The sequence below is a fragment of the Urocitellus parryii genome, chromosome 3 (genome assembly GCF_045843805.1).
Source record: "Urocitellus parryii isolate mUroPar1 chromosome 3, mUroPar1.hap1, whole genome shotgun sequence".
NCBI classification, from domain to species: domain Eukaryota; kingdom Metazoa; phylum Chordata; class Mammalia; order Rodentia; family Sciuridae; genus Urocitellus; species Urocitellus parryii.
Window position 1 is genome coordinate 12,424,193 of NC_135533.1, and position 260,585 is coordinate 12,684,777.

The 260,585-nt window shown below is 38.1% G+C and overlaps 4 protein-coding genes across 4 annotated transcripts; 2 read left to right on the forward strand and 2 right to left on the reverse strand.

The window, feature by feature from the left end:
* Positions 1 to 11,361: 11,361 nt before the first annotated feature.
* Mgam (maltase-glucoamylase) lies at positions 11,362 to 187,675 on the reverse strand. Its single transcript, XM_077795894.1, has 116 exons — positions 187,549 to 187,675; positions 185,899 to 186,020; positions 176,415 to 176,535; positions 175,334 to 175,443; positions 174,675 to 174,826; positions 174,037 to 174,208; positions 172,293 to 172,392; positions 170,094 to 170,206; positions 169,422 to 169,547; positions 165,965 to 166,096; positions 165,703 to 165,819; positions 164,686 to 164,799; positions 163,323 to 163,407; positions 161,806 to 161,923; positions 160,591 to 160,762; positions 159,347 to 159,463; positions 152,287 to 152,441; positions 151,202 to 151,286; positions 150,709 to 150,765; positions 150,038 to 150,162; positions 145,766 to 145,854; positions 143,502 to 143,551; positions 142,912 to 143,079; positions 139,989 to 140,141; positions 139,453 to 139,653; positions 135,882 to 136,036; positions 133,960 to 134,128; positions 133,611 to 133,707; positions 132,687 to 132,799; positions 131,041 to 131,166; positions 129,799 to 129,927; positions 129,430 to 129,540; positions 129,077 to 129,139; positions 125,252 to 125,386; positions 124,726 to 124,813; positions 123,514 to 123,652; positions 122,579 to 122,712; positions 122,423 to 122,457; positions 122,216 to 122,332; positions 121,685 to 121,833; positions 121,015 to 121,099; positions 120,109 to 120,165; positions 117,431 to 117,555; positions 114,061 to 114,149; positions 110,038 to 110,087; positions 109,309 to 109,476; positions 106,563 to 106,715; positions 106,023 to 106,223; positions 103,787 to 103,941; positions 102,570 to 102,738; positions 102,211 to 102,307; positions 101,264 to 101,376; positions 97,109 to 97,234; positions 95,852 to 95,980; positions 95,482 to 95,592; positions 95,132 to 95,194; positions 91,144 to 91,278; positions 87,333 to 87,420; positions 86,841 to 86,979; positions 85,908 to 86,041; positions 85,752 to 85,786; positions 85,545 to 85,661; positions 85,015 to 85,163; positions 84,359 to 84,443; positions 83,453 to 83,509; positions 79,461 to 79,585; positions 75,952 to 76,040; positions 73,915 to 73,964; positions 73,271 to 73,438; positions 70,502 to 70,654; positions 69,962 to 70,162; positions 67,726 to 67,880; positions 66,509 to 66,677; positions 66,150 to 66,246; positions 65,203 to 65,315; positions 61,059 to 61,184; positions 59,802 to 59,930; positions 59,432 to 59,542; positions 59,082 to 59,144; positions 55,104 to 55,238; positions 54,591 to 54,678; positions 54,101 to 54,239; positions 53,185 to 53,318; positions 53,029 to 53,063; positions 52,822 to 52,938; positions 52,292 to 52,440; positions 51,613 to 51,697; positions 50,602 to 50,658; positions 44,289 to 44,413; positions 42,689 to 42,777; positions 40,673 to 40,722; positions 40,033 to 40,200; positions 38,062 to 38,214; positions 37,518 to 37,718; positions 35,150 to 35,304; positions 33,691 to 33,859; positions 33,333 to 33,429; positions 32,371 to 32,483; positions 31,092 to 31,217; positions 29,815 to 29,943; positions 29,445 to 29,555; positions 29,068 to 29,130; positions 24,635 to 24,769; positions 24,127 to 24,214; positions 23,635 to 23,773; positions 22,720 to 22,853; positions 22,564 to 22,598; positions 22,356 to 22,472; positions 21,827 to 21,975; positions 21,167 to 21,251; positions 20,168 to 20,224; positions 16,964 to 17,088; positions 15,402 to 15,490; positions 14,231 to 14,280; positions 13,518 to 13,688; positions 11,362 to 12,221 (listed from the first exon to the last, which is right to left on the reverse strand). Exons 1-116 carry the CDS (start codon positions 187,673 to 187,675, stop codon positions 12,144 to 12,146), a joined length of 13,560 nt encoding a protein of 4,519 aa, XP_077652020.1. The 3' UTR covers positions 11,362 to 12,143.
* Positions 187,676 to 208,499: 20,824 nt separating this feature from the next.
* Positions 208,500 to 209,480, forward strand: Tas2r38 (taste 2 receptor member 38). The gene is given in 7 exon segments (XM_026405428.1): positions 208,500 to 208,542; positions 208,545 to 208,742; positions 208,745 to 208,921; positions 208,924 to 208,976; positions 208,978 to 209,058; positions 209,060 to 209,391; positions 209,393 to 209,480. Coding segments are annotated over 7 exon segments (972 nt in total).
* A 16,675-nt stretch (positions 209,481 to 226,155) lies between these two features.
* Clec5a (C-type lectin domain containing 5A) lies at positions 226,156 to 232,508 on the forward strand. The gene is made up of 5 exons (XM_026405431.1): positions 226,156 to 226,234; positions 226,986 to 227,045; positions 229,066 to 229,202; positions 230,777 to 230,883; positions 232,394 to 232,508. Exons 1-5 carry the CDS (start codon positions 226,156 to 226,158, stop codon positions 232,506 to 232,508), a joined length of 498 nt encoding a protein of 165 aa, XP_026261216.1.
* Positions 232,509 to 239,935: 7,427 nt separating this feature from the next.
* On the reverse strand, positions 239,936 to 240,880 carry Or9a4 (olfactory receptor family 9 subfamily A member 4). The gene has a single exon (XM_026405430.2). It carries the CDS (start codon positions 240,878 to 240,880, stop codon positions 239,936 to 239,938), a length of 945 nt encoding a protein of 314 aa, XP_026261215.2.
* Positions 240,881 to 260,585: the final 19,705 nt, after the last annotated feature.

Consider the following 260,585-nt stretch of genomic DNA (forward strand, 5'->3'; position numbering starts at 1 on the left):
AAGTACCTGTTTTACAGACGCTATCTTATCTCCATGTTTCTCAGCTCAAGCTTTGGTACAAAAAAAATTATGCATAACTATAGGCAAAATTTGTATGTTTTCCCTTCTGTTCTCCATAGCAGAGTTTTTCCTGTTCTTGCCTGAGCATAATCCTTGTACCCATCCTCCAGCTTTCCTAGCCGCTGAATTTCTCCAAAATTTTGTTTCACCAATTATCCCTCCTCTTTCTTCCATGGTCAACCTCTGCCTCCAAACTTGATTTTACCCCTCATAGATGTCTTCTTAGTTATCCTTAACTGTTGATGATTCTGCGTTATTCTGTTATTCTCTAAGTACCATTTTAACTTTCTTTTACTTTTGTAGCTAAGCTTCTAAAAAGATAATTATACACTGTCTTGACTAGCTTCCTCATGCATTACTGGAATGAGTGTATTTCCTGCATTCCACTGAAACTGCTCTTGCCAAGGCCACCAGGGACTTAACCCCTAAATACAACAGGCTCTGTCTTAATCATCTAGCACTATCAACCACTCCCTCCTCCTCGAAACTCTCTACCTGTCCATATCCCTGATATCATTCAGTCCTGGTTTTCTACCTCTAGTTCGGATTTCTTTCCAATTTTCTTTGATTCTTCTGTTACATGTGGATATTCTTTGTATTTTCACAGAAGTCCCCTTTCAAAACTGCCTGTTGTCCTTGAGCAATCCCCACAACTCATGTGACTTTATATATCTGGCAACAACCCAGCCTATATTTGCAGACCAAAGATTTAGATTCACATATTCATATGCCCTGTTGGTGTCTCATGTGAGCATCCAAAAGAATCAACCAAAATGAACCTCTTCGGACACAAAAGCATCCATCCTCAACCTTAGTCCCAACTTTTTTCAAGTGGGTTACACTTCAAATAATTAATAGCTTGTGTAACAGAATCAAAATTTCTTTTTTTTTAAAAAAGTAACAATCTGGGGATCTTTTTGGCTCCTCTCTTACCAGTTACCAGTTCAGGCAGAATACTTTTTCCAACATCTTTGGTTCATTTCCCCAATGACCCAACACAAGCAAGGTCATTAGTATCTTCTATATTCAAGTATTAATTGTTCTCTAGATAAGATATAAACCTCTAACCTTGGGACCAAAGTCCTCATGACACCTCCTCTATCCAGGCTCTTTTTTCTGTGTGTACAAAGAATTTTCTGTCTTTTGCTTTTGTCTTTACTTCTCTTCTCACGTTACATTTCCCTGAAACTATGCTCCTCTCCAGCCCAATGCCAAGACCATTCTACAACTATTTTCATTTAAATTCAATTTGTCATTGAGCAGTCTTTATGATAATGTATAGTTATCCAAGAAAAAAGGTTCTTTAAACTGAAATGGGGGTGAAGAGCAAGATTCAACAGATAATTGGCCAAGAGGTATTTGCAGAGATTCCTCAGCTCTTGGAGAAACTGGGCCTGGGAATTGAGGCTTTTAAACTATTTTATTCTAATAACCTAAATCTGTCAGGTGTCTCTCTTTGAGTGTAAATTATTCAAAAGATTTGCCCATAAAATACAGAGCATGCTACATTCTTATTGTTATAGCCCCATAAAACACCTACATCAAAGTTCATAAGGCAGGTATCACCATTCCCATTTTATAAATGGATATTAAAGAATTTTGTCCCACCATGATTAGTGGTGGAACTAAGGCAAATTAAGAATCAGAGCTTTCAAAAAGTATTTGCATAATCTCTCCAAAGTATCTTTCAGACCTCAGAGCCTAAAGACCCAGAGGGTAAATCTCCAATGGTGGCATTCCAGGCACTGAAAGAAGTTGGAGAGACCCACTCTAAATACACACAGAGACCATAATTCCATATCACAGCAAACAGTTGGTCATCAATTATCATCTTTTTTCCAGCATTGTTTCCCTCTATAGGGAGATGGTTTTTCCCAGCTTCTATAGACCAGAAGCAGGTACTTCTTCTTACTGCTTCTTAGTCTTTTTGAGGGAGCAGGCTCAACACAGTAGTTCAGCAAATTCAGAAACACTCTGGGGACAATCACAGTCATTTTCTTGCCATAGGAGCTACTGTCACCCAGGCAGAGGGTCAGAGTGGGGATTACTAAAGGTAGAATTCTTCCTACTTAGAAATCCTTTCTGCTCAAAGCTGGGGCACATTTAGCTTCCCATGAATCCATGCCACCTATAGATTCCAGAGGATCACATCTGTTCTTGCATGGTTCTCCCAGTGAGAGAGAGACATCCTACTCTTGACCCTCCCCATCTGTATTCTTTTTTTTTCTCTCTCTCTCCCCCCTCCCTTTACCTCTCTATGTAAGATCTCATCTTCATACCTCACCTACTATGGAAAATGAGGAAAACACCAGGTCCAGAAGAAAAGTGAAGGCGTATAGATCACTTAACAAGCCAGGGCAGAGGAAAATCTACAAAAAGAAAGGGACCTCTTTTTCCCCCTTGGGATCCTATGAGAAAGAAATTCCTTTCCCAAAGCACCACCTGCTTGGGCAAAAGTACTCACCTCATAGCCTTGTCTCTTTCCTTACTGTAGCTCTCACTGAGGCCTGGTGATTCATGAGGAGCACTGAGCAAAGGTGACTGGGTTGATGGAGAGAGCTTCTGCCAGGATAGATTTACTGCCTCATAAAGTTGGCCAAGTGGGAGGAGGGGAGTGCTTTAATAACAGACCATAAAACAGTCCTTGCTCTCCCTGGGACAAGGGAGAATGCTTTGTTAATGGAAGGGGAAGGCTGTTTGGGGTTTGGGTTTTACTCTAATAGATTTCCCTCAGCATTCCTGTCCATATCTGATTACTTTACCTGTCATAAGCTGTGTTTCCTTCTCTGCTCATGTGGCCTAAAGAGCTCCAGAGCTAGGGTCTTGTTCATGTTTCACTCTGCCCCATACCCATACATAGTTCTTAAATGTATACCTATTTGTTGAATAAGGGAGGGAAAAAATGAATAGCTCTTGGTTTGTCATTGTTTATTTCTCCATTTCATCCTCCTTTATGCTTATATCCACTTATCTTGTCATTAATTATATACATTTTCCCCCAAGTTATTCCAAATACGCAAAGCATCATTAAAGTAGAAATTATGCAACCGTTAAGTAGAAAGGCAACTCTAGAAGATATTTGTTGTGACCTTTGACAGCTCAGAACCTTAAAAAAATTAAGGAATTTCTCACTTTAACAATTTTGCCTGCCCAAGAAGATTAGGAACTACCTTTCACAGTCTCCCTTTCAGCCCTTGTATAGGCAAGTGACCTGGGCTCAGAAAACCAGAAGTCGCTGCCTTTAAGTGGTCTCGTCCAGAAGAAAGTGTTAAAGGTAGTACCATATGAAAGGGAAATGTCAGGATGGAGGGGAGATGTCATGTTTTAGGGGAAGTAAGGGCCAGGGACTTAGGGACATCCTCTCTATGATGAGTATTGGAAGCTGCAGGCTGTGGCAGTCCAATCTCCCACAGTGTACGTGGCATTGTCTCTGTACGATAGCCCACAAGCTTCACTCTTTGGCCCTCCTGGAGTTTAAATTACTAATATCTTTATAATTTTTCTGTTCAGGTGGGTTTTGTTTTTATTGATATAATTCACAAAGCATAAAACTCATCCTTTTCAGGTTACAATTCAGTGACTTTTACTGCATTTACAAAGTTGTGCGATCATCACTATAATCTAATTCCAAAACATTTTCATTACCTCAAAGAAGCTATATGCTAGTTAGCATTCATTCCCATTCCCTTTTCCCCTAATTCTGGAACCACAGGTCAATGTTTTGTCTTTATGAGCTTGCTAATTCTGAGTATTTCATATAAGTAGAACCATACAATATATGGTCATTTGTATATGGCTTTTTCACTTAGTTTGCTATTGCAGATATCAGTACTTTACTCCTTTTGGTGTCTGGATAATAGACACTGTATGAATATGCGACATTATTTTTACCCATTCAACATTTGATATTCATCTGGGTTGCTTCTACTCTTTGGCTTCTATGAACGATGCTTCTATAAGCATGTGCACATTTTGGTGTAGCATATATTTTCTATTCTTTAGGGTAGGAATTGCTGGGTTCCTAGGAATGGAATTGCTGGGTTTTATGGTAACTCTATATTTAACTTTTTGAGGGATGGTAGAAAAATTTCCAAAGTAGCAGTACCATTTTACACTCACATTATAACCATTATATCATTCTGTGAGGATATAATGATTCTTTTGATGGCATCTGTGAACCATAAGTGATTGATGCCCATCGTAATCTTATGTTTGATTCAACTGTTCAGTATATAGGTAAACACACACACACACACACACACACACACACACCACAAACAGTCTAAGTTTCTGTATTTCTGAGTTTCTAGAATGACAGGTTCATATTATCTTTTGGCCCAGTACAAGTAGCCTTTGTTACAGGGAGAATGTACCTGGATCTCATTTCACATTACGAAGATATTTTGGCAAAAAATCAAGAAAGGATATTTATCATTACACAAGATCCCTCTATCCTTTGCATGATACTTTACTCTTAACTCCTCACATTCTGTGTTTATTTGTGACATCATTCATGTTACAATGGACACAGACAATTACAACTAATATATAACCCATTTCCCTAAGTGCAGAAAATAGCTAACTTCACAATCCCATATCACTCACTAACAGATGGAAAATATTAGGTCATATAGTTGACTTGACAAAAAAAAAGTAACTGGATCATTTGGAAAAAAAAAAAAAAAAAGAATCAAGCATGTGGCCCAGTTCCTTCTAGTTGCTAGTTAGTAAGAAGGGATGGTAAAGTTAGCCATTGGCAGATCTCAAACAGTTATCAAAGCAAGCAGATGGTTGGAATCACCAACTCAGAAACTAACAATATGTATGATCCTTGGCTTTGAGAGTACCATCCTCCCAGGACAGATGTAAAATTCTTGATGATTCAATTGTAATGACAAGAACAAGGGACTATCAGTGAGACTCTGACAATATCTCAAGGCCAGTACAAACTTACTTTTGTAGACACATATGACAATTAATATTATAGTATTGATAATAAAATAAATGAATTTCCCTATTTAAATGAAAAGATTAAGAATTAGTATTTTTAAAAATTTTGGCATGCGTATAAAGAGATAAAGTGACATTATGTGATCTAGAGTAGAGAAAATATGTCAAACAGTAAGAATTCACCTTTCCCTTAGTAGCTGGCCAGCAGGAATTATAAGTTAAGATCCAAATTTCAGGGTCTGCTTCAGGTAACCACAGATGTATATGACTCCATGTGAAATGGTTCTCAAATCATGGTCCGAGGACCAGCATCTATGGGCCAAGAGACCTTTTTGGTGGTAGTGGTGGTGGGGTGCTTGTACAATTATTTTCATCAAAACACTAAGAAAATATTTTCTCTTTTTACTAACTTTCTCTCATGAGCCCAAGGTGGAGTTTCCCCAGAGGGGAAATGTTGAATGTAAAACCAGATATAAGAATCCTGCTTCCTTGTATTAAGTCAGACTTTACAGAGATTTGAAAAAGTGTAAAATAAGTCTAATCTTCTAATTTTGGTATTACAAAATGTAGTAAAATTTTACTATGACAAAATATCAAAAATATAATCTCATATATAAGACCTATTGGAAGCTTCAATAATTTTTAAGAGTATAAAACAGTCCTATTTCTATAATAAAACAAGAAGATGTAAGTACAGAAAATATTTAGGCCCCAAATACTGGTGTACCTAATTACGTAAACAAACAATATGTGACTTAAAGTCTCCCATAGATCCCAATAGAATAATACCAGATATTTTCAATATACCATTCTCATGAGTAGATAGGTTTATTCAGCTATAAAGTTAGGAAAGATACTTCAAAACTAAAAACTATTTTAGATCAAATGAACTTAACAGGCATCTAGAGAATATTTCATCTAATATACTTTCTTCTCACCTACTCATGGAACTTTCTTCAAAATAGACCATATTTTAGGTTACAAAGCAAGTCTTAGCAAATACAAAAAAGTCAATATAATCCCATACATCTCATCAGATCATAATGCAATGAAATCAGAAACCAATGCAAGAAAACTTACAGAAACCATATAAATACATGGAGATTAAACAAATACACTTTTGAATAATGAGTGGGTCATCAAAGAAATCAGGGGAGAAATTTAGATATTCTTAGGATCAAATAAGAATAGAAATACCACAAACCAGGATCCCTGGGAAACACCATATACAGTTCTAAGAGGAAAGTTTGCACCTGTGAGTGCCTACATAAAAAAAATCACAACAATCCCAAATAAATAACCTAAAGATACATCTCAAGATCTTAGAAAAAAAGAATAAATCAATTTCAAAATAAGTAGGAGGAAAGAAATAATGAAGATCAAAGCCAAAATTAATGAAAGATAGAATAAAAAATACAAAGGATATAAAGATGAAAAAGAAGATATCACAAGAGATATCACTTGAAATCCAGAGGATTATTAGGGAATATTTTAAAATCTGTGTCCCAATAAATTAGAAATTGTAAAAAGAAATAGATAAATGTCTAGAAACAGTACCTACCAAAATTGAACCAAGAAGATATAGAAAAGCTAAACAGACCAATAATAATGAAATTGAAGCAGAAGTAAAAAAGACTTCCAACAATAAAAAGCCTAGAACCATATGGATTCACAGATTAATTCTACAAGAATTTTAAAGAACTAAAGTCAATGCTCCATATATTATGCCATGAAACAGAAAAGGAGGAAACACTTCCAAACTCATTCTATGAAGCCAGTATTAGCCTGATACAAAAACCAGATAAGACACATCAAGAGAAGAAAACTACAGACCAATATTCTTGGTGAACACAGATATAAAAATCTTTAATAAAACATTAGCAAATCAAACTCAACAATATATTAAAAAATTATACACCATGATCAAGTTGGTTTAATTCCAAGTTTGCAAGGATGGTCTAACATACGCAAATCAATAAACAATACACCACAAAAGTAGAACCAACAACAAAAATCACATAATTATTTCAATAGATACAGAAAAAAAACTTTGACAAAATTCAGCTCCTATTCGTGACAAAAATTTCAAAGAAACTAGTGCTAGAAGATGCCTCAAAATCATAAAGGCTGGATATGTGACCAACCCAAATCTAATATCATACGTAATGGGGTAAAACAAAGTATTTCCTCTAAAAGTAAGACAAGGATGATCATTTTCACTCCTGTTCAATATCATATCTGAATTTTTAGGCAGAGCTATTAAGCAAGAGAAGGAAATAAAAGTGATAAAGTGAAATCATCATGTTTGCAGATAAAATCCTACAAGATCTCAAAAGTTTCACGATAAGAATTCTAGAGCTGATAACAAATCCAGCAAAGTAGCAGGATATAAATTCATTATACAAAAAAATCAATAGCTTTTCTATGCACCTATACTAAATCCACTGAGAAGGAATTCAGGAAAGCAAGTCTGTCACAACAGCTTTAAAAATATGTAGGTAAAAATCTAACCAAAGAGGTAGAAGACCTCTAAAACAAAAATTATTGAACACTAAAAAATGAAATAGAAAAAGACACTAAACACTGCTCTCATGTGTTACTAATTAGAATAATAATAATAATAATAATAATAATAATGAAAAATACACAAAACAATAAAAATAGCTCCTTTGTTCATGAAAAGACAGAATTAATATCATGAAAATGGCTATATTGCCAAAAGTAATCAACAGATTCAATGCAATCCCTATCAGAATATGATGACATACTTCACAGAACTATGATAAACAGTCCTAAAATTCATACGGAAGAACAAAAGACCCAGAATAGTCAAAGAAACTCTAAGTAAAAACAGCAACGCTGGCGGCATTACAATACTCAACTTCAACATACACTACAGTGCTATATCAATGACAACAGACACATAGACCAGTGGAATAGAAGACACAGAGAAAAACTCATACAGATACAGTCATCTGACAAAGTCTCTCAAGATATACACTGGGAAAAGGACAGCCTTTTTGACAAATGCTGTTGGGGAAATGGAATATTCATATGTAGAAAACAATACTAGATCCCCATCTCTCATGCAACACAAAAGTCAACTCAAAATGGATCAAAGACATATGTACAAGACAAGAAATTTGCAACTGCTAGAAAACACAGGGCAAACACTCCAACATAGAAGAGCAGGCAATGACTTCCTCAATAGGATTCTTAAAGCTCAGGAAACAATACCAAGAAATGGTAAATGGGATGCCATCCCATTAAAAAGCTTCTGCACAGTAAAGGAAACAAGAGTATGAAGTGAGAGCCTAGGAAATGGAAGAAACATTTTTTCCAGCTACTCTTCTGACTGAGGATAAATATCCAGAATATATAAAGAACTCAAAATACTTAACACCAAAAGCAACCTCATCAATAACTGCGAAAATGAAAAAAAAGACATTTATCAAACAAAAAAATCGTACAAATGACCAACAAATATATAAAAAAATGTTCAACATCTTTAGCAATCAATCAGTGAAATGCAAATCAAAACCATACTGAGATGTCATCTCACTATAGTTAAAATAAAACTCTTCAAGTATACAAATAACACTAAACACTGGATAGGATATGATCAAAAGGAACTTCGATATACTGTTGATAGAATTGTAAATTAGTACAAGCAGTATGGAAATCAGTATGGAGGTTCTTCAAAAGACTAGAAATAGAACTACTATATGATCTAGCTATCCCACTCCTCAATACTTATCCAAAAGAATTAAAGTCAGCATACCATGCTTATAGCAGTGCAATTCACAGTAGCCAAGTTATGGGCCCTACCTATGTGCTCCTCAACAGATGAATGAATAATAAAAATTTTCTATGTATATACAGTAGAGTTAAGTCAACAATAAAGAAGAAAAAAATATGTCATTTTCACGAAAATAGATGAATTTGGAGAGCATAATGTTAAGTGAAATAAGCCATACTTTGTCAAGGGGTGTAAGTTTTCTCTTTATGTGGAAGCTAGAGAGGAAAAAAAAAGGTGACCTATTAAAATAGAAGGGGGACCAATCGGGTAGAGGAAAGAAATCAGGGTGAGGAAGGAGAGGAAGGGAAGAGAAGGTACAGGAGAATTAAATTGATCAAATTATGTTGTGTGCATGTACAAATCAGTCACAATGAATCTCACTATTGTGAATAATTACTATGCACCAATAAAACATTTTTTAAAAAGTAATCACCTCCTTAGAAGCAGAGGTAAATCTTATCCTTTTATTGAAGTAAAACCTCTTAGTAGATAGTCTTAGGTGATACAACATGGAGCCTACTCTGTACAGTTAAAAATGTGTCTATGACAGGCTAATAAATAGGTTGTCAGCTGAAAAACAATTACTGGTTTCACAATATATAAGAACTGATAAATATATATATATATATATTTAAAATTATTTCTTCAAATGAGATTCCAGTATATAAATTACTGAATGATTGAAGACAGGGCAGGGAGCTCAGAATCCTGAGAATCTACCTTTTCTCCAACCCTAGGTAACAAAGAGCCCTGGGGCACTGCATAACTCCACAGCTTGGAAATCATAGCTTTATTCTGACATCAACATTTTGCAAATGAAGAAATCCAATCCTAAAGAGACAAAGTTGTTTAATGGAGTTTCTGAACCCAGAGGATGCTTCACAAATTGACCAAATTATGTTATATGCATATATGAATATTTCACAGTGAATCATTCTGTTTTGTATAGATACAATGCACAAATAAAATGAAAAAAAGCATAAAATATCCTGACCAGTGTATCTAATATCTGCCATGAGGAGGGACAGGATTCAACCTTACACTCAAGAAATGGATACCAGGTAGAGAAACAAAGAAACTAACAAACCCAACTCCTCTCCTAAACTTCCAGATGGTTTAAGAAGAAAATTTCCAATTCTAAACACAAGGTATACAGGTTCTTGTGGAACTGTCTTCATAGAAACCAAAAGCATATTATACTGTATACTTAAAAATGTTTGAGAATAGCTTCTAAGTGTTGTTATTGAAAAAATGATAAAGGTGTCATAATGGATGTGGTGATTAGCTTTAACATTCCATTATGCATACATATATCTAAACATCTGTTTTAGTCATTTTTTTTTGTCAGACCAAGAGATCAGACAAGAACAATTTTAGAGGAGGAAAAGTTTATTTGGTGCTCATGGTTTCAGAGGTCTAGTTCATAGAGAGCCAGCTCCATTGCTATGGACTCAAAGGGAGAGAGAACATCATGTCAGAAGAGTGTAGTAGAGGAAGAAAATTATTCAAGACATGGCCACCAGGAAGCAGAGAGAGTGTTCCACCCAAAAAGGAAAAACTATAAAACCCACAGACACAGTCTCAATGACCTACCTCCTCCAGCCACATCCTATGTGCCTAGAATTACTATCAAGTTAATCCTTTTAAGTGAATTCCAGAGGTGTTACCAGGCCCACAGTGGAGTTCCTCACGCTAACACTACAAATGTTCTCAACCCCACATGCTTCACTCAGAGCCTTGGCCCTGTGGATTGTTAGCCAGGAAACTTCTGGAACACTTTTGGGTAGCCAGAGCCAACTTGCACCTATATTTTATTTCCCTATTATTAATAGAAGATGTCAAAAGTGTAAGGTAAATAAATGCTTTTGTCTCTGGTCTTCCCAAGTGGATGATTAGAGGAGGTTGACAAGTTTCCTACCCTTTTAATCAAATGACTCCCATGATTGTTTTTCCATATTTCACTACTTTCCTAGTTTGCTCAGGCCCTCATGAAAAGGCTCCTTATTTTCATAATTAGAACATTAAACCAACGTAACAATATGCAGGTGCTGAAACCTGAGTATGCAAGCCCAAGAGTTTCCTGGTCCATACGAGAAGAAAACCACATGGGGAAGTGGACATGCTCATTTCAGATATACTTGTTTCAAGTCATTTTCAAATAATGTCACAAGTAAATACTCCTGTTGAATAACATTATGTAAATTCTTTATCCTAAATTTTAACCATCTGATGTTTCAACTCCCATTTTTTGTCAGTTGATATTTAATCAAATATAGCATCTGCTATGACAATTCAAACAATCCAAGTACACCTTCACAAACCTCAGGCTTATGAAAGGCTCTTTGTAATTAATCAGTGGATTCCATGCAGGAGCTCTGACACCAAAGAGAACCAGAAAGACCAATTCACAAGAGTTTAGTAAACAGGAAGAAGTCTTAACCCAGAAGTGAGAGTACCCCTGGACAAAACATCACAACATTCAAAATCTTTTGCAAATGCGCTTCTTTTATTTTTCTGTGACACATAGATTGCATGTGTTTGTGTGAATTGTGGTTACACATATTAGGCAAGGTGGACACACATGATTTATACATTTCAAAGCACACTAGTGTGAAAATAAATTACCTTTCATACCCAAACTCCTTCACTGCTCTCTTTCAAATGAGTTGACTCTTCTTTTCCCTTCCCCATGAGGCCACTATTCCTGACAATTTTTGATCACTTTTGTCATCATCTTTTGTGGCCTCAAATCTTCCCTGCTTATCTTGCACCTATATTTTATTTCCCTATTGTTAACAGAAGATGTCAAAAGTGTAAGGTAAATAAATGCTTTTGTCTTTGTGGTCTTCCTGAGTGGATGTGGTTTCCTCTCTTATATCATGCTCTTAGCATATTTTTCCCCTCTCCCTATAAGCAACTAGCAGATGCTCTTTATGAATGCTTTCTTGAGGTACTGCTTAGCTTCATGACCAGGAAATGTCATGACAAGTTTTTTCTACATCCGTAGCAAGAAAGTAGGGCCCATTCCATAATTACATACACAGACACACACACATACACACACTGCATGGGACTAGTTCATCCTCATATGATGAATCATCTGTACCATACTAACCACACACATTAAGACAATCCATAGATTTTCCACACCTCTCTACTGTCTATCCTACAGAGCTAAAATTTAATGTTTAGGATTCACAGACAAAACATGATCAAATCAATAAAATATCTTATCCATACTGGGCAAGAATCAATAACAATGCACAATAATTTTATGGTCATGAAGTATAAGTATCTTCAGAGTTGCTCAAAGTTAGGATCTTGCTCTAAAAATTTATGGAGAGCTCTTCCATGTCAATGAAAGGAAATCATGTAGGCTGATGCTTTTGCTGGTCACATCAATTTTTAACACCTATTGGGAAACAAAGAAAAAGTATTGGGCATTTGTTTGAAATTTTCTACACACAAACATATCAGGTGCAGGACAATGGTTCCCATAAACCCCTAATATTTTCATAATTCATGGCCTAGCTGCCAATTGTCCTAACATTTTCAGGTGAGAGAGGTTTTTTCTAATTTCCTAGAGTGCAAAGATGGTTCAGTGATAGGGATAATGTGATACAGAACCACTGATGAGAAATGACTACATAGACAAGTTGGAGAGAATGCCCGCTTTTCCACTGTTCTGAGATGTAGCTTTTGCCTTGAAGTCCTCCTTTTATTTTTTCTTCTCCTATTCCCTCCACTCTGATGATTGCCTAGTAAGAGTCTAATACTCCTGCTTTTTTCTAGGCAAATACCTTCCAGAGGACCTTACTGTGTGTAGGTCTTATCCTGCATGTCAGTCCATGAGTTGGCTCACAACAGAATTAGGCAAAGTCCTTTATGACCTCTTAGTAAAGTTGGAGAAGTTGGTTTGACAAGAAAATGACAGTATGAGGAAACAAAAAATATAAAATCTAATAAAAACTTTTGTTTCAGACCTAGAAATCAGAGAAAATATATTTTTCCTTTCTATATGATATAAAAACAATATAATAGAATATTTAATTATACAATAATAAGAGATCTGAATTCAAATTAAAAAAAATAAAATAAACATGTGTTTTAAGTTGTTTAAGGTATTTAATACTTCTTCACATTCAGGGTCTACCTTTTCAAATTACTTTGTGGTAGAATTATTAACGTATCTACAGCCAACATTTTCTTTTGGATTAATTGCTTACAACATTAAAATGTTTAGATAAAACTCTATTGTCTATGGAAACTTCAAAGAGCTTCCTACAGGTTTAAAATTTTTTTTAAAGTAATTGATATGAAAAACTTATTTCATAGTTTTATTTTCCTTTTTGTGCGGAATTTATTTCTTTTTGAAATAGTGGAACAACTTTTAGCTGGTATTGTTTCCTTATATTTGATGAAATATGGTGGTTCAAGTTGTTTGGGAGACTGGTCTCTGATACAGAGATGAAGGAGTAAGGACAAAGTTTTACAGACAAGACAAACATGGAAAGGAAGGATCCAGACCCTGCATTCCAGAGAATGATAAACCATGAATTGTCCCTTTATCTCCATTCTGTCCAAGCAGACATGCTGAAAATGGAGATTCCTGAAAGATCAGGAGAGAATAGCATTTGGAAAGGAACCAGCTTTGCATGAGGCCTATTAAGGTTGGGAAATATCACTGGACTTTTCACGGGCCACCAACCTGTGTTGTAGAATTGTAGGTGAAGGGAGGTATTTCATTCCCGTTCCTCAAAGTGATGCTCACACTGGAAACAGAGACACTGCCCACACCCCAGATTTCAATGTAGCCCAATTTCAATGGTTTTGTAGCAACAACATAATTGTTAAAAATTATATGACTCTGCATTGTATTCTGTCAAATTGGAAATAAAACAAAAGGGAAAAAAAAGAAAATTAGTTTTTCCCCCCCAACCTCTTTTTAGGCACAAATATAAACCTTGAATAAGCAAACTCTAGGTCATCATCTTGTGTCCTAGCAGAGATCATGATTTCAGCATTCTATCCCCTGTTGCCAACTACATCTACTTTGCACAAATGCCTGCAGGGTCTTTAGAATTTCCTTGAGCTATAGGAGACAGTCTCAAGCATCAAGAACTTATATTCTATGCATGGAGAAGTCACAAAATGTGCAGACCGTTTTAAAGCAACACTGGAACAAGGCTACACTATATAGAAACAGTCTATCTGTGAAATGGTAAACCTAAATAGGTTACTGATGAGATGTGAATAGTTTCCATCACAGCAAACTTCCTGGGAATATGGGGAATCTCCATGTGCAGTTTGGAGGAAGGAAGGACGTAAATTAACAAGATGAGCAGGGAAGACATTTTAGGTGCCCTTCTGGCATTGAACATCCTACTAAACCAGCAGAACTCCACTTTCCATCACACTCACCTGGCTGGCAGAAAAGTGGGCCAAATAATATAATCCATTTTCAATGGTATCTGTAAACAAACGACAGGAAAATATGACCAAGGCTTATGCCAGAGAATTCTAATTGGCTACCTGTCTTGGTTGAGGGAGCAGGGATTAATTTTGTGATTTTTTTGTTTTACTTTTCTTCTCTGCTCATCTCCATTTTGTAATGTGACTCCTCCTTGTGGAGACCAGTCAGACTAGCAGTCAACCCAGTTAACACAAACACCAGTTTCATGCCACTTCTCTTCCTTGTGGTCTACCACTCCCAGCCTCTTCCCAGTCATCCCAGGACTTCCATATTCTTTTGCTAGTATATACTTATGCATACATGCATGCAGATACACACATACACAAGCATCAAGACTGGTGCATTGGTGGGTTTATCTTGAGAGGTATCAGGCAGTTTTCTAAATGCAATCTCCAGGGAACAAATAAAAGCCTTCCTTATCCTTTACCTTTAATTTATGCCACCATCCCAGGGAGAGTATAAATTCTGGCACATCTGGTGAAGGTGGACTGGTTGGAATCCTTGCCTCAGGTGCTCTCATTCTAGTCCCCATCCTTGTCATTTTCTCCCTTATTCTAGCCTCTTTCTCGTTTATCACCATGCTGTCAGTATTCACTGGCTATCCTCACCAGAAAAATATAACAATGTAAATTTAAATTAATTAAAACAAAATTAAATAAAAAATCAGATGCACTTGTCACCTTGTGCCACATATGACTAGTACTGCATTAAACTAAGAAGATGTAGAGCAACTCCACCACTGCAGAAAGTTCTACTGAATATGTGAGTCATCCTTCTAAGAAGCTACACATTTCTGTAAACTCTTAATGGAAAAGTTTCCTCCAAAATAGCACAACTGAGAGAGGCATTGTCTTGCTGGGACAATAAGCCATAAAGCTAAGAAATATGTCCCTTATCACAACGGACTGATGAATAATGGTGAGAGATCTAGCATTAAGCATCATTTGCATGAGGCACAAAGATCATGTACAAAATGGATTACACACTTGAAGTAGCAAACAACTATATTTTTAAATGCAAAAATATTTTAACATAAAAAAGGGAAAAAAATCAGGGACATATGATGTCTAGAAGCCCAGGCAATTGCACTGACCTGAATCCCAGGTGACCCGTACTCACCGATGCTTTGCCCATCATCCCAAAAGAGCCAGCCCTCAGCAGATCCCTCATCATCCAAAGCAACCTTGAAGCCCATGAATTTCTGGCGGCTGCAGTGTGGTGAGAGAGAGGCATTAGCTAAAAACAAAGCCCCAGTCACAGCCACAAGCCAAAAGTGTTCTCATAAAATCAAAGAAGCAAAATTAAGAATGGATTCTAAGATTCAAGAGACTTGTAACTCAGCTCTTGTTCAGTCTCCATAAAGCTGGATAATCTCATGTCATGAGTGAATTATTTGTGAATGAATCAAGGGAGATTTTCCTTCAAGGCTCTTTAAGAAATGAAAAGAAAACCAACTGGGTTCCCCCTTCCTGTTTCTCAGGAAAATACGAAAGCTGGAATCCATCTTTCATGGTGTATTTCCTATAACCCATGAAGTGGGTTCTTTTTACAAATATCCTCAGCTCATCATTTTTTATCCGTATCTGTGGAATCAAATGAGTAAAGATCTAAGATCTTTAGGAGTGATATCAGACAGATGTGGATTTTAGTCCCTGTCCATCTACTTACTAGCTGTGTGACTCTGACACTTAGCCTCCTAAAGCTCTGCATTGCCATCTGTAAAATCAGAATAAGATTCCCTAACTCACTTTTCATTTTTGTAAGGAAAAACTTTCTTAAATCTCCAAGCAGAGCTCCCCATATTACTATAGTTCTAGACACAGAGTAATGTTCACTTGATGTTAGTTATTGCTAATTATTATAGACATCTAGGTCAATAATTTATACCTGTTTTATATGAGGAAATCTCAGACTTGGGGATGAGTTGTCATGTGGCTTCAACAAGTTTGTTTTTGGAACTGGGGATTGAACCCAGGGTCACTTAACCACTGAGCCATATACCCAACCCTTTTTTATGTTTTATTAGAGACAGGGTCCTCCCGAGATGCTTAGGGCCTCACTAAGTTGCTGAGGCCAGCTTTGAACTTCCGATCGTCCTGCCTCAGCCTTGTGAGTCACTAAGATTACAGGTGAGCACCACCGTGCTCAGTTTAGCAACGTATTTCTTAGATCATATAAGATCCAGATAATCTCCTAAAATTCTCAGGAATTATGATTGCCCTATTGCTACTTCTATTTGAAATATCACTTCTGAGACCTATCATCTCATCAAGTAAATACAAAAGAGCTGTTAATTAATTATTCAGAGTTCAACATTTGAAAAAAGATGAAACACAAACAAGCAAACAAAAAGACAGGTGCTTAGTAAAACCACTCTTGGCCTTACTAGTGATGTTTCAGGGATTGCTGGCATTCATTAGAAATTAGTGAGCAAGCTAGGGGCAGTGGCAAACTCTCAGGATCCCAGCATCTCAGGAGGCTGAAGCAGGAGGATCACAGATTTAACAAGACCCTGGCTCAAAGTAAAATTTAAAAGTTCTGGGGATGCAGATCAATAATAGCACTCACTCTTGAGATCAATTCCCGGTACCAGAAAAAAAAAAAAAAGAAAAAAAGAAAAGAAAGGAAACAAATCAGTGAGCAAACAGGTAGGCAAAGTGGAACGCTAGCCCCATACTCACCTCAAGTGTGTGTTCAGTGCAGGCTCCTGCCAGGGCAGGATGTAGCCCCCACGGACATGAAGGTTAATGTGGTCAAGAGGGGCTGCCAAGTCCTTCCACATTCCCCTTGCATTAATATCCACACCCTGTTGGATGAAGAAAAGAGGAGAAGATGAGGGAGAAGACCTTGCCTCCCTGCACAGTGCATCTGGAAGACACCTCCTCTACCTCACTGATTGTGCTACCTGCTCATCACCACTCAGCACCACCTGATGGTAACCTTCTTCCTTCCCCCAGCTGCTGTGTGAAGTCCTGCTTGGCCTCTATAATGTCCTGTGAGGGTCTCTTGTCTTTTTGGGTAGCTACACCACATCCCACCTGAGGTCCTAGAGTGGATCAGAGCCCACACTCACCCTACAACTTGTTGGTATGTCACAGAGCACAGATAGAGGAGGCTTCACAGCCAGCCATTCCTTCACTTCTTGCTAGTTCCTCACATACTCTCCACAATGCAGGTCTGAAAATTCTCTTTCACCAAGGGTCTCTCGAGTCTTCATCTTCCCCCCACTCTCCACTTCCACCTACTTCACCAACATTTTGGCCTCATACTTCACTGAAAACATCAAAGTGAGCTGGCATACTCTGTGTTTCCTCTTTTTCTATTCAATATCTCTACCTTCATGATTGACGTCTTTAACTTGCTTCATGTGTGAGAGCGGCTCTCTTGTCTGAGCCATTCACTGAAAATCCTAAGGGACCTTCCACATTTTCTCACCTAGAATAGGGCTTCCCAGTGTTGGCACTACTGCCAATGAGGGCCAGATCCATGTTTAATGGTGCCCTCTGCTGTTTTGATGTTTAGCAGCATCTTCAGTGTCTATCCAACAGACACCATTCTCCCACCCCACTGTGACTCCCCAAGGTGACTCTGCACATTGACAAATATCTCCTGATAAGCAACCCTCAATTTGAGAACTGTGATTTTAGAGGTAAGAAGCAGTGAATACTGACAATTAATCTTGTACATGGCTGTATTCCAATAAAACTTTATCTGCTAAAATAGGGGAACACCTGATTTCACTAGGGCCTCTGCTTGCCAATCTCCATACTAACAAAGAATAGGTACCCATAACTAGTGAAGATTAATTAAGTAGACATTTCTTCATTGATCCCAGCCATGTAATTTTCATTTTAATTAAACACAAAAGCCCTTTTTCTCTTAATGTCTGCTTCAATTAGCTTTTGGCTTTCCACATCAATTTTTATATTTCATTCCTCAACTAAATTTTCTATTTAAAAGCCTTGTGTAAAATCAACCATTCCAGAAAAATTCTTTCCCCTACCTCGTGGTACTGGAGAGTCAACACAGGGTCCTGATCATGCTAGGTAAGTACTTCACTATGAGCTACACACCCTCCTAAAATTTTTATTTATTAATCCTCATACTTCATTTTCTTGCATATGGTACATATAATTATTTATATGCATATTAGCATTTATGACAAGCAAATATCAGCTCCTCATTACATGGTGAACTCCACCGGGTCAGGGCCAAGGCTAGGCAAATTGAAAGAAGTTGGCTGCTCTCTCCCTAGAAAGCCCTGGCAGGAAAGCCCACAGTAGCGTCCTAAAATATCAGCACCCTAAGGAAAGACCCAGTCTGGCAACAAAGAAGAAAAGACAGGGGAGTCAGTGCTCCACAGCACATAGAAGAGGAGAAACACCTCCATTCTCCCCCTACATTTCCATCCAATCCCACTGCATCCCCTCCAATGAGAGGGACAGGCACATGCTCTGCTCTCTGCCTTTCTCCTATATTTCTAATCCTCCACCTTGTTCTACTCAGGAAGTCAGAGGAGACATGGTTTCAGGACAAGGACCCCCTACCACTTTGATTCTTCCTCAAGGGTCAGACTCTGACTCATCTATTTCCCTCAGGAGACTACCCTAAAGCTGATTCCAACACCCTGCACTCCTGGCTAGCCTCTGGAACTCACAGTATCCCAGAACCTATACATCAAAGAACTGTTTATGGGCTACTCATTTGTAAGTCGATGTGCACAACTTAAACTTCTAAGTGTGGGGATTCAGGTCTATATGCACTTTACACACTAGCTCATAGTTTGCTTAATTAGGTAATTAGTGTGAAGCAACTGCTATTTGTTGTTGTTTGTTTCTTGTTGTACTGGGGATTGAACCCAGGGGCATGCTACCACTGAGCTAAGTCTCTAGCCCTTTTTATTTTATTTTGAGACAGTGCCTCACTAAGTTTCCCAAGATAGCCACAAACTTGTGATCCTCCTGGCTCCGCCTCATGAGTAGCTGTGATTAAAGGCATGCACTGCTTATGTGGCTAGGAGCAACTTCTCTGTGAGTATCTGTATTATAGAGGCTAACACAAAATAAAAAAGAACAAGAGGAAAAGGAGTGGAATTTATAGCAGGAGCAGATAAAATTAAAAACTATAGTTATAGCACAATATCCCATCAACAGATGAATGGATGAAGAAAATGTTGTATATACACATATTAGAGTTTTATTCAACCATAAGGAAAAATGAAATTATGGCATTTGTAGGAAAATGGGTATAACTAGAGACAATTATTATAAGTAAAATAAGTCAAACTCAAAAGGTTAAAGGTCATATGTTTTCTCTCATATGTGGGAGATAAAGAGGATAAAGGGAAAAATGGTGGGGAGATCTTATGAAAATCAAAGGGAGATCAATAGAAGAAAGGAACCAGGGAGTAGGAGGTGGGGAGGGAGGGAAGATGTGCTGGGGAGTAATACTGGTCAAATTATAATTTTATATTGTATATTATGTGCATGCACAAATACATAACAATAAATCCCAACAACACATACAACTATAATGTACCAATAAAAAATGTGGAAAAAAATATATGTAATATTATATAGGTATAAAAAAAGAGGGTACTAGGGTCTCACCTCAGTGAATAGTGATGGTATAAGGAAACCCAGAAACTCCCAAGTACAGAACACTAACAACAAGCAAAGCCCTGAATAAGATACTGTACATGATACTCCACAAGGATTCTGTAGAGAGAAGTCTTATTCCATTTGCAAGTGAGAAAACAGGATACAAAGGTAAAAACCACACAGCAAATGGCTTACACTGCCAGCACTTGGCCAGAGGTCTGTGAGGTCTAAAACCATTGTACTCTGCAATTTTCAAAGGATGTACAAATGTTTAGAAAAACTTACTGAGTAGTAATCATACCAGCGGGCTCCAGGGAAATATGCAGTGACACTTCTAGCATTCTAAAATTAAATACAAACAAGCTGTGAGCAGTGGGTACAGTTGCTAAGACACAGTAACCAATTTGCATAGAAAAATAGTTAGAGCAATAGTGATTATATTGAACAAACTCAGCTCTCTAAAATTAAACAGAAACAAGTTGTGAACATGAGGCACTGTATTCTGCAACCTAGCAGTAATATGGGCAGGAAAGGGATATCAATTGTGGTGGCCGATACCCATCTGTCTCAGGGCCCTGAAGACCAGCACTACTGGAAAAGTCTTCCTTCATTCACCCTTTGCAAACTCAGAAAAGTTCAAAACTTCCAAACAAGAGGTGTCCACATAAGGCTTGGAGATGCAGGAAGTCACAAATATATTATGATTTGCTCACAGATTCACAGAAACAAATGCTAAAGAGAAAACACCTAAGGATGGATGGGAATCAGCACATTCCAGAAGCAGGTTAAATTATGAAGAAGTTGTAATTGTTACTTGGTGTTTTAATCAGAATCCTAAGCACCAATGCACAAGGGGAAGAAATGACCTTTGCTGCCTGCAGGACCTCACAAGAAGAACAAGGGCAGGGCTGGCTGAGGTAAGGAAGGCTCGCTGGACTGCTTTCAATGGTGACAGGACTGTGATGAATTATTCACATGAAACCCCACCTGAACCAGGATCCCTTATTTTATTTATTAAAGTGACAGTATATCTCAACACATCATAAGGCTACCATTTATTCTTGATTTTCCGACGTACCTGAACTGCTAGGAACTAGCAGAAACTAGAGGGAACTGAGGCCAGGACACCTGTGTGCTGCACTTCTGCTCAGAAGGAGAGGAAGACACAAAGGTAGAACAAGCAGCCATGTCCTGGGATCTACAAGCACCAGGCTTCTTCTCCTGCCCCTATTCAAACACCCTCACACCTGGGATCCACCACACATCTGAGGCCTCCATACTCACAGCCTGCAGCACGGGACTGACAAGGAAGGCTGGACCTAGCAGGAACTGATCATCTATGTCCCATGTCACCTGGTCTGACACAAACCTGGGAAGGTAAGAAGATGTCACAGTCAGAGTCACAGCCCAAGTCCCCAATGAACAACTCAAGTTCAGAGGCAGGTCTCTCATTCAACTCCATCTTATGTCATCCTTAGTCTTTGTCTAGATTGATCAGGAATACACAGGCTTCAATATTCTACATGACAAGTTACCTTGACATCACAACTATGTTCAGATATGTTCAGTGACTTGAAAAATTCTTCACTATTTCCAGATGGCACATTCAAAATGCAAGGAAGACACTCAAAGCTTTTTTTATGATGTCAACTCATTTGGCCTTAATTATTTCAATAGCTACACCACATACAGAGGTCTGTGTATATACAAATTAGAAAGAAATCAAGCTGTGTTGCATCATTTCAAATATTTTTCACTCAATAAATAGCCTTTCTCAATAAGACATATTGCAAATAAAACAGACTACAAAGCGTGGACTCTGCATGGAGAGCTTATGAAAAAATAAATCTTATCTTCATTGAGAAGAATTATTAGCATCAATTGCCACCCTACAAAATCAAATAAACTATGCATCACTCCTTGGGACCCCAGCTGGACACTTACTCGTGCAGAAGAGGCCGCACCACAGTGCTGCCCTCCGTGTGGGCCTTGAACATCAAGGTGTACAGATATGGCAACAGGGTGTATCGGGTCTCCATCACACTCCTGGAAATATTCACAAAGGCAGCATCCCAGGACACAGGGTCTTGTCTCTAAGGAATAAAAGCAAAGGTGTTGAGAGCCCAACCCAGGGACCCTAGGGGACAAAGGAGGTAAAGGAAAGCTTGACCCAAGTACATCACACACAGCTAAGATAAAGGTGATTAAATACACTTAATAGTCTGATAATAGTCAGTGAGGATCTTCCAGGAGACCTCATGGACTTTGCCAAAGAAACACTTCAGGGATATACTTGGAGCAATCCGTGCTACACCTAAAGAATCCTCTGATAATCCTGAGTATTTTGGCAATTGTGAGGAGCTTTGATGGCTTTGAAAATCTCCCAGGAACAAAGATGGCCTGGACTGGGACTCCAAGGTGAAGGCTGCACAGCATGTGAGGCAAAGCACGTGAGGAAGGAGGAAGGTCCTACCCTGGTGCCAATGGTGTTGTGGTTCCTGGAGAAGGGGTAAAAGGCTCCCAGCTGCATCCAGCGAGCACACATCTCATACTCAGCATCTTGGAAGAACCCACAGATATCTGCTCCCGTCTGAAACCAGAGGAAATGAAACCAGCCTGTGGGTGATTGCTCAGGGGTGTCAGTGTCCTCTTAGGGATGAGGAGGAGCAAAGGTCACTTACATAGGAGATGCCAAAGAGGCTGAACTCCATCATGCCTGCAATGAGAACCACGGCTGTCAGGAGAGGCATGTGTGTGCCCTGCCCTCTCCTCCCTCCTTTCCCAAGGACACCAGCTCCCTTCCCTGCAGCAGAGGCCCCTGGGAACAAGCCACACACCAATGATAGATTTCTTCAGCTGGTCCCATGCGGCAGTGTTGTCTCCCAGCCAGTGTCCTCCCCAGCGGCCAGAGGAGGGGAATGTGGAGCGGGTGATGACGATCCCTCGCTGTCCAGTCACCTCCTGCATAGCTCTGGTAGGAGGGGAATGTACAGGTGAATTGAGGCACAGCAAGAAGAATGGAACAGGGTTTCCCTTTCCATGAAAACAACACAGGACATGGTAACAAAATGTTGGTTACGTGAATGGCGGGAATATGGGAAAGTAAGCAATGGAGAGGGTCCTACTGACCCATGGAGACAACACACCTTCATGGTGTCTTACCAGGGATTTCACCAGGTTTCAGACCCACTGGTTACCCAGAGAGTAAGAAATCACTGAATCCTGCCACTTACTTATAATCTCTTGGTTATCTGTATTTGAGGAATAGGAGAGAATATCACTTCATGGGATTTTTCTTAGGAAAATTTCTAATATTCATTGAGTTTAATTCCACAGAAGATCTCTTTACTATACATTAAAAATGGAAAAAATATGCTGATATAGAAGTTTCACTGTTGAAGAAAAGGTGAGATATGTACAGTCCTTATGTTCTCTTTACCTCATGTAACTAATGCGTTTAAAGAAGCAACTGCACTGTGTAATACTAACTGGTGCCATCACGTGAGTCTCCCCAAACAGAACTACTAGTTTCTCACTTATGCGACTATATCCTATTGAAAGTTGACCTCCTACTTCTACTCACAGGGTCTGGCCCCATGGTTAAGGACTATTTGCTGCAAAAAAAAAAATGTGACAGAGTTACAACTAAATGTTCTTCAATCTTGCGATGGATTGCTATGAAAAATAAAAAATTTCCCGCACTATGTATCCCCACAGGCTGAGCCCACTGGAGAAGGAAAACAGTGACTCACTCATATGTGGGTCTGGTCTGGGACCACCCATACAGGCTGTGCACATCATAGTGCCGCACGCGGGAGCCATCTGGAAGGATCTGCTCACTCTCCATGCACAGGGTCTTGCTGCTTAGGCCCCGGTCCCTGGCCTCCAGATCTGAGGGAAAAGATTTGGGAAGGTGAAAACCAGCCCTGAGCCTTTTAGTCCCTGACCTCTCCTCAAGGCATTTAACTTCACATCTTAAGATGGACTTGACTTCACAATGGCCCCAACCATGGGATTGTAAATAAGAAAAGGGCTTTCTAGACAAATTCAGGAAATTTGCCCAAGAGATCCAGAAACTTGCACCAAAAAGTTTGGGAAAAGACTTAAAATGCTTGCATTTCTGGCCCCCAATAAACCAGAAAACTCAGAGGGTTCTGCTGGTCAGGAAAACCTCTGGCTGCTGAGCTCAAATAATGATTCTCTTCCATCTTCCATCAAGCCATGGGAAGCCCAAGGGTCCTTACGTGGCATGTAGGGAGGACGGTTCAGACTGGCATCACTGCAGCCTGAAGGAACAGCCCCATTCACAAAGCTCGCTGGTTCATTCATATCCTAGAAATGTCAGACACAGACACTGCTTACTCTTAACTGAGAGACTTGTTGTCAATTGAGAGTCAAGGGAGTGGTGAATACATCATTCACACCAGTACACCTGCTTGTGGGTACTGGTGTGTGTGCTTGCGCAGTCAGGCTCATCAAATCCAGATAAGAATTGACTAAAAAAATAATTAATCCCTAAAGGATGACTGTCTAGAAGGTCAAAACAGTACTCCCTCGGGGTAAACAAGTTTCTGAGGCATTCTTGGCAATCTCCCTAGAGGTCTGACAGAGTGAGTTACAAGCTACAAGGAATATCAGTTCAGGAAATGCAACATAACATATCCAAAGTCTTTCTCAGAAGTTTGCTATCACCTTGACTAAAAGTCTGACTTTCATATGGTAAATCACACCAAGTTAAACACACACACTTACAATCCACATGCCATCAAACTTCAAGCTCCTCTCTGGATTCTCTGGATTGTTGTACAGTTCTGCAATTTCTCTCTTCCACCATAAGGCAGTTGAAGTACGGAAAAAGTCTGGGAAGGCCACATAAGCTCGGTATTCCTATAAAAACATATATAATTCAGTGTCCCAAACGAATATGTCAGACAGCAACAGGCACTTTTGAAGAACCTAATTAATGAAAAGACTTGTACTACATTAGGGCAGAGTGAAAATCTCAATAGAGCCTACCTTATGTTCTTGATTATTGAAAATACATTGAGGGCAATGAGGAGAATTATGGATGAATTTTACACATTTGAAAATGTCCATAATCTGTTTCCCTTTCATGCCATCATGAAGGCTGTCAATTCACACCCTGACTCCCTATCCCTGGCTTCAGATTCCCAACCTGCACTTTCTATCCTGCCTTTTGCTAAGTTCTCCCAAAGATCCTGCAGGGGCCACGGAACAACTGGCAATGTGTCATATCCACTGGCAACATGGGAGAGGGGAGAGATAACATTTCATGACTTTAGACTGGCATTCATTAGTGTTCTGTGGCTTCAGAATCATGTGAGCATTGTAGTTTTGTGTAATATAATATGGAAGAATTTAAGGAGGGACCTCAATAAATGTCTCCTTTTCTGCTTCTTTCATCAAGCTTGAAAAACAATGTATTCAACTTAGCATGGAAAGTGGATTCACATATCAGTTCTTAAATAGATTGTAAGGTTTTTAGATCAAAGACTTTGTCTTACACACTTTTGATTGGTCTTTATGATCCCTACTTAGAAACTGTCATAAGAATAAGGGAATGATAATAAATGTTCAATATTTAATTTGGGAAGAATATCACTCAGTAGCAGCAAATATGCATGAATGTCTATATATTCTATGTTGTTTGTTAGAAAACACTCTTATCCTTGGAACATCTTATAACAATTGTGCCTCTATGGTAAACTCTGCATCATATGATGTAATGAGCTAAATAATGCTGGAGAATAGGAAGAATCCCTAAAGAGGACTGATATAGTCGAACTCTAGTCTCTTGTACAATGCAAAAGTGGCGACTGGGATCCATATGTCTAGATAAAAGGCAAAGGAGGAACATCAAAAAGAAAACAGCAATGGATATCACCATGCCCAGATCTGATTCACAGAAGATGGAAAGGGCAAGGGGCCACATCACTGAGAACTATGGATTCTTCTGTTAGGAAATGGTAATAGAAAAGCATAGAATTAGACACAGAACCTTTCACCAGGAACAGAGTTCCAGCTATGGACATGTCAGAATCATGGCATAGGTGGAAGGTAGGGACTAAAAAAAAGAATCATGATCAACTGTGTGAGAGACAGAATTGTATCTCCTGTGGGAAATATCTTTCTGGTGAAAGGTTCCATGTCTATTGCCATGCTTTTCTATTTCCATTTCCTAACAAAGGAATCCAAAGTAGCCCTTTGCCCTTTCTGTCCTCTGTGAACCAGGTTTGTGCATGATGATCCATGTTGTTTTCTTTTTGGTGTTCCTCATTTGTCTTTTATATAAAGATATGGACCTCAATTACTACTTTTGCATGGTACAAGAGACTGTATCAAGTGGTAAATCAGCCCAACCATGGTTTTCTAACTTTCCTAAATGCTGCTGTAATGATCCTTACCCATGTAGTAAAAATTCCCTCCCCTTCGCCAAAGTGCTATCCAAATTCAACTCTTGCCATATTGCTTCTGTTCTCAAACTGTGATGTGCACATCTGCACAAAAGCTCTCAGAATTACTTATTACAATCCATTGCATGATACTGTAATTCAATTCCTAGATGCCACCACAAACTTACTGAATCAAACAGTGAGATTCAGACCCAGAAATCTGCTTTTCCAATGCTTCATGGATGTTCATTTACTTATTTGCTTCCTTGTTTGTTTATTTTATACTACCCTTTAGACCTGGACATCAGTAGTCTCAGCTTAACTAGCTTCAACATGTAGATATTAATAATATAAATGGTCATAATTATTCTATATCTGATAATCTCTTATGAGCTACCTAATGTATTGTTTGGTATCCTAATGAAGTGTTTCTCATCAAAGGAACAATTTAACATTGAGGCAAAAGAATTCTTTGTGAAGAATCCCTTCGTATGAGAGCTATGGGGATTCCTACTTACTACCCACCAAATATCAAATGATGTTCCCACATCACTGAGATAACCAATACATCCACACAGACTTCTGAATCCCCTCAAAATGGTAGCCCCAAATGACCGATGAACTGTATTACCTTATAATCTCATAAGGTAATAGCTAACCCCTTCATTCATGAAAATGACCTTCTACTAAAGACAGCGAACCTGTGTGTCAGATTGGCTATGGCATGGCAGGTTCCTATGTCCTCATGGGCCACCTAGACCACTAAACCTCAAATGATCCTCCCTTAGAAATGATAGAACAATTACCTAGGTTCTCTCCCTTATTTACTTATTAGATAGATACCTAGACACATAGGCAAAAAAATAGATGATAAACAGATACACGGGTGAATACATAGGAAGGGGGGAGAGAGAGGGGGGGGCGGGGAGAACACCAAAGAAGCAGAGATAATCAAGGAAGAATGGGAGTAGGGGTCAGACTTATTAGTTTGATAATGGATAAGCCTAGAGAGAGATTGGGTGGGTGGGTGGGGGGAGCAGGGTAGGAGGAAGACTGATTCAGTAGTAAACAAAAGCAAAAATTTTAAAAAACCCTTGAATTGATTGTGAATCATTTTTACCAATCTGCCACAGTGAGCTACTATTTCTTTCACTCCATCTACTACCAAAAATTAATGATGCAGAATCGAATGCTCAGGTAATCTAGGAAAAAATATGGGTATTTCCTTTGGATCTAGAGCACTCCATGATACATGGGTGAATACATAGGAAGGGGAGAGAGAGAGAGAGAGAGAGAGAGAGAGAGAGAGAGAGAGAGAGAGAGAGAAACTACTGCTACCACCTAGGAGTCAGAAGATCACAGACCAATGCCAGCAAACTATAACACTGGCTTATAGTACTGTTCTCCTTCCAGTGTCCCAGAACTGAGCCCTTCATCCCCAGACTGTGCTAGTTCTAATAACAGTCTTCAGAACTAAGAAAGACCACTCCTCACAAAAATTAACTAGTCTGGATAAAGCATGAACATGCGGGACTAACTAGGCCAGTTACATCTTTATGACTGAACTCCTTCTCCTATCCCTCCATCCACTGACTAGGATCCTACAGTATTGGAAATATCCCTTAAATGGTGTCTTTACCCCTGAGAATCCTGAAGTAGCTAACACCTAAATTTATAGCTACTGTACTTTGTTCCCACAATACTATTTTTCTGATTAGTCCTTGATCCTGAGAGTTTCAAGACAGTGAAACTCATCTAGCTTGTTGACCACATAGAAGCCACATTCTATGGCCCTTTGACCCTTGGCAGGTATCCTGGAAAATAGGTACTTTCTCTGACTTGCCAGGACCTTTATAAAGGTTTATCAGGCTTCATATGTGCTACTTTAATTTCTGTCCAGAAAGAATAATCATTGTTGAAGAACAAATGAAGAAGTTCCAGCAAAGAACTGGTTCTTCCAAAAAGTCCAGACCTCACCCTGACAGCACTGCTCAAAAGTATTAGAGAGCAACTGATAACAAAGCAGACAGGCCGCATCAGTTCCCTTGGTACCCATTTTGGCCAGAACATCTGGCTGAAGCCATCATGAACCAGTGTGGAACCATGTATTCTTTCAAGCAACAAATGCTTAGTAAAGCTAGAAAGAAACCTGGGTCAAGAAGCATGGGACAACTCTATACATTAAAATAAAAAACCAGTTCCCAAGAGAGCAAATTTTAATGAAATGCTGGAAAAGAAGAGGTAAACATGAAGCTGAGAGATCCAAGTAAAGATAGGAGTAGGGGTCAGGATTTATTAGTGTGAAAATGGATAAGCCTGTCAACAACAACAAAAAAGTTTGACAAAACAAAAGACCCAATCATTAAAGACAAAAGAGATACCAGTTATAAGGGATACTCAAGGCAATAACAATAAGATATAGACACATTCTAAGAAAAGATTGGTCTTCGTTAAGTTTCATACATTGGAAATTCTATAGGACTTTGAAATAAGATGGGTTTGAATTTGAAATAACAAAGTGTCACCTAAAACCATGAAAAAGTACTTTCAGTGTTTGTCACTTAAGTCCCATGGATAATACCTGCCTCCCATTTGGACATAAAACAGAACTGCGTGTAAAGTAATGCACACAAAGACGGACACCAGCACCCCTTTCTGAGGAGTTTTTCCCTTGCATTGCCCAAATGCTTGGCAGGACAAGTCCAGTACAGTGGATATGGCTATCCTTCCTGACAACCAGACTTCACCCAGTATCCAAAAAGGGCCTTTTACCTCCACTTGACTGTCCCAATCCAGAGAGCTGTTGACAACAATATCAGGGTAATCAGGCCAGACCTGCAAAGAGATAAATATGTAGCACCAAGGCAACTTACCCTATGTAGGATTTCCTAAGGCAATTAACCACAGCCCTAGGGAGTAATAATACTTTTGAATATCATGTAGGTTTTATCAAGATAGAAGTGAAATCCAAAACGTCCTCACTATACCAATAAATACTGAATGAAAAATGGAAACTACTGACCTCAGGGTTTACAGGTAGGGGCCTTGCTTTCCATTAATAGAACAATTGCAAATAAACAACAAACACAAACACACAACCCATGACTTTCTCACAGGATGGAGACTAGTAGTCACCACTTAGATCATACCTTTCCCCAGACAATGCCTCCACCATTTGGATATTTGATGAAGACATCATTCTCCACTCCCCGAGTGAAGGCAGGATAGGGCTGTGTCTCATTGCCAGAAATGGCTGGGTCCTGCAAGCAAAGCTCAAGTCAGTTGGCAAAACAAAGAGAGAGATTGACAAGGGACAGAGAAAAAGAACTTCTTCATTGGGAGGTCCCTAGCTTCCACCTGCCCTCTAGAGTTTCTGGGAATCTCTGGAAATATACTTTTCTTATTGTACTTGGAGTTCTCTGTTCTTCACATGGATAGAGGGACAAGAAAAGTGGTTCTCCACCAAAGCCCAGTCTTCCTCCCAACACACTCCATCCACACAGGCACAAAAGGACTCACCAGGATGAGGATGACCCGCATCCCATCAGCCCTCATGCGATTGATCAGGGCTGGAAACCCAGCAAACTTGGGGCTGAGGGTAAAGTCCAGCTGGCGCTCCATGTAGTCAATGTCTGAGTACTGCACATCCTGGGGGAGGACACAAGGAAACAGTGGCTGCTGGTGCTGAAAGTCCAGCTCCCAGAGGAGAACCACTCTCCCCTCCTGATGGTGAATTCAAATGGCTTCTTTTGACTCTTGCAAATTCTCATTCTTTCAGTATGAAAACTAGAAAATTCTTCTAATTTTTCAAACTTTTACTCACAATAGAGATATAATATAAATCAGTAAAAATAGGATGATAAAGCCTCTATATAATGGCTATTATGAGAACATGTAAAATCACTAGTAGGGAAATTACTTGGTCAATGGCCATCATAAAAATTGATTGCATTTACCTTCCCCAGTGTTGCCCCTGATAAAAACAGTTCATATTAAGAAGAAACACAAAGTTAGCTACTCAGTTATAATACAACCTGGATGGTAAATTGGCTACAAAATAAGAAAAGGAAAAAAAGAAAAACAAATCTCATAATTCTTCTTGGTATGCAATCTCAGAAATAATTAGAAATAGTTGTCTTATAAGAATATGGTACATTGCATGATATACTTCCCATTCATGGAACAATTGTAAATAATTGAACAGTGAGTAGAATAAATTTCAATTTGAAACTGCTCTGCAGAATCAGTTATACTTATTCAATCCTGCTTCTCCTCAAATGGATGATAAGAATTTATTACCACATGTATTTCCTTTGGAAACATATCTAGAAGCCCTACATTCAGCCAGTGAGTAGCTCAGGACTGATAAAATAACGTTTGCAGTGCAAAAATATATTGTGACACATCAATACATACTCATTGAATTTGGGCTAATTTTTTTAATAACCACTACTACTACTACTGTTGAGCGAACTTTCATCTCATGGTGCCAAGGACTTTTAGACCAAATGTCTAAAAATCAAGTAAAAGAGATGGAAGGAGGAGCAGTATAGCAGAAAACTTCTGAAACCTGCCTTATCTTCCCACTCTTGAGTCACTGAGTCTGCAATGCTATAATATGGGAGTAAGGCCCCACTTGTATTATTGTCAAGATGGAACTCGGTGTGTCATCATGTCAGAAAGAAACTTTTGTGCTTTTGCTGAACCTCACAAAAACCCAACAAATAAATCCAGACACAGAGAAGCCGGAGTTGGCTATGAGCTCATAGAGCCAGTGCACCAACACTGCGACATACATAGGGGATCTGGGCAGCCACCATCTCATCATATAAGCTGGAAATCTCAGAATCATTCTCATATCCATAGCGACACAGTTGGAACCCCAGGGACCAGTAAGGTACCATCACAGGTCGACCAATCACCTAGAACATGGAAAAAAAATATTATTCCTTATAGGAGTGACTTAAATGTAGTTGTACACCAAATAATAAGAATATTTTTCTAGTGCCCGAAGAGAGACAATCTACAAATTCAAATCCAGAGAAAAACTCAGCAGATGCAAAACCACTGGGATACCTTGAGAAAGCTTCTTGCTAGGCTAAAGCTCCTTCTCTTGGAATTCTGTACAATCTAAATTTACTCTCATTCCTAGAGGTGGCCTAGATTATTGCTGAAGAGAACAGATCCCAGAGGGAAAGTGCCTAGGCTAGCACACAGGTTCATGTCCTGCTGGTTCTGTTACCTTGAACAAAATTAAGTAATCTCTTCATGTTTCAATCCTTCACTAGTAAATTAAACATAATTTTAATGTCTGCCCCACGCTGTATTGATGAGGACTTAATGAGTTATAAATGTAAAGTGAGTGGACATGCAATAAGAGATTGATAAGTGACAGAGTTAGTTTTCATTATCACAAAAAAGGCTACTGTCACCACCACTCCCAAACATCACTTCTAATACCCCCCATCATCCACACAAACACCACTATCATCACCCCGTCACCATCACACACACACACAATCTCCACAATTTTCACCCCACTATCATCTCTATTATCCCACAATCACGATCATCATCATACCCAACATGCTCATAACTAGCATCACCACCACTTTAACCAACAACACATGGCCATCACAACTGTTATCATCTCTATCACCACCACTCATACCACGAACACACCCACCATTACCCTTACCATCATTAGTACCTTTATCACTACTACTACAAGCCTCACACATCCAGTCATTTCCCCACCACCACCATTCCACCACCACTCCTACCAATACCACTACCAAAATTATCAGCACTAGGATCTTATCCTCTCCAACACTACTTCATAACACTAGGCTCAGCATTAACTCAGGTACAGTGACTACTTTGCCTAACATGAAATAATTAACTATAATTTAATGGTAATTAAAAGGCGCTTATTGCTTTTTATTATATAATATAACTGTTTCTAAGAAACACCAACAATTCTACTCATCAGACTGAGTTTTAATAATGAATGTAGTTTTAGGCAAATGGAATGTGCCATATAAATACTCGATGATCAGTTGAATTTCAACCTACCTCCGTGTACTGTTGAGTGACAAGCTCTGGAGTTGGCCCCATGAACACATAAAAATCCAGAATCCCCCCTGTGGTACGATATGTCAGAGCAGGTGTGGGCTGGAAAGTCACATCTGAAAAGATAGGAAAGTGACAACTGAAAATTAAGCTGGAAACCTTCAAGGCAAAGAACAATCTGTGAAATCCCTAACTTCATTCTCTTGCACTCTAATCTATTAACAGCACCCAATCTCTAAATACTTAAATGAAATTAAAACAGTTCAGTGAAAGTCTACACAGTCCCACCCCAGGATGTGTTCCCTTTGGTGTGCCTCATTATCTCACTATATTTATCATTGTGCTATTTTAAAACTATGGATATAACTTCTATTTCACACTAGTTTAAGAGACATGGAGTGGCAAAAAGACTACTCTAAAGGTCTGTGTGCACCTCTCTCAGTATCCACCAATGATAACATCTCCTAAAACCTTAAACATAGTCAAACCAGGAAAATAACAAATTATTAACTCCAGCATGGAACTTTTTCAGAGTACAACAGGGTTTTTTGTAGACATTTTATCCCCAAGGCCTGAATTTCCAACCCTTTCTTATGTAGAGTTTCATTTTTCTTTATACCTTCATACTTAAAGAAGTGAGTGCTGTAACATATGCCTTCAAAATTAATAAATCTATGCAGACACCTCAAACTTAATAACCTCTTTTACACCTGTAACGAACTTGGATTAGGACTAACTAGGATTAACTTCCATCCTTCATATGGCATTTGTGCCAAAATAGAATTATATTAAATCTTGTTATCTCATGCTACAAGACTGAAGTCAACAGAATGGAAAGAAGAAAAACAGCCACTGTCCCCTAAATAATTTTGACATTGGAAAGCTGCTAGGTCAAGGACATTCTACAGTTACACAGGATGACTGACTGGGGGACAACAATAGAAGGAGCCCTGGCATCATCCTACCCATGGCATTGCTGTTCAGCAGGAGAACTCCATGGGCACTGCCGTCCTCCTCTAGTCCCATGTAGTAGGGGTGGACGCCATAGGAATTCTTCTTGTACTGAGAGTCACAGGGGAGAAATCAAGGAGGTTAGAAGTCATTGTACATGAGAAAGAATCCTAGAAAAACTTGTTTACTGAGATGGATTTGGTCTTCCCTCTAAAACGAGTAAAACACATAAGAAACATAAATGAAAATTAGCCTATAGTCTAAGAGCAGAAAAGGAAAATCTGAGTCTGGGATCATGTAGCACCAGGTGACCATGATGTATGTGGGAGGAAAGAGGCAGAGAGGCCCATATCCACAGGGCTCCTTGCTTACCCCGGGGGGTTCATCTCTGGAAAACATGCCCCACGTGTGCCAGTTCAAGTCTCTCCTGAAGGCTGTGTGCTCATTTTCCCCAAAGCCATAGATGTACTTGGAGGGCAGGCGGGTGGAGATGCGGATGAACATGTCATTGAAGGTGAAGCCAAGGAGCTGAGAGTCCCAACTGCAACACACACACAAAGGGTACATTCAGAAAAGAAAATCACCTTGCCTATTGCCTTCCAAATGCTGACTTTTTTAAGGACAACAGAAGCTTTGATTCTCACCACAACCCAGAACCCAACATCTCCCAAACACACCACAAAGTCTTTTTGAGGACAATATTCACAGATATCCCCACTATGAACTTGGGAGTTTTCCTTCATATTCTATTTCTCAATTACATGGCCTGTTTTCAGTGTTCCCTCCACAAAACCAAATTCAACCCATCTACCATCTCAGCTGCTAACACTCCACACAAGCCTTCCTTCAGCTCTTTCCCTTGAATAGTCCATTCCCTACAGCTTTCCAGACTGATATGTTTAAGTATCTCTCCTCACGTCACTCCCTGATGACCCTCTTCCATGGCTTCTCATGGACACACCTCATGAAGCCTTCCAGGCTGCCCCTGATCTAAGCCTTCCTGACACCCCAGCTTCATCTCCCACCACTCACCTCCTTGCTCGCTTCCTTGAATTTGTTTCATTCCCTGACATGCCAAGTTTCATCCTGTATCTTGACCTATGTTCTTGGTCTATCACAAATGTTATCCCCTACTTGCATGGCTTTATGTTGGGGTTTCCTTCTCTCCATCCAGAATCAATTTCAAAAGATAACACTTCAATTGAGACCTACTCTCTGCAGAGTATCAAAAACAGTAACCTCACTATAACTCTTGATTACCTGCTCATTTACTTAGAGTAATTATCACTATCAACTTCCTTTTAATATAGTTATGTAAATTATTGTGGCAGTGAAAAGATCCTAGGAACTATCCATCTATGAACATAGTTCCTAAAACAATACCTAATATAGTTAAATAACCCATAAACATTGAATGGATGAGTTCCCCGGAACATGGAACCAACTCAGCCATCATTCCAAATTGCCAAACACTTCCCATAAGAACAGGGCTGAAGGGTTCTGGGGTCATGGCTGAGGAGTAGAACACTTGCCTAGCACATGTGAGGCCCTGGGTTTGATCCTCAGCACCACACAACCATACATAAAATAAAGGTATTTTGTTCAACTACTTCTAAAAAAAAAATTAAAAAAGAAACCCTAACTTTAAAAAAGAAAAAGGAGGAGGAGGAGAAAGAGAACAACAACAACAACAACAGAGCTGAAGGAAAGTGTTCACTCATGGATCTGGAAATGGCAGAAAGAGGCCTGAGGCAGGTATCAACCTGGACAATAGGCCAGACAAAAAATGTACAGTTACATTGAAATTCCAAGTTAGAAAGGAGCCACGTACATTACAGTGCCTGTACTCTTACGGCGAATTTCTATTCCAAATGGATTCTCCTTAATGAGGACATCATAGAGTCGACTCTCTGAGGAGCTGGATGGAGTACTGGTTATGTTCAAGGGGACTGGGACTTCATAACGACTCTTGTTGGGGTCATAAATCTAGAGCAGAAGAAACTGACTTTAAGTAAGAATACAGATACAGGGAATGAGTTCTGGGTTTCTATTAAACACAGAAGAAAGGATGTTTAATTTACTCATCACTAAGAAATAAGAGATGCTTGCTAAATAGATAACCTGATTACTCTCAATCAATCAAACCATAGTGAATTTTATCAAACATCACAACATACACATCATGTAAATGGACAACCATTATCTGTCAAAAACAATTTAGGCACAGATATTATCCACATATACACCCTTATAAGAATGTTAACATCATTGACAATGAGTCTAAATTCTGTATATTTGCATTCTTTTAAGATCATGATATGTGGATTTAAGTGATACATCAAAGAACAACATCATTTTACATTTTGATCTGAATCCCTCATATTTCACTATTAAGGCTTCTATTACAGTATCAAATTCACTTGACCCTTTGTTCTAACTTGCAACTTCATTGTGAAATGAGTGTGGTTTATGAATGTATCTTTACTATTTTGTGTTAGAACAGTAACATATATGAATACCTAAAATTCTTCAGTATTGAAAACTGTTTTCTCAAAATATGAACTTGGATTAAAATAATCATAGACCTGCTAAAAATAATAGATTAAATATTATATGAGTACCTCACAAATGCCCACACAATATTACAGAGGTAATTGTGCATATGAACTTAATTACACAAGGCCATGGTTTTGAGAATTTCTCTTGCTAATGGAAAGTTAAAGAGAAGGATTCATGACACTTTGGTAATGTGAGTAAATGTACAACTCTAGAAATTCTGAGAGTACAGCAAGGAGATGCCTAACAATGTTTCTGGAACATTGAAGTAGTTCCATGGGAGAATTACAGCCTGAGTCATAAACTTTGAACTATAAGCAAGCACAAAAATGAGATCAATCATTCTTGTAAAGTAACAGCAAAAACAAAGGTACAGAGTATTAAATGCATCTCAGAAAGATGCAAGGGTTTCAGAGAGAGAAACTGTATGGAAAGTGGTGGACTAGCTGAAAGCAAGTTCTTCAATTTTGAGCCTTTATGGGCCCACCACCAAACATCAATGCTATAGTGAAGACACTAAAAACAAGAGCAAACACAGAAAATAACCACAAAGAAAACAGACATCATTCTTTACATTAGCACATGTTACAGATCTGAGAGTCCAAGTCGATGTCGCACATGTGAACACGTACTATCCATGAGCCTCTGTGTTAGGTTTCAGAAGCACAAAGAGGAAAGACACATTCTGGCCACAGAAAAGCTGACAATTTACAAGGGAAACAGACACAAAAACAGCTGGTCCACACGTAGGCTTTAGATGTAAGTAAACACTCTAAGGAAAATAAATTATTGCATTTCAATGGCTATTTAAGAGACCTCAATTTCAGTGTTCAAAATCAAACTCTTACACTGAAAACATACAAACCTTTTTAGTACTTCCTCATTTCAGGTAATGTCACCATTGTCAACACAGACATGACAAAAATATGGTATTCATTTTTCAAGTCTCCCTCTCCCTTATCTACATTTACCATAAAGTCACCAGATAATGTAACCCCCCTTTCTTTTTGTTTTTATATATGACAGCGAAACACATTTCAGTTCTTATTACACATACAGAGCACTATTTTTCATACCTCTGGTTGTATACAAAATATATTCACACCAATTCATGTCTTCATACATGTACTTTGGATACTAATGATCATTACGTTTCACCATCATTTCTAACACCATGCACCCTTGCTTCCCCTCCAACCTCTCTGCCTTATCTTGAGTTGTCTATTCCTCCCATGCTCCCTCTCCCTATACCACTATGAATCCGACTCTTTATATCAAAGAAAACATTTGACATTTGTAAACCCCCCTTCATAGTCGAAAATGTTGACTTTTTCCCCATCTCTTTTCCTATACTCATCCAATCTCAAACCCCACTGGAACACATATTTGAGAACATCTTAACATGTCTCTCTCTGTTCTCCAAAAACCTCCTTAGAGTAGCCACAAAACATCTTCAAATTGCAAATTAGAACAGGTCTCACTGGCAATAAATTCTCATTATGCTTTGAAATAGGATAGTAATCTAGTGCCCTATAAATTGAACCTTAAAAGAATTTCACATTTTAGAGTTCTATAACCTAACTGGAAAACATAATGTCACTAAAAAGGGCCTACTCAGGACCTGACACAAGTGCCATGTTTACCTTAAATTGCAGCATTTCATCCTTATGGTAGGTCACCTGCAGGTGGAGGGGATCCACAGGTGTGGAGGGGAAGGCGTTGGCATAAACAGAAGGCTTTAAGGAGATGTCAGCCGTGGCCCCATGGGAGTTGTACTGGACATTGCTCACAGAGTACAGATCACTGACAAAATAACAGTGGGGGACTCCAACAGAACTGGATTCCTGGAAAGGAAAGTTGAGACTGTAGATCAACAGGTGGTCCCAGAGTTGTCAAATAGAAATAATCAGAGAAGGCAATCAATCTGTATGGAGATAAAGCCAACACAGCACTCATTCATGTACATATAATTAGGTAGTGATAAAAAGTACATTTCTAGACAAGAGCAAAATAATTATTTAAAAAAAAAATCATCCCAATCCACATCTAATCTTCATATACAGACGAGGTTCCTTGGAAGCCCTGTCTATGGAATTGAAGTAGGCACCTGGGTACTAGGGCTATGCTCAAGAAATTGCTGCCTAAGATTAAAGATCTGGGTGTCCATCAACACCTCAGTGAGGTTACCTCCCAGGCACAGCCTCGGGCAATGCAGTTTGCTTCAGAAGCACCGTGCTCATCAGGGTAGCAGTCTATTTTTTCTTCATCTCTGATGACTATGTTCCACTCCACTGTGTATTCCTCTCCCAGCACAAGACTGATCTCTGTGATGATGGCAACCTGAACAAGTCAGAACACACAGAAAATACCCTCAGAATAAAGGCCTGCAAGTTCTAAATAGTTTTATCAACACATGTAGGCATGAGACCAGACTCTCAACAATAGTAATAGGATTTGAATGTAGTTTCTGTATAGTGGGCTATATACATGGAAGAGGGAATATCCACTAGCAACTTGGCAAATGACATTACTTTATTAAAATCTTGTGCATTATGTTGCAAACAGAATGAGATCAAATAAACCTTCAGTGATCACCCCTTTCCTTCCTTCCCCTTCAAGGAAGACATAACTAGTTGCTTCCTCCTTGCTCTTTCTCAAATTTTAGTTAAAAATATCCCTAAAAATAGCTAAATTTTTGACAACATAGCACAGCTATGACTGTGAAAAAGTGAGAACTAGTTCCCGGGGACTTTTTGTCCAGGTATTTATTTCTAGATTTAAGGTTATTTTCTAACCCTATACCTCTCCCTACACACTCTTTCCTCTCTCCCTTCCTATATTTTCCCACAACCAGTAACTTGCTGACAAAATCTAAGCAGCTACTTCCTATCACAAGAGAAGAAAAGACCTTAATCTCAACAACATTGAGCCATTAAACCATGCCAGCCTGTAAACTACTATGTCTATTACTGGTGTCTACTTCTATAGGACTACTTGCAGAAAGAAAAAAAAGTCCACCTTGTTACCATTCAGGGTTTCCTTTCCCTTGTAGCTGATGAATCCAGACCTGATATGCCACTTTCTAGGCCCAGCACCGGACCTGTTGTCTTAACAAAGCTCAGCTCAACTGCTCCACTAAACTTTAAACATCAATTAAAACATGAGCGAACATTTCCTATATATTGGTTTGGTCCCCAGTGTCTTCTCAATTGTTCATGTGTACAAATCATGACACACTACTCACATTTAAACACTAAAGAGTTCCTAAGGTCTTATTAATTAACTTATTAATCAAATATGAATTGAGTTTGTTTTCCCACATGAATCCTTCATATACCTTGCACTTTACCATATACATAACCAGCCATACAGAAATTTATTCCTGTCTTCATACTATGTGTATTCTCACATTGTGTTATCAGAACAAAATGCCAATTGTCATGAAAGAAGAAGTCTAAACTCACATATTTTCCCCAAATTTGGAAGGTCTCTCATGAACCATGTTAACCCAGAAGCTACAATGCCAGGAGTAAGTGCAGTACCATGGTTCAGGATTATTGGGAGAAAGGAATTTTCATTAGACTCAGCATCAGAGTGAATGATTATAGGCTACTCAGGATGGCCATGTCTCTTCACAACCAATGAGAAATCATTTATTATTATTATCTAACCAAATAGGTACCCATTGAGTGGGATCACCAAATCTTAGTCCTAAACTGGTTTTTAGAATATATGTGTTGGAGATAACTTCTACTCATCTCTATGAAGTTTTCAAATGTGGGAACTTCAGTATTTGAATTCATGGGACTCCTGCCTCCCAACTTTACCTTTCAGCATCAGCCAGCAGCTTCCAGATCCCTTTTCTTCTTACCTGTTCCACACTTTCCTAACTCTGCTCTCTTATGTACCCTGTAACTAAAATGTTGAAAGTGAAGCCAGTGAGAGAGAGGAGAACACTGAGAGGCTGTGGAAAGTGGGATCATCATCCCTGCTGAGCAGGACCTCCCTGTCTTACTAGCTCTGCCCACCACCTCATCACCATTCCATTCCCAGGCCACTGACTTCCCCAGCACAGGCATCCACACAACCTCAGGAAGCAGGAAAACCAAGGTGCTAAGAATAATTCTGGAAAAACATCCTCAATACATGGATTTTTACCTTCAGCTGAGCATCATATGTGACCTTGGGAGCAGTCTGACTCAGGACACCATTGTGTTTCACTGTAACATTGCTGGGTTCCTGTGTCCCAAAGATTTTAATCTGCTGAAATGCTAAATTATTGGGGTCCTTGTAGGTTGCTTGTGAAATCTTCACATCCAGGCGGTTCTGAAAGTCAAAATAGCACAATGAAGCCCAAAGCTGTGCCTCTAAAACACAGATTCTCCTGCCACTCAAATGTTCCATCCTAGACCAGAAGCTCCCCACTGCTCTGAATGCCTCTTAGCTCTCCCCACTAACAAATGCTGTGTGCATAAACCTACTTATACAATACTCATCAAAATAAATAAATAAAATAAAATATATAATCAGGAATAGAGCATATTAATTCTGGAAAACAACATAGAGTATGAACAACTCCTTTGATTCATCAATATTATTGCCTTCTTTTGATAAGATGGATGATACATTATTGAAACTGAAATCTTATATGACATTGTGTTGTTTACCTGTAGCCATTAATGTTATCATTTACTTATTTTTATGAAGATTGAAACATAATTACACATATGCACAAGCACATAGGAGCCTATGATAGACAAAATCTCATACCTAAGATTCAGAAAAATGTGCTACTCACTTGGGTGGCAGAAAACTCACTGAAAAGGTAAACTTTATTGGCCAAGGTATCTGAAAGCAGAAGAAAGACAAGTCAGAATGGCCTGCCCACCACACAAGAACAATTTTCATCTACCTCTCCTTAAAGCTCATTCTGCTGACCCAAGGAGTAGGATTTCCTTCCTTTCAAGATGGAGTACTATCCGACAATATATATATACCACAACTTCTTATTCATTCATCTACATGTGATCACAGGTGTTTCTATATCTTATCTCTTATGGATAATGCTACAATTAATATGGGTGTGCACACATCTATTTGATATGCCAATTTCATTTTATTAGATATATACTTAGAAGTGGGATTGCTGGATCATAGGATAGTTCTATTTTTAATACTTGAGGAACTTCTACATTGTATTCTAAAAAGCCTGTAGCAGTCTGCACCTGAACATGAATGTACATACTTTTTTCCACTTTCTCCACATATACATGAACATTTGTTATTTCTTCTTTTTTCACAGTAAACAACCTAATAGGTATGAGAAGGTATCTCAATGTAATTTTTCTGCTGATTTTGATTTGATTTTCAGGACATTTTCCTATACCCCTTAGTCAATTTAATGTTTTTTGGAAAAACAACTATTCAAATCCTTTGTCTGATTTTAAAAATCTGATTCTTATATATTTGTTATTGAAATGCAATTTTTCCTAGTGGTTTTTTTTTTGTGTGTGTTAAGGGTCTTATCATATTTGTGGTTTGCACATATATTATTGATCGGTGGGCTCCCTTTTCATATATTGACTTATGTATAGGACAAAAACTTTCTAGCAAGATTTTGTCTCACTGATTTAATTGTTACTATTATTATCTATATTTTTAGTGTCATACCCAATTAAACAATTCTAAGACCACTGCCAAAAATATTTTTTTCTCTCAGGAATTTATGACTTCTCCTCAACTTTAAGTTTTTAATTCATTTTTTACAATAACTGAGATATAGAAACAACCAAATGGTCAAACTACTGATTCTTGGATAATAAATTGTGCTAATACATAAAAGGCTTAAAAATAAGAAAATCCTGTCATTTCTGACAATATGGATGAAGCAGGGGTACTCTATAGTAAGAGACACAAGCTACACAAAGAAACTACTATATGCTCTCATTTATATGTATAATCTACAAAAGTTGAATTTGTATAAGCAAGACAAAACAGGGGTTTAAAAGTATGGGGGGAAGAAGTTCTTGTGAAATGTTGGTTCAAACATATTAACATTCAACAACAAGAAGACAAGTTCTGGGAAACTAATATGCAGCACGGCTGGTGATGGACGTGAATTAATTTGACTGTGGCAATCATTAAAAATGGTATATGGTATATTGTTTACCTTGAATACCTTCAATCTTTCCATGTAAGTGAGATATTTCAAATAAAATAAATAGGATAATATTTAAAAGCTACATTTTACATTGAGGAAATTATAGAGTATTCAAACAAGATATGGATCTGCCCTCTCTTCCTACAGTGACTTTGAGAAGAAACCATTCCAAGAGCGTTCATGCATATGAATCCCAGGAATCTACTTCTAAAGATAGGACCCCAAGAATTGTTAGTGCACTGGTACCAAAACATGTGGTAAAACATAGCTAGATGCAGATACACTCCAAAAGTACATTCTCCTGGCCTTCCTGATATGTTCTTAACATTTGTGCTAAGTATTTGGGGGAAGACATTTACATTACAGATGAATTATTGGAAAATTCTTGACCACATGTCATCCAGGTGTCCATAGATAATAAAATGTGAGTCTATTACAGATCACTGGCCAATGGCACAAGCTGAGAAATAGAGACATGTTGTCCTCACATTGGTGGTTATTTGATACATCTCAAGTAGCAAAACCAGAAACAAACTCTTCTCTCAAGTGACTTTTGCTACTATGCCTGGGATTTTTCTCCTCCAGATGCATGACCAGCAAGAGTAAGGGGCCATAACACACAGACGTAGCAACACATTCTCATAACAGACTCACCTATGGATTCCCCATCATCCCAGAAAAGTTCTCCTGATGCTTCATTGTTCTCATCCAGGGCAATGATGAGACCAAGAGGGTTCTGCCGACTGTGGGAAACAGGAGTTACATAATATAAAAAGGTCAGGACTGAAAGAATTTTGCAAATCCTTCATATTTCAAAGGGGAAATATTACTTGGGAAAGATTATTTTGTTTTCCTCAGGAGCAAAGGGCAAATTAGAAAGTGTTTCTTTGTCTAGAATAAATAATGTTATATGAGATAGAAATACCCCAAGCATTATCAGTAAACATTTATGTAGGAGGCAATAACTTAAGCATCAGAAGCACTGCAATAGGTACAATGAAAGCAATGGCTACAATTCTTATTTAGACTACAGCCTATTGGAAGAGAAAGAGATCCTATTCAAAAACTATGCATTTGGTCATTTTATAAAGGAAACCTTCAGAAATGTCATCAGCTATGAGGGAGATCACTGGTCCTACCTAAGGACCAGTTTCACTCAGGAGGCAAAAACACAATAAAGCCCATTTGCATAATGCTACTTCCCTTACTTGATAATTTACTATTATTTGTGTTGATAGAAAAAGAAAATCATTCTAACATTTGCCTTATAATGTAGAAACGGGAGCATAACACAATGCCCAAAGAGATGGTGCACAGTGCTGGAAGTAGAGAATAAGAAGGCAGGAACAAAGCCATTTCTGTAGGCATCTCCTCATGGCCCCATGCCTCTGGACTCGCTGCTGAACTCTGGCTCATCATGTGCCCCTCCCTGGCCTTATGTACCCTAGTGTGTTCTTTCACACTTCAGCCTTCACTACACAGGTTTGGTTCTAGGATAGCACACTTGCCCACTCTCGTTCTCTGTGCAAGTGTTAATCAGTCACTGTCAAGAAGTATAGGACACACATATAAATAAATCCAAAGTCATAACTTCTTTGGCCTTCATTATAATACACATCAGAGACAGTCACCAAAATACTGAAGCAGAAAAATAACAGTGACACAATAGGTGAGAGCTGATAGCACTCCAGAATGACAGTCCCAGAGGATGGTGGATTAGATATTCTAGAGTGCATACCCATTGAAATACTACTTGATCCCAGATATTTTCCAACAAAAGTATAATTAAAAACATTCTTGGTTTGGAAGAAAATAAGTAGACACATCTAAAGAGAATAAAAACCAGGAAGGTTGCCCTCTTTAGCTACCATGGTGGAAATTCAGAGATTCAGGTGGTTTAGGAATACAGGTATTGTCATGATCTTTCAAATCTATCTGGGTGCAGCCCCAGATCAACATCTTCTTGAGAAAGACCTGAGGGCAATCCAGGAAGAGTGTGGTGACCCTATCACCATAGACGCATCTCAGCACCTCTGCTCCCCACACTCCACATGCTGCTGCAGCAGCCTCTGGTCCACTGATGGATGCAGAATTGGATGATTTGAAAAATGTCAAAACACAAATCACCAAATGAGCAAAAACAAAAAAAGTAAAGCGAGTTTGGTAAACTGCTTTCTCCTTGAGGGGGATGGTGTTGCCCATCAGAAGTCGCAGTGAACCAGTGTGTAAAGAGGAACACTAGCCCTGTACTCACCTCAAGTGTGTGTTCAGTGCAGGCTCCTGCAAGGGCAGGATGTAGCCCCCACGGACATGAAGGTTAATGTGGTTGAGAGGTGCTGCTAGGTCCTTCCAAACTCCCCTGGCATTAGTATTTGCACCCTGTGGGATGAGGAAACAGAAGATAAGGGAGAGGACACATTCTGCCCTGAACAGTGCATCTGGAAGCAGCCTCCTGTACCCCACTGAACGTGCTACCTGCTCATCAGCACTCAGCACCACCTAATGGTAACCTTCTGCCTTCCCTCAGCTGCTGTGTGAAGTCCTGTTGGGCTACTTCATGTCTAGGAGGGTCTACTGCCTTTCAGTATGTCTACAGCACATCTCACTTGAGGTCCTAGCGTGGATAACAGCCCACCTTCACCCACAACCTCTTTCTGAGACACAAAGCACAGCTACAGGAGGCTGCACAGCCATTCCTTCACCTCTTGTTGATTACTCACACACTGTCCACAATTGCATGTCTCCAACTGCTCCTTCACCAAGTATCTCCTCAGTGGCCATCTTTCCTCAGTCTCCACTCCCACCCACCTAACCAAAAGTTTTGCTTCCTACTTGACAGAAAAGATCAAAATGAGCTCACATACTTTGTAATTCCTCTTCTTCTACTCCATACCTGAGTGCTCATGATTGACATCTTAATCCTTCTCATGTGAGAGTGGATCCCTTGTCTGAACCAATCTCTAGAAATCCCAGGGGACCTTCCACATTTTCTCAACTAGAGCAGGGCTGCTTAGTGTTGGCACTACTGACATTTGGGGCCAGATCATTCTTTATTGTGAAGCTTCCCTGTACTTTTTGATGTTTATCAGCATCTTCAACTTCTACCCACCAAACCCTAGAAGCCACTTACTTCTACCCCACTTATGATTTCCCAAATGAAGCCACACATTGACAAATGTCCCCTTGGAGACAACATCTAAGGATGGTTCTATAGAGGCAAGCAGAGTGGATATTGAAAACAAATAAAATGATGTATACATTAAAAGTTTATTTACAAATAGTTGAAAGCCAGATTTGTCTGGGGGCCAGATTTCACCAATATCTACTGAACAACAAAGAATAGGGTCCAAAACATGTGAACATTATTTGAAGAGGCATTCCTTCATTAATCCCAACCAGGGAACATTTATTTTAATTAAACATTAAAGTGTTCATTTTCTCTAAGTAGCTTACTGCATCAACTTTTATCTTTCCATTTCATTCCTTGTTATTCTCCTCTTTAGCTGGAGCTGTATTCTACTAAAAGTCTTTGGTAAAAGCAGTTATTCTAGCCTTGGAGATAAAGCTCAGTTGATAGAGTGCTTCCCTCAAATGTAAAAGGCCATGTGTTCCATCCCCAGCACCACAAAATACATACACACATAAACAAACAAACAAACAAACAAATAAATAAAATTATTATTTTATTATTTTTTATTATATGACACGGGAATGCATTACAATCCATATTACACATATAGAGCAAAAACATTTTATATCTCTGGTTGAATACAAAGTATATTCATACCAATTCATGTCTACATAAATGTACTTTGGATAATGATGTCCATCACATTCCACCATCATTTCTAACCCCATTCCCCATCCCTTCCCCTCCTACCCCTCTGCCTTATCTAGAGTTCGTCAATCCTTCCAAGCGCTATCCCACTATGAATCAGTCTCCTTATATGAGAGAAAACAATCAGCAGTTGATTATTTGGGATTGGCTAATTTCACTTAGCATTATCTTCTCTAATTCCATCCATTTACCTGTAAATGCCATGATTTTATTCTCATTTATTACTGAGTAATATTCCATTGTGTATATATGCCATATTTTTATCCATTCATCTATTGAAGGGCATCTAGGTTGGTTCCACAGTTTAGCTATTATGAATTGTGCTCCTATAAACATTGATGTGGCTGTATCCCTGTAGTATGCTGTTTCTCTGACCTTTGGGTATAGACCAAGGAGAGGGATAACTGGGTCAAATGGTGGTTCCATTCCCAATTTTTCAAGGAATCTTCATACTGCTTTCCATATTGTCTGCACCAATTTGGAGTCCCAAAACAAATGTATGAGTGTGCCTTTTTCCCCACATCCTTGCCAACACTTATTGTTATTTTTATTGTTGTTTGTCTTCATAATATCTGCCATTCTTAATGAGATGAAATCTTAGAGTAGTTTTGATTTGTATTCCTATAACTGCTAGCAATGATGAACATTTCTTCATATATTAGTTGATTGATTGTATATCATCTTCTGAGAAGTTTCTGTTCAGGTCCTTGGCCAATGTATTGATTGGGATATTTGGGTTTTTTTTTTTTTTTGGTGTTTAGCTTTTTGAGTTCTTTATATACCTTAGAGATTAGTGCTATATCTGATGTGAGGGGTAAAAATTTGTTCCCAAGATGTAGGCTCTCTATTCACCTCAGATTGTTTCTTTTGCTGAGAAGAAACTTTTTAGTTTGAATCCTTCCTATTTATTGTTTCTTGATTTTAATTCTTGTGCTATAGGAGTCTTAATAAGGAAGTTGGGGCCTAATCCCACATGATGAAGATTAGGGCCTACTTTTTCTTCTATTAGACGCAGATTTTCTGGTTTTATTCCTAGGTCTTTGATTCATTTTGAGTTGAGTTTTCTGCATGGTGATAGACAGGGGTTTAATTTTATTTTGTTGCATATTGAGTTCCAGATTTCCCAGCAGTGTTTGTTGAAAAGGATATCTTTTCTCCAATGCATTTTTTGGTGCCTTCATCTAATTTAATTGTAATTTTGTTGGCTAGTCTCTGTATCCTCTATTCTGTACCATTGGTCTACCAGTCTATTTTGGTGCCATTCCATGCTGTTTTTGTTACAATTGCTCTGTAGTATAGTTTAATGTCTGGTATAGTGATGCCACCTGCTTCACTCTTCCTGCTAAGGATTGCTTTTGCTATTCTGGGTCTCTTATTTTTCCAGATGAATTTCATGATTGCTTTTTCTATTCTCTGAAGGATGTCATTGGGATTTTGATTGGAACTGCATTAAATATGGATAGTGCTTTTGGAAGTATGGTCATTTTGATACTATTAATTCTGCCTATATAAGAGCAAGGTAGATCTTTCCATCTTCTAAGGCTTTCTTTGATTTCTTTCTTTAGGGTTCCATAGTTTTCATTATATAGATCTTTCACCTCTTTTGTTAAGTTGATTCCCAAGTATTTTATTTTTTTGAGACAATTGTAAATGGGGTAGTTTTCCTCATTTCCCTTTCTAGGGATTTGTCATTGATATACCGAAATGCATTTGATTTATGGCTGTTGATTTTAAATACTGCTACATTGCTGAATTCATTTACTAATTCTAGAAGTTTTCTGGTGGAATTTTTGGGTCTTCTAGGTATAGAATAATATCATCAGCAAATTGTGCTAATTTGAGTTTTTCTTTTCCTATGTGTATCCCTTTAATTTCTTTCATCTATCTAATTGCTCTGGCCAGTGTCCGAAGAACTATTTTAAATAGAGGTGCTGAAAGAGGGCATCCCTGTCTTGTTCCAGTTTTTAGAAGAAATGTCTTCATTTTTTCTGCATTTAGAATGATGTTGGCCTGGGGCTTAGCATGGAAAGCCTTTATGATGTTGAGATATGTTTCTGTTATCCCTAATTTTTCTAGTGTTTTGAACATGAAGGGATGTTGTATTTTGTTGAAGGTTTTTTTTCTGAGTCCCTATTGAGATGATCATATGATTCTTATCTTCTTATCTTTAAGTCTATTGAAGTGATGAATTAATTATATTTATTGATTTCTGTATATTGAGCCAAACTTGCATCCCTGGGATGGATCCCACTTGATTGTGGTGTACTATCTTTTTGATATGTTTTTGTATTCGATTTGCCAGAATTTTATTGAGAATGTTTGCATCTATGTTCATTAGAGTTATTGGTCTGAACATTTCTTTCCTTGATGTCTCTTTGCCTGGTTTTGGAATCAGGGTGATATTGGCCTCATAGAATGAGTTTAGAAGTGTTTCCTCTTTTTCAATTTCCTGAAATAAAATGAAGAGTATTGGCATAGTTCTTCTTTAAAGGTCTTGTAGAACTCAGTTCTGTATCCATCCACTCCTGGGCTTTTCTTGGTTGGTAGGCTTCTGATGGCATCTTCTATTTCATCGCTTGTAATTGATCTGTTTGAATTGTGTACATCATCCTGATTCAATCTGGGAAAATTATATGATTCTAGAAATTTGTTGAAGTCTTCAACATTTTCTAGTTATTGAACTACAAGTTTTCAAAATAATTCCTAATTATCTTCTATATTTCTGTAGTGTCTGTTGTGATACTTCCTTTTTCATCCCGTATGTTAGTAATTTGAGTTTTCTATCTCCTACTCTTCATTAGCATGGCTAAGAGTTAGTCAATTTTATTTATTTTTTCAAAGAAGGAACTTTTTGTTCTGTCATTTTTTTCAATTGTTTATTTTGTTTCAATTTCATTGATTTCAGCTCTGGTTTTAATTATTTGCTAGCTTAATTATTTCTACTTCTTTTGGTGTAGATTTGCTCTTCTTTTTCTAGGGTATGTAATGTTAGTCATTTACTTGTTGACTTTTTCTTCTTTTAAGGAATGAACTCCATGCAGTGAACTTTCTTCTTAGAACTGCCTTAATAGTGTCCCAGAGATTTTGATACATTGTATCTGTGTTCTCATTCACCTCTAAAATTGTTTTGATCTCCTTGTTGATATCTTCTGTAACCCTTGTTCATTCAGTAACATATTGTTTAGTCTCCAGATGTTGGAATAGACTTTATTTCTTATTTTATAATTGATTTCTAATTTCATTCTATTCTAATCTGAGAGAACACAGGGTAGTATCTCTATTCTATCAGAGATTTTGTTTGTTTGTTAAGAGTTTCTTTGTGGCATAGTATATGGCCTATATTAGTAAATGATCCATGGGCTGCTGAGAAGAAAGTGTATTTGCTCACTGAAATAAAATTCTTTAGAAAAAAGTCGTTCTAGATATTTCTTTCTTAGTTCTCACATTTTACTTTCTTTAATGTGGTACACATACTTATTTCAAATGCATTAGGGTTTATAAATGCAAGCATTAGCTCTTCTACATAGTAAGCATCAGGGGAAATGTGTCCAGAATTCTAACACCTAGAGCTCAGTACAGTGTTTGGCACTTGTGTAAGGCAGGGGCCAGAAGATGCCAGAAGTGCAAAATGTAGGGAAGACCTCACACCCCAGGTCACACAGTAAAGCTCATCCACACAATGGAAGGCCACACTACACTGGGTACCCAGGGTCCTCCCTGGTTTAACCCTACCCCAGGCCCTGCAGCAGAAAGTCCCAACACACTAAAACAACTGTTAGTGAATAGCACAGTCCACATGCACACTCAGGGCCAAGGCTAAGCTCAACACAACAAAGTTGGCTGCTCTCTGCCCTGAAAGTCCTGGCAGGAAAGCCCACAGCAGAATCCAAACACGTTGCCACCCAAAGAACAGACCCACAGGCAATAAAGAAGGGAAGACAGGAATGAGTGCTGCACAAGACATAGAAGAGAGGACTGTGCTTCCATTGCCTCACCCTGTGTTCACACAATCCCACTGCAATCCCTAGGATGAGAGGGGCCAGCACATGTGTTGCTGCCCACCTTCCACCCCGCATTTCTAGTCTCCCACATGGTTCTCCTCAGGAGGTCAGAAGAGGAAGCCTGACATCAGTGTGAGGACACTCCTCAGTCTTTCTCAAGAATCCTTTGGGACTCAGGCCAACCCTACACAACTGACCAATTTCTTCCCCCGCTTCTTTGGTCAATGTCTGTGCATTGCTTAGATTTGCAAGTGGAGGTTCAGGTCTGAGGTCCTTTATACACTACCTCATAGTCCACTTACTTAGGTAATTAATATAGTGTTAACTTTTATTTCAGCATCTTTACTGTAGAAGAAGAAATTTTTAAAAAATAGAGAAGATAAAAGAACTTAATACTTAGGGAAATGCAGCAGGAAAGGAGAAAAGTAAAAGCTACAATGCAATTTTAAGAAATATCTAGTTTCCCCTCACAGACAAGTGACTGAAGAAGAAAAGACAGAAACTCGCATGAACACCCACAACAAGCTGGGCCCTGAGTGAGAAATTATATGTGCTATTTCTCAATGAAGGAGTGGTCATAGCCCATCTAGGGGAGAAAAAACGGAGGTTATAAGGTTAAAATTTTCTTTTATAGGACCACACAGCCAGCTTGTTGTCTGAGGTCTGTTAGATCTAAAATCTTTGAACTTACCATGTTGCAAGTTGAATACACATTGAGGAAAACTTACCGTGTAGTAATCGTACCAGCGGGCTTCTGGGAAATAAGCAGTGACATTTCTGGCGTTCTAAAATTAAACACAAACAAGGTATGAGCAGTGGATGTTGTTATCTAAGACATAGAAAACAATTTGCATAAGAAAATGGGTAGAGCAATAGTGATTGTATTTGACCAACTCATCACAGCTCTCTGAAATCAAACACAAACAATGGGTGCTCAAGAGGCACTGTTTTTGGAAACCTAGTAAGCAATATGGCAGGAGAGGGCCAGTTAATTAATGGTGGCTGATACCCATCTATCTTAGTGTCCTGAAGATCAGCACTACTGAGTAAGTCTTCAAACTTCACCTTTCAAATGCAGTAAAGTTCACTGTACCAACACAAGGGACTTTCAGATAAGCCTTGGAGATCCAGGAAGTCACTAATAAGAATTAGATTTGCTCACAGGCTCACAGAAATATCCCTCTAGAGAGATAAACAACTTGGGGTAGATGTGGATCTGGAGTCAGAGTTTGAGGAGGTGAGATTTATGGTGTTTTAATCAGAATCCTAAGCTACCATGAGGGGAAGTGAAGACATGGTCTTTGCTGGCTGCAGGACATTGCACAGAAGCAAGGCAAGGCTATCAGAGATTCATTGATGTTCACATGCTGCTAGGGGTTCTCCAGGAAAGTCTCTTTCAATGGTGACAGAGGACTGTGATGAATTCTTCATACTGAGGCTCCATCTATCCCTGGACTCCTTATTTTCATCAATAAACTAAAAATGGCATCTTGCCATATCATAAGGATGCAGTTTTTCTTGATTATCTGATGAACTTGAACTGCTAGGCTAACTTACAACAAAAAGGAACCGAGGCCAGAACACCTACATGCTGCACTTCTGCTCAGAAGGAGAGGAAGACACAAACCAAGAACAATCACTCATGTCCCGGGATCTACACACACCAGGCTTCTTCTCCTGCCTCTATTTGATACCCTCACACCTGAGATCCATCACACATCAGAGGCTTCCATACTCACAGCCTGCAGCACAGGGCTGACTAGGAAGGCTGGACCCAGCAAGAATTGATCATCTATGTCCCATGTCACCTGGTCTGACACAAACCTGGGAAGGGTAAGAAGATGTCACAGTCAGAGTCCCAGCCCAAGTCCCCAAGGAACAACTCAGGTTCAGAGGCAACTCTCACATCCAACTCCATCTTATGTCATCCATAGTCTTTGCATAGATTGATCAGGGACATACGGGCTTCAAAACTCTACAAGTCATTTTTCCTGACTCTCAAAAACAGTTCAGATATGAATGGTTACTTGAAAAATACTCCACCACATCCCATGACACTTTCTAAATGTAAAAAAGGCAACCAGGGCCTTCTCTTGTGACTCCAACTAATATTGACTTTAGTCCACATAAACACACAACTACAGCAGAGAGAGAAGTCTCCGAGTGGCCAAATAGGAAATAAATGAGGATGTGTGGCATCTTCTCAAATATTTTTCACTCAATAAATAGTCTCTCCTCAATGACACATAGTGTGAATAACAGAGTGCTCTAGAGGGTAAAAAAGTTGGGTCTCTGCCTTGAGAAATTATAAAAAAATAAAATCATGACTTTGTTAGGAAGAGTTGTTTGCATTGACTGCCACCCTACAAAACCAACTAAACTATGCATCAGTCCCTGGGACCCCAGCTGGACACTGACTCGTGCAGAAGAGGCCGAACCACAGTGCTGCCCTCCGTGTGGGCCTTGAACATCAAGGTGTACAGATATGGCAACAGGGTGTATCGGGTCTCCATCACACTCCTGGAAATATTCACAAAGGCAGCATCCCAGGACACAGGGTCTTGTCTCTAAGGAATAAAAACAAAGGTGTTGAGAGCCCAACCCAGGGACCCTAGGGAACCAAGAAAATAAAGGAAAGATTGACCCAAGTACATCACACACAGCTAAGATAAAGGTGATTAAATACAATTAATAGTCTGATAATAGTCAGTGAGGATCTTCCAGAAGACCTCATGGAACTTTGCCAAAGAAACACTTCAGGGATATACTTGGAGCAATCCGTGCTACACCTAAAGAATCCTCTGATAATCCTGAGTATTTTGGCAATTGTGAGGAGCTTTGATGGCTTTGAAAATCTCCCAGGAACAAAGATGGCCTGGACTGGGACTCCAAGGTGAAGGCTGCACAGCATGTGAGGCAAAGCACGTGAGGAAGGAGGAAGGTCCTACCCTGGTGCCAATGGTGTTGTGGTTCCTGGAGAAGGGGTAAAAGGCTCCCAGCTGCATCCAGCGAGCACACATCTCATACTCAGCATCTTGGAAGAACCCACAGATATCTGCTCCCGTCTGAAACCAGAGGAAATGAAACCAGCCTGTGGGTGATTGCTCAGGGGTGTCAGTGTCCTCTTAGGGATGAGAGGAGCAAAGGTCACTTACATAGGAGATGCCAAAGAGGCTGAACTCCATCATGCCTGCAATGAGAACCACGGCTGTCAGGAGAGGCATGTGTGTGCCCTGCCCTCTCCTCCCTCCTTTCCCAAGGCCACCAGCTCCCTTCCCTGCAGCAGAGGCCCCTGGGAACAAGCCACACACCAATGATAGATTTCTTCAGCTGGTCCCATGCGGCAGTGTTGTCTCCCAGCCAGTGTCCTCCCCAGCGGCCAGAGGAGGGGAATGTGGAGCGGGTGATGACGATCCCTCGCTGTCCAGTCACCTCCTGCACAGCTCTGGTAGGAGGGGAATGTACAGGTGAATTGAGGCACAGCAAGAAGAATGGAATAGGGCTTCCCTTTCCATGAAAACAACACAGGACATGGTAACAAAATGTTGGTTACGTGAATGGCGGGAATATTGGAGAGTGAGCAATGGAGAGGGTCCTATTGACCGATGGACACAACACACCTTCATGGTGTCTTAACAGGGATATCACCATGTTTCAGACCCACTGGTTACCCAGAGAGTAAGAAATCACTGAATCCTGCCACTTATTTATTAACTCTTGGTTATTTGTATTTGAGGAATAGGAGAGAATATCACTTTATGGGATTTTTCTTAGGAAAATTTCTAATATTCATTGAGTTTAATTCCACAGAAGATCCCTTTACTATACATTAAAAATGGAAAAAATATGCTGATATAGAAGTTTTACTGTTGAAGAAAAGGTGAGATATGTACAGTCCTTATGTTCTCTTTACCTCACACAACTAATGCATTTAAAGAAGCAACTGCACTGTGTAATACTAACTGGTGCCATCACATGAGTCTCCCCAAACAGAACTACTAGTTTCTCACTTATGGGACAATATCCTATTGAAAGTTGACCTCCTACTTCTACTCACAGGGTCTGGCCCCATGGTTAAGGACTATTTGTTGCAAAAATAAAAATTGTGACAGAGTTACCACTAAATGTTCTTCAATCTTGCCATGAGATTGCTATGAAAAATAAAAATTCCCAGCACTATGTGTCCCCACAGGCTGAGCCCACTGGAGAAGGAAAACAGTGACTCACTCATATGTGGGTCTGGTCTGGGACCACCCATACAGGCTGTGCACATCATAATGTCGCACACGGGAGCCATCTGGAAGGATCTGCTCACTCTCCATGCACAGGGTCTTGCTGCTTAGGCCCCGGTCCCTGGCCTCCAGATCTGAGGGAAAAGATTTGGGAAGGTGAAAACCAGCCCTGAGCCTTTTAGTCCCTGACCTCTCCTCAAGGCATTTAACTTCACATCTTAAGATGGACTTGACTTCACAATGGCCCCAATCATGGGATCATAACTAAGAAAAGGGCTTTCTAGACAAATTCAGAAAATTTGCCCAAAGATCGAGACACTTGCAGCGATAAGTTTGGTAAGGGACTTGAAATGTTAGTTTCTGGTCACCAATAAACGAGGAAACTTATAGGGTTCTGCTGGTCAGGGAAAAACTCTGGCTGCTGAGCTCAAACAATGATTATCTTCCATCTTCCATCAAGCCATGGGAAGCCCAAGGGTCCTTACGTGGCATGTAGGGAGGACGGTTCAGACTGGCATCACTGCAGCCTGAAGGAACAGCCCCATTCACAAAGCTCGCTGGTTCATTCATATCCTAGAAATGTCAGACACAGACACTGCTTACTCTTAACTGAGAGACTTGTTGTCAATTGAGAGTCAAGGGAGTGGTGAATACATCATTCACACCAGTACACCTGCTTGTGGGTACTGGTATGCGTGCTTGCGCAGTCAGGCTCATCAAATCCAGATAAGAATTGGCTAAAAAAATAATTGATCCCTAAAGGATGACTGTATAGAAGATCAAAACAACACTCCTTCGGGGTAAACAAGTTTCTGAGGCAATCTTGGCAATCTCCCTAGAGGTCTGACAGAGTGAGTTACAAAGCTACAAGGAATATCAGTTCAGGAAATGCAGCATAACATATCCAAAGTCTTTCTCAGAAGTTTACTATCACCTTGATTAAAAGTCTGACTTTCATATGGTAAATCACACCAAGTTAAACACACACACACACTTACAATCCACATGCCATCAAACTTCAAGCTCCTCTCTGGATTCTCTGGATTGTTGTACAGTTCTGCAATTTCTCTCTTCCACCATAAGGCAGTTGAAGTACGGAAAAAGTCTGGGAAGGCCACATAAGCTCGGTATTCCTATAAAAACATATATAATTCACTGTCCCAAACGAATATGTCAGACAGCAACAGGCACTTTTGAAGAACCTAATTAATGAAAAGACTTGTACTACATTAGGGCAGAGTGAAAATCTCAATAGAGCCTATCTTATATTCTTGATTATTGAAAATACATTGAGGGCAATAAGGAGAATTATGGATGAATTTTACACATTTGAAAATGTCCATAATCTGTTTCCCTTTCATGCCATCATGATTGCTATCAATTCACAACCTGACTCACTATCCCCAGCTTCAGATTCCCAACCTGCACTTTCTATCCTGCCTTTCCCTAAGCTCTCCCAAAGATCCTGCAGGGGCCAGGGAACAACTGTAGCTGGAAAGGGGACACCACAGGCACTGTACCAGAGGAAAGGCAACGACAGGTTGCATGGCAATGTGTCATATCCACTGGCAACATGGGAGAGGGGAGAGATTACATTTCATGACATTAGACTGGCATTCATTAGTGTTCTGTGGCTTCAGAATCATGTGAGCATTGCTGTTGTGTGTAACATAATATGGAAGAATTTAAGGAGGAACCTCAATAAATGTCTCCTTTTCTGCTTCATTGATCAAGCAGGAAAAGCAATGTCTTCAACTTAGCATGGAAAGTGGATTCACATATCAGTTCTTAAATAGTTTGTAAGGTTTTTAGATCAAAGACTTTGTCTTATACACTTTTGATTGGTCTTTATGATCACTACAATGCAGAGCTTAGAAACTGTCATAAGAATAAGAGAATGATAATAAATTTTCAGTGTTTAATTTGGGAAGAACATCACTCAGTAGCAGCAAATATGCATGAATGTGTATATATTCTATGTTGTTTGTTAGAAAACACTCTGATCCTTGGTGTATCTCAAAACAATTGAGCCTCCTCTGTGGTAAACTCTGCCTCATATGATGTAATGAGATAAATAATGCTGGAGAATAGGAAGAATCCCCAAAGAGGACTTGGTATAGGCAAGCTCAAGTTTCTCGAATAATGCAAAAGTGGTGATTGGGATCCATAGATCTAGATAAAAGTCAAATGAGGAACACCAATAAGAAAACAGTAATGGATCATCATGCACAGGTCTGGTTCACAGGCGACAGAAAGGGCAAGAGGCCATATCACTGAGAAGTTTGAATTCCTTTGTTAGGAAAGGGAAATAGAAAAGTATGGAAATGCACACAGAATCTTTCATCACAAACAGAGCTCCAGCTATGGCCATGTCAGAAACCATGGTGTATGTGGAGAGTGGGGATTAAAGAAATGAATCATGATCAGCTGTTTGAGATACAGAACTGTATCTCCTGTAGAATACACATGGTAAATCAGCCCAACCATGGTTTGCTAACTTTCCTAAATGCTGCTGTAATGATCCTTACCCATGTAGTAAAAATTCCCTCCCCTTCACCAAAGTGCTATCCAAATTCAACTCTTGCCATATTGCTTCTGTCCTCAAACTGTGATGTTCACATCTGCACAAAAGCCCTCAGAATTACTTATTACAATCCATTGTGTGATACTGTAATTCAATTCGTAGATGCCATAACAAACTTACTGAGTCAAACAGTGAGATTCAGACTCAGAAATCTGCTTTTCCGTTGCTTCATGGATGTACATTTACTTGCTTATTTGCTTACATGCTTGCTTGTTTATATTACCCTCAGGAATGGCATACCTGAACATCAATAATATCACTTCAAATGGTCTCATCACATGGGTACTACTAATTTAATGGTTATAATTATTCTAATTACCAATAATCTCTTAAAAGCTATCTAATATATTTTTGGTACCCAAATGAAGCATTTCTCATCACAGGCACCATTTCACATTGGGGTCAAGAGAATTCTTTGTGAAGAATCCCCTGCTATTACAGGTAAGAGCATCCCTAGTCACTGCCCACAGAATATGAAATGATGCTCCCACATCACTGACATAAACAAACAGCCACATGGACTTCTGAATCCCCTAAATATGGCAGTCCCAAATGGCTGATGAACTGTGTTAATTCATGAACTCATAAGGTAATAGCCAATCCCTTCAATAATGAAAATGACCTTCTACTAAAGACAGCGAACTTGTGTCTCAGATTGGCTATGGCATGATTTGATTCTATGTCCTCGTGGGCCGCCTGGATCACTAAACCTCAAACAATCCTCGGTAAGAAATGAAAAAACTGAGGTTTTCTTTCTTATTTCCTTATTAGATAGAAAGTAGATACATACACAAATAATAGATGAAAAATTAATACTTAAGTGAATAGATAGGAAGGAGAACGAGGGAGAAAGAGAAAGAGTGAAAGGGTGGGAGACAGATCGATAATGATTCAGTACTAGTCAAAAGAAAAAATAATCTTGAATTGATTTTGAATCACTCCAACCAATCTGCCCCAGTGAAATTCTATTTCTTTTAATTCATCTATGTACTGCAAAAATTAAGAATGCAGAATATACCTTCCAGATAATCTGAACAAAAATATGGGTATCTCATTTTGATTCTAGAGTGCTACTGTTAGCACCTGGGAATCAGAAAGTCAAAGACCAACTAGTACTATTCTCCCTCCTGTGTCCTAGACCTGAGCCCTTGGTCCCCAGAATGTCCTAGTCCAAATATCAGTCTTTACCTCCAAGAATGACCACTGGCCACTAAAATTGACTAGTCTGGATAAGGCATGAACATGTGGCCTAACTGTGCCAGTTCCATCCCTTACTAATGTCTTTCTCTTATCCCTCCATCCACTGACTAGGATCCTCCAATATAGGAAATGTCCCCTAAGCAGAGCCTTCAACCCTGAGATCCTATAGTAGCTAATAGCAAAATTTATAGATACTGTACATTTTTCCCACAATACTATTTTTTCTGATTAATCCTTCAGCTTGAGAGTTCCAAGACATTAAAACTTATGCTACTTTGATGACCATATAGAAGCCATATTCTATGGCCCCAAGATCCTTGGGGGGTATCCTTGGAACTACTCTCTTTGACTTCTCAGTACTTTTATAAATACTCATAAGCTTCACATGTTCTACTCTAATTTCTGTCCAGAAAGAATAATCGTTGCTGAAGAGTGGATAAAGAAGTACCAGAAAAATATTGGTTCTCCTGAAGAGCCCAGATACCACCCTGACAGCCCTGCTCAAAAGTGTTAGAGAGCAACTGATGGCAAAGCAGACAGGCTGCATCAGTTCCCTTGGTACACTTCTTGGCCAGAACCTCTGGCTGAAGTCATCATGGACCAGTGTGGAACCATGTATTCTTTCAAGCAACAAATACTTAGTAAAGCTAGAAGGAAACCTGGGTCAAGCAGCATGGGACAAATTCATTGCAATCAAAAACCTGCCCCAAAGAGTAAATTTTTAATCAATATTGGAACCTGAGAAGTAAAAGTGAAGCTGAGAGACCCAATCACTAAAGACAAGGGTTAGAGATACTAGTTAAAAGGAATACTCAAGGCAACAATAAGATATAGACTCATTCTAAGAAAAGATTGGTCTTCCTTGAAAGTTTCATACATTGGAAACTCAATAGGCCTATGAAATCAGGTGGGTTTGAATTTTAAATAACCATTCTGTCTCCTAAAACCATGGACAAGTAATTTCTCTTCTTGTCAATTAAGTCCCATAGATAATAATACCTACCTCCCAATTAGACATTAAACAAAACTGCATTTAAAGTAAATCACACAAAGACTGAAACACAGCACACCTTTCCTAGGAGCTTTTCCCATGCCTTGCCCAAGTCTTTGGCAGGGTATGTTCAGGATAGTGGGTATGGGATCCATTCCTAACAACCTGGCCTTCACCCAACATCCACAAAGGGCTCTTTACCTCCACTTGACTGTCCCAGTCTAGAGAGCTGTTAACAACAATATCAGGGAAATCAGGCCACACCTGCAGAGAGAAAAATATTTAACAGCAATGCACTAGGCAATTTACCTAAAAAAGATTCCTAAGACTGTCAACCACAGTCCTAAAGGGTAATAATATTTTTGATTATCATGTAGGGTTTATCAATGTAAAAGTGAAATCCAAAATGTCTTCAATATATTAATAAATACTAAGGAAAAAATGGAAACTACTGACATCAGTATCCACAAGGAAAGGGTAAAAAATACACAAATACACAAACTATGGCCCTCTCCCACGATGGAGACTAGTAGTCACCACTTAGATCATACCTTTCCCCAGACAATGCCTCCACCATTTGGATATTTGATGAAGACATCATCCTCCACTCCCCGAGTGAAGGCAGGGTAGGGCTTTGTCTCATTGCCAGAAATGGCTGGGTCCTGAAAGCAAAGCTCAAGTCAGTTGGCAAAACAAAGAGAGAGATTGACAAGGGACAGAGAAAAAGAACTTCTTCATTGGGAGGTCCCTAGCTTCCACCTGCCCTCTAGAGTTTCTGGGAATCTCTGGAAATATACTTTTCTTATTGTACTTGGAGTTCTCTGTTCTTCACATGGATAGAGGGACAAGAAAAGTGGTTCTCCACCAAAGCCCAGTCCTCCTCCCAACACACTCCATCCACACAGGCACAAAAGGACTCACCAGGATGAGGATGACCCGCATCCCATCAGCCCTCATGCGATTGATCAGGGCTGGAAACCCAGCAAACTTGGGGCTGAGGGTAAAGTCCAGCTGGCGCTCCATGTAGTCAATGTCTGAGTACTGCACATCCTGGGGGAGGACACAAGGAAACAGTGGCTGCTGATGCTGAAATTCCAGCTCCCAGAGGAGAAACACTCTCCTCTACTGATGGTGAATTCAAATGGCTTCTTTTGACTCTTGCAAATTCTAGCTCTTTCAGTATGGAAACTGGAAAATTCATCTAATTTTTCAAACTTTTACTCAAAATAGAGATATAATATAAATCAGTAAAAATAGGATGATAAAGCCTCTGTATAACGGCTATTGTGAGAATATATAAAATCACTAATGGGGAAATTACTTTGTCAATGGCCATTGTAAGGTTTGATTGCATTCCCTTCCCCAGTGTTGCCCCTGATAAAAACAGTTTATATTAAGAAGAAAAAAAAAGTTAGCTACTCAGTTGTAATGCAATCTGGATGGTAAGTTAGCTACAAAACATAAAAAAAGAAAAACAAATTCTCATAATTACTGTTGGCATGCAATCCCAGGGGTAATTAGAAATAGCTGTCTTATAAGAATATGGTACATTGTATGATGTACTTCCCATTCATGGAACAATTGCAAATAATTGAACAATGAGTAGAATAAAATTCAATTTGAAACTGCTCTGCAGGATCAGTTATAATTATTCAATCCTGCTTCTCCTCAAATGGATGATAAGAAATTATTACCATGTGTGTTTCCTTTGGAAACATATCTAGAAGCCCTACATTCAGCCAGGGGGTAGCTCAGGGCTGATAAAATAATGTTTGCAGTGCAAAAAATTTGGGATTCATCAATACATAATCATTGAATTGGGACTAATTTTATTTATTTACCACTACTATTTTTGAGGGAAATTTAATATCATGGTACCAAAAACTTTTAGACCCAATGTCTAAAAATGAATAAAAGAAACGGAATCATAATAGAGTAGAAAATTTCTGGACCCTGCCCTATCTTCTTACTCTGAGTCACTGAGTCTACAATGCTATAATATGGGAGCTAGGCCCCACCTGTATTACTGTCAGGATGGAACTCAAAGTGTCATCATGTCAGAAAAAAACTTTTGTGCTTTTGCTGAACCCCACAAAAACCCAACAAATAAATCCAGACATAGAGAAGCCAGAGTTGGCTATGAGCTCATAGAGCCAGTGCACCAATACTGAGACATACATAGGGGATCTGGGCAGCCACCATCTCATCATACAAGCTGGAAATCTCAGAGTCATTCTCATATCCATAGCGACACAGCTGGAACCCCAGGGACCAGTAAGGTACCATCACAGGTCGGCCAATCACCTAGAACATTGACAGAAATATTATTCCTTACAGGAGTGACTCAAATGAAGTTGTACACCAAATAACAAGACTGTTTTTCTAGTGCCCCAAGAGAGACAATCAACATATTCAAAGGCAGAGAAAACTCAGCAGATATAAAACTACTAGGATACCTTGAGAAAGCTTCTTTCTAGAATAAAGCTTTTCTCTTGGAATTCTGTACAATCTAAATTTACTCTCATTCCTAGAGGTGGCCTAGGTTATTGCTGAAGAGAACAGATCCCAGAGGGAAAGTGCCTGGGTTAACACACAGGCTCATGTCCTCCTGGTTCTGTGACCTTGAGGTAATGTCTTCATGCTTCAATCCTTCACTGGTAAATTAAACATAATTGTAATGTCTGCCCCATGCTGTTTTGATGAGGACTTAATGACTTAATACATTTAAATGGTCTGACATACAGTAAGAGTGACAGAATTTGTTTCTATTATCACAAAAATTACAACTGTCCTCAACAGTCCCAAATATTACCTCCATTACCACCACATCAGTCCCCCATCTTCACTATCATCACCCCATCACCATCACCACCCACACAATCCCCAGCATTTTCACCCCATCATCTTCCCTATCACCACACCATCACCATCATCAACATACACAACATGCTCATAACTACCATCCCCACCACTTTAACCAACAACACACGACCATCACAACTGTTATCATCTCTATCACCACCACTCATACCACGAACACTCCCACCATAACCCTTACCATCATTAGTACCTTAAGCACCACTACTACAATCCTCACCCATATGGTCATTTCCCCACCTCAACATTCCACAACCACTCTTACCAATACCACTACCACAACTCTCAGCACTGCGATCTTATCCTCTCCATCACCACTTCACAACACTAGGCTCAGTATTACCTCTAATGCAGTGACTACTTTACCTAATGTGAAATAATTAGGCTATAATTTAATGGTTATTGGAAGGTACTTATTCCTTTTTTTTTTCAGAACTAGACAGCTTTAATGGAAAATTTTACCAAACATTTAAGGAAATAATATCAATAATACCCAGTCTCTTCTGGAAAATACAAGACAACCAACTTACTGTATGAGGGAATTCTTTTTTTTTTTTTTTTAGTTTATTTATTTTTTTTTTATTTTTTTTTATTGTTGGTCGTTCAAAACATTACATAGTTCCTCATACATCATATTTCACAGTTTGATTCAAATGAGTTATGAACTCCCAATTTTATCCCGTATACAGATTGCTGTATCACATCAGTTACCCTTCCATTGATTGACATATTGTCTTTCTAGTGTCTGATGTATTCTGCTGTCTGTATTATTCTCTACTATCCCACCTCCCCTCCCCTCCCCTCCCCTTTTCTCTCTCTACCCCTTCTACTGTAAATCACTTCTTCCATTTGAATTATCTTGTCTTACCCCTCCTTTCCTCTTATATGTCATTTTGTATAACCCTGAGGATCGCCTTCCATTTCCATGCGATTCCCCTTCTCGTTTCCTTTCCCTCCCACCTCTCAACCCTGTTAATGAAAATCTTCGTCTCAAGCTCTTCGTCCCTACCCTGTCCTTGTTTCCTCCCCTTATATCAGAGGAGTCATTTGGTATTTGTTTTTTAAAGATTGACTAGCTTCACTTAGCATAATCTGCTCTAATGCCATCCATTTCCCTCCAAATTCTATGATTTTGTCATTTTTAAATGCAGAGTAATACTCCATTGTGTATAAATGCCACATTTTTTAATCCATTCATCTATTGAAGGGCATCTAGGCTGATTCCACAATCTTGCTATCGTGAATTGTGCTGCTATGAACATCGATGTAGCAGTGTCCCTGTAGCATGCTCTTATTAGGTCTTTAGGGAATAGACCGAGAAGGGGAATAGCTGGGTCAAATGGTGGTTCCATTCCCAGCTTTCCAAGAAATCTCCATACTGCTTTCCAAATTGGCTGCACCAATTTGCAGTCCCACCAGCAATGAACAAGAGTGCCCTTTTCCCCACATCCTCTCCAGCACTTATTGTTGTTTGACTTCCTAATGGCTGCCAATCTTACTGGAGTGAGATGGTATCTTAGGGTAGTTTTGATTTGCATTTCTCTGACTGCTAGCGATGGTGAGCATTTTTTCATGTACTTATTGATTGATTGTATGTCCTCTTCTGAGAAGTGTCTGTTCAGGTCCTTTGCCCATTTATTGATTGGGTTACTTGTTGTCTTATTGTCTAATTTTTTGAGTTCTTTATATATTCTGGTTATTAGGGCTCTATCTGAAGTGTGTGGAGTGAAGATTTGTTCCCAGGATGTAGGCTCCCTGTTTATCTCTCTTATTGTTTCTTTTGCTGAGAAAAAACTTTTTAGTTTGAGTAAGTCCCATTTGTTGATTCTAGTTGTTAACTCTTGCGCTATGGGTGTCCTATTGAGGAATTTGGAGCCTGCTCCCACAGTATGTAGATCATAACCAACTTTTTCTTCTATCAGATGCCGTGTCTCTGATTTAATATCAAGCTCCTTGATCCATTTTGAGTTAACTTTTGTGCAAGGCGAGAGATAGGGATTCAGATTCATTTTGATGCAAATGGATTTCCAGTTTTCCCAGCACCATTTGTTGAAGATGCTATCCTTCCTCCATTGCATGCTTTTAGCCCCTTTATCAAATATAAGATAGTTGTAGTTTTGTGGATTGGTTACTGTGTCCTCTATTCTGTACCATTGGTCCACCCGCCTGTTTTGGTACCAGTACCATGCTGTTTTCGTTACTATTGCTCTGTAGTATAGTTTGAAGTCTGGTATCGCTATACCGCCTGATTCACACTTCCTGCTTAGTATTGTTTTTGCTATTCTGGGTCTTTTATTATTCCATATGAATTTCATGATTCTTTTATCTATTTCTACAAGAAATGCAGCTGGGATTTTGATTGGCATTGCATTGAACTTATAGAGAACTTTTGGTAATATCGCCATTTTGATGATGTTGGATCTGCCTATCCATGAGCAGGGTATATTTTTCCATCTTCTAAGGTCTTCTTCTATGTCTTTCTTTAGGGTTTTGTAATTTTCATTGTATAAATCTTTCACCTCTTTTGTTAGGTTGATTCCCAAGTATTTTATTTTTTGGGGGGATATTGTGAATGGAGTAGTTGTCCTCATTTCCGTTTCAGAGGATTTGTCGCTGACACTTCAAAGAAAGAAAACTACAGACCAATATCTCTAATGAACCTTGACGCAAAAATCCTCAATAAAATTCTGGCGAACCGGATTCAAATACATATCAAAAAAATTATACACCATGATCAAGTAGGATTCATCCATGGGATGCAAGGCTGGTTCAATATACGGAAATCAATAAATGTTATCCACCACATCAATAGACTAAAAAATAAGAACCATATGATAGTCTCGATAGACGCAGAAAAAGCATTCGACAAAGTACAGCATCCCTTTATGTTCAAAACTCTAGAAAAATTAGGGATAACAGGATCATACCTCAACATTATAAAAGCAATATATGATAAGCCACAGGCCAGCATCATTCTGAATGGAGAAAAATTGAAGGCATTCCCTCTAAGATCTGGTACAAGACAGGGATGCCCTCTCTCACCACTTCTGTTCAACATAGTCCTCGAAACACTAGCCAGAGCAATTAGACAGACAAAAGAAATTAAAGGGATAAAAATTGGAAAAGAAGAACTTAAATTATCACTATTTGCAGATGATATGATTCTATACCTAGCAGACCCAAAAGGGTCTACAGAGAAGCTATTAGAGCTAATAAATGAATTCAGCAAAGTGGCAGGATATAAGATCAACACGCATAAATCAAAGGCATTCCTGTATATCAGCGACAAATCCTTATTCCTTATTATTATATAATATGCATGCCTCTAAGAAAGACCTTAGAGCCTAAGGTCTACTTGTCAGAGTGAGTTTTAATAATGAATAAATATTTGGGAACATGGAATGTGCCATATAAATACTTGATGATCAGTTGAATTTCATCCTACCTCCGTGTACTGTTGAGTGACAAGCTCTGGAGTTGGCCCCATGAACACATAAAAATCCAGAATTCCCCCTGTGGTACGGTATGTCAGAGCAGGTGTAGGCTGGAAAGTCACATCTGAAAAGATAGGAATGTGACAAATGAAAACTAAGCTGGAAACCTGCAAGACTAGGAACATTCTGTGAAATCCCTAACTTCATTCTCTTGCACTCTAATCTATTAACAGCACACATTCTGTACTGCACCCAAATGAAATTAAACATGTCAGTAAAAGGCTACAGAGTCCCACCCCAGGAAATTTTCCCTTTGGTATGCCTCATTATCTCATTGTATTTATCATTATGTTATTTCAAAACTATTGATATAACTTCTACTTCCGAATAGTTTAATACACATATGGAGTGGCAAAAAGACTACTCAAAAGGTCTGTGTGCACCTCACCCAGCATCCACCAATGATAACATCTCCTAAAGCCTTGTATATAGTCAAACAAAGGAAAATGACATGATATAATATTATTAACTGCAGTATGGAACTTTTTCAGAGTACACCAGTCTTAATGTAGACATTTTTATCCCCAGGCCCTGAATTTTCAACCCTATCTTATATACAGATTAAATTTACATCTTCATACTTCAAGATGTGAGTGCTGTGACTTAATTCAACATGAATACCATCTATGCAGATACTTCCAACTTAATAACCTCTAGGACTCCTGGGACTAACTTGGACTTCCTATCCTTCATATGGAATTTCTGCCAAAATAGAATTATATTAAATCTTGTTATCTCATGCTACAAGACTGAAGTCAACAGAATGGAAAGAAGAAAAACAGCCACTGTCCCCTAAATAATTTTGACATTGGAAAGCTGCTAGGTCAAGGACATTCTACAGTTACACAGGCTGACTGGCTGGGAGACAACAATAGAAGGAGCGCTGGCACCATCCTACCCATGGCATTGCTGTTCAGCAGGAGAACTCCATGGGCACTGCCGTCCTCCTCTAGTCCCATGTAGTAGGGGTGGACGCCATAGGAATTCTTCTTGTACTGAGAGTCACAGGGGAGAAATCAAAGGAGGTTAGAAGTCATTGTACATGAGAAAGAATCCTAGAAAAACTTGTTAACTGAGATGGATTTGGTCTTCCCTCTAAAACGAGTAAAACATATAAAAAGCACAATTGAAAATTAGCCTATAGTCTAAGAGCAGAAAAAGAAAATCTGAGTCTGGGATCATGTAGCACCAGGTGACCATGATGTATGTGGGAGGAAAGAGGCAGAGAGGCACATATCCACAGGGCTCCTTGCTTACCCCGGGGGGTTCATCTCTGGAAAACATGCCCCACGTGTGCCAGTTCAAGTCTCTCCTGAAGGCTGTGTGCTCATTTTCCCCAAAGCCATAGATGTACTTGGAGGGCAGGCGGGTGGAGATGCGGATGAACATGTCATTGAAGGTGAAGCCAAGGAGCTGAGAGTCCCAACTGCAACACACACACAAAAGGGTACATTCAGAAAAGAAAATCACCTTGCCTATTGCCTTCCAAATGCTGATTTTAAGGAAAACCCAGAACCCAACATCTCCCAAACACACCACGAAGTCTTTTTGATGACAATAATCACAGATATCCCCGCTATGAACTTGGGAGTTTTCCTTCATATTCTATTTCTCAATTACATGGCCTGTTTTCAGTGTTCCCTCCACAAAACCAAATTCAATCCATCTCACCATCTCAGCTGCTAACACTCCACACAAGCCTTCCTTCAGCTCTTTCCCTTGAATAGTCCATTCCCTACAGCTTTCCAGACTGATATGTTTGAGTATCTCTCATCGTGTCACTCCCTGATGACCCTCTTCCATGGCTTCTCATGGACACACCTCATGAAGCCTTCCAGGCTGCCCCTGATCTAAGCCTTCCTGACACCCCAGCTTCATCTCCCACCACTCACCTCCTTGCTGGCTTCCTTGATTTTGTTCTATTCCTTGACATGCCAAGTTTCATCCTATAACTTGACCTATGTTCTTGGTCTCTCACAAATGCTTTTCCCTAATCCAATGGCTCCATATAAGGGTTTCCTTCTCTCCATCCAGAATCAACTTCAAAAGTTAACCCTTCAATGAACCTACTCTCATCACAATATCAAAAGCAGTAACCTCACCATAACTCTTGATTACCTGTTCGTTTACTTAATTGTCAACATCAACTTCCTTATAATATTGTCATGTAAATTATTGTTGCAGTGGTGAGATCAGAGGAATTACCCATCTATGAATACAGTACCTAAAACAATACCTAATATAGTGAAATAACCCATAAACACTGAATGGATGAATTCCCCAAACATGCAACAGATTCAGCCATCATTGCAGAGTGCCAAACACCTTCCCGTAAGAACACAGCTGAAGGAAACAGCTTACTAATGGATCTGGAAATGGACAGAAGAGGCCTGAGCCAGTAATCAATCAGGACAATAGGCCAGACAAGAAATGTACAGTTACATGGAATTCCAAATTAGAAAAGAGCCACATACATTACAGTGCCTGTACTCTTACGGCGAATTTCTATTCCAAATGGATTCTCCTTAATGAGGACATCATAGAGTCGACTCTCCGAGGTGCTGGATGGAGTCCTTGTTATGTTCAAGGGGACTGGGACTTCATAACGACTCTTGTTGGGGTCATAAATCTAGAGCAGAAGAAACTGACTTTAAATAAGAATATAGATACAGGGAATAAGTTCAGGGTTACAATTAAACACAGTTTAATTACATTGATGATCCCTAAGTACATGTATGAAAACATGGATCATGTGAATATACATTGTATAGAACCAAAGATGTAAAATATTATGCTGTGTATGTGTAATATGCATTATTCTGCATTTTGCTGTCACATATAACAAATTAGAATAAAAAGAAAAAAATGCTTAGAAGAGAGAATGTTTAATTTTATCATTAATGAGATGCTTGATAAATGGACAATCTGATTATTTTCAATTAATCACACCATAATGAGAATTTTACCAAACATCACAACATATACATTGAGTAAATGGAAAATTATTGTCTGCCAAAAATAATTTAGGCATGAATAATACTGTAAATCTACACACTTAGAAGAATGTGAACATCATTGACAATGAGTCTAAATGGTATATATTTGCATTTTTTTAAGCTCATGATATGTGGGATTTAAGTGGCATATCAAAGAACAACATCAGATTTAATATTTTTATCTGAATCCATCATATTTGATTATTAAGGCTTCTAGAACAGTATCAAATTCCCTTGACCCTTTGTGCTAACTTGTAACTTCATTGTGAAATAAGCATGGTTTGCAATTGTATCCTTTATTATTTAGTGTTTGTGTAGTAATATATACAAATATCTAAAAAATTCAATATTGAAAATTATTTCATTCACAATATGAACTTGGATTAAAATAATTATAGATATCCTTGCTAAAAATGATAGATTAATCATTCCATGAATACCTCACAAATGCCTGCATAATATATAACGGCAACTTTGGATATGAACTAATTACACAAGGCCATGGTTTTCAGAATTTCTCTTGCTAATGGATAGTTAAAGAGAAGGATTCATGATACTTTGGTAATGTGAGTAAATGTACAACTCTAGAAATTCTGAGAGTAGAGCAAGGAGATGCCTAACAATGTTTCTGGGACATTGAAGTAGTTCCATGGGAGAATTACAGCCTGAGTCATAAACTTTGAAGTTATAAGCAAGCACAAGAAATGAGATCAATCATTCTTGTAAAGCAACAGCAAAAACAAAGGCACAGAGTATTAAAGGCATCTCAGAAAGCTGCAAGTGTTTGGAGAAAGATACTATATGGAAAGAGGTGGACTAGCTGAAAGCCAGTTCTTCAATTTTGAGCCTTTATGGGCCCACCACCAAACATCAATGCTATAGTGAAGACACTAAAAACAAGAACAAACACAGAAAATAACCACAAAGAAAACAGACGTCATTCATACATTAGCACATGTTACAGGTCTGAGAGTCCAAGCTGATGTCACACTAGTGAACAAGTACTACCCATGAACCTCTGTGTTAGGTTTCAGAAGCACAAAGAGGAAGGACACATTCTGGCCACAGAAAAGCTGACAGTTTACAAGGGAAACAGACACAAAAACAGCTGGTCCACACGTAGACTTTAGATGTAATTAAACAATCTAAGGAAAATAAATTATTGCATTTCAATGGCTATTTAAGAGACCTCAATTTCAGTGTTCAAAATCAAACTCTTACACTGAAAACATACAAACCTTTTTAGTACTTCCTCATTTCAGGTAATGTCACCATTGTCAACACAGACATGACAAAAATATGGTATTCATTTTTCAAGTCTCCCTCTCCCTTATCTACATTTACCATAAAGTCACCAGATAATGTAAACCCTACCATCTTAGTCTAAAATATTCACTTTTCCACATCTCTTTTCCTATAGTCATCCAATTTCAAACCTAACTGGAACACATATTTGAGAACATCTTAACTTGTCTCTCTTTGTTTTGTTCTCCCAAAACCTCCTTAGAGTAGCCACAAAACATCTTCAAATTGCAAATTAGAACAGGTCTCACTGGCAATGAATTCTCATTATGTTTGAAATAGGACAGTAATCTAGTGCCCTATAAATTGAACCTTAAAAGAATTTCACATTTTAGAGTTCTATAACCTAACTGGAAAACATAATGTCACTAAAAAGGGCCTACCCAATACCTGATACAAGTACCATGTTTACCTTAAATTGCAGCATTTCATCCTTATGGTAGGTCACCTGCAGGTGGAGGGGATTCACAGGTGTGGAGGGGAAGGCGTTGGCATAAACAGAAGGCTTTAAGGAGATGTCCGCCGTGGCCCCATGGGAGTTGTACTGGACATTGCTCACAGAGTACAGATCACTGACAAAATAACAGTGGGGGACTCCAACAGAACTGGATTCCTGGAAAGGAAAGTTGAGACTGTAGATCAACAGGTGGTCCTAGAGTTGTCAAATAGAAATAATCAGAGAAGGCAATTTGTATGAGATGGAGCCAACACATCACTCTTTCATGTACATATAATAAGGTACTGACAAAAAGTAAATTTCTAGACACAAAGCAAAATGCTTATTAAAAATACACCACTCCAATCCACACCTAATCTTCATATACAGACCAGCTTCCTTGGAAGCCCTGTTTCTATGGAGTTGAACTACACACCTGGGTACTAGGGCTATGCTCAAGAAATTGCTGCCTAAGGTTAAAGATCTGGGTGTCCATCAACACCTCAGTGAGGTTACCTCCCAGGCACAGCCTCGGGCAATGCAGTTTGCTTCAGAAGCACCGTGCTCATCAGGGTAGCAGTCTATTTTTTCTTCATCTCTGATGACTGTGTTCCACTCCACTGTGTATTCCTCTCCCAGCACAAGACTGATCTCTGTGATGATGGCAACCTGAAGCAGTGGAAAACAAAGGAAAAATTCCTTTGCTGGACAAAGGCCTGGCAATGTCTAAGTATTTTTAATTACACATGTAGGCATCAGACCAGACTCTAAGCAATCTAAGTGACATTTGATTGTAGTTACTATGAAGGAGCTATACATATGGAAGAGGGAATATTCAGTAGCAAAATGGCAAATGTCACAACTCTATCAAAATCTTGAGCATTATATCGTGAAAGAATGAGATCAAATAAAACCTGCTGTCATCACCCTTTTCCTTTCCTTTCCTGAGTCCTTCACCTCTTCATTTTGTCAATGAATTTCTTGCTAATCTGACATTAAGTTTACCTTCTTGCCATCCAGTTGCCAAACCAATGTCTCCCACGGGACTATAGTGGTGGTAAGAACAGAGGAATAGAATCATTTGTCTATGTCCTCATTTCCATTTTTCTTTGGAATCATAGACAGTTATTTCAATTCTTTGGGCCTCAGTTTTAAAAACTGCACAACTAGTGAGTTGGAAAAATCTTGGTGTATTCTTCCATTTCTAATATCCAAGGGTCTTCAGTTCTCTACACCCGGATACTCAAAATTTGAAACCTTTTAGGATACCACCTGTCATGCCAAAATGTAATGTTTTTCTGTGTGTTTTTCTTATCTTTGGCATGTCTTTAAACAGCAATTTGCATATTTAACATTCTCATTTGTTGAAGCAATAAGACCTCATTTTAAGGATCATCAACATTTTCCCTGTTTCTCTGCTTATGTCTTGTACCTATCTTTACTACAAATCTCACCCTACCCCCACCTCCAACAAGACCATGTTTCAAAGTTCATTGAGATTGTGTTAGAATTCAGTCAAGTGTGACCGTCTTGATTTGGCACCACACATCCTCCAAAGTGTGACCACTAGTTTCGCCATGTTCAGAGCAATGTTCTTGCAAACAGAATCCAACTTAAGGTGGCTACCCGAGATTTATGGACTGACAATGCAGGACTATTCTCAGTCCCAGTTGGCTTATTCTGCTCTCTCAACTTGGAGTGGTTTGCCATAAAAGCGTGGCTTCAGGAAGACATAATTCATTGCTTTCTTCCTTGCTCTTTCCCAAATTTTAGTAAACAAAATTCCTCAAAATAGCTCCGTTTTTGCCTATGTAGTATAGCTATGACCATGAAAATGTGAATCCTAGTTCCTGGAGAGTTTCTGGCCAGGTATTTATTTCTAGATTTAAGAGTATTTTCTATCTTAACCCTATAACTCTTCCGTCTGTCTCCCTACACACTCTTTCCTCTCTCTCTTCCTATAATGTCCTACAACCAGTGCATGCTGATAGAAACTAAGCAGCCACTTCTTGTCGTAAGAGAAGAAAAGATCAATCTCAACAACATTGAGCCATTGAACCATGCCAGCCTGTAAACTACTATGTCTATTACTAGTGTCTACTTCTATAGGACTACTTGCAGAAAGAAAAAAAAAAGTCCACTAGTTACCATTTGGGGATTTCTTTCCCTTGTAGCTGATGAATCCAGACCTGATATGCCACTTTCTAGGCCCAGCACCGGACCAGTTGTCTGAACAAAGCTCAGCTCAACTGCTCCATTAAACTTTAAACATCAATTAAAACATGAGCGAACATTTCTTATATGTTGGTTTGGTCCTGGGTGTCTTCTCAATTGTTCATGTGTATAAATCATAACACCTCACTACCCACATTCAAACAATAAAGAGTTCCTCAGGTCTTATTAATTAACTTATTAATCAACTTATTAATCAAATATGAATTGAGCTTGTTTTCCCACATGAATCCTTCATATACCTTGTACTTTGCCATATACATAACCCAACATATAGAAATTTATTCCTAACTTCATAATATGTACGTCCTCAAATGTGCTTTCAGAACAAAATGTCTACTGCCATGATAGTACAGGAATAAACTGGCTTATTTTCCCCAAATTTGGAAGGTCTCTCATGAATCATGTTAACCCAGAAGCTACAATGCCAGGTACTATGGTCAGGACCACTGGAAGAAAGGATTTCTCATAAGACTCAGCATCAGAGTGAATGATTATAGGCTACTCAGGATGGCCATGTCTCTTCACAACCAATGAGAAATTATTTTTTTATTATTATCTAACCAAATAGGTACCCGTCAAGTGGAATCACCAATTCTTAGTCCTAAACTCGTTTTTTAGAATTTATATGTTGGAGATAACTTCTACTCATCTCTATGAAGTTTTCAAATGTGGGAACTTCAGTATTTGAATTCATGGGACTCCTGCCTCCCAACTTTACCTTTCAGCATCAGCCATCAGCTTCTAGATCCCTTTTCTTCTTACCTGTTCCACACTTTCCTAACTCTGCTCTCTTATGTATCCTGTAACTAAAATGTTGAAAGTGAAGCCAGTGAGAGAGAGGAGAACTCTGAGAGGCTGTGGAAAGTGGGATCATCATCCCTGCTGAGCAGGACCTCCCTATCTTACTAGCTCTGCCCACCACCTCATCACCACTTCCATTCCCAGGACCCTGACTTCCCCACCACAGGCATCCACACAACCTCAGGAAGCAGGAAAACCAAGGTGCTAAGAATAATTCTGGAAAAACATCCTCAATACATGGATTTTTACCTTCAGCTGAGCATCATATGTGACCTTGGGAGCAGTCTGACTCAGGACACCATTGTGTTTCACTGTAACATTGCTGGGTTCCTGTGTCCCAAAGATTTTAATCTGCTGAAATGCTAAATTATTGGGGTCCTTGTAGGTTGCTTGTGAAATCTTCACATCCAGGCGGTTCTGAAAGTCAAAATAGCTCAATGAAGCCCAAAGCTGTGCCTCTAAAACACAGATTCTACAGCCACTCAAATGCTCCATCCTAGCCAGAAGCTCCCCACTGCTCTGAATGCCTCTTAGCTCTTCCAACAAAGAAATGCTGTGTGTATAAACTTACTTTTATAATACTCTTATTAAATAAAAACAATGAGGAACAGACACACACACACATTTTAGAAATTCACATTGAGTTTAAAAAAAAAAGCACACTAAACAACTGCTTTGATGCATCAATATTATTGCCTTCTTTTGATAAGATGGATGATACATTATTGGGACTGAAGTCTTATATGACATTGTGATGTTTACCTGTAGCCATTATTGTTATCATTTGCTTATTTTTATGAAGATAGAATCATAATTACACACACACACAAGCACATACAAGTCTATGGTAGACAAAATCTCATGCCTAAGATTCATAAAAATGTGCTACTCACTTGGGTGGCAGAAAACTCACAGAAAAGATAAACTTTATTGGCCACAGTATCTGAAAGCAGAAGAAAGACGAGTCAGAATGGCCTGCCCACCACACAAGAACAATTTTCATCTACCTCTTCTTAAAGCTCATTCTGCAGACCCTAGGGGCAGGATTTCCTTCCTTTCATGATGCACTACTATCCCACAATATATATACAGTACTATCCCACAATATATATTCATTCATCTACATGTGATCACAGGTGTTTCTATATCTTAGCTCTTATGAATAATGCTGCAATTAACATGGGGGTGCACACATCTATTTGACAAGCCAATTTCATTTTATTAGATATATACTCAGAAGTGGGATTGCTGGATCATAGGATAGTTCTATTTTCAATACATTGCGGAACTTCTATATTGCATCCCAAAATTCTTGTACCAGTTTGCACTTTAAACAGTTTTATTCCACTTTCTCCTCATGATCATCCACACTTGCTATGTCCTCTTTTTCACAGTAAGTGTCCTAACAGGTATGAAAAGATATCTCAAAGTAATTTCTCTGCTGATTAGTGATTTTTAAGGACCTTTTCATATATGTCTTAGTCAATTTTATGTTTTCTTCTGAAAAAATTTCTATTCAAATCCTTTGTCCAATTTTCAAATCTGGTTATTTATTCACTTGCTATTGAACCAAAATTTTCCTGATGTATTTTTTGTGTTAGGACACTTATCGGATACGTGGTTTGCACATATTTTCCCCATCTGTGGGCTCCCTTTTCATACTGTTGATATTCAAGGTGAGCAGAAGCTTTCTAGCTTGATGTAGTCCCACTGGTTTAATTTTCAACTTTTCTTATCTATATTTTTGGTGTCAACTCCAATTAAATACTTCCAACACCACTGTATAAAAACCTATTCCCTATTTTTTCTCCAATGAATTATGGCTTTAGCCCTTAACTTTAAGTTTTTAATATATTTTTCACAATAACTGAGATATAGAAATAACCAAATGGTCAACCTACAGATCAATGGAGAACAAATTGTGGTAATACATAAAATTTAGCCTTAAAAATAAGAAAATCTTGTCATTTCTGACAATATGGATGAAGCAGGAGTACTCCATAGTAAGAGACACAGCTACACAAAGCAAAGAAAGAAAATACTATATGATCTCATTTACATGTATAATCTACAAAAGATTAATTTGTTCAAGCAGAGACTAGAACAGAGGTTGAAACGTATGGGGATAGGAAGTACTTGTGATGTGTTAGTACAAACATTCAACTACAAGAAGACAAGTTCTGATGAGCTAATATACAGATGGCTGGTGATAGATGTTAATTAATTTGACTGGTAATCATTATAAACAGTACCTGAGTATATGGTTTACATTGAACATTTTCCATCTTTCCATATCAGTGAAATATTTAAATAAAATAAATTGGATAATATTTTAAAAGCTACACCTTGACATTGAGGAAATTATAAATAGAGTCTCAAAGAACCTATGGATTTGCCCTCTCTTTCCAATAGTAACCTTGAGGAGATTCCCTTCCAAGAGTGTTTAGGAATATGCATTAAGGGCATCTATTTCCTAAGATAGGACCCCAAGAATGTTACTAACTGGTGCCAAAAACATGAGGTAAAACATAGTTAGATGCAGATACACTCCAAAAGTACATACTCCTGGCCTTCCTGATATGTCATTGACATTTGTTGCTAAGTATTTGGGGGGAAGACATTTATATTACTGATGAATTATTGGAATATTATTGACCATATGTCATCCAGGTGTCCATACATAATAAAATGAGAGCCTATTATAGATCAGTGGCCAATGGCACACTACTGAGAAATAGAAACCTCTTGTCCTCACATTGGTGGTTATTTGATACATCTCAAGTAGCACAATCAGAAGCAAACTCTTCTCTCTAGTGACTTTTGCTACTGTGCCTGGGATATTTCTCCTCCAGCTACATGACCAGCAAGCGTGAGGGGCCATAACACACAGACGTAGGAGGACAAGCAACACTCTCTCATAACAGACTCACCTATCGATGCCCCATCATCCCAGAAAAGTTCTCCTAATGCTTCATTATTCTCATCCAGGGCAATGATGAGGCCAAGAGGGTTCTGCCGACTGTGGGAAACAGGAGTTACATAACACACAAAGGTCAGGTCAGGACTGAAAGAATTTTGTCAAATCCTTCCTTCATATTTCAAAGTTACTTGGAAAAGATGGTTCTGCTAATTTCAGGATCAAAGGACAAATTAGAAGGTGTTCTTTTCTCTAGACTAAATAATGTCACATGAGATAGAAATACCACAACCATTATCACTAAATGTTTATGTAGGAGGCAATAACTTAAACATAAGAATCACTGCAATAAGGACAATGAAAGCAATGTATAAAACCACTATTTCTAATACAGACTATTGGCAGAGAAGGATACCTTATACAAATATATGCAGCCTACCTAAGGACCAGTTTCACTCAGGAAGCAAAAACACACCAAATGGCTCATTTACATAATGCCACTTCCCTTACTTGGTAACTTACTATTATTTGTGTTAGAGAAAAACAAAGCATTCTAATTATCTGCTTTAAAATGTATACCAGGAGCACAAAACAATGTTCAAAGACATGGTCCAAGTGCTCTAAGAGAGAAAGAAGAGGAAGGTAGGAAGAGTCATTTCATTAGGCATCACCTCATGGCCTCACTCCTCTGGATTCCCAGCTGATCTCTGGCTCCTGTGCGCCCTCCCTGGCCTTAGGTGCCCTAATGTGTTGTTTCCTACTTCAGCCTCCACTGCACAAGTCAGGCTCTGAGATAACACACTAGCTTGTTGTCACTCTCAGTGCTTGTGTTGATCTGTCACTGCTAAGAAGTTCAAGACAACACAGATTCAAATAAATCGAAAATCATGATCTATTTCGCCTTCATTGAAAGAGAGATCAGACACTATCTCCAATAAACCAAAGCAGAAAATGAACAGTGACACAAAAGGAAGCACTCCAAAATGATACTTCCAGAAAGATGGTGGAATAGACATTCTAGAGTACCTATCCAATGGAATGCTACTTGATCCTAGATACTTTGCAAAAGAAGTATAATAAAATATTCTTGGGTTTGAAAGATAATAAGTACACATCTGAGTGAATGAAAAACAACAGGGGTAAAAAACAATGGGCTACATTCACAAGGGTGCTCAGGAAGCCAAACCTGGAATTTCCCTGGGGCCAATGCATAATAGGCCTAACACTGGAACCCTAAAACTGGTAACTTAAGAAAGAGAGGCTGAACCTCCAATTCACAAGTGAAACCAGGATCTTTAATGGAACCTAATATGATACCAAGTTGGCAGTAGTCCAACTGGCTTGTACCCAAAGATAAGGTAATTTGCTTTTGGAGGAGACATACATCTATCTGGGTCCTCAAGGTCACCACATATGAAAAACAAAATATCACTGAACACACAAGGTATTAAGTGGGCACTAAAGAGTCTGCAGAAATAACTAAGCATAGATTTACATTTACCTAAGGGCTTCGGCAAGGAAAATTTTTAGATAGAGCATGAAATAACTATCGTTGAAATATTTAACAATATTTATGAGAAAAGAGAAATCTGTAAAGGTTAGAAGTTAGACAACGTCCAGAAATTCAGAAGGGGCAGCACTCCCTCTGCTGGAAGAGTGGGAGGATTTTTTGTATATGAAATCTGAGATTACTCTGGATCTTCAAGAATCCACTAGGGCTGGACATGTATATTTAAAACTATTTCATGAGATTCTGGTACAACTTCCAAGAGAAGAACCACTAAATATATAAATTTAATGTATGCATTCCCAGATGTCAAAAACTGAAGACTATAGGAAGAATTAAAATTTGATTTTTTATAACACCTTCCAAACCCTCTTCTCTGATAATATTAGCATAACTTAAATTTGTATTTCTCCAGCTCTAGGGTTGGGAGGCCAAAATAAAAAGTGCAAGATAACTATACAGGCTAGGTATGCTAGTAATCCTAGAGCCTTGGAGGCCGAGGCAGGAGGATCTTGAGTTCAAAGCCAGCCATTTATTCAAACCATTTTCCTCCAGTGAGTGCTAAAGTTTTCAAATATGAAAAATGGACCCTACATAAGTCACTGTTAAAACTAACATGTTTCAAATATTTCAGAAATAAAATTTGGTGATCTAAATAATAATAAAAATGCACAGAGGGCTGACTGTACCATTCAGTAGCAAAAATCTTAGGTACCCTGTTGGAATACCTGGGTCTGTAAAGAGTAATAAGTACAGAAACCCAAGCTAATGCTGTAAACTGGGTGAATATGTTTGGGGAACATTTGGGCCAGGGCTGGTACACACACACACACAACACACACACACACACACACACACACACACACACACACACACCTACATGTACATTAAGTTATAGTAGGAGAAACAGTTGTTAAGGTTAAATTGGAAGAAGATTGTGATGGATCTTAAGCACCCTATTAGTCAAAGAGTTCAGACTTCAAGCAGGAAGGAACAAGTTAAGATTGTCCTTTGGGAAAGATAATTTTGGAGTCAGTGTAGACAATATCCTGAACCTAAACACTTAGAGAGAAAAAAAAACAACAGCTAGTGTTGGATTAAGGCATATTATTCCTAAAATCAATAATTTGAAAAATTAAGATCATAAAGGAGCTTCAAAGCAAAGGATGGGTCTCTAAACTTCAAAAAAATAAAACCTCCCAGTATATTTTAAAAAAAAACATTACATTTTCAACTATGCGATGATATATAATGTGCACCTCTTTAATACAGATATAATCTGCACTTTTAAAATAAAAAATTATAAAGGGAGAGTGAATGATGGAATACTTGAAGTTGTTAGGAAAAGGAAGTTTTGGAACCAAGTTTCAATCACAAAAAATTAAATGGATTCATGGGAAAAAAGAATGGGAAGTTGAGGTTATAGGAGGCTAAACAGAGGATCCCACATCTAGAAAAGAAAGTAGGTGAGGCAAGAACTAAAACTGCACATAGGTGGTCAAGCCAAGGCAAATAGGGTGACCAGCTGGCCCAGTTACCTCAGAATTGTGTTTTTCCAAGAGATGAGGTTTTCAGAGCTATAACTAAACAACAGCCCACAGAGGACCAGGGAGGCTAACCTCTTAAGCTACCATGGTGGAAATTCAGAGATTCAGGAGGTTTAAGAATACAGGTATTGTCATGATCTTTCAAATCTATCTGGGTGCAGCCCCAGATCAACATCTTCTTGAGAAAGACCTGAGGGCAATCCAGGCAGAGTGTGATGGCCCTATCACCATACACACATCTCAGCACCTCTGCTCCCCACACTCTCATGCTGCTGCAGCTGCCTCTGGTCCACTGATGGTTGCAGAATTGGATGATTTGAAAAATGTTAAAACACAAATCACCAAATGAGCAAAAACATAACAGTAAAGCGAGTTTGGTAAACTGCTTTCTCCTTGAGGGGGATGGTGTTGCCCATCAGAAGTCGCAGTGAACCAGTGTGTAAAGAGGAACACTAGCCCTGTACTCACCTCAAGTGTGTGTTCAGTGCAGGCTCCTGCAAGGGCAGGATGTAGCCCCCACGGACATGAAGGTTAATGTGGTTGAGAGGGGCTTCCAGGTCCTTCCACACTCCCCTGGCATGAGTATTTGCACCCTGTGGGATGAGGAAACAGAAGATAAGGGAGAGGATACATTCTGCCCTGAACAGTGCATCTGGAAGTAGCCTCCTGTACCCCACTGAACATGCTACCTGCTCATCAACACTCAGCACCACCTGACGGTAACCTTCTGCATTTCCTCAGCTGCTGTGTGAAGTCCTGTTGGGCTGCTTTATGTCTAGGAGGGTCCACTGCCTTTCAGCATGGCTACAGCACATCCCATTTGAGGTCCTAGTGTGGATAACAGCCCACCTTCACCCTCAACCTCTTTCTGAGACACAAAGCACAGCTACAGGAGGCTGCACAGCTATTCATTCACCTCTTGTTGGTTCCTCACACACTGTCCACAATTGCATGTCTCCAACTGCTCCTTCACCAAGTGTCTCCTCAGTTGCCATCTGTCCTCAGTCTCCACTCCCACCCACCTAACCAAAGGTTTTGCTTCCTACTTCACAGAGAAGATCAAAGTAAGCTCACATACTTTGTAATTCCTCTTCTTCTACTCCATACCTGAGTGCTCATGATTGACATCTTTATCCTTCTCATGTGAGAGTGGATCCCTTGTCTGAACCAATCTCTAGAAATCCCAGGGGACCTTCCACATTTTCTCAACTAGAGCAGGGCTGCTCAGTGTTGGCACTACTGACATTGGGGTCCAGATCATTCTTTATTGTGAGGCTTCCCTGTACTCTTTGAGATTTAGCAGCATCTTCAAATTCTACCCACCAAACCCTAGAAGCCACTTACTTCTACCCCACTGTGACTTTCCAAATGAAGCCACACATTGACAAATGTCCCCTTGGACACAAAAGTCTAAGGATGGTTCCATAGAGGTAATCAGAGTGGATATTGAAAACAAATAAAATGATGTATACATTAAAAGTTTGTTTACAAATAGATGAAAGCCAGATTTGGCAGGGGGATAGATTTTACCAATATCTACTGAACAACAAAGAATATGGTCCAAAACATATGAACATTAATTAAAGAATTATTCCTTCATTAATCCTAACCAGGAGAAACTCATTTTTAACAAACATTAAAGTGTTCCTTTTCTCTAAGTAGTTTGCCGCATCAATTTTTATCTTTCCATTAACTCTTGTGCTATGGGTGTCCTATTAAGGAATAGCACAAGAGTTAATAAAAAGAATCAACAAATGGGACTTACTTAAACTAAAAAGTTTTTTCTCAGCAAGAGAAACAATAAGAGAGGTAAATAGGGAGCCTACATCCTGGGAACAAATTTTTACTCCTCACACTTCAGATAGAGCCCTAATATCCAGAGTATACAAAGAACTCAAAAAATTAGACAATAAGATAGCAAATAACCCAATCAACAAATGGGCCAAGGACCTGAACAGACACTTCTCAGAGGAGGATATACAATCAATCAACAAGTACATGAAAAAATGCTCACCATCTCTAGCAGTCAGAGAAATGCAAATCAAAACCACCCTAAGATACCATCTCACTCCAGTAAGATTGGCAGCCACTATGAAGTCAAACAACAACAAGTGCTGGCGAGGATGTGGAGAAAAGGGTACTCTTGTACATTGCTGGTGGGACTGCAAATTGGTGCGGCCAATTTGGAAAGCAGTTTGGAGATTCCTGGGAAAGCTGGGAATGGAACCACCATTTGACCCTGCTATTGCCCTTCTCGGACTATTCCCTGAAGACCTTAAAAGAGCATGCTACAGGGATGCTGCCACATCGATGTTCATAGCAGCACAATTCACAATAGCTAGACTGTGGAACCAACCCAGATGCCCTTCAATAGATGAATGGATAAAAAAAATGTGGCATCTATACACAATGGAGTACTATGCAGCAATAAAAATGACAAATCATAGAATTTGCAGGGAAATGGATGGCACTAGAGCAGATTATGCTTAGTGAAGCTAGTCAATCCCTAAAAAACAAATACCAAATGTCTTCTTTGATATAATGAGAGCAACTATGAACAGAGCAGGGAGGAAGAGCAGGAAGAAAAGATTAACATTAAACAGAGACATGAGATGGGAGGGAAAGGGAGAGAAAAGGGAAATTGCATGGAAATGAAGGGAGACCCTCATTGCTATACAATATTACATATAAGAGGTTGTGAGGGGAATGGGAAAATTAACAAGGAGAGAAATGAATTACAATAGATGGGGTAGAGAGAGAAGATGGGAGGGGAGGGGAGGTGGGATAGTAGGGGATAGGAAAAGTAGCAGAATACAACAATTACTAATTGGGCATTATGTAAAGTTGTGGATGTGTAACCGACATGATTCTGCAATCTGCATTTGGGGTAAAATTGGGAGTTCATAACCCACTGCAATCTAATGTATGAAATATGATATGTCATGAGCTTTGTAATGTTGTGAACAACCAATAAAAAAAATAAAAAAAAATTTTTATCTTTCCATTTCATTCCTTGTACCTATCCTTCTTCAGCTAAAGCTGTATTCTACTAAAAATATAGGGTAAAAGAAGTTATTCTAGAAAATTTATTTCTTAGTTCTCACATTTTGCTTTCTTTAATGTGGTACACATACTTGTTTTAAATGCATTAGTGTTTATAAAGCAAACAATAGCTCTCCTACATAGTGAGCATCATGGGGAAATATGTCCAGGATGCCAACACCTAGAGCTCAGTACAGTGCTAGGCACCTGTGTAAGTCAGGGGCCAGTAGGAGACTTGTGAGATGCCAGAAGTGCAAAATGTAGGGAAGACCTCACACCTGTGGTCACACAGTGCAAGTTCATCCACACAATGGTAGGCCACACTACAGTGGGTACCCAGGGTCCTCCCTGATTTAACCCTACCCCAGGCCCTGCAGCAGAAAGTCCCAACACACTAAAACAACTGTTAGTGAATAGCACAGTCCACATGCACACTCAGGGCCAAGGCTAAACTCAATAAAGTTGGCTGCTCTCTGCCCTGAAAGTCCTGGCAGGAAAGCCCACAGCAGAATCCAAACACGTTGCCACACAAAGAACAGACCCACAGGCAATAAAGAAGGGAACACAGGAATGAGTGCTCCACAAGACATAGAAGGGAGGACTGCGCTTCCATTACCTCACCCTGTGTTCACACAATCCCACTGCAATCCCTAGGATGAGAGGGGCCAGCACATGTGTTGCTGCCCACCTTCCTCCCATTTCTAGTCTCCCACATCGTTCTCCTCAGGAAGTCAGAAGAGGAAGCCTGACATCAGTGTGAGGACACTCCTCAGTCTTCTTCAAGAATCATCTGTTTTCTAAAGGAACCCCCATCATGGAAAACAAATTCAAACACCTTGTTCTTTCATCTGGACTCTGGGACACAGGCCAATCCTACACCACAGCCTTCTTCTCCTTCTTCTTTGGTCAATGCCCGTACACCTACTAGATTTGCAAGTGGAGGCCCTGGTCTGTGGATCCTTTACACACTGCCTCATAGTCCACTTACTTAGGTAATTAATACAGAGTGACTTTTGTTTCAGCATCTATACTGTAGAAGAAGAAATTTGAAGGAAGAGAGAGGGTGAAAGAATTCTCTATATATTTAGGTATTTTTCATTAGGGGAGGATAAAAGTAAAAACTATACGACAATTTCAATAAATTACTAGTGTTTCAGAACAGGGAAGAGTGAATGTAGAAGAAAAGGCAATAAATGGCATGAATTCCCACAACAAGCTGAGTGAGAAACTAGATGTGCTGTTTCTCAATGCTCCTGTGAAAGAGTGGACTTTGCCCATGTGGAGGAGAGAAAACTGAGGCTACAAGGTTGTAAGCCACTTGTAAGAGACCACACAGCCAACTTGTTGCTTGAGGTCTATCAGATGTAAAATCTTTGTACTAAATGTTGCAAGTTGGAGACATATTGAGAAAAACTTACTGTGTAGTAATCATACCAGCGGGCCTCGGGGAAATAGGCATTCACATTTCTGGCATTCTAAAATTAAACACAAACAAGCTGTGAGCATGAGGCGCTGTTGTCAAGACCTATGAAGCAATACAGGCAGGAAAGGGATGGCCAGTTTGTGGTGGCCAATATCCACCTGTCCCAGAGCCCTAAAGATCAGCACTACTGAGGAAGTCTTCCATTCCTCAACATTTCAAACACAAAAACACAAAAAAGTTCACAGTCCCAAAACAAGGGGCTTCCACATAAGCCTTAGGGATCTAGGAAGTCACGAACAAGAATTATATTTGCTCACAGGCTCACGGGAACATCCCTCTAGAAGATAAACACCTAGGGGTAGATGTGCATCAGGAGAACACTCTGGAGGCAGAACAGGTTTGAGGAAGGTGTGATCTCTTGGTGTTTTAATCAGAATCCTAAGCTTCCATGGAGGAAGTGAAGACATGGTACTTGCTGCCTATAGGACTTTGCACAAAAGCAAGGCAAGGCTGGAAGAGGCAAAGGAAGCCTCACTGGGCTAGTAGGGGTTCTCAGGAAAGCCTGTTTCATTGGTGACCGTGACTATGATGGATTCTTTACACTGAGGCCCCATCTAACCCTGGACTCCTTATTTAATCAATAAAGTAAAATGATATCTCAATACATCATAAGGCTACCATTTTTTAATTGATTTTCCAATAAACCTGAACTTCTAGGAACTAGAGGGAACTGAAGCCAGAACACCTATGTGCTGCACTTCTGCTCAGAAGGAGAGGAAGACACAAAGTTAGAACAAGCAGCCATGTCCCAGGATCTACACGCACCAGGCTTCTTCTTCTGCCCCTATTCACACACCCTCACACCTGGGATCCACCACACATCTGAGGCCTCCATACTCACAGCCTGCAGGACGGGGCTGACAAGAAAGGCTGGACCCAGCAGGAACTGATCATCTATGTCCCATGTCACCGGGTCTGACACAAACCTGGGAAGGGTAAGAAGACGTCACAGTCAGAGTCCCAGCCCAAGTCCCCAAGCAACAACTCAAGTTCAGAGGCAAGTCTCCCCTCCAACTCCATCTTCTGTCATCCTTAGTCTTTGTCTAGATTGATCAGGAATACACAGGCTTCAATATTCTACATGTCAAGTTACCTTGACATCACAACTGGTTCAGATATGTTTTGACACTTGAAAAATTCTCCACTGTTTCCAGATGGCACATTCAAAATGCAAGGAATGCCCTCAATACTTTTTTTAAGATGTAAACTCATTTGCCTTTAATTATTTCAATAGCTACACCACATGCAGGGTTCTGTGCATGCACAAGTTAGAGAGAAATCAGGCTGTGTTGCATCATTTCAAATATTTTTCATTCAATAAATAGCCTTTCTCAATAACACATAGTGTGAATAAAACAGAGTTCAAAGTGTAGACTCTGCTTGAAGAGTATGACAAAATAAATCTTATCTTCATTGACAAGAATTTTTTGCATCAACTGCCACCCTACAAAATCAAATAAAATGCATCAGTCCCTGGGACCCCAGCTGGACACTGACTCGTGCAGAAGAGGCCGCACCACAGTGCTGCCCTCCGTGTGGGCCTTGAACATCAAGGTGTACAGATATGGCAACAGGGTGTATCGGGTCTCCATCACACTCCTGGAAATATTCACAAAGGCAGCATCCCAGGACACAGGGTCTTGTCTCTAAGGAATAAAAGCAAAGGTGTTGAGAGCCCAACCCAGGGACCCTAGGGAACCAAGAAAATAAAGGAAAGATTGACCCAAGTACATCACACACAGCTAAGATAAAGGTGATTAAATACAATTAATAGTCTGATAATAGTCAGTGAGGATCTTCCAGGAGACCTCATGGAACTTTGCCAAAGAAACACTTCAGGGATATACTTGGAGCAATCCGTGCTACACCTAAAGAATCCTCTGATAATCCTGAGTATTTTGGCAATTGTGAGGAGCTTTGATGGCTTTGAAAATCTCCCAGGAACAAAGATGGCCTGGACTGGGACTCCAAGGTGAAGGCTGCACAGCATGTGAGGCAAAGCACGTGAGGAAGGAGGAAGGTCCTACCCTGGTGCCAATGGTGTTGTGGTTCCTGGAGAAGGGGTAAAAGGCTCCCAGCTGCATCCAGCGAGCACACATCTCATACTCAGCATCTTGGAAGAACCCACAGATATCTGCTCCCGTCTGAAACCAGAGGAAATGAAACCAGCCTGTGGGTGATTGCTCAGGGGTGTCAGTGTCCTCTTAGGGATGAGAGGAGCAAAGGTCACTTACATAGGAGATGCCAAAGAGGCTGAACTCCATCATGCCTGCAATGAGAACCACGGCTGTCAGGAGAGGCATGTGTGTGCCCTGCCCTCTCCTCCCTCCTTTCCCAAGGCCACCAGCTCCCTTCCCTGCAGCAGAGGCCCCTGGGAACAAGCCACACACCAATGATAGATTTCTTCAGCTGGTCCCATGCGGCAGTGTTGTCTCCCAGCCAGTGTCCTCCCCAGCGGCCAGAGGAGGGGAATGTGGAGCGGGTGATGACGATCCCTCGCTGTCCAGTCACCTCCTGCACAGCTCTGGTAGGAGGGGAATGTACAGGTGAATTGAGGACACAGCAAGAAGAATGGAATAGGGCTTCCCTTTCCATGAAAACAACACAGGACATGGTAACAAAATGTTGGTTATGTGAATGGCGGGAATATTGGAGAGTGAGCAATGGAGAGGGTCCTATTGACCGATGGACACAACACACCTTCATGGTGTCTTAACAGGGATATCACCATGTTTCAGACCCACTGGTTACCCAGAGAGTAAGAAATCACTGAATCCTGCCACTTATTTATTATCTCTTGGTTATCTGTATTTGAGGAATAGGAGAGAATATCACTTTATGGGATTTTTCTTAGGATAATTTCTAATATTCATTGAGTTCAAAGGGTGTGGGCTTCTAATTCCACAGAAGATCCATTTATTGTACATTAAAATGGAAAAAATATGCTGATATAGAAGTTTTACTGTTGAAGAAAAGGTGAGATATGTACAGTCCTTATGTTCTCTTTACCTCACGTAACTAATGCAGATAAAGAAGCAACTGCACTGTGTAATACTACTGGTGCCATCACGTGAGTCTCCCCAAACAGAACTACTAGTTTCTCACTTATGTGACTATATCCTATTGAAAGTTGACCTCCTACTTCTACTCACAGGGGCTGGCCCCATGGTTAAGGACTATTTGTTGCAAAAAAAAAAAAATGTGACAGAGTTACCACTAAATGTTCTTCGATCTTGCGATGAGATTGCTATGAAAAATAAAAATTCCCAGCACTATGTGTCCCCACAGGCTGAGCCCACTGGAGAAGGAAAACAGTGACTCACTCATATGTGGGTCTGGTCTGGGACCACCCATACAGGCTGTGCACATCATAATGTCGCACGCGGGAGCCATCTGGAAGGATCTGCTCACTCTCCATGCACAGGGTCTTGCTGCTTAGGCCCCGGTCCCTGGCCTCCAGATCTGAGGGAAAAGATTTGGGAAGGTGAAAACCAGCCCTGAGCCTTTTAGTCCCTGACCTCTCCTCAAGGCATTTAACTTCACATCTTAAGATGGACTTGACTTCACAATGGCCCCAACCATGGGATCATAACTAAGAAAAGGGCTTTCTAGACAAATTCAGGAAATTTGCCCAAGAGATCCAGAAACTTCACCAAAAAGTTTGGGAAAAGACTTGAAATGCTTTCATTTCTGGCCCCCAATAAACCAGAATACTCAGCGGGCTCTGCTGGTCAGGATAAACCTCTGGCTGCTGAGCTCAAACAATGATTATCTTCCATCTTCCATCAAGCCATGGGAAGCCCAAGGGTCCTTACGTGGCATGTAGGGAGGACGGTTCAGACTGGCATCACTGCAGCCTGCAGGAACAGCCCCATTCACAAAGCTCGCTGGTTCATTCATATCCTAGAAATGTCAGACACAGACACTGCTTACTCTTAACTGAGAGACTTGTTGTCAATTGAGAGTCAAGGGAGTGGTGAATACATCATTCACACCAGTACACCTGCTTGTGGGTACTGGTGTGTGTGCTTGCGCAGTCAGGCTCATCAAATCCAGATAAGAATTGGCTAAAAAAAGAATTGATTTAAGTAAGTCCCATTTGTTTATTCTTGTTATTAACTCTTGGGCTATGGGCGTCCTATTAAGGAATTTGGAGCCCGTCCCCCCAGTATGTAAATCGTAGCCAACTTTTTCTTCTATCAGATGCAGTGTCTCTGATTTGACATCTAGCTCCTTGATCCATTCTGAGTTAACTTTTGTGCATGGCGAGAGAAAGGGATTCAGTTTCATTTTGTTGCATATGGATTTCCAATGTTCCCAGCACCATTTGTTGAAGATGCTATCTTTCCTCCATTGCATGCTTTTAGCCCCTTTATCAAATATAAGAAAGTTGTAATTTTGTGGCTTGGTCTCTGTGTACTCTATTCTGTACCATTGGTCCACCTGCGTGTTTTGGTACCAGTACCATGCTGTTTTTGTTACTATTGCTCGGTAGTACAGTTTGAAATCTGGTACCGCTATACCTCCATATTCACACTTCCTGCTTAGAATTGCTTTTGCTATTCTGGGTCTTTTGTTTTTCCATATGAATTTCATGATTGTTTTATCTATTTCTACAAGATATGCTGTTGGGATTTTGATTGACATCGCAATAAACCTGTAGAGAACTTTGGGTAATATCGTCATTTTGATGATGTTAGTTCTGCCTATCCATGTGCAGGGTACATTTTTCCATCTTCTAAGATCTTCTTCTATCTCTCTCTTTAGGGTTATGTAGTTTTCATTCTATAAATCTTTCACCTCTTTTGTTAGGTTGATTCCCAAGTATCTTATTTTCTTTGAGGATATTGTGAATGGAGTGGTTTTCCTCATTTCCATTTCAGAAGTTTTGTTGCTGATATACAGGAATGCCTTTGATTTATTCGTGTTGATTTTATATCCTGCCACTTTGCTGAATTCATTTATTAACTCTAGCAGTTTCTTTGTAGACCCTTTTGGGTTTGTTAAATATATTATCATGTCATCTGCAAATAGCGATAATTTAAGTTCTTCTTTTCCTATTTTAATGCCTTTAATTTCTTTTGTCTGTCTAATTGCTCTGGCTAGTATTTCAAGAACTAAATTGAATAGAAGTGGTGATAGAGGTCATCCCTGTCTTGTTCCAGATTTTAGAGGGTATGCCTTCAGTTTTTCTCCATTTAGGATGATGCTAGCCTGAGGCTTAGCATAGATAGCTTTTACAATGTCGAGGTAAGTTCCTGTTATCCCTAGTTTTTCTAGTGTTTTGAACATAAAGCGATGCTGTACTTTGTCGAATGCTTTTTCTGCAACTATCGAGATGATCATATGGTTCTTATCTTTAAGACTATTGATGTGGTGAATAGCATTTATTGATTTCCATATATTGAATCAGCCTTGCATCCCAGGGATGAATCCTACTTGATCATTGTGCACAATTTTTTTGATATGGTTTTGTATTTGATTCTACAGGATTTTATTGAGAATTTTTGCATCCAAGTTCATTAGAGATATTGGTCTGTAGTTTTCTTTCTTTGAAGTGTCTTTGTCTGGTTTCGGGATCACGGTGATATTGGCCTCATAGAATGAATTTGGAAGAGCTCCTTCTTTTTCTATTTCTTGAAATAGCTTGAAAAGTATTGGTATTAATTATTCTTTGAAGGTTTTGTAAAACTCCACTGTATACCCATCCGGTCCAGGGCTTTTCTTGGTTGGTAGTCTTTTGATGGCTTCTTCTATTTCTTCCTTTGTTATTGGTCTGTTTAAATTGTGTGTGTCTTCCTGACTCAATCTGGGCAGATCCTATGACTTAAGAAATTTATCCATGTCTTCACTATCTTCTATTTTATTGGAATATAGGCTTTCAAAATACTTTCTAATTATCTTCTGTATTTCTGTAGTGTCTGTTGTGACATTGCCTTTTTTATCCCTTTGTTAGTAATTTGAGTTCTCTCTCTTCTTCTCTTCGTTAGCATGGCTAAGGGCCTGTCAATCTTATTTATTTTTTCAAAGAACCAACTTTTAGCTTTATCAATTTTTTCAATGTTTTTTTTTGCTTAAATTTTGTTGATTTCTGCTCTGATTTTAATTATTTCTTGTCTTCTACTACATTTGCTGTTGTTTTGCTCTTCCTTTTCTTACTTAAACTAAAAAGTTTTTTCTCAGCAAGAGAAACAATAAGAGAGGTAAATAGAGAGTCTACAACCTGGGAACAAATTTTTACCCCTCACACTTCAGATAGAGCCCTAATATCCAGAATATACAAAGAACTCAAAAAATTAAACAATAAGAAAACAAATAACCCAATCAACAAATGGGCCAAGGACCTGAACAGATATTTCTCAGAGGAGGACGTACAATCAATAAACAAGTACATGAAAAAATGCTCACCATCTCTAGCAGTCAGAGAAATGCAAATCAAAACCACCCTAAGATACCATCTCACTCCAGTAAGATTGGCAGCCATTATGAAGTCAAACAACAATTAGTGTTGGTGAGGATGTGGGGAAAAGGGTACACTTGTACATTGCTGGTGGGACTGCAAATTGGTGAGGCCAACTTGGAAAGCAGTATGGAGATTCCTTGGAAAGCTGGGAATGGATCCACCATTTGACCCAGCTATAGCCCTTCTCGGACTATTCACTGAGGATTTAAAAGAGCATACTATAGGGATACTGCCACATCAATGATCATAGCAGCACAATTCACAATAGCTAGACTGTGGAACCAACCTAGATGCCCTTCAATAGATGAATGGATAAAAAAAATGTGGCATTTATACACAATAAAGTATTACGCAGCACTAAAAAATGACAAAATCATGGAATTTGCAGGGAAATGGATGGCACTAGAGCAGAATATGCTAAGTGAAGCTAGCTAATCCCTAAAAAACAAATGCCAAATGTCTTCTTTGATATAAAGAGAGCAACTAAGAACAGAACAGGGAGGAAGAGCATGAGGAAAAGATTAACATTAAACAGAGACGAGTCGGGGGAGAGAAAGGGAGTGAGAAGGGAAATCATATGGAAATGGTAGGAAACACTCAATGTTACGAAAAATTACATATAAGAGGTTGTGAGGGGAAAGCGGGGGAAACAAGGGAGAGAATTGAACAATAGCAGATGAGGTAGAGAGGGAAGATGGGACGGGAGGGGAGGGAGGATAGTAGGGGATAGGAAAGGTAGCAGAATACAACAGTCACCAATATGCCATTATGTAAAAATGTGAGTGTGTAACCAATGCGATTCTGCAATTTGTATTTGGGGTAAAAATAGTAGTTCAAAACCCACATTAATCAAATGTATGAAAGATGATATATAATGAGCTTTGTAATGTTTTGAACAACCAATAAAAAAAAGAATTGATCCCTAAAGGATGACTGACTAGAAGGTCAAAACAGTACTCCCTTGGGGTAAACAAGTTTCTGAGGCATTCTTGGCAATCTCCCTAGAGGTTTGACAGAGTGAGCTACAAGCTACAAGGAATATCAGTTCAGGAAATGCAGCATAACATATCCAAAGTCTTTCTCAGAAGTTTACTATCACCTTGATTAAAAGTCTGACTTTCATATGGTAAATCACACCAAGTTAAACACACACACACACTTACAATCCACATGCCATCAAACTTCAAGCTCCTCTCTGGATTCTCTGGATTGTTGTACAGTTCTGCAATTTCTCTCTTCCACCATAAGGCAGTTGAAGTACGGAAAAAGTCTGGGAAGGCCACATAAGCTCGGTATTCCTATAAAAACATATATAATTCACTGTCCCAAACGAATATGTCAGACAGCAACAGGCACTTTTGAAGAACCTAATTAATGAAAAGAATTGTACTACATTAGGGCAGAGTGAAAATCTCAATAGAGCCTATCTTATATTCTTGATTATTGAAAATACATTGAGGGCAATAAGGAGAATTATGGATGAATTTTACACATTTGAAAATGTCCATAATCTGTTTCCCTTTCATGCCATCATGATTGCTATCAATTCACAACCTGACTCACTATCCCCAGCTTCAGATTCCCAACCTGCACTTTCTATCCTGCCTTTCCCTAAGCTCTCCCAAAGATCCTGCAGGGGCCAGGGAACAACTGTAGCTGGAAAGGGGACACCACAGGCACTGTACCAGAGGAAAGGCAACGACAGGTTGCATGGCAATGTGTCATATCCACTGGCAACATGGGAGAGGGGAGAGATTACATTTCATGACATTAGACTGGCATTCATTAGTGTTCTGTGGCTTCAGAATCATGTGAGCATTGCTGTTGTGTGTAACATAATATGGAAGAATTTAAGGAGGAACCTCAATAAATGTCTCCTTTTCTGCTTCATTGATCAAGCAGGAAAAGCAATGTCTTCAACTTAGCATGGAAAGTGGATTCACATATCAGTTCTTAAATAGTTTGTAAGGTTTTTAGATCAAAGACTTTGTCTTATACACTTTTGATTGGTCTTTATGATCACTACAATGCAGAGCTTAGAAACTGTCATAAGAATAAGAGAATGATAATAAATTTTCAGTGTTTAATTTGGGAAGAACATCACTCAGTAGCAGCAAATATGCATGAATGTGTATATATGTGTATATATTCTATGTTGTTTGTTAGAAAACACTCTGATCCTTGGTGTATCTCAAAACAATTGAGCCTCCTCTGTGGTAAACTCTGCCTCATATGATGTAATGAGATAAATAATGCTGGAGAATAGGAAGAATCCCCAAAGAGGACTTGGTATAGGCAAGCTCAAGTTTCTCGAATAATGCAAAAGTGGTGATTGGGATCCATAGATCTAGATAAAAGTCAAATGAGGAACACCAATAAGAAAACAGTAATGGATCATCATGCACAGGTCTGGTTCACAGGCGACAGAAAGGGCAAGAGGCCATATCACTGAGAAGTTTGAATTCCTTTGTTAGGAAAGGGAAATAGAAAAGTATGGAAATGCACACAGAATCTTTCATCACAAACAGAGCTCCAGCTATGGCCATGTCAGAAACCATGGTGTATGTGGAGAGTGGGGATTAAAGAAATGAATCATGATCAGCTGTTTGAGATACAGAACTGTATCTCCTGTAGAATACACATGGTAAATCAGCCCAACCATGGTTTGCTAACTTTCCTAAATGCTGCTGTAATGATCCTTACCCATGTAGTAAAAATTCCCTCCCCTTCACCAAAGTGCTATCCAAATTCAACTCTTGCCATATTGCTTCTGTCCTCAAACTGTGATGTTCACATCTGCACAAAAGCCCTCAGAATTACTTATTACAATCCATTGTGTGATACTGTAATTCAATTCGTAGATGCCATAACAAACTTACTGAGTCAAACAGTGAGATTCAGACTCAGAAATCTGCTTTTCCGTTGCTTCATGGATGTACATTTACTTGCTTATTTGCTTACATGCTTGCTTGTTTATATTACCCTCAGGAATGGCATACCTGAACATCAATAATATCACTTCAAATGGTCTCATCACATGGGTACTACTAATTTAATGGTTATAATTATTCTAATTACCAATAATCTCTTAAAAGCTATCTAATATATTTTTGGTACCCAAATGAAGCATTTCTCATCACAGGCACCATTTCACATTGGGGTCAAGAGAATTCTTTGTGAAGAATCCCCTGCTATTACAGGTAAGAGCATCCCTAGTCACTGCCCACAGAATATGAAATGATGCTCCCACATCACTGACATAAACAAACAGCCACATGGACTTCTGAATCCCCTAAATATGGCAGTCCCAAATGGCTGATGAACTGTGTTAATTCATGAACTCATAAGGTAATAGCCAATCCCTTCAATAATGAAAATGACCTTCTACTAAAGACAGCGAACTTGTGTCTCAGATTGGCTATGGCATGATTTGATTCTATGTCCTCGTGGGCCGCCTGGATCACTAAACCTCAAACAATCCTCGGTAAGAAATGAAAAAACTGAGGTTTTCTTTCTTATTTCCTTATTAGATAGAAAGTAGATACATACACAAATAATAGATGAAAAATTAATACTTAAGTGAATAGATAGGAAGGAGAACGAGGGAGAAAGAGAAAGAGTGAAAGGGTGGGAGACAGATCGATAATGATTCAGTACTAGTCAAAAGAAAAAATAATCTTGAATTGATTTTGAATCACTCCAACCAATCTGCCCCAGTGAAATTCTATTTCTTTTAATTCATCTATGTACTGCAAAAATTAAGAATGCAGAATATACCTTCCAGATAATCTGAACAAAAATATGGGTATCTCATTTTGATTCTAGAGTGCTACTGTTAGCACCTGGGAATCAGAAAGTCAAAGACCAACTAGTACTATTCTCCCTCCTGTGTCCTAGACCTGAGCCCTTGGTCCCCAGAATGTCCTAGTCCAAATATCAGTCTTTACCTCCAAGAATGACCACTGGCCACTAAAATTGACTAGTCTGGATAAGGCATGAACATGTGGCCTAACTGTGCCAGTTCCATCCCTTACTAATGTCTTTCTCTTATCCCTCCATCCACTGACTAGGATCCTCCAATATAGGAAATGTCCCCTAAGCAGAGCCTTCAACCCTGAGATCCTATAGTAGCTAATAGCAAAATTTATAGATACTGTACATTTTTCCCACAATACTATTTTTTCTGATTAATCCTTCAGCTTGAGAGTTCCAAGACATTAAAACTTATGCTACTTTGATGACCATATAGAAGCCATATTCTATGGCCCCAAGATCCTTGGGGGGTATCCTTGGAACTACTCTCTTTGACTTCTCAGTACTTTTATAAATACTCATAAGCTTCACATGTTCTACTCTAATTTCTGTCCAGAAAGAATAATCGTTGCTGAAGAGTGGATAAAGAAGTACCAGAAAAATATTGGTTCTCCTGAAGAGCCCAGATACCACCCTGACAGCCCTGCTCAAAAGTGTTAGAGAGCAACTGATGGCAAAGCAGACAGGCTGCATCAGTTCCCTTGGTACACTTCTTGGCCAGAACCTCTGGCTGAAGTCATCATGGACCAGTGTGGAACCATGTATTCTTTCAAGCAACAAATACTTAGTAAAGCTAGAAGGAAACCTGGGTCAAGCAGCATGGGACAAATTCATTGCAATCAAAAACCTGCCCCAAAGAGTAAATTTTTAATCAATATTGGAACCTGAGAAGTAAAAGTGAAGCTGAGAGACCCAATCACTAAAGACAAGGGTTAGAGATACTAGTTAAAAGGAATACTCAAGGCAACAATAAGATATAGACTCATTCTAAGAAAAGATTGGTCTTCCTTGAAAGTTTCATACATTGGAAACTCAATAGGCCTATGAAATCAGGTGGGTTTGAATTTTAAATAACCATTCTGTCTCCTAAAACCATGGACAAGTAATTTCTCTTCTTGTCAATTAAGTCCCATAGATAATAATACCTACCTCCCAATTAGACATTAAACAAAACTGCATTTAAAGTAAATCACACAAAGACTGAAACACAGCACACCTTTCCTAGGAGCTTTTCCCATGCCTTGCCCAAGTCTTTGGCAGGGTATGTTCAGGATAGTGGGTATGGGATCCATTCCTAACAACCTGGCCTTCACCCAACATCCACAAAGGGCTCTTTACCTCCACTTGACTGTCCCAGTCTAGAGAGCTGTTAACAACAATATCAGGGAAATCAGGCCACACCTGCAGAGAGAAAAATATTTAACAGCAATGCACTAGGCAATTTACCTAAAAAAGATTCCTAAGACTGTCAACCACAGTCCTAAAGGGTAATAATATTTTTGATTATCATGTAGGGTTTATCAATGTAAAAGTGAAATCCAAAATGTCTTCAATATATTAATAAATACTAAGGAAAAAATGGAAACTACTGACATCAGTATCCACAAGGAAAGGGTAAAAAATACACAAATACACAAACTATGGCCCTCTCCCACGATGGAGACTAGTAGTCACCACTTAGATCATACCTTTCCCCAGACAATGCCTCCACCATTTGGATATTTGATGAAGACATCATCCTCCACTCCCCGAGTGAAGGCAGGGTAGGGCTTTGTCTCATTGCCAGAAATGGCTGGGTCCTGAAAGCAAAGCTCAAGTCAGTTGGCAAAACAAAGAGAGAGATTGACAAGGGACAGAGAAAAAGAACTTCTTCATTGGGAGGTCCCTAGCTTCCACCTGCCCTCTAGAGTTTCTGGGAATCTCTGGAAATATACTTTTCTTATTGTACTTGGAGTTCTCTGTTCTTCACATGGATAGAGGGACAAGAAAAGTGGTTCTCCACCAAAGCCCAGTCCTCCTCCCAACACACTCCATCCACACAGGCACAAAAGGACTCACCAGGATGAGGATGACCCGCATCCCATCAGCCCTCATGCGATTGATCAGGGCTGGAAACCCAGCAAACTTGGGGCTGAGGGTAAAGTCCAGCTGGCGCTCCATGTAGTCAATGTCTGAGTACTGCACATCCTGGGGGAGGACACAAGGAAACAGTGGCTGCTGATGCTGAAATTCCAGCTCCCAGAGGAGAAACACTCTCCTCTACTGATGGTGAATTCAAATGGCTTCTTTTGACTCTTGCAAATTCTAGCTCTTTCAGTATGGAAACTGGAAAATTCATCTAATTTTTCAAACTTTTACTCAAAATAGAGATATAATATAAATCAGTAAAAATAGGATGATAAAGCCTCTGTATAACGGCTATTGTGAGAATATATAAAATCACTAATGGGGAAATTACTTTGTCAATGGCCATTGTAAGGTTTGATTGCATTCCCTTCCCCAGTGTTGCCCCTGATAAAAACAGTTTATATTAAGAAGAAAAAAAAAGTTAGCTACTCAGTTGTAATGCAATCTGGATGGTAAGTTAGCTACAAAACATAAAAAAAGAAAAACAAATTCTCATAATTACTGTTGGCATGCAATCCCAGGGGTAATTAGAAATAGCTGTCTTATAAGAATATGGTACATTGTATGATGTACTTCCCATTCATGGAACAATTGCAAATAATTGAACAATGAGTAGAATAAAATTCAATTTGAAACTGCTCTGCAGGATCAGTTATAATTATTCAATCCTGCTTCTCCTCAAATGGATGATAAGAAATTATTACCATGTGTGTTTCCTTTGGAAACATATCTAGAAGCCCTACATTCAGCCAGGGGGTAGCTCAGGGCTGATAAAATAATGTTTGCAGTGCAAAAAATTTGGGATTCATCAATACATAATCATTGAATTGGGACTAATTTTATTTATTTACCACTACTATTTTTGAGGGAAATTTAATATCATGGTACCAAAAACTTTTAGACCCAATGTCTAAAAATGAATAAAAGAAACGGAATCATAATAGAGTAGAAAATTTCTGGACCCTGCCCTATCTTCTTACTCTGAGTCACTGAGTCTACAATGCTATAATATGGGAGCTAGGCCCCACCTGTATTACTGTCAGGATGGAACTCAAAGTGTCATCATGTCAGAAAAAAACTTTTGTGCTTTTGCTGAACCCCACAAAAACCCAACAAATAAATCCAGACATAGAGAAGCCAGAGTTGGCTATGAGCTCATAGAGCCAGTGCACCAATACTGAGACATACATAGGGGATCTGGGCAGCCACCATCTCATCATACAAGCTGGAAATCTCAGAGTCATTCTCATATCCATAGCGACACAGCTGGAACCCCAGGGACCAGTAAGGTACCATCACAGGTCGGCCAATCACCTAGAACATTGACAGAAATATTATTCCTTACAGGAGTGACTCAAATGAAGTTGTACACCAAATAACAAGACTGTTTTTCTAGTGCCCCAAGAGAGACAATCAACATATTCAAAGGCAGAGAAAACTCAGCAGATATAAAACTACTAGGATACCTTGAGAAAGCTTCTTTCTAGAATAAAGCTTTTCTCTTGGAATTCTGTACAATCTAAATTTACTCTCATTCCTAGAGGTGGCCTAGGTTATTGCTGAAGAGAACAGATCCCAGAGGGAAAGTGCCTGGGTTAACACACAGGCTCATGTCCTCCTGGTTCTGTGACCTTGAGGTAATGTCTTCATGCTTCAATCCTTCACTGGTAAATTAAACATAATTGTAATGTCTGCCCCATGCTGTTTTGATGAGGACTTAATGACTTAATACATTTAAATGGTCTGACATACAGTAAGAGTGACAGAATTTGTTTCTATTATCACAAAAATTACAACTGTCCTCAACAGTCCCAAATATTACCTCCATTACCACCACATCAGTCCCCCATCTTCACTATCATCACCCCATCACCATCACCACCCACACAATCCCCAGCATTTTCACCCCATCATCTTCCCTATCACCACACCATCACCATCATCAACATACACAACATGCTCATAACTACCATCCCCACCACTTTAACCAACAACACACGACCATCACAACTGTTATCATCTCTATCACCACCACTCATACCACGAACACTCCCACCATAACCCTTACCATCATTAGTACCTTAAGCACCACTACTACAATCCTCACCCATATGGTCATTTCCCCACCTCAACATTCCACAACCACTCTTACCAATACCACTACCACAACTCTCAGCACTGCGATCTTATCCTCTCCATCACCACTTCACAACACTAGGCTCAGTATTACCTCTAATGCAGTGACTACTTTACCTAATGTGAAATAATTAGGCTATAATTTAATGGTTATTGGAAGGTACTTATTCCTTTTTTTTTTCAGAACTAGACAGCTTTAATGGAAAATTTTACCAAACATTTAAGGAAATAATATCAATAATACCCAGTCTCTTCTGGAAAATACAAGACAACCAACTTACTGTATGAGGGAATTCTTTTTTTTTTTTTTTTTAGTTTATTTATTTTTTTTTTATTTTTTTTTATTTTTTTTTATTGTTGGTCGTTCAAAACATTACATAGTTCCTCATACATCATATTTCACAGTTTGATTCAAATGAGTTATGAACTCCCAATTTTATCCCGTATACAGATTGCTGTATCACATCAGTTACCCTTCCATTGATTGACATATTGTCTTTCTAGTGTCTGATGTATTCTGCTGTCTGTATTATTCTCTACTATCCCACCTCCCCTCCCCTCCCCTCCCCTTTTCTCTCTCTACCCCTTCTACTGTAAATCACTTCTTCCATTTGAATTATCTTGTCTTACCCCTCCTTTCCTCTTATATGTCATTTTGTATAACCCTGAGGATCGCCTTCCATTTCCATGCGATTCCCCTTCTCGTTTCCTTTCCCTCCCACCTCTCAACCCTGTTAATGAAAATCTTCGTCTCAAGCTCTTCGTCCCTACCCTGTCCTTGTTTCCTCCCCTTATATCAGAGGAGTCATTTGGTATTTGTTTTTTAAAGATTGACTAGCTTCACTTAGCATAATCTGCTCTAATGCCATCCATTTCCCTCCAAATTCTATGATTTTGTCATTTTTAAATGCAGAGTAATACTCCATTGTGTATAAATGCCACATTTTTTAATCCATTCATCTATTGAAGGGCATCTAGGCTGATTCCACAATCTTGCTATCGTGAATTGTGCTGCTATGAACATCGATGTAGCAGTGTCCCTGTAGCATGCTCTTATTAGGTCTTTAGGGAATAGACCGAGAAGGGGAATAGCTGGGTCAAATGGTGGTTCCATTCCCAGCTTTCCAAGAAATCTCCATACTGCTTTCCAAATTGGCTGCACCAATTTGCAGTCCCACCAGCAATGAACAAGAGTGCCCTTTTCCCCACATCCTCTCCAGCACTTATTGTTGTTTGACTTCCTAATGGCTGCCAATCTTACTGGAGTGAGATGGTATCTTAGGGTAGTTTTGATTTGCATTTCTCTGACTGCTAGCGATGGTGAGCATTTTTTCATGTACTTATTGATTGATTGTATGTCCTCTTCTGAGAAGTGTCTGTTCAGGTCCTTTGCCCATTTATTGATTGGGTTACTTGTTGTCTTATTGTCTAATTTTTTGAGTTCTTTATATATTCTGGTTATTAGGGCTCTATCTGAAGTGTGTGGAGTGAAGATTTGTTCCCAGGATGTAGGCTCCCTGTTTATCTCTCTTATTGTTTCTTTTGCTGAGAAAAAACTTTTTAGTTTGAGTAAGTCCCATTTGTTGATTCTAGTTGTTAACTCTTGCGCTATGGGTGTCCTATTGAGGAATTTGGAGCCTGCTCCCACAGTATGTAGATCATAACCAACTTTTTCTTCTATCAGATGCCGTGTCTCTGATTTAATATCAAGCTCCTTGATCCATTTTGAGTTAACTTTTGTGCAAGGCGAGAGATAGGGATTCAGATTCATTTTGATGCAAATGGATTTCCAGTTTTCCCAGCACCATTTGTTGAAGATGCTATCCTTCCTCCATTGCATGCTTTTAGCCCCTTTATCAAATATAAGATAGTTGTAGTTTTGTGGATTGGTTACTGTGTCCTCTATTCTGTACCATTGGTCCACCCGCCTGTTTTGGTACCAGTACCATGCTGTTTTCGTTACTATTGCTCTGTAGTATAGTTTGAAGTCTGGTATCGCTATACCGCCTGATTCACACTTCCTGCTTAGTATTGTTTTTGCTATTCTGGGTCTTTTATTATTCCATATGAATTTCATGATTCTTTTATCTATTTCTACAAGAAATGCAGCTGGGATTTTGATTGGCATTGCATTGAACTTATAGAGAACTTTTGGTAATATCGCCATTTTGATGATGTTGGATCTGCCTATCCATGAGCAGGGTATATTTTTCCATCTTCTAAGGTCTTCTTCTATGTCTTTCTTTAGGGTTTTGTAATTTTCATTGTATAAATCTTTCACCTCTTTTGTTAGGTTGATTCCCAAGTATTTTATTTTTTGGGGGGATATTGTGAATGGAGTAGTTGTCCTCATTTCCGTTTCAGAGGATTTGTCGCTGACACTTCAAAGAAAGAAAACTACAGACCAATATCTCTAATGAACCTTGACGCAAAAATCCTCAATAAAATTCTGGCGAACCGGATTCAAATACATATCAAAAAAATTATACACCATGATCAAGTAGGATTCATCCATGGGATGCAAGGCTGGTTCAATATACGGAAATCAATAAATGTTATCCACCACATCAATAGACTAAAAAATAAGAACCATATGATAGTCTCGATAGACGCAGAAAAAGCATTCGACAAAGTACAGCATCCCTTTATGTTCAAAACTCTAGAAAAATTAGGGATAACAGGATCATACCTCAACATTATAAAAGCAATATATGATAAGCCACAGGCCAGCATCATTCTGAATGGAGAAAAATTGAAGGCATTCCCTCTAAGATCTGGTACAAGACAGGGATGCCCTCTCTCACCACTTCTGTTCAACATAGTCCTCGAAACACTAGCCAGAGCAATTAGACAGACAAAAGAAATTAAAGGGATAAAAATTGGAAAAGAAGAACTTAAATTATCACTATTTGCAGATGATATGATTCTATACCTAGCAGACCCAAAAGGGTCTACAGAGAAGCTATTAGAGCTAATAAATGAATTCAGCAAAGTGGCAGGATATAAGATCAACACGCATAAATCAAAGGCATTCCTGTATATCAGCGACAAATCCTTATTCCTTATTATTATATAATATGCATGCCTCTAAGAAAGACCTTAGAGCCTAAGGTCTACTTGTCAGAGTGAGTTTTAATAATGAATAAATATTTGGGAACATGGAATGTGCCATATAAATACTTGATGATCAGTTGAATTTCATCCTACCTCCGTGTACTGTTGAGTGACAAGCTCTGGAGTTGGCCCCATGAACACATAAAAATCCAGAATTCCCCCTGTGGTACGGTATGTCAGAGCAGGTGTAGGCTGGAAAGTCACATCTGAAAAGATAGGAATGTGACAAATGAAAACTAAGCTGGAAACCTGCAAGACTAGGAACATTCTGTGAAATCCCTAACTTCATTCTCTTGCACTCTAATCTATTAACAGCACACATTCTGTACTGCACCCAAATGAAATTAAACATGTCAGTAAAAGGCTACAGAGTCCCACCCCAGGAAATTTTCCCTTTGGTATGCCTCATTATCTCATTGTATTTATCATTATGTTATTTCAAAACTATTGATATAACTTCTACTTCCGAATAGTTTAATACACATATGGAGTGGCAAAAAGACTACTCAAAAGGTCTGTGTGCACCTCACCCAGCATCCACCAATGATAACATCTCCTAAAGCCTTGTATATAGTCAAACAAAGGAAAATGACATGATATAATATTATTAACTGCAGTATGGAACTTTTTCAGAGTACACCAGTCTTAATGTAGACATTTTTATCCCCAGGCCCTGAATTTTCAACCCTATCTTATATACAGATTAAATTTACATCTTCATACTTCAAGATGTGAGTGCTGTGACTTAATTCAACATGAATACCATCTATGCAGATACTTCCAACTTAATAACCTCTAGGACTCCTGGGACTAACTTGGACTTCCTATCCTTCATATGGAATTTCTGCCAAAATAGAATTATATTAAATCTTGTTATCTCATGCTACAAGACTGAAGTCAACAGAATGGAAAGAAGAAAAACAGCCACTGTCCCCTAAATAATTTTGACATTGGAAAGCTGCTAGGTCAAGGACATTCTACAGTTACACAGGCTGACTGGCTGGGAGACAACAATAGAAGGAGCGCTGGCACCATCCTACCCATGGCATTGCTGTTCAGCAGGAGAACTCCATGGGCACTGCCGTCCTCCTCTAGTCCCATGTAGTAGGGGTGGACGCCATAGGAATTCTTCTTGTACTGAGAGTCACAGGGGAGAAATCAAAGGAGGTTAGAAGTCATTGTACATGAGAAAGAATCCTAGAAAAACTTGTTAACTGAGATGGATTTGGTCTTCCCTCTAAAACGAGTAAAACATATAAAAAGCACAATTGAAAATTAGCCTATAGTCTAAGAGCAGAAAAAGAAAATCTGAGTCTGGGATCATGTAGCACCAGGTGACCATGATGTATGTGGGAGGAAAGAGGCAGAGAGGCACATATCCACAGGGCTCCTTGCTTACCCCGGGGGGTTCATCTCTGGAAAACATGCCCCACGTGTGCCAGTTCAAGTCTCTCCTGAAGGCTGTGTGCTCATTTTCCCCAAAGCCATAGATGTACTTGGAGGGCAGGCGGGTGGAGATGCGGATGAACATGTCATTGAAGGTGAAGCCAAGGAGCTGAGAGTCCCAACTGCAACACACACACAAAAGGGTACATTCAGAAAAGAAAATCACCTTGCCTATTGCCTTCCAAATGCTGATTTTAAGGAAAACCCAGAACCCAACATCTCCCAAACACACCACGAAGTCTTTTTGATGACAATAATCACAGATATCCCCGCTATGAACTTGGGAGTTTTCCTTCATATTCTATTTCTCAATTACATGGCCTGTTTTCAGTGTTCCCTCCACAAAACCAAATTCAATCCATCTCACCATCTCAGCTGCTAACACTCCACACAAGCCTTCCTTCAGCTCTTTCCCTTGAATAGTCCATTCCCTACAGCTTTCCAGACTGATATGTTTGAGTATCTCTCATCGTGTCACTCCCTGATGACCCTCTTCCATGGCTTCTCATGGACACACCTCATGAAGCCTTCCAGGCTGCCCCTGATCTAAGCCTTCCTGACACCCCAGCTTCATCTCCCACCACTCACCTCCTTGCTGGCTTCCTTGATTTTGTTCTATTCCTTGACATGCCAAGTTTCATCCTATAACTTGACCTATGTTCTTGGTCTCTCACAAATGCTTTTCCCTAATCCAATGGCTCCATATAAGGGTTTCCTTCTCTCCATCCAGAATCAACTTCAAAAGTTAACCCTTCAATGAACCTACTCTCATCACAATATCAAAAGCAGTAACCTCACCATAACTCTTGATTACCTGTTCGTTTACTTAATTGTCAACATCAACTTCCTTATAATATTGTCATGTAAATTATTGTTGCAGTGGTGAGATCAGAGGAATTACCCATCTATGAATACAGTACCTAAAACAATACCTAATATAGTGAAATAACCCATAAACACTGAATGGATGAATTCCCCAAACATGCAACAGATTCAGCCATCATTGCAGAGTGCCAAACACCTTCCCGTAAGAACACAGCTGAAGGAAACAGCTTACTAATGGATCTGGAAATGGACAGAAGAGGCCTGAGCCAGTAATCAATCAGGACAATAGGCCAGACAAGAAATGTACAGTTACATGGAATTCCAAATTAGAAAAGAGCCACATACATTACAGTGCCTGTACTCTTACGGCGAATTTCTATTCCAAATGGATTCTCCTTAATGAGGACATCATAGAGTCGACTCTCTGAGGTGCTGGATGGAGTCCTTGTTATGTTCAAGGGGACTGGGACTTCATAACGACTCTTGTTGGGGTCATAAATCTAGAGCAGAAGAAACTGACTTTAAATAAGAATATAGATACAGGGAATAAGTTCAGGGTTACAATTAAACACAGTTTAATTACATTGATGATCCCTAAGTACATGTATGAAAACATGGATCATGTGAATATACATTGTATAGAACCAAAGATGTAAAATATTATGCTGTGTATGTGTAATATGCATTATTCTGCATTTTGCTGTCACATATAACAAATTAGAATAAAAAGAAAAAAATGCTTAGAAGAGAGAATGTTTAATTTTATCATTAATGAGATGCTTGATAAATGGACAATCTGATTATTTTCAATTAATCACACCATAATGAGAATTTTACCAAACATCACAACATATACATTGAGTAAATGGAAAATTATTGTCTGCCAAAAATAATTTAGGCATGAATAATACTGTAAATCTACACACTTAGAAGAATGTGAACATCATTGACAATGAGTCTAAATGGTATATATTTGCATTTTTTTAAGCTCATGATATGTGGGATTTAAGTGGCATATCAAAGAACAACATCAGATTTAATATTTTTATCTGAATCCATCATATTTGATTATTAAGGCTTCTAGAACAGTATCAAATTCCCTTGACCCTTTGTGCTAACTTGTAACTTCATTGTGAAATAAGCATGGTTTGCAATTGTATCCTTTATTATTTTGTGTTTGTGTAGTAATATATACAAATATCTAAAAAATTCAATATTGAAAATTATTTCATTCACAATATGAACTTGGATTAAAATAATTATAGATATCCTTGCTAAAAATGATAGATTAATCATTCCATGAATACCTCACAAATGCCTGCATAATATATAACGGCAACTTTGGATATGAACTAATTACACAAGGCCATGGTTTTCAGAATTTCTCTTGCTAATGGATAGTTAAAGAGAAGGATTCATGATACTTTGGTAATGTGAGTAAATGTACAACTCTAGAAATTCTGAGAGTAGAGCAAGGAGATGCCTAACAATGTTTCTGGGACATTGAAGTAGTTCCATGGGAGAATTACAGCCTGAGTCATAAACTTTGAAGTTATAAGCAAGCACAAGAAATGAGATCAATCATTCTTGTAAAGCAACAGCAAAAACAAAGGCACAGAGTATTAAAGGCATCTCAGAAAGCTGCAAGTGTTTGGAGAAAGATACTATATGGAAAGAGGTGGACTAGCTGAAAGCCAGTTCTTCAATTTTGAGCCTTTATGGGCCCACCACCAAACATCAATGCTATAGTGAAGACACTAAAAACAAGAACAAACACAGAAAATAACCACAAAGAAAACAGACGTCATTCATACATTAGCACATGTTACAGGTCTGAGAGTCCAAGCTGATGTCACACTAGTGAACAAGTACTACCCATGAACCTCTGTGTTAGGTTTCAGAAGCACAAAGAGGAAGGACACATTCTGGCCACAGAAAAGCTGACAGTTTACAAGGGAAACAGACACAAAAACAGCTGGTCCACACGTAGACTTTAGATGTAATTAAACAATCTAAGGAAAATAAATTATTGCATTTCAATGGCTATTTAAGAGACCTCAATTTCAGTGTTCAAAATCAAACTCTTACACTGAAAACATACAAACCTTTTTAGTACTTCCTCATTTCAGGTAATGTCACCATTGTCAACACAGACATGACAAAAATATGGTATTCATTTTTCAAGTCTCCCTCTCCCTTATCTACATTTACCATAAAGTCACCAGATAATGTAAACCCTACCATCTTAGTCTAAAATATTCACTTTTCCACATCTCTTTTCCTATAGTCATCCAATCTCAAACCTAACTGGAACACATATTTGAGAACATCTTAACTTGTCTCTCTTTGTTTTGTTCTCCCAAAACCTCCTTAGAGTAGCCACAAAACATCTTCAAATTGCAAATTAGAACAGGTCTCACTGGCAATGAATTCTCATTATGTTTGAAATAGGACAGTAATCTAGTGCCCTATAAATTGAACCTTAAAAGAATTTCACATTTTAGAGTTCTATAACCTAACTGGAAAACATAATGTCACTAAAAAGGGCCTACCCAATACCTGATACAAGTACCATGTTTACCTTAAATTGCAGCATTTCATCCTTATGGTAGGTCACCTGCAGGTGGAGGGGATTCACAGGTGTGGAGGGGAAGGCGTTGGCATAAACAGAAGGCTTTAAGGAGATGTCCGCCGTGGCCCCATGGGAGTTGTACTGGACATTGCTCACAGAGTACAGATCATTGACAAAATAACAGTGGGGGACTCCAACAGAACTGGATTCCTGGAAAGGAAAGTTGAGACTGTAGATCAACAGGTGGTCCTAGAGTTGTCAAATAGAAATAATCAGAGAAGGCAATTTGTATGAGATGGAGCCAACACATCACTCTTTCATGTACATATAATAAGATATTGACAAAAAGTAAATTTCTAGACACAAAGCAAAATGCTTATTAAAAATACACCACTCCAATCCACACCTAATCTTCATATACAGACCAGCTTCCTTGGAAGCCCTGTTTCTATGGAGTTGAACTACACACCTGGGTACTAGGGCTATGCTCAAGAAATTGCTGCCTAAGGTTAAAGATCTGGGTGTCCATCAACACCTCAGTGAGGTTACCTCCCAGGCACAGCCTCGGGCAATGCAGTTTGCTTCAGAAGCACCGTGCTCATCAGGGTAGCAGTCTATTTTTTCTTCATCTCTGATGACTGTGTTCCACTCCACTGTGTATTCCTCTCCCAGCACAAGACTGATCTCTGTGATGATGGCAACCTGAAGCAGTGGAAAACAAAGGAAAAATTCCTTTGCTGGACAAAGGCCTGGCAATGTCTAAGTATTTTTAATTACACATGTAGGCATCAGACCAGACTCTAAGCAATCTAAGTGACATTTGATTGTAGTTACTATGAAGGAGCTATACATATGGAAGAGGGAATATTCAGTAGCAAAATGGCAAATGTCACAACTCTATCAAAATCTTGAGCATTATATCGTGAAAGAATGAGATCAAATAAAACCTGCTGTCATCAACCTTTTCCTTTCCTTTCCTGAGTCCTTCACCTCTTCATTTTGTCAATGAATTTCTTGCTAATCTGACATTAAGTTTACCTTCTTGCCATCCAGTTGCCAAACCAATGTCTCCCACCAGACTGTAGTGGTGGTAAAACAGAGGAATAGATTCATTTGTCTATGTCCTCATTTCCATTTTTCTTTGGAATCATAGACAGCTATTTCAATTCTTTGGGCCTCAGTTTTAAAAACTGCACAACTGGTGAGTTGGAAAAATCTTTATATATTCTTCCATTTCTAACATCCAAGGGTCTTCAGTTCTCTATACCCAGATACTCAAAATTTGAAAGCTTTTAGGATACCACCTGTCATGCCAAAATGTAATTTTTTTGTGTGTTTTTCTTATCTTTGGCATGTCTTTAAACAGCAATTTGCATATTTAACATTCTCATTTGTTGAAGCAATAAGACCTCATTTTAAGGATCATCAACATTATGTCTTGCACCTGTCTTTACTACAAATCTCACCCTACCCCCACCTCCAACAAGACCATGTTTCAAAGATCATTGAGATTGTGTTACAATTTAGTCAAGTGTGACCGTCTTGATTTGGCACCACACATCCTCCAAAGTGTGACCACTAGTTTCGCCATGTTCAGAGCAATGTTCTTGCAAACAGAATCCAACTTAAGGTGGCTACCCGAGATTTATGGACTGACAATGCAGGACTATTCTCAGTCCCAGTTGGCTTATTCTGCTCTCTCAACTTGGAGTGGTTTGCCATAAAAGCGCGGCTTCAGGAAGACATAATTCATTGCTTTCTTCCTTGCTCTTTCCCTAATTTTAGTAAACAAAATTCCTCAAAATAGCTCTGTTTTTGACTATGTAGTATAGCTATGACCATGAAAATGTGAGTCCTAGTTCCTGGAGAGTTTCTGGCCAGGTATTTATTTCTAGATTTAAGAGTATTTTCTATCCTATCCCTATACCTCTTCCATCTGTCTCCCTACACACTCTTTCCTCTCTCTCTTCCTATAATGTCCTACAACCAGTGCATGCTGATAGAAACTAAGCAGCCACTTCTTGTCTTAGAGAAGAAAAGACTCAATCTCAACAACATTGAGCCATTGAACCATGCCAGCCTGTAAACTACTATGTCTATTACTAGTGTTTACTTCTATAGGACTACTTGCAGAAAGAAAAAAAAAAGTCCACTTGATACCATTTGGGGCTTTCTTTCCTTTGTAGCTGATGAATCCAGACCTGATATGCCACTTTCAAGGCCAAGCACCGGACCTGTTGTCTTAACAAAGCTCAGCTCAACTGCTCCATTAAACTTTAAACATCAATTAAAACATGAGCGAACATTTCCTATATGTTGGTTTGGTCCTGGGTGTCTTCCCAATTGCTCATGTGTATAAAACATGACACCTCACTACCCACATTCAAACAATAAAGGAGTTCCTCAGGTCTTATTAATTAACTTATTAATCAACTTATTAATCAAATATGAATTGAGCTTGTTTTCCCACATGAATCCTTCATATACCTTGCACATTGCCATATACATAACCTAACATATAGAAATGTATTCCTAACTTCATAATATGTACGTCCTCAAATGTGCTTTCAGAACAAAATGTCTACTGCCATGATAGTACAGGAATAAACTGGCTTATTTTCCCCAAATTTGGAAGGTCTCTCATGAATCATGCTAACCTAGAAGCTACAATGCCAGGTACTGTGGTCAGGACCACTGGAAGAAAGGATTTCTCATAAGACTCAGCATCAGAGTGAATGATTATAGGCTACTCAGGATGGCCATGTCTCTTCACAACCAATGAGAAATTATTTATTATTGTTATCTAACCAAATAGGTACCCATCAAGTGGAATCACCAATTCTTAGTCCTAAACTGGTTTTTAGAATATATGTGTTGGAGATAACTTCTACTCATCTCTATGAAGTTTTCACAGTGGGAACTTCAGTATTTGAATTCATGGGACTCCTGCCTCCCAACTTTACCTTTCAGCATCAGCCAGCAGCTTCCAGATCCCCTTTTTTCTTACCTGTTCCACACTTTCCTAACTCTGCTCTCTTATGTATCCTGTAACTAAAATGTTGAAAGTGAAGCCAGTGAGAGAGAGGAGAACACTGAGAGGCTGTGGAAAGTGGGATCATCATCCCTGCTGAGCAGGACCTCCCTATCTTACTAGCTCTGCCCACCACCTCATCACCACTTCCATTCCCAGGACCCTGACTTCCCCACCACAGGCATCCAAACAACCACAGGAAGCAGGAAAACCAAGGTGCTAAGAATAATTCTGGAAAAACATCCTCAATACATGGATTTTTACCTTCAGCTGAGCATCATATGTGACCTTGGGAGCAGTCTGACTCAGGACACCATTGTGTTTCACTGTAACATTGCTGGGTTCCTGTGTCCCAAAGATTTTAATCTGCTGAAATGCTAAATTATTGGGGTCCTTGTAGGTTGCTTGTGAAATCTTCACATCCAGGCGGTTCTGAAAGTCAAAATAGCACAATGAAGCCCAAAGCTGTGCCTCTAAAACACAGATTCTCCAGCCGCTCAAATGCTCCATCCTAGACCAGAAGCTCCCCACTCCTCTGAATGCCTCTTTCAGCATCAGCCATGAGCTTCCAGATCCCTTTTCTTCTTACCTGTTCCACACTTTCCTAACTCTGCTCTCTTATGTACCCTGTAACTAAAATGTTGAACTAAGAAATGCTGTGTGAATAAACTTACTTTCATAATACTCTTAGAAAACAAAAACAATGAGGAACAGACACACACACTCATTTTAGAAATTCACATTGAGTTTTAAAAAAAAAGCACACTGACCAACTGCTTTGATGCATCAATATTATTGCCTTCTTTTGATAAGATGGATTTTACATTATTGGGACTGAAGTCTTATATGACATTGTGATGTTTACCTGTAGCCATTATTGTTATCATTTGCTTATTTTTATGAAGATAGAATCATAATTACACACACACAAGCACATGGAGTCTATGGTAGACCAAATCTCATGCCTAAGATTCATAAAAATGTGCTACTCACTTGGGTGGCAGAAAACTCACAGAAAAGATAAACTTTATTGGCCACAGTATCTGAAAGCAGAAGAAAGACGAGTCAGAATGGCCTGCCCACCACACAAGAACAATTTTCATCTACCTCTTCTTAAAGCTCATTCTGCAGACCCTAGGGGCAGGATTTCCTTCCTTTCATGATGCACTACTATCCCACAATATATATACAGTACTATCCCACAATATATATTCATTCATCTACATGTGATCACAGGTGCTTCTATATCTTAGCTCTTATGAATAATGCTGCAATTAACATGGGGGTGCACACATCTATTTGACAAGCCAATTTCATTTTATTAGATATATACTCAGAAGTGGGATTGCTGGATCATAGGATAGTTCTATTTTCAATACATTGCGGAACTTCTATATTGCATCTCAAAATTCCTGTACCAGTTTGCACTTTAAACAGTTTTATTCCACTTTCTCCTCATGATCATCCACACTTGCTATGTCCTCTTTTACACAGTAAGCGTCCTAACAGGTATGAAAAGATATCTCAAAGTAATTTCTCTGCTGATTAGTGATTTTTAAGGACCTTTTCATATATGTCTTAGTCAATTTTATGTTTTCTTCTGAAAAAATTTCTATTCAAATGCTTTGTCCAATTTTCAAATCTGGTTATTTATTCACTTGCTATTGAAACACAATTTTCCTGATGTATTTTTTATATTAAGACACTTATCAGATATGTGGTTTGCACATATTTTCCCCATCTGTGGGCTCCCTTTTCATTCTGTTGATTGTCATGTTGAGCAGATTTCTAGCTTGATGTAGTCCCACTGGTTTAATTTTTTACTTTTCTTATCTATACTTTTGGTGTCAACTCCAATTAAATACTTCCAAGACCACTGTATAAAAACCTATTCCCTATTTTTTCTCCAATGAATTATGGCTTTAGCCCTTAACTTTGAGTTTTTAATATATTTTTCACAATAACTGAGATATAGAAATAACCAAATGGTCAACCTACAGATCAATGGAGAACAAATTGTGGTAATACATAAAAGGAATATTATTTAGCCTTAAAAATAAGAAAATCTTGTCATTTCTGACAATATGGGTGAAGCAGGAGTACTCCATAGTAAGAGACATAGCTACACAAAGCAAAGAAAGAAAATACTATATGATCTCATTTACATGTATAATCTACAAAAGATGAATTTGTTCAAGCAGAGACTAGAACAGAGGTTGAAACGTATGGGGATAGGAAGTACTTGTGATGTGTTGGTATAAACATTCAACTACAAGAAGACAAGTTCTGGTAAAATCCTGCAATAATACTTCCAATAAGAAGGCGTTTAATTGAATTAAGTAGTTGAGGGTTATTTTCATTAATTGAGGTTAGTGTAGAGAATCGAGGTTGTCCTATTAGGACATAGAAAATAATTCGTGTACTGTAGACAGCAGTTAGGGAGGTGGCAAGAAGAGTAATAGTTAGAGCTCAGGCGTTGGTATACGACGTGTTTGCAGATTCAATAATTAGGTCTTTAGAGTAGAATCCGGTTATAAAGGGAGTTCCTGTTAGTGCTAGGCTACCAATAATAAGTGAGGATGAGGTAAATGGAAGGGCCTTGAACAATCCTCCTATTTTTTGAATGTCTTGTTCATCGTTTAGGTTATGAATAATTGATCCTGAGCATATGAATAACATAGCTTTAAAGAATGCATGTATACAAATATGGAGAAAAGCTAAGTGGGGCTGATTAATTCCAATAGTTACTATTATTAATCCTAATTGGCTTGAAGTGGAGAATGCGATAATCTTTTTAATATCATTTTGGGTAAGGGCACAGATGGCAGTGAATAGAGTAGTAATAGCTCCTAAACAGAGAGTGAGTGTTTGGATAGTCTTATTATGTTCTATTAGCGGGTAGAAGAGGATAAGGAGGAAAACTCCTGCTACTACTATTGTACTGGAGTGAAGTAAAGCTGATACAGGAGTTGGACCTTCTATAGCAGAAGGTAATCAAGGATGAAGACCGAATTGAGCAGATTTTCCTGTGGCGGCCAAGAGTAGTCCTAGTAGGGGAAGTAGGGATACATCTATTATGAAGAGTTGTTGTAGTTCTCATGAGTTTGAGTTGAGTAAAAATCATGCTATAGCTAGTACAAATCCGATGTCTCCAATTCGGTTATATAGGATGGCTTGGAGGGCTGCTGTATTAGCATCTGTTCGACCATACCATCTACCAATTAGTAAAAAAGATATAATACCTACTCCTTCTCAGCCAATGAATAGTTGAAATAGGTTGTTGGATGTAACTAGGATTATTATAGTGATGAGGAATAAGAGGAGATATTTGAAGAAACGGTTAATAAAGGGGTCAGAGTGCATGTATCATATTGAGAATTCTATGATTGACCATGTGATGAATAATGCTACAGGAATAAATAATATAGAAAAATAATCTAGCTTAAAGCTCATGGAAAGGGTGAATGTTTGAATAGTCATTCAGTGTCAGCTTGAGATAATAAGTTCATAATTTGAGTTAATAAACATTAGTGTTGGTATAATGCAGAGTGATAATGCACAAATAATAGAGATTTTTACATAGTTTGGGTAATTAATGTGTTTATAGTGGTCAGTTATGGTGAGGAAAATAGGAAATGAAAGAGTTACAAGTGATGTGAGGATAAATGAAGAGAATATATTAATTACTTCTATTTGGAGTTGCACCAATTTTTTGGTTCCTAAGACCAACGGATTACTACTATCCTATAAAAGTTAAGAGAGCCGTGGATGTAATCACGGGGAGCATGAATTAGCAGTTCTTGCATGCTTTCTTGGTAAATAAGAGATTACGATTCTCTATTGTTAGATTCACAATCTAAAGTTTTGCTTAAACTATATTTACAGTATAAATGGCCCAGAATAATGGTAGGGTTTGGTGATAGAATGGCAAGTGGAAAAAGATGAAGAAATATAAGTGTATTTTCCCGTGTGAAGGAAGGTTTAATATTTAATGTATGGTACGTAAATTTTCCTCGTTGTGTTATAATTAGTATATATAGTGAGTAAAGGGCTGTAATTAATATATTTAGTCCGGTTAAGATAATTATAACATTTGATCAAGTGAATGATGCTATAATAATGAATAATTCACCAATTAAGTTAATAGAAGGTGGAAGAGCTAGATTGGTGAGGGTAGCTAGAACTCACCATGTTGCTAGAAGGGGAAGAATAGACTGTAAGCCTCGGGCTAGTGTTATAGTTCCGACTATGAATTTGTTCGTAATTAATTAACATCTATCACCAGATGGCTGGTGATAGATGTTAATTAATTTGACTGGTAATCATTATAAACAGTACCTGAGTATATGGTTTACATTGAAGATTTTCCATCTTTCCATATCAGTGAAATATTTAAATAAAATAAATTGGATAATATTTAAAAAGCTACACCTGGGCATTGAGGAAATTATAAATAGAGTCTCAAAGAACCTATGGATCTTCCCTCTCTTTCCAATAGTAACCTTGAGGAGATTCCCTTCCAAGAATCTTTAGGAATATGCATTAAGGGCATCTATTTCCTAAGATAGGACCCCAAGAATGTTACTAACTGGTGCCAGAAACATGAGGTAATACATAGCTAGATGCAGATACACTCCAAAAGTACATACTCCTGGCCTTCCTGATATGTCATTGACATTTGTTGCTAAGTATTTGGGGGGAAGACATTTACATTACTGATGAATTATTGGAATATTATTGACCATATGTCATCCAGGTGTCCATACATAATAAAATGAGAGCCTATTATAGATCAGTGGCCAATGGCACACTACTGAGAAATAGAAACCTCTTGTCCTCACATTGGTGGTTATTTGATACATCTCAAGTAGCACAATCAGAAGCAAACTCTTCTCTCTAGTGACTTTTGCCACTGTGCCTGGGATATTTCTCCTCCAGCTACATGACCAGCAAGCGTGAGGGGCCATAACACACACACGTAGGAGGACTAGCAACACTCTCTCATAACAGACTCACCTATCGATGACCCATCATCCCAGAAAAGTTCTCCTGATGCTTCATTTTTCTCATCCAGGGCAATGATGAGACCAAGAGGGTTCTGCCGACTGTGGGAAACAGGAGTTACATAACACACAAAGGTCAGGTCAGGACTGAAAGAATTTTGTCAAATGCTTCCTTCATATTTCAAAGTTACTTGGAAAAGATGGTTCTGCTAATTTCAGGATCAAAGGACAAATTAGAAGGTGTTTCTTTCTCTAGACTAAATAATGTCACATGAGACAGAAATACCCCAACCATTATCACTAAATGTTTATGTAGGAGGCAATAACTTAAACATGAGAATCACTGCAATAAGGACAATGAAAGCAATGTATAAAACCACTATTTATAATGCAGACTATTGGCAGAGAAGGATACCTTATACAAATATATGCAGCCTACCTAAGGACCAGTTTCAATCAGGAAACAAAAACACACCAAAATGCCTATTTACATAATGCCACTTCCCATACTTGGTAACTTACTATTATTTATGTTAGAGAAAAACAAAGCTTTCTAATTTTCTGGCCTCAAGCCTCTGGATTCCCAACTGATCTCTGGCTCCTGTGCGCCCTCCCTGGCCTTAGGTGCCCTACTTTAGCCTCCACTGCACAAGTCAGGCTCTGTGACAACACACTAGCTTGCTGTCATTCTCAGTGCTTGTGTTGATCTGTCACTGCTAAGAAATTCAAGACACAAAGACTCAAATAAATCGAAAATCATGATCTATTTCACCTTCATTGTAAGAGGGATCAGATGCTACCTCCAAAAAACCAAAGCAGAAAATGAACAGTAACACAAAAGGAAGCACTCCAAAATGATACTTCCAGAACAATGGTGGAATAGACATTCTAGAGTATCTATCCAATGGAATACTACTTGATCCTAGATACTTTGCAAAAGAAGTATAATAAAATATTCTTGGGTTTGAAAGACAATAAGTACACATCGAAGTGAATGAAAAAACAAGAGGGGTAAAAAACAATGGGCTATATTCACAAGGGTGTGCAAGAAGTCAAACCTGGAATTTCCCTGGGGCCAATGCCTAATAGGCCTAACATTGGAACACTAAAACTGGTAACTTAAGAAAGAGAAGCTGAACCTCCAATTCACAAGTGAAACCAGGATCTTTAAAGGACCTAACATGATACCAAGTTGGCAGTAGTCCAACTGCCTTGTACCCAAAGATAAGGTAATTTGCTTTTGAAGGAGACATACATCTATCTGGGTCCTCAAGGTCACCACATATGAAAAACAAAATATCACTGAACACACAAGGTATTAAGTGCGCACTAAAGAGTCTGCAGAAATAACTAAGCATAGAGTTACATTCCCCTAATGGCTTCGGCAAGGAAAATTTTTGGATAGAGCATGAAATAACTATCGTTGAAATATTTAACAATATTTAGGAGAAAAGAGATACCTGTAAAGGTTAGAAGTTAGACAACATCCAGAAATTCAGAAGGGGCAGCACGCCCTCTGCTGGAAGAGCGGGGAGGATTTTTTGTATATGAAATCTGAGATTACTCTGGATCTTCAAGAATCCACTAGGGCTGGACATGTATATTTAAAACTATTTCATGAGATTCTGGTACAACTCCCTGAGAAGAACCACTAAATATATAAATTTAATGTATGCATTCCCAGATGTCAAAAACTGAAGACTATAGGAAGAATTAAAATTTGATTTTGTATAACACCTTCCAAACCCTCTTCTTTGATAATATTAGCATAACTTACATTTGTATTTCTCCAGCTCTAGAGTTGGGAGGCCAAAATAAAAAGTGCAAGATAACTATACAGGCTAGGTATGCTAGTAATCCTAGAGCCTTGGAGGCCGAGGCAGGAGGATCTTGAGTTCAAAGCCAGCCATTTATTCAAACCATTTTCCTCCAGTGAGTGCTAAAGTTTTCAAATATGAAAAATGGACCCTACATAAGTCACTGTTAAAACTAACATGTTTCAAATATTTCATAAATAAAATTTGGTGATCTAAATAATAATAAAAAATGCACAGAGGGCTGACTGTATCATTCAGTAGCAAAAATCTTAGGTACCCTGTTGGAAGACCTGGGTCTGTAAAGAGTAATAAGTACAGAAACCCAACCTAATGCTGTAAACTGGGTGAATATGTTTGGGGAACATTTGGGCCACGGCTGGTATACAACACACACACACACACACACACACACACACACACACACACACCTACATGTACATTAAGTTATACTAGGAGAAACAGTTGTTAAGGTTAACTTGGAAGAAGATTGTGATGGATCTTAAGCACCCTATTAGTCAAAGAGTTCAGACTTCAAGCAGGAAGGAACAAGTTAAGATTGTCCTTTGGGAAAGATAATTTTGGAGTCAGTGTAGACAATATCCTGAACCTAAACACTTAGAGAGAAAAAAAAAACAACAGCTAGTGTTGGATTAAGGCATGTTATTCCTAAAATCAATAATTTGAAAAATTAAGATCATAAAGGAGCTTCAAAGCAAAGGATGGGTCTCTAAACTTCAAAAAAATAAAACCTCCCATTATTTAAAAAAAAAAACATTACATTTTCAACTATGTGATGATATAATGTGCACCTCTTTAATACAGATATAACCTGCACTTTTAAAATAAAAAATTATAAAGGGAGAGTGAATGATGGAATACTTGAGGTTGTTAGGAAAAGGAAGTTTTGGAACCAAGTTTCAATCACAAAAAATTAAATGGATTCATGGGAAAAAAGAATGGGAAGTTGAGGTTATAGGAGGCTGAACAGAGGATCCCACATCTAGAAAAGAAAGTAGGTGAGGCAAGAACTAAAACTGCACATAGGTGGTCAAGCCAAGGCAAATAGGGTGACCAGCTGGCCCAGTTACCTCAGAATTGTGTTTTTCCAAGAGATGAGGTTTTCAGAGCTATAACTAAACAACAGCCCACAGAGGACCAGGGAGGCTAACCTCTTAAGCTACCATGGTGGAAATTCAGAGATTCAGGAGGTTTAAGAATACAGGTATTGTCATGATCTTTCAAATCTATCTGGGTGCAGCCCCAGATCAACATCTTCTTGAGAAAGACCTGAGGGCAATCCAGGCAGAGTGTGATGGCCCTATCACCATACACGCATCTCAGCACCTCTGCTCCCCACACTCCACATGCTGATGCAGCAGCCTCTGGTCCACTGATGGATGCAGAATTGGATGATTTGAAAAATGTTAAAACACAAATCACCAAATGAGCAAAAACATAACAGTAAAGCGAGTTTGGTAAACTGCTTTCTCCTTGAGGGGAATGGTGTTGCCCATCAGAAGTCGCAGTGAACCAGTGTGTAAAGAGGAACACTAGCCCTGTACTCACCTCAAGTGTGTGTTCAGTGCAGGCTCCTGCAAGGGCAGGATGTAGCCCCCACGGACATGAAGGTTAATGTGGTTGAGAGGCGCTGCTAGGTCCTTCCACACTCCCCTGGCATGAGTATTTGCACCCTGTGGGATGAGGAAACAGAAGATAAGGGAGAGGACACATTCTGCCCTGAACAGTGCATCTGGAAGTAGCCTCCTGAACCCCACTGAACATGCTACCTGCTCATCAGCACTCAGCACCACCTGATGGTAACCTTCTGCCTTCCCTCAGGTGCTGAGGAAAGTCCACTGGGCTGCTTATGCCTAGGAGGGTCCACTGATTTTCAGCATGGCTATAGTACATCCCATTCGAGGTCCTAGTGTGGATAACAGCCCACCTTCACCCTCAACCTCTTTCTGAGACACAAAGCACAGCTACAGGAGGCTGCACAGCCATTCCTTCACCTCTTGTTGGTTCCTCACACACTGTCCACAATTGCATGTCTCCAACTGCTCCTTCACCAAGTGTCTCCTCAGTAGCCATCTGTCCTCAGTCTCCATTCCCACCCACCTAACCAAAAGTTTTGCTTCCTACTTCACAGAGAAGATCAAAGTGAGCTCACATACTTTATAATTCCTCTTCTTCTACTCCATACCTGAGTCCTCATGATTGACATTTTTATCCTTCTCATGTGAGAGTGGATCCCTTGTCTGAACCAATCTCTAGAAATCCCAGGGGACCTTCCACATTTTTCTCAACTAGAGCAGGGCTGCTCAGTGTTGGCAATACTAACATTTGGGGCGAGATCATTCTTTATTGTGAGGCTTTCCTGTGCTCTTTGATGATTAGCAGCATCTTCAAATTCTACCCACCAAACCCTAGAAGCTACTTTCTTCTACCCCACTGTGACTTTCCAAATGAAGCCACACATTGACAAATGTCCCCTTGGACACAAAAGTCTAAGGATGTTTCCATAGAGGTAAGCAGAGTGGATACTGAAAACAAATAAAATGATATATACTTTAATAGTTTATTTACAAATAGATGAAAGCCAGATTTGGCAGGGGGGCAGATTTTACCAATATCTACTGAACAACAAAGAATAGGGTCCAAAACATGTGAACATTAATTAAAGAAGCATTCCTTCATTAATCCCAACCAGGGGAAATTCATTTTTAACAAACATTAAAGTGTTCCTTTTCTCTAAGTAGTTTGCCGCATCAATTTATATCTTTCCATTTCATTCCTTGTACCTCTCTTTCTTCACCTGAAGCTGTATTCTACTAAAAATATAGGGTAAAAGAAGTCATTCTAGGAAAATTGTTTCTTAGTTCTCACATTTTGCTTTCTTTAATGTGCTACACATACTTATTTCAAATGCATTAGTGTTTATAAAGCAAACATTAGCTCTTCTACATAGTAAGCATCATGGGAAATGTGTCCAGGATTCCAACACCTATAGCTCAGTGCAGTGCTTGGCACTTGTGTAAGGCAGTGGCCAGTAGGAGACTTGTGAAATGCCAGAAATACAAAATGTAGGGAAGATCTCACACCCCAGGTCACACAGTCAAGCTCATCCACACAATGGTAGGCCACACTACACTGGGTACCCAGGGTCCTCCCTGATTTAACCCTACCCCAGGCCCTGCAGCAGAAAGTCCCAACACACTAAAAAACTGTTGGTGAATAGCACAGTCCACATGCACACTCAGGGCCAAGGCTGAGCTCAACACAACAAAGTTGGCTGCTCTCTGCCCTGAAAGTCCTGGCAGGAAAGCCCACAGCAGAATCCAAACACGTTGCCACCCAAAGAACAGACCACAGGCAATAAAGAAGGGAACACAGGAATGAGTGCTCCACAAGACATAGAAGAGAGGACTGTGCTTCCATTGCCTCACCCTGTTTCCACACAATCCCACTGCAATCCCTAGGATGAGAGGGGCCAGCACATGTGTTGCTGCCCACCTTCCTCCCCATTTCTAGTCTCCCACATCGTTCTCCTCAGGAAGTCAGAAGAGGAAGCCTGACATCAGTGTGAGGACACTCCTCAGTCTTCTTCAAGAATCATCTGTTTTCTAAAGGAACTCCCATCATGGAAAACAAATTCAAACACCTTGTTCTTTCATCTGGACTCTGGGACACAGGCCAACCCTACACCACAGCCTTCTTCTCCTTCTTCTTTGGTCAATGCCCGTACACCTACTAGATTTGCAAGTGGAGGCCCTGGTCTGTGGATCCTTTACACACTGCCTCATAGTCCACTTACTTAGGTAATTAATACAGAGTGACTTTTGTTTCAGCATCTATACTGTAGAAGAAGAAATATGAAGGAAGAGAGAGGGTGAAAGAATTCTCTATATATTTAGGTATTTTTCATTAGGGGAGGATAAAAGTAAAAACTATACGACAATTTCAATAAATTACTAGTGTTTCAGAACAGGGAAGAGTGAATGTAGAAGAAAAGGCAATAAATGGCATGAATTCCCACAACAAGCTGAGTGAGAAACTAGATGTGCTGTTTCTCAATGCTCCTGTGAAAGAGTGGACTTTGCCCATGTGGAGGAGAGAAAACTGAGGCTACAAGGTTGTAAGCCACTTGTAAGAGACCATACAGCCAACTTGTTCCTTGAGGTCTATCAGATGTAAAATCTTTGTACTAAATGTTGCAAGTTGGAGACATATTGAGAAAAACTTACTGTGTAGTAATCATACCAGCGGGCCTCGGGGAAATAGGCATTCACATTTCTGGCATTCTAAAATTAAACACAAACAAGCTGTGAGCATGAGGCGCTGTTGTCAAGACCTATGAAGCAATACAGGCAGGAAAGGGATGGCCAGTTTGTGGTGGCCAATATCCACCTGTCCCAGAGCCCTAAAGATCAGCACTACTGAGGAAGTCTTCCATTCCTCAACATTTCAAACACAAAAACACAAAAAAGTTCACAGTCCCAAAACAAGGGGCTTCCACATAAGCCTTAGGGATCTAGGAAGTCACGAACAAGAATTATATTTGCTCACAGGCTCACGGGAACATCCCTCTAGAAGATAAACACCTAGGGGTAGATGTGGATCAGGAGAACACTCTGGAGGCAGAACAGGTTTGAGGAAGGTGTGATCTCTTGGTGTTTTAATCAGAATCCTAAGCTTCCATGGAGGAAATGAACACATGGTCCTTGCTGCCTGCAGGACCTTGCACAAAAGCAAGGCAAGGCTGGAAGAGGCAAAGGAAGCCTCGCCGGGCTAGTAGGGGTTCTCAGGAAAGCCTGTTTCAGTGGTGACCGTGACTATGATGGATTATTCACACTGAGGCCCCATCTAACCCTGGACTCCTTATTTAATCAATAAAGTAAAATGCTATCTCAATACATCATAAGGCTACCATTTTTTAATTGATTGTCCAATAAACCTGAACTTCTAGGAACTAGAGGAAACTGAGACCAGAACACCCATGTGCTGCACTTCTGCTCAGAAGGAGAGGAAGACACAAAGGTAGAACAAGCAGCCATGTCCCAGGATCTACATGCACCAGGCTTCTTCTTCTGCCCCTATTCACACACCCTCAAACCTGGGATCCACCACACATCTGAGGCCTCCATACTCACAGCCTGCAGCACGGGGCTGACAAGAAAGGCTGGACCCAGCAGGAACTGATTATCTATGTCCCATGTCACCGGGTCTGACACAAACCTGGGAAGGGTAAGAAGATGTCACAGTCAGAGTCACAGCCCAAGTCTCCGAGGAATAACTCAAGTTCAGAGGCAGGTCTCTCATCCAACTCCATTTTATGTCATCCTTAGTTCTTAGTCTAGATTGATCAGGAACGTACAGGCTCCAACACTGTACATGTCATGGTCCCTCAATATCACTTCCTCCATGGAAGCTTAAGTTTAGATATGTTCTGTCATTTAAAAAATTCTTCACTGCATTCTCATGGTATGTTATAAATGCAAGGAAGGCCCTCAATGCCTTTTTTTGTGAACTCATTTTGGCCTCAGTTCATATAATCAAGGAGTTATACCAGATATAGAGGTCTCTACATGCACAAATTAGACAGAAATCAGGCTGTGTTCCATCATTTCAAATATTTGTCACTCAATAAATAATCTTTCATCAAAGACACATGGTGTGAAAAACATGGGTTCCAAGTGTGCTCTCAGCTTGGAGAGCTCCTGATAAAAAGAACACATGTCTTGGTTTGGAAGAAATATTTGTTTACATCAACTGCCACCTTATAAAATCTGTTAGTTGCTTGGATCCCAGCTGGACACTTACTCGTGCAGAAGAGGCCGCACCACAGTGCTGCCCTCCGTGTGGGCCTTGAACATCAAGGTGTACAGATATGGCAACAGGGTGTATCGGGTCTCCATCACACTCCTGGAAATATTCACAAAGGCAGCATCCCAGGACACAGGGTCTTGTCTCTAAGGAATAAAAGCAAAGGTGTTGAGAGCCCAACCCAGGGACCTTAGGGGACCAAAGGAGGTAAAGGAAAGCTTGACCCAAGTACATCACACACAGCTAAGATAAAGGTGATTAAATACACTTAATAGTCTGATAATAGTCAGTGAGGATCTTCCAGGAGACCTCATGGAACTTTGCCAAAGAAACACTTCAGAGATATACTTGGAGCAATCCTTGCTACACCTAAAGAATCCTCTGATAATCCTGTGTATTTTGGCAATTGTGAGGAGCTTTGATGGCTTTGAAAATCTCCCAGGAACAAAGATGGTCTGGACTGTGACTCCAAGGTGAAGGCTGCACAGCATGTGAGGCAAAGCACGTGAGGAAGGAGGAAGGTCCTACCCTGGTGCCAATGGTGTTGTGGTTCCTGGAGAAGGGGTAAAAGGCTCCCAGCTGCATCCAGCGAGCACACATCTCATACTCAGCATCTTGAAAGAACCCACAGATATCTGCTCCTGTCTGAAACCAGAGGAAATGAAACCAGCCTGTGGGTGATTGCTCAGGAGTGTCAGTGTCCTCTTAGGGATGAGAGGAGCAAAGGTCACTTACATAGGAGATGCCAAAGAGGCTGAACTCCATCATGCCTGCAATGAGAACCACGGCTGTCAGGAGAGGTATGTGTGTGCCCTGCCCTCTCCTCCCTCCTTTCCCAAGGCCACCAGCTCCCTTCCCTGCAGCAGAGGCCCCTGGGAACAAGCCACACACCAATGATAGATTTCTTCAGCTGGTCCCATGCGGCAGTGTTGTCTCCCAGCCAGTGTCCTCCCCAGCGGCCAGAGGAGGGGAATGTGGAGCGGGTGATGACGATCCCTCGCTGTCCAGTCACCTCCTGCACAGCTCTGGTAGGAGGGGAATGTACAGGTGAATTGAGGCACAGCAAGAAGAATGGATGTAGAGCATCCCCCTCTATAGCTCTTGAGCCAGGTACTAGGTGAGAAAATATGATCTATATATTTGGAGGGAATATTGAAATCTATGCAATGGAAAGGACCCTACTGACTTATGGAATGCCTAGCAGGGGTATATCATCTTATAATATTTTATAATGAATTTCACCACATTGTAGATTCACTGGATTAGCCCTCCACACACAAAATCACTAAATCTTGCTATTATTTGTCCTTTGTTTTATTTATTTGAGAAGAAAAGGGAAAATCACTTTATGGAATATACTTGGAATAATTTGTATTAACAATTCAGTTTTAAAGTGGTACTATGCTAATTCCACAGAAGGACCACTTACTGTATAAGAATAAAAAAGAATGCAGATATATATGTGACATTTTCATACACATGGGAGTGATGTCCATCCCATGACCTCTTGTAACTAATACTATTACAGAAACAACTATATTGTGTAATACTTACTGATGTGACCCTATGATTGTTCCCAGTTAGGCCTACTAATTTCTCATTGATAAGACTATGACTGATTTTAATCCGTACTCCAAATTTTAATAACAGTGTCTGGCTCCTTGTTGAAGGATTTTTTTTTTAATATTTAACAATTCCTGTGGGGTTATAATTAAATACTCTTTAACCATTGGAAAGAATTCTGGCAAGAAAACTAGGGAAGCTATGCCCATTACTCCCTTTCCCCCTATAGCCTATGCCAATTCAGAAGGAAGACAATCACTCACTCATATGTGGGTCTGGTCTGGGACCACCCATACAGGCTGTGCACATCATAGTGTCGCACGCGGGAGCCATCTGGAAGGATCTGCTCACTCTCCATGCACAGGGTCTTGCTGCTTAGGCCCCGGTCCCTGGACTCCAAATCTGAGGGAAAAGATTTTGGAAGGTGAAAGCAAGCCCTGATTCTTTTAAGCCTTTAATCTCTTTAAGGGACTGAACTCTGGAACTAAAGACTAACCTGACCTCAGCATGTTTCCTGGAGGAAGCTGAGATATGGAAAATGACAAGGGCTTTTCAAACACAATCAAATTGGGTTTAAGCTAGACTTTGAATATGTAAATTATTTCATTTCATTTTATCATCATTCTAAGAAAAAGATAGGGTTACCTGTCCTACAGTTTAGAGCACTAAGATTTGGAAAACTGAATCATCTGTGGAAGGACACAAGATTCATGGAAAGAATATTTTCTGGAGCCTGGATATATATGCAAGAACACCTCAATCATCCATCAGTTCCACAACACAGAGCTACTTTACCAACCACTTTATCAATTGTGAAATAACTTCCTGTGGATAAACTAATTAATTTCAAAGAGCATTTGGATCTTAAAACATTCACAGGACTCACGATTGAAGGCCTGCTGTCCAAAGCAGCAGCGTTTTGAGTGGGGTTTTGGGAGATCATAAGGGCTCTAACCATATCAACTTGTTAATAAATTGATGAATTCAGAGATGAGCAAGCTATTAGCAGGTATGGCAGTTGGGTCCGACTTGAGGAAACAGGTTACCAGGGGCATGCCTCTCAATGATAATTATGTTCCAGGTCCCTCCCCTCCCACCCCAAATCCTGGCAACAATGTGATGAACAGTTTCCTCTATAACTAGGGACTAAAATTCTTTCCTCCTTTAAAAATTTAAAAGATTTAAAAATCTTTCCTCCTTTAAAAATGGTTATCTTGGGTATGTTCTGACAGACTTGGAAATTGGAATAGATTCAGTGTTCTTTGGACAAATCAAGAATTTGCCCAAGGAATTCAATCACATGCACACATACTGCTGGTAAAGTGCTTCAAATGTTTTAAGTCTCTGGCCTCAATAAATCACAGCAACCCTGAATCTGTTCCCTGAGTGATCGGGGCAAATCTCTGCCTCTTGAGCTCTTGCAATAGTCATCTTTCTTCCAGCCAGTGCAGGTGGAGGAACCCCAGGGTCCTTACGTGGCATGTAGGGAGGACGGTTCAGACTGGCATCACTGCAGCCTGAAGGAACAGCCCCATTGACAAAGCTCGATGGTTCATTCATATCCTAGAAATGTCAGACACAGACATCACTTACTTTTAAAGATAGTTACCTACTGAAAATTCAGAGACAACAAAATATTGAATAAATCATCCAACATCTAATAATCCTTACAGATTGGTGTCATGGGAGATTCACCAAATCCTGGTGAGATTTGTACAGAATGCTCAATTACCTCTATAGAATTATTGTCTACAGAAGTTAAAAAAAAATCTCTCTTAAACCAATCAAAATTCCAAGGATTTCCACCTCTCACCCTCCAAGTGAGATAGCAGGACTCTGGTGGGGTACTAAGTAACAGGGGAGTCAGGGCTGCTCCACTTGCCACTGGAAGAAATGCTGTCCTAAACCTTTTAATTATTTCTTGGATGATTATCATCATCTTTACTACATATCAGTGCTCCATATGGTCTTAAGCAATGATGGATACACACACACACTTACAATCCACATGCCATCAAACTTCAAGCTCTTCTCTGGATTCTGTGGATTAGAGTATAGTTCTGCAATTTCCCTCTTCCACCACAAGGCAGTTGAATTACGGAAAAAATCTGGGAAGGCCACATAAGCTCGGTATGCCTATAAAAACAAAATATAATTCATTTCAGCCAAACAAATACATTAGAAAATAAATAAGTATCTTCTAAGAACTACATGATACTAAGTACCACTTGATGGTAGACAGTGCTAGTCTGAACAGAGCCTACATATTGTCTGGGTTTACTAGAAATAAACTGAGGGTGTTGAAGAAAATAAGAATGAATTTCACATATTTGAAAATGACCATAAACTGTTTCCTCTTCATACCATCATAAATGGTATCAAATTAACACCCTGACTCACTGTCCCATGCTTCAAGATGCCCAGCCTCCAATTTCTATCTGGCCATTTCTTAAGCTCTCTTTGAAGATCCTGCAGGAGGCAGGGCGCAACTGTAGCTGGAAAGGGCAGGTATATTAGGTACTCTACTAGAGGGAAGGCAACGTACTGGAGGCATGGTACTGTGTCATTTCCACTGGGAACATGGGGAAACGGAGAGATTACATTTCATGACATTAGACTGGCATGCATGAGTGTTTTCCGTGGCTTCAGAACCACATGTGCATTGCAGTCGTGTGTAACATACTATGGGAGAACTTAAGGAGGAAGCTTTAATAAATCTCTTTTTCTTCGCTCAAACAGAAAGAGCGATGTCTTCATCTGAGCATGAAAAGTGGATCTAAGGAATCACTTCTGAACAAGACTTTAAACTTTGCAGAAGAAATGACCTTGTCTTATATTCTTCTGATTGATTTCTAGATTCTCAACAATACACACCTTAGAACCTACCATAAAAATAAGAAAATGATAATAAATTTTCTGGGCTCAAACACCTCACAGCAGCAAATATCAGTGACTGTCTATGTACTCCATGTTGTTGCTTAGGGCACATCATAGCCTTTGGTGTGTCTCAAAACAATTGCTGCCTCTTTGTATATTATAGGAATCAAAGAGATCAATAATGCTGGTGTTGAGGTAGAGTCAATGACACAAAGAACTTGATGTAGGGGCACTCCAGCTCTCATACACAATACAACACAGGCAAGTAGAAACTCATGTTTCTAGGTAAAAGACAAAAAAGGAACACCAAAAAATATGGAAATTGATTGGCATGCACAGATCTGGCTCACAGGGATTGAAAGGAGTTCCAGCTATGGTCATGTCAGAAACCATGACAGGGGAGGGGTGTGGGTATTAGAGAAAATGGCCAAGATCAGTTGTTCCTGGCTGAGAATTGTATCCTATGTGGGATATAAGGGCAGTTATGCCAAGCAGAGTTCAATAACCTAACTACATGCTGTTGGAATGACCCTTGCCCATACACTAAATATTCTCTGCCATTCTCGAATTTAATCCTTGTATTGCTTCTGTCCTCACTTTCCCTGATCTTCACACAGAGATGTGCACATATGTAGGAATGGCCCAAGATGGCTTAATACAGTTCACTGCATACTACCCTAACTCAATTCCCAGAATTACTGAATCACACATGCAAGTTTTGACCCAGAAATCTACTATTCCATGGGTTTTCGGCCATTTGTTTGCTTGTTTGTTTGCTTTCCTGTTTGTATCATTTGCCCTCAGCAATGCCAGACCTGGACATGACTAATCTCAACATAGCCAGCCTCACCATGCAGGTCTCATATAAATTTTATACTTGTTCAGTCTCCTGACAGAGCTATCTAATGAAGTGTTTCTCATCAAAGGCACAATTGGCACTTGGGGCAAGAGAATTATTTGTAAAGAATACCCTGCTATCAGAGTTATGTGCACCTATAGTCACTGCTCACTAAATGTCACATGGTGCTCCCATAGCGCTGTGATAACCCACACTGACACACAGACTTCTGAATCCCCTCGATACCATAGTTAGAATGGCCTAATGGCTGACTAGCTATAGAATTCATAAGGTAATAACCAATCCTATAATTGATGAAAGCACACATCTACCAATGTAAACATCTAGAGACAGGGAATACGTGTCTCATAATGTCTCTGCCATGATCAGTTGTTTGTCCACATGAAGTACTTGGATGGCCAAACTTCAAGTGACCCTCTATAAAAGTCAACTAGGTTTTCTCCCTTGAATTGTTACTAAATACATGATTAGATGAATGAATAGACAGGTTGATCAATTCATTTATAGATAATAGATATGGAGAGTAGGAAAAAAATTGAGTCTGAATCATTCTTTCTAATCTTCACACTTTACCCAAGTTCAGGTTCTATTTCTTCTACTACATCTATCTCCACCATGTACAGATGCACAGTCCAATAGCCAAGGAGTTTGGGGTCCCAGGTTGGGGTCTATCATTTTGCATCTAGAGGACTTTTGCTACCTACCACCCGGGGTCCCGAATGTCAGAGACCAGCACCAGGTAACTCTACCCCACTGGATCACAGCATTGTCTGTTATTACTGCTGTGTGAAGGTATCCCATTCGTGAGGCCTTGCTCATAAAAATATGATGGTTCTATCTAAATGTAGATCTTTCTCTCTAGGAACAACTAATTTCTAGTCTTAAAAAGGCATGAATATTTGGCCCTAGTCCTCCCTTCCTTGGGAAGTGGAGTCTTTCTCCTATACATCCATCCACTGGCTAGAATCTTATATTGCCTGGAAAAAGATCCCAAAGGGGTCTTTGTCCAGAAATGCTAAGTGGCTAACACCATATTTCATAGCTGCTGTGCTCTGTTCCCAGAGTGCTGATATTTCTGCAATTTAATCCATGATCTTGATAGAGTTTTGAGACACTAAAACTCATACTTCTTTGCTAACCACACAGAATCTTGCTTCATTTTTCCTTCAACCCTTGAAGATGCCCTGGGGAAGCAGGGCTTTTCTTTGACTTCCCAACTCCTCTGTGGAGGTTCATAGACTTCACATTCCCTACTACAGTGCCTGGCCAGAAAGAATAATTATTGTGGAATAAGGGATAAATACGGTAAGGATGTCCAGAAGAATAACTCTCCACATGAGTTCCCACCCTACCCTGAGGGCCGTGTTCCAGGTAGCACGCAATTGATGATAAACAGGCTGACGGAGTTGGTACACAGCTTGACCTCACAATCAGGCTGAAGGCTCCCTGGACAAGTAGGAAACCATGTAGGTGTTCAAGCAACAAATGCTTCTGAAGCTGAAAGGAAACTAGGTCGGAATCATGGGACACCTTGATCCATTACAAGCAAGAAGCTACTACAAAGATGGGTCAAACTTTCAATTAAATGCTAGAAACCTAGAGGTAAAAGTTAGAGGAGAGGAGAGATCCTAGGCAAGATGGAGGTGGGGGTCAAGATTATAAGTGTGAAGAGGAAGAAGACCATCCATAAAAAAAAAAAAGATGTGCAGAGGGAAAATCCCAATCACTAAGACAAAAGTTGGAGATTCTATTTACAAGGGATACCCAAGGCAATGACAATCTCAAGAATTATATTAATTCTAAAAACAGAGAGCTCATCTTCAGGTTTCACGGAGTGGAGAGTCCATGGCCCTTTGAAATATGACATGCCTGGACTGGAAATGAACATTGTGTGACCAAAGCCATGTAATGTAATAATTTTAACTTTTTGAGTAAGAAATCCCACAGATAGCAATACCTACTCTCCCCAACCTGGAAGAATACCATATGTAAAGGCATCAGCATACACTGACACCCAGGATGTATTTCATAAGTAGGGCATGTACAGTATAGTGGGTATAGCTGCCCAACTAACACAAAGAGCCTTTTACCTCCACTTGACTGTCCCAGTCTAGAGAGCTGTTAACAACAATATCAGGGTAATCAGGCCACACCTGCAGAAAGAAAAATATTTAACAGCAATGTACTAGGCAATTTACCTATGTAGGATTACCTAAGACTGTCAACCACAGCCCTACAGAGTAATAAAACTTTTGATTATCATGTAGGGTTTATCAATATGAAAGTGAAATCCACAAAGTCCTCAATATATCAATAAATACTAACTAAGAAATGGAAACTAATGACTTCAGTATCCACAAGAAAAGGGTAAAACACACACAAACACACACAAACTATGGCCCTCTCCCACGATGGAGACTAGTAGTCACCACTTAGATCATACCTTTCCCCAGACAATGCCTCCACCATTTGGATATTTGATGAAGACATCATCCTCCACTCCCCGAGTGAAGGCAGGGTAGGGCTGTGTCTCATTGCCAGAAATGGCTGGGTCCTGCAAGCAAAGCACAAGTCAGTTGGCAAAACAAAGAGAGAGATTGACAAGGGACAAAGAAAAAGAACTTCTTCATTGGGAGGTCCCTAGCTTCCACCTACCCTCTAAAGTTCCTGGGAATCTCTGGAAATATACTTTTCTTATTGTACTTGGAGTTCTCTGTTCTTCATATGGATAGAGGGACAAGAAAAGTGGTTCTCCACCAAGCCCAGTCCTCCTCCCAACACACTCCATCCACACAGGCACAAAAGGACTCACCAGGATGAGGATGACCCGCATCCCATCAGCCCTCATGCGATTGATCAGGGCTGGAAACCCAGCAAACTTGGGGCTGAGGGTAAAGTCCAGTTGGCGCTCCATGTAGTCAATGTCTGAGTACTGCACATCCTGGGGGAGGACACAAGGAAACAGTGGCTGCTGGTGCTGAAATTCCAGCTCCCAGAGGAGAAACACTCCCACTCCTGATGGTGAATTCAAATGGCTTCTTTTTACCCTTGCAAATCCCTGTTCCATCACTTCTTCTTTATGGATCCTTAGAAATCATTTAATTTTTCAAGTTTTCACTCATAGAAAAAAAATCCTACTCAGCCAAAACTAGGATAATGATTCCTGTCAGAAAGGATTGTTGTCAGGATAAATAAAATCACCAGATGAAATATTGTTTTGTCAATAGCCACATAGGAATGATTGTAGGGGCTGGACATACTATCAATGGTTCATGTTCAGAAAAAGTAATGATAACAATCCACACCTAATAAAATAATAAAATAAGGAATTATAAATATACTACAAACAAGCCAAAGAAAAACTTGTAATTGCTTTAAACTCTATAATCATGGGGTTAATCACACACAGTTTTTTCATTAAAATGGCATATATCAAGTGATGTCCTCTCCATTCATGGAACAATTGTATACCATAGGAAAGGAAGTCCAATAAAATTAAATATGAAATTGGTCCACAGGATAAGCTGATACTATTGCACAGCTCTTGTCCTAAAGGGAAGCACAGACTTTCTTCTAGAATCTACTCCAGGATCCCTATGTTCAGACATTGATTAATTTAAGGCTATGGCACATTATACTGTAGCACTAATAAGGTATGGGACTGAAGACACGTCTACATACACAATGATCTGAGAATGAGGTAAGTTTTTCAATTAAAGCAAACTATTGTCGAGGGAGGTTTTATTCTTATGGAACCATAGACTTTCAGAATAAATGTCTTCAAGTCATGTAAAAGCAATTCAAGGAAGCACGCTACAGCAGAAAATGTCCTGGAGTCTGCTCTACCTCCTTTGATAGTCGCAAGTGCCATAACATGGACCTTGGCTCCCCTCTGTATAACTGTGCTCAGATGAGGCTCAGTGTGGCATCATGTCAAAAAGCACTTTATATCTTTGCAAAATCTCAAAAAAAAAATCCAATAAGTATATCCAAACACAGAGATGCCTGGGTTAGCTACAAATCACAGAGCCAGTGCACCATGACTCAGACATACATAAGGGATCTGGGCAGCCACCATCTCCTCATACAAGCTGGCGATCTCAGAGTCATTCTCATATCCATAGCGACACAGCTGGAAACCCAGGGACCAATAAGGTACCATCACAGGCCGTCCAATCACCTAGAAAATGGACAGAGCAGAGCAGATTAGTCTTAAATATATATATCTTCGTATTTACTGATGTAACAACTTTTGCCAGGTCTGCTAACAATGGATTTTTTTTAGTTTTTTTTTTTCTAATTTGTTCTTTTTAGTTATACCCAACAATAGAGTATATTTTGACATATTTATACAAACATGAAGTATACCTATAAATAGGTTCCCAATCTTGTGTTTGTACATGATGTGGAGATTCACTGTGGTGCATTTATATACGTACATAGGAAAATTAAGTCAGATTCATTCTACTTCATTTTAGTCTTTATAAGAGCAGACACATTAAAAGTATACACAAAATAATAAGAATATACTACTCTAAGTTAGAAAATCAACAAATTAAAAGTGAAAGAGAACCTTAGCAGATGCAAAACCACTGGGACACCTTGAGAAAGCTTGCTAGAAAGGAGATCCTTCTCCTAGAATACTGTAAAAATCTAAATTTGCTCTCATTCCTAGAAGTACCTAGGTTATTGCTGAGAAGAATAGAACCCATGGGGGAAATGCCTGGTTTTGCACAAAGGCTCTATGTCCTGCTAATTCTGTGACCTTGTTCAAATTTAAGTAAACATTTTAGGTTTTCAGTTTCTTTACTTGTAACTTGAAGATAATACTAGTGTTTGTCTCAAAACATTTTTATGAGACTGAATGAGTTAATAAATGTAAAGTGCTCTGATATGTAGTAAGTAATAGGTAAGAGCTTGTAGTATTATATTAAAGTTTTTCTACCCAACAACTGCCACTGTCACCACCATTCCCCATCAACATCAACCCATCACCACCAACATAACTATCAGGCCTCAAATTATCACCATCATCACATCATTCCCACCACATTCACCACCACCATCTTCACCTCTCCATCATGACTACCACTTAACCATTACCACCAAAACTATACCCACCACCATTACAACTCACCTCAACAGTGACCATTACCCTCATTACCTTCACTGCCATATCACTGCACTGGCATAACCACTACCACCACCATCATAATCACTACCAATATCACCACCTACAATACCACCATCAGTGTCACATCAACAGATCTACCATCACCCACACTACCACAATTACCATCACCATTACCTTCATCAGCCTTCCACCATTTTCATAAACATGATTACCACCACAGTCCCCATACCATCTTGTCCATCATCACAAGAGCTGTACCCACAATCTCTTTTTCAACTACCAACATTGCAATCCTTCATCTGTTTATCAATCCACCAGCATCTCCGTCTCCCACTTTACTCAGCATGCCACTTTTACCATGTCTACTCCTGATACACTGAAATTTTTAGGTTATGAATATAAGAAGTATTGGAAAGTTTTCATTTGTCCTGAATCTGTAACCTGCCTGTCTCTAAGATACACCAACAATTCTAGTAATCACATAGTGTTATACTAATGAATACAGGTTTTAGAATATTTAGGATGTGCTGCACAAATATATGATTACCAAATGAATTCCCTCCTACCTCAGTGTACTGCTGGGTGACAAGCTCTGGAGTTGGCCCCAAGAACATATAAAAGTCCAGAATTCCCCCTGTGGTGCGGTATGTGAGGGCAGGCGTAGGCTGGAATGTCACATCTGAAAAGATAGGAAAGTGACAAATGACAACCAAGATGGAAACCTTGAGGGCGAGGAATTACCTCTAAAATCTATATGTTTTATCTCTTGCCTTATAGAGTATTAAGAGAAGTATTACCCACCCAGTATTGTAGAAGTTCATTAAAAGATTACAGGGTTCCAGGGTCCCATCTCTGCCTGTTTTCCTTTGGTATATCTTATTACTTTATGATGTTTACTTATTATGTTGTTTTAAAATTGTTATACTGACTTGATCACTTAAAACTCACAAAAAGTTTGAAAATTAATGCTAAGAGTTTCCAAGTATATGTCACCCAGCTTCCCCCAATGACAATGCTCACATAACCATTATAGGCTATAGAAGCAGAAAACTGAAATTAAGAAAATATTAACTCAGGCATGGAGCCTATTCAGATTTCACCAGATTTTACACACATTTCATTTTCCCAGACTCCTGATTTTTCTCCTGTTCCCTATATTCAAAATATTTTCTTCCCATATTCATAGTCACCAAATGAGTTTTCTGACTCATAGCTTAATAATTAATTTAAATAATGTATCTGGTTATCACCAACTGACCTTCAGGATATACGGGATTCAATTAGGATTGATATCCTTCTTAGGTGAGTGTTGCCAAAACAAGAATTGGATTTAAACTTGTTGTCGCATGGACCAAATTTAACATAAAAAGAAACTGCCACCCTCAAGATACTACTTTTGACATCAGGATGCTCATAGGTCAAATAAATTCTACAGTTACACAGATAATTGATTTGAATACAAACTAAGAGGAGCGCTGGCATCATCCTACCCATGGCATTGCTGTTCAGCAGGAGAACTCCATGGGCACTGCCATCCTCCTCTAGTCCCATGTAGTAGGGGTGGACGCCATAGGAATTCTTCTTGTACTGAGAGTCACAGGGGAGAAATCAAAGGAGGTTAGAAGTCATTGTGCCTGAGAACGTAACTCAAGAAAAATTTGTTCACTAAATGAATCTGATCTTTTCTCTGACATGAGTTAAATACATAAGAAACACACATGAAAAATGACCCAAAAAGAATTTTAAAAATCTAAGTTGAGTCTGGTTTCATGTAGCACAAGGTGATCATGATATGGGAAGAAAGAGGCAGAGTACTGTTCCAGAGTACTCTCTGCTTACCCCAGGGGGTTCATCTCTGGAAAACATGCCCCACGTGTGCCAGTTCAAGTCTCTCCTGAAGGCTGTGTGCTCATTTTCCCCAAAGCCATAGATGTACTTGGAGGGCAGGCGGGTGGAGATGCGGATGAACATGTCATTGAAGGTGAAGCCAAGGAGCTGAGAGTCCCAACTGCAACACACACACAAAAAGGGTACATTCAGAAAAGAAAATCACCTTGCCTATTGCCTTCCAAATGTTAATTTTCTTTTTCTTTAATTATTTTTTATTTTTAATTTGTTCTAACTACTTATAATACATGATAGTAGAATGCATTTTGACACATTGTACACAAATAGAGCACAACTTCTCTTTCCTCTGGCTGTACATGGTGCAGAACACACTGGCAGTGTAATCATACATGTATATAGGATAAAACTGTCCGTCTCATTCCACTGTTCTGCCCAAACCCACACCCAATCCCATCCCCTCACTCACCTCTGCACAATCCAAAGTTCCTTCATTCGTCCCTACCTCCCCGCATTATGGATCAGCATCCGATTGTTAGAGAAAACATTCAGCCTTTGGTTTTGGAGGGTGGATTATTTCACTAAAACTCTGACTTTTCAAGGACATTGGAAACTTTGATTCTCCCACAACTGAGAATCCATTCATCTCCCAACTCAACACAAAGTCTGTCTGGATTAATCACAGATATCCTTGCAGTAACCCCAGCAGTGGCCCTTCATATTCTTGTTCCTTCTTACACACCCTTCTTTCAGTTCTCCTACCAAGAAACCAAATTCAGTCATGTCTTACCATCTCACCTACTACCACTCCACACAACTTCCTGCAGGAATCCGGAATGATATGTTTAAGAGTATATTGTGTCATTTCACCAACCTGTTTAAGCCCTTCAGTGTCTTCCCATGAAAACACCCCATGATTTGGAATCGCATGGAAATGGAAGGCGATCCTCAGGGTTATACAAAATGACATATAAGAGGAAAGGAGGGGTAAGACAAGATAATTCAAATGGAAGAAGTGATTTACAGTAGAAGGGGTAGAGAGAGAAAAGGGGAGGGGAGGGGAGGGGAGGGGAGGGGGGATAGTAGAGAATAGGACAGACAGCAGAATACATCAGACACTAGAAAGGCAATATGTCAATCAATGGAAGGGTAACTGATGTGATACAGCAATCTGTATACGGGATAAAATTGGGAGTTCATAACTCATTTGAATCAAACTGTGAAATATGATGTATGAGGAACTATGTAATGTTTTGAACGACCAACAATAAAAAAAAAAAAGAAACAAACAAAAAAAAAAAAAAAAAGAAAGAGGAAAAAAAAAAAAAAAGAAAACACCCCATGAAGCCTTCCAGGCTACATCTGATCCAACCCACCTAAAATCCCAGTTTCATCTCCTACCACTCACTTCCTTTCTTACTACTGTGGACTGGTTTATTCCCTTCACTATTCAAGTTACCTCCTGTTTCATTGTTCCTGCTCTTCCTATTCCCTCCATGAGAAACATTCTTTCCCTTCTCTCAAAGATCCATATGGGAGGTTCTTTCTTGTCTTCTATGTCTTTTTCTCAAATGTCAATTCCTTAATGAGAGAACTAACTTGATGGTATCAAAAGCAATAGCATCATTATAACTCTTGATTATCCTGCACCACTTTTTCTACAGTTTTCACTGTCTCAATTTCCTTTTAATGTTGTCATATAAATTATTTTCATTGTAATTAGGCCAGAGAATTCATCTATCTATAAACACAATATCTAAAACAGTAGCTACAAAACAATTCCCATAAGAACAGAGCTGAAGAAAATAATTTATGTATGGATCTTGAAAAATGGCAATGTGAGGTTTAGAGCCATTGGACCTGGAAAGGAATAGACAGGTACCCAACAACTGTAAATCAAAAGAGGAGCCACTTACATTACAGTGCCTGTACTCTTCCGGCGAATTTCAATCCCAAATGGATTCTCCTTAATGAGGACATCATAGAGTCGATTCTCGGAAGTGCTGGATGGAGCCCTGGGAATGTTCAGGGGGACTGGGACTTCATACCGACTATTGTTGGGATCATAAATCTAGGCCAGAGGAAATCAATTTTAGGTAAGGATACAGATAGGAGGAATGAGCTTTGGTATTCTATTATACAGAGAGTGATAACAATATTGTATCATGTAATTCAAAATAACTAGAGGAAAGGATACTCAATGTTCTCATCACACACAAATGACAGATGTTTGATTGATGCATGACCTGCTAATTCTGAATTGATGAATTTACAGAATGTATATATGGATCACATATCACAATTAACACCATAAGTGTGTAAAATAATTATCTGGTTAAATATAATTTAGGCAAGAATTCTACTCTTTAAATCCACCCCCTTAGCAGAACCATGACATCTTGGACAATGTGTCTGGATGTTATCCTTCATGACTTCTTTAAGTTTAAGATAACTGAGATTGACTTAATACATAAAAGAACAAAGTCAGATTTAAAATTTACTCTGAGTCTGTCATATTCATTGTTAAGGCTTCCATTACACTCTCTGGTTCCTTTGACTTTGGCATCTACTTGAAAATTATTCCAAAATCAGAGCTGTATTTAAGAATGATTTCTGAATTATTTTTGTGTGTGAATATCTAAGGGGATGTGATTTCCTGAAATTTTTTCAGAATTGTTTCCTCCCAAATACAGGAACTCTTTTTTGTTTTTTTACGTTGTTAATGGATACAATACTTTTATTTTATTCACTTATTTTTTATGTGGTGCTGAGGATTGAACACAGTGCCCTACATGCTAGGCAAGCATTATACCACTGAGCCACAACCCCAGCCCCCAGGAATTCTTTTTGATAAAAATAAACAGACAATTGCAGAAATGATATACAAATTGATGCAGTGAGTGCCTAGGATAAATATATCCTAGTATGATATCATATTAGACACTAAAGAAATGACCTGAATTTTGTAAGGTTATTATTTTGGAAAATTTACATTCTAATTGGAAATAATTGAAAAACCTAGAAGAAATCGATACATTTTTAGACACTTATGATCTGCCAAAATTGAATCAAGACATAGAAAACTTATACAGACCAATAACTAGTAATGGGATAGAAGCAGTAATAAGATGCCTTCAAAGAAAAGTCTAGTAACAGATGGATTGTCAGCTACCAGACTTTAAAGACCCAATCTCAATGCTCTTCAAATTATATCATGAAATAAAAAGGGATGAAATACTTGCAATGTCATTCTATGATGCTATTCTCCTACTCATCCAAAACCAGGTAAGGACACATCAAGGAAAGAAAACTATGATCCCAATATCGCTTGGGTGCAAAAATGCTTAAGAAAATATTATTAGCCAATTATATTCAACATCTTCAGAAAATTGTACATCTTGACCAAATTAGTTTAATCTCAGAGATACAAGGATGGTTTACATACACAAATCAATAAATGTAACATATCACATAAATAGAATTAAGGACAAAAAATCACTAGGTCATCAAAACAGATGCAGAGAAAACTTTCAACAAAATACAGTATCCATTAATGATTTAAAAAAAAAAAAAAACACTGAAGAAACTAGGAAAGGCAAGGCATGTAATTACCATATGACCCATCTATAAAACTTCCTTGGTAATTATCCTGAAGAATCAATGTTATCATACTTTAATCTTATAGTGAATCATACATACACATGTAAAAAAAAAAAGCACAATTCACAATAGCCAAACTATGGAACCAGATTACATGGCCATCAATGGATGAATGGATAAAGAAAATATGGTACATATACACAATGGACTTTACTCAGTCACAAAGAAAAATGAAATTACATCATTGTCATGAAAATGGATGAAACATGAGAACATTGTATTAAGTTAAATAAGTCAAACTCTGAAGAGCAAGGGTAGTATGTTTTCTCTCATATACGGAAGCTAGAGCGGAAAAAGGACGAGAAAGTTATAGCAGAGTCTCATGAAAATCACAAGGCAATCAGTAGAATGGAGAAAAATGGTTGAGGGGTAGGAGGAAGGGAGGGAAGGGGAAGTTCTGGAGAGTGATATTGATCAAATTTATTGTTATATTGTGTGACTGTACAAATATGTGACAAATACTCCCACCATTATGTACAACTATAATGAACCAACAAAATATGTAGGACAATAAAGCAACAACAAACACAAACCACAGAGTATTAAAATGAACTGAAAATGATGCAAATATGTTGGACAGAGTTACTGCATGGTTGAGAGGTGGGGTAGGCACAACTAAAGCCTAGAACATGAGCAAGTTCATTTATTTTGACCCATTATGAACCTTCTACAGGCTAACCCTATGGTGAGGACACAAACAAAAAGAGCATCATGCTGGGTGTGGTGGCGCATGCCTGAAATCCCAGTGACTTGGGAGGCTGAGACAGGATGATCACAAATTCAAAACCAGCCTCAGCAAAAAGCAAGGAGCTAAGCAACTCAGTGAGTCCCTGTCTCTAAATAAAATACAAAATAGGGCTGGGGAGGTGGCTTAGTGGTTGTGTGCCCCCGAGTCCAATCTCTGGTTAAAAAAAAAAAAAAAAAAAAAAAAAAAAAAAAAAAAGAACATCTTCCCTGAATTAGAAAATGTAAAAGAACTCAGACTCTAAATTAATCTCAGATTGTGCAAAACCTTTTAGGCCCAGCACATTGGTATGATCCCTTTGTTTATTCTCTCAACAAACTTGTCAATGATTACTATCCATGAGCTTCTTTGTTAGATTTTAGAAGCACCAGGAGTAAATTCCAAATTCCAGCTCTCCAGAAGGTTAAAGTTTAATAGAGAAATTGACATAACAACAACTAGTTTCTCCCCATATAAGGGGGAAAAATTACTGTACTTCAGTACTTATTTCACAGATACCTCAAATCTAGTACCCAAAAAAATAACTTATCACTTTGTGTGGTCTTATATGGTCCAAGTATAAACCTTTTCAGAAATCCTTACTTCAGTTAATGTCACAACACTCACACAGATGTGAAAAAGAAGATGGTAAACATTGTCCAAGATTTCCTCTCCCTTATCAGTAACCCCACTTTCAGTATCAAAGATATCTATTCTTCTCTTTCTCTTGTCCTCTACTAGTCAAAGCTCAATCCCCACCCCAACCCAAGCAACTGGAAACCTTAAAAGCTCTCTCTCAATGTCTGGTCTGTCCAACTATTGTCCGGAGAGTAGCCCCAAACATTTTCTAAATGAAAACTAGAACAGGTTAAACTGGTCTATCAATGAGTTCTCATTGCATTTTTAACAGTATAATTATCTTGTTTACTATGGAATGAAACTTAAAAGAGTAATCCTAAATTAGGACTCTGTAAACTTAACTCAGAAAAAGGAATAGAATTGATAAAATTATGTTTTTTTGTGTATATCATTACTATGGACCAAAAAAATGTAATGATACTAAAAAGGGCCTACTCAGGACCTGATACAAGTACCATGTTTACCTTAAATTGCAGCATTTCATCCTTATGGTAGGTCACCTGCAGGTGAAGGGGATTCACAGGTGTGGAGGGGAAGTTGTTGGCATAAACAGAAGGCTTTAAGGAGATGTCAGCCGTGGCCCCATGGGAGTTGTACTGGACATTGCTCACAGAGTACAGATCATTGACAAAATAACAATGAGGGACTCCAACAGAACTGGATTCCTGGAAAGGAAAGTTGAGACTGTAGATCAACAGGTGGTCCTAGAGTTGTCAAATAGAAATAATTAGAGATGGCAATCTGTATGAGATGGAGCCAACACATCACTCTTTCATGTACATATAATAAGGTATTGACAAAAAGTAAATTTCTAGACACAAAGCAAAATATTAAAAATACACCACTCCAATCCACACCTAATCTTCATACACAGAACAGGTTCCTTGGAAGCCCTGTTTCTATGGAATTGAAGTAGGCACCTGGGTACTAGGGCTATGCTCAAGAAATTGCTGCCTAAGGTTAAAGATCTGGGTGTCCATCAACACCTCAGTGAGGTTACCTCCCAGGCACAGCCTCGGGCAATGCAGTTTGCTTCAGAAGCACCGTGCTCATCAGGGTAGCAGTCTATTTTTTCTTCATCTCTGATGATTGTGTTCCACTCCACTGTGTATTCCTCTCCCAGCACAAGACTGATCTCTGTGATGATGGCAACCTGAAGCAGTGGAAAACACACAAAGAAATATCCTCAGAACAAAGGCCTGGCAAGATTTAAATATTTTTAGCAACACATATCAGTACTAGACCAGACTTTCAACAATCCAAGTAACATTTGAATATAATTCATATGGAAAGAGCTATATAAATGAAAGGAAAATATTTAGTAGCAATATGGCAAATATCACTACTCTATCACAATCCTGTGCATTATATTATGGAAAGAATAAGATCAAATAAAACACCGCTTTCTTTCATTCCCTGAGTTCTCTTCCCCTTCTGGGTTTCATCACTGGATTTCTTCTGGTATTGCCAAATTGCCTTTATCTCTTGCTCTCCACTCCCCAAACCAGTATTCCCCATTGGACTAGAGGTTTAGAAAGAACAAAGCAATATGAATCATATGGCCCAGACTTTCATTCCCATTCTTCATTGGGATCTTCAATGAATTATTTCCATTCTTTGGATCTCAGCTGTAACAACTGCAAAATTGGTGAGTTGGGAAAATCATTGCATTTTTTTAATTGCTAACATTCCAGTCTCTTCATTTCTCCAACCCAGATGTCCAAAATTTGAAATGGGGGGGGGATCACAATTTTCATGTAAAATATTTAACATTTCTATGTTTTTCTTACATTTTCATCTTATTTTTAAATAGCACTTTCTATAGTTAATGTTGTTTTTCTCATTTGTCTAGAACAATATGATCACATTTTAAAGATTATCATATTTTTCCAGTCTCCCAATTCAAATCATCTCAAATATCCCTGTACTTCTAATCCTAACTTCAACTCCACTTGGAAGAATGCCTAGATTTAAAGATCACTTATAAGACTGTATGAGAGAATTTAATGAAATGATCTTCTCACTTTGGCACTTCAGTCTCTCTAAAATCACAGGCATTTCCTTCTATCTAAATTTAGGTCCTTCCAAAAGTGAAGACAAGCTACGCGAGTTACACATTTTTTTTTGAGAGAGAGAGAGAGAGAGAGAGTTTTTAAATATTTATTTTTTAGTTTTTAGCGGACATAACATCTTTGTTGGTATGTGGTGCTGAGGATTGAACCTGGGCCGCACGCATGCCAGGCGAGCGCGCTACCGCTTGAGCCACACCCCCAGCCCGAGTTACACAAAATTTACAGACTGATAATTGAGGAATATTTACTGTCTTGAATTGCCTTATCTGCTATCTCAACTTGTGATAACTAGGAAAATGTTCTTTCTAGAAAAATGATGGCCATTTGTGGAATACACTGCTACTTGCTTTCCTTATATAAAATAGTCCCTTTTTTCTGTTTCAGTATAGAAATCATAAGTTCCCAAGAGAAGGATCAATGTAACATAGTGATGGTTATAAAATAGTAAGTTCAAGTTCACTGAAAGTTTCTAGTTAGGGGGCTCTTTCTTTTGATTTACAGGACTTCCACTTTACCTTATATCTTCTCTTTGTTCTCCATTTTTACCCTAATTTGTCCCACCATCAGTACATAGTAACTAGAACTCAGCAATCACTTCCAGTCCCAAGAAAAAACAAGACCTCAATTGTGACAAACTTGAGCCACTGAACCAATGCCAGCAATGGTCCACCTTCTAAACTACTAGTTGCAAATGGGGAAAATTTCAATTTGTTACAATTTTTTGTGCTCTGTCATTTGCAATTGATGAATCCCTATAGGATACAACATTTTTCAAGATCCAGCACTGGACTCAACTATTGCAGTAAGCTTTGAACATGAATTAAGATATCAGATAAAATTTGTCCTAAGTTCATTTAGGTTGCCAAGCCCCTTCCCAATTATTTCTTGTGTATAAATTATGTCTTCTTACCACCCACATTCAAGAAAATTTTTCTTCTGTTTTATGTTAACAAGGTTATTTGGCAAACATAGAGTGAGCCTATCTTCACATATACATCCTTTATATGACTTCCACTTTGTTGTATACATAAATGATATACTATTTACTTCTAACTTCATAATGTTTGCATGCTCAATAAGTGTTGTCAGGACCAATGTCAAATGCCATCAATATGTCATGATAGTAGAATCTAATTTTATTTATTACCCCAAATTTGGAAGGTCCTCACAAACCATGTTTACCCAGCAGCTTTAATGCCAGAAGCACCTGCCAGTCCCCATGGTCAGGACCATTTGGAGAAAGCATTCATCATAACACTAGGCATCAGAGGAAATAATTACAGGATGCACAGGATGGCCAGGTCAAATGATGAGAAATTATTTTATTATTATCATTTAACCAAAGAATCAGTCATCGGATAGGATCATCAAAGACCTAGTCTTCAAGTGGTTATGAGAATATATGTATTGGAGGGAGATTCTACTCATCTCATCTCTATAAAGTTTTTTAAAAGTGGTAATTTCAATATTGAATGCATGGGACTCCTTCCTCCCACCTTTACCTTTCAGCACCAGACATCAGCTTCCTCTTTCCCATTTCCTCTGACCTGTTCTAACTCTGCTCTCTTTGTGTCCACTATAACTTTATCTTTGAAAGTGATGCCAGTGAAACAGAGGAGAACACTGAGGGGCCGGGAAAAAACGGGATCATTAAAGAACATATCGCCTCCCTGTCCTTAATAGCTCTGCCCACCACCTCATCAGCACTTCTGTTCCCAGCCCTCTGATTTCCCCACCACGGGCTCCACACATTGCTCTGGTCCTTTAGGAATCCACACAACCTTGGCAAGAAGGAAAACCAAGATACTATGAAGAATTCTGGAAAAACAACTTCAACAAATGGATTTTTACCTTCAGCTGAGCATCATATGTGACCTTGGGAGCAGTCTGACTAAGGACACCATTGTGTTTCACTGTAACGTTGTTGGGTTTCTGTGTCCCAAAGATTTTAATCTGCTGAAATGCTAAATTATTGGGGTCCTTGTAGGTTGCTTGTGAAATCTTCACATCCAGGCGGTTCTGAAAGTCAAAATAGCACAATGAAGCCCAAAGCTGTGCCTCTAAAACACAGATTCCCCAGCCACTCAAATACTCCATCCTAGCCAGAAGCTCCCCACTGCTCTGAATGTCCTTAGCTGTCTCTACTAATGCATGCTCAATGACCACAAACACTTTAATAAAATCTGTGGGAAGGGAGACTTCAGGAACACACACACACAACCATTTTGGGAAACATTATTAAAAAAAAAAAGCTGCTTTGATTTATCAATAGTATTGCCTTCTTTTGATAATATTTATAATGCAATTATTGGTAGTTAAGGTATGCCTAGAAATGTATTCACCCTGTGGTCATCAATGCAAATGAAGTTAAAAATAAAATTACACATTTGTGCTAATAGTAGACAAGAGCCTACACCTAAGACTCATAAAAATATACTCACTTGGGTGGCAGAAAATTCACATAAAAGATACATTTTATTGGCCACAGTATCTAAAAGCAGAAAAGAGACAAGTCAGACTGGACTGCTACCAAAGATACAATCTCTTTTAAGCTAATTATTGATGCCACAAATGATAAGATGTCTTACCTTTTTACAACTGAATAATATTCTGTGGTTTGTAAATGCCACATCTTGTTTATTCATTAATCTATCAGTGGACACTTATGCTGTTTCTTTATTTTAGTTTTTATGAATAATGCTGCAGTGAACATGGGTATGAACATATCTCTTTGACATACCGATTTCATTTCTCTTGAACATATACCCAGAAATAGGATTGTTGGATCATACAGTAGTTCTGTTGTTAATATTTTGAGGAATTTCTGTTTTTCATAATGGATGTACCAATTTACAATTCCACCAACAGTGTGTAAGGATTCTTTCCATTTTCTTCAAGTCCCCTCCAACACTTATATCTTATCTTTTTCATAGCAAACATTCTAACAGGTCTGAAGTGATACTGTGATTTTCTACTTGCATTTCTCTGCTTATAAGGTTGACCAACTGTGCATCCTTTATGTAAAAATATCTAATCAAATCCTTATCTTATTTTTATTACTTCTGTTTTATTAGTGCATTACAGTTAAATGTAACAGTAGGATTCATTTTGATATATTCATAAATTCATACAATACAGTTTGCTGCATTTCAATCCCAGTACCTCCTCTTTTCTTCCCCTCCTTCCTCTCCCTGGTCCCCCTACTCTACTCTATTAGTCTTCCTTCTATTTATTTATTTTAGTTGGTATGTTATAGTTATATATAAAATCAGAATGTATTATGATATATTCATACATGCTCACAGCTCCTATTTTTAAATCAGGTTATTTATTTTCTTCCTATTGAGTGCAGGAGATTTTTATATTAATGTTTTATCAGGTACATAGTTTTCACATAATTTTTCCTATTCTGTGGGTTTTCTTCTTTTAATTCTGTTGTTTTTTGGCCTTGCAAATCTTTGATTTACTGCCACATCTATATTTTTGCTGTTGTTATCTTTGCTTTCATTGTCATATTTTAAAAAAAAACACTTGTAAGACCAATGTCAAAGAACTTTTCCCCTATGTTTTCTCCTAGAATACTTGTGGTTTCAGAACTTTAATCCATTTTTCATAATAGCCAAAATAAGGAAGCAATGTATCGATCAATAGACAAATGAATAAAGAAATTGTAATATATACATAGTGGTGTATATATGTATGTGTATATATATATATATATATATCTGAGTATATATCTGTATGTGTGTGTACATATACATACATATATATAATTATTTAATTTTTCAAAGGAGTGCTATTCAGACATTAAAAAGAAGGAAGTCCTGCTTTTTGTGTCAATATGTGTGAACCTGAAGTATATCATAATAAAAGAAATAAGTTAGGATGATCTTATTTGTATGTAGAATTAAAATAAGTTGAATTCAGAAGCAGAGGGTAAAACAGAATTTGCCAGGGGCAAGGGAGGAGGAAAATAGAAAGATGTAGGTCAAAGGGTAGAAACATTTAACTAAAAGAACAAGTTCCAGGAAGAAAAAATGTACAGCATGGGTGGTAATATGTTAAGTAATTTTATTGTGATCATCATTACACAATGTGTGAGTGTGTGTGTTTGTGTGTGTGCACATATATGTGTATACATATATATGTAAAATACATACGTGTACATGAATATATTGTTCATCTTCAGTATGTTCAATCTTATTTGCTGATTAAGTGTTTTTAAATAAAATAAATAAAAAGAATTTTTTTAAAGCTACATCTCAAAGTTAAGAAAATTGTGAACAAGTCTCCAAGGCCAAACTGCTGATTTTCCTTCTTCTTCCCATTATAGCCTTGAAGAGATTTCTTTCCAAGTACTTTCAAGTCATATGCCTCATGGAATCTAGGTCCTAAGCTACCACCCCCCAAATTTTTAGCATAGTGTGAGGAATAATACTGTTAAAAACACAGCAAGATATATATACAGTTGACATGTATATTTTTGCTGCCACATTGACAGAAGTATGTTTTCAATATCATCAACATTTGTTTATAGAGGGTTTTTATATTACCGATAAATTACAGGAAGATCATGAACAAGTGACTTTTCTTACTATGCCTTGTGATTCAAGTCCCTCTCCCCCTACTAGAATGACCAGCAGGAGTAGGGGCCATGAGTCAAAGATGTAGGAATGGAAATTGCACATTCTCATAAGAGACTCACCTTTGGTTTCCCCGTCATCCCAGAAAAGTTTTCCTGTTGCTTCTTTGTTCTCATCCAGGGCAATAATGAGACCAAGAGGGTTCCGTCGACTGTGGGAAATAAGAACTAGGTAAGACAAAAAGATCAGGACACAAAAAAATTTGCTGATTTGTTTCTACAAATTTCAAATAATAAAAGTTACTAGCAATAGATGGCCCTGCTTTCCTCTGAAACAAAGGACAAATTAGAAGGTGATTCTTTCTGTCACAGAAGATAGAGGTACCTCAAACATTATAATTAAACATCCATGTGGGAGGCAATAATTTAAGCATCAGAATCACTGCAATAGCTATAATAAAACCAGTGACTGCAACTATTACTTAGATACAAATTACTAGAGAAAAAGAAATTCTAGACAATAATGATACAGTCAGGTCATTTTAGAGATGAAACCTACAGAAGTGCCATCAGATGTGAGAGAGAGAAACTCTTCCCCACCTAAGGGCCTTTTTTACTCAGGAAGCAAAAACACACAACAATGTCCATTTACATCATGGAAACTTCCTTTATTTGATTACTTACTATTATTTTGTTTGGGGTGAAAAACAAAACATTCCAATTATCTGCCTTATAATTTAGAACAGGAAACACAAAATAATGCTCAAAGAATGGTGCAAGTTCTGGATATAGAGAAAGGGGAAGAAAGAAAGCATTTCTTTGGGTATCTCCTCATGTTGCCACACCTCTGTACTCCATCCTGGTTTTCAGTGTCTCAGGTACGCTTCCCTGGCCTAATATTCCCTGTGTGCTCTTTCACATGTTAGCCTCCACTGCACAAGTCAGGTTCTGTGACCAACAAAATCACCTGCTTTCATTCACAGTGCAAGTATTGGATGTCACTGCTAATCTAGGAGAATAAATCCCTACTTGTGACCCCCTCTTTGACCTTCCATATTATAACAAAGATTGGACATAGTCACCAAATAACCAAAGCAGAAAATGAACAGTGACACATAAAGTGAGATCCTACAGGAGTCCAGAGTGACACTTCCAGAAGGATGGTAGACTAGATATTTTAAAGAACCCACCCTCTAAAATATTACTTGATCCTAGATAAATTACAACATATGTTCTTATTAAAAAACATTGTTGTTCCTGTAGGAAAAATAGGTTATATATAAGAGACAAATATGGCAACAGGTAAACAATACAATGAGCTAAATCCAAAGGGTATCCAAAAAGCCAAACCTGGAATTTCTCTGGGGCTAATGAATAATAGGTCTAATACTGATAATAATAGGTCTAATATGGGGCCACTGATTGGCAGTCTAAGGTAGAGAAGTGGAATCTTCAATTCCCGTGTGAAGCCAGATCTTAGATGGGGAACTAATATGATACCAAGTTGACCATAGTCCAATTGCCTTTCAACCGAAGAGGAATTAGATACACATCTGTGACCTTAAGATTTGGGAACTAAATACTTAAGATAATAAGTCAGCATTAAATTTTCAGCAGAAACAATTAAATATCGGTGTATATTCCCCTAAGTAATTCAGATAAAATAACTTTCAGATAGAGAATGAAATGACTATGGTTGAAATACATAACAATATTTAGGAGAAAAGAGAAAAATCTTCTAAGGAGCAAATAATATTTTTTAAAGTTAGAAAGTCAAAGTGGTCCCATTCCCTTTACCAAAAGAGTTAGAGAAAGATTACTTGCAGATAAAATCTGAGCTTATCTTGGATCTTTGAAAATGTAAGAATACAAATAATACATGCTGCTGAGGTTGTGGGGGAAAAGATATACTCATTATTGGTAGAACTGCAAATTAGTGTAAGCACTCTGGAAAGCAACATAAAGTAAGATCCTACAAGAGATTCCTCAAAAAAACTAGGAATGGAACCATCATATGACCCAGCTATTCCACTCCCAACTATCATAAGAAAGAAATAGCTCAGTAGGAGAAAGTAATGGGAAGTTGAGGTTTTAGGAGGATGAATAGAGAATTCTAAATCTATATACTCCATGTAGGTATAATATGTTAAAATACACTTTTTTGTCATGTATATCTAAAAGAACAGATCAAAATTTATCCAAAGAATTAAAATCAGCAAACTATAGTGATATAGCCACCTCAATGTTTATAGATGCACAATTCACAATAGCCAAATTATGGAACCAAATTAGATGCCTATCAATAGGTGAATAGATCAAAGAAAATGTGTCATATATACACAATAGAGTTTCACTCAGCCATAGAGAAGAATGAAATTATAGCTTTGGCTATAAATGGATGAAAATGGAAAACATCATGCTAAGTGAAATTAGCCAGAGTCAGAAAAGCAAGGGTCAAATGTTTGTTTTCAGTCATATGTTGAAGCTAGAGGAAAAGAAGGGGACAAAGGACAGGGAGAACTGGATATCATAAAGACATAGGGAAGATCAGTGGAGTAGGAGATTGAGAGGGAGGGTAGAGGGAAGGGTAGAGGGAGGAAATGTGGAACGAATTCAACAAAATCACACTATATGAATATATAATTATACTCCATACAGGGTATTCCATCTTTATGTATATGTAGAAAGAACCAATCAAAAATAAATAAATAAATAAATAAATGAGCAAAAGGAAGACTAGCAGTGTAGAAGAAGGAGACTAGAAGGAAGGAGTAGGGGAGAAAAGTGAGGCAATGGGGACTGAAATGGAGGAAATCACATTTCATGCATGTATGATTTTGTCAAAATGAACCTACCTACTATGTGTAACTATAATCCTCTAATAAAAACAACAAAGACAAAAAATATATATATGTACCTAATGGCTGGGAGAGTACTCAGTGGTAAACGGCTTGCCTAGCATGCTGGAGGCCCTGGGCCTGCTGGAAAGAGTATTAAGTGCAGATACCCAAATGCAACAAAATAGATGGCTATGTTTGTAGAGTAGTGCATTTGGGGTATAGTTGCTCCATATGTGTACTAAAATAGCAGGAAATAGAGTTATCAAGGCTAACTTGGAATCAGACTATGATGGGTCTTCAGCAGTCTCTTAGTGAAAGGTTCAGACTTAAGCCGGGATGAAACAAGTTAAGATTATCATGTGAGAAAGACAATTTTGGTGTCAATGTGTAGAAGAGCCTGAAGCTGAACAATTATAAAAATAAAACCAACTGGTGTTGGATTTGGGCATATTTTCGTTAAAAAGTCTATAACTGAAAAATTAAGGTAATAAAGGAGGTTCAAAGAAAAAGACAGGTTTAAAGGCCAAATGTTCTCTCTGATATATAGATGCTAACACACAATAAGTTGGGGGAGGTAAGAATAGAGGCTCATTGGATTAGATAAAGGGGAATGAAGGGAAGGGAGGAAGATGGCAACAGGAAAGAGAGTAGAATGAATCAGACATAACTTTCTTATGTTCATAGATGAATATACCACCAGTGAAACTCCACATCATGTATAACCACAAGAATGGGATCCTAATTAGGATAAGTTATATGCCATGTAGGTATAATATGTTAAAATACACTTTTTGTCATGTATATCTAAAAGAAAAAATCAAAAAAAAAAGAAAGAAAGAAAAAGACAGGTTTGTGTCCTCTAAAGGACTCCCAGATTATTAAAAACAAATAAACTAATAATTTCAGGGTCACAATATATTTATACATCTCTTTAGTATAGATGAAGACTATACTTTTGGAATCAAAAACAGAAAAATCAACAGCATGGGAGATTCGAGATTTATAAAAGAAAGGAGTTTCTGAATCCAGTTTTGAATCATAAGAAAGAAATGGCTCAGTAGGAGAAAGTAATGGGAAGCTGAGGTTATAGGAGGATAGACAGGGAATTCCAAATCTATAAGTGATAATTAATGAGGCAAAAACCTGAGAACCATGCATAGATAGATGGTGAGGTCAAAGAAGGTGGGGTGACCAGCTGACCTGGCCTGCCCTGAATTGAGTTTTCTTAAGACATGAGATTTTCAATGCTAAAACTGCAATATCCCAGGAAAGCTGGCCAGCCTAATTGCCAGCGTATTTAGAGAAACTTAAGAAGAAGCAGGGATAAGATCTTTCAAAATCCTTCTATGTGCAGCTCTAGGTTGTGAAGAGGCCAAGGGAACACCAAGGACAGACTTAAAATCCCCTCAAGTCAGACACACATGCACACGTGTGCCTCAGGACTCTTCCTTCCTCACTCCATTCTGTGCTTCAGCATCCTCTAGTCAACATATGGAGACAGAAATGACCTGCTTTGTCAGGCTTCCCTTTGAGGATGTTCCCAGCCATGCTGTACCTGGCCATAGTCGTTGTACTTGGCTGCTGTGTGGGGAAGATATAGCCTCCTCGAAGGTGAAGTCCGATTTTGTCTCTAGGAATTTCCATCTCAACTTTTTGCTTCCTCCATCTCAATTGGGCCCCCTGAATCGGACAGATAGTCAAACACATTGGCCTTAGAGCCACAGTCTGCATTGATCGCCTGTGTGCTGAGTTATCTATCCATGGTCTCTCTTTTCCATTTAGCTGTCACTATATACTCAGGCAATCAAAAAAGGAAATAAAAAAATTAGGAGCAACATTTTTCATGGTTAGTTGAGGGTTTGTGAGATTGTTTGTTCCCTGCTGAGGAACAAATAATCATTATATATTATTTAACCCAATAGTTCTGAACAGGAATCTGATTCCTGACCAAACTCAAATTGCCCGTTAGTCCCTTTTATATTTGATCGTGAGACACCATATGAGTCTTTATCTTATTGTTGAATAAAAATATTTTTTTCAAATTCCATCATGACTGATATTATATTACTTAGTTTCACATTATCTAGGCTTTGCTGTGAAATTATGGAAAATACTACAGAAACATTCTTCAGTGAATGGATGGATGTTTCTTTTTCTAGGAAGTCATCTTGTTTATACAGCTGCAACTGTGGTCTTCAGAAGTTTAAAAAAGTCCAAGTTACTTACAGTTTCATAGTCATACCAGATGGCATCAGGCACATATGCCGTTACTTTCTCTGCACCCTAAAATTAAAACAAATATTATCCTTTATATCAGCCTCTGAGGGAATAAAATATGTTTTACTTATTTATTATATAATAGAAGTGACAATCACATCCTGAGCAGTTTGACGTTAGTGTGCTGGTCACTACTCCCTTCTGCCTCCATATCACAGATCAAAGAATAATCTGCTGTGACAATCTGGCACACCATAGGGTCACTACTTAAGCAGAGTTGTCAACAGATGTTTCTACATTGGTTGAGAATTTGCTCAAAAATAATGACTTCTAGAGAGGACTCTGTGTATCACATTTCCCACTTCCAGAACCCCAGAATACTCTCCTCACAGCTGACTTAGCCACAGATATTAAAAATGAGTTTGGAATAAAGAAAAAAAATGGGTTTGGAGGGGACACAGAGACAGAAGCAGGGACAACGAGTCTCAGTGAGAACACTTACCTCATCCAGAACTGGAGTGATGAGGAGACCTGGGCCCCATAAAAACTGCCGGTGCACATCCCAAGTTTCACTGTCCTGGTAGAACCTAGACACCAAGGAGACAGATCACTGAGATATGGGCCAATGCACCTGGCACAATTATTCTGAAACACCTATTCAACCCCTACCTAGCCCCCAAACAAATCTTCTTTCCCCAATCCCTGTACCCTCTTATTACTCCTTCACGTTAGACAAAAATTCCTATTCTAATATCTATGCTAGACAGATCTCAGGCTGTAATTCTATTTGTCATATCCTCCTTTGAAAAAAAGTAAAATAACCAATATATTTTAGAACTTTCACTATCAAGAAGGAACTAAATCTGACCTAAAAAAAATAATAATGCAAATTTTACTTTTAGAAAATCTGCCTTTTAACAGGAAATTCTAGAAGACAGTGAAAACTTAAACCTAAAATGGATATACAGTAATGCAGATATATGCCTGCCGTATATATAAAGGAGGTAACAGTATTCTGACAAGGAAAGGCTCTTAAGTCCCGCCTTGCAGAGTTAACTCAGAAGTGCTAACTGGCTGGCAAACCAGAATTATGAAATTCTAGAGATCCTTTATGATATTCTCATTTCCTTTCAAATCACAGGCTTATTCCTGGAACTTAAACAGAGACCTAGCATCATAGTGAGTTATAGGAGAGACCATCAGAGTCATACTATTGACCTTCTAGAGCTGGAAGTGTAACTCACTAGAAAAGTGCTTGCCTAGTATGTGCAAGGCCCTGAGTTTGATCCCCAGCACCACAGGGGGCAAAAAAAAGACTAAAGAAACTAAGAATGAAAGATCTTAAATGGCATCTAAGATGTAGAATTTGCTGGTGGAAGAACAAAGAAAAGCCCCAAGATCCCATGACTTTAAGTCTAGTTTTCTCCCCAGAAGGAACAAGCTAAAATACTTAAATCTACTCCTATGGTAATATATAGGCTGCAATAACCTTACAAATAGCCAATGGGCACTCAAGTCACACACACACACACACACACACACACACACACACACACAGTCACTTGCACTGAGTATGGGAGAACTTACTCATGTAGAAGAGGTCTGGCCACTGTGTCCCCTCGGCTATGAGCATAGTAGAAGAGAGTGTACAGGTAAGGCAATAAAGTATAGCGAATGTTAAGGTAGTGCCTGGACGAATTCATCAGCAAGGAGTCAGCTCCAAAGGAGGCAGGATCCTGGTCCTGGGAGGAAATAAAGGTTTGCTAGGGTGAGCTGTCTACAGAAAGAATTTCCTTCTTGAATGGCTGAGGCTTAGATTGCAAGCTTTGCCTCTGAGCAGTACAGCTGGACAAACAGTGACCATTTCAACAAGTTGTCATTGCAATTTGCAACTCATCTCCCTCATTCAGCCTAGAATTGCTCTGTTGAAATACTTTCCCATTTGCTTCTCATTACAAAACAAGTAACATACATAAAGTGTACAGTTCTTTGATAGAAAATGCTCACAGGGGGAGCCTCACACTGGTGGATTAGAGAAGGTAACTTTCCTGGTCACTCCCTGGTGTGAAGCCAAGAATCCAGACACACTGCTTCTTAGCAAGGTGAGAGAGGGGAGCTTTTCTGGGAATTAACTCTGGATATTCCAAGCAGATCAGGGAATCAGGTGATTGGATAAAACAAAATAAAGAAATCCCAGCACTGCTGCTGCCAGTAGTGGCACCAACAGGTGTTATCTCCCCTGCACTAAAATAGTGGGGTGATATATCAATTAAAGGAACCCTCAATTTTAGGAGGCCTGAGGTATGTACGGATATGGAGAGACCAGAGATCAAAAATATTCCACCACTAACCTGAAAGATGTCTTGCACAACAATATAGTGCGGAGGTGGGAAAAAGAAACTACGTCTTTCCCAGCTATCAGGGAAATCAGAGGAAGGAACCATTTTGCAGCTCCAGCATGGGGGCATGGCACCAGGGGATCTGAATCCTGACAACTGTGCCTAACCCAGAAAACAGGTTTGGCAAAACATGGCATAGTGTGTGTCTAAGAGACCAGAAGAAAATCAAAAGTGGAGTGGGGTTTATATAGAGGAAACTGGTTGAAAAAAACACACCTGGCTTCCCCTCTCCCCTTCCAGAATGGTAGCTTATAAAGATCAGACACTTGAAAGTTCAGCTGGGAAAGTCATGCCCTGCTGACAATCCTAAAGGGTGGAGAGGAACTGATTCAGTTCAAAGACTGAAACCAAGAGTCATAAAAACACAGATTTCATTAGTGTCTGAGGAAGAATTGGCCCCTCCACCAAAAGAGTGAAATCTAGGGGTTTTTCCTAGGGCACAGTCTCCCAGCCACCCCAACAACTGCCAGATCAGTTTAAATTTTAACTGATTTAAAATCTCCAGACCAATCCAAGGCTGACTAAGCCTAAACCCTGCCCCCAGGAGTCCTACATAAAGAATCTCCCATCACATTCCAGCAACCCCACCTAACGTACCTGAGAATACTTGAAATTCAAAAAAAAAAAAAATTCCTAACTTTTCATCAAGATCCTCTTCATTATTTTAGTAATTTTAATTTCTATTTTTTAAATTTTTTTCTACTCACTGTTCAATTTTTACCTGAATGGTTCCTGAACACTTATACATATTCATACCCGTTTATTGATTTGTTTTGTATTTGTTTCTCATTCCTAAATTTTTTAAGGTATTTATTTCTCTTTGATCAATGTTTTAAGGACTAATGTTTGATTAGAATATGTCAGTCTTGTACAATCTTACTCTTAATTTTATTTTTATTATTTATTTTTCAATTTTTATTCTATAATTTTTTTTGTCTCACTTAACTGTTTCCCTAGAATCTTTCTCTCTTTTCCTCTACTAACAGCCAACATTTCTTGATCTATCACTCATACTGTTTTCTAATTCTATTTTCTCTCTTCTTCCCAAACAAACATCACATCCTACATTACTTCTTTTCTATCCCTGTTCATAACTTAAAATTATAAATCCATATATAAACTTACTGTTTTTACTGTGGGTAAAATAGCTGATCATATCATCTCTCTTTATTGTGATAACTAACATAGAAGATAACAAAGCAGGAACTATTTGGTTTGATGTTGTAAACTATTTCCATTGGTTGTTGTTATTATCCATCTCCCCCTAATCTATGAGGTTCTGGAAAACTTCAGAGTCCCTAGAAGTCCACTGGGTAGAATCTCTACTGCCTCAAACCATATTGTCAAATATGTAGACAAACCAATATAATTCAATAACAGAATCCATGAGCACCACAGTGGAAGAAATGACAGAGAAAGAGTTTAGAATATTCATTGGCCAGGTAAAAGACTATGTAAGGTAGAAAATGCAGGAAGCAAAAGATCACTTCAATAAAGAAATAGAGATTTTAAAAAAACAGACATCTTCAACATGAAGGAATCAATAAACCAAATTAAAAATTTATTGGAAGTTGGAAGACATCACCAAAACAATAGATCAATTGGAAGACAGAGTTTCAGGCAATGAAAACAAAATATATATTCTAGAACATAAAGTTTACCATGAAGAAAAGATGTTAAGAAACCATGAACAAAACTTCCAAGAAATATGGGATAACATAAAAAGGCCAAACTTAAGATTTATTGGGCTAGAAGAAGACTCAGAGATACTATCCAAAGAAATGCATAATTTTTTCAATGAAATAATATATGAAAATTTCTCAAACCTTAAGAAAAAATGGAAAATCAAACACAGGAGGCATATAGGACCCCAAATAATCAAAGTTACAACAGACCCACACCAAGGCACATTATTGTGAAAATGCCCACCATACAGAATAAGGTCAGAATTTTAAAGGGTGTCACAACAGATTACTTCTATAAGGAAACCAATCCAGATCTCAGCTATTTCTCAACCCAAACCTTAAAGCTAGGAGGCCATGGAATAACATACACCAAGCTCTGCAAGAAAATGGATGCCAACCAAGAATCCTATACCCTGAAAAATAAAGATTTAGATTTTATGATAAAATAGAAACCTTCTATGATAAATGAAAGATAAAAGAATTCACAACTAGAAAGCCTGCACTACAGAACATTCTCAGCAAAATATATCATGAAGAAGAAATGAAAAATAAGTGTGAAAACCAGCAAAGGGAGGAGCTACACTAAAGGAATAGTCAAACAAAGGAAAAAACTAATTCAAATTTAAAACCAGAAATAAACCAAAATGACAGCGAATAAAAATCATTTCTCAATTTACTGAATGTAAATGCCCTAAACTCATCAATCAAAAGACATATAATGGCATACTGGATTAAAAAACAAGACCCAAAAATATACTGACTCCAACAGACTCACCTCATAGGAAAAGAAACCACAGACTGGAAGTAAAAGAATTGAAAAAAAAAATTATCAGTCACATAGATCTCATAAACAAATAGGGATTTCTATCCATCAGATAAAGTAGATTTCAAGTCAAAATTAATCAGAAGGGATCAAGAAGGCCATTTCATACTGTACAAGGAAACTATACTTCAACAAGATATAACAATCTTAAATATATATGTACCAAACAGCGAAACATCTGTTCCACTGTCAAATAAAAAATAATAATAATAAAAAACCTTCACAAGTTCAAGAATCAAATGGACCACAACACAATAATACTGGGTGACTTTAACACATCTCTCTCACTACTCAACAGATCTTCCAAACAAAACCTAAATAAAGAAAGTATGAACTAAAAATAAAAAGTCACCAAATAGTAACCTAATTTTACATCTCAAAAATTAGGTTATTATATATGGAAAAATAAGAACAAATCAACACCAAAAAGCAGTAGAAGACAGGAAATTGGGACTGAAATTAATTAAATTGGAACAAAAAACATTTAAAAATCAACAAAACAAAAAGTTGTTTTGTTAAAAAAATTAAGCAAATTGACAAAACCTTAACCAAGCTAACAAAAAGAAAGAGAAAGAAATCTCAAATTACTAAAATTTGTGATTAAAAAGGAAACATCACAGACACCACTGAAATACAAATAATGATCAGAAACTAATCTGAATATCTATACTCCAATAAATAAAAAATATGAAGACATTAACAAATTTCTAGAAACATATGACTTACCCAAATTGAATCATGATAGAGAAAATTTAAACAGAACAATTTTAGGAAATGAAATTGAAGACCCCATCAAAAGCCTACCAACAAAGAAAAGCCCATGACCAGATGGCTTCTCAGCCAAGTTCTACCAGATCTTCAAAGAAGAACTTACACCAATTCTCTTCAAATATTTCCATGAAATAGAAAAAGAGGGAAACTTTCCAAACTCTTTCTGTGACGCTAGTGTCACCCTGATACCAAAATCAGACAAGGAAAGAAAACTTGATACCAATATCCCTCATAAACATAGATGTAAAATTTCTTAATCAAATCCTGACAAATTTCATACAAAAACATGTTAAAAAGATAGCACACCATGATCAAATGGGGTTCATTCCAGGGATGCAAATTTGGTTCAACATACGGAAATCAATAAACATAATTCATCACATCAGTAAACTTAAAGACAAGAATCATACAATTATCTCAATAAACGCAGAAAGGGAATTTGACAAAATTCAGCATCCTCTCAAGTTCAAAACACAAGAAAAACTAGGGATAGTAGGAACATACCTTAACATTGTAAAAGCTGTATATGCAAAATCCACAGCCAACATCATTCTATAAGGATAAAAATTGAAAGAATTCTTTCTAAAAACTGGAACAAGACAAGGATGTCCTCTTTCACCATTTCTATTCAATATAGTCCTTGAAACTCTAGCCAGAGCAATTAGGTAAAAGAAAGAAATTAAAGGTATACACATAGGAAAAGAAGAGGTTGAACCATTCCTATTCACCAACAACATAATTCTATATTTAGAAGGCTCAAAACACTCCACCATAAAACTTTTAGAACTCATAAATGAATTCAGCAAAGTAGCAGGACATAAAATTAATGCCCATAAATTAATTCCATTTCTATACATCAGTGATGAATCAACTGAAAGAGAAATTCGGAAAACTATCCCATTCACAAGAGCCTCAAAAAAATTAAATACTTGGGAACCAATCTAATAAAAGCTGTGAAAGACCTTTACAATGAAAACTACAGAACAATAAGGAAACTGAAGAAGACCTTAGAAAATGGAAAGATCTCTCATGGTCTTGGATAGGCAGAATGAATATTGTCAAGATAGCCGTACTTCCAAAAGCACTATAAGGATTTAATGCAATTTCTATTATGGTTTCAATGACATTCTTCACAGAAATAGAAGAAGCAGTCATGAAATTCATTTGGAGAAATAAGAGGCCCAAAATAGCCAAAACAATCCTTAGCAAGAAAAGCAAAGCAGGAGGTATCACAATACAGACCTTAAATTATACTACAGAGCTATAGTAACAAAAACGGCATGGTATTAGCACCAAAACAGACATGAAGACCAATGGTACAGAAGACACAGAGACAAACCCACATAAATATAGTTATCTCATACTAGACAGAGGTGCCATAAACATACACTAGAAAAGGATAGCTTCTTCAACAAATAGTGCTAGGAAAACTGGGAATTCATATGTAACAAAATGAAATTAGAACCCTATCTCTCACCCTGTACAAAACTCAACTCAAAGTGGATCAAGGACATAGGCATTAGATGAGAGGCCCTGAGCCTGCTAGAAGAAAAAGTAGGCCCAGATCTCCATCATATCAGCTTAGTAACTGAATTCCTCAGCAAGATTCCTAAAGCACAAGAAGTAAAATCAAGAATCAATAAATGGATGGTATCAAACTAAAAATTCTTCACAGCAATGGAAACAATCAAGAAAATGAATAGAGAGCCTATAGAATGGAGAAAAATCTTTGCTAACTCCACCTCAGATACTGCATTAATCTCTAGGGTATACAAGAACTCAAACAAACTTAACACCAAAAAAATCAAAGGACCCAATAAATAAATGGGCAAAAGAACTGAACAGACACTTCACAGAAAAAGAAATACAACTGGTCAACAAATAAATGAAAAAATGTTCAATATCACTAACAATTAGAGAAATGCAAATTAAAACTACACTGAGATTTTATCTCACTCCATTCAGAATGGCAATTATCAAGACTACAAGTAACAATAAATGTTTAGAAAAGGGTGGGACTGCAAATTGGTGCAAACACTATGGAATCCATTTGCTTACATGTCTCATTTTATAAAATTATAAACTCTTTGAGAAGGTTCTTTCTTTACTGTATTTATGCTTCTCTCCACACTCGTCATGCAAACTTAGCACAGCACCTTTAACACAACAGAGGTTCCTCATAAAACTTGGAATAGAATCACCATTTGACCCAGTTATTAAAGGACTTAATTTCAGCATGTTATAGTGAAGCAGCCACATCAATATTTATAATATCTCAATTCACAACACCTAAACCAAGGAGCCAACCTAGGCACCCTTCAACAAATGAATGGATAAAGAAAATGTGGTATATATACACAAAGGAATATTACTCAGCCATAAAGAGAAATGAAATTGTGAAACTGGAGAAGATCATACTAAGCAAAATAAGTCAATCTCTGAAAACCATAGGCCGAATGTTCTCTCTGATATGCAGATATTAACTCAGAATAAAGGGTGGGGGTCTGGGAAGAATAGAAGTACTTTGGATTAGACAAAAAGGAATGAAGGGAAGGGAGAGGAAATGGGAACAGGAAAGACAGTAGAATGCATTGGACGTAACTTTCCTGTCTTTATATATGAATACACAACCAGTGTAACTCTACATTATGTACAACCACAATAGTGGGATCCTAATTGGAACAAGTTATTCTTATTCTATGTATATATAATATGTCAAAATACACTCTACTGTCATGTATATCTAGAAAGAACAAATTAAAAAAAATAAGAGCATCAGTAAATAAGAGAGGCTGTGATAGTAGGGGCATTATAAGGTACAGCACAGGTTCTGATTAATTGCAAATGCTGGTACAAATTAGCCTAAGTATCAGGTAAAAAGTTAATTCAGCAGGTTCCTTGTCAAGGATATGGACAGATCCACTCAATATATGCCAATTTTTTTCAATCATACTTCTTGTAAGCCTCACCTTGTATTCTCGGCCATTGTGATTTCTGGAAAATGGATAAAATGCTCCCAGCTGCATCCACCGCCTGCAGAGCTCCTCAGGGGCATCCAATGCAAAGCCACATATGTCTGCACCCACCTGTAAAGACACAGTCAGCATGGAGACCCCACTTCCAGGGACCCTGCTAACAGGACCTCCCAACCGAACTAAGTTAAGACTTTCACTCAGCAGCCTGATGTAGTGTGGTCAGAACTGACTCACACTGGCTAACATAGACACAGTTACCTAAGTGGGTACAACAGCTTTTTGATAAATTGTAACTAGTAAACTGCTAAAATTATTATTCTACCACACTATTAAGACTTTTCTAAAGTCTTACTATGATCATGATTGTTATGATCACAAATTCAAAAATCTTCAGGAGCTTCTTGTTTCTCATCCTATTAGCTTGTCAAAGCCTGATTCAAATCTCCCTTTCCAGCATAATCTCCCATTCCAATTCTACACAACAATCCTTATAGTCACATCAAATACTCCCCCTTATACTGTTTTTGCCAGGATTTAGTTCTCAATCTCTCTGAAGCTTCTCCCATCATTAGTCAGTTTTCAAGGTTAAATTCAAGCACCATCTTTTCTGTGAAGTTTCTTTTGACTTTCTCCTCTGACTCCATCACAATCTTATCAGTGTTAATAAATCTCTTTCTCAGGATCCCTCATCACATGTAACCATTTGGTTGGTCATAACCATTTGCTTACATGTATCATTTTATAAAATTATAAACTCTTCGAGAAGGTTCTTTCTTTACTGTATTTATGTTTCTCTCCACACTCATCATGCATACTTAGCACAGCACCTTTAACACAACAGAAGCTCAATAAATATGTTGAATTTAAATAAAAAATGCCAAAGCCTCTCAAGTGCTGTCAACGTTATATGTTGCTTCACCTGAGTACTCCAGCGTGTTCAGTTTGTGACACTGATCAGCCGTAGACTGAAGGATCAGTGTACTTTTCTGAGTGTAAGTTATTCTTTAATAGAAAAAAAAATGGCCTGGGAGATATCAAGCTTTCTCTCCCTAACTTCATAAATCAGTAGAGGGAAGGAAGTCCTGGTTTTAGAGCCATGTTGATGAATCACATGCACACAAGACATTAAATCCCTGGGCCACAGCAGGCAGGGAAGGGAGGTTTATGGTTTCAAAACTTTCTAGAATGGGGTTTCCTAGAGATTGAGATTCATAAAAGAGCTTGAGACAGGGACTCACCATTGGAATACCAAAAAGGTTGAACTCAAGCATGCCAGGGATGGACCACTGAAGGTCATTCCAGGTGGCTGCATTGTCTCCTAACCAATGCGCTGCAAACTTGCCAGATCCCGCAAAGGTAGAACGGGTTATAATGAGGCTTCTCTTATTAGGGAACACAGTCTTGACAGCTCTAGAAAGAGGGAGAGATTTAAGGTATCACTGTGATCCTAGTTTGTCCCAGCCCAGGGGATACAGCAACATAACAAGGTTATTTAAAGCAAATACCCCATTATTCTCATCTCATTCTCACCTAATAGGGCTAGAATGGCCTTGGGGAACAGTCTGCACCATTAAGTATATTCATATTTTGTTATATTTCATTTTGAGGTATTTAATGGACATCATTAACCCCATAATTTACAAGAATTTTAAACCCAAGCTTGAAAAACCTAGAAACTAAAGGGATATAATTTTTCTAGAAAAAAATGGTAAATTTAATTTTACATAGATGTATAATACTAATATTTCATATCATTGAGACTTCAGACATACACAAAAATGGACTTATAAATAGTCTTTTTGGAAGTTAAACTTCTTTCGAGAAGAAAGATTGTAGTAGTAGTTCTGTAATAATAAAAAAATTTAAATTATATATGCCTGTGTGTACTTTTATAACTAAATACAAGTATGAATTTTCCATATTTTTAAATTAGAAATCTAAGTGTGTCCATATAATTTAAAAGTTTTGTGAGACGAGTGAATGTGATTTGGGTCTGGTTTCCTTCTGTTACTGTTATAGCAAGTCAAATAAATTCTCAATACTTTTCTTCATCACAGAACTTAATACAACATAAAAGTAAACAGAACACAGAAGGATGCTGAACCAAATCTAAAATCCTAAAGCACATTGATATACAAGTTAGCTAGGGCTTTGGAATTGTAGAAAAAAAAAGAGCCTAAGTTTTGCTTTTGCAATGTATCAGCTGTTTGATCTTGAGTTCTTGCTTTCTTTTCTTCCAATATTCCATTCACTCAACTGTTCTTTCATTTTATATATTCCTCAATTATTTGTCTGATTCCTTCTTCCCCATGTGTTAGGCAGTTCCTTCATTCATTCAATAATGATAATATACTTATCATGTAGCCTTTTAACAAATACTACACATGAGTCATCCAGCATGTAGAAGACTCATAATTTGATCATGTGTGACTTCATCACAACAATGGTCTCACTCTGCTGTGGCGATCGCCATGGAGTAGCCATACAGGTTGTGGACATCGTACTGCTTGCCCCAGTGCTGTACTGCATCCATGCAGAGACTCTTGGAGAAGAGATACCCATCCAGGACTCCTGAATCAAAAGTGTGATCAGTCAGTGAGAGCCACAGATGCACATTCCTACTCCCTGACTGTCATACAACCTGTAAAGGCAGCTCCCCAGGGCAGGATTTTATTGTGCTAACCCTGTAAACGATGATACTGCTTTCTCACTATCAGAAAGCTATCCCCCTGAGGTAGTTTTGATATATAAATAAATTTTGCAGACCCATCAGTATTCGTCCACTCACCTAGGCTCTCAATTGATCAGAGGCAGGCACAAGAAACTAGAAATCTGTCAGACTGGAGGTTTAATTGGAAATTTTTAAACCAAGTTTAAAAAAATAGAATTAATGGATCAAACTAATCAATTAATTTCTGATTAGTTTCTAACTCTTCTTTACCTTGACCATATAGTATAAAAATTATTTCCAATCTTGCTTTCATGTTTCTATTCTCATTTTTAAAAATAATTTTATTTTTAAAAATACATTACAGGAAAAATAAAAACACAAGCAATGAACAAAGTCATCCAGTCACAAGAAGCTTAGTTGGACATGTCCCTCTAGGTTGTCTGCATATACATGTATCTATTCTCTATTGTCACTGCATCATTTTAGTTCAGATCCAATTACCTTTGCATCTTGACTATTGCAATATTTCCCTAATGATTTATGTGTTTTTGGTCTATCTACCATCTAATTTATACTGCATATTAGTACCAGATTAATACTTCTAAAGCCATTTGACTATCATACTTTCCTCTAACTAAAAGATAAATAGCTTCTATCACCAAAAGAATGAAATATGAACTCTGGCCTTCCATCCAAACCCCTAGACATTTGATTCTGATCTACTCACCCTAACTTTCTAATTTTGCACCTCACTGAAATTATCAAAAGGTGGTACAATACTGGTAATGTCATTCCTTTCTCAATAAAGATTCAATGTGTTCTTGAGTCTATGCTTTCTTTAAACCATAACCAATGCAGTGATGCCAATGCTGTACCCTGAGAGATAGTGCTGCTCAAAGCTCAATTAAGCTCAGGAGCAAGCAACACATTCACTGATAAAACCTACCTTGGACCAAGTCTACTTGTCTCTCTCTGGTAAGCCCTAGATTGTGGGCTGCACACTTGAGATTGACATATGCTAACCACCAATCTCTGGCTTCTATGCCATATTCTGTCTGGCCCTTCCCCTAGAAATGGTTTGGACCATAGCTAGACAAATTAGTTGCCCTTTTTGAATTCATTCCTCTTTAGGAAAGCATAGAGTGTTTTCATTTGCTTCCCCAGAGTTCTTGATATTTTATCCCACATTTTCTTTCCCTGTGTACAAACTCCCTTGCCAGGTTGTTCAGACCCTTCCTTATGAATTTAAATTATTAAATAAGCATTTCCATTTTAATCAGGCTGACCACAAAGACTCACTTGGAGTGAAGAGGGGATAATTGAGGTTGTTTGTGGAACATCCTGAAACTGAACCATCAACAAAGTTGGAGACTTCATTCATATCCTTCAAGACAAAGAACAAAAACTATTAAGAGAAGCAATATTTTCCATAACAGTATATTGATGGTGACTTTTTTAAAGAATCAAACAACTTATTCCAGATATTTCCTTTTTAAAGGGGGTATTTATGTACATGGAATTAAACAGCTGTTTCTATATTCTCTAGCCACTACAGACATCATAGAGAAGTTTCTTAGTATCCCTTTTAAATGATATATGTTATATTCACTCAAAGTGAACATTCTCAAATATACTAGGTAAAAATTTTTAATTTACATTATGTCATATGTATATCAACTTACACCCACTATATATCCAAATATAACCTTGTACTTTATGACAATGTTTGGGGTATATGACCTATTTTAACATCAGCTAATTTGTTTCCTTATTAAGGAAAGCTAGATTCAAAAAATTCCTGAGGTCCCTCCCAATATAACTATGAATAAACAAAAATATAAATACATAAACATATATAATAGATACATATATAGAGAGAGGGACATTATGTGCATGTGCCAAAGCTGTAAAAATGAAAGATATGGAAAGATTATACTAAATTATTTTTATGGTAGTTGTCTTTGGTGGCTATCACTGTATAGTATTTTTGCTTTCATCTTTTTAGTTGCCTTTACTATTTGAATTTCCTACAGTTCTTTAATAAATAGAAAAATTTTCAACTCTAGAGCTCTTTATTTTTTTTTTTTTGGAGCGGGGGGGAGAGATAACCAGGGATTGAACCCAGGGGTGCTTAACTACTGAGCCACATTCCCAGCCCTTTTTATAATATTTTATTTAGAGACATGGTCTTGCTAAGTTGCTCTAGGAAGAACTCTTCAAATTTTGCTGAACATTGGCTGGGTTGTATTGTTGTCATTTGACATTATACTACACATTTCTCCTTACAAAGGCCTCAAGACACTTTGGCTATGATCGCTTTGCCCAACATGGCCAAATGCAAGAGCCTAAAGCAGGCAATTAAACAAATTCATGAATTTTATGATAATTTTAGTATTATGTGACCAATAGGCTGATTTTAATATCAGCCTATTTATTTGTAAAAGGAGAGCTAGATTCAAAAAAATTCCTGCTTAGAATTTTGATTCTAAGCAACATGTTTTGGTAAGATTATTTTAACCATAAAATAAGGGATACTAGGAATTATCGTCAAACTTGTTTTCTATTACTCCTCTTTTCCCTATGCCCCATGACTAAAAGATGTAGACATAGATTCAACTACCTGAATATTCATCACCTAAGAATTAAAGTGTTAAAAACTCACAATCCAGATTCCATCAAACTCCACTTCACTGTGGAAAAGCTCAAATTCCTTTGCCCACCAAACAGCACAGTTGGGATTGGTGTAATCAGGAAACACAGTTTTACCAGGCCATACCTGCAAGAGAAAAAAGGGAAACACTGATAACAACAAGTAAATGAGTATAGAATAAAATAAAGAACTTTACTTAGAAATTCCTAATATGATTATTGAGATGGAGGTGCCCAGACACAGGCTAGTTCAAATAGGAGGATGAACAACTCAGAATATTGAGAATAAATGCCAGGGCCCCATTGAATTGCCACTTGAGGAAAATTTTGTTTTTAAAAAATGGTTAAGTCCGTAATGAGTGAATCCATTGGAAAAGGGTATTGTTTAACTTATTGATCTTCAACTATGGTTTAGCCTTCCCTAAAACTTTCTCTGCTCTCAATTCTAAGAAGAGTAAATTGGAAAGTGTTCACTATAAATTTCAACTGACAGTTTATGTACTCTAATATCATTTACTTTTCTCTCTTCCTTCCCTGTCCTGTTTTTCTCAGACACTGTACTCTGAAAGGGTCCTCAGAGGTATTAGAAGTGAACTGGTAAATCATGTCTTTGTGGGAAACAAGTGCAAATAAAGATACGAGAAAGAAGCAGTCAAACTTATCAAATACTACAAAGAAATTGAGTAAGAAAGCAGGAAACATTTCCATTGGATTTACCACGTAGAAGGTAACTAGTGCCATTTTCCAGTGACATGATAGAGGAAGAAGGAGACTGTGGTCAGCATTGAGAAGAGCTGAGGTGTGGAAGTGGACACTCAGTGTGTGAGCTACTGTTTAATGGGGCCAGGCTAGGGAAGGCATGTAAGAACTAGGTTGGCTGGGAGATATTGGGGAAAGAAAGGGCAAAGGAAAGTTTTTCCTCAGAATCTACAAGTTATCTTCAAATATACAAAACAACCCCCGCCCCAACACACACACACACACTGCCATAGATAGCCCTCTTCCAGCCCCAGCTTCCCCATGAAGTTACCTCCCCAATGAGTGGATTCACTCCATCTGAACTATTCACCCATATCTTCATAGCAGAGCCCCTGTCATATGGGCCATAGGGATGGCTCTGGGAAGAGTTGTTGGAGATGGCTGGATCCTAAAGGGAAAAACATGGTGGAGAAACTAACTTTAAACTGAAGGCACTGAAAGGAGACTTGGAGTTAGAGACCAACAGGAGAGTGGGTGTAATGATCAGAATGAGTAAATCCCTGATTTCAGAGGGAAAAAAAGACTGTATATACCACAATGATAACAAATTTCTGTCCGTTATTGTGTAACTCCTTAATAAACTCAGGAAAGCCGTTAAAATCCACTGGGTCATACGTGAAGTCCCTCCTCTCATCCATATAATCAATATCGCCATGTTGAACATCCTGAAAGAATACAAAGTACACAATTCAGTACCTGGGCCATTTCCATGTTCAAATGAGTCATTCAAATTAAATAAATGTGTTATTTAAGACAAATGCCAACTCTGTGCTGGGCTCTAAACAGTCTTAATTAGTCCCTGGCATCTAAGAGCTTTTTTTCCCAGAGCAATTTCAAAAATGAATGATCCATTATTTCCCTAAGGCTTGACCCCACTGCTACAATCAACTTAAAGCATCATTTATGACACATACTGAGGCTATCAAAGTAAATTTTACCCTGACCTCAAAATAAAAAGAGGAAGGAACTGTCTCTTCTTTCACTTCTCTCTCATTTTATCACACTGCCTTTTATGCATTACTTCTCTTCTACTTTAAGTCTTTGGTGTCATTCTTTTCTAATTCACCTGTGTGAAAACAGTGGATCCAGAATGACATTTACTCCTGCTCTAAGACACAGTTGTTTTCTCCAAGGGAGTAGTATGGGGGAGAAGAAAATTTTTCCAGAAACTTTTTGGGCTTTTCCCTTTGCATCTCTTCTGAAACCTCTTTCCCCATTCAAAGCATACAAATATTTTATTTTATATATATATATATATATATATATATATATATATCTTTTTGCCCATTTAAAATGGGCAGAACTTGAAACATATATTTAACTCAGTTAATAGCTTTCAATTCCATGTCTCCATGCTCCCTTTGACATCTCACTTCACTATGCACTAGTAAGAGTCCAATATTGCCGTTCCCTAGCATCCTTAAGAAGGAAATGACTATATATACATAAGAAGAAGGACATCAAAAGTAGAGAGCCATTATAAGGGTAAAGACTTGAGCTTGAAAGTCAGTTTCTCTGGTTGTCTGATATTAAATGGGGCTTATAATCTTAAATAGAATTCTCTTTTTATAATTAAATTCTTTCATTTATATATGACAGTGGAATGCATTACAATTCTTATTACACATATAGAGCACAATTTTTCATATCTCTGGTTGTATACAGGGTATATTCACACCAATTCATGTCTTCATACACATGTACTTTATATAATAATGTCCATCACATTCCACCATCATTTCTAATCCCATGCCCCTGCCCTTCCATTCCAACCCCTCTTCCCTATCTAGAGTTTGTCTATTCATCCCATGCTCCCTCTTCCTACCTCACTATGAATCAACCTCTTTATATCAGAGAAAACATTTGGCAGTTGGTTTTTTGGGATTAGCTAATTTCACTTTGCATTATCTTCTCTAATTCCATCCATTTTCCTGCAAATGCCATGATTTTATTCTCTTTTATTGCTGAGTAATATTCCATTATGTATATATGCCACATTTTTTTATCCATTCATGTATTGAAGGGCATCTAGTTTGGTTCCACTATTAGCTATTGTGCTGCTATAAACATTGATGTGGCTGTGTCCCTATAATATGCTGTTTTTAAGTCCTTTGGGTATAGACCAAGGAGAGGGATAGCTTGGTTAAAAGTTTTCCAAAAAAAAATCTCCATACTGCTTTCCATATTGGCTGCACCAATTTGTAGTCCCACCAGCAGTGTATGAGTGTACCTTTTTTCACACATCCTCGCCAACACTTATTTTTGTTTTTCTTCAAAACAGCTGCCATTCTGACTGGAGTGAGATGAAATCTTAGAATGGTTTTAATTTGCGTTTGAGTTCTTTATATATCCTAGATATTATTGCTGTATCTGATGAGTGAGCGGTAAAAGTTTCTTCTCAGCAAAAGAAACAGTATCTGAGGTGAATAGAGAACCTATATCTTGGGAGCAAATCTTTACCCATCACACATGAGATAGAGCACTAATCTCCAGGGTATATAAAGAACTTAAATACCATTCTAACAATAAAATGAGATTTTTGAGACAACTAAAGATGGCAATTAGAATTGTATCTGCCAAAAGAATTTAATACATGGTAGCTCTCATTATTTCAGCAATTGTTCTTATGATCCTTTGCTTCAGTTCTGCCTATACACTTCTCTGTTATTCCTCCCTGCATCTTCATCCCCTCATGCAGAAAGTTGCTAAGGGATGAAGAATAAGGAGTAGTGGGGACTGTGGCCAAAGTCTGGAAGCACTCTCATCTTCTGTTTTCCCCTATTGGTCATAGGCCTTTATATATATATATATATATATATATATATATATATATATATATATAATAAAGGTATATATATATATATATATATATATATATATATATACCTTTATTTTATTTTTATTTTTATGTGGTATCAGGGACCAAACCCAGTGCCTCACGCATGCCAGGCAAGCACTCTACCACTGAGCCACGGCTTGGCCCAGTCATAGGCTTTTTGAATCTCAACTCTTTCAAGCATTTTCTTTTATATTTCATATTTATGGACTTTTTTAGACTCAATTTAAAACTATTTCTTGAAGCTCTGCTTCAAATACAAAATGACCACATCACATGGAAGGGCAAATTCTGCTTACTGCCAACTCAATATTAATCAGAATACCAATGCAGAAACAGATGGAGCAGAAACCCATCATATTTATATGTAGTGTCAGTTGTGTCTTGATCTGGCTATGTGATCTCCGTCAAGCTATTCCCACCCCCAGCTTAACCTCAGTTTCTTATCTATGAAAAAAGATGCTAATCTAGATAACTCAGGGCTGCATCCAGGAGATCTTCCCTTTTGTCTAAATCATTGGGGTCTGAAATTATTACCCTTCTTCAATTTTTCCTTAAAATATATATGTAAAGCATATTAATCAGCACGGCATGGAGGATGATGAATCTGCATCATTCATTACCTGACCATAGAGATAAGAATCAAGCTTATACCAGAATCTTAGAGAAACTTCTGAAGACACAATATCATTCTTATGGTCAGTCCCTGCCATGACACTTTTGAATCAAAACAGTCCAAGCAAGAACATATCTAAAGTTAAAAAAAAAAATCTATACTGAGAAGTATTAAAATATTATAACCCAAGATAGAGAGAGAATTAATTTAAGAACTAAAATTAAAACACATCATGTAAGCTGTAGTCAGTTCATATGTATGAGAAAATTTTTCTGATAAAACTCCTAACCCGTAATGGTAGTCTCTAAGTACTCCTCCCACTCAAAAAAAAAAAAACAACAACAACAAAAAAAAACCCTAGGGCTCCTTGTAAAACTGGTTGCCCAACAAAAAGTCTTGTATTCTAAATATATATTAATCTTTTTATTACCAAAAAAAAACCCTAAAACTTCAGGGAGAGAAAGTATGAAGAGCTGTTCTTATTCATTCCTCCAGGGAATTTCTTGATTTGGGGAGAATCACTTAAAACCTCACTTACATAAGGGAGTTGTGCTGCCCGGTTTCTCTTCCAGACTTCTTTCATGTTTTCTAGGGTTCCATACTCATACCTGCTGAGGTGGAATCCAAGTGACCAGTATGAAGGTAGAGCTGGCCGTCCAATAAGCTGAATGAAATATGAAAGATGTAGGTTAACAATATTCTTATGTAATAAAATTTTGTCAGAGCATTGGTTTGTTCCTTTGTTTCCTGATATAGGGTCACACTACATTGCTCGGGTTAGCCCTGAACTCCTGGTCTCAAGCAATCCTCCTGCTTCAGCCTCCTGAGTATCTAGGACTATAGGTGAGTGACCACCTGACTCTAGGCATTAGTTCTGAGGCACAAAACATACCCCATTTTCCAATGCACTAATTTAATTTCTGTCAGCATATTAGTCTATTTTTCTACCCCCTTTAAAAATCATTAAGGGACAGGCCATGTTTTGGACATCTTTATATTTTCTCCTTTTTATAACCTAAAAATTCTGCAATCCAAGTTTCCATTGCATATAAACTTTAAAGTCTCAAATTTGTTCTTTAATGAAATCTGCTTTTTGTTATTACAAATTCATGATAGTAGATTTCTATGGTCACACTTGCATATTAAATTTACTTTTCTTGAATACTTGCAATGTAGGCTTCCTGTCACAGTCACAGCATCATAAGTTTACCTCTAGATATTCTTGAACAACTTGCTCTGGTGTGTTTCCCAGGAACACATAGAAGTCAAGAATGCCCCCAATGGTACGGTAAGTGATTGCTGGGGCAGGCTGGAGGGTGACCTCTAAAATGATTAGAAAAAAAAATAAAAATTAGAATTTGTTCAAAATTTAGACATGAGGATAACTAAGGATCTCAATATTACTATAGTGATCTAATGCCTCACATTTTGCATACAAAGGGCTATACTCTTTTTCTGAAAGTCCACCTCCACATGGCATGGGAGTCAAAACTTTTGTTCCCTGATAGACTTTAATAAGAGGTGACTTAGTGTCTTACCTCCTTGTGCTAAGACCCAGGCTCTGATGAAAAAGTAACCAGGTCTCGGTTAAGCTATTCCCCCCTAGCTTAGCCTCAGTTTCTTATCTATGAAAAAAGGATGCTAATCTAGATAACTCAGGGCTGCATCCAGGATATCTTCCCTTTTGTCTAAATCTTTGGGGTCTGAAATGACTACCCTTCTTCAATTATTCCTTAAAATATATATGTAAAGCATATTAATCAGCAAGGCATGGAGGATGATGAATCTGCATCATTCATTACCTGACCATAGAGAATAAGCCATTGGAGCATAAAAATTATTTGAGACTGAAGATATTTGCTACTGAGATTCCTGATCTCCCTAAAAGCATCACCTCCAAAAGAACTTAATTGTCATAAATTCCCTTCCTAGGAGCAGCTCTAATTTTCTTTGAAACAATAAGCACCAATAGACATTGTCATAAAACAATTACATCTCCCATTGATTTCCCCCAAGATTTGTCTTTCAAACAGTCACTCACTTCTGAATAAATATCTTTTTTCCCTTCCCTTACAAGTTGGTAGATAAGCCCCAAGATCTAAACATCCTTTTCAGTTACTCTTCACTAAGCACTCCTGTATGCAAGCACTTGTAAATAAACTGCCTCTTCCTTGCTGATCTGTCTCAGCAGAATTAAATCTGGGAATTAAAATCTAAGAATTAAATCTAAGAGGGTAGAAGGAAAATTTCCCCTTTCTGAATTTCACAACCACATGTTATACTAACCCATATTCCATCTTTATGATAATATAACCCAGCTAGACATACTGAGGTACTAACTTCAGTGAATCTCATATCAAACAAGATTCAAGCTGAAAAAAGTCAGATTACATCATAAATTCAAAATCCTTTTAAGCACCTATCACCATTCTTAGAAATCTGCCTTTTTTGCCTTGGTTTCTATGTAGGGACAAAAGACCTCAAGCTCTACTGACATACTCTGGTTGCAGGAACAACAAAGGCAGAATACCTAGGATCTTACGGCTTCACTAAGTCTGATCTTGGTTTGTTTTCTGATTCCTTCAACTACCTAAAACTGCAGAGTCCTTGTGTTCTTTCAATCTATTCTTAGGCTATCAGGTTTTCTAGAATCATTTTACATCACTTAGAGTGCTTCTCAAACAAACTGTGGTGAAGGATCAGATATTTTTTGAAAATTTAATTTTCACTTCACTGCAAACTGATACTTCTGTAAAAGAACATGAAAATGAATTATTATGAAAAAAGCTCATTCATGCACTTGGATGCTACAGCAGTATTCCTATTATTTTCTTTACTGATCTTACTGTACGATCTGAAACAGCTTGTGAGCAATCCACAGACCACACTTTGAGTAGCATTAATATATCCAATGGTCCTCAATTAAGAAGAGGGTAGAAATCAATATCCTATGTCCATCTTCAACCCTGGGAGATGCTGATACCTCTCCTCTTACCCTTCGGTGATTCTACTGGAGCTGCCACTGGAGTCTACTGAATGTAAATTTAAAGAGGAAGAAGAACCAATTTTTAGAAATTGTCTCAAAGTAAAATTATAAGGAATGGTTAGCTATCTCAACTCTATAACAGAACCCTTAGCTATCTCAACGCTATAACAGAAAATAATTCACTGGAGGCAACCAGATTCAGGGAAGTGAGAAGCTAGGAGAATAATCCCTTATACATGGCTACTATGTGGTCAATAGGTCAATGAGATAAAGACAGAACAACTAGAGAACATAAGGCCCTAAGCAATAGATCAATCACTCTTAAAGGGACCCATTCCTTTTATCATAGTGCTGTAAGAAAAGGACTTAAAAACTGTTCCTCTGTATGTTTGCTTTTTCATGACTATCCCTTTAGTCCTTTACCCATGGCATTGCTGTTCATCAGAAACACCCCAAAGGATAATCCACTAGCATCTTCAAGGCACAGGAAAAATGTCTGAGCACCATACAAGTTATTTCCATCCTGCAGAAAGAGAATTAAAATCCAAAATTTACTACCAAGTAGTCTAAACATCACATTGCTGGATTAGCTTAGAAAAATCAGTCATAATCACGTGAGGACACTCATGGCTAATGAAGATGCAAATAAATTCTAAAATATAGGATCTCTATTTGGTTGATGTTTATCAGGTGAACTAGTTTTCTTATGCAATGAGCCAGCTATGAGCACTCATTTAATAAGTATGTGCTGGTTGTGATTACCTGTTAGGTGAAAGAATTCTAAAGCCATCATTCCAAACAACTCTCCTTTCAAAGAAGCTTACCTTGACCTGACTTAACCTCATCTGCAAAAGTCCTACAAGTCTTCATATGAATCAGCAACTAGATGGAGCTCTAATCTAGACTAGTTTTCTAGATTCCAGAAGAGGAGGTATCAAGCCAGACTCCCTAGGGAAACCCTAGGATGGAAGTAGACATTTCTATACTTTTTAATTTCCCCAGATGGTTGCCATGTGTAGTCAGTTATAAGAATCATTGCTCTAGAACAGTGTTTCTTAAAGTTTGGTGGACATATGACTTACACAGGCACCTTAGTTACAAAGGGATTCTAATTCACTAGAGGGACTGAGAGCCCACATCTCTCACGTGGTGCTGCCTGTGCTTCACTCTTTGAGTGGCAAAGATCTAAGGCTCCATAATAAGTGATCATCACCAGCTGTCCTGACGCCACTCCTTTCTGCTTTTCTGATGGGCATTTGGTAGCCATGAGCATGAATTTTAGGTGAAACATAGTACAGACTAGATTCTTTATCTATTAAGTGCAAATTGTTTTACTTTGGCTATTGAACTGGCTTCTCTGAATCTCATTTTTGTCTGTTAAATAAGTAAATTATTGTTATTTTCTGAATTATTTTGATATATATATATAAATAATATATAAAATAACTGCTTAATAAATTACTGCTGGGATCTCCTTTCATCCAGGCTTCTTAGTTCATACCCTAACAAAGTTCTGTTTACTCAGCCAAGTCCTGAACCATAGAGTATTTCTAAGTTGAGAAAACAATGCTGCCTCAAGTTTTAACAATCAAAAAAAAAAACAAACAAATGAAAATAAAATTTAAAAATAGTAGCAACAATTAATGATTTGACCCCTATGCCAATTATTCTTTTCACAAAAAAAAATAATTGATACATTGCTTTGGCTGGGACTTTATCCTATTTTTCTGACAAGGGTGGTAAGTCAGTGATTTTTTAAAGGTCAGCCTAAAATTTGGCACATCATAATCAACTATTATTCAGACTACAGCTTTTAATGACATTTTGTCCCCAACTGGTTAATTCAAAGGGAAAAATATAATGTAAAGTAGCTGGCAGTTACTGAGCCCTTCCTCTGGGACAGACATTCTTCTAGCTACTTTATATGTTTTGATTCATTTAATCCTCATGACAACCCTATGAGATAAATACATTACCTTCATTTTACAGATGAGGAACTGAAGACACAGAGAAATAAATAACTTGCCCAGAACCACATAATAGTAAGTACCAGAGCCAGAATTCAAGCCCAGAATCTTACACCTCACTACTATACTGTACTTCTAGAAGTGACCTTCAAGTATGAGGCTACAATACTCAATGAAAAGAGCCCATCCTGAAAGCTTACCTTATTGGGGGTTGTGTCCCTGGTAAATATGGGCCAGGTCTTCCAATTCATGTCATGCCGGTATTGTTGGTGTACATGTTCTCCCAGACCATACACATTAGCACTAGGCAGGCGGATGGAGAGCTGCAGGAACTGATCCGCAAACAGGAGGGGCCCGATGCTTGAGTCAAACCTAGACACAGGTGGAAAACACGGTAATGGGCTGGGTAAGTGCAGTGGAGAGAACATAACTGCTAAAAAAGTGGTTTTTATATCTCTATTTAATCAGTCCCATTTGCCCCATGTGATGTTTTACCATGGACGCTAAGACATCTAGACTCCTTTAGGGCAGTTACAATGTGGCACACTTCTCATATTTGCCCCCCAGATAGCCAATCTCATGACCAGAACACTATATTTTATGATCACAGATTAGTAAATATTTACCGGTGGGCAGATGGTTAGATAGATCAGGAAAGAAAGGGAAAAATGCAGAGGGGGAAAAAGTGCTTAGAAGGGAGAAAATATATATACATTTGGAGGCAGAGTCCATTCACAATTGTGGGCTCACAACCTTCAAGAATATTATTGAAATGCACCTTCCCCTAGCCCACACCCCTCCCTTCATCATCTTCCCTAGATAGGTGTTCAAAACTTACAGAACACGATTGTTGCTTCTTCTGGTCACTTTGATGCTAAATGGCTGTTTAGAGACCTCAACTTCATAGTTCAAGGAAGCAGCAGCATTTCCATTAAAGGGTTGTACATGTTCATGGGGCACTTCATACCTGTCCTTGGTTTGGTCAGTCAACTATACAGAGAGATGAATAGAAATAAAGCCAAAATCAAAACCTTTCTGATTTTCCAAAATATAATTATCCCTACCAACACCGATGCTTCCCAGGAACTGGCATTTTGCCTAAGAATGTATTCATTACATTTCCAGCTTCAAATGATTAACTATTGAGCATGAGTTAGGCTTGTATACTGCAAGTCTGCAGAGATGGCTCATCCCTAGAAAATTCAAAGCTGTGATAATTCTGATTCTTTTTTCTTATTTTGTTTTGGTTTGATTTTGGCTACTACATTTCGCATGGTATCTAGGGCAAATAAATGAAAGTCAAAAGTGCACCAATGAACTCTGTAATATTTATTTAGGAAACTATCACATAGAAGGAAGACTATAGATGACTTCAATATACAAGTAGGAAATAATAATGACAACATTGGCAAAATTTTCTACCTAGTCAAAACTATAGTCATAAGGTGGGGGAAAAAGCCTCTTAAAGATTTTTTTTTAAAGAAAACAAACTATAACCTTAAAATGGAAACGGTTGGATGTCTGGTATTCGGCTGTGAGAAGAACGTTGTCAACATTATTTCCAAATGGGGATGAAGAAGGCAGAGTTTTCAACTGGGCTGTGAATCCTAACATGTAGGAGAGAAAAGGTTTTCATAGCTGACATTATACATTTGCAAATAACAGCCAAATAAAAATTAAGCTTAAGGTAAGGGACTGATTAAAATGTTTTATTTGCCAAAGAAGAAAAAAGGCAAAGGTATTCATACATACGTACTATCTTAGGTCAGATCCCAAAGTTAAGAACTATGATTAACTTATACAAAAACCTATGCCTCTCTTCTACAAACTATGATTGAAACCCCCCCAAAGGTTTAAATCTTATTCTAGCAGACTCATTCTGTGTTGATCAGATACTCTTTACTTTTCAGTATATATTCATTATTCCTTCTCAGTTATTTTCATATTCCATTATGGGTGATCATGTACATTAAAGTCATCTCCCTAATTGAACAGAAAATCAGGTGAGGGCTGAGACCTTATAGAAAAGCCCATCAGACCAAGAGCATCTAGAAGAGGAATAGGCCTTATCCTTCATGCTAGGAGCATGCCCAGAATAGTCACACTGTCACCCCCACAATGTTCACGGTGATGCTCTTCATTTTAGGGTTTGGAGGAATGAGGGCATGATCAGCCCATGAGCACTGACATTGACTAGGAAACTTTTGTAACATTTATAAAACTGTAAATCATTTCATTTTGTAAAAAAATAAGACTAGAGTTGAAATTAATCTCAAAGCTGAGTTAAAATTGCCACTTTAAAAGTGATAAACTTGAGAACCAAAAAGATTATGACAATTACACAAGTTCATACAGGTACATAAAGGTGAAGCTAGAATAGAACACGGTTTCTTGACTCACAAGACAGAGGGTGATTGCTGTTTGGTGTCAAAATAAGTTCTAATTCTTGAAAAGAGCAGTGCCACCTTCTGTCACATGTGATGGTGTGGCAACACAGCAGTCCCCTGTATGCTGCCACAGGGCTCCTCTGGGAAATACAAAGCCAGCCTCCAGAAGGTCTGGAGCTGCTGCCTCTTACCTGCATTTGTGTTTACAGGATCCCCCTGCACTTGGTAGCCATGATTCTTTGAATAGTAGCACCAAGGAATACCTATGGCTCCCTGAGCTTCCCAACAGCAGCCACGCCCGTCACATGTAGCCTGAAACAAGAGATGAGTCAAAACAACTCCATTTAGTTGTAGAACACTATATTTCAGAAACTATAAAACACCTAATTTGGGGTTAGGACATCAATAAATTCATTTTACAAATAAGGAAACTAATCATTAGAGAAATTATGTATGTTATATCCCCAGTGGCTTCTATTCACAAGGAATTTTTCCTTGTGAAAGAGTATAGGAAGTACAATGCATTCCATGTCTTTCATCACAATAAAATTGATAAATATTTTTAAAATTCTAAAGTATAATATTGTTTTATCACCAGTAATCTAAAATTACAAACAACACTTCATTGATATTAGCTTTGACTTTTAAAATCAAAAATACTCTGCAATGAATTTTACTCAGAAAACTTCAATCAAACAAACTTTGCATTGACTTCTAAATATATATGTTGCATATTTGTGTGCATTCCACACATGTGACATATCTATGGTCTCTTGACTCCTACCAAGGCAGAAAGTAATCTTTCCTAACACTCAAATATATCCTAATTCTTCCTTTAAAAAAGTGCCTGCCTTATGCCACTATTAATGACTAAGTCAAGTGGAGAGTAAAATGAATATAATCTCTTTCTCACACCAACTAATTTTGGGAAAGAAACAAATGTAACTACAAGGAAAAAAGCACATTATAGAAATCTCTAGTCTTCTATGTGGGATGATCTAGGGACTTGGAGCTAATAGAAAATAATGGGATTCACTTCATAGAAGAGATCACAGAAAGATTATGACTTCAGTCTTGTTTTCTCCCTTTCACTTTCTTTGTTGGAATACTCAACTCTGGAAGAAGTCATCATATAATAAAAAAGGCCCACATGGCAAAGAACTGAGGTTCTCAGTTCAACAACCCCCAAGAAGCTAGCTCTTGACAATAATCACATGAGCAACCTTGTCAAAGATCATCATAATTCCAGAAGAGTCCTTGATTGCAGTCTTCTAAGAGACTCAGAGACAGAGGCACCTGGCTAAACCAAACCTAGATTTTCAATTACAGAAACTACAAGAAAATCAGGCTTATTATGTTAAGTCATTAAGTTTGGGCATAATTTATTACACAATAGTAGCTAACTCATACATCCTACCACATCATTTACAGATCAAGATCCCAAGGCCCAGAGGGTAAAGGTTCACAGATATGAAATAACCTACCAGAAGGTACTTGGCCATTGAGAAGACAAAACCAAAACTAAATTTCTCCCTGTCCTTTTCCTTTTTCTTTCTGAATTCTGGGTTGAATACCACTACACACACCTTTAGGAGGATACAGCAATGTTTTAAAAATGATAAGGAAAAAAAAAACAGTTATGTTGAGCTATTTGAGCAATTATGTTTAATCAAACACTAACTTTTACATTAATAGCAATTTCAGGTTGTGTATCCCTTATCTGAAATGCTTGGGACCAGAAATGGTTTGAATTTCAGATTTTCAAATTTTGGAATATTTGCATACACATAATGACATATTTTCAGGATGGAATCCAAGTCTAAACACAAAATTCATTCATTTTTTATGTATACCTTACAATATACATAGCCTGAAGATAGTTTTATACATTTTTTAAAATAATTTTGTGCAGGAAACAAGGCTCCATAATGTAGAATTTTTCACTTGTGGTATCATGTTGGAGCTCAAAAAAAAAATTGATTTTGGAGCATTTTGGGTTTTTAGATTTCTGCATTAGGGATGTTCAATTTGTATTAAGGGTCAAAAAATAATGTCTGTTTGTGACTTATCTTGCTGTAAGATCAGTTTTCACTATGAACTAGATTTTGTTCCTTCCTTTCAAAGCTCACTTAGATGCAAAGTCATTATACAGAAAAAGAGAAGGACACTGAGAGTAGTGTTAAGTAGTGCACACTCCCCAGAGCTTAATACTTTTTCATTGAGCTGAAAAGGGCAAAGAGCAAAGTGGTCAAAGCAGCAAGGAGAGTAAACAGCCTCTCTTGGCCAACTCAAAAACACCAGCTCCTGCCGTTAAACACAGCAATTAGGGGAAGCAGGAGAAGCACAGCAATATCCATATGACTTGTAAAACCTAGGAAAATGGTTTTAGAGGGAAGCTGTGAGAATGATGACATGAATAAGATGAATGCAAATTAGACTCAAGATATAAAATGCCCCTTTAGTTGGGTATGAGAATTAAAATTTAACAGGTACTGCCAAAACAATCTAGAATGTGTAACTACCAATACAGTACTGAGGAGGAAATGAGGATGGGGGCAGAAATCCTCTGTTTAGACAATAAGGAAAGAAAACACCTGCTTTTGAAGACTCCAGGGCAGGAAGTAGGACATAAAAAAAAAAAAGACCAAATGGAAAGCACAAAACCTAAGAGGGAAAGCCATGTCAATTATCACATGGTTTAAATACTTTTAAAACAAAGATAATCAGATTACATTTAAATAACTAAATTCAGATAAAAGTTTTTTATAGGTGCTATATCCAAAACTTAGGTTTGAAAAAGCACTGGAAGTAAAAGGGGATCACACATATAAAAAGCATGCTAAGTAACAAATCAGCATTAATAGCAGATAGATATTAAGTAAATATTCATTGTTAGGGAGACAGAGTCATGGCATGATTTCAATCCACCAGGATTATCTCACACCTCAAATTTGATATGTACTAACAATAAAAAATTCAAAAAATATATAGAAAAATATTTCAAACTCATAAGGTAAAACTGGGGGAGATAGCACATAATAGAATATTTTTATGGTACTGCCCTCAGTAACTGATAGACAAAGAAAACCAAAAATATAGATATTTCACTTTTTATATAATAGTCAGCCCCCTATATCCATGGGTTTCATACCCAAGGATTTAACAAATATCAGATTTAAAGTATTTTTTAATTGTGTCTGAAATGTGTAGGCTTTTTTTTCTTATAATTACTCCCTAAACAATACAGTATAACAATTCTTTCTATAACATTTACACTGTATTAGGTATTGTAAATAGTCTAGAAATGATTTATAATATATAGGAGGATGTGCATATTATATCCATTTTAAATAAGGGACTTCAGCACTTGCACATTTTTATCCACTGAGGGTTCTGCATGATGGTATACAGGCTCTTGCATCAACACAAAGATCAGATGGGGAGAAAAAAGATCCTGAAGTCACTGTTAAAAATCCAATCAACCCTCCTTGGCATTTAAAAGAGAGAGGAAATAAATGGAGCAAGTATTTTATACCCAAAGTCCCCAGGACCACAAAAGAAATGAAAAGTAGACAGAAAAGAAAATCCATGTTCATAAATGCAAAGCCTAAATGAAAAAAAAGCATACACAACATTAATAGAAATCAGCAAGATTAAATAATGACAGAATTTCTACCAGAAATAAAGAACTTTAATATTAGCAAACCAACTTGTGTAATTCATCATCATAAATCATCAAATGAAGTATGTCATATAGTCCTTTAAATTCATCAGCTATTCACAATAAAATTCTTAGCAACCTAGGATTAAAAAGTCACTTCATTCATTTGATAATGGTAATCTACAAAAAACCTATAATAATTATCATAATAAATGGTGACATTTTAAAAGCATTCCTTTCCAAATTGGGGGGGGAGCCTGCATGGCCCGTATGTATTAGTGCTTGCAGTTTAAAAATACACCAGAGGTCCTAACAACACAAGGGACAACAAGAAAAGAGTATATAAGACCGAACAGGATGACATCAAGTCATCATTATTTGAGATTTAACATTGTCCAGGAAGAGATCTAAGAAAATTTGAAGGACAAATTTAGAACAAATAAGTCAATTATTGTTATATTGCATTCTTTATTTTCTTTTTAAATTTGAAACTTCTTCCTTTTCAACTGTAGGCATTTAATCCCACTAGAATACATAGATAGCAAATCACAAAACCACAAAGCCTAATGAGCTTCATTTTCTCAAAATACAACACTTCATCAAAACAAAACATCATCAAAGTAGATGTTTGCAACATGTGTAATACAAATAAGACTAAGAATTTGAAAAAATATGAATGAACAGATAAAAAACTTGTACACATCAAAAAGATAAACATTTCAATACATAATTAAGAACAAATAAGAAATTCACAGAAATAACTGAAAGATGTTCACCCTTGCTAGAATTCAGGAAAATTATCACTAAGGTCACAAAGGGATACTATATAATAACCTTAAAGTGTCGAAGTTTAAAAAGACTGTCAATTCCAATGTTATTAGGGATGCAAAGACTGTAGTAAGATGGTAAATTATAGTCACTTTAGAGATTAATTTGAAAATATCTAGTACACTTGAAGCAATATACCCCAAATCAGACACATGTAAGTAAAACTGTTTACAGAACTAGTCATAACAGCATCGTTGCAACCATAACATATTAGAGAAAAACTAATTTCTTTTATCCAAAGAAAGGATGATTTTGATACACTGTTTCACAGTGAGCACAAATGAATTAAAGAGATACATATCAATTTGGATAAATCTTACAATGCTAAGTGAAAAAGATTGCAAAGCATGCATTTTTGTTTAGAAATTGAGTATACCTACTGCTTATAAGTATATCTGTAAATAGTGATGGTACAAAGGAATCATGATGGATTTCAACTTTGGAATGTGGTCACCTCTACAGAGGGAGCTGGGAAAAGTGATACAGCAGGGGAATACAGGGGAGTTCATCTTTGCTGGTTCCATTTTATCTCTTAACCTGGATTATAATTCTACCTTCTTGGATATCTTAAGTTATTTATTAATAATTACTTCAAAGGAGTTCAGTGCTAATAGAGCCAAGGTGAGAAAAACAATTATCTATTTTCTTGACCTCCTTCCTTTTCTGTGAGTCCCAACTTATTTTCCAACCTTCTATATACTGGATTACCAAAAACACTATAATAATCATGCTAATAAAATGAAAAGACAGACTAAAAACACCATATTTTCACCAAAATACCTTCCAACATAATAGCATAGAGAAATGATGATAAATGTACAGCTTTCCCTTTGTGGCAGAAACATCTTACTCTGGAACTCTCAAACCATGATCTTATTAATTCAAACTCAGAAACTTTACAACTATAAAAACTTAATTTGGCTTTTTTTTTTAGAGAGAGAGAGAATTTTTAATATTTATTTTTTAGTTTTCGGAGGACACAACATCTTTGTTTGTATGTGGTGCTGAGGATCGAACCCAGGCCGCACACATGCCTGCTACCACTTGAGCCACGTCCCCAGCCCTTAATTTGGCTTTTAGGAATTGCAGTTCAGGAAGCACAGGTTCAGATAGCTATGAATCTGTGTTTGAGGAAGACAGGAAAGGTGGGAGTTTATGTGAGCAAGCAGTATCATTTTATTAAAAAACTGTAAAAATCTCTTGGTGTGGGGGTGTTTTTTGTTGGAGTTCAGAACAGGGGTTAAGTGATTGACAGAACACTAAGAAAAGAATATATATATATATGAAATAAAAAAATAAAATAAGAATATATATGAGTAAAAGTGTCCATAAAACCGGAGCCTGATAATTTCTTGATATGCATATTGAGTTGCTGGGCACAATGTAATTATCTGATTATCTTGATCTTTGTGCCTACAGTCAAAGGCTGAAGGAGACTGAAGTTTATCACAGCTAGAATCCTGTGGAAGTCCAGCTTCCTTAAGGCTCCACTCCACTTTGAAAAGCTCTTTCAATATTGCTTTTATCGTGAGTTTTCTTTATTTTCATACCCTCTGCTACTCCACCCCCTCTGATCTGTATTTTCAGTAGTTTACCAATCTTTACACTTATTAATGCCTATTCTGAGCCAAATAAACATTCCTCTGTAGCTGTATAAAATGGCTGCAAGGGGCTGGGGATGTGGCTCAAGCGGTAGCGCGCTCGCCTGGCATGCGTGCAGCCTGGGTTCGATCCTCAGCACCACATACAAAAACAAAGATGTTGTGTCTGCCGAAAACTAAAAAATAAGTATTAAAATTCTCTCTCTCTCTCTCTCTCTCTCTCTCTCTCTCTCTCTCTCTCTCAAAAAAAAAAAAATGGCTTCGAGTTCTCTTCCCATCAAGAGGGGGTACCTGCACCCCTTCTTATTAAATGTGGGCTGGCCCATGACTGATTTAATCAACTTAGTACAGAAAAAATGATGCTAAACTGCTTCTGGGCTTTCACTTGAAGAAGGCTGGCAGCTCTCTCCTTCCTTGTAGCCCTCAGCTATCGTGTAAGAAGTTCACTGCCAGGCTGGAGAGACCAACAAGAGAGATTTCAGACTATGTCAAAGGGTAGAGGAGCCTGTGGTCCCCCTTATAGCCAAGGTGCCAACCGTGTGGATAAAATCTTGAAAACATCCCAACTAGATCAGCCACCAACTGAAACAACCAAGTAATCCTAGTCAATGCCTCTTATGAGAATCACACTGCCAAAACCTGCCAAGTCTCTGACCTATAAAATTGTGGGACATAATCAATTGATTGTTTTTTTAAGTCACTAAGTGTGGAGTAGTTTGTTTCTCAGTAGTTTAAAAAAAAAGAGAGAGAGAGAGAGAGAGACTCTTCTGTAAGAAACAGAGGACTTAGAGCAATTTTCATGAAGCTGGTGCTATGGTTTGAATGTGTCCCCTCCAAAATGCAGGAGTTGCCAAGGCAATGATACTCAGAGGTGGGGCCACTAAGAAGTGGTAAGGCCTCCAGGGCTCCTCCCCTGTGAATGGGATTAGGGGCCCTTATACAGGTGGACCCCTCCTGCCTTCTTCCCTGTGAGGATGCAGCAAGACTTAAACAAATATGTCACTCTGCCCTCTCCATGATTTAGACTTTGAAGTGTCCCAAATTGGAATATGATCAATCTCCAGAACACTTCCCAAGACCTTAAAGATCACTAAATTCTAAAATCTTTTCAATCACAGAATTCAGTACAGTGTTTAGTAGTCATTTTCTTAATGAACAAATTTATCTGACCATACATTGTCTCAATCACTGATACAGATTTGACAGTATGCAAGGAAATGTGATAGGAATCAAGTCATAGACATTTCAGCAGCAAAGCCAAGATAAAAACCTGGTACTCGGGTTTTTCTACCATGCTCTTACTCAATGTCTACACTAGCAACAACTAGCAAATCATAAACATAAGTCTATTTGTGGGATTTTATAGCTCACTGCTTTTCCTAGCACCAGTTAATGGCTCTTAACTGATGATGTGTAAACACAAAGTAATTTTAAGGGTGGAGACTCGTAATGATCTTGGCAAAATGCAACATTTTTACTAGTATATCATAAAACTGAATCCTTTAAATACATTGATAAGAAACTGGAATGGGGAAAAAGAAACTATAAGCCAATTAAATAATTGATAAGTAGCTAGAAAGTGTTTACTACAAAAAGATAATAAAGTTTCTGAGCAGGAAAATATGTTAACCTTACCTCTCAAATATCATGGTAATAAATATTACCATTGTTGTCTATGGAAAATGCTTAAATGCAAAATGCTTTCAGCATTTTGACATTTCAGTGTCTAAAATTGTCATGGGTGTGTGCTCTAAGTGAAGTTATAGAGGCCTAGAAAGGGCTAAAGAGAACTTTAGATGACAAAACAAAGTATTTGAACTTGACCCAGTATGCAGAATGAGCTTCTATAAGAATAGGAGTTTGGGGTAGAAATACAATCAAAGTAGAATGTTAAAGAGAACAGTTTTAATCATGTTTAATCAAAATGGAATAAATGAAATGGAATTCAGAGAGATGCTAGGAGGCTACTGGAATACGATGATCTAATAATGTGTTGGGAATGAAAATGAAGTAATTATTCTGGAAAATATTATTGAAGGGCTGTTTTGAAATACTGGTCACAGGGATAACATAAGTCTATTTGTGGGATTTTATAGCTCACTGCTTTTCCTAACACCAGTTAGCTATTGAAGGGAAGAGCTAAGCAAAAGTTCTGTTGATTCTGACTCAAAGACCAGAAGCATAACAGAACTACTAACAGAACCCTTACAGTAGAGAAGGAAAACCAAATAATGAATTCAGGTGTGATAGGAAGGTGTCCGGTGATAATGCCCTCTAACCAGCTGCCAGCCCAGAGCTAAAGATCAGGACTAGATCTAGATAACTGGATGAGCTTTTCTTCTGAGACACATGAAAAGGACCCCTGGAGTGCATTCACACACACACACACACATACACATACACACAAATGAGCGCTTGCCAAGCACCTGTGAGACATTGGGTTCAATCCTCAGCACCACATAAAAATAAACAAATAAAATAAAGACATGCTGTCCACTACAACTACAAGAATTCAAAAAAAATGAAGAAGAAGGTAGGCTTCAAAACACCAAGTGTTTAAATATGGGGGGGGGAGTATCGTGATTTTTGACTGGGGTCTCATTCCTCACTGCCTTCACTCACTTACCTTTACCTAAGATAAATGACTATTTTGATGTGTTTACCTCTCATATCATACCCCCCTCTACCTCACCCCATTCCTCCAAGAAGATTGATCCACTAGTGGAGGTTTATCCTCTAATAGGAAAGAAAAAATATCTTTTAATATAAAAGCCCCTTAGAGAAACCAAAAAAGCAACTCCCTAGAACTTCACAGATTACTGCAGTCCACTAAGAATGGGATGGCTACGGAGATGAGTGTGGGAGTGCCGCACAGATCCATCCTGTATCTGATACACATCTGACACATCTTATCAGTGGACTTCATTCAAAAGGCTGCACTTGGTTTTCATTCAGATATCACTTTTATTCTCAAAGTAAAAAGTAACTGACAGGGAGTGTGCCAAGTTTATTATGATAATCAGGTGCCCTTCAGTCAGTGATCAAGAAATACTAACATAAATGCCCACGTGCTCCATCATCTTTGCCCTTGTATTAATTGCCTTCATCCTTCCAAAGCATAGCTCTTGAAACTTTGTCCTTATTTTAAATCATGTTTAATGTAAGTGTATGACTTTTATTATAGACTCTAGATAACACTTTGGAATTCAGAAAGAAGGGAAATAGAGGGCAAGAACAAATGCAGTGACGGAATCAAAGAGAACTAATCATCAGTACTCTTGCCAGATGAAATGTAAATGTATTTCTAGTAAGTTTCAAATCTTACAAGTGACATTCTTATACTAAAATCTTATTTGTTGTTTCTCTGAAATTCAAATTTAACTGAGCAACATGTACATTTATTTGAATCTGGCAATCCAAGGGAATTTTCCAGCTTTTCCTCTCCTGAAGCTACAAAGTCACACAAACACGAATATAGAGTTAATATACCTGAGACTCTGAGTCAAGCCACAAAAAGTTAAAAAAAAAAACATTCAGTGTTCAGTGCTATATATATTCTTAAATTTAAAAATTCAAGAGTCAAACCTTTGTTGGTGGCTGGTCAGGGATGCAGTTTATCCGTTCAGATTCAGTTACCACTGGGCATTCAGTTACCACTGGGCATTCAGTAGAATTAGGGGTGATACTTGTGGTCCCAGGATCTGGGGCTATACCAAAAGCAAACATAAAATGACCATCACACAGACATAGCAGTATCACAAACATTCAAGCATTCAAAGGCCTCGCTGTTCCCAATACTTGCAATTGTATTCATTCCACTACTGACTGGACTTACTGTGGTATCCTCAACAGTTATGCATTTTCACTTTATAAAACTTTCCTTCGTTCTTGCTGACTGTATTTACCTCTACTATGATGGCATCATCTTCTTCTACCCTTCTGCCCCTCCCCTACAAGAGAGTATATGCTAAACAAAGAACTACACCATTAGATCTGAAGTTCATAAAAGTAGGAACCAACTTCCCTTTAGTCTAAGGGTCGGCAAACTATAGCCTGCAAACCAAATCAGGTTAAAGTCTGTTTTTTGAATGAAGTATTGCTGAAACTGTCACACTCATTTGTTTATAGCTGCTTTTAGGCTACAATGGCAGCACTGAGTAATAATGACAGGAGATGGCATGGCCAACAAAATCTAAAATATTTACTATCTGGTCCTTCACAGGAAAGTCTGCTCTGGTCCTTTATTCCTATCCCCAGGAGCTGGTACACACTGAACATGTACAGTTCCATAATAATCATCCACCTCAATTTAGAGAACACATCTGAGCAATGCCAGTCTCCTGTAAATACAAAGTATCATACGGGAAAAAAAAAAATGTAAGGGGAACCCACCAATCTAGAAACTGGTAGTTAGAACCTGTGCCAGAGCTGAAACCTTTGATCTCAGATTTAAAGATAGGTAATAGAAAAGACACTTTTATTGCATTCTAAAATAAAGAAATTAGCTTTCTTTGAGGCAATCTGCAATAAATTAATAATGACATTAAGACATAACAATGCTGTTTTTCATTGTTTTCTTTTCACTAGGATTTCCAATTCAAATGTGGTGGATTAAATGAACTCCATATTTGAACCAATTTCGGCATAAGGGTTTTAGTTACACTTTCAGATTCATAGAATTAAACAAACTCTAGCCATGGGTTGACCTTCATTGCTTGGTTGCCCTAAGAAGTTGCTCCTAGATAAACAAGATGGGAAATCCTGGATAGTTCAGCACAATCCAGACCATCTTTGGGGATATAACAATGTAATGAACTTTTATTAAGATGACTTGGGCAGGATTTTTTAAGGAATCAAACAGGCATAAAATATTTTGATTACATACTTATTTGACCCCCTTTCACACAGTATATTATTCACTATCACTAACAGAATCAGAATTCTTCAAAAAAATTCAGCAAATATATTTTAAGTGTCAGTTGTGAAATTTAACCCAGTGCACTAATTAAATTGGGAAATTAAGGTTTCAGAACTTAAGCCTGTAAGGAAAAGCTACTGAGCTTCCACAGTATTAGCTAGATGTTCCCCCAAACACATACCACACCTGCACACATGTACATATACACACACACTCTCACACCAATGAATACAAACGCATTGCTTCCCTACCATTGATGATGGTTTTACTTTGATAAGAGAAAATAAATGGAGGGAAATCCCAGAGTTACTTGTTACCTTTTGATTCTGTAGAACCTGTTGCTAAAAGCACAATTAAAACAACAGCGATGATGAACACTGCGAGCAGAAGGACACTAAGGATAATCTCCAAAGTAGTGAATTTTTTCAATTTATTTCTTGCCATCTATAAAAGGAATGAAAATAATTTTAGATTTAGTAATTTTATAATTATAATTTTATCATGTAATTTATAAATTTATAATTTTAGATTTAACAAATTTATATTTGTATACATACCTAGCAGTTTGTTAATGGAAAAGCTCAAATTTATATAATGAATAATATAACAAAACTCCAAGTACCCATCAACTGAATTTTTAAAATCATCAATTCATAATCAATCTCATTTTGTCTTTATTCCTACTTACTTGCCTCCCTAATTCTAGATTATTTTGAAGAAAATCCTAGATTTCAGAAATTTTATCTGAAAATATTTTAATGTTTAAAAGATAAGAACTTTTATAAGACAAGTAAAATACTATGATCACACCTAAAATGTTTTTGCAATATTTTGCAAGAATTCCTTAATGTCTTCAAATATATAGTCAATTTTGAAATTCACCTCATTGTCTGATAAACTGTTAAAGTCTGCTCCTTTTATCCTCATAAGGATACAAGTTAAGATTTATACATTGCAATTGGTTTATGTCTCGGTCATTTTTAGACAATAAGGTTTGTTCTGTAGTTTTTCCCCACAATCTGGGATTTTTAATTGCATCTGCATTAATGCTAATGTGTTTCTCTGCTCTTTATATCTTTTATCTTTTAGATATAAAGTTTTGATTAGATTCAGGTTTGATTGTTTAGTAGCAATGGTACATAGATGATATAGCATCTTCTAGCAGGAGACAAAAAAAATCTAGTGATGATTCTCTTTTGATGATGTTTTTCCCTGTGATGCTGTAATTCTTTCATTCTTTCTTTTCTTATTAGATAAAATATTTCTATAAATAGAAGTCTACCTATTATTCAGTTCATAAAGATGCTGCAATTCTTTCATTCTTTATTTGTTAGAATATTTCAATAAACAAAATTTTCCCTATAATTTGGTAATAAAGATGCAGTTCACAAGGGACTGGTAGCATGTTGAATTCTTCATTTACTGGTTTTCAAAATAAGGAGTTGTTTTCCTAACATCTTGTAAAGGGGAACAATGACTTGTTTTTAAGCATCCTCACGAAACCATGAATTTAAACATATTTGATCTGCATTAATCCACTGATAATATTAATCCTAATATCTTACAGCTTTGTCCAGCAGCAGCCTCTTTAAGTCGGTCCTAAACCCTGTTGGTATAACGCTAAGAGTCTTTGCTAGTTTTCTTCCTTTCTGCACAACACAATCACCTAGGCTCATCTTGTACATTTCCAGCCCACCAATCTGAAATTAAACATCTGTAAAGAGTCATGGTCCCTTTTAGTGGAAAGAGCATTTAGAAACCATAGCTTAGATGAGAACTGATGAGATTAACCCAGAATTTTAGAACTGCAAACACTTTATGTATCATCTTAACCACGAGTTGCCTCTTAAGGTCCTCTAAGGAATCTTGGAGGATTTTCACTTTCCAAGAAAAATATAAAATATAAAAACATTTAATTGTTTCCATGAGCTGAATAGATATTTCCTTCCAAATGCATATGGTACCTAATGCCCAGTGTGAGAGTATTAAGAGGCAGAGGCTTTGGAAAGTGATTATCAGGAGAGCTCGATTCTCATGCTACTCAATGGAGTACACAGAGGAGTGGGGGGTGGAGTACACAGAGGAGTGGGGGATGTATTCAGTTAATCACTGTCCTTATCAACTTGTTCTGATATGATCTCCTTATCTGCTATATGCTTTATGGCCCCACGTGTTAGGTGGCTGATACTTTACCTGACATTCAGGTGCACAGAGCTAGGAAGAAGATCCATGAGCAGCAATCTTGCTTACTCAAGGCCTACTTTCTTCCCTACCCACCCACCACTCCTTCCCCAGGTTGAATAGATTTACAAGACACATTCCTTTATTCAAGAAGAACTTGCCCTTCCTTCTCCTCTCAGGAATTAATTTATGACCCCCTAACTTAGACACTGTTCGTTTTCTATTTCATCTCCAGTCTATCAATGTGTCCTCCCATATTCTTCTCAGGAAGAAGCAGTCTTCTTCAGTTTTTTTTGCCCACAGATTCAATGACAAAAGGATTTGCTTCTCATAAATTAATAAGAAATTGCTGTTAGTCAATGTAATTCACTGTTAGTTTAGGAAATGGAGCTGAAGGCTACCCTTCTCTATAGTAAAGATTGTCTTCTGTTTTCTAAAATAAATTGCCCCAACTCTAGTCTTTCTTACCTAGACTGTTTCCATTACCTCACATTCTCAAAGGCTTTATAAGAAATTTCACAATATTGATCTTGCTTGCAAAATTCCATAAAGATTAATGGTCTTCCACACTTGATAAAACTAAATTAATTAATAAGGCAAAGAGTAACCTTATTATCACTGACAAGGAAAGGAGTTATCAAAATGCCCATCCAAGAGATTATCTCTCGGTCTCTCTCTTTGGTGAGTGCTAATAGTTGTGAGATGGCAAATTGTTCATTACACTAATATCTTAAAATTTTCCAAATGTTTATACATACTATGTTTGACACTATGAAAAAACACCCATGCATTTCTGGTCAAACAATAAACATCATCTGCTCAATGAAGTCTAGGCAAAAACTTAAAATTACTCACACCTATAATCCAGTTATTTCATTTATAGAAATTTATCCCATAAATACACGGGCACACTTGAAATCAGTGTAAAGTGTTTTATTTGTAGCATTACATCTATCCACTGAGGACAGTGGATACACCCACAGAGAGGGCACTGAGTAAATATAAAATAAAATTCAGCATTATTTAAAATAATGACAGCAAATTTTTTTAAAGTTCAAAAATTCTTTGCTACTCCTTCCATTCTTGAAGGGTAGGCTGGATTTAGTCACTCAGAAAGGATGGCTTCTGATTTCTAAGACTAGGTTATAAAAGTCCTTGAAGCTTCTTCCTGCTCTTTCTCTTGGATCATTTCTTAATGAGACCAGTTTGCCATGACATCATAACACTGAAAGAGGCCCATGGGAATTTCCAACAACTTGTACAGAAATGAGGCCTTCTGCCCAGAACCATCTTGAAAGCTAATCCTCCATCCCCAATCAAGCCTTCATATGACTATGGTCAATGGCTGATCCCTTGGCTAGAACTTCATGAGACCCACTGCCAAATTTCTGACCCATAGATGCTGGGTGATAATAAATGTTGGGTTTTAGCTACAAAATTTACAGTAATATGTTGCCAAAGGTAGATAACTAAATACAAAGGTAAATATGATTTTTAAATAAAACATCATTGGCATGTTTTAAAAATCTGCTTGTCTTTTATCAAAAGACAAGCTTCATATATTCAAATATGGTTGTCTGCTATATAGAACCATATGTATGTACATATTAATATGTATTTTCTAGGTGTACAAAAGAAATGCTTTCTTAAACCTTAAAAGAAAAACAAAACAACGAAACAAACATCTGTCCAGCATTACCTGATTCACCTTCCTTTCTGCATTAGAGGGAATGTGATGAGGAAGCCCACTATCTCAATTAGGAATACAATTTAAGAAAACAAGATCAAGGAGCTGGGATTGTGGCTCAGTGGTAGAGCACTTGCCTCACTTATGCGAGACCCTAAGTTCGATCCTCAGCACCACATAAAAAAATAAGTGAAATAAAGGTATTGTGTCCAACTACAACTGAAAATAAATATTGAAAAAAGAAAGAAAACAAGATCAAGAAAAATGACAAAGGTAACTTTTTAAAAGGAGTAGTTTAAATAGTGTTAGGTGCTTCCCCCCCAAAAAAAAATTGTCATTAAAAATTCATACTTGATAATCTATCATTAGTCTTTGAATGTTCTTTTTGTTTAACAAGCATATAACTGTAAAATGTTAATGCTAAAGCTAATTATAGTTGATAATGATTGCACAAATATGCTAAGAGGTTTCCCTAATTTGTCATACACAATCCTCATAACAACCCCAAATGAGTTACTGCTAGCATTTCTGAATTCAGATGAGGACATTAAGCTTCAGAAAGGTCAAATAACCTGCCTAATATCATAGAGTTGATAAGGAATTTACAATTTGAACATGTGCCCTTTGGACTCCACAGCCAGAGCTTTTAACCATTGCTCTGTATTCTCTGCCACAATGCCCCACAGTATATACCAGCATAGACTTTTGTGAGATTATAGTTTTATCACGCAGCATACAGCTCATTAACCAAGTACTTGGATTGTACATGGTACTAGACTAGGTGCTTACATACATTATTTTGTTTAGTGCCCACAACCAACTTACCAACAAGGATTCTTCAATTTTACAAATGAATAAACTGAGCCTCATAGAGGCTAGGTTGCTCAAAGTCCAGAATTCATTAGTAGCAGAGCCAGGCTTCAAACCAGGCAAAGTGAATCCAAACCTATTGTTCTTAAGGCCAATGCCACACCATCTCCTACTATGTGATACAAATATAGAAAATATATTATCCATGAATAATAAAGGTTTATAAATAAGGGAGGTAGGAGATATGAAAATTGCTTGTATCCAAAGACAACCATTAAGTTCAAAACCTTATGGATTACATGAATAACCAACAATAAATTTTTTAAAATAAATAAATAAAAATTAAAAAAAAAAACCTTATGGAAACCAAAGGAAACAAAAATTCCACATTGAATTTTCACTGCAAATGGGGGTTTAAAAATGTTCTGAAAGCACCAGGAGTAGCAATCCATTTTAAGTTTAAGTTTATGGCCCACAGCACTGTTTTACATTCTCTACAGAGCCAAGAAGAATAAGTTACTGATGTATCCCATTTCTCAGATGTACTTATCATCAGGTTATCAAAGCTACAAAACAGAAATCTACCTGCAGTTTGTTGGTTCATTCAATTATCTATTAAGCACCTACATTATGTAAAGCATTTTTCTGGAGCTGGTTATGCAATGCTGAATGAAACAGATAAAGTCTCTGTCTTCATTTATGTTCTTGTGGATACAAAGGAGAGACAACAAACAAAATAAATAAATATACAGTAGATCCGACTGTGTAAGAGCTATGAATCAGAAGTAAAAGATAGAGAGTGGGGCTTGGGGTTGCAATTTTAAACCAGTTGGTCAGGAAAAATCTCATGAAAAGTGACAATTATCATACATAAGACATACAACTCAACAGTAATTTTTCTTCTTGAACTACATAGTTATATGAGTAAATCTCAAAGCTCCTTTCCCTATCCACTGTCATACTTATTTAACCAAAGTAGAAAAATAAGTCATACGGGACTCCAGTTATTAAAATGGCTACATAAAGTAATTGAGAAAAACTGGATAATTATCCTCTTTTCTGAATTGTAGCCATTGTTTGATTTGTGTATGTATAGCTAAGCCGTTCTTTTAAACTCCTTTGATAACCCAAGGCAAGAAGTCTAGTGGAAAAGAGAGGGTTAGTCTTATAGAGAACAAGAAAATAATTAACAAAGAAGATTATTCAAAAATAATGGGCAATATTTTGTGGACTGGTCTATTGTTTCCCTGCTTTGGAAGAAAAAAAAAAGACACTAATGAATGTTTTGCAAATCTAGTCACATCCAAATTGAAGAGATCTAAGGGTCAGTTCTGACCCCATTTATCTATGTGATCCTGGGGTGGGGGGATACTTATCCCCTCTGGGCCTCAGTTTCCCCCATCTGAACTCCAAAGGGATCTTACCTAGTACAAAATTATCTTCTTCTGTGACCCCATGTCCAAGGTGTATAAGGGTTTATCTTCCTCATGATACTCCACAGTTACTATATGAACCAATTTTAAATGTAAAATTTCTTCTAGATCCATCTACTCTGTAGTATCCCTTGCTTCTAGAGCAGTGTTTGATCTTATTAGCTCTTTGAAATTCATTTGTGAGGGAATGCTTAATAAAATCACTGAAATTTTCTGTGAGACTGAAATAGTGATGAGCTGTCTTAAGTTTTAGGTACAAGACACAATGTCATTCCACCTCATTTGGTCTCTGATGGCACAGAAATTGACCTATCACAGAACTAAGACCTCTCCCTCACACCCTCTCCTTGTGCAGTTCTACACAAACACTCACTGTTCCCACAGAGTGACTCCAGGCTAGTAAACAGTTTGGAAAGATCAGGAGGTCCTCAGGGAACATCAAAGCCACTGTTCAGACACTGTATCAGAACCTTCTGTTATAGCCTTTTCTAGTGAAACTCAAAGGCATTGAACTTGACCTCTCTCCCTTTCTCCAGAAGTAACTCTCCTGCCCTACTCAATGGCCATCCTGAAAAGAGATACCCACAGGTGTCTAGCTAAACTATCAAAAACAGTAAGGACACCTCAGTTTTTGCTAGAGAGGGGCCAACAGAAGTCCATTGCCTTCGCTTTTTCCCAGGGCACTTCTGTTCTATTTCATATGTGACTGCCAGTCCAAGTATCTTGTCTTTTCCTTCAAGACTTCCTTCCAGATTGCACAAGAAATCTCTTCGACCTCCCACCACACAGCAACTCACACACACATCCGGATATTTCACACACATCCGGATATTTCACACACATACACACATACATCCCCTATGACTCTTCAATACAGGTACCAGATCTCTTCAAATTATGACATATTCCTCAATTTCCTGACCACTCCTCAATCACAGCTTAACATCCTTTTAGAAGAAATGGCCCCAAATTCTAAAGCCTTCTCCTCACTTCCTCTATCATTTCCAGAATCAAAAAGAACTTCTACTTGCTACCTCACCCTCAATATTAAACAATTCTTCACACCTCATGTAAACACACATATTTAGGTGCAATCAAGCCTTTGGGTCCAGAGAAATACATACATGAACACACACAGAGACACACACACACATGAAAAAGGTAAATGAGTTGAATTTTGTTTTTTATGTATGTGAGCTTGCTTAATTTTTTAGTTTGTTGTTTTTGTCTATTTTTGTCTGTAACGAATTAACAAGGGCATTTTGACCTAAGAAGATCAAGTTTACACACACACACACACACACACACACACACACCACCCCTGTAGTCATAAATGAAAACACAGTTCACAAACATACCTCATTGCCTCCCTTAGCTGCTCTTGCTCAGCTGGAAGGATGGCTTAGAAATAAAAGCAGAGGAGTGCAACCCACAGATAGTAAGCCAAGCTGGGCACTGTTTAGCAGCCTATAAAGAAAATGTTAGTGGATTTTAAATGCAAATCACTGCCTGAAGTCCTTCCCCCATCAGAATTGTTAGTTAATTAGTAATCAAGGTCTTCCTCTGAGGAGAACATCCCTAAGATTTCATAGAGGAAGCCACTTCCAGGACCCTTTCTATTCCCTCCAGTCCCTGAGGGTTTATTCAATGGTGAGGACTTTCAACTTGTCTGTCTGGAGAGCACCAGAATTTGAAAGCAATAAGGAGCAAAAATTAAATGACATGGTATCCCAGAAGAACTCTAGTTTTTCCCAGAGACTCCTAATTTCTCAGGAACCCAGTGACATTAGAACAATCTGCTGACCTATGATCAAGGAAATTGTTCTGAAAATGTTTTCAAAAGTTTTCTTTTCTGGCCTCTACCAAAGGTGTGTCTGTAAGATTATATATGTGCTTCCTTAATATAGTGACCAAAAATATAGCAACAGTATGATAGCTATTGCGATTGCAAAATAGTGATAAGCTTAAGCAATTTTTCAATATTATCTTAAATATGCAATATGAAAGTAATATGACTTCTCTTGGAACCAAAGTGCACTGCTAACACAATGGTGCTTTTCAGACTAACTTTATAATGAAAAGAAATGCTCAGTTGCAGTTAGAGGTTACCAAAGAAAAAAATGTGTCAATATTTCCCCCTTCCCAGTTCACTGGACTCTGTGAATTATATCCAGGAACTCCAGGCTAAGAGGTCTGCTTTATTACCGAGTGGACCTTCTCCAACATAGGGCAGAGTCTTCCCCATAGACTGCCCCCAAGGGTGATTCATGTACATGTTGTTGCCAGAGCCCAAAGAAATATAAATAGAAATTGAAGATAAGTGTTGAGAAGCTTTTATAACAATATGACAGAGTACTCTGATATACACTGACCCTAATTATTTTTAAATGGAGCTTGTATTTGTATATCCTTGATTTTTTACTTTATTTTCCTAGTAATTTATTTTAAGTCTTACAAAATTCTTAGTCTGTGACATATTGGAAATTTTTCAAAAATGCTCTTTTACTGCACATAATTTTAAAAGCCCTATTCAACTGTTGCTATTTCTGAACATTAGCCTTTATGTATCAGTGAAAATTCAGGAAATATTTGGATCTATCAATTTGTTAACTGTGTGTATCACCGAGAAAAATTTTTGAAAGTCACTATGTCATCATGGTTGTGTCATAGGACATAGACTTGGACAATCAAAATGGAATTAATTTATATTTTTGAAAAGTCCACTTCTGTGTCCTTATTGTTCTCATTTCACCAACCACTAGTGAAAATGTTGTCAGGAATCAACAGTCTTTAATTTGTTTATTCCTGAGTCAGGAATCAGCACAGCCTTTGAGAGCACTGAGTGCCTTTGGCATCATGGAATCCAAGAATTTAGTGCTAAAAGAGTTAGGAAGAGAAAACTAACTTGCATGGAGGCCTGCAGAGTGCCAAGATCTCTGCCTATTTTGCCTTGCTGATATCATCATGGCCCTACAGCATAAGTGTCTAAAATGCCACCAAATGCACATCCATCCAGTTCCAGAGCCCATGTGGGCTGGACCATTAGGAACTTTTGAGATCATCAAGTGTAGCCAGCTCCCTCATTTTACAGGTGAGGAAATTGAGATCCAGGAATGTTGTAAGGTTTGCATGGGTGTTGACTAGAAGGTCCAGATTTGAAACCAAATCAACAAATGGGCCAAGGACCTGAACAGACACTTCTCAGAGGAGGACATACAATCAATCAATAAGTACATGAAAAAATGCTCACCATCTCTAGCAGTCAGAGAAATGCAAATCAAAACCACCCTAAGATACCATCTCACTCCAGTAAGATTGGCAGCCATTATGAAGTCAAACAACAACAAGTGCTGGTGAAGATGTGGGGAAAAGGGTACACTTGTACATTGTTGGTGGGACTGCAAATTGGTGCAGCCAATTTGGAAAGCAGTATGGAGATTTCTTGGAAAGCTGGGAATGGAACCACCATTTGACCCAGCTATTCCCATTCTGGGTCTATTCCCTAAAGACCTAAAAAGAGCATGCTACAGGGACACTGCTACATCGATGTTCATAGCAGCACAATTCACAATAGCAAGACTGTGGAAGCAACCTAGATGCCCTTCAATAGACGAATGGATAAAAAAAAAAATGTGGCATTTATACACAATGGAGTATTACTCTGCATTAAAAAATGACAAAATCATAGAATTTGGAGGGAAATGGATGCCATTAGAGCAGATTATGCTAAGTGAAGCTAGCCAATCCCTAAAAAACAAATGCCAAATGTCTTCTTTGATATAAGGAGAGTAACTAAGAACAGAGTAGGGAAGAAGAGCATGAGAAGAAGACTAACATTAAGCAGGGATGAGAGGTGGGAGGGAAAGGGAGAGAGAAGGGAAATTGCATGGAAATGGAAGGAGATCCTCAGGGTTATACAAAATTACATACAAGAGGAAGTGAGGGGAAAAGGAAAAATAATACAAGGGGGAGAAATGAATTACAGTAGAGGGGGTAGAAAGAGAAGAGGGGAGGGGAGGGGACGGGAGGGGGGATAGTAGAGGATAGGAAAGGCAGCAGAATACAACAGACATGAGTATGGCAATATGTAAATCAATGGAAGTGTAACTGATATGATTCTGCAATCTGTATAAGGGGTAAAAATGGGAGTTCATAACCCACTTGAATCAAAGTGTGAAATATGATATAGCAAGAACTATGTAATGTTTTGAACAACCAATAAAAAAAAGAACTATTAATGTTTTGAACAACCAACAATAAAAAAAGAAAAATAAATAAATAAAAATAAAAATAAAAATAAATAAATAAGTAATAAGATAAAAAAAAGGTCCAGATTTGAACTGAAAGCCCAGGTCTGCTTACTAGCAGGGGAACTTGAACAAGTAAAGTTCTTTTTCCTTACCTTGAATGAAGGTAAAAGTGGTACCTAGCCAATAAACTTATAAAATAAACAAAGCAAAGCAAGCAAAAAACTTGGTATTACATAAATACCCCCAAAGTATCAGTTACAATTAAAATTATGATGCTCTGCCACAGCCCTATGTCTGGAGCCCAGACCCTGGACTCCAGATCTCAGGCTCCTTCAACTCTGCCAGTATCTGGCAGTCTCTCTCCTAAATCAGGATTCCAAACATATCATGTTGCCATAATTTACATAAAAGAACAATTATCAAGTACCTACTTTGAAAAGGCCCTGACTGCATGCTGACATCTATGATGTTGCCTGATAATCACAGTTTAAAGGTTAAGTGCCAAGTCCTTGCATTAAAAAAGATGATTCAAGCCAGACCAAGGCACAAATACTGTGGTGCCTAGAGTGGCCGGCTACTGTGATATAACAAATGCCTCAGGAGAAGAATACACACGTTGGGAGTAACAACAAAGAAACCAAGGCACAACCGTTTGGGAGTGGAAAAGGAAGCAGAAAGGGATATTTGGGGTCAAGGAAAGAGCATCTGTAATGCACAGAGGAAGGGACAGGACTAGTTTTGGAAAATGTAAAAAGATACAGATAGGGAGACAGGTGGGTGACAATTAAGAACAACACTGAAAAGTAAACTGGAGCCACAATCTGGAGGTCCTAGTGCCTTGGCAAAAAGATTTCTGTGAACCACAGGAACCATCACAAGTAAGAATGTGCCCAAATCTTTCATAAGCATGAGCTGGATTTCGGAACTCTCCAAGACTTAAAACCCTGGATTATGTGCCTCTTTGGGTGATTAGTCCAAAAAATATTACTTTTCCCTACACCTCTAAGATTTCTAAGTATATATCCGTAACGGAACCTGGAAGCTGCACCAAGTACATGCCCATGGAGTAATGTCATGTAATTATGAAGAAGATATGAAAGAATGCATGTGAAACATTTAACATAATACATAGGCCTTAGTAAACACTCCATCAGTATTACTGGTATTCTGATATTTCTCTTTTCAGAACTATTGAAGTAATAGTACACTCAAGATACATTGCTCTGTTCTATAGGTATGCATTCTGCATACAAATGCTTAGTAGAGCTTAACCCCCCACTAGCTTCCTGCTCCCTGAGTTTTCTCAATGTCTCCTTCAAAACCAAACCCACAGGAGGAGTCTGACTCCTGAGCCCAGAGGGACAGAGGCCTAGTGTGTATTCCCTCCTTGCAGTTAAGATGAGTTCATGGATTATCCCTTCCTAGAATAAACTCCTTTTAGAAAATAATATTCTCATCTGTTTGGATTATATCAACAATGGACTGTGGGTGGGTTTTCCTGAAAGTATCCCTGCAATCTAAAACTGTTGAATATAATTCTCGAAAAGAGACAAATAATTTCTTAGAGAGCATTTGCATGTTAAATCTTTAGATGGATCTTTCAGGGTTCCCTGTCTGGATATAGTGCCAGAGAGAACATGGAGTTTGAAATCAAACTAGCCTGAGCTTGAATATCAGATTCTCTATTTACTCAATAACTTCTATTTACTAATAACTTAGGCAGCTAAATTTTCTTGTCTATAAATTAAGGATGATAATATGTACTTAATAATGTTATTTTGAACTTAAGAGAAGATAATGAGTACCCAATATCCAATGTTGGCCTCCCAGAACCACTCCAACTTAAATCTTTTCTGAAAATCAAATAATATACACCAGCAGTATCATTAGCTAAATTATGTTAATAACTGTCCTACAGTTCACCAAGCTCTAAAATTGCCTCACTGGGTTGGGCTAAAGGGAGATGGTCTCTTCTCTCAGAGACCCTTGAGATACACTAGTGGAGACAGTAAATTCTACACCGAACTATGAGCCAATGGTGGAAAATCAGACCTGACCTACATTTCTACCTTATACTATATGAGACTCTCTCTCTCTCTCTCTCTCTCTCTCTCTCTCTCTCTCTCTCTCTCTCTCTCACACACACACACACACACACACACACACACACACACACACGCAAACACACACACACACAGAGTCAGCATACTACACACACTCAAGCACATGCCATCTACACCCCCTACCTGTCAAAATGACCTCCCTCTCTCCATAGCCTACAAACTTAAATTGTACCTCTTTCTTTTTGTCCCAGCCACGTGGTTTTCCTTCTTTGGGGTCTCATATAAGCCCTTCACATCACTGGCCACCTGGAAGGGGAGAAAGGAGCTAGACGGAGTAGGAGCAACTTCTCTACCCAGAAATGCTCAAAGGAAGGTTAGATATGAACAACAGGCACAGAGCATTACAGCACTTCCTCCTCTTGGGAAACAGCTGTTCTTCTGCAGCTTTACACTGACTTACATCTTTCCTCACCTCCACCCTCCCAGACCAGAGTGCACGTACTTACAGGTGAGTCCAAGGAGAGCCGTTAGGAATGATACATTACCTAATATTCACGTGTCAGCAATAAAATAAAACTGTTGGTAATTGGTAGTTTTCAGAACACTTTGATCTGTACCATCTCTTTGATGGTAACAATCCTAAAACATAGGGTAGGTATTTTTAATCTTCATCTATAAATCAGGAAATAGAAGCTAAGAAAAATGAACTAATAAAGGTCACTCAAATAGTGGCAGAGCTGAGTTCACACCAACAATTTTAGTCTTGTAATTCAGTGTTCATAGAGTCTGAAGTCAGTAAATCTGGAAAACCGTTTTTCAGGCTGAATGTTTATTCATTCATTCAACAAATTCAAAGTTCACTTACTACCAAGTCTCTAAAGCAGAGACCCTCATTCAGAGACAGATACTCCCCTTTAAGCTCAAATCTTCTACAAAAATTCCCATCATTTCCTCCCTTGACCATGCCCAGAGGACACCTGCACAACCCACCCCTGCAAGGGCAGCTCAACATGACTCTAATCCTCTCATCACAGCTGACCGCACTAGCACTGGAACGAAGATCAAACCTTGCCAATTAGCTGCTCCCTCGCAGAAATTAGGATTTGACAGAGTCTGAATCTCTACCTCATACTACATCTCTCTCTCTCTCTCTCTCTCTCTCTCTCTCTCTCACACACACACACACACACACACACACACACAGTCAGCATACTACACACACTCAAGCACATGCCATCTACATTAGGTCTGTGAGATCATGTCATGAAATTGACAGGCACAAATTCAAGAGTTTTAATAAATACTTTTAAATGTTTTTAGTTGTAGATGGGCACAATACCTTTATTTTGTTTATTTAGTTTTTTTATGTGATTCTTGGGATCTATCTCAGTGTCTCACACTTGCTAGGCAAGTGTTCTACCACTGAGCCACAACCCCAGCCCATTAATAAATGTATTTTTCCCCAAAAGAGAATGGAATAGCCAGGCATGGTGGTATATGCCTGCAATCCCAGCAGCTCTGGAAGCTGAAGCAGGAGGATCTTGAGTTCAAAGCCAGCCTCAGCAATGGTGAGGCACTAGGCAACTCAATGAGACCCTGTCTCTAAATAAAATACAAAATAGGGTTGGGGATGTGGCTCAGAGGTGGAGTGCCCTTGAGTTCAATCCCCAGTACCGAGAGAGAGAGAGAGAGAGAGAGAGAGAGAGAGAGAGAGAGAGAGAGAGAATGGAATAGATATGTAGAGAGTAACAAAAATAGGATTAGGATACTATTCAATTTGGATACAGTTTGTCCCCTACGGAGTCATGTGCTGGAGGCTTTTTGCCCAGTAGGTGATGTTGGGAAGCTATGGAACCTTTAAGAAGTGGAGCTAATGTGGGGTCATTGAGTCACTGGAGTTGCCTTTGAAAGGAATTAATGTAGTTCTCACAGGACTTCAAAGAGAGCTGTTACAAAAGAGCAAGACTGGACCCTCCCTGATTTTTAGTTTTCTGTCTCACCTTGTGATTTCTCTCTTTTGCTCTTTTATAAAACTCCCACCATAATGCCATCTGCCACCGTGTGATGCAACCAGAGGGGCCCTCGCTGAGTCAGTGCCATGCTACTTGGACTTTCAAGCTCCCAAATGGGACTATTTTCATCATAGAGTTAACTTGCCATGGGTATTTAGTTTTACCTAAAAAATAGACTAGTACAAAACCCCAAGAAGCATAAATGGAGCAATGAAGTACCAGTATTTTTGCAATTTCTGTGAAGGCTGATGTACAACTTAATCTTTAATCTTATGTGATTTTCCCAAATCTTCACCCAAAGTATTTTTACTATTACTACCATCATCATCATCACCCTCATCTCCTCCCAGGCCCTTACTTCCAGCCAGTTTCTGTGCCATGTAACCAAATGGTTCCTACTAGCCCTGCTATGAAAGCTGTCATTGTCTTCCTTTGTCCACTAACACCACTGAAAATTTCTAACCACTTCAGTTGATCCTATGAGCAATAAAACTTAAAAATGAATCCAGAAGTTCTTCCTGTTATTTGTGTTTTTCTCACTTTTACAATCACTCACAATTGGAGGATCTGCATATATTCACAAAGTCCCTATGACTTGTGGCATCCCACAGAATTATAGCTTTTTAGATCAGGAGACATGTATCCTTATAAGTATGTGGTAGCATACTGGGAGATACATAATGCATTTCCTTGGAAATTCAATTTTAATCCAAGATCATTGCAGAAAAATAGTGATTTCAATAAAAAAAATTTGATTATAAAAAATGTGGCAGTAAATATAATATGCAAATTTATATGATTTTTTTCAATACAAAACACTAAATTTTGCAGAGATTCCCCTAAAATGAACCCCTGCTAAGTATGTTTTCTTTTAGTCTCACACCCAGAGGAAAACTATTTAAAGATATAATGAACATCTTAAATTTACTGACAGTGTCTTATGCCAAAGTGTGAGCTCTATTCTATCATTTTTGCCTATTGACTTGGCCTCCTTGTCCTGTGTACTTCCTCTTCCTGTTCTGTTCTTTGGGAACAACCATGTCCACACTGTCTCCATCTGGGCACCACTTGAACTCCAGTGTTAGCCAGAAAGAGTTCTCAAAAACACAGTGCTACAGTGTTCACTTACCGTTCTTTCTGTGTTATCCCTATTAGAGATAAACAAAGCAGGGTTTGTTATCCAAGATCTTACAACTCTGTCAGTTTTACCTAAAATCTCATCTCTCTTATCTCATGTCTGTGGATAAAATAAAACTAAAAAATAAAAATAAAATGAATCCCTACCCTCAGATCCTGCCAAGGAATGTGATCTTCTTTATGTGCCTAATCTCAAAATTCCATGTTGGTATCAAAGTTCACTCTATCAGGGATGGGCACCTCACCCAAAGATAGCCAATTCTTAATTGGCAGCTTACAAAGCATCTTCCTATCTGACAACTAGACCTCACAGACATAGAGATAATTGTTAGCAGAATTAATTATTAGCAATAATAAAATGAAAAGAGAGAGAAACAGCTGTGCATCGTGGTGCATGGCTATAATCCCAGTGGCTCAGGAGGCTGAAGCAGGAGAATTGCAAGTTCAAAGCCAGCCTCAGCAAAAGCAAGGTGCTAAGCAATTCATGAGACCTCTTTCTAAATAAAATACAAAATAGGGCTGGGGATGTGGCTCCATGGTCGAATGCCCCTGAGTTCAATCCCTGGTACTTAAATAAATAAATAAAAGATAAACAGAAATAAGAGCTGGGCAAAAGAATCCTCAGCCCCATCTCTGAGTACTCTACCCACATCACTTTGACAATTACTTGTGGCAAAAACAAAATTGTTAAAATACAGGAGGTAGAGATATCATTTATTTTGTTTCCTCTCTTGTAGTTCCTGTTTCTGCCTCATCGTGACCAGCAAATCTAGACAGGAAGCATGTTGACCTCTCTAGTCCACTTCCTGGTTCTATATGATTAGACAGACAAGTAGATTTAGGACCCTTCTTTCTGGCAAGTTCTCTTCTTTCTCTCCTCCAAGTAACTGGGTAAGTATGAACACTTCTGTCTCTCCCCATGTGTACTTCTCCCTCTCCCTCTCCCTCTCTCCACACTCTTGAGCATTCTAACCCCAAATTATAGATTTCATACTGTGTTCAGCTTCCAATAGTTGTGACCTAAGAATTGAGGCTTAAAGACTTGAGGAGTTTACCTTCATCACATAATGAGAAGCCTGAAGAAGAGAAAGTGCTGGTGTGGTTTCAGCTACTCAAGGAATTCAGAGTGAGAATTTTGAGATTATTTGGGCTTTTCCCTAATGGTTGGGATCCAACTGTAACAAGCAAGTTCAGGCAAATAAAGAAAGAAAAGCAACAGAGGTTTTCTAAGAAATCCCACTCAATTACTTTTTCTTATGTCTCAGAAGCCACCTCTATCTGGAAGAAAGAAGGTAAATGCAGTTTGTTTGTTTGTTTGTTTAAGATGGGAATATTGACATGCCCAATAAATATGGAGTCCTGTTGGTAATGAAAAAGAGAGAATTGATATTGCAAAGGTAATTGGTAGTATTTACCATGGGCAGAGGCAAATTGGGTATGTGGACTCTGCCTAGGTCTACTGTATGCTCCAATCCAACTTGTATTAGAACTTTGCCAAAGGGAGTCTTTGGGTACTGCTTTCAGTTTTAAGAGAGTAATACTAACATTATACTCCCACTTCTCTGTTGTTCTTCTCATGTAACAAGAGTAATTGGCAAAGCTGGATTTGGGATTCCTAGGATGTTAGCCTGTCTACCATCTAAAACCATCAAAGTCTTTCTTCAATTTCTAACAAGAGTCTACATCTCATTTATGGTGGAGCATTCAAGTGAGGGACAATTGACTCCAGTTGCTAAGACTATGTGGATCCTGACAAAAGTTCCAGTGTGCAAGTGGTGTTCCAGTTTTCTGTAAAGTATGGTTATTACAGAAATTCTGACAAACTTATCTGCTTTTCTTTACATCCCAGTGGTTTTCCAATGTGATAATGCACCAGAATCACTTGAATGGCTTTAAAACAGAGATTGTAAGTCTCCACCGTTAGGGGTTTTGTTTCATTGAGTTTAAATGGAACCCAAGAATTTGCACATCTTATAACTCCCCCAGCGAGGATGATTTCCCCAACATGGCGCACTGTGAGCCCTGAGAACTATTTAGTGCAGCATGTAATAGACTGACATTATTGAGTTCACCTGAATGATCAAAACAGCCAAAGGGCCTACCGAATGCACCTTTCTTTGGATTCAGACAGAAGTCCATAGGTCTGGAATAGAGGACAAGGATTAATGATAAACACCCTGTTTATCATTAATAAATTATATTATTATTAATATCCAGAACCTTGCCTACAACTTTTGAGGACTATAGTTTTATACGCAGGGCAAGGTTCACTGCCCATTTCTCCCTTCTCTTAGGATGAGTGTTTTCCTGAATGGCTACACAATGGGTTATGAAAGACTTTCAGCCTCTCATCTTCCACACACAAAACAAGTTTGAATCCCAGGAGTGAATTCACCTAGAGTCAAGCAAGATCTATATACTACATCTCTAAGACAGTAAATTTGGTCAAATTATAATCTTGGATTTAAATTGAATGACCAAATAAAGGGATAAAATTTGAATTAATGTGTCATGTTTAATGTGGAGCAAAGAAAGAATAATACATAATCCCTGCTCTTGAAGAACTTGATGTAAATTGAGAATACACACATTAAAAAACACAAATTTTAATAAATGCTACAATAATGGTATGAATAAAGGGTAATGGAAGCAAAGTCGATGGAGGAATCCTATAAGAAGGGAATCAAAAAGTCCTCATGTCAGACCTGATTAAGAAATTGTGAGCAATTTTCTTTTATACTCCAGGGCCTTGATTTACTAATAGCTATGTCAACCTGCTAGGTATACAGACATGTTATTTCTGAGAGTCTAAGGAGATTTTTCACGGTGGTCTGGCGCCACCTAATGGTAGCTTTAAATAATGCGAGGAGGACGCGTCCAGGCTGGCTGAACTTCCAGGAAAATTCTGTGAGTCCAGGACCACCTATTTCTTTGTTTGATTATCTGGAGAAATAGGAAACCTGGGGACTCCTCCTCGACTTGCTTAGAGTAGGTTTTGCCTGTCTTTCCCACTTGTCTGGTACAAGCCTCCCCATTGCTGTCTGCCTAACCCCAGTGCAGACAGTGCAGGATCAGAATCCAGCCCCTATTTAGGAATGTCAGCAGGTGGGAGGACAGAAGGGAACTGAAGACCTACCACCTTATCTTATAATGCACACAGAAGCTAAAAAAAAAAAAAAAAAAAAAAAGTTGTCCGGGCCACACACCCAGCCTGAGTTGGCCGCTGCAGGTTTTCCTCCTCCAAGAGTCACCCTGGACTCCTTCCTGCTTCTGAAGCACTGTTCCTTCCTCCCCAGTGCCTTCCCAGGTGCCAGTCCAGTCTTCAGTGCTTTCCACCACGGCTATGGGACTTGTTTTATGAATGGTTCCTCCTCATGGTAGGGAAAGGAGAAATACTGGGGAGGAAGGAACAGTAATGACCAGATTATACTGTAAGCCACATGCATGTGTGAATATGTAAGAATAATCCCACAATTATGTAAGTTATAACATGCAAATAAATAGAAATAAACATTTTAATAAAAAATGATACCTCCTTGGTTTCAGACTCCTGTTAGTTGTTTATCTCACTAATATCAAATTGCTTCTTTTAAATTAACTCTATCTGAAGCCATCAGTGGGGGGTTCCCTCTAGAGTAAAAGAGCCTCTTTCCCTAAGGACTATGCTTTCTTCATACATCAATTAACATTTAACACAGTCCCTGGTAATTTGTCTTATTTTCTCTTCACTTCACTGGTATTTACCTGCCCTCTGTCCGTCTCTGCCCTTTTGCTTTGGGTCTGGATAGGTTGGGCAAGGTGTTCACTGTAGGCAGCAAAGGGCTGAGGAGTCTTAGCTCAGTGACACTCAAACCAAAAATCACTTTGCTATCAAAAATATATATATTTGCTTGACTTTGAACCCAATCTACCTATAGCAAATTTGCCCCATTGCCAGAGTTAAAATTAAACTAATCAGTGCTTTGTGTAACCAGGTATAGAGGTTTCTGCAATCATTCTGTCAATAATTTAATTTCAGGGCTTTCTTTCCCTAAGGCCTGTGTCTCTGGTTTTTAGGACCTGGCTGCTACTTCTCATACCCATGCAAGAAGGCAAGGTGAGAGAGGAGTTGATGTAAGTGGAATGCACCTGAGTAACTAGCCTGAATTTTTACAGAGCTTTCAAAAGTAATTGTGAAATCCACCCATATTCCTTTAGAGATCAAGGAAAATTCCAGATGCTGGAAGGCCCAAGGGTAACAAATATTGGGAAATATTTGAAAGGGGAGAAACCTAAATCTTGGAATGTAAAACCATATGTGTTAGAATGTATTCCCTGGAATGTTAAAAAAATATAACATTTTTATATTATAAAATATATAATATAAATATATATAATATAAATAAATAATATAAAATATATAATACACGTAGACAACTAAATATTTGTTTTGTGAAAATAAGTGCCTTCATGAAGCTTACATTTTTCAGTGGGGAAAGTGGATACTGGCAATAAATAATTGAATATATACAGAAAGATAAAACAGATTCAACATTATAGTAAGCACCCAAAATAAGGTAAGGGATGCCATTTATAGGATGGTCAGGGAAAGTCTTTCCAGTGTAAAAAGTGTAAAAGCAGTTCAGGTCGTGAGAAATACAAGTGCAGTGGTCCTGCATTGAGAGTGCTTGGTGAGTTCACAGAACAAGAAAAATCCTCATGGCTGGCATGGAGGAAGGGGAAAAGCAAGTGTCCCCGATGACATTTGAAAAGAACAGGGGTCCTGACTGTGAAACACCCATAGGCCACTGCAGGGACTAAGCTTTTACGGGGAGGGAGATTAGAGACCCTGAAAGTTTTGAACAGAGAAATGACCCAACCTAAGTTATATTATCAGGATTGTTATTGTTACTTTGTGGAATACTATATGAGAGAGTGAGGCTGAGAAGCAGAGAGAGCAGTTTAAAGCCTTCTGCAGTAATCCAGCCTGGATACTGCTCCCTCCCTCTACTTCATGGCTAGGTGCTCATCTTGCTCAGGTCAACACCCCTCTTGTCAAGTACAGTGTCTAGTACAACAGTGATGGTTGAATGAAGCCTTTAGCAATGGCAACTAAAATAGCAGTCACCTGTTGGACTAGAGGAAGAACAATTCACTTGTCCATATAGAAACACATTCTATGGTAAGTCATAACTCTGAGATATAGAAGAAATGCAAATGGAAGGAGACACCATTTCAAACCTTAGTTCACCAAGAATATCTGCTTTGCCTGCTGCCAGTTTCATTGAAACCTATAAGCAAATCCAATTCTTGTTTCCACTCCCACCAGTCCAGATGGGCATGCAAAACTGGACCCTATCTGGTTGGAAAACTGAGACCCTATCTCATTTGCATCTCTGGTGCTATACTGTGGTCCTCTGGGGAGACTGCTGTACAGGAACACCTGGATTTAGGAAGCGCTTCTCCATTATTCTAAAGAGTAGAACCAGCAGTCATCTACCCTCATAATGAGCCTTCACGTGTATCCAAGAAACATTCTAAAGCAACAAGATCCCTCAAAGATTCCTGTCAGGGCTTTTAGTGTACCCACATGGGACATAACTAGGGGAAGATCTGGGTGTTTTGTAAAGGAAAGTCCTGATTCATAATGTACTCTTGCCCTCCTCTGCTGAGTAGCGTCTGAGTTTTAAATGAACCAGTCACCAAGCGAAGCATCATGTTGACTCTGACTCCTGTCTTAACTGTGTCCTATAAAGCCAAGATTCATTTCTGTTCCTTCCAATCCTGGAGTTTGCAGTGGGGATCTTGGCCAATGTACTCATTTTCTTGGTGAACTTTAGAGACATGGTAAAGAGACAGCCACTTAGCAACTGTGACCTTGTGCTGATGTGTCTGAGCATTTCCCGGCTTTTTCTGCATGGGCTGCTGTTTCTTGCAGCCATCCAGTTTACTTTCTTCCAGCAATGAAAGACCCACTGAATCACAACTACCAAACTGTCATCATGCTGTAGATGATTGCACACCAAGTCAACCTCTGGCTCATCACCTGCCTTAGTCTCCTGTATTGCTCCAAGATTGTCCGTTTCTCAAACACCTTCTTCCTCTGCTGCACAGGCTGGATCTCCAGGAAGATCCCCCCAGGTGCTCCTGTGTGCTGTTCTCCTGCATCTGCATTGTCCTCTGTTTATGGAACTTTTTTTAGCATATCTCACTTCACACTCACAGATGTTATCCATAAACAATCAGAACTCAATTTGCCAATTACAAAACTCAATTTTCTTGTATTCATTTATCTTCTGCAATGTGGGATCTATCTCCCCTTTCCTTTATTTTCTAGTTTTTTTAAGGTTCCTGGTTATCTTCCTCAGAGGTCATATGAGAACAATGAAATCCCAAACCAGAGACACTCACACCTCCAGCCAGAGGCCCATATCAAAGCCCTCATACACTTGACTTGGCTTCTTTCTCTGTTTCTATGCAGTGTGGTTCTGTGCTGCTCTCATCTCAGTGCCCTTACTGATACTGTGGCACAGCAAGGTTCGGGTGATGGTTTGTATAGGAATGATGGCAGCTTGCCCCTCCGGACATGCAGTCATCCTAATCTCGGGAATGCCAAGCTGAGGTGGCAGTGAGGACTATTCTACTCTGGGTTCAGAGATGCCCAAATATAAGGACAGACCACAAGACTGTTTACTGAGAGTGGGCATAAAAAGAGGTTTTCATGAATGCATCTCTGATTCTTTATGAAGCCTTGAAATTCCTTCTATAAAAATAACTGGAAGTCTTCTACATCAGTAGACTCATTCATAGAAAAATGAAATAATTAAAACTGTATAAGTGATCTAAGCAAGTATAATGATATTGGTTCCAGAGGTTGGTATAATCAAATGATCAAGATAGAGAGGTGAAATGTTCTATGTAAATCCTTTATATGCTATAGCTTATTATTGCTTCGTCTGGTTTAGGTATTCCTTAAGAAGAGGTGCTTTCTCAAGATAATATGACTTGCTTTTAACATGACTACTAACCCTTTTTCTCAAAACTTATTGCTAGAAAAATATTTGAGAATATTTGCTACTATGGCAGTCATACAATCCTATTTATATTCCACAATTTTCATGGGAATATAAGGTATGAAAAGAAAAACCTAGAATAAGAATTATGTCAGAACTTCAGCTTCAAAATGCACTACATTAGAACTCCTATGGACCAGTGGATAGGGGTTCATTTTTTTTTTTGAAAATACACTGATTTCTGATATGTACTTCCATCTGCTTTATACAAGAGATGAGAGGTAGAGGCTTGCTCAGTAGTGGCCCTGGATACCAGAGCCATGTGTGAGCCTCTGATTCTGCTCGGTTTGCCTTTGAAGTTAAGTGCTTTGCTGCCAACCACTTGTCATTCTAGACAAGGAATCTGCCAAAACAAAACACCTAGCTGAAAGGCAGGTTTGGGATTTCAGCATTCTCTGTCTTCCTGTGTAGAACCTAATCAGGAAGGATAGAAAAGATGTATACCAGACACTTCAATACAGAAAGGCCTCAAAGTCACCACCAAGGCTCCTACTCATGCCATCTGTCCACGCTACCAGAAAGCTGCTTCCTTCTCTCAGGCACCTGTTCCTGATATATCCAATTCTTCCTCTCAGTTTTCGTAAACAAATTAGCCTTTTCTTTACCTCCAATGATTACAAATTAGTAACATACATTTGAGGATTTTGCATATCCTGTCATGACTTGAGAGCTCATTTCTTTTTGTCCTAAATAATAATACATTGTCTACTATACCACATTTAATTCATCCATTTAGTGAAGGACATCACTATTGCTTCCAAGTTTTGGCAATTATGAATTAATCTTCTATAAACATCCATGTGAAAATTTTTTGGTGGACTTGAATCTTCAATTGCTTTGGGCAAATTCCAAGGAAATCCAATGCTGGATCATATGGAAAGATTTGGTTTTGTAAGAAATTACCAAACTGTCTTCCAAAGTAGTCATAAATTTTGCACCCCCACAATCAGTGAATGCGAGTTCCCATTGCTTCACCTCTTTGCACATGTGTGGTATTGTCACTGATTTAGATTTTCGTCATTCTAATAAGCATGTGATGGTATCTTGTTTGAGTTTGCATTTCCCTGATAATGTGATATGAAACATGTTTTCATGTTTATTTGTCTGATTTATTTTAATATTATTTTTTTGAGACTCATCCATAATATCACATGAATCACAACTTATTTATCCACTCATGATTGATGAATAATTTTGTTGTTTATAATTTGGGGTCATTATGAATGAAGTATTTATAAATATTCTTGTAAATAACTAGGAGTGAAATTGCTGTGTCATAAAGTTGATGAACATTTAACTGTATAGAAACTATTAAATAGTTCCCCAAAGTGATCACAACATTTTATGTTCTCATCAGAAATGTAGGAAAGATGTTCCACATTCTCACCAACAGTAATTTGGTGTTGACAGTCTTTTTAATTCTGGTCATTCTAGTGGAAGTGAGATGTTTTTAGTTTGCATTTCCGTGATAACTGATATAGAGCACTTCTTCATGTGTTTGCCCATATTTTAATACCAAGTTTTTTATTACTTACTTGAAGGACTTTATTAATTTGTAGGATTTGTATGTGTATGTGTTATATATGCATATTATATACTTACACAATTTATGTAAATATAACCCATAGCTTTATATTGAGTTCTCTTTTATTATTGATTTGTAGAAGTTTGTATCGAGTGTGCAAAATATATACAAATATACATACTTGCCTGTGTGTGTGTGTGTGTGAAATAAATATATTCTGGGGATAAGATATATATATAACATTTTAACCCAAACTCTGATTTGCCTTTTCAGTTTCTTAATAGTGTGCTGATGAGCACACATTCTGAATTTTACATCTGACCTTTATTTAATCTTTAATATTTAGGCTTTTTATGTTCCTTCGAAGAAACATCTACTTGTCTCTAAAATGCAAAAGTAGTCTCCTATTAGTTCCTCTAGAATTTTAATTGCCTTTTCATTTTTATATTTGGAACTATAACTTATCTTGAATTATTTGTGTGTGCAATGCTAAGTAGAGTTTAAATTTATTTTTTGAATGTCTACCTAGGTAGCCCAGCATCACTTACTGAAGAATTTATATTTCCTCAATAAATTTGTTTGATGTCTTTGTTATAAATCATGTGGTTAAACATGCATGAATCTCTCTCTGGTCTCTATATTATGTTCCATCTATTTGTCTAGCTTTAACCAATACTTTACTTCTTGATTATTAGAAATTGCTTGTTAGTTTCAAAACAAGAATTGTGAGTTTTCTAAATTTACTTTTTTCTTTTTCAAAATATTTAGCTAAACTTGATGAATAAATTTTGGGAAAATTTATGTGTGTGTGTCAGTGTATTCCTGTGTGTGTGTGTACTCTCCTATTGGAATTATAATTGTTATTGGGTTGAATCTGACTGTCATTTTGAAGAGAACTGACTTCTTGAAAACATTCAGTCTGACAATCTATGAACATGAATATCTCTTCGCTTATTTGTTTAATTTCTCTCAATATTTTGTATTTGGAGGGCAATTTTTTATAAAATTATCATTATTTAATATTTTACGATATTAATTGTTTAAAATTTCACTCAATTATTTGCTGCCAGTTTATAAAAATGCAATTGATTTTTGTATATTAATTGTGTGTCTTGTGGCCTTCCTAAATCAATGCATTTCTCAACCCTTATTTTATTATTTATTCTTTGTGTAAGAGTAGTATTATTTCTTCCTAAATTTTTTATATCATTCACCAGGGAAGTGATGTAGGCCTGATATTTTCTATTTAGGAAGGTTTATTTTTGTATAATTATAATTTATTTAGTAGATATAATACTATTAAGATATCCAGTTTTTTCTTGAATTTATTTTGATAAGTTATATTATTTAAAGAATCTGTCCATTCTATGTAGGTTTTTAACTTTATTGCCATACATTTCATCATCGCATTCCCTATTAACATTTTATTGTGTATTGTATCTGTTTTACATCTCCTACTTCATTCCAAATATTGATAACTGTATGGTCTCTTTTCAACACATCACTCTAACTAGTTACTTAAAAATTTATTAATTTTTCTAAGAAATCAGCTTATTATCTTCCTTCTACTTTCTTTGGATTAATTTCTCTACCTGTTTTTGTTTTTTAAGAGAATTAGCTAGTTGGTTTTAAATCTTTTTGCTGTTCAAATATAATGCTTTACATCTTTTCTAGACATTTCTTTGTTGCATTCCACAAATTTCAATATGTTGCATTTTCATTTCTATTTGATTTGAAATTTTATCTAATTATATGTGTTGTTTAACTCATGTTAAAGAGATAAGAGAAATTTTAATTTTAATTTCCAAGAATTTAGGACTTCACTAGACATCTTAATAAAACTGATTTATAATTTAATTCTATCATCATCAAGAACATGTTCTATAATATTTCAATCTTTTGGCATTTATGGAAACTTAGTCTATATATTTTCTACCTTTGTGAATTATTCATGTGCACTTGAAAATAATGTGCAGTTGTTGAGTGCAGTGTTTTGTAACTATCAATTAGGTCAAGTTTTTGGTAGTGTCCCTGACAGCTTCCATATTCTTACTGACTTTTTGTCTCATTTTTATCTCAAATATTAATAGGTATAAAAATATCTGGTATTATAATTGTAACTTTGCCTACCTCTCTCTTAGATCTGTCAGTGTTTGCTTCATCCTTTTTGAAGTTCTGATGATAAATACGTGTTTACTACTAGAATATCTATTTGATGAATTAACACTTTTGTAATTTCAGAATGACCCTTCTAACTTTCACACTTGTTTTGAAGTCTACCTTTACTATTATTAATGAAGTCACCCTAGCTCTCATATGCTTTGTTTGCTTGGTTAACTTTCCTATCTTATTGCTTTCAAAAAGCTCTTTTTATTTACAAAACATTTGCTAATAAAAAGCAATGAGTCAATATATGGAAAGTGCTTTAAAAATACTGTTGAGTCAAGAATACTATATCCAGCAAAACTGTCCTTTAAATCTGAGGATGAAATTGAGACCTTCCCAGATAATCAGAGGAGGGAGTTTGTTGCCATCAGACCTGTGCTGAAAGATATACTTAAAGGAGAAGTGTAGGGTGAAATGAAAGAACACTAGATAGCCACATGAAGAAATAAAGGTCTTAATAAATGTAAATACATAGGCGATCATAAAAGCTAGCATTATTAAACCAACAGTTAATAATTCTACTTCTTTGTTTTCTACATGAATAAGGATCTAATACATTAAAAATTATTAATCTAAAAACTAGTATCATACTTATGCTTTGAAATTCCACATTTTGTTTTTGCATAATTTGAAAGACTCATACATTTAAGCACTATTGGTTTCTACTTTAGTCATGAAGTGTATAAAGATGTAATTTTATGATATCAACAGTTGAAGGGGATACAAAGCATAAGATTTTAAACCAACTTAAATTCAAATTAGAATGCCATAACTTTAGAATATTAAACATAATCTCCATTTTGGTACCCAAAATTAAATAGCTATAGAATATACACAAAGAGGAAATAAGGAAGAAATTTAAACATTTTACTGTAAAAGAAATTTAATAAATACAAAAGAAGACAGTAATGAATGAATAAGTTGAAATGTGATAATCCATACAGAAACTGAAATGATGAAAGTTCCTCCTCCATCAGGAAATGTGTGAAACTCTCCAATCAGAAGACAGTCATTGGCAGAATGTACAAAAACTCATGATCAAGCTATTTGCTGTCACAAGAGAATTACTTAGGATCCAATGATCCTAATACAGATTGAAAGTGAAGGGACGGAAAAAAGGTATTCCCTACAATTGCTATGTATGGAAAAGTGATATCAAATGGCTATACTTGCATCAAACAAAATAGAGTGTGAATTTTAAAAATTGTAAGAAACAGAAGGATATTACATATTAATAAAAGGTTTAATATGACTAAAAGATATAATTATATACATTATGGACCTAAAGATAGACCATCAAAATATATGAAGGTAGACCAAGGACAAGATGACAGATGAGCATGAGGCAGCATTTCTCTTATCTCAGCTACCCAGAACTCAAACAGTTGGAATACCACATCTCTCCAAGGCTTAGAGTAAAAAATCCTGAGACTGGAGGGGCAGTCTGCCCTAGCTGAACCAGAAGCTGATTGACTCATTAATCAGATATTTAAAAAAAAAAAAAACTCAACACCAGAGTTTATCAGTAGTCCACGGAGAGCCGATCCAGGAGGCATCTTGGGACTGCAGTGTGGTGGAGCCTACAGAAACTAGATTCTTGAGTTTGCAGCTAGGTCTATGTGGGCCTGTCTGAGCCTAGCAAACCTGTGAAAAGTCAGACAGATTAGAGATGGTGGAGAGAGACTGGCTCTCCTCAGCTCCATGAGTCCTGCAACTCGCAGGAACTGGCAAGGCCTGCAATAGTGGGTCATAAGGTTGGAAGAGAGGGTATGAAGGCATTTTGTTCTCAGCTTGCCTAGTCAGCTGGTCTAGTACCCATCCCGTTCCTGGGGCCCACCAGGGCCAGCACTCGCTGGGTCCCAGCACCAGCCTGCACCCAGGCTCCCTCCCCAGTCCAGCATCCACCAGTCCTGGGACCACCAGGTCCAGCAACAGTCCTGCAACCAACAGGGCCCTCTGGCTCCCCAGTTGCCAGTCTCCCAACCTCCCATCACTATCGCTCTGTGTGTTAGGCAGCTGCTTCCCTGCCAGACCTGCCTGGTCCAGCACACAACTTCATGTCTGGGCCACAGGTTCCAGGGCCCAGTCTTAACCTACCCAGCATAGAACAACTGGCCCCCTGACATGACCAGGCCCCAACTTGCTCCACATGCCCCTTAGATACCAGATTGGCCTGGACTAGCACATAGCCTTCCCACAGGCCTTCAGGATCAAGTCTCAGGCCCTAATCCAACTGGTACCCAGTCATAGCCAGCTGCTTTGCTGCCCACCTGCAGCCCACACTTCACCTCCAGGCCTACAGCCCAACCTACCCACATTAATATCCCAAGAAGGAAAATTAGGGAGAAATTATATGCCATCTATGTATGATATATCAAAGTGCATAAATGCATTCTTCTGTCATGAATCTCTAACTAAAACAAATTTAAAAATTCAAAGGAATAAAAATTTTAAAAAGGGATCAAAGACCTTCATGTGATATATAAAACAATAAAACCCTTAGAAGAATGCATATGGCTGAAGCTATACAATTGAATTTGAAAATGAATTTTTTGGCTATGACATCAAGTGCTTGAGTAACAAAAGAAAAAATATACAAATTGGAATTCATGAAAATTTTTAAATTTTGTGCATTGAAAGACAATATCAACAAAGTAAAAAAGGCAACTCACAGAGGGATAAAACATTTGTAAACGATACATTATCTATCCCTGACAAGGGATTAATATTTAGTATTTATACAGAGCTCTTAAAATCCAACAATAAAAAAATTCCAATTCAAAAATGGACAAAGTCTTTAAATAGACATTTCTCCAAAGATAAATATATCACCAATAAGCACTTGAAAAGATGCTCAACATCACTAATCATTAGGGAAATGAAAATCAAAACTACATGAACAACCATATTAAAATGGTTATAATTTTTTAAAAACATAAAGTAACAAGTGATGTTGAGGATGTGGAGAAACAGGAACCCTGTGTGCTGTTGGTGGGAATATAAAATGGTATATCAAATGGTACACAGTATGGATTGATATATAGGTACTGGAAAAAAGTATGGTGGTTACTAAAAAAGTTAAAAATAGAATTATCCTATCATCTATCAATAGAATGTATGGGCATTTGACCAAAAGACTTGAAAACAGGGTCAAGAAGAGGCTAATTATTACCATGTTCATTGTACCATTATTCACAATAACTAGAATGTGGAAGAACCAGCGTGCCCATCAACAGTGAATAGACAAGCCAAATATGGTATATACATACAGCAGAAGAGTGTTCATGTTTAAAAATGAAGGAAATACTATTATATGATATAAAATGTAGGAACCTTAAGAACATCATTCTAAGTGAAATAAATCAGCTACAAAAAGACAGATACTGTATTATTCCATCTAGGTGAAATACTAAAATTAGTTAAAAATCACAGAGGCAGAGTTTAATGATGGCTGCCAAGTGTTAGGGGAGAGGGGAATGGGGATTTATTAATGGGGACAGAATTCTAGTTTTATAAAATGTAAAGAATTGTGTAGATGGGTGATGATGATGGTTATGCAACATAAAAATTATTTAACACCATTAAATTGTATGCTTCAAAATGGTTAAGATGGTAAATTACATTTTGTATATTTCACCAAACAATGGTATTGGCCAAATTATATTGTTATACTGTGTGTATATTCAAATATGTAATGATGAATTCTACCATTATGTACAACTATAGTCTACCAATAAAAATATGGAAAAAATAAAATAGATAATTAAATCATAAAAAAGATAAAGAAAAAATACACAAAAAGAAAAAAATAGGTCATCACATTGGTGAAAGCACAACTGACAGAGATAGGTCACCTGTGTTCTCTTCAGGTTCTAGAAACCATGTTATTCCTACAGACTCATATCTCTCTGGACTACATTCAAATCCTCTGTAAAATGAAAGTGTCAGACATCTAAAAAATAATAAGTCTAATAAGGAAAGAATATTGTTAGCTATAATTTTTGCTATTCTCCCATGACAGCCCTTTGACTACTGAAATGATTAGACTACATTTTTGTATTTATTTGTTCCATATGTTTTTGTCCTATGTTTCTTCTTTCCTGAATTCCTTTTAGGAAAATATTTTTTTAGTATTCCTTTTGAAATCTTCTATTGATGGTTTAAATATTTCTCTTTAATTATTTTTATTTTAGTATTTTCAAGAATACATTGTTACTAATTACTATGTTGTTCATTTTCCCACAAATCCCCCCATACCTGGAACCATTATTCTACTCTGCTTCAGAGTAATAATAATGAGTTATTATTACATTATTATGAATAATAAATAACAATGAATTCAGCTCTTTTGAATTCACATGTGATTTTTGCTTTAATAGTTGGTTATCTTAAAGGGAAACTAAGGGAAAAGAGATAGTTGCTTATATCTGTCCATATAGTAACCATTTCTAGTACTCTTTGGTTCTTTCTATAGATCAAAGATTTTATTTTGTGTCATTTCTCTTTTGTCAGATAATTTTTCTTTAACATTTTTTGTAGTACAAATCTGTTAGCTACAAATTCCCTTGCATTGTTGTGTGTGTATATAAAAACACCTTAATTGAATCCTCAATTTTGAAAGTTATTTTTATAGGATATAGAATTACAGATTAACATGTTTCATGTTTTCTGTGTTTTGTTTTGGTTTTTATTATTTTTATTTTTTCCATTGGTACCAGGGATTGAACCCAGGGGTGCTTAACTGCCAAGCCACATCCCCAGCCCTCTTTATCTTTTATTTTGAGACAGGGTCTCATGAAATTGCTTAAAGCCTTGCTTAGTTGCTAAGGCTGGCCTTGAACTTGTGATTCTCCTGCCTGGGCCTCCTTAGTTGCTGGGATTATAGGCACATGCCACCTCACCCAGTCTCTTTTATCATTTTCAAATTATCATTCCACTGTGCTCCACACTAGAAATTTTTTTCGTAAGAAAAAACCCACAATTTTCTGTTTTCCTACCTGTAATGTATTTGTTTTCTGTGGATGTTTCTAAGATGTCTAATTAATTTAATTTTCAGAAATTTGACTATACTGTGTCTAGTTGTGTGTTTCTTGTATGAATCCTATCTAGAGTCTGATAATTTTGATAACTTGATTTTTTTTATTTGAAATGAAATGAATATACACAACTACTTTACATGAGCCCTTTGGATCCTGCCTTCCTGAAAAATCTTAGTGTAAGAGATACATGTGTTTAATATTATCTATAACAATAAGGCAAAATTAAATGTTAAATAGTGGTTCAAGAAATACTTCAGAATGTTAGAAAAAGAGCTGATTTTATAAGGCTAAAGAAAATGTGACAGAAGGAAGTAAAACAAGTGCCAGTATCCCCTTTCAATTGGGTCTCTTATTTACCGCCATGATTCTAGACCAACCAAGCACTCTGTCCAGAAAAGTGGCTACTTTCCTTAATTAGGGAAAAAGCTGTACACAACTCCCAACTTGAACTTTGCAGAAATCATTGCTTATGTTTGCAAGGCCCCAAGAGGCACTACCATCTTCTTCTTATCTACCTCTCCATTTCCTTACTACATTTTATACCTATATTCCCAAAGCCTCAATGACATCAGATGGCTCAAAAAATTGAAGAAGAGGTTAGTGTGAGGTCACCTAAATATTTTCTTTGCTTTTAACTGAAAGGGTAAAGTTTCTAAGCTGGAAAGCTTGAATTAAAATGTAAAAGATTAGGTATTATTAAATTCCTCTGTTACACCCAGAACCTGAAATTCCTGAGATAGTTAAGATAACGCCCTTCAGGCCATTTAGCCTAGGGCCCTGTGCAGTTTGTCACAGGGCCCGAACCAATCAGTTTGAATGTGTACCCCACTTAGGAGTGACCAATCACCCCCGCCCGACCTGTTCCCGACAATGAATGTGCTAATCACGTTTCAGAGTTGTTGTTCAATTTTCCTGCGCCTCATGATGATTCGTTCTGATGTATGCAAAGCCCACCGCCCTCTCCAGAAAGTGTACTTAAGCTCTGCTTGACCTCTGCTCTGGGCTCTGGGCTGCTCTCCCTTCTTGAGTGAGCACAGAGCCCCAGCGCACTGGAATGGATCCCCAATAAATCCCCTTTTGCCAATTGCATGGAGTAAGTCTCTTGTGTGGTCTCTCCCTCCGATGCTCCGCCGGACCCCTTTTACATTAACAATTTAAAAAATATTGCTTTCTAAAATCCTGTGTATTTCAAGGGAGGGAATCTGCCTATGATTGTTAATCCTGGATCTGGAAAGGAAGCCTACTGTTACCATGTGTGCTAACCATTTTAGCACTAAAGACTTAACTTTCATAATGACCCAGTTCTCCATCAGCCCATATCCTGGATTCCTAAGAAGACCTCAGAGATCACTTATTTTGATAACTTATTCATTGTCCAAATCTAGCCCATACCTTAAACACAACTCTTATACCTCTAGTCTCTTCCTGATCCTTAATTCAATTAAGAATTAACACTGGCCTGGCACAATGGGGCACGCCTGTAATCCCAGCAGCTCAGGAGGTTGAGATAGGAGGATCAAGAGTTCAAAGCCAGCATCAGCAAAAGCAAGGCTCTAAGCAACTCAGTGAGACCCTGTCTCTAAATAAAATATGAAATAGGGCTGGGGATGTGGCTCAGTGGTCAAGTGCCCCTAAGTTCAATCCCCAGTACCTGCCCCTCCCCAAAAAAAAGAATCAAAACTGATTCTTCAGGGAACCCATCTTGAGATTTCAACACCACTAGCACTTGTTTGCCCCTGTATTGACACATATTCAGTATAGTAGGACAGCAAGACTTTTTAACCCCCCAATAGACTGCCTTCTGTAGGGATCACACCTGAAGCAAATAAGTCCATAGTGGGAAAGTTCTGGGGAGAAAGACCATTCAAAATCTTTTTTCTTTCTAAGTAGGCAAGCCTCTTTAAGGTTTCCTTAGAAATGAGGTTTTCCATTGAGGTCCTCCCCACCCCAGGTACTAGGAATTGAACCCAGGGCTTAGCATATGCTGAGCTACAACCCTAGCCATCTCTTGAGATTTATATCCTCATGCACTTGACAAAGGTGAAGGAAGGATACAGGACAGCAATGGGACAGCAACTGAGGGACACATACAAATAGAAAATTCTAAATAGCAATAAGAGGCTAAAATTAATTAGGCATCAAAGACATTGCCATAAACAAAATGTGTGAGCAGCATTTGGATCAGAATTCATGTAAACAGTATATAAAAAAGAATCAGAGGAATGAGCGGGTACATTCTATATAGCTACATGAAAGTCAGAATTTGGAGCCAACTCATTAAGTGCTCAGGCCTTTCATGTTAGTGGTTTTAATAGAAACTGAAATAAGGAAATAACATGATCACAACAGAGATTTTATAAAGTTTCAAATGATAGCATTGCATAGGATTGATCTGAAAAACAGGAGGCAAAGGGTTTGAGACATTTGTACTCCAATGGCAATAAAAAGAGTTTTGATTCAAGAAGGTGGCAATAAGAATGAAGAAGCTGCAACAGATATGAGACAGCTTTGGAAAAACATCATCATCTAGCATCCTGATTCAGTGGTTGAAAAAGAAGAAAGAATTAAGGAGGATTTCAGTGTGGAGTGGTGGTATGATGCAATCACTAACAAAAATGAAGAAGTTAAGAGAGGAAGTTGGCTTCAGTTTGGAAGAAATGGTAACATACTCTGAGAGTTATAACAAATTTACTGACATCACATTACCTAGTTGGAAAATAGCAGCAGATTTTTTTAAATGAAGAACTAAAATTCACATTAGATATTAGAACCATAAACTAGACTTGTGATCATTAAAAGAGACACTAGCCAGAAAAATATATGCTTTGATTTGGGTTATAAAAGAAGAGGAAAATTGTTGGCAAGGTTGGAGACTAAAGTTCTAAGAGGAACAAGCGGGCAAATGTAGTAAGAATGGTTGGAATAGCATGCATATGTAGAAACACACACACACACACACACACACACACACACACACACATTGTTTGTTTGCCTTCCCAGAACCTCCCTTCTGAGAACAACTACTTCCATCTAAAGGTAACTGCTCCTCCTCAGGCTCCAACCAAGATGTTTCCATGACCCTGCCCCTTACCATATTTCATAGTTTTATTTTAAGCCTATCATTGATGTTTTCCTAACTTGAGCCAAGAAAAATTTGCAAGTGGTTAAATCCAGCAGTTTCTTTGGCTCTGCCATAGTCTCTATCACAAGCAGAAATGATCAGAACAAAAACATGACACAGCAAAATCTAGCTTCGTTTTGTTCCTAATGTTCTAGAGACCTGGCTATATCCTCGCCCACTTTGGTTTACTGTTTTGTTGTTGTTATTGTTTGAATTTTTCACAGTGCTGGGGATGGAACCTTGGGACCCATGTAGGCAAGATAATGTCTTCCCCCCAGCCCATCCCCTCCTACAACACAATTAAGTCTTTGAGCAGACACAGAGAGAAGGCATAAATACTTAATTTAGTTATGGACAAGGAAAGCAAGATTATCCTTAGAATGGCCTGGCTTAGACTAAATGGCAAATCTAAATAATGGAGGATTAATTTCAGTAACATAAAAAATATGAACAGTCACAGAAGAGTCAGAGATTGGATTGTTGTTCGCTGAGTTATTGTTGCTGGTTATTGTTGCTTCACTGAGGTCTAACATTTCCAAAGTTGCAGATATAGTTCAAGTCCTCAGGCCTTAATCCTGTCATTTGTGACATCATTAATGAACCTGGAAGACATTATGTTAAGTGGGAAGAGACAGGCCCAGAAAGACAAATACCATATGATTTCACTCACACTTCTAAATAGGTTCTCACAGAAGTAGAGTAAGACAGAGGTTACCCATGACTAGGGAGGGTCGGGGTAGAGGAGGGAATGAAGAGATGTTGGTCAGGAGATATTCAACAAAACAATATATTAATACTCTATAAATATGAGAATTTACTGGATATAAGTTTAAAAAATTTAAAATGATTTCAAATGTAAGCTTATCATGGAAGTTGCCACTTACAATTAACAGTTTCTTGCAGCTTATTAAGCCTTACAATTTTTTTTAAAAATCTTAGGTCCATCTTTTTGCCAGGGCACTTCAGCTCTTCATTTCTTAATGTTAGTAAATTATATTTGTATAGGTATTTAACTATTTTATAAAGTTTAAAATTATAATGACTTATTTTTATAGTATTCTTTCATTATAATATGTCACATAATCTAAAAAGCATCACTTGTAAGATACCCCATTATGTTATATATCACTAAGGGAAAAATATCTACCAATGGAAATGTCAGCCATCTGTATCTGTGAGTTTCACATTTGTGGATTCAACTGCCATTCAAAAAAATATTTTTGAATTGTGTCTGTACTAATCTAAGGACGATTTAAAGAATTCAAGAGGACTTCATAGATTATATGCAAATTCTGTGTCATTTTATATAAGTATCTGGGCATCCAGATTTGGAATATGTGTAGATGGGAGAAGGATTACTGGAGCTAATCCCCCATCAATACTTAGGGACAACATTGTACAATGCTTTCTAATCATTGATTGTGATATATCCTGAATTCAGAGATTTTATTAAGTGAAAATTAATGTGTACTTCAGAGTCAATGAAATATAGCCTATTTTAAATAACTGTATGTCTATATTCTTTTTGTTCATTCTAATGTTTGCTTAGTACTTGTGTGGAATATAATAGTATAATATATTGCACTCATCATACTGGCACAGATCCCAACTTCCTTAACAAGACCCCTAAAACTCAAGAAATTAAACCAAGAATCATTAAGTGTGATGGCACCAAATTAAAAAGCTTCCGCACAACAAAGGAAATGATTAAGAGCATGAAGAGAGAGCCTGAAGAACGGGAGAAAATCTTTGCCAGCTACTCTTCTGACGAGGGATTAATACCCCAAAATACATAAAGAATTCAAAAAGCTTAACATAATAAAAAAAACAAATAACATAATAAATGGGCAAAAGAACAAAACAGACACTTCTAAAAAGAATAAACACAAATGACCAATAAATATATAAAAAAAGTTCAATATCTCTAATAATCAAGGAAATGCAAATAAAAACTACATGAAGATTTCATTTCACTCCAGTCAGAATGCAAATTATCATGAATACAAATAAGAACAAAAGCAGCATAAAACTCAACTCAAAGTGGATCAAGGACTTAGGCACTAGAACACAGACCCTGAGCCTAACTGAAGATAAAGTAGGCTCAAATCTCTACCATGTCAGCTTAGGAAACTAAATCCCTCAACAAGATTTCTAAAGCACAAGAAGTAAAATCAAGAATCAAAAAAAAATGGGATGGCATCAAACTAAAAAGCTTCCTCACAGTATAGAAAGCATTGAGAAGATAGAGCCTACAGAATGAAATAAATTCTTTACCACATGTACCTCAGATAAAGCACTAATCTCCAGGATAAATAAAAGAACTCAAAAAATGTAACTTAAAAAAAGAACCCAATCCATAAATGGGCTAAAGAACTGAACAGACATTTCACAGATTAAGAAATCAATAAATATATGAAAAACGTTTAACACTTCTAGCAATTAGAACAATGCAAATCAAAACTACACTGAGATTGCATCTCACTCCAGTCAGAACGGCAATTATCAAAAATACAAGTAATTATAAATGTTGCTAGGATGTGGGGAAAAAGCTTCACTCATATATTGCTGTTGGAACTGCAAATTGGTACAACCACTGTGGAAAGCAGTATGAAGAGGCCTCGGAAAACTTGGAATGAAACCACCATTTGACCCAGCTATCCCACTCCTCAGTATATACCCAAAGGACTTAAAATCAGCATACTGCAGTGATAGCACCACATCAATGTTTATAGCAGCTCAATTCACAATAGCTAAACTATGAAACCAACGTATTGCCCTTCAACAGATGAATGGATAAAGAAAATGAGATACACACACACACACACACACAAAATGGAATGTAACTCAGCCAGAAATTAGAATGAAATTATGGATGGAGCCAGAGAATGTCATGCTCAGTGAAATAAGCCAATTCCAAAGAAACAAAGGTCAAATGTTTTCTCTGATATGTAGATGCTAATCACAATAAGTAGGAAGTGCTAGGGAAGAAGTACTTTGGGTTAGACAGGGGGGAGTGAAGGGAGCCCTATGTGCATATATGATTACATGACCTGTGTAACTCTATACCATCTATAACCAGAAAAATGAGATGTTATACTCCATTTATGTATGATGTGTCAAAATGCATCCTACTGTCATGTATAACTAATTAGAACAAATTTTTTTAATTGCTCTCAATTGTTCGTCAATATTTTTTAGCCGTTTTTTGTAATGAACAAATATAGCTTTTATAGTAGAGGAAACCTTCAAGTTTAATATGGAATAATGATTTCTTGATAATGAGACTTGAGCATTGTTCCTCTCTCCCCACTCTCTGTATCCAGCAGAGATCTAAGCTCAGAAACACTGAATAGTCACCACATGTCCTAGAAGGCGAGCAGCTGGAGCCCAAGAAGAGGAGCCCATGGTAAGGGGCACTGCGCAGAGCTGACAGTGAACAGGGTGAAAGGACTACACAAGGTCCTGCTCACTAATATTAGTGATTTCCACTAAGTTTCTTTTCTTAACATTTTAATTTTGATATAATTTTAGACTTGCAGAAATGTTATAAGGCAAATACAAGTAATTTCTAAATATGCTTTACTCAGATTCCCTATTTGCTAACATTTTACTATATTTTCTTCACACTGTATTTAAAAAGAATTCAGACTCAAAGGAAATGTGACATATTTGCTTTTCTAAATTCTCCTAGAAACATCCCCCTGTATGACCACTTCCCTGGCAGAAATCTTCTTCTTGCCTAACTAGAAGCTACCTTCCTTTCTTTGCCCCGCCTGCTCTCTTTACCACAATACTGAACAGGAAGAAGGGTTTGCTCAGGGATACTGCCAGGAGGAGAGACCGTGAAGAAGGAAGTCTTTGCCTGAGCAGAAGGAACGTATTCTTAAAAGACAGGGTTCCTTCCCATTGCAGCAAGAATTACCAGGAAACCCTCACCTGGAAGCCAGCCCAGCCTTCTAGAGAGAGAGCAGGTAAGTCTTTCTGTCCCCTCTGTGTAGACTATTGACTCCTCCCCTATGCCGGATCCTCAGAGAATCCTGTTCTGTCATCTATCCCTGACATATTGAAGACAGGTTTCTACAACTGAAGTCAGTATGGCCAAGGCTACAAAGTAAGGTCCTTGGAAGCAAGGATGATTTCAAGACCAAGAATTCTTGAAATACAGAAGATTAACTCAGACTGAGTTTAGGAGGCACAAAGCGGTCAAGGCAAAGGCCCAAAGCTAACAGATAGATGAGTGAAGGAAAGGAGAATGCCAAGTTCAATGGTCCCCAACAGCACAATGTACAATGCATGTTCTGGGTATTCCTGGGTTTCCTTCTACTGTCAATGGCATGCCTACCTTCCACACCTCCCTGGGCTGGGCTCAGTCCTTAAGAGAAGCAGCCATATCCCCAGATTCTGATGGTGTTACTCTGATTTCCACAGGCTCCAGAAACCCCTTCATTATGAACTGGCACATGATAATCTATGGGCTTATCGTAGTGGTGCTTAAATCTGTTGGAGTGACCTTATTTCTACTGTATTGTGAGTATTGAAGCAAACTCTTACCCCCAGCCTTCCTATTGTTTTGCTCTTTGACTCTTATTTTGGAATGCAGGGTTGAGTGTAAAGTTAAATGCCCACCTGAGGGCAACTAACCAGCATGAAGAAAACTGACAATGCCTATCTTACGCTCCAGCACACACAGTGGGCCAGGTTCCTGGGTCTACCTTGGAGATAAAGAACTGACCTACACAAAGTTTTTGTTACTTAAGTATTAGCTGGGTAATCTGAGCTGAAGTACTTAGCAGGCCTTGTTACTGTTGCTAAAATTTGAAAATACAGTTTCAATGCAATGATAAGGCCGTATTTATGGAGGGAAAATTTCTCTATGTGTACACATAAATTCATTCATCCAAATGAATTAATTAGGAAAAGATACCTCATATCAAAAAGTTTTACTGCAATTCAACAAGTAGAATCTTCTCCAGTCCCTGAGCCAGAGGAGACAATAAATGAGGAAGGAAATGTGAGTAGGTCCCTGAGTTGGGTAAGAGATATTTTCCTCGTCACCCAATCTGAAGGTGTAATTCCTACCACTTAAGAGAGAAGAACAGAAATACAAGTATGAGTCAGTAAAGACATTTCAAAAACATGCACATCTCCACTGACCTGAGTCAGAGAGTTCAATATTCCCCATTAATGATCATGGTGCCCTAGCAGGCCCTTGGGCTTGCTTGTTGTATTCATTGTGTATCCACATTTGGGCTGAGCCAATAGCTTATTTTCTTTGCAGTCCCGCAGATTCTTAATACAAGTAATCATGGGTTCAACTCTACGAGCAGCTATGGAACAGGTAACATGCACAATAGAACACTCCTCTCTACCTGATCCAGCCTCTATGTGCTTAATTCTTAAAGACTTTCCTCAAGGTCTCCTCTCCCAAGAAATGTGGTTGCACAAGTGGTCCACAAAGGCCTTTTAATTAATTATCTTCCTTTTAAAGATGAAAAAACAAAACCAGATTTAGGGAAAAACAATTTTTTCTTATGGTGCTAAGGATTGAACCTAGGGCTTCATGCTTGCAAAGCACATGGTCTACTGCTGAGCTATACCCCAGCCCCTGAGTGAAAATATGATTCTCAGTTTTCTTCCTGAGGATGGAGTCAGTGTATATAATGTCAATGTGCTTCATAGACTCTGAAACAGTGCACAAGAAATGTTTATTAAGAAACTATGTACCACTCAAAATTTTGATATTAAGCATCTTTTTTGTGGGCCAAATATTATGCTAGACCAAACATAGAAGAATAATTAACACAGGAGATACTAATCAGTCATCATCTATAAATAAAATGACACAATACCAGAAGTTGCACAGGAATAACAAGGCAAGTAGGACAAAGCTCTTCCCATTAAAGCCATCTCCTCTTGAAGCCTTTCCCAAAGTTGCCCTCTGCTTCCTCTTAAGATACCTGTTTCTAAGACATCTTTAGGAAAAAGATCATTTATTATTTGTATTTGTATCAACTGATGCACCCAATGAAGAAAATATTCAATAAATATGTATTGGTTTCCTTCAGTTATAATCCCAAAGTAGTTTCTGATGAAACCCAAGCTACTAGATATTACAAAGAGTCTTGTGGAACAGAAAACTGATTAAAAAGTGATGCTAATGTCTGTTTTATAAATATAATCTTAAGTAAACAATTTGGTATCTGAATAAACTAAAGTGGTCTTTATCCATAATGGAAAAGTGGGTCATTGAGAAGAGGTTTGAACAGCCAGCCTACAAATCATTGCAGTTGCTTGCTAAGATTGCCAGTGTTCCCGGGGAGGTGAGGGGATGAGACCTCTTAGAAGCCCATCAATTCCCCTAGTTGTATTTAATACCTATTAATAATGGACCCTTCTCTGCTTATAGGAAATATCTGGAATATTCACCTGCTTCCTTGTTTGCTAATACCCCCAGGATCCTGAAATTTGTTCCTGTTAGTCACAATCCTTAGAGCTGAGAAAGTGCTGAGAGAAGCATCCAAGAGTTACAGGATTAAGAATTTTTGTAGAGCATTTAATAAGACACCAAGCACCACAAAGATGCAGTGTGGAGTCGAAGGTGGAAATGCTCCAAACAGCTTTTTTGAGGGATAACACTGTCAAAGGCATACATAAGAGCAAAAAATTTCCCCTGGAATATGGAATTCCTCCATTACTCTTCCATTTCTTGTTCCCCTGATGCCCCCAGCATTTATACTGAGTGCTATACCCCCAAAAGGGAAGGGGGACATGAAATAGGACTTGGGTGCTGAGCATGACAAATAATGGTACTAGTTAGATGGATGGTTCAAAGAGAAAAAGTATCCGAAAATTCTCAGAATGGCCAAGTATCCTTTGTCATCCCCAATGTCCAGACACAAACAGTCACAGGGACCTGACAGCCTGTACTCTGATGATTGCAAGTTATATCCACCACACAGTAACCTTTAGCTTTTCTTCTCCATTTCAGTCCCACCATCTTTTGGGAGTACTAAGAACAGCTTAATGCCCACAAGTGGATATGGAACAGGTAAAGCATATGGTTTTAACCTCCTCACCACCCCTTAGGTTTTCATGTACTAAATTCTTACAGACTTTTCTCATGGCATCCTTTCTTATAGAGCACTTTTGCTTAAAGGAGCCATAAAGTCCTTCTAATTTATCCCCTTAGTGTTCTCCATAAGTAAACAGACCAGACTGGATAAAATTTCTTCCCGGGTTGAGAACATTTTTGTATCAATATAATTGTTATTTTATGATTTCCCATTATTTTATTCACACTCCAGTCCACTAATCTCATTCATTCTCTCTCTCTCCCAATTCACCCCACATCTCTTCAGTCTGCCCCCAAAACTGGGATTTTCATCAAAGAAGATGTTTTTTCTTGTCCACATCTGAACTGTCTTGGAACAAGAGCAGGGATGACTGTGCATCAAAAGGATCCACTTTGGCGATTGTCGACACACCAGAGAAACTGGTGAGAGGACTGGGGAATGGTACAGTGAAGCAGCCCTCCCACAGCAGCCTCAGAGGGTAGAGATGGTGGCAATGTAGTGGAGCAGGGCTGGGTGATTGGCAAAGAATGGAGAAGTGGCTGGATGAAAGGTTCAAACTTCTTGTTCTGAACCTAGAGTTGGGAGACTTCCTGGTAGCTGTGGGCAAGTTCTTTAGCTCCATCTAAGCAAGAAATTCAGACTCTGTGTTTTTTTCCAATAAGACACAGCAGTAGGCTACTTTCCTAGGGATGGGCCAAGGCACTTAAACTGCAGAGAATGACCAAAGAACTAATGCAAATAAAGTTATTTTAAAATTACTTATATCTTATATCTGTGAACACTTTACAGATATAAGATATTAATGTATCATTCCAGTTTACACAGTGAAGAATGAAGATATAAATCAACCACATTAGTAATATGAAAAGCAAAGAATCATATAATAGTGTTTGCATTTTATTATTGTGATAATCAATATAAATAACATTATACAAAATTTGTTTATTATCTCCTTTTACCTCAAATAATCCTGATGATGTACTGTTATCTATATTTTATAAATGAGTAAATTAGGGTACAGAAAATAACATGACCAAGATCATACATCTAAATGACAGAACATGAAATTGAATTCAGATCCCTCTGACTACAAAACCCATGCTTTAATGAACTTTAGGCCACACTGTATTTTAGTTTATAGTTACCTTCTCTTCAGATCTAAGCATTTGCTGGATGTTAGGCACTGTGCTATAAGTACTATTCTTGTCTCCTCTCCCCTTTATCTCTCCATCCTCCTCTGAAAAGTCCTCCTGTAGTTGAGAAAAATTTGAAAGAGGGCCTTCTTGATTTGGGATGAGAATCATAATGCTGTAGATTCTCTAGGGCCAAATACCCATGTGGAAACAAAAAGACACCTTCCAGTAGAAAATTAGGAGCAAGGCAGAGGGGAGAAAACAGGAAAGAAAGGAAGAAGAGAGAAGAGAATGAGACCGGAAGCTGATGGCTCTTTCCCTCTACTCACCCAAGTTCCATCCTTGGCATTCTCCATGCTTCATACTAACCTCAGAAAATGTTCATCACACCAGTGGACTGCTAGTGACTCTCAATTCAACATATTTCATGATCACCTGGTTCAACCTCATTTGTAATATAGAATTTCTGACCATGAAAATAAATCTATGCAGAGGGGAATGCCAAATAAAAAAGATGTATATGAAATTGCCTGTTTTTGACTGTACAGTTTCCCTTCCCCATTCCCTCAGTGTGATCCTAGGTCATTTTCTAGGAATATAAATCCTGCATCTCCTACACCAGTCCTTCTGAATCAGAAGCCTAGCAACCTGTGTTTTTGTAAGTCCTCTAGGTGATCTTGGTGCCTGCAAAACTTAAAAACTTCTTCTCTATGGTTAATAGCAAGTGCCAGTGATACCCAGTCTCCTATCTCTAATAGCTTTCTTAGTTCCCTGAATAAAATACAGTCATGTTCCCATTGCCTATAGGAAAGCAGCAGTAAAGGACTTGCTGTTGAACTGTTTGTTTCTTTTTTAACTTCTAGGAGTATCTCCAGCACATTGCAGATGCTGAGAAGTACTTTATTGGTTTAACATACCAGTCTGCAGAGAAAAAGTGGCGCTGGATCAACAACTCTGTGTTCAATGGCAAGTATGTGAATATCCTGCATTGTTCTGGTTTGCCTCAAAAGACCACACCTGAAATAGTTCAAAGACTTATACTCAACTCCTTGTTCTAGTTTTCTCCTTTCTTTCAAGCCATCTAGTCCTAGAAACACATTTCCTATAAATTTTTTGTTAAGGGAAAGTATCAAATATTTTTCATAATAAAAAATAGAACAGATGAGAGAAGAGTATTCATATAGTAAATAATTTGTTCAGAGTAAGAGCCAAACAAATCCACATATGTAGCATTTTTTGCTGTATCTCATAGATCTCCAAATTACACATCATATGTTCTTTCTAAGTGCCTACAAGTTTTCCTAGATGTAGATCCTTTATATATCAAAGGCAACTTATCTATTCCTTGAAGATGTGATCCTCTAATTCAAAAGCGATAGCTCCAATGAATCATTCCACGGGGATAAACTTTGGTAGAAAACATAATATTCTCAGGGCTCATATGAAAATGCTGAGTTAGACAGTCAACAAGTCCAATCCCCAACCTGCAGCTGGCCTTCCCTACAGAGGAGAGAAAATTAACATTTATTCAGTATTTTCTTTTCTGTTTGTTTGTTTGTTGTTCTTATGTGTGTTTAGTTATAGATGAACACAAGGTATCTTTATTTATTTTTATGTGGTGCTGAGAATTAAACCCAGTGCCTCACACATAGGAGGCAAGCACTTTATCACTGAACTACAGCCTTAGCCCCTTATTCAGTTTTTTCTAATGTCTAACTCAATGCTAAGCACTTATATTATTTCCTTTAGTATTCACCAAGATACCATAGAAAAAGCTCAACAGACAATCGAACATAAGAAAGGCTTAGAAATGTGTTGAATGTCATTTAGCTACTTAATGGTACAGCTACAGTTTGATTCCATTTTTACTTGAGCTCAAAACTCATCTGTCTTTTCCATGAAACCAGAGTCTTCGCAGTTAGACTGAGAACTCTGAATGACCAAAAAACTGATAAGAAAAAGGCCAACAGACACTATCATCAAGATTCTCCTAAAGCCAAGAAATTTCTTTCCTACTTTTTTCTATGCTCTTGCTACAAACAATCCTATAATACTAAAATATTATTTCTAGGACTAGGAATGTGGCTCAGTGGTAGAATGATTGCCTGGAATGCCTGAGGCCCTGGGTCCCCTAGTACTCTCCTCTTACACACAAATCCTCTTGAAAACATTATTTCTGAGGTAAAAGAGACCACCAATGAGATGTTTCTGACCAAATACAAGTGAGTTAGTCCAAAATTCTGGAACTCTAGGAGTCCTCATAGAAGAGAATAATTAAAAGGAAAAGGTGGGGTTTAGAGCTGCATTTGGAGAAGCTTGGCTTAGAAGATGTGGTCTGAGTTGAAACGGAAGGCCCAGTGCAGAGGAGGAGTATATGTAAAACTAACTAGTCAGTCAATCAAACTTCAATTAGATTCTGAAATCTGTAAAAGGCAAAACTGAAATAATGAGCTTTGACTACACTCTCTTTTCTCCTTCAGTATTACCCATCAGAATCAGAACTTCAACTGTGTCACCATAGGTCTAACAAAGACTTTTGATGCTGCATTATGTGACGTCAGCTACCGCTGGATCTGTGAGAAGAATCCTGAATGATTACAGTTCTCTGTGACAAAAACAAATAAACACAAAAGAGAATAGTTACAATCAGGACTGGTCTGGGAAATGCAGAACATTAAATCCTTGTGACAGTCTTCAACAGGTCATTGGCAGAGCTCCAGGGCTAATGGACCTACTTTTATACATACACTTACATATATACAACCAGGAAAACTCCCCATTCTGAGCCATTCCACCCAACCACATTTCCTGTGAGAGTCAAACTTGTGACACTTTTTGGATTCCCACAGTACATCTAGTTAATGGTTCTTTTATCCATCTGTCCTTTAACATCTAGTTAAAAGTCCTTGTCTGTTTGAGATAATGAACTTTTATATTCTATATTCTAAGGGACTGGATGTTGGCCATCTCCAGGAGACAGGGTCAGTTTTATAAAAATAGCACAGGTATGGAAATGAGGTTTGTTTCTACAGAACTGAGAATTGCTGACTGATCAACAAGGTTTAGCCTGTTGACAGTTTGTTTTATCCTCATTGGACATGACATACACCAGGGAGAACCTGTAGAATGAACAGGCATTAGAATCATTTAGAGGACAGAATGGGTGGAACAAGAGTGAACTCATCTTCTTTGATGTCAATTAAGCCCCAAAGATCACCTTATTAGACATATTCTTTCATTCCATTCTTGAGATACCAGGTATATCCTACTGACAAAAAGAAACCTTGCACTAGCTAGCATATTGACCCACCATTCGTCCGGTTGGCCAAAGAGAAAAAAGAGAAGGGCCATGCAGAAAACACTGGATGGAGGCAAGGGGTAGGCAGAGAGAAAGAATGGAATATCAGGGATAAATAGAAATCACATGAAAGGAAAAATGACATTCATTTGGTCATCCTAGAAAAACAGCAAGAAAAAAGTAGAAAAGTCTTGGCTGTTCTCTATATTTATAAGAAAATATCAAATACTCACACAACTCAAGACATGAAAAGAAAAAAAGATTCAATTGTTGTCTTCAGTAATAAGAGTTAAACCATGGGGATGACCATATAAAATTAATGGAATTTATTACTATTTGCATCTAGTAACAATTTATCACAGTAATTAATGTATATATGATTAATCAAAATAAAATGCTGCAAAAATTATCTTTTATTACAACACCAAGTACTGTTTCTAAATTCCTAGGTTTCATAATTGTTGGTTCATAGGCATAGTCATTTAGAATTTTTATAAATGAGATAACAGTAGTTGTTAGAAGTTGCCTGAAGGAGGTTACCAGAAATATTTTGAGTTTGGAATGGAACAAATATCAGAATTATGTTAGTACCCTGTGGAAATACAAATTCTCTGGTGGTTTTAACAAATAAATGCCACAGGATAGGAGCAGGGAAAGGCTGAGTCTACGGTGAAGAAAAGAATTAACTGAGGGCTGGGGATGTGGCTCAAGTGGTAACGCACTTGCCTGGCATGCATGGGGCATTGGGTTCTATCCTCAGCACCACATTAAAAAAAAATAAAGATGTTGTGTCCACTGAAAACTTAAAAATAAATATTTAAAAATTCTCTCTCTCTCTCTCTCAAAAAAAAAAAAGAATCAACTGAATTCTAACCACAGGTAAGTCTCAGAACTCAGAAAACAGAAGGAAATCACAATCCTTCTATTTTGAGAAAAAGAACTGTAATTGCCACACTTCTGTTTTATGACAGAGTAATAACAAACTTCAAAGGCCAGGAAATGTAGTAATTTCCCCAAAGAAAAGAAGATACTTCTGTGCAAGTTCTGAAAAAGCCCACTGAGTTGGGGTAAGGATAAGACTATAAAGTATGCAGGAGACATGTGGACTTTGATATAAAGTCTTTATTGTAGAGGGGTCTCAGTATCCTCAAGAAAGTGAATAAATGTGACGTTTATTAGGCAAAAGTGGTAGGGTTTTTAAAAAATGAATATGTAGTTAATAATTGGGTTAAAGTTCTGATTTTGCTTCTAATATGCTGTGTGAATCTGTACATATTTCTTAATTTCCTTACCTATAAAATGGGGCAGTGATACTCATCTCACAAAATTCTTGTACATATGAAAATAGATCCTCTTTATATATCTTAATGGCAATAAACATTAGTAGATGCACTTTGTGGAGGACTTGAAGTTGAGATCTTCATTCAAAAAGTAACTTTTCTATTTGCTAGAAGCTGACTGTAAGCAAGCCAATTAGTTTCTCAGAACTTGTGTACTCGTTTATAATATGCAGATAAAAATCTGCCCAATTCAGAGAAGGGTGCCTCAAAAATTCTGTGGTCAATCCACATGGAGATCAAAGCCATACTTTTCATGGCTACATATGTGGGACTAGCCAAGGTCAGTCAACCCCCATCCAACCTTAGACTCATCAACAAACCTGTCTGAGGTCATCAGCACCAGCAGCTAAGCCTAGCCTAGATCAGCTGAAACTATAATTCATGAAATAAAAGTTTATCGCTGTACTCCATTGGAGTTTTGTGGTTGTCTCTTACACAGAAAAAGCTGTGTCACTCTGAAATAGTTTTCCAACTCACTATTAGAAAAAGTAAAGGTCTTTAAAAGGCTTACTTACTAGGCTGAATATGATCTACATTTCCATTACTTCTCTCCATTTTCATATTCCCTTACATTCTCCTTTGCTTGCTCCATTCCAGCATCTTTGCCTTTGTATTCCCTAGGATCTCTCCATTTATTATTATTCACCTTGCTTGGAATGGTCTTTCACAGATTGCTAAGTATCTCACAATCTTTCCCTCTCTATCTTTCCCTGACAACCTTATAATTTCAACACTCCCCCTAAAAGATATTTTCTTTCATTCCTATTTCTCTTTCTTTTATAGCACTTCCCTACCAACTAACATTACTACATCTAGTTTTAATAGCTTTATATAGCTCACATGCCATAAAATGCACTCATTTGCAATGAACAATTCAATTTTTTTATATATTCACAGCTATATGTGCAAACATCACCTCAAAAAGCTACAACTGTCCTATCCTTTTATTCACCTCAACCCTGAGCAACCACTCGCCAACTTTCTATCTCCATAGATGTTCATATTCTGGATTTTCATATGAATGGAGTCTATAATATGTGGTCTATTTTGACTGCCTTCTTCCACTTAGCATAATGTTTTCAAGGTTCCTCAATGTTGTAGCATGTATTGGTGTTATAGTTTGGATGTTAAGTGTCCCCCAAAGATCCATGTGCTAAAGGGTTGTTCCCTATGATGGTGGTATGGGAGATGGTAGAATCTTTAAGGGGTAGGACCTACTTAGAAGTCATTAGGTCACTGGGGTAATAACCTTGATTGGGATTGTGGTTCTCTGACCCCTTCTTCTTCATCTCTTTTGTTCTGTATGCATGAGGTGAGTGATTTTGTTCCACCATGTGCTTCTATCATGATGTGTTGTCACACCAAAGGCCCAAAAGCAATGGGGCCAACTGATGATGTGGGAATTGAAACCTCCAAAACTAGGAACCAAAATAAAAATTTTCTGTTTATAAGTTGATCCTCTCAGATATTTATTATAGTGGCAAAAAGCTAACTAGTACAACCAGTAACCCTTCTTGTAGCTGAATAATATTCTATGGTGTGTGATCATGGGCATTTGGGTGGCTTCCATCTTTTGACTATTATAAATAATGCCACTATAAACATTCATGAACAAGTTTTTAAGTGTATGATTTCAATTCTCTTGGAAATAAACCCAGGAGTGGAATTTCTGGGTCATATGGTAATTCTATGACAAATTGTTAGAGGAACTGCCAGTTTTTGAAAAGCAACTGCACCAATTTACCTGCCCATCAGTGGTATGTGTGCTTTGCAATTTTTTCCCACATCTTTGCCAACATTTGCCATTGTTTAACTTTTTGATCCTTGCTATCCTACTGTGAATCAAATGGTATCTTATTGTGATTTGGATTTATATTTCCCTTAATGCTTAATTTTGTCAAGCATCTTTTCATGAACTTGTTGCCTATTTGTGTATGCTCCTTGGAGAAATATCTATTCAGATACTTTGCTCATTTTAAAATTGAGTGGTCTTTTTATTGAGTTATAAGAACTCATTATATAGTCTGGATACAATTCTCTTATTTGATATATGGTTCACCAATATTTTCTCATCCTGTTGGTTGCTTTTTCACTTTTGACTTTTTCCTTAACATACAAATGTTTCTAATTTTGATGAAATCAAATATTTTTTTTTCTTTTGCTCCCTATGCTTATGGTATAATAGTCATGAAATCATTGTCAAGTTCAATGTCATGAAATTTTCCACTTATGCTTTATTCTAAGAGTATTATGGTTTTGTCTCCTATCTAGGTATTTAAATAATTTTGAAATAATTTTTGCTTAGCATAAAGTAAGATTCCAAAAACATCCCTTTTCATATGAATATTCAGTTTTACCAGGTGCTGAGTTTTTAAACACATTATTGAAAGTAGTGTTCTATTTTTTTTCCATTATTTAATTCATTATAGAAGCACAGAAGTCTTAGCCTCAGGACTTATTCTTCCCAGTGAAATCTGACAACAGCTGATTATACTCTTTTCTTAAGCCCATACCCTGTTAAAGGCTGCCCCTTTAGTATGTCCTATAATGAAGACAACAAAGAACAGAGGAGCAACTGACCAACTGTAGACAAATAGTGGGAACAAAAATAAACATTTGTTGTTGCAAACCACAAAGATGCTAAGGTTTTTACCATAATATAACCTAGCCTATCCTAACTGATACAAGAATAAATAACAAGTAATTCAGACAAAGATATGCAATTAGCATTTCATGAGTTAGTAGTATAGGCTATTTAGGATTTAGTATAGGCTATTTAGTATAGGTTATTTAGCAGTTAAGAGACCCCACATACTAACAATACAATCTTGAACAAGTCGATTACCATCTATATATAGTAATAGAAATTAACCTATGTCATTGTTTTATGGCTGAAATGAGTTCTTCTTTGTTTACAAATTAAAAGTTAAGTGCCATATTTAAGCATTATTTCTTAGCTTAGGTCCCAGAGGCCAATATTTAAGAGTTATTATTTCACTAGTAAATACATTCCATGAGAGCAGGCATGAGTGACAAAGGATATGAAGCTGAGAAAGAAGCCTGAAAAACCATAAAAGTCTGCATTGTTAATCTTCATTTTACTAAGAGCAATTTACTGCAGGATTTGGGGGTCTACCTACTCTAGAATATGTATAAATTATGTCTCATGACTATTCCTCTAAAGGGAAAAATTATCTACTATCTTCTACTTTCAAAAATGTACCCACTGGTCAGTAACTTCCCAGAATTTCTGGGTGTTAAAGCATGGCTTGGATGTCAAGTGGGTCTCTCTTTGATGAAATCAATAGGGAAGGCCTAGGACCAGATGTGAGAAGTGCTTCTAATAGGAATGATATGAAATATCAATCCTACTCTGACTATTATACATGCAAAACAAGTATTTCTGTAATCAATTTGGAGAAGATGGAAAGATACTTAGCATAATAAGAAGCTATTGCCCCAAAAGTCAAAGGTAAAAGAGTCAAGACATTGGTTCCTCTTACACAGATAAAGTAATTACTATGTCAAAACAGACTTCCTTACAATGGACAGTATCTTCTTCTTCCAAGAGTAATATTTTCCTCCATATCATGCATTCTAGAGCATAAGGTTATGTTAAGGAGAGTGTGTAGTCATATATACATACACTTCCATTTCTTAATATTTTTCTTGAGCTACCAGTTTCTATGTTAAGCTCTGGAGAGATTTCTCAACATGTTTGGATTTAACATCAGCCTCCTCTTAACCAAATACATCCTCAGTTGAAGAAATATATGTGTGTAATTAAATAAGGCTTATTGAAGTCTTTAAAACAAGTGGAATGTTGAACGAATACATCTTTTAAGGTGCATAAGAGAAATGAAATTCTTTATTCTGTATAGGAAGTACATACACATGGTTACAAAAATAAGAATATTAAAAGGCATACAATGAAAATCTCACTGCCTCCCCCACCCCATCTGCCAACTCCCACTTCCACAATTCCATAGCAATCAATTATTACTCTCTTATGATACCTTCCACAAGCAAACATGGCAGATATGAATATATTACTTATTTCTACTCCTTTCTTACATAAAAGTTTGAATATTAAATTCAATGTGTTTTGTTCTTCTCACTTAGCAGTATAACTTAGAGATCAGTTTCTACTCATTGCAGAAATGATATTCATTCCTGATACAGTTGCATAAAACTTCAACATATGATTAAAATACTATTTAACCAGTCACTTATTGACATTGCATTCAGTATCAATATTTGGTTGTTACTAGATGCTGTTCTGGATAAATTTGTGCCTATGTCATAAGAAGTGGAAATGTTGATTGGGAATACCGTGAGTTGAACTGGGGGGAAGGTGATATCCAATGCTGGAAAGAGCAGCACAGTGGAAAGCTGGACAATGGCCTGGAGGCCTGGGGTTTGTGAGGAGGGAAGGAAAAGAAGAGCCCGGGAATACTTTGCAGAATTGGAGCCACCAAAAGAGTAACACAAAGAGAAATCAGCAAAGAGAGTGGGCAGGAGAGAATGAACAAATGAAAGGGAACAAAGGAAGTGCCACGGACCTTGCAGAGACTGAAGACAGAGAAACTCAGGAAGAGAGACCAGAGGCTGCCTCTTCCTCCGCCCTCGGCATTGCCCCATTCAGCCTAGGAACACACAGAGGAATATGCAGCTGCCATAGTCAAGCCCAGCTCTCCCTTGAGCTTCCAGAATACAACTCCATTGCCCTCATGCTTTGTGGCAGCAGCACAATCTGGTGTCAACAGGCAAAAGAATACTTCCTTACCTGGCTCCTCCTCTAACACTCTGAGAAAGCCTACACATTAGAGATATATAGATATTAAAAAATGACCACCTCTGGGTCCAGAATTGTGGAATAACTCTACTCTCTTATCTCTACCAGTCAATAAAATACAGAGTAGTACCATAGGAACAGGGCTTTTAGGCCAAAATCAAGAGAATATGCTTGAGCAGAAAAGGAATAAGAAGCTTTACATAATCCACAAAAAGCACAGAACAATTTTAGGAAGAGGATTCAGGAACTTAGGATAAAGTAGTCATTTAGTTCTGTAGTCAGAGAATACTGTTCCTTATCTTTCCTGTTTAGAAATCACACATATCACATTTATACTAAAATGTTTAATTAATGTTTTATGTGAAATGTTTTGTAACTTGAGAATATATATATATATATATATATATATATATTATAATATATTTCAATAACTAACCATGTTAAAAAGTCATAACTTAAAAGTCATTTTAAACATGGATTATTTAATAATGATAATGATTATGATGATGTTCAAAGATACATAACCCCTTCTTAGATTATTCTAGAATCCATATAAGTGTTTTGCCATGTGAAATGCCTCAGGGTAAGGCTAGTGCCTGAATAGCTGACAACAATGTTTCATTCCATCCCGAAGGGCCTGTATGACTTTGTCATTGCGGAGCGTGAAGATGAAAGGGTTCAGGAAAGGGGTCACCACAGACACCAGCAGCGATGCTACCCTGTTGTACTCAGCCGCCTGCGTTTGCTTGGGTTTCACATAGAGGAACAAGCAGCTGCCATAGCCAATCACAACACAGGTGAAGTGGGAGGCACAGGTGGAGAAGGCTTTCCTGCGGCCTGAGGCCGAGGGGATCTTGAGGATGGTGGAGATGATGTAGGTGTAGTTGACAATTGTAGGAATCAAAGAACCAAAAAGAACAAAAATGGCCATTAAGAAGAGGATAAACTCTGTGAAAATAGTGTCATTGCACGATAGTTTGAACAACTGCCCTCGATCACAGAAAAAATTGTTTACCACGTTTGATTTGCAGTAGGTAAGCTGAAATGTGGCATAAACTGGCCAAATTTGAAAAAGGAATCCAAACACCCATGACACAATTACCACAGAGTTGCAGGTGTGTCTGGTCATGATGATGTTGTACCTCAAAGGGTTACACACAGCCACGTAACGGTCCACAGCCATCGCTCCAAGCAATGTGAACTCTGTGGTCCCCACGGCAAGGTACAGGAAGAGTTGGACAACACATCCAGTCAGAGATATTGTCTGCATCCCAGGGAGCAGCAATCCCCAAAGCATCACAGGGACGACTATGGTTGTGACTAGGATCTCCAGGACAGAGAGGTGGACTAGGAAGAAATACATGGGGGACTGGAGACGTCTGTCAACACAGACGATCGTGATGATGACCATGTTTCCCATTAGTGTCACCAAGTAGAAGAAGCAGAAGATAGCAAAAAGGATATGGTGTAGATCTTCAGAGCCAGGAAAGCCAAGAAGATAAAATTCTGTGGCACTAGAATAATTCCCCAACATTTAGTTCAGAATCCTGGTTCCTTGTGTAATCTAGAGGGCAAGAGAGAGAGAGAATACTGCTTCTCATCCCCAGAAGCTTGGAAAAAAAAATCCACATCCACTCTTCTGTGACCACCTATTTTCTCCAGAATTCTTGGAAAACTGAAGAATATCAGAACACAAACAAGGGTCCCTCGTTTAGCATGCCTGGGCTCCTTCCCTCACCTTGTTCTGGTCTTTGAACAGCTTCCTTTCATAGGCCATCTCCTCTCATCCTCTCTAAAATGACATAGCACACCTTCACTTTCTAACCTTTATTACACTGTATTTTTCTTACTATTGACTCTTATACATATCTCAAATCATATACTTGATTTGTTTATTAATTTATATTCAAAATCCCAAATTTTTAAAATTTTGTTTTATTTTTTAATTTGTTCTAATTAGCTATACATGACAGTAGAATGCATTTTGACACATTGTACACAATTGGAGCACAACTTCTCCTTCCTCTGGCTGAACATGGTGCAGTCACACCAGCAGTGTAGTCACATGTGTATATAGGGTAATAATTTCCATCTCATTCCACTGTTCTTCCCATCTCCACACCCCCTACCCTACCCTCACTCCCCTCTGCACAATCCAAAGTTCCTTCATTTTCCCTCCCACCCATTAAGGATTAGCATCCGCTTATCAGAGAAAACGTTTGGCCTCAAAAATCTCAAATTTAATTAACCTCAAATTTAGGTTTTTATATATGTCATTCACTTTGTCTTCCCTACATCACCAATGCCAAGAAGAACTCTATAAATAGTTTAAATGAATACATTAAAAAGTAGATTTAAAAATCAGTGAATGAACAGAGATAACCAGCCTGACTGGCATTTTCCCATTCACTCCTCTCTAAAATGCAGTCAACCTGCACTCTCTGTTGGTGGAGATCACTACAGAATGGAAAGCAGATACAGGAAGATCAGGCAGAGCAAGAGGGCAGGATCATAGGCAAAGGCAGAGCACTGTGTCTGCCATAACAGGCAGAGAGAAGGGCGACCTGCCCTCTGCTACAGAGGAGTTGACATAGAGCTCACCCTGTATACAGCTACCTCATCCATTCTTCAGGTTGCAGGTGTCTGTTCTAGCACACCGTCAAGTCCAGCCCTTACATGATGAGGTTCTCCAACTCTCTACTTCACAAGAAGGAACCCCTGGAAGACACTTACCTCCAGAGAAGGGGGCTTAACTGTAAAGTTCCACAACTCTCCAGGGATCTCCTTTAGACTGTCTCTTGCCTGGCTAGCACAGAGCTGTGGTCAGGAGAAAGAGCAGCTGCTGCTATCTCCATTCATAGTGAAGACCCCTGCCCACACTCAGAGCTTAGGAAGAAGCCCAGAAATTCTAGTGCTGGGGGGAGCTCAGCCTTCTCTATCTCTCTTATCCTCTGCTTCCTTCTTCTTCCATTTATCTGTCTCTAAGGACAGTTAGTTATTCACTGAGGAACAACTTGCACAAGTTCAGAGACACACTAGGGATGTAGTGAAGGAAGAAAACTGAACAAAACTTTTACCTTTCTCTCCTGAGGCTAATCAAATTTAAGAACACTAAAAAGTTGTTTAATCAACAAACTTGAAATCTCCCTTGTCAGGAACTTCTCAATACCCAGGCTTTGCCATCTTTCAGGCTTTAAGTTACTACCAAACAACCATGCTGTGCAGTGTTCACCATCTGATCTGGGTTTTTTTTTTGTGTGTGCCCTGATTCAACTTAGCCCTACATAACCTATCTACCCCCAAGCTGATGTACCTACTAGGGACTTAAGACAAATATTAAAAATGTAGAAGCTACCAGATGAATTTCTCTCAAAACTCTCTGCATCTCCAAGCTTTTATAAAATCTATCTTCCCACATGATATAGTCACTCTCTAATCAGATGTCCTCAATCTGTAGTTGTATGATGCACAGTACATGAAAAATAGAGGGGATTTGCCACTACTCCAACTTCACAATTTTTTACACAGCCCATTCCAATCCCTCCACACATGCATGGCAATGCAGCTGCTTAGCCATACATTTTCCTCACAAATCTTCAAGTCCTCCACCTCTCTGAGATGATTGAATCTAAGGGTTAAAAAATGAAGAATCAATGTTGGGGAGTGACACAAAATACTACATAAAAGTGGGAATGGCTGGGATGCTGAGTAAAGTGGCAAAATTTCATGTAAAACATTTACTTGTATATTTTGAGAAATAACTCACTTATCATAAGATTACCACAGGTCATATTTTAAAAATAGAATTGTTTAAGAGGATATAATGCAAAATGTAAATACACCTGCTCTATCTGCTTGGTCCTCCTGATCTGTCTCCTAGAGCTATAAATTTATTTAAAGTTTATAGTATAACCATACAAGAAATTTTCTGTGTATGCACATGATTATCTGTATGTATTATTCTTAGATAAATGATATTTTAGGAAAGGTACTGTCCTCACATATATCATACATAATGTGTGTGTGTGTGTGTATATATATATATATATATATATATGACTTATATTTTGACCTAGAATATAATGTATTTTGGAAAAGGTTCCATAAGCTGCTGAGAAGAAAGTGAATTCAGCAATTTGAGGGTAAAATATTCTGTAATTTTTATTACGCCCATTTGATTTACAATAGTATTTAGATTGGATATATCTTTATTGACTATATGCTTTGATAATAAATGTATGTTGAAATCATCCAGTAGTATTGTGTTGGGAATATATTTGAGATTTAATGAGTAAAAAATAATACAAGGAGTATATTTTTAATATAACTGGGTGCATTGACATTTGAGGCATATATATTTACTATGAGTATATTTACTATGAGGCATATATATTTACTTGATGTTTTTTACCCTTAATCAGGATATAATGGCCTTCTGTGTCTCTTCTGATTAATTTTGGCTTGAGATCAGTTTTGTCAAGGATAGCTACTTCAGCTTGTGAAATCCATTTTTCATGGAATGCTTTTTTCCCATCATTTTACCTTCAGTCTGTGAGCATCTTTGCCAATGAGATGAGTCTCTTGCAAACAGCATATAGTTGGACCTCGTTTTTTGATCCATTCTGTTAGTCTATGTCTTTTAATTGAAAAGTTAAAACCATTTATATTCATTCATTCTACTATGGATATGTGTTTGTGGTTTGCTGTCACTTTGATTTTTTGTTATATTTAATTCTGTCTTGATTCTCACTTAGCTTATTAATCTTCTATTGAACTTCACTTATTTGTGAGTTTGGGTATTGTTTTGGGGGGTCTTCTGCATGTATTTTGTATTTGATGATTCTTTGTAGTGCTGGCTTTGTTGTCATGTATTCTTTAGTTTATAAACTTAAAGTTTTCCCAGTATAGCATTCTTGGTTGGCAGTTGTTTTTTCTTAGAGCTTGAAATATCTCATCCCAGGCCCTCCTTTTAGTGTCTGTGTTGATAATCACTATTTCTATTTCTTTATTTAAGCCTTATTGATTTACCTCTAAATGTAACCTAATGTTTCTGTCCTGTAGCTTTTAATATTCTTCCCTTATATTCTATATTAATCATTTTGATTATGATGTGACATGAAGAACTTCTCTTTGGTCTGGTCTGTTTGGAGCTCTGTACGTCTCCTGTATGTATATGTTTCTCATTTCTGATATAGGGAAAGTTTTATGCAACAATCTCATTGAAAGTGCTCTTGATGCCTTTAACTTGTATCTCCATGTTCTCTTCTATCCCAGTGATTCTTATGTTTGGTTCTTGATGTTGTCCCATATTTCTTGTATATTCTGATCATGTTCTACTATTTTCCCCTTTATTGTATCCCATATACTCAATTCACGTGTCCTATCTTTAAGAATTGATGTTCTGTCTTTGAAGGCTGAAGTTTTATTTTCTAAAAAATCTATTATGTTGGTGGTGCTTCCAAGTGAATTTTTAATTTGATTCATTGTGTCATTCATTTGGGCTCTGATTGGCTTCTCTTCACTATTTCTATTTCTTTATTTAAGTGGTATTCATCTCCTGCATTGGTTCTCTTATTTCTTAGGTCTTCCTTTAGTTCATTGAAATTATTAATAATTAATTTTATAACCTTTTTCTGGAAAGTCATTCACTTCTCTATCTGTTGGAGTCTGTATTTTGAATTTTGGGGGGAGATGTTTTCAGAGATCCTGGACTTCTGCATCAATTGAATGGATCCCCCTTTCTCTTTAAAATACATGTCCTTACATGTGTAATTTTTAATTTGTTTTAATTCTGAGATTTCTCTGTTTTTTATGTATGTATAGATGTCAAGGTGAGGGGAACTTTAGGTCATTGGTTCGGGTTATTCCTCCTTGGATTCTGGTTTGTTTTTTTGTTTGTTTGTTTGTTTGTTTGTTTGAGGATTTCATCTCCCCCTTCTATGAGTTGAAATTATGTTAGGTTCATCTGGAGTTAAATCTTGTGTGGGTGAGATTTATTATTGTTTGGCTAAATTGTGAGAATTCTTCAGCATCATGGTCTCTTCTCTGTAGGCTTGAAGTGTCCCAGTCACTTTCCATCCCCTCTTGGAGCATCGAACAAGGAGTAGTACCAACGTTAGTAACTGACATATAAAGATAAATGCCAGAGACTACTTTAACATCTGTAACATTAATTGCCACCTATATAGGAATGGTGGGGCCAATGATTAACATTAGTACCAGTAATACAAAACTTTGAATTAGATCCAGCCTTCAACATCAAGGGTCTACTATGTCATGCACTGTTAATACAGTGCATGATAATAATCATCTCAACATGGATGGAGTATGAATTGCATCAACTACCTAACTCTATTGTTCAGTGGGATCACAGTTTCTTAAGTAAAGAAAAGATAGGGTGGGAACATTGGAGAAAAGTTTGAAATTTTTTTTTTAAGCGATCAGAGGAGAAGGAAGAGGTAGGTAGCAGATGTTGATTATAAAGAAGAATAAAAGATTTAACTGAGAGCAATAAAATAAACAAAGAAAGGAAGTAGGAATAGGAAAAATTAACTTAGTAGGGGAATAGAATGAAAAGGGGAGGAAAGAGGGGCCAAGGTATGAGCAGATCAGCAGCCATAAGATCTAATCAACTTGAACCCATGTACACTTGAACCCCACCTAAGACAAATCAGCGCTAAATAGTAAACAAGTGTTAAAGGAAGCAATTAATATGGAGGTAAAATTATAATAACATACTTTTAAAATTTTATTTAAGCAGTTAGTATACACACACACACACGTACATATACACAAAATCACATACAATAGAAAAAAAGCAAAAAGTAATACATTATGATGAAATAATGTTTGTAAAAACTTTTAATGGTTAAACATTTTTAAAGAACATAGAAATAGAATAAATTGGAATTACAGATATAAGAAAGAACAAAAGTTTTATGCATGTATATCATATTATGTATAGACACCACATTGTGTGTATGTATATATACATATAAATAATGTGTATATACTATATTTTCTTAATACATTTATATGTTTATTGGCACCTAGATTGGTTCCATAGCTTGGCTTTTGTGCTGCTATAAACATTGATGTGGCTACTATAAACAATGATGTCCCTATAGTTCATTGATTTTAGATCTTCTAGATATATTCTGAGGAGTGGGATAGCTGGATAATATAGTGGTTCTACTCCTAGTTTTTTTTAAGAATCTCCATACTTCTTTCCAGAGTGGTTGCATTAATTTGTACTTCCACCAAAAATGCATGTGTATACCTTTTTTCCCACATCCTTGACAACAGTTATTATTATTCATAATCTTACTAATTTCCATTGGAGTGAGAAAAAAAAACTCTGTGTAGTTTCGATTTGCATTTCCCTTACTGCTAGAGATGTTGAACTTTTTTCACATATTTATCTAACATTTATAATTCTTCTTTTAAGAAATGCCTGTTTAGTTCTTTCCCCATTTATTAATGCAGTTATTTATTTGGGGGGATGTTAAGTTTTTTTGAGTTTTTTTAATATATTCTGGATATCACTCCCCTATCTGAGGAGCACGTGACAAAGATCTTCTCCCATTCTATAAGCTCTCTTTTCTTGCTGTTGTTTCTTTTGCTGTGCAGAAGCTTTGTAATTTGATGCCATTGCACGTATTGATTCTTGGTGTATTTCTTGCACTTTAGTGGATACTTGTTAAAAACAAAAAATGTCAACACCTGTGCCATTATGTTGTAGTGTTGGACCTACATTTTCTTCTAGCAGTTACAAAGTTTCTGATCTGATTCCTAGGTCTTTAACCTACTTTGAGTTCACTTTTGTGCAAGGTGAAAGATTGGCATCAAGTTTCATTCCTTTACATGTGGTGCACACCTGTAATCCCAGCAACTCAGGAAACTGAGGCAGGAGGATCACAAATTAGAGTCCAACTTCAGCAATTTAGTGAGGTGCTCATAAACTTAGTGATACCCTGTATTAAAATAAAAATTTAAAAGTTTGGAAATATATCTCAGTGGTGGAGTGCCCCTGAGTTCAATTGCCTATATAAAAAAAAATAATAACAGTAGTTATAGGTGGGGGTCTTTGGGACTTAGGACATAATTAGGATTAGATGAGGTGATAAGGGTGGAACCTCCATGATGGCATTAGTGGCATTATAAGATAAGGAAGAGAGATCTAATTTGCTTGCTCTGCCTCATCATGGGATGCCATCTGTATGTTATGATACAATAAGAAGGCCCTCACCATACACCAAGCAGATGCTAGCACCATGCTCTGTCTGTCACCTCCCCATCTCCAGAACTATGAGGCAAATATGTCTTATATATTTCCCAAACTCAGACATTTTATAATCACAACAGAAAATGGACTAAGACAGGAAATTGGTACCAAGAAGTGAGATTGTTACTATACAAATACCTAAAAATGTGGTCCCCCTGGAGTTCCCACCTGGGGTATGCTGTGGGAAAATGTTGGATGGAGCTGTAGCCACCAAAAAGAGTCCCCAATAGGGAAATGCCCAGTAAGACTATGGAAGCAGGAAGTGGCTTTGGAACTGGGTAATGGGAGGAGGCTAGAACAGTTTTGAAGTGAATTGCCACAAACACAGCATTAAAGGTGTATGAGGTACATTCAGAGAAAGAAAAACCTAGGAAAAATCTGGAACTTCTCAGATTACCTAAATGATCACAACCAGAATATTGACATAAATGTGGACAGTAAAGGCCATTATGATGAGGTCTCAAATGGAACTAAAGGACAACGTACTGGAACCTGAAGTAAAGACCTCCCTTGTCCATGCCCTAAGACTTTACAGAATTCAGACCTTAAGAGCAATAAATGAGGATATTGGGCAGAAGAAATTTTTAAGCAGCAAAACATTCAGGATGTCAGTGGCCACTTTTAACTACTAACAGTGAAATAGAGGGAAAAGAGATGCATGCTTTAAAGGCAGAATTTACAATTAAAAAGGAAACAGCAGAAAGATTTGAAAATTTCTCAATGTGGATATATACTAGAGAATGAAAGAACATTTTAGGAGAAGAAAAAAGGGTGTGACCAAGTGATTTCTGCTAAGGAGATTAGTATAGTTAAAAGGGATCATCAATGATGGAAGAAAGATGCTGAAAACATTTCCAGAGTGGTTACATTAATTTGTACTCCCACCAAAAATGCATGTGTATACGTTTTTCCCCACAGAAAATCTCTGAAGCAACCTTTCCTCTCCTAGGACCAGAGCTCCAGAAGGACAGAAGTGTTTCAGGAGACAGCCCAACGCACCCTTCACAGGCTAATGCTCAGTACTATCTGGAGTCTTCTCCCTACATTCTGGTACAGCATTCCTCAACTGTTCCACCTGCAGCTAGGCCTGGTGCTTCAGAGGGCACAAATATTAAAACTTGGTGGCATCCATGTGGCATTAACTCTGCAAGCCTATAGAATGAAAAAGCTATATAATCGTGGCTTTCAAATCTAGAATTCAAGAGATCTTGAGGATGGTCTGAGGGCCCAGGCAGACTTCTTTCAATGGTCCCCCGGGAGTTCCCACCTGGGGTATGCTGTGGGAAAATGTTGGATGGAGCTGTAGCCACCAAAAAGAATCCCCAATAGGGAAATGCCTAGTAAGACTATGGACGCAGGGTTGCTGCCAAGTACCTAGAACTGTAGAGCTACCAACATGCAAAGCTAGCCTGAGAGAGGTGAAGTATAATCTGAGCCCACCAAAGCCATGGAGGCAGGGTTGCCTGAGTATTTGTGGGCCCAACCCCTAAACCAATGTGCACCAGAAGCAAAACATAGAGTCAGGGATGATTATTCTTCAGCTTTAGAACAATATTTTTTTTCTCTGTTGGGTTTTGGACTATTCCTCCTTTTTTCTTGCCTATTTCTCCTATGGTGGTTCCACTATTTTAATTTGGATATAAATAACTTATTTTGAGTTCAGAAGCTCAGAGCTAAAGGAAATTTACCTCAGGATGAATCATACCTTGAGTCTCATCCATATCTGATTCAGATGAGACTCTGGTCTTTGAGTTGGTGCAGGAAGGAGTTAAGACTTTGAGGCTACAATAATGAAATGTACACTGCAAGTGAGAAGAACATCATTTTGCAGGACTAGGGAAGAGTGATATGGTTTGAATGTGTCCTCTAAAAGTTTGTGTGTTGGAAACTTAATTCTCAAATTCATATGCTAATGATATTTGGAGGTGGAGTCTTTGGAAGGTAATTGGGAGTTGATATGGTCATGAGGGTGGAGACCTCATAACGGCATTAGTGATTTTAGAAGAAGAGAACATGAAACTAAGAGTATGATGTATGATGCCTACTCTATCTCACCATGCCATGCTTTCTGCTTGTTATCTTGCAGCAAGAATGCACTCACCAGAAGGCTCCAGAACTGCAATCTAAATAAACCTCTATTTTTAAAGAATAAAGAAATGGAAAATGCACTAAGATAGGCTTTTTAAAATAACTAGCTAGGCAAAAAACAATTTTGTGCCAGCAGACTTTTGGATTAACAAGTCTCAATTTGTAGTAAATAAATGAGGAAATTAGGGCCAATATACAAAAGACCATTTCTCTGGCTCATTTATACAATAGTCTGCTTTAATTTCTTTCAGCAATTTTTATAGTTTCCAATGTGTAATTCTTTTACCTCCTTAGTTAATTTTATTCTAAGGCATTTATTTTGGTTGTTATTGTTAGGTCGGTTTGAGGTGTTAAGCAATCCGCCTGCGTGCACATGAAACAACCACCAATCAGGCACCCAGGGAACTGACTGTCATTCAGCAGGGTCTCCTGACCAATTCTGGATCTTAGCCAGCTTCCACAACCAACCCCAATAGGACAAGGGACTCTAAAAACCCCTTTTCCTGTCCCTAGCCCTCCCTTCCTTCCCTAAGCCCAGTAAAAATTCTAGTCTGGTCCAGTCCTAGTATGCTTCTTCTTAGACCCACTCTGCTGGTCTGAGAGTTCTGAGCGAAATCTCAATAAAGCCCCAGTCAGTGGTCTTTTTAAATCTGCTTCCTTTTGGTTACCGCTGCCTGACCTTACATCTGGTGCTGAAACCCAGGAGGGCTTTTCAGGCCTCTTCCATATCTTACATCTGGGGTAGAGGTCCACCCTCCTCTTCAAATGAACCAGGAAATTCCTAAGGAGTGGGGTAAGTTCCCTTGTTTCCTCTGACTCCCTTTCCATCCGGGGGTTCTATCCGTAAGTCACTCGCATGCCATAGACCCCCGCCCATTCCGTTCAAGGCCCTGGGAACTGTGGAGACAGACGGCCCAGTCCTCGTGTGAGCCATTCCAATCCATTTGGGCCCCTAGTGGATTGCAGTGACACCTCAACCCCTGCTCGGCATTTATCCATTCCTTGGGTGAGTGCCATCAGAATTTGGGATGCCTTTTTCTGCTCCCACCCACTCCCGAGGGTGCCGGAAGGTCATGGGAAACACCAAGTCCTCCTTAGACCCCCAAATCCTCTGGATGTCTATATTGAAATTTTGCCAAGTTAGGACCTAAGCCGTAACCACCTGGTCTTTTACTCCATTGTGGCCTGGCCCCAGTGTGACTTAGACAATGGGTCACACTGGCCCCCAGAAGGAACTTATGATTTTCAATCCTCACTGAATTGAACAATTTCTGTTGCTGGATAGGGAAGTGGGCAGAAGTCCCCATCTGGAGGCAGTTCAGGCTTTTTGAGGTCTGCTCCCATCCTCCCCTCTGCTCTACCTGTTCTACTGCTAAAATTTTCCTTGCTAGGGAACCCCTTTCCCATCGTTCTTATATTTCTCCCTCTTCTTTCTCAGATCCACCCGAGCTGCTCTCAGCCCCACCTTCCTGTCTTCCCCCTCCCTACCGAGGCAATGCTCTCCCCTCCCCTCCCATATCTACACCCTCCCCTCCCCCTCCTCCTCTCCTGCGGCCATGATTCCTCTGTCCACCTCTTCTACTGATAAACCCTTCCTTCTCCCATCACCTGCAATGGATTCTTCTACCTATTCACTCCTCTCTTCTCTTGTCAGTTTCCACATCCCGTCCCACCAGGCCCTCTTACCAGCTAACCCAAAGCTCAAATGAGCTGAGGAGGGCCCTCAGACCCTATCTGAGGTCTGATGAAAATGGCCTTTAAAGCAGACTCAGTTACTGAAAAAGGTAACACTCCAAACCCAGGCCTTGGCAGCCGCCCTGAGGCCTACGGCTCCAGTGAGATCTTCCTGGGGGAACCAGCATTTCTCTCCACAAGGGGCTTGCTGCAAATGTGGATGTAAAGGTCACTAGGCTTGCCAGTGCCCAAGCCCACAGCACCCCCCTTCCAGGCCATGCCCCACATGTAAGCAGACAGAACATTGGAAGAGTGACTCGAAAGGACCATAGCTGGTCCTTTCTCAGCAACTCCATGCAGGTATGACCAGCCAGGCGGTCCCTTCTCTTGAACTATTGGAGCTCACAGAAGACTGAAGAAGCCTGGACTTGAGGATCCCCATCACCCTCACCGAGCCCAGGGTAATGCTCCAGGAGTAGGTAAGTCCATAACCTTCCTTGTGGACATGGGGGCTACCTATTCTGTCTTGCCTTCCCACTCTGAGCCTCTGTTTTCTTCCCAGGTCTTAGTTATGGGAATTGATGGCAAACCCTCCTCTCCAAATCAAACTGATAAGCTGGCCTGTGCCTTGGAGGGACACCCTTTCACACACTCTTTTCTGGTCATTCCACCTTGTCCACTTTCTCTCCTAGGCAGAGATGTTCTCCAACTACTAGGAGCTACCTTCCAACTACTCCCCAAGAATACCACCACCCATCTTTTTCTGCCTTTAATCCTTACCCTCTCTAATAACCTGACAGTACCTACTGTGCCATTGCCCCCTGACCTAGTCAATCCCCAGGTCTGGGACATCTCCAAGCTGGTCATAGCCTCCCACCACAAACCAGTCCGTATCCAGCTGAAGCCCCAATCTAAATTTCCTTTGCATCCCCAATTTCCCATCTCCAAAACCCACAGGGAGGGACTTAAACCCATCATATACCAATTACTTGCCCAGGGACTCCTCATCCCTACTGACTCCCTCTGTAACCCTCCCATATTGCCAGTATGCAAACCCTCAGGTGCCTATCACTTAGTCCAGGACCTCTGCCTAATTAATGAAGCCGTTATTCCCATCCACCTGGTGGTTCCCAACCCTTACACTCATCTTTCTCATATCCCGCTTCGACCACTCATTTTACTGACCTGGTTTAAAGATGCCTTTTTTACAGTGCCCCTCCATCCTGACTCTTATTACCACTTTGCCTTCACATGGGAAGACCCTACAACCTTTAGGTCTCAACAGCTGACATGGACAGTCCTACCCCAAGATAGATCCTGTGCCAAGGCTTGCCCAAAGAGGTAGGGACTAACTGCTTGTGACTTGGGGGATAGCACTCTCCTACAGTTGGATAGAAGCCTTCCCTACCTCCAGGGAAACTGCTGACACCATCGCCTCCATCCTCATTGAGCAGATCATTTCCAGTTGGACTTCCTGCCTCCAGCCAGTCAGGCAACCATCAGGCCCTCACTTCTCAGGTTGTTCAACTAGTCTCCAAAGGCCTCAACATCATTTGGAGGCTCTACATCCCCTACCGACCCCAATCCCCAAGTAAGGTTGAGAGGGTTAATGGCATTCTCAAAAATCATCTCATTAAACTTGCTATTGAACTCAGGCTGTCCTGGCCCAATCTCCTGCTGTTGGCACTCACCCGAATTTGGGCAGCCCCTGCAGCTCCCTCAGGCCTTAGCCCCTCTGACCTACTCTATGGGTTCCCTTTCTTAATCAACCACAGCTTTCCAGTCACTCCTTCTCCCCTTGTGTCCTACATGCCCTATCTCACACTTCTACACAAACTCCTAAGGAAAATGCAGACCAGTGTCTTCCTGTGCCATCTGTTATTTCATTCCCAGAACAATCACAAACTGAATCATACCCCCTTCAACTGGGTGATGCAGTCTTACTTTGAGAGCTGCATCCTCAATCATTGGAACCTTGCTGGACAGAACCCCAAACAGTCATACTTACTACTCCAATGGTGGCCAAGATTTTGGGCCACTCCCCCTGGTACCATGTCTCTTACCCTAAAAAGGCATCTGTTCCAAATGTCTAGCCCTAGACTTCTGCCTGGGGACTGCTCTGGACCAAACTCAAGCTTTCTCGCCAACCCTCTTCTTTTACTAATCATTAATCTCTCTCAAACTTCTCTCTCAACCCATAGATGGCGCTTTCTCATCCAAGCGACATGGCAGCAGAATGGCACCACCCACTCTCAGTTTATGGGTCAAGGCGATTGCCCTTCCACTGGCTGCAATTTGGCAGTCACCCCTAACATTACTGGATTCAACCGAGCCACATTGGCCCACCTACATGCAGCAATGCTATGTTTCATATCAGACCAAACCGAGGAATCTTGTAAGCACTAGCCTAACACCTGTGGCGGGTGCCCTTGTAATTCATGCAAGAAATGCTTCCTAGATAGGCCTGGCTAAGAGAAACTATTTGGGACCCATGGGACCTGAAATGGGCTTCTGGTGTTGATGGTAAATTTTATTCTTGGGGTTTTGCCAAGCACCCCTCAGCCTCTATCAGAGTATGGAGAACTTATCTACAAGTGTTCCCTCAAATTCATATAACCAGGGCTGGGGTTGTGGCTCAGTGGTTGAGCACTTTCCTAGCATGTGTGAGGCCCTGGGTTTGATTTCAGACTGTTTCCTCTGCATAGGTTTGGATTGTATTCCATAAACCGCTATTCCCATTGATCTTCCTCTCAATACCTCAACTAGACCCAAGGACCCCCTCTCCAGCTTTTGAGGAAGTACCTCTTTTTTGTAACTCATCAGAGAATTTCCCCTGCTGCTACACTTCCTCTGGTTCGGCACCCTGTGATCAGATTATTCAATCTCTTCCCCAACCTTTGATCCACCGGGGTTCTTTTTCTGGTGCAATGTTACCCTAACAAAAAATCTAAGCCTCAACATGCTCTTTGCTTTTTGTGTTCCTTCCATCTTGGTCCCTCATTAACTCTGTACAGTGAGGCTGAATTAACATGGCTTGTTACTATCTCCATTTCCAGGACAAGATGGGTTGCCTTTCTACCAGTAGTAGTTGGACTCTCCCTGGCCTCCTCACTCGCTGCCTTTGGACTGGGGGCAGGAGGACTTGGTTATGCAGTAACTGCAACTCAGAAGCTTGAACAACAACTTCAGGAAGCGGTAGAGGCATCAGCCGCCTCTCTGGCTTCCCAACAAAGGCAAACATCTATTGCCCAAGTTTCACTACAGAACCATCAAGCCCTCGATCTCCTGATGGCAGACAAAAGAGGAAGCTGTCTATTCTTAAATAGCAACAATCAAATGACTAAACTCAACCCTCATTACATGACTAACTCCCATTCTCACTCCTATATTAGTCATAGGGCTTCTATTAATGATTGCTCTCTGCCTCCTCAGGTTCGCCCAAAACTATGTGGGTGAAATTGCCAGAGTGACCTACAACCAGATGCTTCTACACCCCTACAGTCTCATCCTCACCTAACCAACATCAAACCACCTACTCCCCCCAGCGCCCCTAGCCAGCAAGAAGTAGCCAGATGAAATTCGATACCCTATATCATCAAAAAGGCGGGGTTCTTAGGTTTGAGATGATTAAGCAACCCACCCACAAGCAAAAGAACCAAAAAAATTCCCAGTCTGGTTCAGCCCTGGCACACTACTTCTTAGACCCACTCTGTGCTCTGAGAGCTCTGCCTGAGGGCAAATCTCAGTAAGGCCTCGTTCAGCAGCATTTTAAATCTGCCTCCTTTTGGTTGCCGCTGCCTGATCTTATAGTTATTGTAGATGGAATTTTTTCTTAAGTTCCTTTATGAATTGCTGATTATTGATACCAACAATAGACTTTCATTGTGTTGGGGCTTGTACCCTGAAACTGCAGAATTCAGTTATTAGTCCTAGTAGTTTGCTTGTAGATTCTTTGGGGTCTTCTGTATATGCAAATATGTCCTCTCTGAACAGAGAATTTTGCTTCTTTATGTTTGCATTTTAATGACTTTATTTTTCTCCTTCCTTCCTTCCTTCTTTCCTTTCTTTCTTCCCTCTATTTTTTCTTTTCTTTTTGCCTAATTGCTCTGACTAGAACTTTCAGTAATTTTGAATTGTATCTCAGTGATAAAAGTGGTCATTCTTATCTTATTCCTGATATTAATGGGAAAACTTTCAGTTTTTTGACATTGCATATAATGTTAGCTGAGTATTTTATATATGTCTTTTACTATATTGAGGAACTTCCCTTCTATTTCTAGTTTTCTGAGCATTTTTATCACGAATAAAAGTTATGTTTTGTTAATTGCATTTTCAGTATCCATGGAGATAATCGTGTGAGATTTTTAACCTCCTTCATTCTAGTAATGTGGTATATTATATCAACTGGTTTTCTTATATTAAACCACTCTTGTTTTTTTCTGGGCCAAATACCACATGGTCATGAAATATATTCTTTTTAATATGCTCTAAACTCATACCATGTGTATTTTGTTATGAATTTTGACAATTTCATAAGGAATATTGATCTGTAAATTTTATATGATGTTATATGGCTTTGGTATCAAGATAATGCTGACTTCATAGAATTACAAGTTTCTTTTTTATCTGTTTTTTGAAGATTTTGAGAAGGATTGGTATTAATTTTCTTTCAAATATTTGGTAGAATTCACCATTGAAGTAAAGCAGTTCTGAAGGGGAGTTTTTGCTACAAATTTAATCTCTTGTCATAGGTGTAAGTTTCTTGCTTAGCCTCTGGATGGCCATCTTAAGTGCAGTCACCATTTTTTTAACTTATTTTTTTTTATTAATGGGACTATTGTCTCCTTTGGAACTCAAGACGAACTCTAGATATGGCAGAGGGGTTAGAGGGAAGGAAGGGACCATGGGGTTAGAAATGATGGTGGAATGTGATGATCATGTATGAAGACATGAATTGGTGTGAATATACTTTGTATACATCCAGATATATGAAAAATTGTGCTCTATATGCATAATAAGAACTGTAATGCACTCTGCTGTCATATATAAATTTTAAAAAAAGACAACTGCCATTTTTAAGAAAAAGTTTAACTTTACCACCCCCAGGCCTTTCTGAGAGAGGCTCACCACTCCCTCATACCAATCCTACTCTTAACCACAGGCATTAGGACCCACCTGGCTTTAATCCCTAAGCCTGCCCCATAAAAGTCCCAGAACTCAAATCTGTGTTGATTCTCTCTGGAGAGATGGCCTTTATTTGTCAACTCTGACAAATAAACTCTCGTGTGTATCTCTGATGGGTCTCTGTCTTTCATTTCTCACTCGCTTGTCTTCTCTGGGTTCCTCACTTTCCTTTCAATCGGTTGGTTCAAATTTTCTATTTCAATATGATTCAGTAGGTTGTGTATTTCTAGGAATTTACCAATTTCAAGTGTGTTTCTAATTTGTTGGCATACAATTGTTCAGAATATTATAATATTTTTATTTCTAAAAAATCAATTGTAATCTCTACTCTTTTCATTTTTGATTATAGATAATTTTGAGTTGTCTTTCTTCTTTCGTTAGTATATCTAAAGGTTTGTCAGTTTTGTTACTCTTTCTAAGAACCAATTTTGGCTTCATTAATTCTATCTGCTTATCTTTCTATTCTCTATTTCTTTGATCTCTGCTCTAATTTTGATTGTTTTCTTCCTTCTGCTTTGAGTTTGGGCTGCTCTTCTTTTTCTAGTTCCTTAATGTGTAAGTTTAGGTTATTGCTTTGAGATCTTCCTACTTTTTAAGTTCAAGTGTTATGACTATAAATGTTCCTTTGAGCACTGCCTTCATCTTTATAAATTTGGGTATGTTGAGTTTTTATTAGTTAGCTCTAATTATTTCCTGATTTCTTCTTTAGCTTATTAATGGTTTGAGAGTGTGCTAGGTGATGTCTATATATTTATGATTTTTCCCATTTAACTTCAGTAATAGATATTTAGTGTCATTCATTATGGTTGGCAATAATTTTTTTTTTAACTTCATTGAGTTGTTTGGTGGCATAACAACTTCTATCCTGGAGAACATTCCATGTGCATATCAGAAGAATGTTTATTCTGTATTAATGAGGTAAACTACATTTATCAAGGCTAATTAATTTATACTGTTGTTCAAGTCATATATTTTCTTAGTCATCCTCTGCCTAGATATTCTATTATTGAAAGTATGTCCTAAAATCTTTAACTATTATTGTTGAATATTTTTCCCTGTTATTCCATCGGTATTTTCTTCATATATTTTGAGACTCTGTTGTTTTAGTATCTATATTTTTATAATAGTTAAATTTTCTTGCAGGATTGACCTTTTTATTAATATATGATGTCCTTCATTGTCTATATAATTTTTTTGATTTAAAGTCTGCATTTTATTTTTTTTTCCTATACTAGTGTAGCCACTCTAGCTCTCTTTTAGTTAATACATGCATGGAATATCTTTTCCCTTATGTTCACTTTCAACCTTTTGTCTCTTTGGATGTAAATTGAGTCTGTTGTAAACAGCATGCAGTTGACTCTTTCTTGTTAAATCATTCTGCCAAACTCTGCCTTTTGATTGAAAGTTTAATGATGTTCAGCCTCACCTTGAGCCCTGAGGAATGGAGCCAGCTGTGTATGTATTGAGACCTCTGAAACTGTGTGCCCATAAATAAACTTTTCCTCCTCTATAGTTATTCTGGTTGGACCTTTTAGTCACATCAGTGAAAAAGATGACTAAAACAGATATTGTGTTTTACATACAAAATTTATAACAATATGGTTTAAGATGGTACCAAATAACTTTAATAGTATGTGAAACTCTGGTATGCATAGCTCCATCACTCTCTTTTATGTTACTATTGTCATCAAAGATAATACATATGTCATGCACTCAATAAATAGATTTATAATTTAATGCACTTGATTTTTTAAAGTATACAGAAAATTTTTTCAAAAGCCAAAAACAAAACCACAATGAAACTGGCTTTCATATTTGCCCATGTAGATATCTTTAGTAGAGATCTTTATATATTAATGTGGCTTGAATCTAGTGTCTTTTCATTTCAACTGGAAGGATTCCTTTTAGCATTTCATTTAGGTCTATTGATTTTAATACAAACAAATAAAAATAGCAAGAACAACAACAAAACTCCATTAGCTTTCATTTATCTTATAAGGTGTTAATACCTTCCTCTTTTCTGAAGGGGAGCTTTTCTGGCTACAGAACTCTTGGTTGACATTTCTGTTTCTTTCAGCACTTTATGCCACCTTAATGCTTTCTGGCCTAGATGTTTTTTATGAAAAATTGAACACTGATCCTATGAAGATTCCCTGTATGTGACAAGCTCTTTTGACTGATTATAATGTGTTTGGGTGTAGCTCTCACTAAGTTTATCCAGTTTGAGATCATGGAGTTTCTTCAGTGTATAGATTCTTGTTTGTAAAAAATTAAGAAAGTTTTAAAGCACTAATTCTTAAATAATCTTTATTGGTCGTTTCTCTTCGTTTTCCTCCTGGGATTCCCATATATGCAGGATGAAAGGCTGATAGTTTCCTAAAGGCCACTTAGGTCTTGCTTCATTTCCTCATCCTTTTTCTTTCTGTTCCTCAAACTGGATAACTTCAATGGTTCTATCTTCTATTTCACCTGTTACTTCTTCTGCTAGCTTGTTGAACCTCTGGTGAATTTTCCATTTCATTTGCACTTTTTTTCTATTGTGTGTGTGTGTGTGTGTGTGTGTTTCCATTTTTACAGTTGACATTCTCATTTGTTCAGACATTATTTTCCTGATTTCTTTTAGTTCTTGGACCATGCTTACCTATACTCTTAGAATATATTCTAGATAATGTTTTAAAGTCTTTGCTTAGTCAACAAAATGTCTAGCCATCCTAGAGATAGTTTCTGTCCATTTGTTTTGTTCTTTTGAATGGATTATACTTTGTCCATTGTGATTCTATTGTTGTAAAAAACTAGACCTTCAGACAGCATTGTGTTATAACTCTGGAAACCAAATTCTCCCTGTCCTAAAGGTATTTTATTTTGTATTTTTGTTGTTTGGTTTGGTTTGCTGACAACTGTAGGCATCTGCTTGTTTAGTGACTTTTCCATACTACTGTTACAAAGACTAAATTTCTGATCTTTAATAGTCACTGAAATCTCTGTTCTATTAGGTTGTGTCCAGCTATGTTTTGACTGGGATTTCTTTGAGTGCTGGGAGCAAAAACCCAAAAATGAAACCCTCAAAATTAATTGAAAAATTATAGTAAGGAAATAAACTAAAAATCCAAACATTTCTCCTCACCTTTGGACATTAATTCAGAAGACTTTTCCAACACTTAGCCAAGCTTGCGCTGAAACCAGACATCAGTCAGAGATAAAGAATGAGAGTCTTTTCAGGTCCGTCCTGAGCATGCATCTTCTCCTAAACATGTGTATTATTTTTCTAATTTTTCTAGTATATTTTGAATTCTGTAGTTTCCCTAAGAAATTTTCCTAACTTTTTCTGAGGCTTTGGACAACCTGTTCAGTCTCAATAGGAAAGTTTTGCACTGAGTTATTCCAGGATTTTACTTAGCTTTACAATGTTCTTGGGCAATGTGTGCCACAAGCAGGTTATGACAGTCCTTCAGGTAACCATGAGAGCAGAGACTGACTCCAGGACTTGAAGCCTGGGAGGAAGGCATCCTGGATGTTGAAAAACTCTCCATGAGGTAGTTTTCCATTTTGCCCATTATCAAAAACTTCTAATAGTTTCAAAACTTGATTAGCCTCAGGAGAAAAGGGCTGAAAGTTTCTCTAGCTGTCCCATGACTCCATCCCTAGGGTTTCAGTGAGCTGATTTTCCTCAGTGAAGAGCTTTCCTTAGGGACACACTGCAGAGGGAAAGAAGGATAGAAAGAAAAAGAAGAAAACCTTTGGGCACCCAACAACACTATGCTTTCTGGACTTTTTTCTAAATGCTAGTGTGAAAAAATTTTCTATTTCACTGAGAGTAAAGGAAGCAAGGCAGAAGATAGCCTGGTCTGAGTTCTGCAGAGTATACAACTCTTCAGTTCACTCCCTTTCTCTGGAGGTGAGTATCTTCCTGATCAAAGGGAGAAAAATATTTTCTCTACATGGAACAGTTTCTACTTCTTTTTATTTTTTATTAATGCATTATGTGAACACACTAATAAAGTTTGACATG

Bases quoted from the DNA above. Each gene is read 5' to 3' on its own strand.
- Or9a4 (XM_026405430.2), bottom strand. From the start codon at position 240,880: ATGTTGGGGAATTATTCTAGTGCCACAGAATTTTATCTTCTTGGCTTT.
- Mgam (XM_077795894.1), bottom strand. From the start codon at position 187,675: ATGGCAAGAAATAAATTGAAAAAATTCACTACTTTGGAGATTATCCTT. The intron at 129,140-129,429 runs GTATGATCTAAG...TTCTTTCTGCAG, and splicing joins GAGGCATTGTCTGGGGAAAG to GTGTGGCCTGATTACCCTGA. The intron at 95,981-97,108 runs GTATGTCTCAGT...GTCCTCCCCCAG, and splicing joins TGGCTGCCCAGATCCCCTAT to GATGTGCAGTACTCAGACAT.
- Clec5a (XM_026405431.1), top strand. From the start codon at position 226,156: ATGAACTGGCACATGATAATCTATGGGCTTATCGTAGTGGTGCTTAAA. The intron at 227,046-229,065 runs GTAACATGCACA...ACATCTCTTCAG, and splicing joins TACGAGCAGCTATGGAACAG to TCTGCCCCCAAAACTGGGAT. The intron at 229,203-230,776 runs GTGAGAGGACTG...TTTAACTTCTAG, and splicing joins TCGACACACCAGAGAAACTG to GAGTATCTCCAGCACATTGC.